The 248,450-nt window shown below is 43.9% G+C and overlaps 1 protein-coding gene across 1 annotated transcript; it reads right to left on the reverse strand.

Annotated features, from left to right (window-relative positions):
- Positions 1-11,384: 11,384 nt before the first annotated feature.
- Positions 11,385-141,099, reverse strand: LOC144494959 (aminopeptidase Q-like). The gene is made up of 20 exons (XM_078214628.1): positions 140,367-141,099; positions 108,266-108,408; positions 101,731-101,867; positions 85,389-85,515; positions 83,507-83,661; positions 77,067-77,180; positions 71,683-71,826; positions 64,881-64,946; positions 63,774-63,839; positions 57,304-57,464; positions 42,987-43,063; positions 41,457-41,593; positions 40,416-40,471; positions 38,781-38,928; positions 36,589-36,677; positions 28,223-28,330; positions 23,295-23,462; positions 20,922-21,062; positions 16,925-17,003; positions 11,385-16,161 (listed from the first exon to the last, which is right to left on the reverse strand). Exons 1-20 carry the CDS (start codon positions 140,933-140,935, stop codon positions 16,009-16,011), a joined length of 2,838 nt encoding a protein of 945 aa, XP_078070754.1. The 5' UTR covers positions 140,936-141,099; the 3' UTR covers positions 11,385-16,008.
- Between the last annotated feature and the right edge of the window lie 107,351 nt (positions 141,100-248,450).

The following is a 248,450-nucleotide window of genomic DNA, read 5'->3' on the forward strand; positions in this document are numbered from 1 at the left end:
CTGGCATTTTGAATGGTTCTCAGCTTAGGCTTTGTTTTCTTTGCCTGCATGGTGCAGAACTTTGACTACAGCCTGTAAATTTGTACAATTTCCATCAGGTTGGCCACAGTTTTTTTGTGTTGCCTCCCAATCACTGATTGCATGCTGCACTTCCTGATGCGTTTTCACACTGGGTCTGAAACTGGTCCATGTGCAACAGAATTTACTGACTTTGATTTAATTTATTATTGTCACATGTATTAGCATACAGTGAACTGTACTGTTTCTTGTGTGCCATACAGACAAAGCATACTGTTCAGAGAGAAGGAAATGAGAGAGTGCAGAATGTAGTGCTACAGTCATAGCTAGAGTGTAGAGAAAGATCAACTTAATGCAAGGTAAGCACATTCAAAAGTCTGATGTCAGCAGGGAAGAAGCTGTTCTTGAGTCAGTTGGTACGTGACCTCAGGTTTTTGTATCTTTTTCCTGACAAGAAGGTGGAAGAGAGTATGTCCAGGATGCGTGGGGTCCTTAATTATGCTGGCTGCTTTTCCGAGGCAGTGGGACTTCTCTACTCCTGCCTGATCACTTTTATTCTATCTTTCTCCATCTCCTCTTCATATTCTCTAACTCTTGCCTCAACTTTGCGTTCTCAGATTCTTTTGCTCATAGCTGCTCCATGTGGCTGGCTATTGCTGTGGCCTTGGAAGTGCACTTCTCTTGGCTTTTACTTGGCTCTCTCAACATCTTTGTCATGCGGGTCCCCGACCCGAAATTGGTTGACTGCGGTACTCGAAACCACTTGGGCAATTTCTTAGTGTCTCCTCCCATTCTGACACTCTGCCATTTTTCTGCTCTTACTCTTTAGGGTTTGTCTGACAGTCACAGGAGGCAACCAGGGCAGGGGTCCAGCTCTCACTAAATTCCTGCCCAGTCCTTTCAAGCCAGTGCACAAGAGGTATGCCTAGCACCCCTCAGGGCTGACTTGCAAAGTTTACCCTTACTCCTTGACTCGCCTATCTTCAAATCCTGCTGTTTTGTTCACCTCACTTTACAGACACATGGATTATGGCCCAATTACTGGTTGGTTGCATCTATCCTCATTCATCCACTCGAATTCTGGCCGTCACATGGGGCAACTACCCTCTTAATTCAGCCTCGGGCTGAATGTCCTAGAATATGAGGCTGGTGGGTTCGACTTCAGAACAACTTTTGGTTTATTGAAGCCCCCCCAGGAATGCCAAATGTTGTCTGGAAATTAGACACTTTGACCAGTTTTTACTAAAACCCGTTTACCCAAGTGTTCCTATGAGGCGAATAAAAGGCAGGAGTCAATTTGTGGTTTAACCCAATTTTATTAACAAATCCTTATTATACAAACCCTAAACGCAAACAACTCTCAGTTCCCACAATAATTTAATGCTTTATGCTATCTGATCTGAGATCTCTAATATGACCCTATCGATGAACTTGATCGAACTGCTGGGTCCAATTCACTGAGCTCTGCCATCTCTCAAACTCATGGTCTTCTTCACAAAGGTTGGTCTGGTACGTCCTCTTCCATTGTCACTGGGTTTTCATCTAGTCTTTTCTATAGGTTGAGACTTCGCCGAGGTTGAGTCGAATCTTTGCTGGGGCTGGCGTCCAGGTCCAGGTCTTATCTTCCTATTCACGCCCTTCTGGAAGGTTCTCTGGGTGGGGTTCATAGCACCCGATGGGATTTCTACTTCCATATATGGAAGATGCCAGGCTCCCCAGGTATCCATCCTCAGGTGCATGGGGTGCATCTAGCCCCCTTTCCATATATGGTAATGATAGGAATCCAAGGTGCCAGAGAGCTTGACCAAAACTGGGGAATACATAAACACTGTCCTTATTTGGCCAGGGCTGAGCACCTCTGGTTCTAGCTTCCAGGACAAGTCCAGACTTGCCCCTGTTGGCCTTTGACCTATGTTTGAATTTAAATTGGCCTGTTGGAATTCCTATTAGGCCTGGCTTTGGAGGCCGTTGACTGCCGTTTAATTTAGATTCTCCAATTCTGCATCGGGCCTAGTTGCTCATGCCATTGGCCACTATATGGGCAACATTAGAGAACATAGCCCTCATTGTGTGTATCACCAATGACATTGGAGTGATGGGCAATACCAAAGATCTATTCAAGTTCCAGAATCTGTCCTGACTAAGGAAATCTCAGAGATGTATGAGACATGCCTGCTTCCTAGGACAAAGAGGACTTGCAGAGATACCTGGATTTTTCAACTTCTTAACACAAGATGTACTCAACTTTGCCAATAAAACTTCACTTGGAGAGCTGCTGAAGAAGGATGTTCCACATCGTGACGATAGTGTGCTATTAATATATTTTATGTTAAGGGCTTTATGATTCCGTGTTTCTTGTCTAGCAGGAATGCAGTAGATGCTGAGAAAGCAGGATAATCATTTTAGCTAGGAATGTGTTACTTTGTAGACTTAATACACTTTTGTTTAAGTAAGTTTTCCTGGGGTTTCAGACTAGGTTGACTGAGTCATGTGATATTAGATTAATGGGAGAGGTAGGCTTGTAGCAGAAAAAACAGTTTCATTTTCATTTTAAGAAGAGTGCAGTTGCTGGAGAGGGCTGTTTAAAGATAGCAACCTACAAACAGCTCTGTCTCCCTCTCTCTCTCTATATTTGCTATCCATGGTGGTGATTTCCTTCCTTCTAGGAGGATTGGAAGTTTAGGGAAAGTACATTGGCTGCTTTCCCAAATTTCCAATCATCAGACAATTGATGGATACTTCATGCATCCATGGCAGACACAGAGTTTAATTTTCCATCTGTTTGGCTGAAGTGATCTCTTCAGGTATACCAATGTACAAGTGTGGTGTACATGTATTGGCAAATTTTTCCTCAGCATGTATGCTAAATGGGGCATAAGCTAAGTGACAGTCTCACCACATTATCCCAGATCCAACAAATGTTGTTCAGAGGAGCCTTCAGGTTAGCTAGCAGCATATGGTGTGAATGGATTGCAGCTGTAGTTTCCTGTTAACACTCACCCTTAAGCCTCTTATATTAAATCTGCCTGCTGAGCAATCTTGTTCTACATCTTCAGATCGACCAAACCTACATGCTTACTAGTCCTATGTGAGATTGGTATGTTTGTATTAAACAGAAATGGAAAAGCAACATTACCCACATTCCATAAATTAAAAATGGAGTGTAATGTGATGTGTCCTTTTTGCAGCTATTAATCTTGGATAACAAGTAGAGAAGTAGTTAAGATATAGGATGTGTATCAGTTATCAAAGAGGAAGTATTAGAAAGGTTGGCAATCTATTTAAAGTTGTTAAGTCACCAGGACCAGATCTGATGCATCTGAGCATATCAAAGGAAGTAAGGCTGGAAATTGCAGAGGTACTGTCCCAAATCTTCCAATCCTCCTTAGTAGATGGTGCCGTTAACTGGAGAATTTCAAATGTTATACCCATGTTCATGATTAAAGAGGTAAGGATAAAACCAGCAATTCAAGTCAGCCAGTATAACACTGATAGAATATAATGAAGTGAATTATAATCCTAGGTCTTTTTTAGGAATTATTCTGAAATGGGGTAGGATTTTCTGGCCATTGGCCAGCGATGGGATCTTCCAGTCCCACTGATGTGACCCCTGCCAGGGGGTGGATTCAATGGGAAATCCCGTTGATAGTGGTGGGACCAGAAGATCCCACTGCCGGCCAATAGTGGGCCATTACATAGAACATAGAACAGTACATAGAACAGTACAGCACAGAACAGGCCCTTCGGCCCACGATGTTGTGCCGAGCTTTATCTGAAACCAAGATCAAGCTATCCCACTCCCTATCATCCTGGTGTGCTCCATGTGCCTATCCAATAACCGCTTAAATGTTCCTAAAGTGTCTGACTCCACTATCACTGCAGGCAGTCCATTCCACACCCCAACCACTCTCTGCGTAAAGAACCTACCTCTGATATCTTTCCTATATCTCCCACCATGAACCCTATAGTTATGCCCCCTTGTAATAGCTCCATCCACCCGAGGAAATAGTCTTTGAACGTTCACTCTATCTATCCCCTTCATCATTTTATAAACCTCTATTAAGTCTCCCCTCAGCCTCCTCCGCTCCAGAGAGAACAGCCCTAGCTCCCTCAACCTTTTCTCGTAAGACCTACCCTCCAAACCAGGCAGCATCCTGGTAAATCTCCTCTGCACTCTTTCCAGTGCTTCCACATCCTTCTTATAGTGAGGTGACCAGAACTGCACACAATATTCCAAATGTGGTCTCACCAAGGTCCTGTACAGTTGCAGCATAACCCCACGGCTCTTATACTCCAACCCCCTGTTAATAAAAGCTAACACACTATAGGCCTTCTTCACAGCTCTAGCCACTTGAGCGGCAACCTTTAGAGATCTGTGGATATGGACCCCAAGATCTCTCTGTTCCTCCACAGTCTTCAGAACCCTACCTTTGACCCTGTAATCCACATTTAAATTAGTCCTACCAAAATGAATCACCTCACATTTATCAGGGTTAAACTCCATTTGCCATTTTTCAGCCCAGCTTTGCATCCTATCTATGTCTCTTTGCAGCCTACAACAGCCCTCCACCTCATCCACTACTCCACCAATCTTTACTGATCCACCCTTCAGCCCCCTCCTCTAAGTCATTAATAAAAATCACAAAGAGCAGAGGACCAAGCACTGATCCCTGTGGCACTCTGCTAGCAACCTGCCTCCAGTCCGAAAATTTTCCATCCACCACCACCCTCTGTCTTCGATCAGATAGCCAGTTACCTATCCAATCGGCCAACTTTCCCTCTATCCCACACCTCCTTACTTTCATCATAAGCCGACCATGGGGGACCTTATCAAACGCCTTACTAAAATCCATGTATATGACATCAACTGCCCTACCTTCATCAACACACTTAGTTACCTCCTCAAAAAATTCAATCAAATTTGTGAGGCACGACTTGCCCTTCACAAATCCGTGCTGACTATCCAGGATTAATCCGCATCTTTCTAAATGGTCATAAATCCCATCCCTAAGGACCTTTTCCATCAATTTACCAACCACCGAAGTAAGACTAACTGGTCTATAATTACCAGGGTCATTTCTATTCCCTTTCTTAAACAGAGGAACAACATTCGCCACTCTTCAGTCCTCTGGCACCATCCCCGTGGACAGTGAGGACCCAAAGATCAAAGCCAAAGGCTCTGCAATCTCATCCCTTGCCTCCCAAAGAATCCTAGGATACATTTCATCAGGCCCAGGGGATTTATCGACCTTCAGTTTATTCAAAACTGCCAGTACATCCTCCCTCCGAACAATTATTTCCTCCAGCCTATTAGCCTGTAACACCTTCTCTTCCTCAAAAACATGGCCCCTCTCCTTGGTGAACACTGAAGAAAAGTATTCATTCATCACCTCGCCTATCTCTACTGACTCCATACACAAGTTCACACAACTGTCCTTGACCGGCCCTAACCTCACCCTGGTCATTCTTTTATTCCTCACATAAGTGTAAAAAGCCTTGGGGTTTTCCTTGATCCGACCTGCCAAGGACTTCTCATGTCCCGTCCTAGCTCTCCTAAGCCCCTTTTTCAGCTCATTCCTTGCTAACTTGTAACCCTCAATCGAGCCATCTGATCCTTGTTTCCTCATCCCTACATGAGCTTCCCTCTTCCTTTTCACAAGACATTCCACCTCTTTTGTGAACCATGGTTCCCTCACCCGGCCATTTCCTCCCTGCCTGACAGGGACATACCTATCAAGGACACCCAGTATTTGTTCCTTGAAAAAGTTCCACTTTTCATTAGTGCCTTTTCCTGACAGTTTCTGTTCCCATCTTATGCCCACCATATTCCCCACCACCAAGAAACATGCTGTGGGGAGCGCTGAAAGGCACGTAGATTGTGTACTCCTCGGATGATCACTCTCACTTACGGTTGAGATAGATGGTCCTCATGAACATCTAAGTAGACCTGGAGAGCTGATCTAACTCTTCCTGAAAGAAAGGAACCACAAGAGAATATTGCCATTACCCAGATAGTGTTTATAGCAAGTTGAAACCAGATTATACAACTTGGGCATCTCTCCTCAATAATGTACCTCTCCATTTAAGAGCGTATAGAGATGGGTTCTCAAGTTTGGAGATAGTAGACTACATGAGGCAATGTATTTTCTAAATTATATAAAAACTTATTGAAAAAGCGAACATTTTTCACCTTTAATGGTAATCGCAACATTGATAGTTCTGTGAAAATAAAGTATAATCTTGTTTCTATTGGAGAATCCAAGTCTTAAGTCTAAGTAATGTTATGATGTGGAGATGCTGGCGTTGGACTGGGGTGGGCACAGTAAGAAGTCTCACAATACCAGATTAAAGTCCAACAGGTTTATTTGGAATCATGAGCTTTCGGAGCGCTGCTCCTTCATCAGGTTCCTGAGTTTTCAGGAACTGCCTTCTGTTAGAGGATGTACCATATTCTATGCCACAGAATGTTGCTGTCCTTAAGCACACACTTATGTTCAGGCATATTTATAAATTTCAAACCTTTTGTCTAGCAGATGAACTCTGCTTTTAATTTTCAATCTCTTACAAGATTAAAAAGAGCGATTCTCTTATAACTCCTCACCTGTGAGGAATTAGGTCCTGTGGAGAGTTCAGGCCATGCATTTCTTTCTCACTGTGAAGCTAAATGCTTGAGCTCAGTAACATGGCAATGGTATGCAGGTCCACTGGATGTGGCTCTCATGAGAGTTGCCAGTCTCTCAATGGGGGAAGTCATACATACAGCAATGAGGAAGATCACAGCACTCATGGTCTCGATGGATTCCAACACTGACCTTGCCAGGGCATTCATTCCCTCTGGTATTCTGCCAGATCTTCACACACCGCCTGTTGTACATCCAGCTGCCTTACTGATGACTCCAGAGGCTCACCAACCTGGGAATCATCATTAACTAGCGTTCCTCCAAATGGTACTGGGACTCCTGCCCTCGAGGTGTCATTCTCTGCATTATTTATTGACCGGCAGTCCCGCTGTGTAAGCTTTAATTGGCCACGTAATGCCTATCGGGGCCGGGAGTAGAGCATTGGGAAGCAACGTGTGAACTGTGTGCATTCACTTCTGTTGGTGGGAGCTTTCAGGCTGCTGTTAAACCCATCACTATATGAACTGTCTGTTGACGCTCAGGATGTCCAAGGAAGAAAAGGAAGAGCGGTCAGTGTTTTGCCTTCATCGATAATTGAAAGTCTTCTGGCACTGGTCTTTATTCCTAAAGATAAAAGAGGTAGTACACAGTGTCACTGCAATCTTCATCCACTTTGTATGTGAAGGGATGCGTGTAAAAACGGAACGGCAATAATCATGGGGGACTTCAACATGCACATTGACTGGCAGACTCAAGTCGGTAAGGGTGGAATGGAGGAAGAGTTCTTAGAATGCTGTCGGGATAGTTTCCTTGAACAGCATGTTACGGAACCGACGAGGGAACGAGCTATTTTGGATCTGGTATTGTGTAACGAGGTAGGTAGAATTAAGGATCTTATTGTGAAGGACCCTCTTGGGTCTAGTGACCACAATATGGTCGAATTTCTGATTCAGATGGAAGAGGAGAAAGTTTGGTCCCAAACCAGTGTCCTCTGTTTGAACAGAGGGAAATATGATAGGATGAGGGATGAATTGGCTAAGGTAGACTGGGAGAGCAGGCTGGCAGGTAGGATAGCTGAGGAACAGTGGAGGATTTTTAAGGAGATCCTTTTCAGTTCTCAGCAAAAATATATTCCAGCAAAAAACAAGGATTGTAAGAAAAGGGAGAACCAGCCGTGGATAACGAAGGAAATAAAGGAGAGTATTAAAATAAAAACAGCTGCGTACAGAGTGGCCAAAAATAGTGGAGAAACAAGTGATTGGGAAAAATTTAAGAAACAACAAAGAGAGACTAAGAAAGCGATAAAGAAAGGAAGGATAGACTATGAAGCTAGGCTAGCAATTAATATAAAAAATGATAGTAAAAGTTTTTATAAATATATAAAAAGGAATAGAGTGGCTAGAGTGAATGTTGGACCCTTGGAGGACGAGAGGGGGGAGTTAATAGTGGGAAATGAGGATATGGCTGAGTCTTTAAATAAGTTTTTTGTGTCGGTCTTCACGGTGGAGGACACAAATAGTTTGCCAAATATTAACGATAGAGGGTTGGCAGCAGGAGAAATACTTAATACAATTAATGTTACCAGAGAGGCAGTGCTGGGTAGACTAATGGGACTGAAGGTGGATAAGTCCCCGGGTCCGGATGGAATGCATCCCAGGGTATTGAAAGAAATGTCAGAGGTAATAGTGGATGCGTTAGTGATTATTTATCAAAACTCGTTGCATTCTGGGGTAGTGCCGGTTGATTGGAAAACGGCTAATGTTACGCCGCTGTTTAAAAAAGGAAGGAGACAAAAGGCGGGTAACTATAGGCCGGTCAGCTTAACGTCTGTAGTAGGGAAAATGCTGGAATCCATTATTAAAGAGGAGATAGCAGGGCATCTGGATAGAAATGGTTCGATCAATCAGACGCAGCATGGATTCATGAGGGGAAAGTCGTGCTTGACGAACATGTTGGATTTTTATGAAGATGTGACTAGGGCGGTTGATGGAGGAGAACCGGTGGATGCGGTGTTTTTGGATTTCCAAAAGGCGTTTGATAAGGTGCCCCATAAAAGGCTACTGAAGAAGATTAGGGCACACGGAGTTGGGGGTAGTGTTTAAAGTGGATTGGGGACTGGCTATCCGACAGGAAGCAAAGAGTCGGAATAAATGGGTGTTTTTCCGGTTGGAGGAAGGTAACTAGTGGCGTGCCGCAGGGATCGGTACTCGGGCCGCAACTATTTACCATTTATATAGATGATCTGGAGGAGGGGACGGAGTGTAGGGTAACGAAGTTTGCAGACGACACAAAGATAAGTGGAAAAGTGAATCGTGTGGAGGATGGAGAAGATCTGCAGAGAGATTTGGACAGGCTGAGTGAGTGGGCGAGGATATGGCAAATGGAGTATAACGTTGAGAAATGCGAGGTTATACACTTTGGAGGAAATAATAACAAATGGGATTACTATCTCAATGGAAACAAATTAAAACATGCTACCGTGCAAAGGGACCTGGGGGTCCTTGTGCATGAGACGCAAAAGCCCAGTCTGCAGGTACAACAGGTGATCAAGAAGGCAAATGGGATGTTGGCCTATATTGCGAAGGGGATAGAATATAAAAGCAGGGATGTCTTGATGCACCTGTACAGGGCATTGGTGAGGCCGCAGCTGGAATACTGTGTGCAGTATTGGTCCCCTTATATGAGGAAGGATATATTGGCATTGGAGGGAGTGCAGAGAAGGTTCACCAGGTTGATACCAGAGATGAGGGGTTTGGATTATGAGGAGAGGCTGAGGAGATTGGGTTTGTACTCGTTGGAGTTTAGAAGGATGAGGGGGGATCTTATGGAGACTTATAAGATAATGCGGGGGCTGGATAGGGTGGAGGCGGAGAGATTCTTTCCACTTAGTAAGGAAGATAAAACTAGAGGACACAGCCTCAAAATAAAGGGGGGTCGGTTTAAGACAGAGTTGAGGAGGAACTTCTTCTCCCAGAGGGTGGTGAATCTCTGGAATTCTCTGCCCACTGAGGTGGTGGAGGCTACCTCGCTGAATATGTTTAAAGCGCGGATGGATGGATTCCTGATCGGTAAGGGAATTAAGGGTTATGGGGATCAGGCGGGTAAGTGGTACTGATCCACGTCAGATCAGCCATGATCTTATTGAATGGCGGGGCAGGCTCGAGGGGCTAGATGGCCTACTCCTGCTCCTATTTCTTATGTTCTTATGTTCTTATGAAGCTTAGTCCAAAAGACATGCTGGTTAGGTGTATTGGCCATGCTAAATTCTCCCTCGGTGTGGCGACGAGGGGATTTTCACAGTAACTTCATTGCAGTGTTGTTGTAAGCCTACTTTTGACCAAATAATAAACTTTATTTTTGAATTTTTCTCCTGAGTTCTAATGACATATACCTCACAATTACCTCAATCTAGCAGAGAGCTTGCTAGATCCCTGCTGCTCTTTCAGCCATTCTTTTGCTTTTTAACAGGCAGCATTGTGAATTTCCAGCAGAATGATTTCATTTCATTAAAGATTTTCCTGAATTTAATTTGATTTATTATTGTCACATGTTTGGGATACAGTGAAAAGTATTGTTTCTTGCACATTATACAGACAAAACATACCATTCATAGAGTACATAGGGGAGAAGGAAAAGAAAGGGTGCAGAATATAGTGCTACAATCAGAGCGGGGTAGAGAAAGATCAGCTTATTATAAAGTAGGTCTATTCAAAAGTCTGATGGCAACAGAGAAGAAACTGTTCTTGAGTTGGTTGGTACGTGAGCTCAGACCTTTGTATCTTTTTCCCAAAGAAAGAAGGTAGAAGAGAGTATGTCTGTGGTGCGTGGGGTCCTTGATTATGCTAACTGCTTTTCCGAGGCAGTGGGAAGTGTAGACGGAGTCAATGGATGGGAGGCTGATTTGTGTGGTGGACTGGCCTATGTTCACAACCCTTTTGTAGTTTCTTGTGGTCTTGGTCAGAACGGGAGCCATACCAAGCTGTGATACATTCGGAAAGGATGCTTTCTATGGTGCATCTGTAAAAATTGATGAGAGTTGTAGCGGACATGCTGAATTTCCTTAGCATTCTGAGAAGGTAGAGGCGTTGGTGAGCTTTCTTAAGGGTCGGCGTGGAGGGACAAGGACAGGTTGTTGGTGATCTGGACTCCTAGAAACTTCAAGCTCTTGACCATTCCCACTTCTTCACCATTTATGTAGACAGGGGCCATACCCTCCACTATGCTTCCTGAAGTCGATTACTATCTCCTTCGTTTTGCTGACATTGAGGGAGAGATTATTGTCATCACACCATTTCACCAGATTCTCTATCTCTTTCTGGTACTCCATCTCGTCACTATTTGAGATCTGACCCACTATGGCGGTGTCATCAGCAAACTTGAAAAGGGAGTTGGAGTGGAATTTGGCCACACAGTCGTAAGTGTATGAGGAGTATAGTATGGGGCTGAGGACACAGCCTTGTGGGGCACCAGTGTAAATAAACCGCCAACAGAAATGCTGGGCCAATGGTGCACTGTATCAGTGGGGGGACTAGGGGGGTGCAGTACCAGCATAATTTGAATTTTAAGACCAATATCCTGAGTACAAGATTTGTTTTCTTTACAAAAATATTAATGGAAGTGCTTTTAGGAAATCTCAAGGTCATTTGTATATTAAATTTTATAGAAACACCAGTGATAATAATTGTCAGAATTTATTCCTTTAACCCACAACAGTCATTGCAATCTTTCAGTTTTACATTGAGACAGAGCACTGGATATTTAATAAGGCAAAATGAATCTTTATGAATTGAACAGTTCATCCATATGGTTTTACTTTTATTAAATATTTAATTACAATAGTCCATTACAGAACATGCTGTATCCAATTCAACGTTGGTCCCGAAGGTTGAGAAATCTTTCATCAACAGAATAAATTGTGGGTAATTGATCAATATAATTTTTAAATCACTTCATATACAGTATCTCAGAGGAGATATGTACACTTTACAGTGTATTTGAGTATGAAAATATAATAAAGATACAATTTGAAATGCACTTTAATTCAATGTTTTTTGAGGCTAGTTCAGCATATTACAAACACATGCAAGAACAAGAGAAAATTAAGCAGACGAAACATCAAACTTAATATTGTGGGAACATGGGTTTCCTCCGTGGGTTTCCTCCGGGTGCTCCGGTTTCCTCCCACAGTCCAAAGATGTGCGGGTTAGGTTGATTGGCTATGCTAAAATTGCCCTTAGTGTCCTGGGATGCGTAGGTTAGAGGGATTAGTGGGTAAATATGTAGGGATATGGGGTTAGGGCCTGGGTGGGATTGTGGTCGGTGCAGACTCGATGGGCCGAATGGCCTCTTTCTGTGCTGTAGGGTTTCTAAGATTTCTATGATCTCAAGTGAAGATGATTCAAGGTTTTTCAAAATTACATGTGTGAAACAAAGAACAAATTGAGAGAGCAACAGGAGAGTTATTGAACACTTATTTCATATTTGCCCTTTCTTAGAAAAAGGAGGAAAAAGCCTGAGTTAAATATATTTCCTGAGATTCTACACCACTGGTAGGTCCCGCAATCAGAAGGCAGCTTATCAGGAAATCAGGAGCAATGAATCTGAGATTTCTTTTGATAAGAGAAGTGACTTTCTTTTGGTGAAAGTGTAAACGGGGTGATATCAGATTATCTGCTTGTTATACATCTCTTCAATTCTCTCTTCTCTTGACTTCAAAGGATGAAAAAAATTGAGAAAGGTGTATAAATGTGGCCAATCCAATATCTCTCGATTTTTATATGATTGGCAAATGTTAAAATTGCCCCCAAGTTTCGTGCCTCACTTGAAATCCAGCCAGTGATATGGACTAAAGGAAAATGTCACCCTAATTTCCAGTGACAGTGGTGGAGGACCTTGGCATTATAAAAATATGGCAGGAAATACATGGCAAAAATTTAATGGCAGGGTATTTATTGGGGGTGGGGACCTGGGACTTTCCCATCTCTGCCCCAATTAGTTCTGTGGTGGGAAGGCATATAGATGGCCTCCGAACCTGCCACTAATTGAAGCCCTTATATTGGTAATTCATACCCCCTGTTGTTTGAACTGAGTGATTTCTAGGCTGTCTTAGGCAGTATTTAAGAATCAACCGCATTACTCCAGGTTCAGAGTCACATGGAGGCCAGACCGGATAAGGGTGTCAAATTTCCTTTCCTAAAAAATGTTAGTGAATCAAATGGGTTTTTACAATAATCGACAATGGTCATCGACAGACATTTAATTCCAGATCTGCCATGGTGGAATTTGAACCTGGGTCCCCAGAGCATTACCCTGGGTATCTAGATTATTAGTCCAGTGACACTGTCTCCACATTGTGCAGGAAGAGCTGAAGGAGGTTTGGAGGATATGGACTATGAAGAAAGGTTGAACAAACTTGAATTGTTTTCATTGGAATGTTGGAGGATGAGGAGGGACCTGATAAAGGGTTCACAAGATTATGATAAGCTTGGACAGTGTGGATAGTCAGTCTTTTTCCCAGGGTCAAAGAGTCAATTACTTGGGGGCATAGATTGAAAGTGAGGGGGAACGTTTAAAAGTGATGCATGGGGCATGTTTTTCACAGAGTGGTGAATGCCTGGAATGTGCTGCCAGAGGAAGTGGTAGAAGCAGATTCTATAACAACGTTTAAGAGGCATCTGGATAGATACATGAATAGGCAGGTAATAGAGGGATATGGACCATGTAGAGGCAAGAAAATATTAGATTGGAGAGGCATCTGTGTCGGCACAGACTTGGTGGGCCGAAGGGCCTGTTCTTGTGCTGCACTGTTCTTTGAGTAACATTTACTTCAGGGTGTCCGTGAGGTACCCCAGTTATGAGTCATAATTTTGCTATTTTAATGACTTAAATTGGAATGTAGCAAGCTAAGTTTCTAACATTTGAGAGGGTATCCAACTCAAACGATTCAAATTTGAAAGTTTTAGTCAGAGTCAGAATGATTTAGATCTGCACATGACAGGTGCAACTGCATGTGGCTAAGCATTAAATGGTGTTTATAAGAATATCTAACCTAAAGAAGGTGTGTGGGCGGGATTTTATGGCCTTGCTTGACCTGAGACCGGAAAATCCTGCCCGAGGTCAATGGACCTTCCCATTGTCCACTCCTCGCCTGCTCCAATTCCCGTGGTGAGCGGGGCGGTAGAATTCTGGCGTGGGGGTCAAATGGAAAATGCTGATCAAGGAAAGATCCTTGTAGTTCTAATGGATAAATCTAAAAAAAGTACAATGTACAACTGCAGATAGAATGACAAGAGCCTGGATTGCATTAGCTGAGTAACAACTTACAATTTAAAGAGGTCATATTGTTCTCATTCAAGGCATTACCACCTGAAGTATTGTGTGCATTTAACCACAGAAAATGTTAACAGAAGTGAGCAACAATGATAATTCTGCGTAATGGTAAAGGAGTTGGGTTTGCTTCCTTTAGGGTTGCTCCAGGATTGAGTGACACCTCCTTGGAGATGCTTCTGCAAGCAACCAAAGAAGGCAGGTCCTGATACCAGCAGCTGAGAGGAGGAGGCCATGAGATTTCACCACGAAGGCCTGCCTGGAGGTAGCAGCCATAGTAGGCATCTGTGGGGTTGTTACAGGAATGTAGATCTAGTGCAGAAAGAGATTTTATCTGCTGTGGTCTAGAAAATGGAGTGGTGCTTAGATTTGTAAAATGGAAGCTAAGCATGAATTAAAAGGTGCCCATGAAATGTGAGGCCAGGTAACAGACCCATGCATGAGGCAACACCAGGCACCATAGAACACAATGAGGCATCCAGTTCACAAACACTCAAACACTATTTTCAGCGATTGGTGAATGCTACTTTCACAAACTGAATGGCCGCCTCACCATGGCATCCCAGCAGGACTGTGCTGCACATTTACAGTACTTCAGAGTGACTTGCACCAATGTGTTATAAGATAGGAATGACATGGAGTATGTCAATTCTTTAAGGGAAAACACGCTCAGTATGCTAGGAAGTGTCAATGAACCGGAGGTGCTGTGCCATTAATTACTGTACCAGTGACTTCTCAGACACTGAATCAGTCCATGTCCATATGCGGTAAGACCTGGACAATATCCAGGCTTGGGCTGATTAGTCGCAAGTAAAATTCACACCACACAATTGCCAGGCAATGACCATCTCCAATGAGAGGTAACCAACCTATTTCCTCTTGATATTCAATGGCATTACCATTGCTGAATCTGGTGGTCACCTTGACCAGAAACTGAACTGGACCAGCCATATAAATTCTGTGGTTACAAGAGCAGGTCTGAAGCTTGGAATCCTGTGGCAAGTAACTCACCTCCTGACTCCCCAAAGCCTGTTCATCATCTACAAGGCACAAGTCAGAAGTGTGATGGAATATTCTCCATTTGCCTGGATGAGTACAGCTCCAACAACACTCAAAAAACTTAGAACCATCCAGGACAAAATGCTTGATTGGCACCCCATCCACAAACATTCAGACCCTCTATCACTCATGCACAGTGGCAGCAGTGTGTACCACTATAGGATCCATTATAACAATTCACCAAGACTCCTCCAATAGCACTTTCCAAATCTGTGACCTCTACCATCTAGAAGGACAGAGGCAGCAGATACACAAAAACATCACCACCTGCAAGTACCTCTCCAAGCATTGACTTGGAATTATCTTGCCATTCCTTCACTGTCACTGGGTCAACATCCTGGAACACCATACAGCACTTTGGGTGTACCTACACAACATGGATTGTAGTGGTTGTAGAAGGAGGCTTACCATCACCTTTTGAAGGGCAATTAGGGGATGGGCAGAAAATGCGGGCCTAGCCAGTGATGTTCACGCCCCATGAATAAGTAGTAAAAGAAAACAGAAGACATCAATGGCGGAGGCGGCCATGGAGATTGGAAAAGTCATGGCAGGGCAACCTCTTGCTGCCATGTGTTCACATGTCAGAGATAAGGAGCCATTCATGGCATGGTTAGGCTCCATTTGTGCATGGAACTTCACAGACAGTCCTGTCTCTAGGGGCTGGTAAAATTCTGCCCAGTAACATTTTTCCCAGTGTTTTGTTTACCGGGGTGAAGGATTAGCTGCCAGGCAACATGTTAAAAGTGAGATGTAACTGGAAGGAAAGTCAAGCATATCTTTTACTCTCAAATAATAATTAAATTATGCAATATAGAGTAACAGGAAAGGCAATTGAAGCTCAGTGTAAATGAGTCAGAGACCTCTGGAGAAGGAAGGGATTGGAGGATGTGGTGCAAAGTAGGTGAATGGGGTGATTTTGGAAAGAAGGATGGGTTTATTTGAGCCAATGGTCCTTTTACGGTTCTTGAATTTCTTCAGTGTCATTTTAATCTGCAGGCACGTTTTCACTTAACCAATTGTGAACATCAGGATAAATTTTCTTCTTCCAATTCAAAAGTTGCCGTCTGTCGCTGATGATATGTTCAACCTCATTTGCCCATTCTTCTTCACCACTTGTACTGTTCAGAAATAATTCAAACTACAAAAGAAACAAATAAATGTAGGAAAAAGGTCAGTCATAGAAATATTAATCAGTACAGCTTTGTTAAAGAGTGATCAAGAAAACTTACAGTAATCAGTGTGAATGAGATTCTTCTACTCTGTTGTACATGTAACCATCTAAATGGAGACAAGTGCCTGGAAGAGACAAAATTCTTTCCCACACAGAGGCTGTCTGTCTCTGCTGAAACTCTCACCCATATTGCCTCCAAACATGTCTGTTTTACTACATGCCTGGCTATCTTCCATCCACCACTCTCTGTATATTTCTGATACTCTAAATCTGCATTCCATAATCCTATCCTGGATTGCTCCAATTGCCCATTAACTATGTTTTAGCTAACCTACATTGGCTCTTGTTCTTCTATGCCACAGAGTTAAAACACTCTGAAATCTCCTTCTCCACTAACTTAAAAGTCCTCCTTAAAACTCACCTCATTGGCCATGCTAGACCACCTTTCCTAATATCTCCTTCTTTGGCTTGGCATCCATTTCCTTTCTTTACACTTTTGTAAGGCAATTGGAACATTTTTACATTAACTGTGCTATATTAAGTCCTGTCATTGTTGTATCCGAAGATTATGGTCAACCTTTTCCAACTTGGGTTTAGGTTTTAATGTCAGGTTTTGGCTCTAGTGTTGATTATTGTCATATCAGCCAGTAAGGCTATTTTGACATATTGTATTCGATAGTAGTAATAATACATCAGACATATTCACAAGGCTTATATCAAACTCTCATACCTCTTGGAATTCAAAATCAGTCAGAAGTCCTTCAGCCAACGTGTAGAATAAAGCTGTCAGTTCAAAGTAATATGTAGTGCTGCAGTAAGGACAAATGATTCAAAAGATAAATACAAAGATAATAAGAACAAAAAAGTACAGCATGGGAACAGGCCCTTCAGCCCTCCATGCCCGTGCTGATCATGATGCCCTAACTAAACTTTAAAAAAACCTTTTGCCCTTACTTGGTCTGTATCCCTCTATTCCCTCCCTATTCATGTACCCATTCAGGTGCCTCTTAAATGTTGCTAATGTGCCTGCTTCCATCACCTCCTCTGGCAGCATATTCCAGGCATCCGCCACTCTCTGTGAAAAGCTTCCCCCACACATCTCCCTTAAACTTTCCCCCTCGCACCTTGAACCTGTGACTCCTTGTGATTGACACTTCCACCCTGGGAAAAAGCCTCTGACTATTCACCCTGTCTATGCCTCTCATAATTTTGTAGACCTCTAGCACGTCTCCCCTCTGCCTCCATCTTTCCAGTGAAAACAATCCTAGTTTATTCAACCTCTCCTCATAGCCTACACCCTTGAGACCAGACAACATCCTAGTGAACCTTCTTTGCACTCTCTCCAAAACTTCCATGTCCTTCTGATAGTGTAGTGACCAGAACTGCACGCAATACTCCAAATGCGGCTTAATCGAGGTTTTATATAGCTGCAACATGATTTGCCAACCCTTGCACTCAATGCCCCGGCCAAAGAAGGCAAGCATGTCATATGCCTTCTTAATCACCTTGATACCCGTGTTGCCACTTTCAGGGAACTGTGGACCTGCACGCCCAGATCCCTCTTTGTTAATGTTCCCAAAGGTTCTGCCATTTACAGTATAACTCTCTCCTAAATTTGATCTTTCAAAATGCATCACCTCGCATTTGTCTGAATTAAACATCCTACTGTCATTTCTGTGCCCAAGTTTCCAATCTATCTATCCTCTGACAATCTCCGGCACTATCAGCAACTCCACCAATCATCCGCAAACATACAAATCAGACCACCAACATTTTCCTCCAGATCTTATGTAAAGATTACTATGAATGCTATCTTGCTTCACTTGGTAATATTCTTGCTTCTGAGTCAGAACCGTGCATCTTCAAGCCCCATCCAGGACTTGAATGCATAATGTAGACTCATGCTCCGATGCAGCAGTGAGGGATTGTTGTATTGCTGGAAGTGCTGTCTGTTGGCAGGCATTCAACATCCATCTGTTGCTTAAGTAAACATAAATATCTGATACGTTATTTGAAGGGGAACAGAGAGACCTCCTGATATTCTGACCAACGCTCTTTTGTTAACCAATTATACTAAAAACAACTGATCATTTATGCCCTTTGACTAAATTTCACAAATTTTCTTCATTATTGTGCCACCGTGCCGCCCCAGGTGCATCGGTCACCTCCCTAATGTGGCAGTGTGCAGCTTCCTGGGATATCCCGCACATGATCTGTTGGATCCTTGGAAGGAGCCATAGGTGTAGAATTTCAGTGCCACTGGCACCAGGTACCCAACAAGTGCCATCAGTTGCTATGTTGTCCTACAGCATCATGTAGCAGTAGGTAACAGACTCCTTTGAGAGATGCAGGCATCTCTGGCAGGTAAAGAACTTCAAGGGCTGTCTCCATCCTCTCTCCTGCTGTTGTTCCACATGGCATCCTGCTGTGGTCTGTCCAGCTGCAGGCTATATCTCTGCTGTTGCCCCCTCCTCCCTTGCTTGTGGTAGGAGGACTAAGGGTGGGGGGAATCAGTCCCACCTTTTGATATCATCCGTTTCACTGGTTGCCGCCCTTGGATGCAGTGTGTAGCTCCTCAGATCTTCCCCTCTCCTTCCCAGCTCTACTCTTCAGTTCCTCAAAGCTGCCCTCTCCTTACCAGCTTCCTCAGAGCTTCTTCTCTCTATCCAGGTTCTTCCCTCAGTTCCTCAAAACTGGCCATTGCCTTAAAGCTTTCAGTGGACTCCTCTTCCCATTTGGCAAAAGCGTGAACTCCAATGGAAAGCAGCTCCATTTAAGTTTAAGTTTATTTATTAGTGTCACAAGTAGACTTACTGTGGAAATCTCCTAGTCGCCACACTCCGGCAGCTGTTCGCGAACACCGAGGGAGAATTTAGCATAACCAATGTATCTAACCAGCACATCTTTTAGACTATGGGAGGAAACTGGCGCACCTGGAGGAAACCCATGCAGACACTGGGAGAATGTGCAAACTCCACACATTGTGACCCAAGCCAGGAATTGAACCCGGGTCCCTGGCGCTGTGCAGCAGCACTGCTAATCACTGTGCTGGCTGACCTTCCTCTAAAAGTCTGGAAACCACCACCTTTTAATGATTGGGATGCCGTTCACTGCTCCTTGAATTCAGAGAGCAGTATTTAATTCCTGTCAAACACCTATTAATTTGACTTAATGACCTTTTCAACAAGTTCAATTACATCTCCATCACTTGCATGAGGTATCTTTGCAGTCCTGCCTCCCCACTGTCTGCATAATTCAGCCCTCAGCATCAGGCCTTCAACACGGTCTTCCAGACAAGAGTTTTAGCCATGAGGCAAGATTGGATAGCTTGGATTTTTTCCTTTTGGAACAGAGAGAGCTGAAGGAACATTTAACTGAGCCTAGATAGAGTGGATAGGAAGGATCCATTAGCAGAGAGGTCAATGATGAAAAGGAATAGATTTAAAATAATTGACTGAAGGCTTAGAGAGTAATTGAGAAATCATTTCATCCAGGAGATGCTGAAGATCTGGACATCCTTGTCTGGAAGGATGGGGAAAGTCAAAATTAAACTGGAAGGGAAATTTTTACAAAACTAGAAGTGATTTAGCGGAGGTGGACTGGACAAGACAGCTAAAGGATAAATAAATCAGTGGTAAAGTAAAGCACTAATAAGTGAGATCCTTAGGGTGCAAAGCAGACATATCCCCTCCAAAAATAAGAATGGTACTGCCAAATCTAGACATAATGGCTGTTTAGAAAAATACAGGGGAAGATTAAACAGATTTTTTAAAAAAAGCTTATGATAGTCACAAAAATCTCAACACTGCAGATAGTCTAGCGTATAGAAAGTACAGGAATCGGGAAAATAAGGAGATCAAAGAGAGAGCAAGATAAAGGAAAACCCAAAGATCTTTTACCAGTATATAAAGAACAAAAGGACAGTTCAGGAAAAAATGGTACCTATCAGAGATGAAGAGGGAAAATCGTGTGAAAATGCAGAAGGTACAGGAAGAGTTGAAATGATTTTTTTTTGTCTCCGCATGCACCAAGAAAAGGGATATAGTAATCCAAGAGGAGTAGTGTGAAATATTGGATAAAATAATCATGACAATAGAGGAAGTGTTAGAGGAGTTGGACTTCTTGTAAGTGGAAAAGTCACCAGAACCAGATGGATTGTTCCCGAGGATGTTGAAGGTGGTCAGGGAGGAAATATCAGATGCAGTGTGGGTTTTTTTCTAATCTTTACTAGAAGACACAGGTGAGGTGCCAGAGGACTGGAGGAATGCAAATGTGGTTCTGTTGTTTAAAAATTGTACAAAGGAAATGCCAAACAATCTTAGGCCAGTTAGTCTTTGGTGGTGGGCAAATTGTAAGAGTCAATCCTGAGAGATTGGATAAACTGTCATTTAAAAGGCATAGATTAGTCAGGGATAGTCAGCGTGGCTTTGTTGAGGGAAGGTCATACCTTACAAATTTGATTGAATTCTTTGAGGAAGTGACAAGGAGGATCGATGAAGGTAGTGCAGTGGATGTTGTCTACATAAATAAAGCGTTTGACAAGGTCCCACATGGCAAATTGGTCCAAAAAGTAAGAACCCATGGGATACAGGGTAATGTGGCGAATTGGATCCAAAGTTGGCTTCGTAACAGGAAACAAGGTATAATGTCCAATGGCTGCCCTTATTTACATCCTGCTTAAAAGTACCCAGAAGTTTCAGCTGAAAACTGTTAGACTATTGGCTTACTTAGTTTCAATCGTATTCCAGTTTGCTCTTATGAAGTTCCATACCAAAGGCCAACCAATTGAATTTTTTGCCACAGAATGATAAGCCACATATTGATGTTCTGGAGAGGTCATTAAATCACCCAGAGTATAGTATAAATATCTGCAAAAATAAAGATCCACAATGTTGTTATTGGTCATTTGTGAGGCATAGTATATCTATTCTCAAGTTTCATCATATGATTCGTGACTTGAGCTGTGTAAAAGTTCCAATCTAGCACATACACGGGTAGAACAGCCGTCAAAGATCAAATTAGGACCATTATGGAATTTGCCAAGGTTCAAAGTTGAAGTTTTATATGGGATCTCTTTCAGATACAGATCTCCAGTTTTACCATTTGAGATTGAAGGTTAGTAGTTTCCAAGTATGCAATAATGTTTAAATTACAGTAAATACGAGCAGTTTGCATGTCACTGTGACTGTTCTTTTTAGGACAGCTCTGCTCCCTCCCTTTTCTGCTGCAATGATCCCTCTGGTGGTTTCTGTGTTACCAATGTTAGTTACAGTACACACTCTGCATTCCAGGCTTCCCTTCCAACTACCCTTTGACATTTCACTCTTTTTTTTTTTCCATGTTTGATCATCTTCTTGCAGCTTTCTGCAGCTAACATGTTTTTCTGCTTTCAGCAAGATTGATGCAGCTCAATTAAAGAGCTTCTAACGATTTTTGTGATGCCATGATTGCTGACTGGTCTGGTGAAACCTGACATCTGATTATTGGGTTTAGGCTGTCACATAACATGAGGTGATGTCATATTATCATCAACCTGTCATATTGCATTACACTGACAGAACCACTTACTAGCAGAAGTTTTGGAAACTGAGACCACCCATCAGTTTTAATATAAAGTAGATGGATATATACATAGATATGTATTCTATTATGTCGGGGCAATTTTGTAAACCTTTAGTTCCTATAAGAAATCTCATTAAATTGGAGCATGAATTGAAGATAGGGCTAGGATGATTGAAGTGAGTGATGTGTGACCTTTTATACATTGAAGTTCTATAACAGAAGAGAAGCTATCCCTTCTGTACATTTATATATTCATTGCTATTTCAATACCAATACATTTCTGAAGACAATTTTTGTTACCCTAGAAAAATCAATCAAATCTGAAATATTAAGTCATGTTGTAATTGTTAACAAGCTCAAATAAATAGTGGTTACCACAGACTAATAGGTGAAATTTTAAAGCCACATTATTTTCATAGACCTATCATTGTGCTCAAAAGCAATGAACAAAGAATAGCATGAAACATATGCTTTGCATTCAAAAGGAAGCAGCAACTACCACCAACCAATGACAGATGAACCCACGTCCCCGGTCTCTTCTTTCTATATTGGGATTTCTCGACTATCCCCAACTAAACATTGAGTAATTAATTTGATCTTGTGCTTACCAACATCCTACAAAGCTGCTGGATATATGAAGCTAATGAAATGATTACATTGGCTACCAAAGAACAATGAGATTTCTTAAAACTCTGAAGTAACCGTTGAAATAAGATCACTATTGGCACAAAGGTGCTGGATTTCTGGGAGCCAGGAGAAGGTCACAGGTCAAAAGGTTAACAGTGAGTAGGCCACCACTCCAATGGCTGTCCAACAATGTGAAGTTGGTGGTAAAATGTAAAATTGGATCAGCCATGACCTTATTAAATGGTGGAGCAGGCTCAGGGGGCCAAGTGGCTTGTTCCAACTCCTAATTTGTATGTTTTATTTAACTGTGGCCAATCCTGGGACTACAGTGACTCCTGATGAAGAGGTGCTCGATATCAAAGAACAGTTCAGGGTCGGGCTGACAGGTCTTGGTGAGGAGAGTGGTGAAGTTATGGGGCTGAGTTTGAGAGACTGGAAAGGGTGATGGGGGAGGGGATGACTTATCTGACACCACCCATGCAGCTAAAGTTGCCATGTTTTCCACATGACATGACACCCCCCACAATGGGTAAAATATTCGCAATGGCAGGATAAAGTCCTTTAGTAGTAATTAACTGATCACTTCAGGATCTGAACTGGCCTGAAGGCCACTGGGTGGCCTATTACACCCCCTCCCTCCCCTAACCTGCCTATAAATGTTGAGGGACTAGGGTTGGCGAGTGGGCAACAGACATGAAGCTCATTGGATTTTATATGTTCCCCACTGCCTTCAAACCTGCCAGCAGGTGAGCAGAAAATCCAGCCCAAAGATTTTGAAAATTGGCAGTTGAAAAGGACAAATAGTTAAAATTGTTCAAAAGAATTCCACACAGAAGAATTGCACCAAGTTTTTAAAAAAATACAGAGGAATTGGTTGGTTTGTTACATCGCTGCATACTGAAAGCTAATACCTCATTAGAATCCATGGTTCTCTACTACAACCCATAGCAAAAAGTAGATCTCTATCCTCTGAGACTGTTGTTTGATTCAGATAACGTGCCCATGCAAAGTTCCATTCTTTATCAGTGCCAGTTTTAATAGCCTCACAGTAGATTAGGCGTCTGATGTAACTTGGAATTCTGAAAGAGAAGAATGTAGCAACATTTCTTTATTTTTTTTCAAATTCTTCACAAAAATTGATATTTTGGGGCTATGTTTGGGGTCAGGATTGTAACCAAATTTCCAATCTCTAATCTGTGTACCCGGCAGGTGAGGCTGCCTGCTAAAAATGCAATGCTGGAAGTTATCTCCATCTTCTCATTTTAAAATGTCCCCTAATCTTCAATTAGCATCACTTTCAGCAGTACTTCAGTAGATTTAGGTATTGTAGATAATAATGGATTCAATACAAGGCTAATGAAGAAAGTAATTCTGGCAACTGTTTTTTGGAAACACTTTTTTTTTTACAATGGCTCTTTCGATTTTTGGGTCATGAATTATCCCTAGGCTTAAATGAAGAGTCAATGACAGCCAACCATAGATGTTTTTGTTGAAAATATTCTCATTCACAATAAGTTTCAATATAGCCCAAATTCAAGCATTCCTGCATTATGTGAAATGTAGATTAATGCTGACTCTACTATGTGACAAATGTGACTTAGTCACAACTTTCTCTGTGATGTGGAGATGCCGGCGTTGGACTAGGGTAGGCACAGTAAGAAGTCTCACAACACCAGGTTAAAGTCCAACAGGTATATTTAGTAGCACGAGCTTTCAGAGCCCTGCCCCTTCATCAGGTGAGTGGAGAGTTGGGTTCACAAACAGGGCACATATAGACAGAGACTCAATTACAAGAGAATGGTTGGAATGTGAGTCTAATGGTTGGAAGACTTGCATTCCAACCATTATCTTGTAATTGAGTGTGTCTATATATGCCCTGTTTGTGAATCCAACTCTCCACTCACCTGATGAAGGGCAGTGCTCTGAAAGCTCGTGCTGCCAAATAAACCTGTTCGACTTTAACCTGGTGTTGTGAAATTTCTTACTGTGACAACTTTCTCATGGCAGTGTCATTTTTCATTTCAATCATCAGTCGGCTTGGTTATATAAAGCTTGCTGAATATTGCTGAAAAGAGAGACACGTTGCTGAAGCTTTTCACCTTGCAATTGTTAGGACAAACACCAGAACGACAAATTTCAAATGAACACAATTTAAACTTTGGGAGAAAAGGGTGTTAATTGGTTGGCAAGTTGACTCTGATCGGTCAAGGTGTTGCCATGGAGAAGGAAATGGAGAACTATGGGATCCACAAGTGCTCAGATCATTTTTTAAAAGGTGCAAAATTTGAAATTATTCCTTTCGGCTGCAGAGAACAGGTCTCTGCTTATGAATGTAGGTAGCTCCTTGCATGCTTAAAATGAGCCACATTATAAGCTTATTATCTTGAATTGGTTGTTTGTGTAGCTATTAGCAAATGCTGCCTAATCGCAGAATCACATCTAACAATAGATGTTTTGTTTGGGATTTTGCACAGGTTGTTTGAATACAGTCCGTTCTCTGCCTTTTACAAACAACTGGTCAACCAATCATTGGGACATATCTACGTATCTGGTACTGCAGCAGCAATGAAATTCATACATGACGTTGCTCAGTTCTGTGATAGGCAGAACATCTTTTTGGATTGAAGGCAGCATCCTGCCAGTGGAAAATACCACTTACAAGCAATTGTATAGTAGCAGCATCAAATGGCATGCTTACCCTGTTGTTCAAATTTGTTGTAGAAGGTAATAGAGAATTCATTGGCAGATTTCTCAACTAGCATGTCAAGGAAAATAGAGTGCACCAGCTCAGAAGTGAATTGGCATGTACTAAGGTCAATATATACATTAGAATTCATATAGCTCCATGCACTATAAGATTGACCTTATCAGCAGTCCTGTAAATAGGGTCATTTGCACCTTTTGCAAGATCGTTGCAGAAATAGAACACATCAAAATTATCCTGTGGGGCAATGGGCTGATTAGATCATTGTTCGCTGTGTATCTTGAAAACTCACAAATGGACCTAAGATCCCACTTTCAGATCAGAAAAGTACCTATCTACCTTATATTACACTGGAAAAGAAAAGTAACTCAAAAATTGGAACAACCGGTTAAGCAAGCCATTTCACATTGCTACTCTGCAATGACCACACAAGTGGTATTTTTCCATGAACTGGATGCTGTCATCAATCCAATATAAAGTTCTGCCTACCATACAATTGAGCAATACTCTGTCAGATAGGGAGTATGAATTTCAGTGCTGATTGAAATAAACAGCATATTATCTTGCAGAATCAAAAATAAAGAGCCCTATTTTACCATTTTGATTCTAAGTGTTGGACAAACTTGAAACTTTGTTTCAAATCTGACTTTCAGACCCATTCTGAGGCACCCCCATATGCATTCTGCCTGCAAAAATATCAGCGATTCCGAATCATGTTGCAGAAGTCTATGGGTGGGGCTTAACGCACCCGAAACGCTGCAGCTCCGATCGGAGCTTCCAACTGCACAAGCGCAGAAAAAAAAAGATAGAATGCTGCTCCCCTGCCACATTCCTCCTGGACCGGATAATGCCTCTCCCTGGCCTCCACAGACCAATTGCAGGCCCCCCCCTTCCCCTCCCTCCGATCTTAGGCAGAGTGGCAGTGGACCCACCATTTCCCCCCCCGCCACCCCACCCCCACATCAATCTCAAGCAGAGAGCCGTCGAACGCGAGGCACCTACTTCCTCACCAACTGGAGTGCCCGAATCAGACTTCTATGGAGCATGTCTGTTTCGTGCTGATTCTGGATGGGTGAATGCGTTGGTAAAGGCGGAAGTGACGGTAAAATTGGGTGTGCAGCCCATTAAGTCAATTTAAATGCATGTAAATGCATTTTAATGGTCGTCGCTGTCCTGATCATGGCCATTTTCAGGCCTTTGTAGAGGGGAAACCAGCCCGGAGACGGGGGCTAATCGCCTCATGCCCAACTTTACCAAGTTTTCGCGCCCGAAAACAGGCACAACGCGTTGGGAAAATCGGGCCCAAAGTGTCTACTGTTTGATGTGGTTCCACAATTGTGTAGCACTTGCTGAACAAGTGTCTCATTTTTCCTTTCAACATACATTCATACATAGGGACCCATTCTCTGCAAATTAAAGTAACGTGTTCAAGCTTTGAACATTATTTAAATTACCCGAAAGCTTGGGGAACCTATATTTCTTCACTGATTTCTCCTTATTAATGTCTTGGCCAATCAGCACCCTTTGCTCCTGTAATATAAATTGTCATGATGGTTTGAAATTTGGCATTCTTGTGATTGCCCTGATGAGTGCAAGATGAAAAGCTTCGACAACATGTCTCTGTCTTCCGAAGTAGTTTAATCATCAATTATCCAATGCTAGATTGACAATTAATTCAGTGGGATTGCCATTATTGCACCTAAGGTGGTGACCGATAAAGTGATGGAGCCAAAAGAACCCAAAGGGGAAGCTAAAATATATTTTGCCATGGCCACGAATGAGATTTAAAAGATATACTCTGAGGTCATTGTGAAAATGATATCACTATTTGACCCTGTCTTACCTTTTGAAGTACTTTTAGAACAGGGTTCAGTGTTGGGGCCACAGCTGTTCTCTTTATATATTAACGATCTAGATGACGGGACTGGGAGCATTCTGGCCAAGTTTGCCGATGATACAAAGATAGGTGGAGGGGCAGGTAGTATTGAGGAGGTGGGGAGGCTGCAGAAAGATTTAGACAGTTTAGGAGAGTGGTCCAAGAAGTGGCTGATGAAATTCAACGTGGGCAAGTGCGAGGTCGTACACTTTGGAAAAAAGAATAGAGGCATGGACTATTTTCTAAACGGTGACAAAATTCATAATGCTAAAGTGCAAAGGGACTTGGGAGTCCTAGTCCAGGATTCTCTAAAGGTAAACTTGCAGGTTGAGTCCGTAATTAAGAAAGCAAATGTAATGTTGTCATTTATCTCAAGAGGCTTGGAATACAAAAGCAGGGATGTACTTCTGAGGCTTTATAAAGCACTGGTTAGGCCCCATTTGGAGTACTGTGAGCAATTTTGGGCCCCACACCTCAGGAAGGACATACTGGCACTGGAGTGGGTCCAGCGGAGATTCACACGGATGATCCCAGGAATGGTAGGCCTGACATACGATGAACGTCTGAGGATCGTGGGATTATATTCATTGGAGTTTAGGAGGTTGAGGGGAGATCTGATAGAAACTTACAAGATAATGAACGGCTTAGATAGGATGGACGTAGGGAAGTTGTTTCCATTAACAGGGGAGACTAGGACGCGGGGGCACAGCCTTAGAATAAAAGGGAGTCACTTTAGAACAGAGATGAGGAGAAATTTCTTCAGCCAGAGAGTGGTGGGTCTGTGGAATTCATTGCCACAGAGGGCTGTGGAGGCCGAGACGTTGAGCGTCTTCAAGACAGAAATTGATAAATTCTTGATTTCTCGAGGAATTAAGGGCTATGGGGAGAGAGCGGGTAAATGGAGTTGAAATCAACCATGATTGAATGGTGGAGTGGACTCGATGGGCCGAATGGCCTTACTTCCGCTCCTATGTCTTATGGTCTTATGGTCTTATATTACTATTCTTTCGTGGGAAAGACAAAAGCAGCAGTGATAAGGGGAAAATCCCTCTCCAAAGGTCCTTTTCACACCAGCTCCTCTTCCTCGATGGCATTTTATTTTGCCTGTTGGGACAGTGCGACCAGCAGTGGCCTCGAAGGGGAGGGAAATTAAGTGCAGATAGGAATGAAGCTGTAAGCACCCCATCACCCCTTCTGAATTTGTCCCTTTTTGTTGCTATCTGGAAAGTAATGCTTTTGTTAATTTTTGTAACACTTACGTATTGTTAGCTGGATTACTCATCAGTTCTGAGTAAAGATGTGATGCTTGATCCACAAAGTCCTTCAGTTCAAGTAGACGCACTGTTTCAAAAGTTCTGATAATTGACCTGGATGGCAAGTTGAGAAGCAAGTCAGTGGCATTCATGTATTGTGACCCCACATTTGAGATAAAGAATGATTTGTTAATCTTAAGCTACATTCTACTATATATTCAAACGAATGAACCAATTGCAGCTTTACATTTCAAAATGCACAGCAAACTCCCATTTCAGGTTTCCATCACCAGGACTTACTACTTTCCATTTTTGTAACTTCACTTACCTCTGCTCCTTCCTCAGCTAAACTTCTGGTGAAACCTTTATTTATTCCTTAGTGACCAGACGCTTCAGTATGGCCACAAAGGTGGTGGTAGTGGATCAATTTCCCATTATATACCCCACCACACTTTCCTTTCCGTTGAAACCAATTGAAGAGAAAATCAGACAAGGCATATAACAGGCCTCCACATCACTCTCCTCCTCTGCCACCTTACAGCACACCTTCCCTCATACCCCTCCCTTGGACCAATTATCCATCCCAAACCTTGTATGACCTGAATGCAGTACTTGGTTTTGACTTCTCATATGTAATGCCACGAGAGTTTGATGTGTGTTAAATAATTGCTAAATTACAAAGCCATAAGGGAATTGTAATTCTGATAATTAAATTTAAAAATGTCATTTTTCCTAAACAGGATCCAGCCCAGCATACCATTGGACTTAGCACTGGGTGGTACGGTGGCACAGTGGTTCGCACTGCTGCCTCACAGCGCCAGGGACCCAGGTTCGATTCCCGGCTTGGGTTACTGTCTGTGTGGAGTTTGCACATTCTCCTCGTATCTGCATGGGTTTCCTCGGAGTGCTCTGGTTTCCTCCCACACTCCAAAGATGTGCGGGTTAGGTTCATTGGCCATGCTAAACTGCCCCGTAGCGTCAGAGGGTTAGCAGGGTAAATAAGTGAGGTCATGGGGATAGGGCTTGGGTGGGATTGTGATCGGTGCAGACTCGATGGGCCGAATGGCCTCTTTCTGCACTGCAGGGATTCTGTGATGAAATTATTTTATATAAATTAATATATGGTTTACCTGCAATCTTGCGCTTCATAATGTGCTCCTACATCAAATCTCTTATTCATTAAAAAAGCTTAATTGGTTGCAAAGAGTTTGAATTATCCTGAAACTGTGACAGGTACTATATTACATAGAAATACACAAACAACAGAAAAGAAAAAGGTTTTTCAGCCCAATTGGTCCAAACTGGAGTTTGTGCTCCACATAAACCTCCTCCCACCTGACTTCATTTGACTCTGCCAACATATCTTTCTATCCCTTTCTCTTTCATGGATTTATCCTCATGTATTCCATGGAAATCATGTTCATAATCTGAATGAACTGCTCCACTAATGAATGAGCCTTGAACCCCTTTGCAGTGCCATATGGCATTGAGGAACATGGTATACTGTCTAGTCATGTAGTAACCCATTCGGTCCTACCCGAGACTGTGGGCTCTGCATTTCAGCAATTGTCACTGGGGTATGTACCACAAGCAAAAGCCCTAGCTGAGGGACTGGAGTCACTGTAGAAGATGAGGAAGCCGAGATGCTTTCAGTGCCCTCATTCTCCTTGCCAACGTCCAAAGCCTCGGGTTGGCTTTCAGGTGGGTTAACTGGGCCTGTCACCGTTGTACCGCCAGTGTGCTCAATGGAGACTGCAGCCAGGAGTTCATCTCTAATCCTATATCCCCTTTAAGATTGTACTTTAAAAAAATATCACCTGTGTCTCCTTTCTAATAAAATGCATGACTTCATATTTCTCTGCATTTCTGGGTTTCCTTTGGGTGCTCCAGTTTCTTCAGTCCAAAGACGTACAGGTTAGGTGGAATGGCCATGCTAAATTGCCCCTTCATGTCCCAAGATGCATAGGTTAGGGGGGATAGCGGGGTAAATGTGAGGGGTTACAGGGATAGGGCAGGCTGTGGGCCTGGGAAAGAAGCTCTGTCGGGGAGTTGGTGCAGACTCAATGGGCCAGTTGGCTTCCTTCTGCACTATAGGGATTCCAAGATTCTATACATTAAATTTTGTCTGTCCTGTGTCTGTCCATCTCACCAACCTATGTTCTCTTGAATTCTTTCACTATCCTCATAACAACTCACAATATTTCTTTTGCCTCATGTGAAAATTCTGCAATTGTGCCTCTTGTATCCAAATCTAAGTAATTAATATATATCAAGAAAAACATGTTCCTAGTACCAACACTACTAGTTGTACAAATTCCTCCATTCTGATTAATTGTTTACCATTACTCTCTGGCCAGAATTTTCCAGCCATTCAAGCCAACGGGACTTTTTGGTCCCAATACAATAAACAGAGATTTTGCTGAGCGCCAGATTCTCCATTCTCGCTTGCAGCAGCGGTGGGGCATGAACAGCTGGAAAAATCATAGAATCATAGAATCATAGAAACCCTACAGTGCAGAAGGAGGCCATTCGGCCCATCGAGTCTGCACCGACCACAATCCCACCCAGGCCCTACCCCCACATATTTACCCGCTAATCCCTCTAACCTACGCATTTTAGGATTGTAAGGGGCAATTTTTAACCTGGCCAATCAACCTAACCCGCACATCTTTGGACTGTGGGAGGAAACCGGAGCACCCGGAGGAAACCCACGCAGACACGGGGAGAATGTGCAAACTCCACACAGACAGTGACCCGAGCCGGGAATCGAACCCGGGACCCTGGAGCTGTGAAGCAGCAGTGCTAACCACTGTGCTACCGTGCCGCCCAAATCCGGACAGTGTTTCCTGTTACTTAGCCAACTTCGTATCCATGCTGCCATTGTGTCTTTCTTTCCTTGGGCTTCAGCTTTGCCGACAAGCCTGTTTATATGGCACTTTATCAAATGTTTTTTGGAAGTCCATGTATATCACACCAACCATATTACCCTCATTAATCCTTTATTATCTCATCAAAAAAACTCAATCAGGTTAGTTAACTATGATTTATCCTTAACTTATCCATGCTGGTTTTCCTTAACTACAGCACATTTGTTCAAATGACTATTAATTTTGTCTTGGATTGTCATCTGTAAAAGCTGCCCCACCATGCATGTTAAACAGTCTGGGTTGCTAGGTTAATCCTTAAACCCTTTATTGAGGCAGGGTGTAACATTTGAAATTCTCCGTTCCTTTTGCATCACCCTCATACATAAGGAAAATTATTAGAATATGGCCAGTACCTTCATAATTTCCACCCTACTTTCCTCAGCACCCTTGGATGGATTTGATTCAATCATGGCAACTTAACAACTTTTTGTAGAGTAAGAAACATACACACAAACAATAGTTATGTTATCCTAAAAACAACAGATTTTCTTTAAAATACACTTACGTAAACATCAGGGTCAGATTGGTGCGATCCTAAATGAGTCCAGGTCTTAGATAAGTCTTCTCTTAATTGAGATAAGACAACTGAAAACTACGCTATATACTTTGTCATAGTATAAACTAATTTATTCTTTGTTTGAATACCCTTCATTTATTTTTAAGTGGATTTGAAATTCCCATATATTTACTTGTAGGAAGATTAGTTGATATGATTTATTTTACACTCTGTAATATTGTAACCATTGTTATGTGATCCAATAAAATGTTAAGTGACCATTATAAAAAGTTGTAGTCTGTTTGTAAAGCCTCAAAATCCTACATTTTCTAGAATTCGTCAGTGAAGAATTTCTGTTTTGTTGACTTTTCAGAGAGGTAATTTCTGCTATAATTTATACCATGTATATTTTATTGAGTTATCTATGTTTAATCTAAACACTTTTGCAGCAGAGGACTTGTTATTTTATGAGCATGTCTATACCTAACATTGCTGACTAAGCTATTACAATGATTTTCATTTTTTCTCAGTCGAGGATTAAGGCTAATGTGAAATATAACACAAGTAGACACAAAATAGAACTCCTTTTATTCAACCCCAAAATTTGCCTCTGTCCATCTTTCTCAGAAGAGCACTTGCTTCTGTACCACATTTATTTCTTTCTAAGACCACCTGTCCTGTGGCTTCTTTCAGTGAGATGACAAAATTATTGCCAATTTAGGGATCGTTTAGTATCATTGCCCATGTGCCTGCAAAATTCAAAACTGTTCAAACTCATTCTTTGCAGGGTTTTAACACTTAAGCATATCTTTGTCTTATAAATCTGTCCTGAATTCTATAGTGCATATGTCTGGCAAGTATTGGGTTAATATGGGACTGTGTACAGTACCACTCACGTTGGTATGTTAGAAGGCCCGTATTTCCCATGTGCTGAGTTTCAAATTGCATAGGCATGTACAATCTTGGTCAATTTGGGATTTAATTCCCTCAGCAAGCTGGATAATTATTGGAGAGGGTGCAGCCCATCTGTGCCTGCCGACTGAAATATCACACGAGAGCACGGTGACATCGGGATACGTGCCTGACATCATCACATGCTATTTAATGAGCTCCTGGGTCAGGTGTGCGTCCGGTCGGTGGATGTAAAATTCTATCCATGGTGCAGAGGCCAGCTTGTCAGGCCACAACAGCATAAGTCAAGAGAAACAATACCTGAACCAGCCAGCAGAGTGACTGTGCCAGCGCAGTGGAGAGCGGTGAAACCAATGTCCTGCAAGTACCGCCCAATGTTTTCAGTGCAACAGAATTGGACACAATGGCAAACTGTACAAGGCCAAGAACTCTGTAACACACGGAAGACCAAAATCCATGAAACTGAGACTGCCTACCCAGAAGACACACAGGCATGCTTCATGAGTGAGGTCAAAGATCTAAATTTTCCATTTTGAAATGCAGACATTTCTGTCAAAGGCCATCTAACAAATTTAAGATGGAGCCAATGTGACTATCCTGTTGCACAGAAAGACCTCTGGCTTCAAACAATGGGCGCATCACTTTACGGGCCTGGAAAAATCTGGCTTCCAATCATTGGTATGATCTTAGAACCACTGAGGTTTGGCAGCAAACAGATCTTTCAGCTGATGTACATCATCTGCAGTCAGTCTTTCTCTCTCGAGCCAGGGTGCCTTCAGGGTCTTGGATCTTCTCAAGATGGCAGATGATGTCAAGACAACAATGTTATTAACCAAACAGAACTGCATGTTCCAGAATACTCAGACAAGGAAAAACTGACTGGGATTTTATCGGAGATATCTTCAGTTTTTGTAGAGAAGGTTTGTCCATTCTTGTTACAGATCTCAGAAAACCCTCAATGGTCAGACCAGTCAACCACACAAGAGGTAACAATGACACCTCCAGTGGAAGAGATGAAATAGAGTGATCAGCAGTCTGGGAAATCTCTACTTCTGACCCCAACAATTGTACAACAGGTCAACACAGCAACCACTGTGCGTACACTGCAACTTCCAGCCAACATGCCAAAGGCACAAGAGATGTTGGAACCTGGTGGCAGTCATTCATGGCTGACACCAAAAAGCAGGGATGGGTGTTCACGAAATCTTCTCAGCGCAACAGCCACATCTTCTCAGCCACAGGGGACATTGAGATGATCCACACAACCATAGAAAAAGCAAAAAAGTGACAAGGAGTTGAACACAATGTTTGTCTTTCCCGAAAGAAACGGGTTTGAGTAGCAACAACTACCAATCAATGCAACAGCCAAACTGACCAAGTTCAGTTCAACAGGAAGAAATGGAAGAAAAAAATAAAATCAAACCCAGATATCAGCTCAATCTCCAAACCAGTAGGAAGAACCAGCAATGACCGAGCCCACCATTCCTCCAACAGAACTACAAACAAGATACGGAAAGGTTATAAGGCCTCCAGATCACTTGAATTTTTAAATTCAAGGACTTAAAGGGAGGAGATGGGTAGTGCTAATGTAGTCATGGTGATAGTGTGAAGTCTAGTGGCACAGTGGTAACATCCTTACCTATGGACCAGAAGTTCGGGGTTCAAGCGTAACAGTCAGAACTTGTTGGCCATAGAAGGAGCGTTCATAATGTAGTTCAACAGACTGATAATCAGCCTGGGAATCCTTCCATCGCTTCCCCAAAGAGGAAAAAAGTGTGTGCGTGAAGATATGTTAACAGAAAGTGATAATGTAGTATTAGTAATAATGCAGTAATAGTGCTAAGGTAGTAGTAGTAATAATGTAGTAATAACAATGTATCTGTATGGGACTGAGAACAATGTGTGGTATGCAGTAAACTAGTATCACTCCAAACACATTGGATAAAGATTTAGGAGGAGGTGTAGTATAAGGGTCTGGTACTTGGAGGTATACAGCACAGAAAAAAGGCCCTTTGACCCATCATGTCTGTGCCACTCAAAGACAAACCACTTAACTATTCTAATCCATTTTCCAGCACTTGGTCCATAACCTTGTATGCCTTGCCATCGCAAGTGCACATCTAAATGCTTCTTAAATATTATGAGGGTCTCTACCTCTACCATCCTTTCAGACAGTGAGTTCCATACTCCCACCACCCTTTGGGTGAAAAAGCTTTTCCTCACATTCCCTCTAAGCCTCCTGCTCCTTACCTTAAATTTAAGCCCCCCAAGTCATTGATCCCTCAACCAAGGGGAAAAGTTTCTTCTTGTCTACTCTATCTATGCCCCTCATAATTTTATACATCTCAATCATGTCCCTCCTTAGTCTCCTGTGCTCCAAGGAAAAGAACAGTGTATCCAATCTCTCTTCATAACTAAAATTCTCCAGCCCAGGCAACATTCTGGTTAATCTCAAAGAACAATACAGCACAGGAACAGGCCATTCGGCCCTCCAAACCCACGCCGCTCCCTGGTCCAAACTAGACCATTCTTTTGTATCCCTCCATTCCCACTCCGTTCATGTGGCTCCTCTACACTCTTTCTAGTGCTACCATATCCCTCCTATAATGTGGATTCCAGAACTGCACACAATACTCTAGCTGTAGCCTAACCAACGTTTTATAAAGTTCCAGCGTAACCTCCCTGTTCTTGAACTCTGTGCCTCGGCTAATAAGGGCAAATATATCATATACCTTCTTAACCATTTATCCACCTGTCCTGCTACCTTAGGGGACCAATGTACATGCACACCTAGGTCCCTCTGATCCTCAGTGCTTCCCAGGGTACTGCCATTAATCACGTACTCTCCGGCCTTATTCATCCTGCCCAAGTCATACTCACACTTATCCAGATTGAGTTCATTTGCCATCGATCAGCCCATTTGACCAGGCCATCTATATCCTCCTGTAATCTAAGGCTATCCTCCTCATTGTTTACCACCCTACCAATTTCCGTGTCATCTGCAAACATACTGATCAACCCTCCTACGTTCAAGTTGAAATCATTTATAGCAACTAAAAACTGCAAGGTCCCCAACACTGATCCCTGTGGGACCCCAGTGAACACTGTCTTCCAGTGTGAAAAACACCCCTTGACCATCACTCTCTGCTTCCTGCCACTCAGCCAATTCTGGATCCAATTTGACAAATTTCCTTGGAACCCACTCACTTTTACCTTTGCTATCAGTCTTCCACGTGGCACCTTATCAAAAGCCTTGCTGAAGTCCGAGTAGACTGTCCAAGTTAATGTACGACTGAGTACTGCCCACACAGTGACGTAAGAAGGCACCTGATCCAGGGTCAATGTGGTTTTGAGCAGAGACGTGTAACGACCTAAGCATGGAGACAGCTCCTAGCTTGTACCCTTTTCTGTACATGTGTAAATAATTCTAGTAGCTAATAAAGACTTCCAATTAAACTATAGGAGCCTATAGAGACTTAAGACACAGCTCAGGGTTTTCTGGCCTCACTCCCCACCGGGATCTTCTGGTCCCGCCGAAATTCAATGGAATTTTGGTGGGACTGTCACATCTCCCACCACAGCGGGGCAGGAAAATCCCAGCCGTACAGTTCTGTCACTAACACCCCTCCCAACAATCTAAGTTAAAGAGATGAAAGTCTGATTCCATAGACAGTTCACTATATTTCCCATTTATATCCGTTTTCCACTGGGTATCATTGGTTAGCAAGTCGAAGCCAGAATCCTGACTTAAATTTCACTTCCTTATCCCAGTCAAGCTCGGTCCTGATCCAATAACTCAGCACGGGCCAGGAAGCAAGTGGGCAATCTTCCTGGTCTAGACTGCTGAGTACCATACTGGAAGGTGCAATTAGATGCTAAGACACCAGGATAGGAACCTCCTTGGTGCCATTTTAACAGAGTTGGGAAAGAGTACAAGTAGTAGATTGGGTGGAAAATAAATTGTATATCTAGCACAAAATAAGAAAATGCTAAATTAGTTAGCTCAAAATCAATGAGCAGAAAATTGTAATACATACATGGTGCTATTATGAATATTATTGAAATCTTCATTCATCAATTTCATCTGATAACGATAAAATGGAACAAATCGGCTGAAGATGTATTTCTGGAAATAACAAATAAGTTAATTAGATTATAAAATGAGAGTATCGGTAGTACAAATTATTCAGAATTTTCTTCAGTAGAATCTGATGCTTTTAAGACACTGAAGCTCATGCAATCTGGTTAACAAAACATCAGTTTCATGTAAATAGGCGAAACACGGACACGCAAAAAAGCAAAACACAGCAGCTGCAAAAATACAAAACAGAAAATGCTGGAAATACTCAGGCAGCAGGTGCAGAGAGGGAAACATTTAAAAGTTGTTGGAATTTTATGCAGAGGTAATGGTCCCTTCCACCAGTTGAGAATTCAATGGCGAATCTACCATTTGCTTGCCAAGGAAGCCAAACAGTATTTTATGTTAACAGGCTGTTAACTCCTTAGGGTCATGACTTTGACCCTCATTAGGGGGGAAATGTCTTGCCTCCAATCAAATAGCCGGCAACTCCACAATCCTAGGAGGCCAGCTAGGAGTGTTAGCGACTGCTGTGTCAGAAGTTAGTCACAACAAGGAACAGCAATGGACAATGAATAACTAGATAAATGGGAAGGCTTTGCCAGGGCAAGTTGGGTAGTCTCTGGTGAGGGAGGGGTGCAGCAAGTGGGAGGCCAAGCTGGGTGGACAGACGGGTGCTGCCTTGCCCCAGTGGGGTGGTGGTAGAGGGGGAGACTGTGCACAAACAAGAGAACCTCACCCCAGGTCCACATCAAGGCTGCCAGTGTTTACCTTGCATCCTTGCCATATTGCATGGACAACTCCTGCCACTGGTAAAATACAGTGGTAGGAGGTGGCTTTTAAGGCCATGATGTTAGCACCATAAGGGCTACACTCACCCCACTGGCAGGCAGGTCACTCAATATCTAACCCACCTCTGGTAAAATCCCAGCGGTAGTAGGTAAATGATGAGCATAGCACCCCTGCCATGCCACCTGATTTCATGCCCCCCCCCACCCCCCCACCTCCCAGCCTGCTCCCAGTGGGGGGAGGGGATGTTGGGGGGGATGTTGGGGGGGGGGGGGGGGGGGGGAAACGTGGAATGTAAAATTTGTGCCCAATTTTCAGATCGATAACAGGGAATTGGAGCAGGCGACGGGTGGACAGTGAGAAGGTTCGTTGACCTCGGGTGGGATTTTATGGCTTCGGGATGAGTGAGGCCAAAAAATACCACCCACTATGTTTAGTTCCCTCATCTGAATCATTAATATATATTCGGAATAGCTTGGGTCCTAGCACTGATCCCTGCGGTACCCAGTAGTTATTGTCTGCCATCCGGAAAGTGACCCATTTTTTCCTACTCTTGGTTTCCTGTCTGTCAACCAGTTATTTATCCGTGTCAGAACATTACCCCCAATCCCATGCGCTTTAATTTTACACACTAGCTTTTTGTTCTTTGCCTAATTTGACAGTGAATTTAGACCCGGTAGTTGTGGTGGTCTTTGTAAGGACAGATTCTCTTCTCATTTCTCCATTCCTTGAATCTTACACTGTCCTCTTCAGTTGCTCATGGAAGCCTCCCATTTTCAACTGCACATTGTCTTGTGTCATCATCCTCTTCCTCTCTTCACATTGAAGGAAAATTAGAACAATCAGCTCCTTCAGAAAGTTCCAACGTCTTAAAATATGGTCAGTTCACCTTGATGATATTCATTACCAACCTTTCCTCCTCCACCATCCTGAGAATTTCTTCATTATTCCTGTGTTCTTTCCAACAGATTTGTTCCATCCTTCTCCAGAACCCCATTTCATAACTTTCTCCTCTTTGGATATCTGCTTTTCTGAAGGTGCATGTTTCAGTCCCGTACAACAAGACATTCCAAATCACAGTCTTGATCATTCTTTTCTTAGGATCACTACACACTCCTACGTTGAATAATTCTTTAGACCCAATGCAGTGGTGTGAAACTTTGGTAACAGTATAAAATACAAGTGATGGCTCAGCTATCCTTTAAACTCCTTCCTAGTTTTCATTTCCATTAAATGCAAAAGTTAAAATCACCCCTAATGAAATTAAAGGAATAAATTATGTGGAAAAGGTTTTTAAATTACTACTGCAGTCACATTGTTTCAAAACAACATTAAACATGCAATATAGGAATATATTAATACCTTATAAAGTCCATATGTATAGGTGGCCCTTAATACTGATCGAAGCTTCTCTAAGTAAACCAGGGCTATGAGCCATACTTGGCTGTGCTGTTCCTTGGCAAGGTAAGTGGTTGCACTCAGAGCAACTTTGATGTCAATATATCCAGTCCTGTTAGATAGCAAAAAAATAGTAATTTTGATTGAAAACGTGTAATGAACCCAAAGGTTCTGGGTAAAGAAGATCAACTTTAAGTTTGTTGAGCCTCCTCCTGCTCATCATCATTTATTTAGGGACTATTCCATGATAACCAACAGTAGCCTCCTGGCACAAAAACTCTGCAACCACCTGTAAGCCAGACATTGGATTCTGCTGGAATCAGGTGAGAGCTGGGGCCTGCATATTAAAATGCAGCCTGGGAGCTTTGGGCTTCAAAATGCAAACTTGTTGCTCACACAGGCCCCTTGCATGACTGACTGTGTTCTAACTTAATATTGGGACCAAAGTGTTCAGATTCCATTGATGGACAATCCCAGTCTGTTTATGACTCCACAAAATGAAAAGCGATTCACTCAGTCACAGGAACTGCAAAATTATTTTGATGAAGGTTGAAAATTCAAACTTATGAGGAAAGTACTTTAAATAGGTTAGAACAATACATTTATCAATATATTGATGTTCCTTCCATTCATGGCCAAAAACAACAATCCATAAGATTCAGGAGATGTTGGAAATAAAAGAAAACCTCGCAAGTATTTGTCAAGAACCTGTGTTTTTTGGGGGGGCGGGGGGGGGGGAATTTTCCCCTCCCATTTTTGGGTATGGGTTCAGCCGCAGGGATGGGAAATCCCGCAGGAGTCCCAAAACTTGGTATGCCGGCAGAATTTCCCATTTTGATTGTTATTACCCCAATCAATGATGGAACTGGAATCCTGATGTTGAACATTGGGACTCCCATTTAAATATCATTATCAGACCTTCATGCTTAATAGTCTCCCACCCTTCCCCCCCATATTGCCTCCCCCCCTCCCCAAGTTACATTGGCGTGCCGATATGATTGGACAATGTGAATCATGATAGGTCTTCCATAGTGTACACCGGGCAAGTAGGACTCACTGGAGGTATGTGGGTGAGTACATCCCTTAGGTGGGAGAGGGCCATGCCCAGGCAGGATTCTGCCCTCCTGGAAGTTCCTGGACTGCCTGGACAATGCCAGGGGCAGTGCCAGGGAGCATTGTGTGTGGGGGGATGGTTTTGAGTGGATGTGTACTCCATGGTGGGGGCGGGCGGGTGGTTCCATAGGGGGGGTTTCTATTTTTATTACTTTACAAACTAAGTTGTTGTGGGACGGGCCATGATGTCGTGGGACCCACCCCTTAACTTGGCTTTTCAATGACACTGAAATATGGCAGATGAAGTCACCCTTGGGGGTGTCGGCTTCACACACCTTTTTTCCCGGTGTTCCTAATTACGCTAAGCCTTTCATATGCTAATCCCAATAGATAGGATAGATAATTTTTCTGAAATTGACTTGATTATGCTTCATTTATAATTGGGACAAAATCTCTAATGATAAACAAAGCTTTGAGGCTCCATTCACACCTACAGAAAAAGCTAAGAAGAATTTTTTTATGCTTCTGTTTTGACACATTACTCACCATTCTAGGTCAAATGCGTCGCTGATTATCTGTGCTCTGTTAGCAGGGGGAATAACCTACGGAAGATGAGCTCTCAGAATTAAAGAACAGTCATTAAAGCAATGTAAGAGTTTATTACAAAGAATTTTTATAATTTGGGCTTTTCTCCAGCACCGTGTTCATGCTAATTTTGCAGAGCAGAATGGACAATTCTGCTCTGCAAAGTTGACTGAACACAACCTCCAACAGGAATAATAACAGGCCTTGGAAAATGTCAACAACGGCCTCTAATGGAATTGTTGGAACAGAGAGTAGTGTTTTTTTCTCACCTCTACCTATTGGCCTGTCAATCAAAGCAATCCAGCTGAGACTTTTTCTTTAACTCTCATTCAGTTTCAGCCTCTTTTTCTCAAGTTTGAAAAGTGGGCAATTTTTAAAAAACTCTTCAGATCGTGACACTTAAACAGATTCCATCTGCCCTTCAAGAGTTTACATCATCTCCATTAATTTGTGACCCTTTCGTTGTGGATCGAAACACTCGGAGCACCAAAATGGGATCTTTTTGAATTCAGCAATAGGGTCAAATGGCCCTGTGAAATCTGGTTTCCCTCCTATGTGTGTTGTGCCCACTCCCTTCCCCTTGCCAGCTAAAAGTGGGTCTGTCAGGAATGAGGGCAGTACTTCTGCATCAGGATCCCTCCCGCCTGTCAGTTTGAAAGGTCTGAGGAGTGCTGAGGCTAAGACCTCACTCTATATTTTTAATAATATATTTAGTGGCAGTTTCGTGGTGAGCGGGCCCACGCTTCAGTGATGTTGTTGGCATCGAGATAATGGCCACCATTATGGGTGAAGTTATGGACAATGATCTGGACTCTCTGGCACAGATTTTTGGTGCTAATTGTGATGAACTGCGAAATAAAGTGTTTAGAAAGTCATATTAATTTTCAGTGATTATTAACAACATTCCATTGTAAGACAATATAAACTGATTGACAATCCTTCTTTGTGCCTAGTGTATTGAAGATGAATAAAGTTATTAAGTGTAGGAAGATTATAACTTACTGACGGGTCTTTGTTTAGTTGTAGAATTAACTGGTGCCAATTTGATTCATCATAGATAATTCGACAGAGGCAGGAAACATTGATATTTAGGAGGATCCATTCTTCATCTGTGGTACGTTTTAGCTCAGAGTATGTTTCTGTGTACAAGCGCCAAGAATAAAAATCAATAGGACAATAGTTTCTGCTTACTACAAAGAACGAGTAGTGTGTACTTGTATATATGTTAATTACCACCATTTCAGTACAGTCAGCATTTTGCAGTTGGAGGTGATAGGCATTAATTGCCCAATAAAGGACATCAATTGGCAGCAGGAGTAGTCAGGAAGGCTGTCAATGGCTTTTCCACCAGTGATTTAATTGGAGTGGAGGCGGGACGGTAGTGGGGGTCCCCTCTTTCCTGATGAAATGCTCCCCACCACCTAACTAACCACAGGGGAGGACCCAACCTTCCACCCAGTGTATGTGAGAATCATTTCCAATCTGTATCTGTTAAAGGGCGGCACGGTAGCACAGTGGTTAGCACTGTTGCTTCACAGCTCCAGGGACCTGGGTTCGATTCCCGGCTTGGGTCACTGTCTGTGTGGAGTTTGCACATTCTCCTCGTGTCTGCGTGGGTTTTCTCCGGGTGCTCCGGTTTCCTCCCACAGTCCAAAGATGTGTGGGTTAGGTTGATTGGCCATGCTAAAATTGCCCTTAGTTTCCTGAGATGTGTAGGTTAGAGGGATTAGTGGATAAATATGTAGCGATATGGGGGTAGGGCCTGGGTGGGATTGTGGTCGGTGCAGACTCGATGGGCCGAATGGCCTCTTTCTATACTGTAGGGTTTCTATGATTCTATGATTTCTATGTATCGCTTTCTGCTCTGACTCCTTGCCATAGCTATAAAGGAATGAATACCACTTGATAGTTTAACAACAACAACAGGAAATTGCATTCACAACATGCAGCAGTATTCACACCATGCAATGCTTGTCCACACTGTAGAATAGATTGGTGTTTGATGGCTGCTGCGTACATGATGAGCCAAAAGGCCTCCTTTTGTGCTGTAAAACTCTACGACAGTGTGCACTGCAACATCAGTCTCCAATGTGGTGCATAAAGCTGACAGCCCCAATGATACATTCTGAGAGTTGCAGTAAGAAGTGATCTAACACCATGCAATTCTGTCACAAACTGATGTGCTTTCTTGAAGGTATTTCCATTAACTTGCAAGTAGTAATAGAAAATTAACAAATATTACTGCAATCTTCAACTAAAATGTTAACTTTCTCACTTCATTTTCCCAGAAGGTGGGGGAAATCTTTGTCCTGTCCCAAATTGGCAATTTAGTGGTTGGAAAATTAAATGTAATGTGTGCCTAACTTTTGCAAGTAAGTTCACTAATGGGAATACAATACAGAAAATTATCCACAGTTTGTTTCATTAAATGTAATTATGTTGCATTTTCCAAATTGGCATTTTTTTTGATTGGTAATATTTCCTTACTTTAAGGTAATGTAAAGAGACCATAACATATTATATATTACTTACTTTGTTTCTTCTCAATCCATAAAAGAGGCTGCATCGTTCCATTCTTCATCCAGGAGATAGGAATAAACCACATGAAACTAGAAAGGAAATAATGGAATGGTAGAGATTAAATTCCTGAATGCTCATTGTTGGTTTCCAATGAATATTTGCAATCGTGTAAAATATACCTCATTGTTCCACTGGAGCAAGCAGAGAGGGAGTGATTGGAGGCAGGAGTTCTGGTGAGAGATTGATTGAAGTATTTATTTATTTAATTAGTCAGTTAGTGTGTGTGTTTTTTTTGGCCTTTACTTTTGTAGTAGTATTTTTCTTAAGTTTAAAGTGAAAACCGGAAGTGGGCTGCTAAGGAGTCTGGGAAGGGTTTTTTAAGCGCGCGAAGTATAAAAGGTAGGCTGTAGTATACAGCGGGCAGCGTCGGGAACGGGAAGCAGAGTGAGTGGGAAGCTGAGTGAAAGCCGTCAGGGCTTTGGCTCACAGGGCTTAGGCAGAAAGGGCGAGGCAAGGCAAGTTATTTTTATCCAAACCTATATAAGATAAGGGTAACTATGAGTGATAGGCCAGTTCGGTGCTTCCGGTGTGGGATGTGGGAGTTCCTGGAAACACCTAGCCTCCCGGAGGACCACATTTGCGCCAGGTGCGTGGAACTGCAGCTCCTGAGGGACCGCGTCACGGAACTGGAGCTGCAGATTGCTGACCTTGGTCTAGTCAGGGAGAATGAGAGAATAATTGACATGAGATATAGGGAACTAGTTACACCGGGGCATCGGGATGAAGACACGTGGGTCACAGTTAGGAGGAGTAAAGGTCAGAAGGGTAATGTACCAGAGAGTACTCCAGTGGCTGTCTCTCATAATAGGAAGGGCTCGGCGACAGGTGTGAGAGGGGAGGGGAGTGAGCAATTAGTGGAGGGGTCACCTGTGGTTGTCCCACTCCAAAACAAGTATATTGTTTTGGATAGTGTGGAGGAGGATGACTCTCCAGGGGTAAGCCACAGTGACCAGGTCACTGGCACAGAGTCAGGCTCTGTGGCCCGGAAAGGAAAGAGAGGGGTTAGGAGAGCAATAGTGGTGGGGGATGCGTCAGTTAGAGGCACGGACAGGCGATTCTGTGGGTGCGAACGGGACTCCAGGATGGTAGTCTGCCTACCTGGTGCTGGGGTAATGGATGTCACCGAGCGGATAGGAGGCATCTTAAAAGGGGAAGATAAAGAAACGGATGTCATTGTACACATTGGTGCAAATGACGTAGATAGGAAGAGCAGGGGGATCCTACGAGAGCAATTCAGGGAGTTGGGAAATAGACTAAAAAGTAGGGCCTCCAGGGTGGCCATCTCTGGGCTGCTCCCAATGCCTCGTGCCAGTGAGGCTAAGAATAGGGAGTTAGTACAATCGAATGCTTGGCTAAAGGACTGGTCCAGGAGGGAGGGCTTCATTTTCCTAGATCAATGGGAAGTTTTCAGGAGAGGATGGCACCTGTACAAGAAGACGGATCACAACTAAGTTGGAAGGGCACGAATATCCTGGCTGGGAGTTTTGCTAGCGCAGTTCGGGGGGGTTTAAACTAGTATGGCAGGGGGGTGGGGATCAAAATATTAGGTCGACAAGTGTAGAGGCTGGGGACGAGCTTGGGGCTGGGACAAGGCTGGCAAAGAAGAGGAGCACTCTGGGGGAGGATGACCTCACTGGGCCTGGAGTTCTGGAGTGCTTATACTTCAATGCAAGGAGCGTAGCAGGTAAGTCAGACGAACTTAGGGCCTTAATGCTCACGAGGAATTTGGATGTGGCTGTGGTGACAGAGACTTGGTTGAAAGAGGGACAGGACTGGCAGCTGAATATTCCGGGGTACAAGTGTTTTAGGCGAGACAGAGGAGGGGCCAAAAGAGGTGGGGGAGTAGCAGTATTAGTTGGAGAGCATATTACAGCGGTGCAGAGGGAGGACAATTCAGAGGGGTTGTGTAATGAGTCACTCTGGGTGGAGCTTAGAAACAGAAAGGGCGCAGTCACTATGTTGGGGGTATACTACAGGCCCCCCAACAGCCCAAGGCAAGTGGAATAACGGATATGTCAGGAGATACTGGATAGGTGCAGGAAAAATAGGGTTGTTGTCATGGGAGACTTCAATTTCCCTGGTATAGACTGGAAATCGCTGAGAGTTGGGACTCTGAATGGGGAGGAATTTGGAAAATGCGTACAGGAGGGTTCTTTGGAACAATATGTAGATAGCCCGACTAGAGAGGGGGCTATACTGGACCTCGTACTGGGGAATGAGCCCGGTCAGGTCTTCAAAGTTTCGGTAGGGGAACATGTAGCAAATAGTGACCACAATTCTGTTAGCTTTAGGATAGTAATGGAAAAGGATGGGTGGTGTCCCAAGGGTAAGGTGTTGGATTGGGGGAAGGCTAACTTTAGTGGGATTAGGCAGAAATTGGCAGCTCTTGATTGGGAGAGGCTGTTTGAGGGTAAATCCACATTTGGCATGTGGGAGTCTTTTAAGGAACAGTTGTTAGGGCTGCAGGACAGGCATGTGCCTGTAAAAAAGAAGGATAGGAAGGGTAAGATCCGAGAACTGTGGATAACCAGGGAAATTGAGGGACTGGTCAAAAAGAAAAGAGAGGCGTATGTTAGGTCCATGCAGCTAAAAACGGAGGGAGCTCTGGAGGAGTACAAAGAAAGTAGGAAAGAACTCAAACGGGGAATTAGAAGGGCAAAAAAGGGTCACGAAATGTCCTTGGCAGACAGGATTAAGGAGAATCCCAAGGCATTTTATTCATACGTTAGGAACAAAAGGATTGTCAGGGAAAAAAATCGGACCTCTCAGGGACAAAAGTGGGGAATTATGCTTGGAGCCCAAAGAAGTAGGGGAGATCCTAAATGAATACTTTGCGTCGGTATTCACAAAGGAGAGGGATGTGTTGACTGGGAGTGTCTCGGAGGGGAGTGTTGAACCGTTGGAGAAAATCTCCATTACAAGGGAGGAAGTGTTAGGTTTGTTAGAGAATATAAAGACTGACAAATCCCCAGGGCCTGATGGAATCTATCCAAGGCTGCTCAAGGAGATGAGAGATGAAATCGCTGGGCCTCTGACGCAAATCTTTGTCTCGTCACTGGACGCAGGTGAGGTCCCAGAGGATTGGAGGATAGCCAATGTGGTCCCGTTATTTAAGAAGGGTAGGAAGTATAACCCGGGTAATTATGTTGAGCTTGATGTCCGTGGTGGGGAACTTGTTGGAGAAGATTCTTAGAGATAGGATGTAAGCGCATTTAGAAAGGAATAAACTCATTAACGATAGTCAACATGGTTTTGTGAGAGGGAGGTCATGCCTCACTAACCTGGTGGAGTTTTATGAAGAAGTGACCAGAATGGTTGACGAGGGAAGGGCCGTGGATGTCGTCTATATGGACTTTAGTAAAGCGTTTGACAAAGTCCCTCATGGTAGGCTGGTGAAAAAGGTTGGATCTCATGGGATAAAAGGGGGAGGTGGCTAGATGGGTGGAGAACTGGCTTGTTCACAGAAGACAGAGGGTGGTAGTGGAAGGGTCTTTTTCTGGCTGGATGCCTGTGACTAGTGGTGTTCCGCAGGGCTCTGTATTGGGACCTCTGCTGTTTGTAATTTATATAAACGATCTGGAAGAAGGTGTAACTGAGGTGATCAGTAAGTTTGCGGATGACACAAAATTGGCAGGACTGGCAGATAGTGAGGAGCATTGTCAGAAGCTACAGAAGGATACAGATAGGCTGGAAATTTGGACAAAGAAATGGCAGATGGAGTTCAATCCTGATAAATGCGAAGTGATGCATTTTGTAGGGAGGAGCTATACGATAAATGGCAGAACCATAAAGGGTGTAAATACGCAGTGTGCAAGTCCACAGATCCTTGAAGGTGATGTCACAGGTGGAGAAGGTGGTGAAGAAGGCATATGGCATGCTTGCCTTTATAGGACGGGGCATAGAGTATAAAAGTTGGGGTCTGATTTTGCAGATGTATGGAATGTTGGTTCGGCCGCATTTGGAATACAGCGCCCAGTTCTGGTCGCCACACTACCAGAAGGACGTGGAGGCTTTGGAGAGAGTACAGAGGAGGTTTACCAGGATGTTGCCTGGTATGGAGGGGCTTAGTTATGAGGAGAGATTGGGTAAACTGGGGTTGTTCTCCCTGGAAAGACGGAGGATGAGGGGAGACTTAATAGAGGTGTATAAAATTATGAAAGGCATAGATAGGGTGAACGGTGGGAAGCTTTTCCCCAGGTCGGTGGTGATGTTCACGAGGGGTCATAGGTTCAAGGTGAAGGGGGGGAGGTTTAACACAGATATCAGAAGGACATATTTTACACAGAGGGTGGTGGGGGCCTGGAATGCGCTGCCAGGCAAGGTGGTGGAGGCGGACACACTGGGAACGTTTAAGACTTATCTAGATAGCCATATGAACGGAGTGGGAATGGAGGGATACAAAAGAATGGTCTAGTTTGGACCAGGGAGTGGCACGGGCTTGGAGGGCCGAAGGGCCTGTTCCTGTGCTGTATTGTTCTTTGTTCTTTAAAACTTAATCAGTCCACCTCCTCTGGCCTTGAATGCATTATGACAAGATCATCCATAGTCCTCAATTGAAGTGGGGTTCAGAGGTCATGGGAAATCTTTCAACCAGAGAATTAATTTTAAGGTCTTATATTTATGGACAAATTAATTAGGAGCAGGAGTAGGTCACTCGACCCCTCGAGCCTACTTCGCCATTTGATAGGATCACGGTTGATCTGATTACAACCTCAACCTCACGTTCCTAGTGACCCCCAATAACCTTTGACCTCCTTGCTGATCAAGAATCTATCTATTTCTGCCTTAAAGCAATCAAAGACTCTGCTTCCACCGCCTTTCGAGGAAAAGGGTTCCAAAACCTTATGACCCTCAGACAAAATAATTCTCCTCATCTCGGTCTTAAATGGATGACCCCTTATTTTTAAATCGTGATCTTTCATTCTAGATTCTCCCACAAGAGGAAACATTCTGTCTATATCAACCCTATCCAGACCACTCAGGATCTTACATATTTCAATCACATTACCTCTTACCTACACAACAGCGAATACTGTAACAAAAGGGTCCAGGACATGAAGGTTAAAGTGGGATGAGTACAGTAACGCCTACAGAGCCATGTAAGAAGACACCTGACCTAGGGCCGGGGTCAGTCTGGAGATGGACAGTCGGGTTAAAACCTAGAATGGGGTCAGCTCAATACCTGTACTTCTACTGTAAATATGCAGATAGTTATGAGTTGTTAGAACCATAGAAAATTACAGTTCAGAAACAGGCCTTTTGGCCCTTCTTGTCTGTGCCGAACCATTTTTTGCCTAGTCCCACTGACCTGCACTTGGACCATATCCCTCCACACCCCTCTCATCCATGAACCCGTCCAAGTTTTTCTTAAAATGTTAAAAGTGACCCCGCATTTACCACTTTATCCGGCAGCTCATTCCACACTCCCACCACTCTCTGCGTGAAGAAGCCCCCCCTAATATTCCCTTTAAACTTTTCTCCTTTCACCCTTAACCCATGCCCTCTGGTTTTTTTCTCCCCTAGCCTCAGTGGAAAAAGCCCACTTGCATTCACTCTATCTATACCCATCAAAATCTTATACACCTCTATCAAATCTCCCCTCAATCTTCTACGCTCCAGGGAATAAAGTCCCAACCTATTCAATCTCTCTCTGTAACTCAGCTTCTCAAGTCCCGGCAACATCCTTGTGAATCTTCTCTGCACTCTTTCAATCTTATTTACATCCTTCCTGTAACTAGGTGACCAAAACTGTACACAATACTCCAAATTTGGCCTCACCAATGCCTTACGATAACACTCCAACATTTATACTCGATACTCCGATTTATAAAGGCCAATGTACCAAAGGCACTCTTTACGACCCTATCCACCTGTGACGTCACTTTTAGGGAATTCTGTACCTGTATTCCCAGATCCCTCTGTTCAACTGCACTCTTCAGAGTCCTACCATTTACCCTGTACGTTCTACTTTGGTTTGTCCTTCCAATGTGCAATATCTCACACTTGTCTGCGTTAAATTCCATTTGCCATTTTTCAGCCCATTTTTCTAGTTGGTCCAAATCCCTCTGTAAGCTTTGAAAACCTTCCTCACTGTCCACTACACCTCCAATCTTTGTATCATCAGCAAACTTGCTGATCCAATTTACCACATTATCATCCAGATCATTGATATAGATGACAAACAACAATGGACCCAACACCGATCCCTGCGGCACACCACTAGTCACAGGCCTCCACTCAGAGAAGCAATTCTCCACAACCACTCTCTGGCTTCTTCCATTGAGCCAGTGTCTAATCCAGTTTACTACCTCCCCATGTATACCTAGCGACTGAACCTTCCTAACTAACCTCCCATGAGGGACCTTGTCAAAGACCTTGCTGAAATCCAGGTAGACAACATCCACCGCCTTCCCTTCAACCACTTTCCTGGTAACCTCCTCGAAAAACTCTAATAGATTGGTCAAACATGACCTACCACGCACAAAGCCATGTTGACTCTCCCTAATAAGTCCCTGTCTATTCAAATATTTGTAGATCCTATACCTTATCACACCTTCCAATAACTTGAAGACTTGCTGTAACATACGCCAGGTTGGAAGCCTACTTCATGGTGACATGGAAAAGCAGTAGACATTGGAGAAAGTCTAAAGGAGGCCAGAATTCCCATTCAGCAGCTTGAACATAGCCAGCTATGTGGGGATGTGGGAAGGTAGGTTAGGGGGAATTTGGGAGTGAAGCACATTATCAGAGCAACATTATGCCGGAAAGTTACATTTGCTCCTGGCTTGATGTGGGTTATGATGTGGAGATTCCGGCGTTGGACTGGGGTAAACACAGTAAGAAGTTTAACAACACCAGGTTAAAGTCCAACAGGTTTATTTGGTAGCAAAATTTGTGTGGCTTTTGCTACCAAATAAACCTGTTGGACTTTAACCTGGTGTTGTTAAACTTCTTATTGATGTGGGTTTGCAGTGGTAGGCCAAAATAGGGGTGGCAGAGTCCAAAACGATGACGTGAGGAGGCGAGGGAGAGGGCAAATATTACTGATTAAATCCTTTGGATATTTGAGTGTCTTTTAAAAATTATTTTGTTGAATGGGGACATCGCTGGCTAGCCATCCTCATTACCCTTGAGAAAGTGATGATGAGTCACATTCTTGAACTCCTACAGTCAAACTGGTGTAGTGCTGTTAGGATGAGAGTTCCAGGATTTTGACTCAGTGACATTAAAGGAACAGTGATATAGTTAAATGACAGCGCAGTGTGTGGCTAGGGGGGAATTTGCAAGTGGTGGTGCTTCCTTAACTTTGCTGTCTTTGTCTTTCTAGGGGATAGAGGTCATTGGGATGGAAGGTACTACAGGAGGAAGCTTGGCAAGTTGTTGCAGTACATCTTGTGGATGGTACACACAGCTGTCACTGTGCATCGGTGATGGACTGAATGTTTAAGATGGGTGGAGGCAGTGTCAATCAAGTGAACTGATTTGGATGGTGTTGAGCCTCTTGTGTTGTTGGAGCTAGATGGGGAATATTCCAGTACATTCCTGATATATGCCTTGTGGATGATGAGCAATCTTTGGGGAGTCAGGACGCGAGTTACTCACTGCAGAATTCCCAGCCTCTATAGTTATAGTATTTATAGGGCTCGCCCAGTTCAACTTCTGGTCAATGATAACCCTCAGGATATTTATTGTGGGACATTCAGTGATGGTAATGCCATTGAATGTCATGGGGTGATGATGAGATTCTCTGTGGGACAAGTTATTGAAGGCCTTTTAAAAATACAAATGATCACATCCGCTGCATTTCTATTCCTTACACTCTCTGTCATCTCCTATAATGTTGTCAAACAAGATTTTCTCTTCTGAAATCCATGCTGACTATTCATTATATATTTTGCGTCTAGATGTTCTTTTATTCTCTCCTTTAATAAAGATTCCATTCATTTCCCTGTCACCAATGTTAAGATGACTGATCTATAATTCCCTGGGCATGTTTCATCCCGCTTTTGAAACACAGGAATGACATTGGCCATCTGCCAATACTCTGGGGTTATATTATTTTTAACAAATTATTAAATGTGTGTAGTAATGCCACTGACATCTCTTATCCAAATTCTTTAAAAAAAGTGTAGATTAGTCAAAGAGGTTTTATCATTGTCATGATCGCATAATTAAGATATAGATTTTAAGGACAACTGATCTAAAGGTACATTCCTGTTTTCAAATCTTTGAGTTTAAAAACCTTTTACAAAAATGAAGTATGGACAGACATTCTGGGACCTTTCTGTGTTTGTTCAAACCATAGACCCTACATTACATCAAGCAGCCACTCAGCCTATCAAGTCTGCACCGACTCTCCAAAAGAGTATTCTACCCAGGTTCTCCACTGCCTTATCCCCATAACCCTGTGCATTTACCACAGCCAATCCACCTAACCTGTGCACCTTTGAACTGTGGGAGGAAACTGGAGCACCCTGAGGAAACCCACGTAGACATGGGGAGAACATGCAAGTTCCACACAGTTACCCAAGGCCAGAATTGAACCCAGGACCCTGGCACCATAAGACATAGGAGCAGAATTAGGCCGCTCCGCCATTCAATCATGGCTGATATTTTTCTCATCCCCATTCTCCTGCCTTTTCCCTATAACCCCTGATCCTCTTAACAATCAAGAGCCTATCTATCTCTTTCTTAAAGACACTCAAAGACCTGGCCTCCACAGTCTTCTGCGGCAAAGAGTTCCACAGATTCACCACTCTCTGGCTGAAGAAATTCCTCCTTATCTCGGTTTTAAAGGAACGTCCCTTTAGCCTGAGGTTGTGCCCTCTGGTTCTAGTTTTTCCTACTAGTGGAAACATCCACTCCACGTCCACTCTATCCAGGCCTTGCAATAGCCTGTAAGTTTCAATAAGATCCCCCCTCATCCTTCTAAACACCAACGAGTACAGACCCAGAGTCCTCAACTGTTCCTCATACGACAAGCTATTCATTCCAGGGATCATTCTTGTGAACCTCCTCTGGACCCTTTCCAAGGCCAGCACATCCTTGCTTAAATATGTGGTCCAAAACTGCTCACAATACCACAAAATGAGGTTTGTCCAGAGCCTTATACAGCCTCAGAAGTACATCCCTGCTCTTTTATTCTAGCCCTCTTGACATGAATGCTAACATTGCATTTGCCTTCCTATTTGCTGACTGAACCTGCATGTTAACCTTAAGAGAATCTTGAACAATGACTCCCAAGTCCCTTTGTGTTTCTGATTTCCTAAGCATTTTCCCATTTAGAAAATAGTCTATGCCTCCATTCCTCCTTCCAAAGTGCATAGCCTCACACTTTTCCACATTGTATTCCATCTGCCATTTCTTTGCCCACTCTCCTAACCTGTCCAAGTCCTTCTGCAGCCCCCCTGCTTCCTCAATACTACCTGTCCCTCTACATATCTTTGTATCATCTGCAAACTTAGCAACAGTGCCTTCAGTTCCTTCCTCCAAATCGTTAATGTATATTGTGAAAAGTTGTGATCCCAGCACCGACCCCTGAGGCACACCACTAATCACCGGTTGCCATCCTGAGAAAGACCCCTTTATCCCCACTCTCTGCCTTCTGCCAGTCAACCAATCCTCTATCCATGCCAGAATCTTACCCTTAACATCATGGGCACTTAACTTATTTAAGAGTCTCCTAAGTGGCACCTTGTCAAAGGCCTTCTGGAAATCTAAATAAATCATGTTCACTGACCCTCCTTTATCTAACTTCCTTGTTACCTCCTCAAAAAACTCTAACAGATCTGTCAGACATGACATCCCCTTGACAAAGCCATGCTGATTCAGTCCTACTTTATCATGCACTTCCAAGTACTCTGCGATCTCATAGTTAATAAAGGACTCTTGCCAAAATCTTGCCAATGACCAAAGTCAGGCTAACTGGCCTATAATTTCCTGTCTGCTGCCTCCCTCCTTTCTTAAACAGCGGTGTTGCATTCGCTACTTTCCAGTCCTCTGGTACCCTCCCTGCCTCCAGTGATTCCTGAAAGATCACCACTAATGCTTCCACAATTTCCTCAGCTATCTCTTTTAGAACCTTGGAGTTTGGTCCATCCGGTCCAAGTCATTTATCCACCTTCAGACCTTTCAGTTTCCCCAGAACCTTCTCCTTAGTGATGGCCACTACACTCAACTGTGTCCCCTGACTTCATGGAGCTCTGGCATCCCACTGGTGTCTTCCACCATGAAGACTGATGCAAAGTATCTATTCAGTTCCTCTGCCATTGCTTTGTTTCCTATTATTACTTCTCCAGCCTCATGTTCGAGTGGTCCAATGGCTATTTTTGCCTCTCTCTTACCTTTTATATATTGAAAACTCTTCCTATCTTCTTTTATATTACTAGCTAGCTTATATTCATATTTCATCCTCTCCTCCCTTGTTGCTTTTTTAGTTGTCCTCTGCTTGTTTTTAAAGGCTTCCCAATCCTCTGGCTTCCCACTAATCCTTGCCACTTTGTATGCTTTTCTTTTGCTTTTATGCTGTCCTTGACTTCCCTCGTCAGCCATGGATGCCTCGTCCTCCCCCGAGCATGTTTCCTCCTCCTTGGAATGAATTTCTGTTGTGCCTCCTGAATAACCCCCAAATACTCCTGCCATTGCTGTTCCACTGTCTTCCCTGCTAGGCTCCCTTTCCAATCAACTCTAGCCAGCTCCTCCCTCATGTCTTTGTAGTCACCTTTATTTAATTGTAATACCATTACATCCGACTCCAGCTTCTCCCTCTCAAACTGCAGGGTAAATTCTATTATACTGTGGTCACTGCTCCCTGAGGGTTCCTTTAAGGTTCCCTAATCAAGTCTGCCTCATTACACATCACCAAATCCAGAATTGCCTGTTCCCTAGTAGGCTCTGTCACAAGCGCTCCAAAGAAAATCTCTGAAACATTCCACAAATTCCTTTTCTTGGGATCCACTACCTACCTGATTTTCCCAGTCCACCTGCATATTGAAGCCCCCCATGATTATTGTAATATTGCCTTTTTTATATGTCTTTTCTATCTCCTGATTTTTTTTCTGCCCCACATCCTGACTACTGCTAGGGAGGCCTGTACATAACTCCCATCAGGATCTTTTTACCTTTGTGATTCCTCAACTCTACCCACAGAGATTCCATGCCTTTTGATCCTACATCACTTCTTGCTATCGATTTAACTTCATTCCTTACTAACAATGCAACCCCGCCGCCTTTGCCCATCTGCCTGTCCTTCTGATAGGACACATATCCTTGGATACTTAGATCCTAGCCCTGATACCACGCAGCCCACAACATCGTCATTTTAAATTCGAAGGCAAGGCCAAGAACGAAGGTGACCGGACAGCAGAGCAAGAAGCATCGCATTCATGAGGTGGGAAAGGCCAGGGCCAAAGTGGTCAAAAATGGTTAGGGCTGTGGGTTCCAAGAGGGACTAGGGGTCTAGGAAGGGCAAGGAGGTTGAGAAGGCCAGGACCAGGCACTGAGTGGGACCACGACTGGGAGGGGCTGAAAAGGGGCCAAGAGGTGCTGGCCTGGGGTCACCAAGAGGGGCTGGGATGGAGAGATGTCAGGGCCAGGGTGGTTGAGAGGGGCTGAGCCAAGGGACCAAGAGGACATGGAGCCACAGAGGCAAGGGAGGCTTGGTCAAGGGGGCTCAGATGGGCCAGGGCGAGCAGAGGTGATAACAGCCAGGGACAGAGGGGGAATTAGTATTTGTTGAATAAGAAAACTTATATATGTATGCATGTGTTAAACAATAATAATAATGTCTTATGGTTTGACTCTTCAACATAGTAAGAATGTTTTCCAGGTGTTCTGTCAGTACTCTTGGGAGGCTAAAAGAGTTCTGTGGCTGTAAACGTTCGTGAAACCCTGCTCTAGGCAATTCTTGCCAATTTGATTGCCCCAGTCTATATAAAGGCTAAAATCCCCTACAATTACAACATTTAATTTATTATAGATTCCAATAATTCTCTGCCCAACAGAATAACTGCTCCTCCCCCTTTTGCTGTTCTAAATTTCCACCCATACTGATTCTATTTCATGACCTTCAGAGGCCAGATCTTTCTCACTAATGTGCTCATCTTTTGCCATTGTGCCTATCTTTCCAAAGTACAGTGTACCCTGGAATATTTATTTCTCAACCTTGATCACTTTGCAACCATCTTTCTGTAATTGTGATTGGATCTAATTCATTTACCACTGTTGGTGCCACAAATTAAACTATCTTACTGTAGATGCTTCATGCATTCAGATAAGCAACCTTCATTTTATTTTGTACCTCTACTCCCTACATTATCTTATTTGCTGGCAAACATTTTGGTTAAACTCTTTGTCCCTTCCTGTCCCACTCTATTTGTCTTTACCCTCATTGCTATACTGTTTCAATGCCTCAACCTTTCTCTTTGGATTTCTTTCTCCATTCATCTTTCTCCTAAACATTTCCCATCGTTCAGACAATTTTGAATTGAAAACTCCTATCAATAATTCCCAAATGGAAGAAATTATATCCCCATTCAGCCCATATAAATCCCTCATTATTTTTAAATTATATTAAATCTAACCTAGTCTTCTCTGCTGCAGTGAAAATAGTCTTAGTACCAATATCCTGAACTCATGAAGAGAACTGTATCAATGCAAGTTATTTCTTGTTTTATATCACTTGTTTCCCAAACCTGGTATCATCTCCTATGTTGTATATGGCTTTAATATTCCTGATTCATCTCTCTGGTCCCCATATGTGATATAATTGTGCTCCTGTCAGTTCCCTGCAGATTATAGCTGTTCCATAAATTAACAACATCTTTGTCAGTCTTCTAAGAACCAAAAGAATTAAATCCTGGCCACAAATACTGTATTGTCTGGAGTCATGAATGAGTGTGACTGGCTTATAGTTGTAAATTGGCGGTCTTGTAAAGGTGTTGAACAAATGCCAGTGAATAACAAAGACTTGAACAAGCTATCGGTCAAGTTGGCTTAAACAAAAAAGCAATTATTTGTAGGCAAACTTCATTGAAATAAATGATCCAGATTGTCAGGATTGATGAGTGGCAGCAGTGAGAAACAAATGAGAAAGGTGAAAGAACATTTAAGATTCTGCTCCACAACTACCGAAAGGCTCAATAGTTTAATTGTAGTTTTGCATATGAAATACTCATTCTAAATGTGGACAGAGGATTTTATGACGACAAGAAGTTGGCAGAAAAAAGGAGACCAAAATAAAACAATCATATACAAGTTGGAAGTGTGTGCAGACATATTATTTTCAGTAAGACATACATAGATATAATATTGCAATTTTGATATGCAGAGAAGATTCATTTATCGACAGGGATAATGGTTGATCATTTTTGGGTAATGACGGGAGCGAGGATCCTGGTGATATTTTTATTCTTCCTTGATTTTGTTTTTCTTCTGCAGACTATTCTCATACTGCACCAATATTATTTGTTGCATTGGAGTTAGATCTAAAAGGTACATGTGTTTTGTGAAAAATTATTTGGGCATAAATAAAATTTTACTTTATCTCCAGTTCTCTAGAGTCATATAAGTGCCATAGCTTTGTTGAACTACCACCTAATGATCTCAAGTGGTTTGAAATGGGATCCTTCCCAGGCCAGTTTGCCTTGTTCTCAATCCTTTAGCTAGGTCAACACGACCTAAATGTGTTCCTGGAATGAAATTTGAACTGTGATATCACAGTGACAAAATGTGTGGAAGCGCTCAGATGGGTTCGCAATGTGATTTCCCTTCACACATTGAATTTCCAACTTCGGTTGTGGTATTATTAGATGATGATAAAATTAAATGGAGGATTCACCCAAAGTCAGCTCACCTGCTAGCTGTTCTCAGAATGACTGAGCATGGGAACATTGAACTTAGCAACAGGAGTAGGCATTTGGCCCTTCCAGGAGACCAAGACTTAATATTACATTTTTAAATTAATCTTTTAGACCTTGGATTATGTCAAGAATAGAAGCTTCAGAAGATGACAGAAATTAAAGCACATTTTAAAGATGGATTCTCAGCCTAACAAGAAAAGTACCATATCCAATAATGTTTTAGAATAATAATCAGGCTGTAGTCTCGTAAAAAGGTTGCAAAAGTATTGAAATAAATACTACAATAGTATACAGCACATATTTCGGGATGGAAATAATTTTGCTTTCAGATTGGTAGTTCAAGTTACTTACATATCACTGGTGAGAAAGAATGACTGACAACATATTCAAAAATGGATTATTATACATACTTTGAAACTCTGTTTTCCACTGATTCTCCAAAGTATTGCTGTGTTATGATGCCTTTCAATGTATTAACTCTTATAACAGGCACTCCTTCCTGCATTGTCCATGGGTCCATGATGGATTTTATTGATGTTGGCAGTTTAATAGCATCCTGACTATCTAGAGCCTAGTGAAGCAGAAGTCATCAATTAGTAATTCATTAATTATGCTTCTACTGTACATACTGACTTATATTTTCTAGTAATCAATTGTTGAGTGGCACTCAATAAACTCAATCAATATCTTCAAACACCACTCAGTGTAAAAGGCATCTGTAAAAACAACTGCTCCTCACAAACAATACTGACTATAGAATAAAATAAACTCTGGCGAACTTTAAATTACTTATCTAAACTATGAATAATCAATCCTCAAGTATTAAATGTGCATTGCATCAATTTAAATAAAAAGTATGATTTCCATTCTGTCACAAGAATGAAATGTAACTATTATGAAAACCATGAGGCTAAACTAATTTAAAAAAGCTGAAGTCTGCTCAGATTCTTCAATGAGGTTGAAGGAAATGGAAAAAAATGAAAGAAGTTTGTTTTAAAAGTTTACGTATTTGCTGACTTGAGAATTTTGAATCTCAAATATATCCAAATGTTCCAAAAGGTTTTGATTAAAGCAACAAGATTTTTGTATGACCACATCTTTAGTACTGTTCTTATAAGTAACTTGAAAAATGTGTCTATTCGTTATGGAATTTAGGGTTTCAGGTTTGACATGTTTGTTCTATACTTACTGTATAATGGCTTCCCATTTGAGATTCTAAAATGTAGATGATGGCTTCATTGTTAGTAATCTGAATTAGCGTTTTTCGAAGTGGGGGTCGCAACCCGTAGGTGGGTGACAGGATGATGAAAACTGAGCCGCCAAAGATCGCCTGGCCTTTTCTTTTTGTTTTCTCTCTCTGGGTAAATTCTCATTGCAGTTTAGTGTATGACCACATAAGGCAAGAATAAGTAGATCAGTGTGCCCTGTACATGCACTTGCGTCAAATGTCCTGTAAGTACATGCACTTGGTGCCAATTCACTTGGTGCCAATTTTCTTTCCCTTCCTAGTAAGCCGATTGCAGACGTGGATCATTTCGTTATGCGAAAGAGAGGGTCAGATACAAGTAGTAAATGAATGTGGCTTGGGTCCCGAGGCTGGCCTTTTGGTAAAAGTGGATCGCCGGAAAAATTTTGAAGAAGATCTATCTAAATAATTCTTAATAAAGAAGTATCAGGCAAATTACTACACTATATTAGGAGATTGACTGGCCTAAACTCAAATATTTTAGAAGTTTAGATACTATACAATAACAAATTGGTTGCGTTTCAGACAAATTAAAATAAGTGATGCAATTATATCGCAAATGCTTCATCATTTCATGAGTGCCTTGAAGGTGAAGCAAGGTACATTTTCCTATCCATTTCAAGGGAGGATAGAGCTCTTTAAAATTATTTTCCCTTCATAGGTTTTGAACAAAATATCTTGACAAATGTGTCAAATTATCATTTGTCAAGCTCAATTTAATATTCATGGACAATATTTTGTCTAACTTCTGTTTGTTGTGTGTGGCTGGTTTGTCATTCTGTATGGTCTCTTTAGACTGCTATGAGGCCATGCATGTGTGCATCTTAAAGGCATCATTATTTATCTGAGCCCTCCCTACATGGAACTCTCCTGACTGCAATGCAATCAGGCATCCTGCAACTTACAGTGAGCATTGTTCATGGACTGAACTTTATTCTCTTTATGCTACTCATGATGCTATTGATAGTGAAATTATTACAACTTCAAATGTGACATTAACACTATTCAGTAGTGCACCACTATGGGTAGAGGTAAACTGCTTTTAGTGGGACAAATCACCACCTATGTTATTCCAATGTATTTTTAGTAGTGTACAGTATATGAGCAAATGGCATCACTTGGGTCATGACACGAGAGTGATATTAATTAGTCACACTCGCAATCCACCAGGGAAAAGTAATCAATGACTTGAACTAATGAGCTTCCATTCCCAATCAGAAATAGGAAATTATGAACAGGTTATGTGCCACTTAGGTCACTAGAACATAGAACAGTACAGCACAGAACAGGCCCTTCGGCCCACGATGTTGTGCCGAGCTTTATCTGAAACCAAGATCAAGCTATCCCACTCCCCATCATCCTGGTGTGCTCCATGTGCCTATCCAATAACCGCTTAAATGTTCCTAAAGTGTCTGACTCCACTATCACTGCAGGCAGTCCATTCCACACCCCAACCACTCTCTGCGTAAAGAACCTACCTCTGATACCCTTCCTATATCTCTCACCATGAACCCTATAGTTATGCCCCCTTGTAATAGCTCCATCCACCCGAGGAAATAGTCGTTGAACGTTCACTCTATCTATCCCATTCATCATTTTATAAACCTCCACTAAGTCTCCCCTCAGCCTCCTCCGCTCCAGAGAGAACAGCCCTAGCTCCCTCAACCTTTCCTCATAAGACCTACCCTTCAAACCAGGCAGCATCCTGGTAAATCTCCTCTGCACTCTTTCCAGCACTTCCACATCCTTCTTATAGTGAGGTGACCAGAACTGCACACAATATTCCAAATGTGGTCTCACCAAGGTCCTGTACAGTTGCAGCATAACCCCACGGCTCTTAAACTCCAACCCCGTTAATAAAAGCTAACACACTATAGGCCTTCTTCACAGCTCTATCCACTTGAGTGGCAACCTTTAGAGATCTGTGGATATGGACCCCAAGATCTCTCTGTTCCTCCACAGTCTTCAGAACCCTACCTTTGACCCTGTAATCCACATTTAAATTAGTCCTACCAAAATGAATCACCTCACATTTATCAGGGTTAAACTCCATTTGCCATTTTTCAGCCCAGCTTTGCATCCTATCTATGTCTCTTTGCAGCCTACAACAGCCCTCCACCTCATCCACTACTCCACCAATCTTTACTGATCCACCCTTCAGCCCCCTCCTCTAAGTCATTAATAAAAATCACAAAGAGCAGAGGACCAAGCACTGATCCCTGTGGCACTCCGCTAGCAACCTGCCTCCAATCCAAAAATTTTCCATCCACCACCACCCTCTGTCTTCGATCAGATAGCCAGTTACCTATCCAATCGGCCAACTTTCCTCTCTATCCCACACCTCCTTACTTTCATCATAAGCCGACCATGGAGGACCTTATCAAACGCCTTACTAAAATCCATGTATATGACATCAACTGCCCTACCTTCATCAACACACTTAGTTACCTCCTCAAAAAATTCAATCAAATTTGTGGGGCACGATTTGCCCTTCACGAATCCGTGCTGACTATCCCGGATTAATCCGCATCTTTCTAAATGGTCGTAAATCCAATCCCTAAGGACCTTTTCCATCAATTTACCAACCACCGAAGTAAGACTAACCGGTCTATAATTACCAGGGTCATTTCTATTCCCTTTCTTAAACAGAGGAACAACATTTGCCACTCTCCAGTCCTCTGGCACCATCCCCGTGGACAGTGAGGACCCAAAGATCAAAGCCAAAGACTCTGCAATCTCATCCCTTGCCTCCCAAAGAATCCTAGGATATATTTCATCAGGCCCAGGGGACTTAACGACCTTCAGTTTATTCAAAACTGCCAGTACATCCTCCCTCCGAACAACTATTTTCTCCAGCCTATTTGCCTACTTCACTACTTCAATTTCTTTTGTTGTGATCAATCAGTACTGTGGATGCTGGAAATTTGAAATAAAAACAGAAAACATCAAGGGTGGTGAAGTGGAGATGGTCGAGACCTTCATGTTTCTAGCTGTCCAAACCACCAACAACCTGTCCTGGTCCCTCCATGCCGATGCTATAGTTAAGAAAGCCCACCAATGCCTTTACTTTCTCAGGTGACCAAGGAAATTTGACATGTCTGCCACTACTCTCACCAATCTTTACAGATGCACCACAGAAAGCATTCTTTCCAGATGTATCACAGCTTGGTATGGTGCCTGCTCTGCCCAAGACTGCAAGAAACTACAAAGGGTTGAAAACGTAGCCCAGTCCATCACACAAACCAGCCTCCCATCCATTAACTCCATCTATATTTCCCACTGCCTCGGAAAAGCAGCCAGCATAATCAAGGACCTCACGCATCCTGGACATACTCTCTTCCATCTTCTTCTGTCGGGAAAAAGATACAAAAGTCTGAGATCACATACCAACTAACTCAAGGACAGCTTCTTCCCTGCTACCATCAGACTTTTGAATGGACCTACCATATATTAAGCTGGTCTTTCTCTACACCCTAGCTGTGGCTGTAACACTGTACTCTGCGCTCTCTCCTTTCCTTTTCCCCTATGTATACTCTATGAATGGTATTTTGTCAGTTTAGCAAAACAATACTTTTCACTGTATCCCAATACATGTGACAATAATGAATCAAATCAAATTAAAAATTGTAGAAAAGCTCAGCAGGTCTGGCAGCATTTGTGAAGAGAGAAACCGAGTTGATGATTTGAGTATAACATGACTTCATCAGAACTCGGTAGGTGAAATGTTTCCTTGGGTTGTCTGGGCCATGTGTGAACATTCTTCATGATGCCTTGGCAGATCTAAACACAGATCCAGGTTAAAGGTTATGTCATTCGGAATAGGTGGGGTGAATAGGACAAGATGGGACGAACGCTTCCTCACAATGAGGGAAGAACGGGTTGTATCTATATCTCTAACAATTGCCAACATCAAGGTTTCCCAAACTTTTCCAGTCACTGAAGCCTTTTCACTTCTCAAGAGAACTGACAGAACACCTGAGAAACATTCTTATTATGTTGATCAGCCAAACTACAAAAAAATAATTGTTTTTGTGCAATGTGTATAATCATACAAAAAATAAATTTATAGAAGTCGTTTCTAAATGAGAACCCACACACCCACTTAATCTGGAATTAACAATCTACTGATGACCATGAAACCATTGTTGATTGTCCAGATAACCCATCTGGTTCAGTAATGTCCTTCAGGGAAAGAAATCTGCCATCCTTACTGGCCTGGCCTACATGTGACTCCAGAGCCACAGCAATGTGGTTGAGTGTCAACGGCCCTCTGAACAAGGGCAACTATGGATGGGCAATAAATGCTGGCCAGTCAGTGATGCTCATGTCCCTCAAATGAATAAAAAAAACCTTTCATATTTATAATGTATTTAGGTCTTACCTTTGTCATTTTTAACAGGGGAGTATTACTGCTCCTTTGGTTCAATTGGGAAGAGTGACACACGCACACACACATTTTACGGCTTCGCTTGTCCCGAAACCATAAAATCCCGGCGAGATCAATGGGCCTTTCCATGCTCCGCCTCTCAGCCGCACCGATTCCCGTGGCGGGCGGGAGGGTAAAATTCCAGAAACACGTGCACACACACACACTCTCTATTTGTCTGTCTTTCATCTCTCACGCACATCACACCCACACCTTCTCTTCTTGTCTCTCTCTCATCTTACTCACACACTCTCTCTCTACTTATCTCTCTCTCATCTCACACACACGGCAGGATTTTCCAGCCATGCTCGCTCCAAAACTGGAAAATCCCGCCCGAGATCAACGGACATTTCCATGGTCCGCCTCTCATGATTCCCATGGCAGGCGGAATGGGAAAATTCACCCCTGCACACTCATCACACACATACACACTCACTCATATCTCACTCTCTCCCTCATGCACACACTCTCATCTCTCTTCCTCACACACGCATACTTTGTGGGATTTTACAACCTCGCTCGGGTGAGGCACTTAAAATCGCATCCGAGACCAACAGAGAATTTTGTTCTGTGAGCCTCGCCCACCCCAATTCTGGGGCGGGAGAGACGGTAAAATTCTGGGCACTGTCTCTCTCCAAGGCTCAACAGGAAACAGCCATTCTGCTCCAGGCCTTGAACTTGACCACTCTCCCCTGTCCCAGGGCTTGGCTCTACCCCACGGATCACTCTTTCCTGCTTATTCCAACCTATATCCATATCAGCACAAAACTCAAACTGTACAGATCTGCCTGGCGTCCTGCAGAATCTCTCGGGTGCTGTCATGGAAAACCTAGTTTGGGAACCCTTGGCCTACATGACTCTATTAGTGGCAGCTCAGCAACAAAGATCAAGCCCAAGCAATTAGTCAGGAAAATGTATAGTGAACATAATGTTGTCACCATCATGGAAGGTCAGAAATGAGCGTAATGATCTTAAAGTATGATGCTATTTGCAACCCTACTCAAATATTCCATTCGTACACATAGTGTTTTCAGAATGTCAGACATAAAAATAGCTTCCAATAAAACAACTCTATTTCAAAATCATGTAAACAACAGTCAACTGTCCGGAGTAGCACAGTTATAAAACAGGAAGAAACAAAAGGAATGTAAACAGTGTGAAAAACTTTACAATAGTAAATGAAGCCCATTCAAACTTGCTGAACTCACGATCTGTAAATGATTCCACATGTCGTCTGTCACAGCATTTGAATAGGAAAAGGTCTTGAGGTATGACTGCAAAACAAAAAGGAAGATTGAAATGCTTGCTTGAAGAGATAAAGACAAATTCTTGCTGTGAAAAGAAACAAAACTCTTGAAACAATTTCAAATTGTGTTGCGAATCATTGGGAAGGATTCTCCAACCCCATTTTTAGTGGGCGGAATTAGCAGAGAGGGCGGAGAATTGAGCAGAAGTCACAAAGCAGCATTTACGCTACTGAAATTTGCCCGCTCAATTGTCCCTGCTCCCACCAGTGAGGATGTGGAGATGCCGGCGTTGGACTGGGGTGGGCACTATAAGTTGTCTCACAATACCAGGTTAAAGTCCAACAGGTTTATTTGGAATCATGAGCTTTCGGAGCACTACTCCTTCATCAGGTAAGTCTTGATGAACTGATCTCTCACCTGATGAAGGAGCAGTGCTCCAAAAGCTCATTAATTCAAATAAACCTGTTGGACTTTAACCTGGTGTTGTGAGACTTCTTACCATGCCCACCAGTGAAGTAAGGAGATTCCTGCCATGCAAAGACGAGTACCCCATTATAATACATTTAAATACAATTAGCGAGCCTCCTCACTGTAACACCCCCCAGACTGGAAAGTCCCCTCCCAACGGCGTGATGTCATATCAGCGCAGTTCAGGACAGATTTTGAAAATTGGGGACCTGGCAAACAGAGCCTACAGGGGGCGTACAGGTAAGTATAGTCTCTAGTGTGAAGAAGGTCTTGTCTAGGCAGTACCCTAACCCTGCCCCCAGAGGGTTTGGACTTCTTTGGCAGAGATTTGGAGGGTGCTCCCTGTCCATGCAGTGACGCGTTTTTTATTTTAAAGTTTTTACTTTGGTCCGGGACACCCTTCTCATGATGTTGTGGGACTCACCTCCTGATGTTTTTTTTACAAGAAGCGCTTAAAAATTTGGCGGGAGAAGCCAGCAGCATCGCCAACTGCTGTTCCCCGAGTTGATCTTTTGAAAAAGCAATCAGAAAATTTTGTCCAGTATTTCTATGAATAGAGAGCTTACTGACTCAAACCAGGAAAGGTCTCTTGAAACTCACTCTTATCCCTTTTGCAAACAGCTCCTCTGTCATAAAATTGGAGACCATGTGGATAATGGAGGCACCCTATGGTTGAAAGAGGAATATGGTTTATGTGTTAATAGAATAGCAATGCAACACATTATACACCTGACTACTAATACTTGCAATGTGAAAATTCAATATCACAAGAAATTAAAGCCAGCAAACTTCTAAAAGTCAAAAAATACATGAACCGAATTATAGTATTAGGGACATATGAATATATAACTGTCATAGGCCATTCAGCCTCGAGTTATAATTTTATTAGAACATGGCTCATCTGTATCTTAACTACATTTACTCATCTTGGTTCCTTTAACCGTTAATACTCTTGCTTAACCAAAATCTATAAATCTCAGTTTTGAAATTTTCAATTGAGTTGGCCCCAACAACTTTTTGGGAAGAGAATTCCAGATTTCCATTACCTTTTGTGTGAAGAAGTGTGTCCTGACATTATTTCTGATGAGTTAATTGTAAGCATTTGCCCCCTTTTTCTGGACTCCCCCACCAGAGGGGATAGTTTCTCTCTATCTAACCTATTGCCTGCTTTAATCTTCTTTAATGCCTCAATAAGATAACATTGAATCCTTTATATGCAAAGGAATACGCACCTTGTCAATGCACTCAGTACTTCCAATTTAACCTTTTTATCCCAGTATTATTCTGGTGAATCTGCACTGCCTTACTGAACATCAATATGCCGGCAGTGCATTCCAGGCCCCCACCACCCTCTGCACAGAACTGAATGCAATGCTCCAAATGTGATCTAACCAGAGCTTTATATAATCGCAGCATAACTTACAATCTTAGCCCTCTTAACGTAAAGGCTGACATTCCTTTCTAATTTAGTTTGTACCTGTTCTATCATGTCCCTATAGAATTTTTATCTTATTTAGAGTTATATCTTTGATAATTTTATTCAGGATTTTATCATTCTAATAAAAATTATACTTTCAGCATATATAGCCAAAACGGAGAGACAGTAATAGATAAATATGAACAAAGAACAAAGGACAACACAGCACAGGAACAAGCCCTTCAGCCCTCCAAGCCCACGCCACACCCTGGTCCAAACTAGACCATTCTTTTGTATCCCTCCATTCCCACTCCGTTCATGTGGCTATCTCGATAAGTCTTAAACGTTCCCAGTGTGTCTGCTTCCACCACCTTGCCCGGCAGTGCATTCCAGGCCCCCACCACCCTCTGTGTAAAATACGTCCTTCTGATATCCGTGTTAAACCTCCCCCCCCCTCACCTTGAACCTATGACCCCTCGTGAACGTCACCACCGATCTGGGAAAAAGCTTCCCACCGTTCACCCTATCTATGCCTTTCATAATTTTATACACCTCTATTAGGTCACCCCTCATCCTCCGTCTTTCCAGTGAGAACAACCCCAGTTTACCCAATCTCTCCTCGTAACTAAGCCCCTCCATACCAGGCAACATCCTGGTAAACCTCCTCTGCACTCTCTCTAAAGCCTCCACGTCCTTCTGGTAGTGTGGCGACCAGAACTGGGCGCAGTATTCCAAATGCGGCCGAACCAGCGTTCTATACAACTGCAACATCAGACCCCAACTTTTATACTCTATGCCCCGTCCTGGAGAGGCAAGCATGCCATATGTCTTCTTCAGTACCTTATCCACCTGTGACGTCACCTTCAAGGATCTGTGGACTTGCACACCCAGGTCCCTCTGCGTATCTACACCCTTTATGGTTCTGCCATTTATCATATAGCTCCGCCCTACGTTAGTTCTACCAAAATGCATCACTTCGCATTTATCTGGATTGAACTCCATCTGCCATTTCTTTGCCCAAATTTCCAGCCTATCTATATCCTTCTGTAGCCTCTGACAATGTTCCGCACTGTCTGCAAGTCCAGCCATTTTCGTGTTGTCCGCAAACATACTGATCACCCCAGTTACACCTTCTTCCAGATCGTTTATATAAATCACAAACAGCAGAGGTCCCAATACAGAGCCCTGCGGAACACCACTAGTCACAAGCATCCAGCCGGAAAAAGACCCTTCCACTACCACCCTCTGTCTTCTGCGACCAAGCCAGTTCTCCACCCATCTAGCCACCTCTCCCTTAATCCCATGAGATCCAACCTTTAGCACCAACCTACCATGAGGGACTTTGTCAAACGCTTTACTAAAGTCCATATAGACGACATCCACGGCCCTTCCCTCGTCAACCATTCTAGTCACTTCTTCAAAAAACTCCACCAGGTTAGTGAGGCATGACCTCCCTCTCACAAAACCATGCTGACTATCGTTAATGAGTTTATTCCTTTCTAAATGCGCATACATCCTATCTCTAAGAATCCTCTCCAACAACTTCCCTACCACGGACGTCAAGCTCACCGGCCTATAATTACCCGGGTTATCCTTCCTACCCTTCTTAAATAACGGGACCACATTAGCTATCCTCCAATCCTCTGGGACCTCACCTGTGTCCAGTGACGAGACAAAGATTTGCGTCAGAGGCCCAGCAATTTCATTAAGTTCCATTGTAAATGAAGAACAAAGATGTAATAACCAATACAATAGGGTAGGCACACACAATTTGCACAGGATGAAAATGACGCAATAAGAAAGCGTGAAATACCTGTCTACACATTCTGTAAAACATGAAAATGGTGATGGGGGCCAGGAATTTGTGCAGGCTGCCCATCCTGTGGCCTGGAGAGATCCAAAGCTGTCCAGGCCAAAACTTGAGGAATTCAGGTTGTCCCAGCCATATATCGCACATTCCACTCCAATGAGATGAGGAGTCTTTGGAAAAAGAATGGGGCACGAAACCAGGAAAGAAGAAAAGGACAGGCACATTGGAAGGTGAAGAAAATGGATCCCGAAATGTGCCGGCTCAACGGCTTTCAAGAGAGCAGATGAAGAAATAACTCTTTGAATCGTGGCTTCGACTGCTTTCCTCACCTCCAGCAGGTTTTACTGAAAAGCCCCAGAAGAGTTGACCTTGTGTAATTTGTCTTACCTCAGTTTAATAATGGGCATGATTGACTGGTAAGTGCTTGATAGCACATGGGTCCACATGGATGGTGATGGGAGGCTTACCTGGCAAATGTTCCCAGGATTTTGCATTACGCAGCAAATAGCTGGAGATTAAGCAGACAATGCATCTCAGAGTGGTAAAGGTTCTATACAAGAGACCAAGTGGATCAAGCATAAAAAAGGGATCTTCAAAGTACAAGCTAACATCATCCAAGAACTGAGTTTTAAAGTAAATACAACTTCGATCTCTGATTTCAGTCTAATTTTCATGATGTAATTCAAGGTTATTAAACCAGCTCATGATGCAAGATAGCCTTTAGCTTTATTCAGCTGGAAAATAAATGTTTCCTGAAACTTCAGCATTGTTTGCCAAGTTGCTCAGGGTATAAAAACAGAGAGTGCTGAAAAATGTCAGGAAGTTTGGCAGAATCTGTGGAGAGTGAAACAGAGGCCAGTATGACTCTTTTTGGAACTTAGAGTATAAATAAGTTTATTTATTAGTGTCACAAGTAGGTTTACATTAACACTGCAATGAAGTTACTGTGACAATCCCCTAGTTGCCACGCTCCGGAGTCTATTTGGCTACACTGAGGGAAAATTTAGCAAGGCCAATGCACTTAACCAGCACGCCTTTTGGACTGTGGGAGGAAAGCGGAGCACCCGTAGGAAACCCACACAGACATGGGGAGAACATGCAAACTCCACACAGAGTGACCCAAGCAGGGAATTGAATCCAGGTCCCTGGCGCTAACCACTGTGCCACCGTGCTGCCCAAAACTGACCAGAATGTGTTTCTTTCCCCAGTGAGTGTCGGGGTTGCTTAGCTCAGTTGGCTAGCTGGCTAGAGTGTGGTGCAGAAAGATAACAGTGGAGGTTCATGCCCTGTACCAGCTGTAGAAATTTATGGAGGCCTTCCTGCTCACCTTGCTCCATGCTTGATGCAGAGTGGTGCCCCTCAAGCTATATAACCACTTTTTTCATTCCAACAGAGAGAGAAGCCCATGGTCCCTGTTACAGATAGAGGAGAAACCTGAAGTACCTTATTTTCCCAGTGTCTGTCCATAAACAGAGGCGTTTTCATTTTTGAAACAAGCTGTGGCTGTTTCCCCAAACTCTCAGCTTGAGAGGTTGATTTTTAAAGTGACTTGCAGCAAACTCTCCTTTGAGTTAAACAGAGGTATAATTTATTCACACATTCAAACCCGGACAATGGTTGCAACTTCATACACACGCACAAACACACAGTAAGACGACATAAATAGGAGCTTTTATATCACTGAATAACTTAAAAGAAAAAGAACCACAGAAATGGATATCAATTAATGTGATTGTTGCCGTTAAGAACATTAGAGTTTAGAGAGGGTTCCATCATGGAGGAGGTATAGTTCAGGCTGGTTCAGTTAGCTGAAGCATTCCTTTAAAGTTGAATGCGACACAGCAAGGTGAGATTGGTATACAGAAACTTGGTCTGTTCAGATGATGATGTCAGGAATCTCCCAGAGAAAGAGGCTTCGAGGAAGCTTAGAATTGATGCTGTCGGTTAGCCTGGAGTCCTGCTGTGGTGTTTGCAGGATCAACTTAATATAAGGTAGGTCCGTTCAAAAGTCTGATGGCAGCAGGAAACAAGTTGTTAAGTCGATTGACTGAGACTTTTGTATTTTTTTCCCGATGGAAGAAGGTGGAAGAATGTCTGGGTGCATGGGATCCTTGATTATGCTGGCTGATTTTCCAAGGCAGCAGGAAGTGTAGACAGAGTCAATGGATGGGACACTGGTTTGCTTGAGGGACTGGGCTTCGTTCACGGCCTTTTGTAGTTTCTTGCAATCTTGGGCAGAGCAGGAGCCATACCAATCCAGAAAGAAGGCTTTCTATGGTGCATCCGTAAAAGTTAGTGAGAGTCGTAGCTGACATATCAAATTTAATTCGCCTTCTAAGGAAGTAGAGGCGTTGCTGGGCTTTCTTAACTATAGCGTTGGTGTGGAGGGACCAAGACAGCTTATTGGTAATCTGGATACCTAGAACTTGAAGCTTTCTAAAGACCAGAAACTTGGGTAATGTGACTTTGCTTATTTTTGTTCTTCGGCAGTCTTTTGGAGTTGAGGATGACTTGCTGCCACAATAAAACTGAACTCTCAGGTGACCGAGGAGTCCAATGAATGACCTATGGTCTCTGGCACAGGTGGGGCAGAGAATAGCCTGAATAAGATGCTCTGTCAGAGTCTGTGCAGACTCAATGGGCCCCTTCTGCACTGTAGGGACTCTATGGTCCAGTTAAAAAAGGGAGAGGCAGGTGGAGCTAAAGAGAAAGTCAACGATAGGTAAAAGGATGGGGGAGATTCAATGAACAAGCTGTCATGGATTGCAAGGCAAAGGGAGTGGCAATGATAGCAATAAAAACACAAAGCATTGGTCCAGAGTAGGTGTCAATAGCAGAATAAAGGTCAGCATTGTTGGAGAGAAAAACATTCGAACAAGATACATCATAGCATCTGATGAAATTTGAATTAAATTAACAAATCTGGAATTTAAAGATAGTCTCAATTATGGGGACCACAAAACCATCATCAATTGTTGTAAAAATCCTATAGGAAATGAAATCTGCTGTTCTCACCCAGTGTGGTTTGCATGTGATTCCAGACCCTGTTTTTTCCCTTTTAAAAGTTCATTAGTTTTATTCTGTTGCTGAAGAAAATGAAAGCCAGTCAATCTCATCTGTAACCCATATCTTATTGCTTTATTAATATTTGAAAGGAAGTAATGTAGCAGCCTAATCAAGAAAATCCCTATCGCCAGCCCAAGCTTTCAGTCCATGGGCAGAAACTCTCAGCAGTAGATAAGTTGACTTATCCCAGCAGTACAGCTGCTCGAGCTGTCAAGATTGATGAAGAGATGCATGCAAGAATTGCCAAAGCAAGTATAGGCTCTGGTAGACTTCAAACATCAGTCTGAGAATGAAGAGGAGTATTCCTGCTGACCAAATGGAAATTTCACAGAACAATTGTCCTGCCCACTCTGTCCTACACATGCAAGATATGGACTATGCACCAACATCATATCAGAAGTTCAACCACTCCACTTGAGTTGCCTTTGGAAGCTTTCTGGAGATCAGATAGCAGGACAAAATACCTGACACTGAGGTGCTCACTTGAGCTGGATGCCAAGCATCCACGCCATATTGAGACAGTTACCACTCTGAGTTGGTCTGGTCATACAACTAGAATGTTTGACAATCACATAGCAAATTGAATCTTCAATTAAGAGCTGGAGTCTGGGGTGCAATCTCACGGTAGTCAAAGGAAGCACAATAAGGACATGCTGAAGGCTTCACTTAACTTAATATCATCTTCAAGTCTTGTAAAAAGCTCAGCCAGGGTCACTGCACCTGGTACAACCAAATAAAAAAAGAATAGGGCCTTCATCGAAAGCAAGCGATAGAGAGGAAACGCAAGGAAAGGAAATCCTAAGTCAACTACTTGCACAAAATCAATCATTTGCCATATCCCGTCTTACTTTCAGCTTAACGTTCCAGGTGCAGATTAGCCTTAGCAGTCAAATATGTATTCACCTGAACCCTACTAAATACTCCAGAGACGGACATGTTCATCTTCTTCTCAAATGACGAACGAATGATTATTTAAACAGGATGTCCTGATGATAAATGTGTGTACTTGGATTCCTTCTTCAAAATCTTCAATGACAAGCTGAACTGAACAAGCTGACTTATCTGAACTGGAACCCTATTTCACCTTTCACAATTGTTCTAAAATTTACCTTGTAGTACGTGATGTCGCTAAACATATCCAAGATTTTATCAAAGGTTTTAACATCCTCTTTCTTCATAGACAATGAATGTGAAGTAAAGTACATTTCATTGTGCAGCACACTGAACTGCAATTCAAGTGGGTACTTAAGTTTCTGAAATAAATCAACACAGATATTAGTTCATTACATTTCAGTGAGACAATAGCCTATTCCTTTCACAAACAAGTACAACTTACCCCATTCTGAATGTTACCTCACCCATTTAATTTTCTTATCTAAAGTTCTGCATAGTTAGTTGTTGACCACAAACAAAGTTAGCCCATATCCCAGATTATAGATTACATCCCCCATATCCTTGCTGTTCATAGCTGGCCTATTATTTTGTTTTCTTCTTGATGAACCATTGGTATTTTCCCCGGATTTGGGCCAGGGCATTGCGAATCTAACCATGAATTTCATTCCTGAACAGATATATTCTAGTTCTAGCTTTTAGTTTAGTTAATCAACATAGTGATAACTACTTTTGCTGTGAATTTGTTTTACTTCCATACCATCCTGCTGAAAATCAATCTTATAGTGCTGTACCTTCCTGTTATAATGAAAACGTCATTTTTTTCATAATTATTTTGAACCAGTGTCATAATCCAGGTCAGAAACTCCAAAGTATGCTCTGAAGTCTGCCTGGATCATAAGTTTTTCACTTTGAATTTGGCTAGGGTAAGCATGAGATGCTTCACTTCAGGTATGATTCAAATGACTCACTAGGGAGTTTTTATTAAACAAAGTTTATTTAAGAACACTGTTAACACAGAATGAAAATTAGCAATAACTTTTATCAATTTCAAACAAGGAAAATATCAATCATGGTATTGTACAAACCTTAACAATTAAATGCAATATTCCAACCAAACAAACTTATAAATATTCACCTGCCACAGGTTTAACACAGAAAACAAGGATGCTCACGTGAAGCTCTCGAATTCTGCAGCTTTCCTGACACACACAGAGAAGCTTGAAGTAAGAACAGCTTCCCAAAACACCAGGGAGAAAGAGAGACAGAACACTGCACCAAACACATTCAAACTAAACAGCAGCCAGCAGAATTTCCAATACCAGGCAGCAAAAGAGGCACAGAAATATTGCTTTTCATTCTGGAGTCCAACAGCTTCTCAAAACACTAGGGAGAGTGACAAAACCTGTTTGCAGCTTGAAAACCAGGACAGTCTCTGAAATGGAACCAGACTGAAAGTAAAAGAACTCCTGTCACCTGACCTGTCAATCAATCTTCCCCCTAACAACTCAAAAGGGACGTAAACACGTAAAACACAGGACATTGTTTTAGGCGCAGATTAAAAATAAATAAAACCCTATTTAAACAGCAATAAAAGGACATCTAATCAGGCAGTTCCATGCCAACAACAAAAACAAAAGGCATATTTACAAACTACGGAGAACATGATTAAAAAATACATTTCTTAAAGGCACAGAACTGTCACACTTGCTAATGAAGTTGCAGTTTTGGAACATGTACTTCCTAGGAACTCAAATTTTAATTGAGGAGAAATGAAAAAAAAACCTCACCAATTATAACGGACTCGTAATAAAGTAGCATTTAATTATCTTTTTCTACAACAATCTCAGTAACCATGGAAGGTTGCAACTTCTTTAAAATGAATGTAGAATTTGTAATTGTTTTTAAGAAAGCTTGAAATGGACTTTTAAGAAATCAGTTGCAAAGGGATCAACTTTAATGTTCTCGATTGTATAAAAGTTCTAGCCCATGTGACCTGATGACCTTTAGCCTGGTAGCACTACGGCAGGAAGGATCCATGTGACTGGACACAAAGGAGAGCTGCAGGCCGGAGAGCTGGATCAGCATAGAGGTACAAAAAAAATAGACAGCAACAGAAAGAGGAAAGCTCAGAGTTCCTGTGAAGAGAGGAAGGAAATATTGCCCAGGAAGAGTCAATTTGGCTGTTTTGGACAAAGTAAGGCGAGAACTCTTGGAGACCTTGAATAATTTGGCTAAAAATGGTCTAAAACCTAAAAAGCTGTGTAAATAACTGGGTGTTTTCCCCAGAAGTGGTCAAACCATGAACGTGGGTGTTATTGGTTAATTAATTGCCACTTAAGGGCCTCCTAGCACATCGACTGCAATGTTTTGGTCTGCATGGAAATACGGGTTCTTCGTAAACAGCCTAGCAGCTTTCATTGCACAGAGCGCTGGTGGGCAGGACAGAGGATACCTTATTTGCAGGGTTCCTTCTGGCTTTCAGGGGCACCCTTCCCAAGGTGGCTTTTGTCCCTCCCTTCTGACTCTCCAACCCTTCCCCCTCCCCCTGCTTGCTTACATCTCCCAGGCATGCCCAGGCAAAATCCCTGGACTTACCTGATGTCTGGGAAACATATTCAGTTCTTCCACAGGTCTGTTTGTAGTCCTATCAGTGAATAATACACTCCTCAGGTACTACTGAGCCAAGAGAGCGGCTGGCCAATCCTGTTGGTCAGCACCCCTCTTAAGGTGGGACTGAGAACTGGAAATCTCACTCTGCACTAATTAAGGTTGCCCCCAATGTATTAACACTGTGGGGCAGCCGGACTTCACCTTGGTGTGGTGCCTTAGGTCAGCAGCAGGGCAGGGGGGGTGGATGAGTGTGATCCATTCTACCTCCCTACTGTTGGTAAAATTCACTGCCATATTTTCTTATTAACATTAAATATCTATTTTATTTATTGTTCATATAAAGAAATTAAATATTAACTTACAAACAATTTGATTTTCATTATTTTCTTCATTATATGTTATCTTTCAATACTAAAAAAATCATAGGCAGGTAACTGAAAACTACCATGGGGCGGCACGGTGGCACAATGGTTAGCACTGCTGCCTCACAGCGCCAGGGGCCCGGGTTCAATTCCTGACCTGGGTCACTGTCTGTGTGGAGTTTGTACATTCTCCCCGTGTCTGCGTAGGTTTCTTCCGGGTGCTCCGTGGTTTCTTCCCACGGTCCAAAGATGTGCGGGTTAGGTAGATTGGCCATGCTAAATTGCACCCGAGTGTCAGGGGGGCTAGTTAGATTAAATGCATGGGGTTATGGGGATAGGGCCTGGGTGGGATTGTCTCGATGGGCCAAATGGCCTCCTTCTGCACTGTAGGATTCTATGATTCTATATTTGCATTGAAAATCGATTTCTAGTAATATAATATTGACTTTGAAGTATGTAGCACAGTGCCTAACCAATTAAATTAAAGGTTTCATTTTTGAAATGTGCTCTTTAATGAGAGGCTAAAATAGAACACTAATTCTTATTTTTTTTAAACCAGCTGTTTTCATGCAGCTGACTAAATAACTCCCCAGTTTATGGGATACATTAATGTAATTAATCCTGGTTACATGAAGCTCAGATCTGGTTCTAATTTGTGACTATTTTTATAGGTTAGAGTTCCAACTCCAGAAGCATTTCTATCTCTCATGCCTCTAACTTCTCCAATATTTAATAACCCTTTCAGATATGGGCTGGAATTCTCCAGCTATTCACGCCAGCGGGATTCTCTGGTCCCACCTGCGGCACACCCACTGCCGCAGTTTCCTGCCAGAGGATCCCACCACCAGTGAATGGCGCGCCGCCTCCTGCTGCCGAGAAAAACGCGGAGGGAAAGCCAGAGAATCTCACCCCAGGGTGTCCAAAATTGCATGCAATATTCAAAATATGATCCAGCTAACAATCTCTACAACAGAGTTAACTTGTTACTACCTCTAAGCAAACCATAATGCATTTTTCATAGAAATCATAGAAACCCTACAGTGCAGAAGGAGGCCATTCGGCCCATCGAGTCTGCACCGACCACAATCCCACCCAGGCCCTACCCCCCACATATTTACCCGCTAATCCCTCTAACCTACGCATCTCAGGGGCAATTTTAACCTGGCCAATCAACCTAACCTGCACATCTTTGGACTGTGGGAGGAAACCGGAGCACCCGGAGGAAACCCACGCAAACACGAGGAGAATGTGCAAACTCCACACAGACAGTGACCCGAGCCGGGAATCGAACCCGGGACCCTGGAGCTGTGAAGCACCAGTGCTAACCACTGTGCTACCGTGCCGCTCTATCCGACCTACCAATTTTTGTGCCTGCCTAGTTTGTTGACACAGTAAGAAGTTTAACAACACCAGGTTAAAGTCCAACAGGTTTATTTGGTAGCAAAAGCCACACAAGCTTTTGAAGCTCTAAGCCCCTTCTTCAGGCTTAGAGCTTCGAAAGCTTGTGTGGCTTTTGCTACCAAATAAACCTGTTGGACTTTAACCTGGTGTTGTTAAACTTCTTACTGTGTTTACCTCAGTCCAACGCCGGCATCTCCACATCATAGTTTGTTGATAACAGCTTCACTTCGACTGGAAACTTCCAGAGAATGCTTATCATCCAAATATCGGCCTTTATAACTTTGCTGCTAAACCCCGGAATATATTTCACACAATGAGGAAACGCCCGGGTAAACTTCACATGATTTCCAACTCCAGAATATCCATCCTTACCTTAAACTTTGCAAAGTATTTCTATGTGCCAGAACTGAAGAATCATCATTTTCCATACAGTATCTCATCATCTCTATCCGACCTACCAATTAACCCTCCATTGCAAACATTTTCTCTACCAAATGATCTCCAGTCTTACTTTTTTGAATACTGGAATAATGTTCATTATCCTTAAGTTCTCAGCCACAATTCCTGCATTTTTGGATCTCCTACTCAATGCCAGATGTAGCTCAGTGGCTCTGGCTCTGAGTCATAAGGTAGTGGATTCTAAAACCCCACTTCAGCCTTTGTGGTGCTAGCTGATGCTTCAGTGCAGTCCCAAGGGAGAGCTGCGCTGTCAGAGGTTAAACTGAGGTTTTGTTTGGCTTCACAGGAAACCTAGACGATTCCATGGCACTATATCAAGGAAGAACAGGAGCACTTTCTCTCATATCCTGACCAATATTGACTCCATAATCAACATCATGAAACAAATGAGATCATTTATTTATTTTTCTACAACATTTATATCTCAACTACCAAAAATAGTATATTTCTTTTTGCCCTTTGTGGGATCTTGTGGAAAACAATTTGGCTGCTACATTTGCCAACAATTCAGTAAGCTCTTTTTAAAAGTAAGCTATTGACTGTTAGACATCTTAGGATATCCTGAGGCCTTGAAAGGTGCTTATAATTGCAAGTTTGCTCTTTCTGTTGGAAAAAAATGACTTGGAATTTAGTTATTCAATGCCATTGTAATATTGTGTTAATTCCCCAAGTTATCAATAGCACAACTGCTTCAAGCAACTTTTCTCAGGGTCTATTCGCAAAACATTTACTAATATTATTGTTTTGGAATTGATAGATTTTCTTACCAATTCTTGTGAAGCGTCTAAAGAGGCAATATTAAGATGTTCAAAGTATGATGCAAACCCTTCATTAAGCCAGAGATCGTTCCACCATTTCATTGTAGCCAAGTTTCCAAACCACTACGAAAAGAAACAGAAAAACAAAACCCATTGTAAATTCAATATTCCAGAAGTTTCTAATCCACAAAGATCCCAACTTTGCTTCATCTTTTTGATGAGGTGTGGGAATTGAGGTTTTAGAGAAGTTTAATGTTACTGGGGCAGTGAATATCACTTGTAACTTATTTTTATAGTCTAAGCTCAAAGGTCATGATGCCATGCCGACACTGATCTCTCACTACCAGAAGGATAGTGTCCCCTTATCTAAACAAAAATCATATGATATCAAATTATTTCCCTCCAGGAAGTAAAACATTGACTGAAGCATTAACTGCCATTAGAAGATGCATGCATTGATGCACACTAGAGTGTACATGTTTGGTGATGTAACAATTGTTATTTATTCACCTCTTGGAATGTGGTGTCAGTGGAGATGCCAGCATTCATTGCCCATCTGATTGAGCTGGTCAGGTCCTACGGGATATAACTGCTAGACTGGATCTGCAGCAGGTGGTGAAGGAATCAACAAGAGAAAATAACATACTTGACCTCATCCTTACCAACCTGCCGGCTGCAGATGCATCTGTCCATGACAGTATTGATAAGGGTGACCACCGCACAGTACTTATGGAAACGAAGTCCCGCCTTCACATTGAGAACAACCTCCATCTGGTTGTGTGACACTATCACCGTGCTAAATGGGACAGACTTCGAACCGATCTAGCAACTCAAGACTGGGCATCCATGAGGCGCTGTGGGCCATCAACAGCAGCGGAATTGTACTCAAGCACAATCTGCAACCTCATGGCCCGGCATATCCCCCACTCAACCATTACCATCAAACCAGGGGATCAACTCTGATTCAATGGAGAGTGCAGATGGGCATGCTAGGAGCAGCACCAAGCATACCAGGAGCAGCACCAAGCATACCTAAAATGAGGTGTCAACCTGCTGAAGCTACCAAACAGGATTACTTGCATGCCAAATGGCAAAGACAGCAAGTGATAGACAGAGCTAAGCGATCCCACAACAAACGGATCAGATCTAAGCCCTGCAGGCCTTCCACATCCAGTCAAGAATGGTGGTGAACAATTAAACAACTCACTGGAGGAGGCGGCTGCACAAATATCCCCATCCTAAATGATGGAGGAGCCCAGCACACCAGTGTAAAAGATAAGGCTGAAGTATTCAGAGCAATCTTCAGACAGAAGTGTCGAGTGGATGATCCATCTCGGCCTCCTCCAGCAGTCCCCAGTATCTCAGATGAGAGTCTTCAGCCAATTCGATTCACTCCACGTGATATCAAGGAACATAAGAACTAGGAGCAGGAGTAGACCATCTGGCCCCTCGAGCCTGCTCCACCATTCAATAAGATCATGGCTGATCTTTTTGTGGACTCAGCTCCACTTACCCACCCGCTCACCATAACCCTTAATTAAAGAGCTGAATTCCAGAGGTGAGGTGAGAGTGACAGCCCTTGACATCAAGGCTGCATTCGACCGAGCGTGGCATCAAGGAGCCCGAGCGAAATTGGAATCAATGGGTATCAGGGGACAAACTCTCCACTGGTTGGAGTCATACCTGGTACATAGGAAGATGGTTGTGGGGGGTCAGTCATCTCAGCAGGAGTCCCTCAGGGTAGTGTCTTAGGCCCAACAATCTTCAGCTGCTTCATCAATGACCTTCCCTCCATCATAAGGTCAGAAGTGGGGATGTTCGCCGATGATTGCACAATGTTCAGCACCGTTCACAACTCCTCAGATACTGAAGCAGTCCATGTTCAAATGCAACAAAATCTGGACAATATCCAGGCTTGGGCTGACAAGTGGCAAATAACATTCACGCCACACAAATGCCAGGCAATGACCATCACCAATGAGAGACATGGTAACCACCTCCCCTTAACATTCAATGGTGTAACCATCACTGAATCTCTTACTGTCAACATCCTTAGGGTTACCATTGACCAGAAACTCACTGGACTCACCACATAAACACAGTGACTACAAGAGCAGGTCAGAGGCTAGGAATACTGCGACGAGTAACCCACCTCCTGACTCCCCAGAGCCTATCCACCATCTACAAGACACAAGTCAGGAGTGTGATGGAATACTCCCCACTTGCCTGGATGGTTGTAGCTCCAACAACACTCAAGAAGCTTGACACCATCCAGGACAAAGCAGCCCGCTTGATTGGGACCACATCTACAAACATTCAATCCCTCCACCACCGACGCTCAGTAGCAGCAGTGTGTACTATCTACAAGGTGCACTGCAGCAATTCACAAAAGATCCTTGGACAGCACCTTCCAAACCCACGACCACTTCCATGTAGAAGGATAAGAGCAGCAGATACTTGGGAACATCACTGCCTGCAAGTTCCCCTCCATGACACTCGCCATCCTGACTTGGAAATATGTTACTGTTCCTTCTCAGTCACTGGATCAAAATCCTGGAATTCCCTCCCTAACGGCATCGTGGGTCAACCCACAGAACATGGACTGCAGCGATTCAAGAAGACAGCTCACCATCACCTTCTCAAGGCAACTAGGGATGGGCAATAAGTGCTGGCCAGGCAGCGACATCCGTGTCCCTCGAATGAATAAAAAGAAAATCCCTAATTACCCTTGAGAAGGCTATGGTGAGCTGCCTTCCTGATCTGCTGCATACCATATGGTGTAGATACACCTACAGTGTTGTTAGGGAGGGAGTTCCAGGATTTTGACCCAGCAACAGTGAAACAATGGCGATATATTTCTGAGTCAGGATGGTGAGTGACTTGGGGGTAACTTTCAGGTGATGGTGTTCGTGTGTATCAGCTGCCCTTTTCCTTGTAGATGATAGCAGTCAAGGGTTTCGAGTGTGTGGTCTAAGGAGCCTTGATGTGTTTCTGCAGTGCAGATGGTACACACAGTTTCTACTGTGCATTGGTGGTGGAGGGAGCGCATGCTTGTGGAACGGATGCTAACCAAGCAGGAGGCTTTGTCCTGGATGCTGTCAAGCTGTTAGTGTTATTGGAGTTTCACTCATCCAGGCAAGCAGACAGTATTCTATCACACATCTGACTTGTGCCTTGTAAATTGCGGGAAGGCTTTAGAAAGTCAGGAGTTGAATTACTCATCATAGGATTCCCAAGTTTTGACCTGCTTTTGTAACCACAGTATTTATATACAGCTAGTCCAGTTCAGTTTCTGGTTAATGGTAACCCCAAGATGTTGATCATGGAGGAGTCAGTGATAATAATGCCATTGAACATCAAGGGACAATGGTTAGATTCCCTCATTTTGGAGATGGTCGTTGTCTGGCACTTCTGTGGCATGAATGTTACTTGCCACTTGTCAGTCCAAGCTTGAATATTGTCCAGGTCTTGTTGCATTTGGACATGGACTGTTTCAGTATCCGAGGTGCTGAACATTGTGCCATCATCAACGAAGGTCCGAATTTCTGACCTTATGTTGGAGTAAAAGTAATTGATGAAGCAGCTGAGGATGGTTGGCCCTAGAACACCACCCTGAAGAACTCTTGTAATGACATCCTAGAGCTGAGATGACTGACCTCCAACAGGGACAAACCATCTTCCTTTGTGCCAAGTATTACTGCAAAGAGCAGGGAACATCCCCATGATACTCATTGACTCCAGTTTTACTCAGGCTTCTTGATGCTACACTCATTCACATCTTGTCTTGATGTCAAAGGCAGTCACTCTCACCTCACCTCTGGAGTTCAGTTCTTTTGGCCATATTTGAACAAAGGTTGTAATGAAGTCAGGAGTTGGGTGGCCCTGCCAGAACACAAACTGACAGGTTATTGCTAAGTAAGTGGTAATGGGGGATATGCTTGGCCGTGAGGTTACAGGTTGAGGTCGAGTACAATTCTGCTGCTGCTGATGGTCCACAGTGTCTTGCAGGTGCCAAGTCTCGAGTTGCTAGATCTGTTGAAATCTATCCCATTTAGCATGGTGGTACTTCCATACATGATGGAGGGTATTCTCATGTGAGATAGGACTGTGCGATGGTCACTCCTATCCATACATTCGTGGACAGGTAGAGTGGTGAGCTATCTTCCCTCATTCTAGATCACCCAGGAGAGGAATCATGCTCTCAGCCTTTACCCTGTTAAGAAACTTCAGAATGTTATATGTTTTAATAAGATCATGTCTCATTCTCATAAGCTCCAATGAGTATAGGCTCAACTTGTTCTATCTTCCCTCATCAAACAATCAGCTCATTGCAGGAATCTGTCAAGTGAATTTCCTCTGAACTACCTTCAGTGCAACAGTATAAAGATAGTGGGGCTGAATTTTCCCAAGTGTCAGGTTCTGACTGAAAACTGATGGGGGCGATCTTACTATTGTGCCCTGTCGGCCAATGGGCAGGATGAGCCAGTAAGATCACGAGAGAGCGGAGAAATCAGGTTCATGCCCGATTTCTCACTTCTCGCGATCTTACTGGTACTAGATATCTGGCACAATCAGCCTCGCGCCCATTTCTGGCACAAGGCTGAATAATTCATTTAAATTAAATTTGCATGTGTTTGGAATTGAATTAATGAGCCTGGAACGGTATCATAAAATCATAGAATTCCACAGTGCAGAAGGAGGCCATTCGGCCCATTGAGTCTGCACCAACCACAATCCCACCCAGGCCCTATCCCCATCACCCCATGCATTTACCCTAGCTAGACCCCCTGACACCAAGGGGAAATTCAGCATGGCCGTGGCGGGGTGGAGACAGGTGGCTGACAGGTAGCTGATCAAGGGGGTTGATTGGAAGGCCAATCGAGACCGGCCGAGTGGCCGATCACGGAAGGAGGCCATCCGTCCGGGTGGGTGGCCCCCATGGTAACTAGGGGTGGGTGGAGTGTCGGGCAGAATGTCTCTGCCTGACACTCCGCTCGACAATCACCGGGCAAGAGTGTTCTCTTCCTGTTGGGGAACACTTCAGCAGTCACGGGCATTCAGCCTCTGATCTTCGGGTAAGCGTTCTCCAAGGCGGCCTACACGACAAACCAGAATCGCTGAGCAGAAACTGATAGCCAAGTTCCACACACGAGGACGGCCTCAACCAGGATCTTGGGTTCATGTCGCACTATCTGTAACCCCCACGACTTGCCTGGGCTTGCAAAATCTCACTAACTGTCCTGGCTGGAGACAATACACATCTCTTTAACCTGTGCTTAATCCTCTCTCCACTCACATTGTCTGTACCTTTAAGACTTGATTACCTGTAAAGACTCGCATTCCAACCATTATTTTGTAAACTGAGTTTGTGTCTTTATATGCCCTGTTTGTGAACAGAACTCCCACTCACCTGATGAAGGAGCAGCACTCCGAAAGCTAGTGGCTTGTGCTACCAAATAAACCTGTTGGTCTTTAACCTAGTGTTGTGAGACTTCTTACAGTCCTGTGACACACAGGAATTCCAGGCTATTGTCTTGTTTTCCCCCCATTCTGATTAGAAACTTTAAAAAACTCTTTAAGTAGTAGTGTGATTATTTATATAATTGGACAGTAAGAAGTCTCACAACACCAGGTTAAAGTCCAACAGGTTTATTTGGTAGCATAGCGAGCCAGGGAGGCTGACTCCCGTTTGACTCGCCGTGCTATCAAATAAACCTGTTGGACTTTAACCTGGTGTTGAGAGACTACTTACTGTGCCCACCCCAGTCCAACGCCGGCATCTCCACATCATTATATAATTGTTGCTACCTCGGGCTAAGCCATACTATTATTTTCTACTTGCTCTTAAATCCAAACCATTCATAGAATAAGTTATTTACTCAAGTATTTGAACTCAGCACTCTTCATATGTGGGACACTCAACATGGCTCCTTACCAAAACATGCAATCATGGTCAAGAAACCCATCTTGATGCCTATAACCTCAGCAGTTGCCAAATGAACATTGTCCATTTATTATGGCTACCTGGTGTCAATCAACAGGCCGCTACTTTCCTCCCACTTCACCTCTACCAACCAAATAAAGCTTCATGGCAACCCATTATTAGAGGCTGGTGAATGTCCCACAGGAACACTGGAAAAGTCAGAAACCAGTTTAGTGTAAACGCAATGCAGCACACGCAAATAATAACATTCCTCAACACAAGCTTTTAGCATCACAGTTACTTCATTATTCCAGGTTCTGTAGAAGAATATCATGCCAACTTCTACCTGTAAGACAGTTTGTTCAATCCCATATTCAGTCATTGTAATCATGTAACTCAAACAACAATTTTAAAACGATCATCACAAAATTTAGAATGTAACTGTGTGCCCTGCACATTTCTCTGCACTATCTCTAATTCCCGACAGAAATTAATACTAATTTGTAAAAACGTTGTGCAAACATGCCTGATGTGCCAGCTCATGTGCAATTATTGTAGAAATGCTTAATCTATCATAAGTGAATTTCATCTTCGGACGATATAACAGTGCATCCTTTCTGAACATCAGCAGACCCCAGTTTTCCATTGCCTCTGCTTCATAGTAAGGCAATGCTATTATATCTAAAAGGATAAGAACACAATGAGTCAGTGGTATTGCAAAGTCATGTAATAAGTTATTGTGCACAATAGCCTAGCATGGTTGATGTCATGTCCATGTTACAGGTAGAAAATTTATATCAAAGGATCTAATGTAACGGGAAGCATGTAGTCCAAATTTCACCGTTTTGGTAAAGGCGCATAAAGTAAATTTCAGGGCCCCAAGTCTGAAACAGGTATTAGGCCCTTTGCAAATGCAAATAAGGAGCCAAAAATATGTTTGAGGTCCCTTTTGCAAGCTTGGTCTATCGTGAACACAGCTAGTGCAAAAGTGCTGCATTCAGGGAAGCCTGGTCTATATCCAGCCTATCTAGTGCAGGCCATTGCCAGGAGGTGAATTTTCTAAAACCAAACTGATTTAAAGTGGAACCAGAAGGAGCAGGAATGCTCTTCTCAACACGACTATAATATTGAAGACATTCTAGCTCCCATTTGGGAGCTTAATCACTCACCTATTCACCTCCAATTTTGGGTGTGCCTCAGGCCTAACCAGTCCAGCATGTGGACCATTTCCTGTGCCTACTTCACAACAGAAAACTAATTTCTAGGTCAATGCCTTCAAAGTAGTAGTAGAATCAATGAGTATTGAAGGTTAAGGGATGTTCTAATTGAGATGTTTAAAATTAGAGCAGAGAGACCTATTTCCCTCATTGGCAATAAAAATTGGGAGAGATGTAAAACAGGTAGCGAACAACCATTTTGCAGATTGCCCAGGCACCTTCCCTGAAGGACATTAGTGACTCAGTTAGGCTTTTAGGACTATCTGGTAGTTTTCATTGTCATTTTCCAGTATTAGCCCCCAAATGGCTCGATTTATTGAATTCAGTTTCCCAATTTTCTGCCGTATGATTTGAATTCAAGAGCACAAATTTAAACCACGGAAGTGAATGGATGAAAACAATGGTCAGGTTCTGCCTGCTGCCATTTTAACCTAATCAATAATGGTTAGTGGTATGGGCGGCATGGTAGCAGTGGTTAGCACTGCTGCCTCACAGCGCCAGGAACCCAGGTTCGATTACCGGCTTGGGTCACTGTCTTTGTGGAGTTTGCACATTCTCCCCGTGTCTGCGTGGGTTTCCTCCAGGTGCCCCGGTTTCCTCCCACATTCTGAAAGACGTGCTGGTTAGGTGCATTGACCCGAACAGGTGTCAGACAGTGGCGACTAGGGGAATTTCACAGGGGAACTTCATTGCAGTGTTAATGTAAGCCTTACTTGTGACTAATAACTAAACTTTAACTTCATCGCTGGAAAAATGAGGCCTGCTGAAATAACCTGGACCTCAGATTTCACAGCAAATTGTGCACATCCCACAGCCATCTTATAAAACTGTCTCCAGAAATTGTGCTCCCACCCATAACCTTCAGACTAAAGGCTACAGCTTCGAGTAGGAGTCAGGTTTGACTAATTTGGATAAGACGCAGAGATAAAATGGTTCAGACATTACTCTTTACACAAAATCCTGGAATACTGAAATAATTGTGATTGCAAAATGCACTTTTTTTTATTTAGCATATTTTTGCGCACAGTTTTTCCCTTTTGGGAGGAGTGAAGAAGCGATGGAAGGATTCCCAATGATAGAGACAGACAGACAAGAATTAATAAAGGCACTTTACTTTATGCTGCACTTGGCCTTAGTCATAATCATAGAATAAGAGTTTGAGTAACGTAAAAAATATTATAAGTGACTTACCTAATTTGGGGATGGGGTAACTCAGATTAAAATACTCCTCAAAGTATGCGAGTATTGGACCTGTTATGTTTAATGCATAGTCAGCTTCACCTTTTGATATGCTTGTTTTATCTGCCCAAATACGAATCTGAAAAAGTCATTACATTTAAAGTGAAGCAATTTATAAATAATTAAAATGTTTGGTTTCATAATAAAACTTAGGACCATCTCCTTTCTACAGTTTATGTAATTCTTTGTCCTTGCTGATTGATTTATCCCTGTTAATTTTCACATTTCCTTCAATATGGCAGGGAGTACGCTTCAAAATTATTTCATTGGTTGGAAATTGTTTGGATGTCCTGACATTGCGACAGGCACAATATTGCACAGAATTGCCCAGTATATACAGCACAGAAACAAGTCAATGGAAGGTTGGCATTTATCGCAAGGGGAATGGAATATAAAATTACAGATGTTTTACTGCAGCTGTTGTACACTAACGTCACAACAGCGGCAGTAAAACATCTATAATTTTATATTCCATTCCCTTTGCAATAAATGCCAACCTTCCATTTACTACTTTAGGAATTTTTTTAAAAATCATGTTCTCTGCAGCTATAAGCAGTGTTAGTTTAGAAGGGATATCAAGCTGAAAATAAATGTTTCTCTCTGTCCCTGGTTTTGGAAATTCTGCTGGTTAGCTGAAGGCAAGGCTTCCTGGAATAGAGAATCTGCTGTTGGTGACTCAAGCTCAGTCTCTCCCTGGTATTCTAGGAAGTTCTTCTGACTCCAAGCTTGTCTGTATGCACCTCAAGAGAACTGCAGCATTCATCCAAAGGAATCAATTCCAATATCACGTGAGCATTAATCCTTGCTGTGTTAAACCTGTGGAAAGGGTTTTTTGTGTTTATGGGAAGTTTTGTTTGATTGAAACATTTTAGATACATTTGTTAAGGGTTATATATTATCATGGTTGTTTTGTTTTTGTTTGTAACTGATAACACTTATTACTAATTTTCTTTCCCTACATGTTAACCATATTCTTAAATAAAGTTTGATAAAAGCTCCCGAGTGGGTCAGTTGAATCATACCCGAGGTAAAACATATCATGCTTACATCATGCTTAAACTTAAAGCACATGGGATTGCAGGCAATGTCTTGAGATGGATAGAAAGCTGGTTAGCAGATAGGAACTAAAGAGTTGTCATAAAGAAATGCAGAGATGATTTACTTTGGAAGCAAAAACAAGGCGGCAGATTACTACCTGAATGGCTGTAAATTGGGAGAGGGGTGTCCTTGTGCACCAGTCACTAAAGGTAAGCATGCAGGTGCAGCAGGCGATAAAGGCGGCACGTTGGCCTTCATTGCGAGAGGTTTCGTGTATAGGAGTAGGGATGTGTTGATGCAATTTACAGGGCCTTGGTGAGGTCACACCTAGAATATTGTGTGCAGTTTTCGTCTCCTTTTCTGAAGAAGGATGTTCTTGTTCTCGAGGGAGTGCAGTGAAAGTTTACCAGGCTGATTCCGGGGATGACATGACTGATGTATGAGGAGAGATTGACTCGGTTAGGATTGTTTTCACTGGAGTTCAGACGAATGAGGGGTATCTCATGGAGACTTATAAAATTCTAACAGGACTAGACAGGGAGGATATTTCCAATGATGGGGGTTTCCAGAACCAGGGGTCACAGTCTGAGGATTCAGGGTAGACCATTTAGGATGGAGATGAGGAGACATTTCTTCACCCAAAGAGTGGTGAGCCTGTGGAATTCATTACCACAGGAAGTAGTTGATGCCAAACATTGAATGCATTCAAGAGGCTGCTGGATATAGCACTTGGGGCAAATGGGATGGAGAAAAAGCAGGATTAGGATTAGGCTATTGAGTTAGATGATTGGCCATGATCGTAATGAATGGCAGAGCAGGGTCAAAGGGCCAAATGGCCTCCTCCTGCTCATATCTTCTATGTTTCTATAAAAGGGTCTTTTTCTGATTGGCAGTCAGTGACTAGTAGGGTTCTGCAGGGATCTGTGCTGGGACCCCAAATGTTCACATTTATATATTAATGATTTGGAAGAGGGAACTGAATGTATTATCTCCAAATTTGCAGATGACACAAAGTTGGGTGGAAGGGTGAGCTGTAGATGCAGAGATGCTTCAGTGTGATTTGGACAGGCTGAGTATGTGGGCATCTGCATGGCAGGTGCTGTATAATGTGGATAAATGTAAGGTTGTCCACTTTGGTAGCAATAATAGGAAACATAGAAACATAGAACAGTACAGCACAGAACAGGCCCTTCGGCCCACGATGTTGTGCCGAGCTTTATCTGAAACCAAGATCAAGCTATCCCACTCCCTATCATCCTGGTGTGCTCCATGTGCCTATCCAATAACCGCTTAAATGTTCCTAAAGTGTCTGACTCCACTATCACTGCAGGCAGTCCATTCCACACCCCAACCACTCTCTGCGTAAAGAACCTACCTCTGATATCCGTCCTGTATCTCCCACCACGAACCCTATAGTTATGCCCCCTTGTAATAGCTCCATCCACCCGAGGAAATAGTCTTTGAACGTTCACTCTATCTATCCCCTTCATTATTTTATAAACCTCTATTAAGTCTCCCCTCAGCCACCTCCGCTCCAGAGAGAAAAGCCCTAGCTCCCTCAACCTTTCCTCATAAGACCTACCCTTCAAACCAGGCAGCATCCTGGTAAATCTCCTCTGCACTCTTTCCAGCGCTTCCACATCCTTCTTATAGTGAGGTGACCAGAACTGCACACAATATTCCAAATGTGGTCTCACCAAGGTCCTGTACAGTTGCAGCATAACCCCACGGCTCTTAAACTCCAACCCCCTGTTAATAAAAGCTAACACACTATAGGCCTTCTTCACAGCTCTATCCACTTGAGTGGCAACCTTTAGAGATCTGTGGATATGAACCCCAAGATCTCTCTGTTCCTCCACAGTCTTCAGAACCCTACCTTTGACCCTGTAATCCACATTTAAATTAGTCCTACCAAAATGAATCACCTCACATTTATCAGGGTTAAACTCCATTTGCCATTTTTCAGCCCAGCTTTGCATCCTATCTATGTCTCTTTGCAGCCCACAACAGCCCTCCACCTCATCCACTACTCCACCAATCTTGGTGTCATCAGCAAATTTACTGATCCACCCTTCAGCCCCCTCCTCTAAGTCATTAATAAAAATCACAAAGAGCAGAGGACCAAGCACTGATCCCTGCGGCAAACCGCTAGCAACCTGCCTCCAATCCGAAAATTTTCCATCCACCACCACCCTCTGTCTTCGATCAGACAGCCAGTTACCTAACCAATCGGCCAACTTTCCCTCTATCCCACACCTCCTCACTTTCATCATAAGCCGACCATGGGGGACCTTATCAAACGCCTTACTAAAATCCATGTATATGACATCAACTGCCCTACCTTCATCAACACACTGAGTTACCTCCTCAAAATATTCAATCAAATTTGTGAGGCACGACTTGCCCTTCACGAATCCGTGCTGACTATCCCGGATTAATCCGCATCTTTCTAAATGGTCGTAAATCCCATCCCTAAGGACCTTTTCCATCAATTTACCAACCACCGAAGTAAGACTAACCGGTCTATAATTACCAAGGTCATTTCTATTCCCTTTCTTAAACAGAGGAACAACATTCGCCATTCTCCAGTCCTCTGGCACCATCCCCGTGGACAGCGAGGACCCAAAGATCAAAGCCACAGGCTCTGCAATCTCATCCCTTGCCTCCCAAAGAATCCTAGGATACATTTCATCAGGCCCAGGGGACTTATCGACCATCAGTTTATTCAAAACTGCCAGGACATCCTCCCTCCGAACATCTATTTCCTCCAGCCTATTAGCCTGTAACACCTTCTCTTCCTCAAAAACATGGCCCCTCCCCTTGGTGAACACTGAAGAAAAGTATTCATTCATCACCTCGCCTATCTCTACTGACTCCATACACAAATTCCCACTACTGTCCTTGACCGGCCCTAACCTCACCCTGGTCATTCTTTTATTCCTCACATAAGAGTAAAAAGCCTTGGGGTTTTCCTTGATCCGACCCGCCAAGGACTTCTCGTGTCCCCTCCTCGCTCTCCTAAGCCCCTTTTTCAGCTCATTCCTTGCTAACTTGTAACCCTCAATCGAGCCATCTGAACCTTGTTTCCTCATCCCTACATAAGCTTCCCTCTTCCTTTTCACAAGACATTCCACCTCTTTCGTGAACCATGGTTCCCTCACTCAGCCATTTCCTCCCCGCCTGACAGGGACATACCTATCAAGGACATCCAGTATTTGTTCCTTGAAAAAGTTCCACTTTTCATTAGTTCCTTTCTCTGACAGTTTCTGTTCCCAACTTATGCCCCCTAATTCTTGCCTAATCGCATCATAATTACCTCTCCCCCAATTGTAAACCTTGCCCTGCCATACGGCCCTATCCCTCTCCATTGCAATAACAAAAGACACCGAATTGTGGTCACTATCTCCAAAGTGCTCTCCCACAACAAAATCTAACACTTGGCCCGGTTCATTTCCCAGTACCAAATCCAATGTGGTCTCACCTCTTGTCGGCCTATCCACATATTGTGTCAGGAAACCCTCCTGCACACACTGCACAAAAACTGCCCCATCCGAACTATTTGACCTACAAAGGTTCCAATCAATATTTGGAAAGTTAAAGTCCCCCATGACAACTACCCTGTGACCCCCACACATATCCATAATCTGCTTAGCAATTTCTTCCTCCACATCTCTATTACTATTTGGGGGCCTATAGTAAACTCCTAACAACGTGACCGCTCATTTCCTATTTCTAACCTCAGCCCATATTACTTCAGTGTGCAGATCCCCCTCGAAGTGCCTTTCCGCAGCCGTTAAACTATCCTTGATTAACAATGCCACTCCTCCACCTCTTTTACCAGCTTCCCTACACTTAGTGAAACATCTATACCCCGGAACGTCCAACAACCATTCCTGTCCTTGTTCTACCCACGTCTCCGTAATGGCCACAACATCGTGGTCCCAAGTACCAATCCACGCCCCAAGTTCATCTACCTTGTTCCGGATGCTCCTTGCATTGAAGTAGACACACTTCAACCCACCTTCCTGTCTACCGGTACCCACCCTTGACCCTGATACCTTCCCCAATACCTCACCACCCCCACTGACTTCTGGACTACAACTCCTTTTCCCACTCCCCTGACAAATTAGTTTAAACCCCCCTGAAGAGCCGTAACAAATTTCCCTCCTAGGATATTGGTGCCCCTCTGGTTCAGGTGCACCCCGTCCTGTTTGTACAGGTCCCACCTTCCCCAGAATGTGTTCCAATTATCCACGTATCTGAAACCCTCCCTCCTACACCATCCCTGCAACCACATGTTTAACTGCACTCTCTCCCTGTTCCTCAACTCGCTATCACGTGGCACCGGCAACGTACCAGAGATGACCACATGTTTTGTCTTGGCTCTCAGCTTCCAGCCCAGCTTCAGAAATTCCTGCTTTAAATCCCCGTCCCTTCTCTTACCTATGTCATTGGTACCAATGTGTACCACGACTTGTGACTGTTTCCCCTCCCCCTTCAGAATCCGGAAAACACGGTCTGAGATGTCACGGACCTTGGCATCCGGTAGGCAACATACCATCCGTGAGTCTCTTTTGCTGCCACAGAACCCCCTATCTATCCCTCTAACTAACGAATCCCCAATAACTATTGCCCTCCCGCTCTGCCCCTTACCCTCCCGAGGCACAGAGACGGACACAGTGCTGGGGATCCTCTCACTGCGGCTCACCACTGGTATGTCATCCCCCTCAACTGTATCCAAAGCGGAATACTTGTTGCTAAGGGGAACGACCACCGGGGATCCCTGCACGGACTGCTTCCTCCCAGCCCCTCTCACCGTCACCCATCTGTTTTCATTCCTCGGAGTAACTGTACTCCTAAAGCTTCTGTCTATGGCCACCTCTGCGTCCCTAATGATCCTAAGTTCATCCAACTCCAGCTCCAGTTCCCTAACACGGTTTTGGAGGAGTTGCAGATGGGTGCACTTCCCACAGGTGTAATCAGCAGGGACACTGTCGTCGTCCCTCACCTCAAGCATAGTGCAAGAGGAACATAGCACTGCCTGCACACCCATCCCCTCTAGATACCTTGCCAGTACCAGGTAGAAACAGCAAAAATGAATTAAACTCACCCCTGCTCGCCCTTTCTGCCTAAGCCCTGTGAGCCAAAGCCTTATAGCTCACACTCTGCTTCCCAGTCACTACACTGCCCGCTCCCGACGCTGCCCGCTGTATACTGCAGCCTACCTTTTATACTTCACGCGCTTAAAAAACCCTTCTCAGACTCCTTAGCAGCCCACTTCCAGTTTTCACTTTAAACTTAAAATACTACTGCAAAAGTAAAGGCCAAAAAAAAACACACACTAGCTGACTAATTAAATAAATAAACAATTCAATTAATCTCTCACCAGCACTGCTGCCTCCAATCACTCCCTCTCAGCTTGCTCCAGGAAGACAGATTATTACATGAATGGGTGTAAATTGAGAGAGGTGGATATTCGATGAGATCTTGGAGTCCTCGTGCATCAGTCACTGAAAATAAGTGTGCAACTACAACAGGAGTAAAGAAGGCAAATGGTATGTTGGCCTTCATAGCAATATAGCCTTCATAGCAAGGATTTGTGCATTGGGATAGGGATGTTTTTCTGCAATTGTATAGGGCATTGGTGAGGCCACACCTGAGGTATTGTGTGCAGTTTTGGTGTCCTTATTTGAGGAAGGATGTCCTTGCTATAGAGGGAGTACAGCGAAGGTTTAGCAGGCTGATTTCTGGGATGGCAGGTCTTTCATATGAGGAGAGACTAAGTCAGTTAGGATTATATTCACTGGAGTTTAGAAGAGCGAGAGGGGATCTCATAGAAACTTGTAAAATTCTAATAGGGTTAGACAGGGTAGATTCAGAAAGAATGTTCCCAATGGTGGGGGGAGTCCAGAACTAGGGGTCATAGTTTGAGAATAAGGGGTAAACCTTTTAGAACGGAGGCGAGGAGAATTTTCTTCACCCAAAGGGTGGTGAATATGTGGAATTCATTACCACAGAATGTAGTTGAGGCTAAAACGTTGTCTGATTTCAAGAAAAAATTAGATACAGCTCTTGGGGTTAAAGGGATTAAGGGAATATGGAGGGAAGGGGGGGAAATCAGGATATTGAATTTGATGATCAGCCATGATCAAAATGAATGGTGGAGCAGGCTCCATGGGCCGAAAGGCCTACTCCTGCTCCTAGTTTCTATGTTTCTATGTTTCCCTAGCCAAATTCAGATGCAAAACTTATGATCCAGGCAGTCTTCATAAAACACTTTGGAGTTTCTGACCTGAATTATAACACTGTGCCAGGCATTGGTAAGACCACATCTGGAATGCTATGTTCAGTTTGCTTATCTGAAAAGGGAAATGATTGTGTAGGACGTAGTTCCGAGAAAGTTCACTTGATTCATTCCTGGGATTAAGGGCTTATCCTATGAAGAAAGGTTGAACAGGTTAGGTCAATATCCATTGATGTTTAGAAGAATGTGAGGTGATCTTATTGAAACATATAAGATTCTGCAGGGACTTGTTAGGGTGGTTACCAGGAGGATGTTTCCACTTGTGGTGTGAAGTTTTCCACCGGCAGGATTTTCCACTCTCACTGGACTTTTGAATGGCTCACTGTGTTTTCCAGTCCCATCTTCTCTGTGACGGAGCCATAAGATCCAGCCCCAGAACTGGGCTCACAGTTTAAGAATATGAGACCTCCCTTTAAAACTGGGATTAGGAGAATTTATTTCTCCCAAGAGGTCATTACTAAGTGGAATTCTCTTCACCGGTGAATGGTAGAGGCTGGGTCATTAATTTTATTCAAGGCTGAGTTAGACAGATTTTTGATATATAAAAAGAGAGTCAAGGGTTCTGGAGGGAGATGTGAAATTGAAGTTGAGACCACAGTCAGAGCAGCCATGATCTTATTCAATGACGGAGCAGGATCAAAAGACTGAGTGACCCATTCCTACTCCATAGTCCTATTTTCCTATGTTCCCAAGTCTTTAAAAGGAGAGGAGTTTTAAATGCCTTGAACCATGAAAGCTCCTTTTGACAGCTTATTTTTACAATTCCAGTGAGCTGGACAGTTCCAATAGGTTTAAGATTTTTTATATACATTCATGTCTACTATTAACAATCCCAAAGGGCACCTAACATCCCCCAAAAGGTGTTCAGGGACAATATCCAAAAGACTACCTTACCTCTCCCAAAGATCACCTGACTTCCCCCAAAGGTTTCCCAGGACTATATCCAAAAGAGTACCCTGCTTCTCGAACGAGTTCTAACAGCTTTAAATTTTCTCCTAGCAAGTCAAAAGTGCACATACCATCAACAAAAATCAGATCAGCCTGAGGGAGCTGTACTCTCATATGCATGGCTCCCTCCACAAACCACAGATGCATACATTACAGCCTGCCCATTCCACACAAATTTCACTAAGTAGTCCGAGAGCCAGGGAAGTAGTCTCAGGCTTCATGGTCAGATTGAGAGGATTAGCAGAGCATTATGAACTCGGCCCAGTTTTAGGAGAAATGTTAAGGGATTGATTGGTCTGTGGGATGGCAGTCTGATTATATAAAATAAGTTACTGGCTGAGACAAAAATTTCTTAAAGCTGTGGAGCTGGCTCAGGCAATTCAATGTGCAGAACAGCGTGTGAACGAATAGCAAGGCATGCCAAACAAAGTAGAATACTTGTAGTAGGAAATGGCTGTTGTGAAGACTAACCCAAATGTGGGTACTGAAGAGTGCAATAAAAAGGATACAGCATCCAGGGCAGGAGTTTATTTTTGGTGTGGGAGAGAACACTCCCAAGAAGTCTCCCCCATTCCCCTGTGAATATGGTAGGAGCTATGTTCGGGGGCTGGATTTCCGGATTTGGGTCTCCGCTACCACTTTCATAACAATGTAGAGTCTCTCTATCTTTATGAAAATTCAGGCCCTAACTTTAAAGACCTCTATCAAGTCATCTCGAAGGCTTCTCTTTTCTAAAGAAATGATCCTCTTTCCCAAAAAGCTGTAATCTCCCAGCTCTGGCCCCATCCTCATGGATTCTTTTTGCACTTTTCCTATTCCTTTCTAATGAATGGAAGACTTGCATTTGCAGTGCACCTTTTATGACTTCAGGATGCCTCAAATTGCTTACCGGCCAAAGAAATATTTTTGAAGTGTAGTCACTGTTGCAATGTAGGGAACATGGCAGATGATTTGTGCACAGCAAGGTCCCACAAACAGTATGATGAGCAAGAGATAATTTGTATTTTTACTGTTGACTGGGGGACTGAGGGAAGCCCAGGCTCTCTCCTTCAAAATAGTGTCATGGGATCTTTTATGTCCACCTGAGAAGGCTTAGTTTAATTTTGCATCAGAAAGACAGGTACCTCCAGAAATGTAACATTCCCTCAGTACTGCACTGTGGTTTCCTTTTAGATTCTTGTGCTTAATCTCTGGAGTCTCTTCTTTAGTACGGACAGCAGACTGTGCACAATTCTCTCAGTGGCTTGACCATGTTCCTATGCAATATAGCTTCATTAATATTGAATTCTACACCTCTAGAATAAATACTAGTACTGCTAAGCCTTTTACTGGCTTTTCTGACCTCTGATGCTGCCTTTAATTTGCTTACCTGTATGTCAGTAGATACAGTTACCCCTCTAACTCATTTAGTTGTTTACTTTCTAAGGTATGGCCGAGATTTCTATTTTTTCTACCAAAGTGCATGATCTCTGATTTATCTATGTGAAAGTTTACTTGCACTTGACAGCCCAGTATGCAAGATTTCTGATATTAGATTCCATTTTTCCTTCATTTAGCTATAAATTGCAGTTTAATATCATTGGCTGTGGTAGTGTGGCCCCTTTAAGAGGGCATTCCCTGAGAGCCACGTGGCTGGGTCGGACCCTATGGGATGTTGAGGCAGGAAACTGAGCCAGGCAAGTGCAAGGGCATGTATCCCAGGTAGGGAAGGATTGAAGGCTGGAACCAGGGATGAATTGTGTTCCGTTGTATAGTTATTCTGTCGGACCCTATTTGTATACACAGATAATTGTTGCATTGGCAATAAAGCCCTTTTGTTCTGAAGCCTCACTGAATCACCCTCAATTTATTACACTGGCGATGAGGAAAAAACTTTCCAAGTTCCTCAGGGATCGGGATATTAAAACATATTGACCCTGAAGTAGAAAACTGGGGCCAGTATATTGAAAGACTACATTACTTTTTTTATAGTAAATGAGATGGCAACTGAAGAACAGTGGAAAGTTATTCCACTCTCAGTTTGTGGCCCACAGACTTACAGTTTAATCATAAGTTTAACATCACCTGATGCTCCAGACACCCAATCTTTTGACCAGATAGTTGAGGTGGTTAAGAATCATTTCATACCCCAACCCTCAATCATTATGTTGAGGTACAAATTTCACTAAGTAGTCCGAGAGCCAGGGAAATAGTCTCAGGCTTCATGGTCAGATTGAGAGGATTAGCAGAGCATTGTGAATTTGGTCCAGTTTTAGGAGAAATATTGAGGGATTGATTGGTCTGTGGGATGGCAGTCTGATTATATAAAATAAGTTACTGGCTGAGACAAAAATTTCTTAAAGCTGTGGAGCTGGCTCAGGCAACTCAATGTGCAGAACAGCGTGTGAGCGAATTGCAAGGCATGCCAAACAAAGTAGAATACTTGTAGTAGGAGATGGCTGTTGTGAAAGCCAACCCGAGTGTGGGTACTGAAGAGTGCAATAAAAAGGATACAGCATCCAGGGCAGGAGCTTGTTTTTGGTGTGGGGGAGAACACTCCCAAGAAGTCTGTCAATGTGTTTCAGATGCGACAAAAGGGGTCACTTAAAAGCACGGTGCAGAGTAAAGCTATCAGAACAGAATGTGCAAAAAAACCACAATGGTTAGTTTAATCCTTTTGAAGAAACTGGCTGAGGAGCTCAAGAAGGGACCGGAATCATTTACCCTAAACCAGGTCTCATTGAGTAAAATGCCCCCCCATTAAGCTAGCTTTGATGGTAAATGGCAGACCTCTTAAAATGGAAGTCAACACAGGGGCTGCAGCTACAGTCATAAGAGAGCAGGAATTTTGTTACCTTCAAAAAGGCCCCAGACCATTGAGATTAAATGAGTCTGGAGCTAATTTGTCTACCTATACTGGAGAAACACTGCAGACTTTAGGGGCAGCAACAGTCAGCGTCCTACAAGAATTAGAAGGCACAGTTACCTGTTTCAGTAATTAAGGGGCAACGGCTTTGTTTAATGGGGAATAATTGGCTCCAGCAGATTAAGCTGAATTGATTAGAGATATTCCGCAAAATTTTACCAAGAAATGGCAGAGGATTGGTTCCGGTGTGAAAAATGGAGCGATTCCTGCCGATGGCACCAGCATGATTTTGTATCCAATTTTATGCCTCATGACTGAAAGTTTTTATGCCACGAGAATCACGTTGCATCTGTGGCATGTTCCCTCTGATGTACCTGCCCCGCAACAACTTAACTGCTGCAAGCACAGGGAACTGCCATATAAATGGCTCCCCAGAACTTCCCAGCACTTGAACCCAAGCAACTGCAGGGAATGGCAGCCAAGAAGTCCACACCTCTCTTTTCAGAGAGAACCCTCAACAGACTGCTGGATGGAGTGGCGCAGAAGCAGGACACACTTTATTCCCACTCAAGGAGACAGCCTTCCAGCAGGGTCACCAACCCTGCCTGGGATGCACTGGCAGCCCAATCAGTACAAGCGCACTCTAGAAAAGGATGGGACAGCAGTGTTGGAAGATGATGAACGATCTTCTTCACTCAGGCAGGGTAAGTGAACCACCTCTAGTCTCCCTCTGGACCCCCTCACACTTCCAACTTCGTCTTTCACCCAGCCATCTCGGGGTTGCCAACACCAGGCACAAGGCCCTCCTACCCTTTCCACAATCAACATGTTCCCCCCAGTAGCGGCTATGCTTCTCATACTTCCCACTCAAATGAAATGGGGACAGCAGACAAATGTGAGAACCCCAAGACATGCTGTCATTCTTTAAGTCTCAAGTGAGTAACCAATGCTTCCTCTATCTCCTCTGCAATGCACTGTCATCTCCTTTTTCTTGCAGGCCAAACAGGCCATACAATCCTCACGCATCCTGGACCCACCAGACATGAGCAGCTCCAAGGGAGACATCTCCCACCATGGAAGAGATGCCACAGTTGTCACCCACACCCGGTACCACCACAGACTACACTTCGGTGGAATGACTAAGTGGATGGGCTTCTGGGCCACCCATAGTCCCTGTCCTAAAACTGGATCTGACTGTAAGAATTCATGGGGACCATAAATTTACAGTTAATAGAGCAGCTCAAATAGACAGATACCCATTCCTAAAATTGAAGATCTCTACGCCAAACTAGCTGGAAGTTTAAAATACATCAAGTTAGATCTCAATCATACCTACCAACAGTTAGAATTGGATGAAGACTCAGAGGCTGGTAACCAACAATACTCAAGGGTTTATACTATATATTCACCTATCTTTTGGAGTTTCATCGACCTGCACCATTTTCCAACATATCATGGAAAATCTATTACAAGGCATCCCGATGTAGTGATTTATCACAACAATATTCTAATTACTAAAGCTTCACATGAAGAACAGAGGGCAAATTGGAGGAAGTTTTGTAGCGATTTAAAGAAGCAGGGGTTAGGCTTAAACAGGAAACAATACACTTTCCAAGCAAACAAAGTTACCTATTTCAGTTTTTGGGTGAACGCAAAAGGTTTGCAACCTTTGGCAGGCAAAGTGAAAGCCATAAAAGAGGTTCCACAGCCAACAAACATCTCTGAATTAAAGTCGTTTCTCGAACGGTAAGCTATTATGGTAGATTTCTACAAAATGTGTCTACCACTTTAGCCCCAGTCCACCAACTGTTAAAGAAACATCAGTGGTGGAGGTGGGGAGAAAACCAGAAAGAGAATTTCACAAAAATCAAACAGACCCTGCAGTCGTCAGCATTATTGATGCAGTTTGATCCAACCAAGCCCTTGGTCGTGACTTGCGATACATCATCGTATGGAGTGGGAGCAGTTTTGTCCCACAGAATGCCTGATGGAGTAGAAAGGCCAATTGCTCTTGCCACAAAGACTTTGTCAGATGTAGAAATAAAATATTCCCAAATCGATAAGGAATGTTTAGCGGTCACACATGCAGTCAAAAAGTGTCATCAGTATATTTATGGTCGGCATTTTACAATCGTTTCGGACCACAAGCCATTGCTGGGCTTATTCAGAGAAGATAAGCCAGTGGCCAATTGCTTTGGCAAGAATGTAGAGGTGGGCTCTCTTATTGACTGCATACAATTATACTTTTCAGCATCACCCAGGGACATAGATATCTAATGCGGATATGCTCAGCAGGTTATCTCTGGCACAAACAATGGCATCACTGTACTATCTGCAAGAGATTGTGCTGGCGTTGCGCATGATAGAGTCCTTGTCAGTCTCAGCAAAACACATAAGGATGTGGACAGAAAGAGACCCAGTATTATTGAAGAGACCCACTATTATTGAAGGGTGGCACAGTGGTTAGCACTGCTGTCTCACAGCGCCAGGGACCCGAGTTCGATTCTCGGCTTGGGTCACTGGCTGTGTGGAGTTTGCACGTTCTCCCTGTGTCTACGTGGGTTTCCTCCGGGTGCTCTGGTTTCCTCCCACGGTCTAAAGAGGTGCAGGTTAGGTGGATTGGCCATGATAAATTGCCCCTTAGTGTCAGGGGGACTAGCTATGGTAAATGCATGTAGTTATGGGGATAGGGTCTGCGTGGAATTGTGGTCAGTGCAGACTTGATGGGCCGAATGGCCTCTTTCTGCACTGTAGGGATTCTATGAGTCTATTCCATGAGTTAAAAAGATGGTGTTGCAAGGGTGGCAATATGAGAACTCAGAGTGTTTAAGAGGATGGAGATAACTTGTGAAGATAGGGTGCTGTTGGTCCCACCACAAGGTAGCTGGCTATTGTTGTAAGAGCTGCACAGCTCACATCCGGGTCAAAGTGGGATGAAATCACTAGCCTGAAGTGGTGTGATGGCTGGGCCTTTATAGAGAAGTAGAAAGGATGGTTAGTCAATGCCCCAGTTGTCAAGCTCAACAGGCTAATCGCTGGCTAATCTGTACCCTTGGGAATGCACAGTAAGAAGTCTCACAACACCAGGTTAAAGTCCAACAGGTTTATTTGGCAGCACTAGCTTTCGGAGCCCCAAGCCCCTTCTTCAGGTGAGAGAAGGATGTTGGTGTTGGAAGGATGTGATTGCACTGGAGGGGGTGCAGAGGAGATTCACCAGGATCGTGCCTGGATTGGAACATTTAAGTTATGAAGAGAGGTTGGATAGGCTTGGGTTGTTTTCATTGGAGCAATGAAGACTAAGAGATGACCTGATTGAGGTGTACAAGATTATGAGGGACATGGACAGAGTGGATATGAAGCAGCTATTCCCCTTAGTTGAAGGGTCTGTCACAAGAGGACATAGGTTCAAGGCGAGAGGCAGGAGGTTTAGTGGGATGTGAGGAAAAACTATTTTACCCAGAGGATGTTGATGGTCTGGAATGCGCTGTCTGGGAGGGTGGTAGAAGGGGTTGCCTCACATTCTTTAAAAAGTATCTAGATGAGCATTTGGCTTCATAACATTCAGGGCTATGGGCCAAGTACTGGCAGATGGGATCAGGTGGGAGTTCAGGTGTTTCTAATGTGTTGGTGCAGACTCAATGGGCCAAAGGGCCTCTTTTGCACTGTATGATTCTATGTTAGGTCAGCACCTTACCACAGAGCTTCAAATGAATCAGCAGAACATGCTGTGCAAACTTTCAAGGCGTCAATGATTAAACAAGTCAATAGGCCACTATCTCTAAGTATAGCCAGTTTTTTGTTGCCTTACAACACCATGCCAAATGTGGCCACGGAGGTACTAATGGGACGCCATTTAAGGACACATTTGTATTTGGTATTCCCAGATATGGCAGGGAGGGTGGAGGCTTGACAAGCGTTTCAGAAAGAAAATCACAACTCAAGGAAGAATGACAAAGTTTTCCCAAGTTGAGTATTTCGCTATGGTCAGAAATCTTGCAGCAGGACAGGCATGGTTGGCTGGTAAGATTGTGGAAAGGTCACGACTGGTCTATATTGTAGAGATACAAGGATGTCGCATCAAGAAACATGTAGACCACCTGAGAGGGAGATTAGTGCCTGATACAAGGGAACAACAGGTGATCCCAGCAGTAAAATTAGATCCACCAGGATTGGTTACAGGAATCCCAATCATAAATTCCCTGGGGATCCGAGCAGCCAGTTGTTTCACTAACAGAGAATACAGCAGCTACCGAGGATGACCTAGACCCTGGGTTGGTAAGTTTGCCATTCGCCTCAGCCCGACCTGATTTTTCAATTCCAGATGAACCAGAGTCGAGACATTCTACGAGAACTAAACTTATGACAAGTTGTCATGGAGGTTCCCCAGATGTTTTACTGTTGCTTATTTTAATGATTTCCTTTTTGTTTTCTCTTTTGGTGACTTCAGGAGTTGGGACGGGAGAGGAAGGAGTGTGGTAGTGTGGCCCCCTTAAGGGGCATTCCCTGAGGGCCATGTGGTCAAGCCAGACCCTGAATTTCAAGGTGAAAAACAGCCAATTGAGTGTAAGGGTGCGTACGCCGGGTCAGGGAGGATCACTGTTGGAGCCAGGGAGCAGTAGTGTAGTCGCATACTTTTTCTGTCGGACCCTATTTGTTTATATAGTTAATTGTTGTGTTGGCAATAAAGCATTTTGTTCTGAAGCCTCATCAAGTTGCCCTCAATTTATTACGTTGCCAAAAATTGATAGAGTTATTTGTTCCCAAGTTTCGGTCATTATTGAAAATTATGAATTATTTGTGGCCCAGCACTGATCCTTGTGGAAGAATACTTTCTATTTTCTTCCAATCTGGATAACTATCCTTTACCAATACTCTCTGCTTTCTATATTGTAGCCCCAATTTGTTATCCATTCAGCTATTTATTCCCTGGCTCCACATTAGCTCATCTCCATAAATCCAGCCTTTTTATTATTTTTTAAGTTTTGCTCAAAATGACTTCCATTAAAATGCTGCTAAACTAGTTCAGGAACATGTAGTTCCATCAATCTAATTGGTTTAAATATCATATAGTTAATCCAATAGAGGTAAAATTTATAACGCAAAAGAAAATACGAATGACATTTTTAGAAATAATAAATATGAAGGTCATTGATAATTACCTCTATATCATTGTAAGTTGTGTTAACGTAATCAAAATCGCAAATAGAGAAAGCAGTTATATAGGTAGACATCTTCACACTGGTGTTAAATGTTGTAACCTTCCATTTGCCATCCTCGGCCAGTCTTTCAGAAACATCTAAAAATTCAAAACATTCAAGTTGAGTTGTTTCCTGTTGTTTCTGCAATGGTGAAAAAGCTGGCATCATACAGACTCATCTGTTAGTACTCATGGGTTTGGTCTCTGACAGTTACTTTTTCAAGGAAATGCCTGACTTTGCAGCAGGTGTGATGGAAACCCGGGGTTTTCTTACGTTCTGAAAGAATTCATGGTTGCTTAATCCAAAGCAGAAGTCCACCGGTAATGAATGAACTTCTATTGCCATGATTGCATGTGAACTGGCACACCAGATGTTGAAATGAGAGTTGGGGGTGGGTGGAGGATGAAGAGTTAAAGATTATCCCAGCAATAGTTAGTGTGTTCAACAAGGCCTAGGTGCTGAAGCTCAAAGTCCTGCCAATAGAAACTTGCATAGTGTGACTTTTATAACAAGAACAATCCAACTGTTGCAGTAAAATTGCTGATGTGCACTATGTATACTTCAATAATAAGGTACTCGGAATTAGTCTAGACATCAGATCAGGCAATGTGCAATGAGAAAACCAATCGAGGAAGAAAACAAGTACATAAGAGGCAGTTTCTTCTTTTCATTCATACAACGAGCACAATACATGCCTACATATTCTGTCTGCTATTAATACTCTGCTTGTAAATTGCTTTTCGATGCTGAAGTAAAATTAATGTAATCCAAACCACCAACTGACTTTGTTACTATTTAAGTGCATAATACAAGATTTTTTCATAATAGCAGGCATGTTCATGTAATGTTCTGGGCACACTGTTACCTTCTATGTTTTGCACTGGTGGCTCTTTTATTTGTGGGAGTCAGGCCATTGCAACACTAAATATGGGATGGTAAAAAAATTCTCATGTGCGGACAGCAACACGCTACTCTTACACAATCGCCTGGAATAGTGAAGTGCATTTTTCAAACACTTTGTCGGTTTCAACATTAATGAGGAACATATGTGCTTTATTGAGTTATAATTAAATGGATTCCTAAAGTTTATGCAGTCTCATGGGGAATTCACCAGCCCCCTGTTGTGGAGTATGAGGCCATATTTGGCTGATAGCAGGAGCAGGAGGTACAGTTGCCTACTGTCTGACATAATTGGCCTGCAGGAACATCATTGAATATCTAATCGTAGCTCACTGTCCCCATGCTCATGTAGCCTGAAGACTAGGCGGAGGAGGGAGTGACCACAGAGAGGGTAACAGTCGGCGGTTTGTGACTGCCCTCGTGAGGGTCACTAAGTCAGTTCATTGGGGTCTGTGAGGGGGTGGAGGAGGAGCCTCTGCCTTTGTGCTATGCAGCCTGGCCAGCTGAGTGGGGGGGGGGGTGGGTTAGTGCCCACAATACAATTCTTGTTGAACCCCCTCCTTGTGGATGGTGTGGAGGAAGGCATCTGGCTGTCGCTGAGGATTTATTATCCCGTGAGTTTTGTCATGGAGGGATGACAGTAATGAGCTCCCTGATGGCTGCTGTTTTTAGTTACCAGGATGCCTATCAGCACAGCTCAGCACTGAAGGAGGAACCAATAATGCCCACTTAGTCAGCTGAGATTCAGGCTTGTGATACGAGTTAACCCGCTGCACCGTCAGCTCCCCATGGCAATAAATCCGAGGCTGAGCCTCAGCTTTCGGTGAGGGGGCTGGTAGATCTAATGCCTCAGAAGCAAGGACCAAGGGGTTCACCTCTCCCCATGACCCGCAGTTCCTGCATTAGTGGTCCCTTGGATTACCCCTCCCGCCCCCACCCCATCTTCCCAACACCCACCTCAGCATCCAAATGTCAATTTCCAGGTATGACCAGAAAATTAAAGTCCCTCCTGAAAGAGCCTTCAGTGGCCCATGCACAGGGGAAGGCATCCCTAAGGCTGATGTCCATCTGCAAGGCTGGGTGGGTGAGAGCTCATTCCAGGAACCACTCAGTGTTGCGGATGGGGCAGGAATTGATGTCAATGAATGTGCGAGTGCTGCAAGCAATATCCCTCAACTGGCTGCTCCTGGGTAATGACAGCCAATGGGCATGGTGATGCGCGATTAAATCACTCGGGAGGCTAGATCGTACCCGGGAAATAAAGGCTTTTATTAGTAACAAGAATGGAGCATACTATATAACAATACAATCCCAGACTAAAGGGTCACCAGGCAGTGCAGTGACCTTTATACTCCTACAGGTAGGCGGAGCCAACCGGAGTGTACCACAGAACAATACTAACAGGTAGAACACCCCAACCCTAACCCCAACAGTGACAACAGTAACATATGTACAAGTACCCATAGTGCTAACCATCTATGTTTCAGTACCCATAGTGGTAACCATCTATGGTTCACCACACATGGTCATGAGTTGTTAGTGGTAAGTTAATCTCTCCCTGTCTATTCCCTCACAGTTTTATTTCATATATTGCAATGGAACCTGTGGAGCTGGCAGTGATATTTATAACTGCAATGGTGGAGGAAAGACTCCAGCATCAACATACAGCTGCTGGAGCACCATCCTGAGGACCATGGGGCCTGACCAGCAGCTGGAAGGCTGGACCAGCCGGTGTAGGCAAATCAGATGCATTGCGCCAAAGGCATGGCGTTTATCCGTGAATTTTTGTTCCCCAAAGTGTCTAACAATTCTGGTCGATGTTGCACCGATGGGGCCGATGAGATTCGCTCCAGTTTTCACACCAAAAATGATACTTAGCCAAATTTTGGGGAGATTGCACCCAACGTTTTAGGTTGATAACACTTCATCTGAGACATGCATTGTGGGAATCTGAGTCTTGATGGAAACCACTGGTGTCTGTTAAGATTTCGGAATCCCTTGCACCATGGCTGTGCCACATTTGTTTTAAAGCTCTTCACGGCTGGTTTTTATTGTATCTTGGATTTATGGACCCCCAACGCCTCAATGTAATCAATGGAGTTGTGTTCATTCAGAGTGTGCCTGAAGAAAAGATTTAGTCATTCAACATGCTCTTCCATTTTGTTAGCTATGATAGCTCTTTATCTTTTTAATCACAATTCCCTGCAATTTTTCCACATTTCTTTCATCCTTATTTCCCAAGTAAATATCTACTTTCCTTTTAAAACCTTGAGTAATGGCTAGAGAGAGAGAGAGAGAGAGAGAAAGGGCGCGCTGAGGAGAGAGAGAGAAATCGTACATTCTCTCAATCGTCAATTCTTCATTGGAATTTTTTTGCTGAATTCACTTTTAACCAGCTTAGCTCTAATTGAAATATCATGGGCAGAATTTTCCCATCGTTTTTCAGAGTGTTAGGCATTGACTGAAAAGCAGCATGTAGCCCTCCTGTAGCTACACAGCTCAGATTTTAGACCACATTTTTCTGACATTCTTTTAAAAAATAATGTGAGCGGTCGAGGTTCACGCCATTGTTCCGGAAGGGCAAGACCTGATAGAGCTGGCAAGGCCAGCTCCACAGAGATCAGGGCACCATCTTTAAAGGGTGCACCGATCTGCACAGAAAGTAAACACCCCCCTGCCACCCCCCGATGGACACAAAGGATCCCCTTTACAAGCACCCTCTCTCCATTCCCACTATCACCACAGTGGAGGGTATCAAAAAAAAGTATTTAACAGAGGAAACTCTCTGTCTCTCTCTCTCTTTTGGAATAAGAGTGTCATCCAGTTCAAGAAGCCAACTCCACTAGAAACCTACTTGCAAACCAAGATCTTGTAATAATTGCAATAACTTATATCTGACCACATCCAAGAAATCAGCTAACCGAAATCAGCCACATTTTAACATCTATGCCTCAAGGACAATCACAGCACACAACCATATATTCCTGTTACCCATTTTTATTGGACTCTAACTCTCCTTATTTCTGATATCTGTGTGCCTGCTTGAGCATGGATGCCTGCATGGATTTGCCCAAAGGACTGCATGAGGGCCCAATGCTTGAAATGGCATTTTTATTATTTTTCTCGTTTCAGTGATTAATAAATCTGCTCTTTTAAACTCAAGAAAACCTGGTCTACTGTATTTGCTGCTCCCAATGCAGTCTCCTTTACACTGGGGAGACTGGGTAAGCACTTTATAGAATACCATCACTCAGCCCACAAGTATGTGGGCCTTCATCAATAGAGGAATTGAGTTTAGAAATCGGGAGATAATGCTGCAGCTGTATAGGACCTTGGTCAGACCCACCTGGAGTACTGTGCCCAGTTCTGGTAGCCTCATTACAGAAAGGATTTGGAAGCCATAGAACGGGTGCAGAGGAGATTTACGAGGATGTTGCCAGGATTAAGTGGTATGCTTTATGAGGATAGGTTGAGAGAGCTAGGTCTATTCTCCTTGGAGAGGCAAAGGATGAGAGGTGACCTGATAGAAGTGTACAAGATGTTGAGAGGTATTGATAGAGTGGATTCTCAGAGGCTTTTACCCAGGGCTGAAATGGTTGTCATGAGAGGCCACAGGTTTATGGTGCTGGGGAGTAGGTGTAGAGGAGATGTTAGGGGTAAGTTTTTCACTCAGGAGGGTGGTGGGTGCATGGAATCGGCTGCCGGTAGTGGTGGTGGAAACGGATTCGATTGAGTCTTTTAAGAGACTTTTGGATAGGTTCATGAAGATTAGTAAGATAGAGGGTTATAGATGAGCCTAGAAGGTAAGGAAATTGTTCGGCGCAACTTGTGGGCCGAAGGGCCTTTTGTGCTGTAGCTTTTCTATGTTCTATGGGCTCACCCCAACCTTCCTGTTGCTTGCCATTTTAACTCAGCACCTTGCTCTCATACCCACGTCTGTCCTTGGCCTGCTCAAATGCAAACTCTGCTTTCTCTTCCTACAGATGCTGCCCAACCTGCTGAGTTTTTCCAGTATTCTCTTTCTTGTTATACACTCCTTTAAAACTGAGATGAGGAGGAATTTCTTCAGCCAGAGGGTAGTGAATCTGTGGAACCCATTGCCACAGAGGGCTGTGGAGGTCAAGTCATTGAGTGACTTTAAGACAGAGATAGATAGGTTTTTGATCAATAAGGGGATCAAGGGTTACGGGGAGAAGGCAGGAGAATGGGAATGAGAATTATATCAGCCATGACTGAATGGCGAAGCAGACTCAAATGGGCCGAGTGGCTTAATTCTGCACCTTTCTCTTATGGTCTTGTTCAAGAAAACCTTGTTTGATTGGCTTCTTATTTCTCACAATTTGAACAGTTAAATACATTCTGAATTGGAAAAAGCTTATCCATGTGAATAAGAAACTTAAACCTTCGGCGAGACCAACAGAGGCAGTTGAATAAAGAGGAGCCAGTTCACCCCTTCTCACCTCATCATAACACTCTGAACCTACCTTGTAGGAATGGAAAAATCTCGTAGCATTTTCACCGATCCTCAGGCTGTCAGAGGCAAGATCAGTTCTCTGCTGAAAACCAAAAATACAAAAGCTCTCTTCCAGGTCCAGCAATCACTCCTCAGGGATGTTAGTCAGGTTGCAAGCTCCAAAATAAAACACTAGTGCCAGTTTCTGCTGTTGCTGGCAACACTTACACCTCCATTAACTTGTTCATTGCCCTTGCTGCATTTGGGACACATCCCAGTTTTGAAAACATCCAAAACTCTTATATATTGAGAATGTCTACTCAGTTTCATTTGATCTGTCCATCTAATGATCTTGTTCATCAACATCCCTCCCCCCCCCTCCACACAAAACCATTGGCAATGATTGGCCATCTATCCTTGGCCCCTACCTATTTCCCAGCACCAAAGCACATTCCAGCAGGTTCTTTTTGAAAGCATATACATATCACTATAGATCAACTCACTACACTCAGGAACTGACTTTGAGTTGGTGCTGTTTATGAGATTGGGATGCCGGGGGGATTAAGGAAGGGAGAGAAGGAGTAGGATAAAGGGGTGATTCTCTTAGATGCTTTCCATTCATTCATTCAAAATGAAGATTAAAAGTGCAAACCTGAGGCAAAAACCGGGGATTTAAGCAGAAGAATCAGGTGGAGAGGATATCTAAGGCCTCCCCATCCAATCCCATCAGTGCCTGTTCTGCACCTGTCCAATGCTGTAGCTTATTGGAGCATTGCTCTTAATAACAAATACTTCATTTGAAATATGAGACATACATGGACAGACTTTGCACATGAATCATCACAGGCAGTCGTGCTAATCAGTAAATCAGTCTGACAGCCACAATTTTCCATTCACTCCGGACCATCACAACATTTATTCCGTATTTCCATGATTACATGAGCACTTTCCCTTTTTTAACCAACATCAGACACTAATGAGGCAGAATTTCTCTCCACATGGTAATTGCCAAATAATCTTGCAGTGCATTACAAATTGACTAACACAATTAGAACAATGTTGCTCTGACTAGTTGCCAATGGCACGGTTTATTTAGAGAAAGCAGATTGCTTTTAGAATTATCACTTTTGGCTTCCTACTCACCAATTGCTGGCATGTTAGAAAGTGCCACAAACTGGGAGCGGTGCACAAGCCTGATGTCGAAAGTTGCCTTCATAGCAGGTTCATCAAAGCATGGGTAAACTGATCGGGCATGTGTTGGTTCCAACAATGATGCAATGACAAATCTGTTTGGAGGAAAAACATACAACTTATTATTGCTCTTTTCATTGAAAAGTAAAAGAGCAAAAAGGTAGAAGTAGAGGACCATTCAGGCTATAGCACAGCATTTGCCAATCCTGAAAATCAGTGGTCTGAGGTCTTGGAAGCTTTCCCAGAATGGAGCCTTCATATGTCCCCAGCATTAACCTAGTCAGAGAATTGATATAACACAACTTCATGAGGGTGCCCATTGCCTCTATAGGTTCATCTTAGATATCTGCTATTGAATGGAGGCTGCCCAGGTCTTGATGTACCCCAAGAAGGAAACAAAGATAACTCAATATAATATCTCCATCACAGAAACCCACTATTCTTTTCTGTGCACTCCTTATTTAAGTCCACGAGGAAACCAGCAGAAGATCTGGGAATATGTCATGTCCAGGCCTCGTGAGCAATTTTCTGGGAGGGATGTTTGGAGTGGAATGTGGAATGACCACCTGTCCCAATCATGGCTTTTTATGTGGGTGGTTGTACCCAAGGAATGGAATTCCCTGAGTCTTGGCCTATGTTTCACCAGGCAGCCAGTAACACAAGGATGAACAAAGAATAACAGCCTGTTGAATAGCACAAGTGAGTTCCATCCACAGCTCAAGCCCGGGCTCGGACAGCTGCAGAAAATCTGTACATGTGGGATGAGACCAACTCTTCACAAATCTTCACTGAGGTTGGAGCTGCTGGTTCTATATTCGATTCTGGTCTTTTGCACTCCATAGACAGTGAAGATTACAAATCCATGATGCCAGCAGGAGACCTCACCAGCTACATTGATTTATTAAATGAGTTCCCACTGTCTCCATATTCCCAGCAACACCAACCCATTACAATTATTCCAACAGTTGACTTTCTGATGCCACAACCTTGTAACCCACCATATCAAATTGATGGGCAGGAAAAGACCCGCTGACCCATCAAGCTTGCCCCACACCATGTTAACCATAGCATCTTGACCGGTGTGTTTTTGTGTCTTTCTCGGTCTTGCCCCATGCCCACCTCCAGTTGCTTGCTGAATCAGATGTGTATTTTCCTTATTTGTGCTGAACTTTTTGGTTTGAAACAAGATCTTTCCCGGAGAAATAATCAGTTAACTTGGCAGTGACAAGCTCTAGAGCAAAAAAAAGGCTCAGTTCACAATTATTAGCAGAACAATGCAAGACTCGAGCTAACTATTGGGCATAGTCTGCAAACCTCTCTGTATCTTGTAACAATTGAGCATGTCTGCTTTACATCCACTTGACATCCAGCCAGGAAACTTTCAAATACTAATTATTTTTCAAGAAGTTAGTTACTGCCGTGATATGTACAATGACCTTCAAAATGCCTCTTCCTACATTAAATTCTCCTTTTTAAATATATTTTATATTTACTGTAGAGTCTTACAGTCTACATCCTCCACGTTGAAGCTGAAGTGGTCGGTGCAGACTTGATAGGCCAAATGGCCTCCTTCTGCACTGTAGGGATTCTATGATTCCACATAAGCAAAGTACTGTGGACACTAGAAAATACTGGGAAAACGCCACAGGTCTGTCAGCATCTGTGAAGAGAGCTATGAGTTAACGTTTCAGCCTGATGTCTCTTCACCAGAGCCATTGAGAATCTGGTTCTGGGACATTTCTTCCTCCAGCTACCATGCCCTAAGAGATTGATGACTACCATGGACTTCAATTGGGTTGGTCTGTGATTATGCTTGGCAAAGTACTGGTTTGCCATTGCCTTCTGCAATGTGACTGACCAGGAAATTCTCCCGCTCTTACTGCCTGCCAGTAAGTGTACTGGAAGGATTTACAGATTGATAGTCAATCTGTTTAGCCATGTTCTGAATGCAACTTCTGCGGCCATCTAGTCCTGAAGTGGGACTTGAACCCAGAGGTAGGGATGCTATCAGAAGACCACCTCTAAAGTGTCACACCCTGATTTCTTTAAACAGTCCAGTATGGTTCTATTAAAAGAATGATAAAATTGTTTCTTTTTCTAGATACGTCTACATTTATAGGTCATCGGAAATGGAACTGCTTATTTTGAATGATAAATCTGGGTGTAGGTCTACGTCTAGAATTCGAAGTATTTTAAACTGTTTACTCAGAGGAAAAATGGGTACCTCAGTTGTTCTCTGGAAATTGGGTCGGGAATAGTCCCATATGAAATCGGCTGTTCACAAACATATTTGTCCAAAACGTCTACAGCACTAGCTTTGCGTACAATTAGAAGTGCAAATTGTCACCAGGAAATCATAATGGACAAAAAGTTTTTCCAATGCTTGGCTGGAGAAGAATATCCAAGAGAGTGTTAAAATATCTTCCTGTTAGTGATGCTGGCTTCAATGTTTGTAGTGTGCTAGCAACGTATTTCCTGACCTCAGAGTAGTGCAGGTACCCCTTGCTGGCATAACAATTAGTGACCTACTCCCTGCCCCAAATACTCCACTGCTGACCCTGGCAAAGCAGATGAGATGAAGGAGCGGGCACCCGAATTGCTGTGGGAAGCTTTGTTATTAAATTACAAAATATTTCACAAGGCCATGAAAGACTGTCATGTTTTGAGTTTGTAAATGAGCCATTTTCCCATGCTGAGGAATGGCCACCCCGATCAGCAGACTTTGTTTTTCCTATTACAATCTCGGAAGAGACCAGTAACTTTAAAAAGGAATTTCAGTTATTAACTGAAAAGACCACACAATGAGATTTCAAGTTTTAAAGGAAAAAAAATACTGCCAAATAAAAAGAAAGGGTACTGTTAACTTAAGCACTCATTTTTAACCCAAAATTTCAAACCGAACACTTTAAATTTTAACCAGGAATCCCTTTTCGCATTACAACCAATTGATGAAACAGCCCAAAATGTGTCTCAGCTCCCACAAACTTACCGTGGTTTTTCTTCTTTTCCCAGCTACCCTCTAGCATGAGGAGTTTCTTGGGGATTTTTTCACCAGCATCCGGCCAGGAAAATCATTTGGCCCTACTTCAACACTAATTTGGCTTTTTCCAGCCTGAAAATGGGTCCTCAACTCCCATCCTTGCACAGTGACTCCAAATCAGAAACAACTGCTTCCTGATTGCCCTTTGCTCCTTGTTCTGGTTGCTGGCAGATCCCCTTTGCTGCCTTCTCCAAAACTGTTCCAGACACAGACTGTACCCAGCATGAATGCCTCGCAGACTACTGAATACAACTAAACATATTTAAAAAACATCCTAACCTCTACAATCCAAGTCCACTAACAGGATGCTATCATCAATCCAAAAAATATGTTCTGCTTACCACACAATTGAGCAGTATTGTAAATGATTTCAGCACCAGTGCATTACCCGTTTGGAAGGCCATACGTGACAATGAATGGCTGATCGAATGAAGCAGCATTTTCCTCCAGCTGTTTGTGATAGGCAGACCACAAACCGTACTCAACCAGCCTGCGCTTGCAAAACCCAGAACAAAATTTCTACTGTTAGATGTGATTTCACAATTGGGCAGCACCTACTGAACAATCCCGAGTGAGCTGATAGCTACACTAACAACCAATGTAAGATGATCAGTCAAGCTCATAATATGGCTCATTTATGCTTGCTTGGCACGAGATACATTTATAAGCGGGGACCTGTTTTCTACAAACAAAAGGAGTATTTTCAATTATGGAGCTTTTTTTTTTAATTACCTGGAAGCCTGGAGGGCCTATAGTTCCCCCATTGTTTTTTTTCTCATGACAATATCAACCCCTTTTCTGCTGTGGTAAATTATAATTTCTGTTGTGATTGTTTGTAATTTGGTTTTCTTACATTTGCCATGATAAATACAAGATGAAAAGCTTCAACAACATGTCTTTCTGTTCAGTAATTTTCACATCCTGTATTATCATTAGCCATTGATATCATTGTGTATGCAGTTTGAAGGAGTAAATGAGTCTAGTGGGGTGGAGTTGAGTTAACAACAGGAAGTAGGATTGTTGATTTAGGGTGCTTCAGTAATCTCCCTGGTCAAGAAATTCCATAGTGCTTTCCTCAAATCTTCTGCTGTAACTGTAGCAAATAAAAACCAGGAGAACAGTTGTAGGATTTCAAAACCTCTGTGTTAGCTCAGATCCTAACTATAGCTATGCTCAGTGATGGATCTCACAGTTCCTAAAACTATCAGCATTCACCATTTAAACATGCATATTTTAAAACTTATCTAAAATAAGCAGAAGAAAAGTAGGTTGGGATAAGTCATAACTCTTCTTCACAATTTGATTCCTTGCAAACAAAGGGTGGGCCTCTTCTCACAGCAACACCTGTGTTGCTTTCCTCTTCTGAAATCATTTGTTCCAGTGATTATGTTTTATATTGTTCCTCTTTAAAACTGTATTCTTATTCTCAATATATACTAACCCTGGATCCTTCACATATACAGGTATACATTACCACAAGACCATCTTGCCATGATGCAACTATACAATCGATACACTTTTTGATGAGTCCAAATAAGATGTAAATTAACATTTTGTTAATGTCCTCCAGTAATAAATTTCATTAACATCTTGCACAGCCGATTACACAATTTTTCTGCTGTAGGAAAACATGTTTTTAATATTAACTAGAAGCCCAATTTTACTACCAAGTTGCGCCCGTTTTCGGGCCCAAAAACTTGGTAAAGTCAGGCATGAGGTGAGTAGCGTGATCTGCGACCGCCTTCGCGCCGGTTCCCCCTTTACAAGGCCTGGAAATGTATGTGATCGGGACCACGCCCGAATCGGGCGTGACAGCCATTTGAATGCATTTAAATTGAATAAATGGGCTGCACGCCCAACTTTACTGGCACTTCCCCCTTTACCACCGCGTTCGCCAAACTCGAATCGGCGCAAAACAGACATGCTCCATAAAAGTCTGATTCGGGCGCTCCATCAGTGAGGGTTAGTGAGGAGGTAAGTGCATAGCGTCCGACGGCTCTCTGCTACTCATGGGTGTCCTTTTGTTGCGGCCATTTTCTTTCTCAGGTCAGTGGCGTCTCTGCGAGTGTGTTGGGGGTTGGGGGGGCTGTTGCTCTGCAGGGTCTCCGATGTCCGACTTGCAGCACGGACCTGGGTCTCAGCACTGACCTCGGGTCCTTGTGCACTCAGCTTACTTCCAGCTGAAGGATGTGCACAAATCCTTGCAAATTGCACTGCTGCAGCCTCTCAACTTTGCAAGGAGCAGTGATTGTGGGGACCATGTGGCTGGGAGAATTGGGGGGTGCTGGGATAATGGGGAGCATGTGGCTGGGGGAATTGAGGGGTATGGACAGTGATTTGATGTGCGTTCCTTAACTTCTAATATGTGTTTTTCTCCATCTCCCTTCCCCCCCTTCAGAGTGACGAGATGGCTTTTGCAAGGCAACCAATCAATCTTGCTGCTCTTTTGGTTCCTGCTGGAGCTGAGGAGGAGGAGGAGCTGGAGGAAGAATTGCAGGCACAGAAGGCGCGGGCCTTACCACTTGCAGGAGTAGAGGGAGACCACCACCAGAGCCAGGAGGTGGCTGCCTTTCACCCAGCGGAGAAGGAGGGAGCAGAGATTCCAGCAGTTCTATGCACAAGTGTCAGTTGAATAGATGTCGGACACCGTGGGTGATGCGCGATTGATTCACACGGGAAGCTAGGACGTACCCGGGAATAAAGGCTTTTATTCACAACAAGATTGGAGCACACTACTTAACAATACTATCCCAGACTAAGGGCTACTAGGAAGTAGCAGTGACCTTTATACTCCTGTAAGAAGGCGGAGCCTAATGGAGTGTACCACGTAAACAATGATAACAGGTGGAACACCCCAACCCTAACCCCAACAGTAACAAGAGTAACATATGTACAAGTATCCATAGTGGTAACCATCTATGGTTCACCACAGTGTGCTGCCGATGTCTCTGCCTCTGAAAGGAGACATTGCAGCACCTGTGCAACCTGTTGCAGGACCTGGCACCTAGAGGCCGGGGGGGGGGGGGGGGGGTGGGGTGTGGGGGGTGGGTTGGGGGGGCGGGGGGTGGGTTGGGGGGGCGGGGGGTGGGTTGGGGGGGCACCCACTCTCGGTGGCTGACAAATTGACAGTCACACTGAACTTTTATGCGACTGGCTCCTTCCAGACCACTAGCGGAGATGTCTGTGACATCTCCCAGTCAGCTGTGCACACCTGTGTCAAGCAGGTCACAGAAGCCCTGTATGCCCGGGCTGGGCAGTACATCAAATTTAACCTTAAACAGGCACATCAGGAAGCCCAGGCTGCAGGGTTTGCAGTCATTGTGGGGATGCCTAACGGATAGGGGGCCATCGACTGAACACACGTCGCCCTCAAGGCCTCCCTACAGAATCCGCAGGGATTCATCAATGGAAAGGGGTTCCACTCCCTGAATGTTCAGCTCATGTGAGACCATAACATGAACATTATGCATGTCTGCACAAGAAATCCAGGTAGTGTGCACGACAGCTTCATTGTCAGGAATTCGGACATCCCAGAGGCATTTGAGGAGGAGCCCAGGCTGCGGGGGTGGCTCATGGGTGATATGGGTTACATGTTTCGGACATGGCTGATGATACCTGTGCGGAGGCCTTTGTCTGAGGCGGAGACCCGCTATAATGAGGCCCATGTAGCCACCTGTGTGATGATGGAGAGGTGCCTTTGGCTCCTCAAGATATGATTCTGGTGCCTGGACCGATCTGGCGGGGCCCTCCAATACAGCCCAGTGATCTCTTCCCACATAGTGGTCATTGCTGTGCCTTGCACAATCTGCCTCTACAGAGAGGTGACCCATTGGAGGAGGAGGAGGAGTGACCAGCCGGCCGTCACTGGGGAGGATGACCAGCAGGAGGAGGAGGAAGAAGAAGAGGAAGAGCAGGCCGAGGAACACCAACCAGATGCTGGAGGGCTGGCAGCTCAAATGAGGATTGCGAGGGTGGCTAGGGAGGCCCTGATCACCAGGCAGTTCAGTCACTAGGGGTTTGTGTCTGTGGGTTCCATTCCCACACCCAAAATTCCTTCTATCTCCTGCAACATTGTCACACCAGAGTGGTGGGCCTGGGTACACTGTTAGAGAGTTTTTTTGGCAGGCAGGCGGGTGATGACAACTCACTAAGCACCATTATGATGATGCCCTGGTGCAAACTAGTCTGACTCCTACCTGAGCTCCGCATGCACACTGGCACCTGGGCCCACGTCTGTGTAGTGGGTAAGGGATCTGAAACCCCCATACAGGGCTCTGGGGCAGGTGGGGATTGTTCATGGGGTCTGGTGAAAAAATGCCTTCCTTTCCTCAGTGGCACCGCATTGAGGGGCCTCCCCAACTGACATCAACATGAAGCATCCCTCAGGCGATCATCAATGGAAGAGGATTCATATTCGAGACAAATTAGTCACAGGTGGGCGGTGCAAAAACATTTAATTGCAATAAAGGTGTTCAAATAAGATGCTCTAACCCATTAAAAACTGGTGAACAGAAAACTTTAAGGTGCTTAAATATCTTTCTAATTAGTGCAGCCTTTCACCTGTGCCATCTCACTGCAACTACAACCTCCTAACCTTACGTGGCCTACCACTACGTCTCAGGTGACTCCCCAGAATGTACATCGGAGGTAGAGGGAGCCAGCTGCCTACCTCACACTGTGGCTTGTGATACACGTGACAGACGTCCTCTGGAGGCCCTGGATCCTGAGGGCCCTGGCCTGCTTCCAGGTGTCTGGGATGTTTCCATGACACCCTCTTCATCCCGCTGAGATGCCCCGGTATCAGGAAGGAAGGAATCAGAAGGTGTAGCCACAGCCACAGTCTCTTGGCTGGAAGGCCCCAGCATGGGCTCGAGCCCTTCCTCCTCCCGTGGGGTTCCTCTGGGCTCCTTGGGTCACTCCATGGGAAGACGGTGCTTCTGCAGTGAGCTCCAGAAGCTCTGGCATCACTTGGCACTGCCAGTCCTGGAGCCCCACCTGTGTCCTACTCATGGTGGTTGAGCCTTCTGCGATGGCCACTTGAGTCGGGGGCCACCTCTCAATAGCTGCAGCAAATGCCCTGAGACTGGGCTATGCTCCGCAACCCATCAGCTGTGGCCCTCTGTGACTGGGCCACGTTCTCAAGAGCTGCAACCATAGCCCGCTGTGTCTCAGCGCTGTCCCACTGGGTCTCCTGCAATCTCTTGAGCCTCTCAGCCATGGGCCGCAGAGTCTCGAGAAGCCTGTTCAGTCCCTCAGCCGCGGCCCACTGTGACTCGGCCGTCACTTGGAGCCTGCCAGTCCTGGTGAGGATCCCCTGCCCCAGGCTTGCCACTGCAGACGCCACCCTTGCAATGTTGGCCTGGGCAGCTCGCAAGGCAGGAGTCAGCTGGTCCACCTGAAAGCTTTGGGACTCTTCCCAACAGCCTCGCAGTTGGTCCAGTGTGGCCATCAGCCCCTCTTGCATTCCCTGGCTCTGTTGCTGCATCTCCAGCAGTTGAGGAGAAGTGATTTCAGAGGCCCACCATGTAGCCTGGGGCCAGCTGAGTCCTTGCCTCCCGTAGGCCCCCGCATGCCAGAGGCCTCGGACATTCCCTCCTCCACCCGATGTACATTATCAGATGTGTCATGCTGACCAGAGAGAGTGACTCAGGAGTCTCACCACTAACTGGACCCACCGATGTGTCAGTATCTGGGATGGGGAGTTGTGAGGTGGCAGCTGACACCAAAACGATGCCACCCTCGGAGGTCCCTTCACCCATATCCTCCGAGGACTCATCCAAGCTGTTTGGACCAGGGAGGAGCGGGAGCTGCAGTACGGGCCTGGAGTCCAGAAGGCCCCCAGGTGTCCGGATGTGTCCTTGCGATACAGGACACAAGGTTAAGTGCAAGGGAGGGGGAGGAATCCGGGATGCCGAACGCATGATTCACATTTCTCCATTGAACAAAGAACCAAACAAATTACATCACAGGAACAGGCCCTTCGGCCCTCCAAGCCTGTAGTGACCAGGCTGCCCATCTGATTCATAACCCCCTACCCTTCCGGGGACCATATGCCTCTATTCCATTCCATTCACATTAAGGGGCTGTAAAGACGCCCCTTAAAGGTCACTATCGTATCTGTGTCTGTCACCTCCCCCGGCAGCGAGTTCCATTACTCTCTCTGTGCAAATAAACATGCCTCATACATCTCCTTTAAACCTTGCCCCTCGCACCCGAAACATGTGCCCTTGAGAAGTTGCCTCAAAGTGAGTGAAGGAATGACAGGTGCTCATGTCTTGACGGCAGCCCAACCATGCTGTCACTGCAGTCCCCATCTCCCCTTCGCTTGACAGCTCCAGCGTCCGCTCCTCAAAGGGGGTGTGAGGTCCTGGAGGTCTGGCTCACCACCCCGTCTTTGCCCTCTCACGGGTGTTGTGCTCGGTCCTCTCCTGTGGAGACAGAAGGAGCCATGAAAGAAATGATGGCGTGACTCCTGCAGAGTATCAGATGATGGCCCTAAGAGGGCAAGCACAGTGGGGCTCATTGGGGGGAAAGGAAGGAGGTGCTTGGGGGTCAGGGGCTGGAAACATGCAGGGTGCTGGGGATGGGAGGATCTGGGGGAGATTTTGGGGGATGCATGGATGAGGTCATTAACTTTTTCCTGACACTGCTTCCCGGTTCGGGGGGCCAGTGTCCTGGCACTGACCGAGGCAACGACTTCCTCCCAGGCCACATTTCCATCAGCCCCCCTTGGTCTGTGTCCTCCTGGGAGGAAGAGGGTGTCCCACCTCACCTCTGCTGCATCCAGCAGCCTCCTGAGGTCGCCCTCAGTAAATCAGGGGGGCTGGTCGTGCAGACATTTTGTGCGGGAATGCCTGCCTGCCCATTCTTGAGTTGTTAATGGAGCTGCCCCTCGTTAGGGGAGATCAGCTGCAGGCAGTTTGGCAGAACATTCCAGCAAGTTCCATGCAGTTTGCTTGTTAGCATTGAGGGGAAAGCAAGTGAGCACTTGCAGCTGTGCTGATGGGGGTGGGGGTGGGGGAATGGGGGGGTGGGGGTGGGGGAATGGGGGGGTGGGGGTGGGGGAATGGGGGGCCGGCGGTGGTCCAGTGACTCAAATGACTGGGGACAGGGGAGAGAGAGGGAGGTGTCACACAGCCATCGGAGTCTGGAGGAGATGGGGACCTTGTGCGGAGGGTCCGGGGTGGGGTGAGGAGGATCACCAAGCCTGATATCTGTAGAGTGGAGGATCACTCTGCCTGAGATGAGTGAGGGGGGGGGACGGTGGGGAGGGGGGAGATAAAGGGGTCAATAATGTTGTGCAGGTGGGGCAATGACTGTGGGGGACCAGGGGGAGGCATTATCCAGCCTGGGAGGGATGTGGCAGGGGAGCAGCATCGGAACTGCAGGGTTTCGGGTGCGTTAAGCCCCTCCCACATGCTTCTGCAGCACGATTCAGAATCGCTAATATTTTTGCAGGCACAGTGCGTATCGGGGCGCCCGAGAACGGGTCTAAATGTTGGTTCTGAAACACTCCCAGTTCCAAGTCCACTCAGCACTTAGAATCAAAATGGTAAATAACTGAACATACTTTTTCGAACTGCCAACATTAGAAATCATACAATGTATCATTTTTATGCAGGTAAAGTGCCTCAAATTCAAATTAATCCTTGAAGCTAACACAGATGCATCCCTATTTGATAGCTATCACAATAGTACAATAGGTGATCTGACAGACATTGACTTCACTACCTGGAGAGAATCACAGCAAGACTGCATCATTGTGGTTTAGGTTAAAATAGCATTACTCAGTTAGCTGGACTCCCAAAGATTAGTTTGAAATGATACATTCCAATAGCATGGATCACCAAATGGCTCAGAACATGATACTATGAATGTTGGAAAGGATTCAACTTGAGTTCACCCACCAGTCTATTCTCACTGACCTTGGTTGAGTAATGCCCAGATTTTACAATGATCATTCTTGTTTCCAACACCCACACCAATCCCCTGGGCCTCACCCCTCCCTATCTCTGCATCTTCTCCAGCCCTGCAATTCTCCAAGATAGCTGCACTACTTTAACTCTGGCCTAGCGCACACCCCTAACTCCACTATTGACATGCATTTAACTACTAAGAACCTGAGCTCTGGAATTCCCTTTGTAAGCCTCTCTTTCCTCCTCTAAGATGCTCCTTAAAGTCCACGTCTTTGACCCAGGTCATCTGCTCTAATATCTCCTTATGTGGTCTGAAGTCAAATTTGTGTTTGATAATGTTGCTGTGAAGCACCTTGGAACATTTTACTATGTCAAAGACCTTTATAAAATACAAGTTGTTGCTTTTCTTTATATTGCTCAATGCACAATCTACTTTCCTCACATGGTTGCCCTGCGTAATGTAGGAACTCCGAAGAACATAGGCCTATTTTTTGTGATTGTAATGTCAGCAAACAAGTGTTATCCATCATTATAACTGTGAAACTGTTAGAAATCTCTGGCACCCATACTTGAACAGTTCAACATGGAAATGCAGAACTTGATTCCCAGCTTCTCCACAGGGTACACTGTTGAAATATTTGCCAGTGGAATCTCCAAAATCATTTGATTTGATGTGAATTTACACTTTCTCACACTATTCATCTTGCTAAAAAAAAAATATTGATAAAAGTTTTGCCCTGTTGAATGAGGTGTAACTTTTTTTAACAATGTCCCAAGTCATCATTGCTGGTGAACAACTTGGGTTTGAATCCAATAAATTCAATTTTATATTTATGGATTATCATTTGTTCCCTTATAATAAAAAGTTCAACTCATTTTCAATTAATATATTTTAAGTGTATTGTTATAGTCCAGGTCAGAAACTCCAAAGTGTTTTATAAGGTCAGCGTAGATCATAAGTTTTGCACTTTGAATTTGGCACGGGTAAGCAAAAGACGTTTCACTCCAGGTATGATTCAAGTGACCCACTAGGGAACTTTTATCAAACAAAGTTAATTTAAGAATACAGTTAACACATAGAAAGAAACTTAACAAGAACTTTTACCAATTACAAACAAGAAAAAGTACAACCATGATATTTTATTCAGTTTAGCACAGAACATATGTATGCTCACGTGATTTTTGCAGCTCTGCAACACTTGCTGTGAATTAGTCCTTTAGATGGAGAATTGAAATTCTATCTTCCCAGCCCTGAGCTTCTAGCACCCCTTGAGGTAGAGGTAGAGCCACTGCTTGCCTCTAGCTAGCAAACCACCAACAGCAAAATTTTCACTCCAGAAAGGCAAGAAAGACTGCTTCTAACTAGCCAGCAGAATTTCTGATACCAAGGAGAGGGACAAACACAATGCATCCAGCCTGGAGTCCAAACACCTAACTAGCCAGCAGCCAAAACTGAAAAGAAAAACTCTTGTGAGAAAAAAAACTGTTCCACCTGACCTGTCAATCATTCTTCCCCCCAACAATTTCACTGTTGCCCACAAACTTTGAGTCACACTTTTTGCTAGATGAAGGTGTTGATAAGATGGGGAGGTGGTGGGTCATGACAGCAAGCATTCATAGGAGGAAACTTAAGGTTTCAAATTTCCAATGAATAAAAAGTGATGAATAAATAATTTCTCTTTCTACCTGACTGTTCTTCCCACCCCTACACCATCACAAAATATATTATAAAAACCTTCTCTTGAATTCCCACATAAATGCCTGTATAATCATCCCCCCTTCCCAAGTATTGCAAATGTACAGAACTCTCTGTATTCAAGTTGGTTTTCCCCATAACAATATTCACTCAAAGAAAATCTACCCAGAAGGGGAAAAAAAACATATCAGACTAGTATTCTTATTTCCCTCTTTTACTGGTGTTCCATTTTAAAATAGACAAGACCAGTTCAGACCAGTATTCTTATTTCCCCGTATTACTGTTTTTTCCTTCTGGGTATTCACCCCATATAACTACTTTTTAACCTCTAAACCTTTATGCCAATTAATTCACTGAACCTTGCTGGAAGATACTCCCTGAGAGAGGTCATTTGGTAGCTGAGGGGCTGTGAGGGTTCCTTGGGGCATCAGAGTTGATATTCATTTCAGGAAGCTGTTGTTCCAAAGGGACCAAAGTCAGACCCATGGGGCATCACTACTTTTACATCCCAGACATGGTATGATTTTGATGGTGTGCTGCAATGGGATGCCTGTACAGAACGGAGAGTAAATTTGTCCTCATCAAATTACGAGTGACGAGGACGTACAAATGGTCTGTTTTGTCTTCACCACACTAAGGCCTAGAGATACATCCAGGAACAGGTAAGTGATTGAGAATGGGGTGAGAGCTGGCTGGTGGCAACCTACAGTTGTTTTATGAAGTCAGAAGCTAGATCGGCTGTAGAAGACCAGAATTGTCAGTCAGAACCCACACATCACAATTCTGACTTTGGCCAACTAATTTGGGGTTCTGATGTGAAATGATTGTAGGAACCTCATTACAAGTCAATGTCCATTTCAGACAAACATCAGAACAGTCGAATACTCTTCAAAAGGTGACTATTCTGAAAAGCATTGCAGGAATGTACCTGATCTACATTTGAAAATAGGTTAGAGAGATGATAGTGAAAGGAGGAGTAAAAGGATTTGGGAACAGGTTAGGCACATTAGATTAAGACTACTACTTATATTAACACATGTTAAAAACAAACTGTTTGGATGGGATGGCTTGGCATGTCCTTGTAATTCCAGCAGCCTTTTTCTTGCAAAGGAAAAGAATAAGTCCACATCAGAAACATTTTCATGTTCAGGCATTGGATGCCTCTTTAGGAAATAGGCACAATGTTATTATTTGGAAAGCAGAATCGTGATAAGTCTTTGCAGCCCATTTATCCTGGGCAAGGGCTCAGAGGTACCACCACTGGTCAGTGTCATCCCAGATATAATGGTCCCTGTAAAGTCTTGGTAGTTCTGTGAAATTGAACTGTGAAGTGAACCAGCAGTGCCACAATTGCACCATTGGTAGCAGCCACTCCAAAAGTCATTAATGCTCTTAGAAACTGACCTCAAATTGGTGTTCTCTCTCGGGTGTTTAAATCTTTTTTGCAATATGTTGCAGATGCTGGAGTCGCATTTATGTATCATCTCAATCATATAGTTAGGAACTGTCTTTACTGACTCATGAGATAAATGTTCCTTAAGCAAAACCCTGTTGAATACTGGGTTGCTGAGATTGGGAACCCTAGACCTTGCTTGTTTCGTAACCTTCCATGGAGAAATATACCGAAAGACAAAGAATACCAATAGAATGAGATACAAGGAATCTATGAGTAATGAAGATTGGGATGATACAAAAATCAATTGAGGAAAAACTGAGTACACCGGAAAGACAAACTGTAAATAATAGCAAGATGGGCCACATTTATTTTAATTATAAATAATAGGCAGTGTTATAAATATTTATTTAGGATAAATTAGGTGGAAGTATTATGGGGTATCAGAAAATAGTATAAGTGTTGCATTAATTCTTCATATAGGTTATTACAGAATTATTCTATGAAAACCACAAAGTATTAAGAGGAGACTTTCCCTCTCTAGTCAGTGTTAGTACTCTTTGGGTAAGAATTTATTAGCATGTGCCTTGAACTGAGAGAGAAAGAGCATTTGGTAATCAGCAGTAGCAAAGGTCAATAGTGAAATTAATACACCTGATCAGTGCTGTGTGATAATCAGTATAATTTAGTACCTTGAGGAGGCAATCATCTTCCTGATTTGTGTAAACCAGCGCTGATCTGAAGAACTTAGACCTACTTGTGCAAATTTAATCACATGAAAGACGTAAGATCATGGGAAATTGGAGCAGGAGCATCAAACTTACTCCACCATCCAGTAAGATGGGGTTGACATAACTTTGGCTTTAACTCCATTATTTAGCCTGCTGTACCATAACTCTTGATTCTCTTGTAGATCAAAAATCTATCTCACTCAGTCTTGAATATAGTGAATGATCCAGCCACACAGTTGTCTGGGGAAAAGAATTCCATAGACTAATTACCCTCTAAGTGAAGAAATTCCTCCTCATCTCAGTCTTAAATGAGAGACTCCTTTATCTTTAAATTGTGCCCCTTGTTCTAGATTCCCCTACAAGGAAAAACATCCTTTTAGCATCTACTCTGTCAAGCTCCCTCAGAATCTTATATGTTTCAGTCGGATCACCACTCATTCTTCTAAACCCCACTGAGTGTAGGCCCAACCTGCTCAACCTTTCTTCAGAAGACAATCCCTTCATCCCAGGAATCAGCCTGGTGAGCTTTCTTTGAACTGCTTCCAATAATACTGGGTTGCTGAGATTGGGAACCCTAGACCTTGCTTGTTTCGTAACCTTCCATGGAGAAATATACCGAAAGACAAAGAATACCAATAGAATGAGATACAAGGAATCTATGAGTAATGAAGATTGGGACGATACAAAAATCAATTGAGTACACCCCTCGTTAAGTAAGGAGACCAAAGCTCTACACAGTACTCCAGAGTTGTGGCAAGAAGATGTCTCTCGTTTTATACTCCAGCCCTCTTGCAAAAAAGATTCTGTTTGCCTTCCTAATTACTTGTTACACTTGCATGCTAAGTTTTTGGGATTCATGTCCAAGGATACCCAGATCGCTATGCACTGCAGCATTCTACAGTCTCTCTCCATTTAAATATTTTACTTTTCTATTCTTCCTGCCAAAGTAGACAACCTCACATATTCCTACATTATACCCAATCTGTCATTTTTTTGCCCACCCATTTGAACTATTGTAATCCTTGAATTTACTAAAGTGGAGGAGAATAGTGATATTTAGGAAGGGATGGAGTTTTCTCTTTCTCCTCAAATCACGAGTACAGGAAATAGGGATTCTGAACCTGATCAGAAGAATTGAGCCATAATTTAATTGGATTTTCAAAAGACACAGTCAAAATCCCATGTGCAAATTTTTCATTTAGAGAAAAAAATAATTAAGGACCATTGTTTTAGTGGTTTGATTATAGCAACGTAAATGCTTTATTTGGTGGTGGTAGAAAATTTGTGGAATTTTCCAGAGATCTCCCGACTTTGTTTTTTTTCCTAATTATGAATGATATGAAAATTGTTACTTTGTGAATTAATATAAAATTTGCCATGACCAGTTGACTGGCCTGTATGATTACAAATGTAAAAGGGATTTGGACCAATTAAGTGATGAGCATAGAAATGGAAAATTGATTTTAATGTGAATAAGTCTACAATAATGAACACTGAAACAGCAAATCATACAGAAACTGATTAGAAAGTGCAACAATAGAAAAGAGTTTGCTTCTGATTATAATATGTTCACAGGATTATCAGATGATGTTGCCATGGAGCACTTGGTTGAGAAGTAGAAAGGGGCCAAGGATAGATTCGTCGAGTACACCAGAGGTAGCAGGTGGGAAGCAAAAGCCACTGTCGGTGATTCTTTGGCAACAACTGGTTAGAACCATAGGAGAACAATCCTACACAGCTAAATGACAGTTGAGAGGCTTTAGGGTAACATGGTGTGGTCAACCATGTTAAAGGTCGCCAATAATTCGATAAAAATGGGGATGGATAGTTTAGTATAGTCACATTGGATGTCACTCATGACTTTGCAATAGTTCCTGCTTACTTGGTGATCTATCACATACAGCCAGCTCCTCAAACCTATTCTCTAAAGCAGCATTCACCAATGTGTTTGCCAGATGTGCTGAATCAGCCACAGAATGTGGTGAATTGATGCTTTGCATTTTTAGAGACATACAATACCGAGTTGTGTTAAAGTTGCAGTGGTGGATGTGAGTATGGGTGTCACTCACTAGACCACTATTTAAGCAAGCAGGAATTAACCACGTTGCTGTTAGACAGGGATCACATATTGATCAGACCGCCATTCTTTATAAGAAACATATGTTTCTAGCTTCTACCTGGAAGCTGAAGGGCTGCTTGCTCAGTAAAACAAGTGAAATATCCATCATTTCTTACCTTGTGTGTGCCTGGTCACTTTGGGCACCTTTAATTGATAAGGCAATTACATCTGCAGGGTCGCACTGTGAAGCGCTGTCTGTGAAAACAGAGTTTGCCTTCAGAAGGACTGCGATCTGATTGCTCTCAATTTATTTGCAAAATCAAGTGACGTGGGGGCTGCTAACTTAAAAACTTAGTTTTGTTTAGCTGGTAGATGGCAGTTTTCACAAAAGAATTGATGTGCATGAACAATGGCCAGCACTGTATGACTGCAAGGAGGTTGAAATATGCACTTTTGGTAAACCGGGGATTGCAGCAAAGTTTAGCTCTGTTCTGAAGAATCAGCATCTTGGACCCAAAACATTGGCTACGATATTCCAGCCACATTGAACCCGGTGCAGATCGTATTAGTGTGATGCGGGGCCAAAGAATCACCAGTGAGGGGTTTAGCGCATTCAGAGCCAGCGTCAAACCTCATTGCGATCTTCCCAGCCACCGTTCCCAGACATAATCTGATTTCTGCCCTTGCTGAGTGGGAACCAGATTAGCATATTTAAATAAGCATTCTTCGGAACTGAACTTCGAGCTTTGTTGATTCTTTTCCCTCCCAAGTCTCCTAATATATCAATGCTAATAAAATAGAGTTTACTCCCAAAAAAATGTGCTTATTTGAAGTAAACTGGAGCAGTCACAAAAAGAACACTTCTGTTAACAGATTGTCACCACCCTTTAAAAAAGTGTATACAGCAGAACTGCTTTATAGAATAGTGAAAATGCAAAACCTTTTTGAAGCTACTCTCTGACAGTGAAAATATTGGTCTTGATTGCTGACAGTTTAAAACATCAAACATATTTTCAAAGGTTTGGAGATTTATTTAATTAATATTGCATACATTTTGTATCAAGCAGTGAATATAGTGTTCTGATTGGCCCAAGTTTGGTTCACATGAAAACCCGATTGGGCAACACTGCACTAAGGTGAATGTGGTACTGGTCACGGAGCTGGTGTTTGCTCAAATCACACTGAACTTACAGAAAGTCTGCCCTCCACCTCAGCACTGGCACTGGAACCTGGACTTTTTTGTTGCCTGAAATGAAAGAGAGGGACAAGGAATTGCTTTAAGTCTGTAGAGAGATCAGAGAGGCATGAGTGACTGCTGAAGAAGCAGCAATCTGTCATAGTGTGTAGGGTGAGATAGATGGAAGGAGAGAAAGATGATAAGGTATGAAGGGATTCCACACACATCTCCAGGATTGCTGCTCATCATTTTCTCGCTGCCTGTAACCGTCAGCATGTCCTCCTTAAGTGGGAAGAAGTTTTGCAAGCAACCTTTGGCTTCTCCAGTCACTGTTGCTGCCTCATATCGTGTGCAATCTGCTTCTGCAATGAAGAGGGGAATATGCTGCGACAATCTTGTGAGCTGCTTTGAGAATATGCCTGCCAAGAAGAAATAATCCAATTGTTGTGTCCAAGATGTGAAGTTGGGGAAGTGAGGGTCACAGTTTGTGGGATCTGTGTGCGTAACTTGGCAGCATGTTTGTTTAGTTTACAATGATTATTACACATCAAATGTATCTAATTGGCTGTGAATGCTTTCGAATGCTGAGGATATGAAAAGTTCTGTGGGTCTAATCAAAAAGAAAAAAAGGCATACATGAGGTCCAGGCAGCTAAAAATAGATGGAGCACTGGAGGAATACAGAGAAAGTAGAAAAGAACTCAAACAGGGAGTTAGAAGTACAAAAAGGGGTCACGAAATGTCCTTGGCAGACAGGATTAAGGAGAATCCTAAGGCATTTTATACATACGTTAAGAACAAGAGGGTTGTTAGGGAAAGAATCGGACCTTTCAGGGACGAAGGAGGGGAATTATGCTTAGAACCAAAGGAAGTAGGTGAGATCCTAAACGAATACTTTGCATCAGTATTCACAAAGGAGAGGGACATGTTGACTGGTATTGTCTCAGAGAGATGTGTTGACCCATTAGAAAAAATCTCAATTACAAGGGAGGAAGTGTTAGGTTTTTTAGGAAACATTAAGACAGACAAATCCCCAGGGCCGGATGGCATCTATCCTAGACTCCTCAGGGAGGCGAGAGATGCAATTGCTGGGCCTCTAACAGAAATCTTTGTCTCTTCACTGGACACAGGTGAGGTCCCAGAGGATTGGAGGATAGCAAACGTGGTCCCGTTATTTAAGAAGGGTAGCAAGGATAACCCGGGTAATTATAGGCCGGTGAGCTTGACGTCCGTGTTAGGGAAGTTGTTGGAGAAGATTCTTAGAGATAGGCTAGATGCGCATTTAGAACTGAATAATCTCATTAGCGATAGACAGCATGGTTTTGTACGAGGGAGGTCATGCCTCACAAATTTGGTTGAGTTTTTTGAGGAGGTGACAAAAACGATTGACGAGGGAAGGGCCGTGGATGTCGTCTATATGGATTTTAGTAAAGCGTTTGACAAGGTCCCTCATGGCAGGCTGGTGCAAAAGGTTAAATCTCACGGGATAAAAGGTGAGCTAGCTAGATGGGTGGAGAACTGGCTTAGCCATAGAAGACAGAGGGCAACAGTGGAGGGGTCTTTTTCCAGTTGGAGGTCTGTGACTAGTGGTGTTCCGCAGGGGTCTGTACTGGGGCCTCTGCTGTTTGTGATATATACAAATGATTTGGAGGAAGATGTAACTGGTGTGATCAGTGAGTTTGTGGATGACACAAAGATTGCTGGAGTTGTGGATAGTGATGAACATTGTCAGAGAATACAGCAGGATATAGATAGGCTGGAACATTGGGCGGAGAAATGGCTGATGGAATTTAATCCAGATAAATGCAAAGTGATGCATTTCGATAGACCTAATGTAAGGGGGAGCTATACAATAAATGGCAGAACCATCAGGAGTATAGACACACAGAGGGACCTGGGTGTACAAGTCTACAGATCCTTAAAGGTGGCAGCACAGGTGGAGAGGGTGGTGAAGGCGGCATATGGCATGCTTGCCTTTATTGGATGGGGCATAGAATATAAAAATTGGCATATGATATTGCAGCTGTATAGAACAATGGTTGGGCCACATTTGGAATACTGCGTCAAGTTCTGGTCACCACACTACCAGAAGGACGTAGAGGCTTTGGAGAGAGTACAGAGAAGGTTTACCAGGAGGTTGCCTGGTATGGAGGGTCTTAGCTAGAAGGAGAGATTGGGTAAACTGGGGTTGTTCTTCCTGGAAAGACGGAGGATGAGGGGTGACCTAATAGAGGTGTATAAAATTATGAAGGGCATAGATAGGGTGAACAGTGGGAAACTTTTTCCCAGGTCGGAGGTGACGAACACAAGGGGTCACGGGTTCAAGGTGAGGGGGGCAAGGTTCAACACAGATGTCAGGGGGACGCATTTTAAACAGAGGGTGGTGGGGGCCTGGAATGCACTGCCAAGCAAGGTGATTGAGGCAGACACGCTGGGATTGTTTAAGACTTATCTAGATAGCCACATGAACAGACTGGGAATAAAGGGATACAAAAGAATGGTCTAGTGGGGCACATGAGCGGCGCAGGCTTGGAGGGCCAAAGGGCCTGTTCCTGTGCTGTATTGTTCTTTGTTCTATTTAAGGCTAGTTACAGCTTTCTTTCTCCATTTTTCCAGAAGTGTGTTCAAATAAACATTTGTTTGTGAAAACTGTTGTGCTTTTAAACATGGAGGTTAATGTTCCAGCCAATATTTATCCTTCAATCAACATCACAGAGGACCCGATTTTACCATTTTCATTCTAAGTACTGAATCTGGGCGCAATTCAGATCCGACTTGGAAATCTGCTTTCAGGCACCCCCATATGCACTTAGCCTGAAAAAAAAAATCACGAGTCCGAATTGCGCTGTGGGCGGGGCTTAGCACACCTGAAACAATCGGAGGTCTGAACTGCACAGGCACATCACTCCTGGGCCACAGAAAGCGGACAAAGCGGCCCGGGAGCGATGGCCCCCACAGACATCACCCCCATCCATACAACCTAACTTTCCCCCTTTTCCACCCACCTCCTCCCCCCCCCCCCCCCCCCCCACACAGACCAATCCCGGCCCTCTGCTCCCTTTCCCCCCCACTGATCGCCCGCAGAGTGGCAGTGCCCCCCCTGCCCCCCACCAGAGAATGATCGGGCCTCCCTTCTCCCGTCCCGCCTCACTAGAGAATATCTGACCTGCCTCCTCCTCCCCTCCCGCCCCCCCCACCAGAGAAATGATCTGACCCACCTCCCTCCCGCCACTGATCCGAGTCAAAGAGCTGCCGGAAACTCTGAACTTACTTCTTCAGAAGCTGGAGCACCCGAAACAGACCTTTGCTGAGCATGTCTGTTTCGCGCCGAATCTGGACGGGCGAACGCGATGGTAAAGGGGGAAATGCTGGTAAAGCTGGGCGGGCAGCCCATTAATTCAATTTAAATGCATGCAAATCGCTGTTGCGCCCGTTTCAGGCACGAATCAGATCGCGGCCATTTTTGGGCCTTGGTAAAGTGGGCATCTGCGTGGACGTGGATCCCGTTAATGGCCTCATGCCCGACTTTACCAAGTTTCCGCACCCAAAAACGGGCGCAACGCAATGGTAAAATCGGGCCCAGAATCTGATTATCTGGTCACTATCATTGCTGCTTGTAGGAGGTTACTGTGTGGAAATTGGTCGCTACATTTCTAATTACAACAGTAACTGCACTTCATTGCTGCAAAGCACTTTGAGATATCCAAAGAATATGAAAGATGATATATAAATACGGGTCTTTTTTTCTTTTACTTGGATGATGACAGTCTCTGCTGTATTAACATGGGTCCATCATTTTCTGAAAGAAGGGTGAAAACACTTTAGAGATGTCAGTGTGGCACGGCGGCAGTGGTTAGCACTGCTGCCTCAGCACCAGGGACCTGGGTTCAATTCTGGCCTCGGGTGATTGTGCAAACTCCACACAGACATTCTCCTGAGGTGCTCCGGTTTCCTCACACAGCCCAAAGATGTGCAGATTAGGTCGATTGTCCCTGTTAAATTGCCCCTTAGTGTCAGGGAGTCTAGCAGGATAAATACTTGAGGTTACAGGAATAGGGCCTGGGTGGGATTGTTGTCGGTGCAGACTCAATGGGCCCAGTGGCCTCTTTCTGCACTGTAGGGATTCTTTGATTCTATGACAACCTCTTCGAATCTGATTTTCAATTTATGCTGCACTTGATCACAATTTGAATTACCATAAACCTCAGTGCAAATGATGTGTCATAATTAAACTATAAACAGTGAAATATTTAATATTTTCCCAAGCCATCAGTCAAAGACATTCTAAACAGCGATCCAGCAACAAGTGCAACACAAATTTTCAAGAAAAAGAGTTAAGTCAGCTAGCTCAGAGTGTGAACTCCCATGAGGTGGATTCATCTAGAACAGAATATCTGATTACCCCACCACTGAAGATCTTATCAACATGATGTTTCATCCCATGGGAGGAAGAAGATCAATTGAACTATGCGATTTATAAGGTCAATGTTGCATAAACTCTCAGAACATTTCACCCATGTGTGGACTCTAATCTATTCATGAGACCAGCTATCAATGGCGTTAATTTGTCAGCAACTAAGGAGTTAACTTCTCAACCAGTTTTGCTAATTTACAATAGTTTCAGACACTGACTATTCAATAATCTAGTTAATTCTGGATGATGGTGGTACACCGAGCTGTCTTTATGACCTATTATTTATTTTAAGTAACTCTGTCTATTCATTACTTGTTATTCAAATTGCAAAGTGATCTTGTCTACAACTGTTTGTGAATATTGTATGTATAAGTTGAGAAAATCAATGCTTCAATGGTGATAATTATGACCTTGTAGCTATTGGTGCGGGGTCTTGTGGTCCAGTGGTAGCACCCCTACCTCTGAGCCAAAATCTCTGGGTTTAAGTCTCACTGTGGGACCTTTGATAGCCATGGGAGATGCATTTATAATGTGGCCAAATAGGTTTGGTTATCAACCTGAAAATCCTTCCAAAAGGCCTATGGCAGATGTAATCTTCTGGTTAGGAAGATCCTGCAAAAGGAAATGGCAAACAACTGCAGCACCTTGCCAAGCAGGAGCATGGACTAACACATGGAAGTCCATGCTGACAATGTCCTTTTAGGGCATGGAACCTGAAGAAAGAGTTGTTGGTGCATGACTAGTTCCCTGACCAACATCATGAATACTAGCAACAAGACTGCCTCACAACAATAATTTCACCAAGCTGTAGATCATCAATGGACTGTCGCTCTTTTGAAAATACTACCAAAAATGATTGGCACAGAGAAACAGCCAATTTTGAAGCTAGGTTTCAGATTCCAGATTTAATAAATGACATGGTCAATGACATAGAATCCCAACAGTGCAGAAGGAGGCCATTCAGTCCATCAAGTCTGCACCGACTCTCCAACAAAGGTATCCCACCCAGGCCTTATCTCCGTAACCCCATGTATTTGCCCCACTAATCCCCCTAACCTACACATCTTGGGACACTAAGGGGCAATTTAACATGGCTAATCCACCTAACCTGTGCATCTTTGGAGTGCGGGAGAAAACTGGAGCACCCAGAGGAAACCCACAAGGTATGGGGAAAACCTGCAAACGCCACACAGACAATCACCCTGGGCTGGAATCAAACCCGGGTCCCTGGCACTGAGAGGCAGCATTGCTAACCACTGTGCCACAATGCTGCCCTGACATCGCTAACGTGTTTTTGCCCTTCATTCAGAAAATGATGGGTCCATGCGAATACAGCAGAGACTGTCATCACCCAAGTAAAAGAAAAAAAGACCCGTATTTATATATCACCTTTCATGCCCATTGGATATCTCAAAGTTTGCAGCAATGAAGTGCAGTTACTGTTGTAATTAGAAATGTGGCTACCAATTTCCACATAGTAACCTCCTACAAACTGCAATGATAGTGGCCAGATAATCAGTTTCTGTGATGTTGATTGAAGGATAAATGTTGGCCAGGCCACCAGAGATAACTCCCTTGTTCTTCATTGAAATATTGCCGTGGGATTTTTCAGATCCACCTGAGCAGTTGAACATATCGCCCAAAATCTGTGACAGACAGTGCAGCACTCCCTCAGTATTAGACTAGAGCATCAGGCCTGGTTTCTGTACTTAAGACTTGAACCAAAAACGGTGTGAATCAGAGGTAAGAGTATTACCAGCTGAGCCATAGCCAAGGTGTGCAAAAGAGTCAGCCAAAATGTTTATTAAAGGCATCATAAGAATGCAAACATACCGACATAAGTACTAAAGCCAGTTGTATAAAGCTTCAATACAACACAATTAGATTGTGGACTTGGAATCCCTCGGGCTCGACAGAATAACAGATCGACAATAAAACAATCTATTTCTTGAAATGGTTGATGTTACCAAAAGTATCAGAAATGGTTACAAAACGCAGATGTGTAAAACCATACAGCGAACCGTGGGCCCAATTTTACCATTTTGATTCTAAGTGCTGGGTGGACTGGAATCTGGGAGTGTTTCAGATCTGACTTTTAGACCCCACCCCCATTCGCACTTTACCTGAAACAATATCAGCAATTCTAAAATCACACTGCGCAAGCCTGTGGGCGGGGCTTAACGCGCCCAAAACACTGCAGCTCCGATTAGCGCCTCCAACTGTGCATGCTCACAAAAAGAATGATAGAATGATGCTCCCCGACCACATCGCGCCCTGCCGGATAATGCCTCCCCGTGGCCCCCACATACATTGCCCCACCCCCACAATATTACTGACCCCCTTATCCCCCGCCCCGACCCGCCACGCAGACCGATCGTGGCCCCCTTCCCTCCTTCTCCCCAACGATCTCAGGCAGAGTGGCAGCAGATCCCCCTTCCCCCTCACTCATCTCAGGCAGAGAAATGCACCCTCCCCCCTACAGATATCAGGCAGGGTGATCCCCCTCACCCCCACCCCAGACCTTTCCACACAAGGCCCCTATCTCCTCTGGAATCCGATGACTGAGAGACACCTCCCTCTCTCTCCCGTCCCCAATCATTGAGGCACTGATCCACCCATCCCCCTCCCCTCCCCATCAGCACAGCTGCACGTGCTCACTTGCCTTCCCCTCAATGCTAACAAGCAAACTGCATGGAACTTGCTGGAATGCTCTGCCAAACTGCCTGCAGCTGATCTGCCCTAACGAGGGGCAGCTCCATTAAAAGCTCAAGGATGGAGAGGCAGGCAGGCATTCCTGCACAAAATGAGCGCACAACCAGCCCCCCGATTCTCCGAGGGTGACCTGGGGAGGCTGCTGGAGGCAGCAGAGGTGAGGCGGGACACCCTCTTCCCCCCAGGAGGACGCAGACCAAGGGGAGCTGATGGAAATGCGGCCTGGGAGGAAGTCGCTGCCTCGGTCTGTGCCAGGGCACTGGCCCCCCGAACCGGGAAGCAGTGCCGGAAAAAAGTCAATGACCTCATCCGTGCAGCAAGGGTGAGTGCTGAACCCATCTTGCATTTTCACCCAAATTTCCCCAGATCCTCCCATCCCCAGCACCCTGCATGCTTCCAGCTCCTGACCCCCAAGCAGCTCCTTCCTTTCCCCCCAATGAACCCCACTGTCCTTGCCCTCTAAGGGCCACCACCTGATACTCTGCAGGAGTTACGCCACCATTTCTTTCATGGCTCCTTCTGTCTCCACAGGAGAAGACCGAGCACAACACCCATGAGAGGGGCGAGGACAAGGGGTGGTGAGCCAGACCTCCGGGTCCTCACCCCCTTTGAGGAGCGGGCGCTGGAGCTCTCCAGAGAAGGGGAGATGGGGGCTGGCAGCGAGAGCATGGTCGGGCTGCCATTAAGACATGAGCACCTGTCATTCCCCCCCCACTCACTGAGGCAACTTCTCGGGGGCACGAGTCTCGGGTGCGAAGGGCAAGGTTTAAAGGAGATGTACGAGGCATGTTTATTTGCACAGAGAGGGTAGTGGATGCCTGGAACTTGCTGCCAGCGGAGGTCACGGACACAGGTACAATAGTGACGTCTTTACAGCTATGTGAATGGGATAGGAATAGAGGCATATGGTCCTCGGAAGAGTTGAGGGTTACTAATCAGATGGGCAGCCTGGTCGCTACAGGCTTGGAGGGCCGAAGGGTCTGTTCCGGTGATGTAATTTTTTTTGGTGTTTTGTTCTATGTTCAATGGAGAAATGTGAATCACGTGTTTGGCATCCCGGATTCCTCTCCCTCCCTTGCACTTTTCCTGCAACACAGAACACAAGGTTAAGATTCAGACGTCCCGAGGCCTTTTGGGCTCCAGGCCCCGGCTACAGCTCCCGCCCCTCCTGGTCCAGACTGCTCGGATGCGTCCCCGGAGGATATGGGTGAAGGGACTTCCAAGGGTGGCACCATTTTGGTGTCAGCTGCCACCTCATAACTCACCATCCCAGATACTGACACGTCAGTGGGTCCAGTTAGTGTTGAAGCTTCTGAGTCACTCTTTGGTGAGCGACACATCTGTTGATGTACATCAGTTGGAGGAGGGAACATCCAAGGTCTCTGGCATGCGGGGGCCTGCCGGAGACGAGGACTCAGCTGGCGCCAGGCTACATGCTGATCTTCTGAGATCACTTCTCCCTCAGCTGCTGGAGGTGTAGCAACAGAGCCAGGAAATTCAGGAGGGGCTGATGGCCACACTGGACCGATTACGTGGATGTTGGGAGGAGTCCCAAAGCTTTCAGGCGGACCAGCTATTGCCTGTTTTGCGTGCTTCCCAGGCCAACACTGCAAAGGTGGTATCTGCAGTGGAAAGCCTGGGGCAGGGGATCCACACCATGAGTGGCAGGCTCCAAGCGATGGCCGAGTCACAGCAGGCCACAGCAGAGTCCAAGAGGACTGTGGCCAAGTCACAGTGGGCCACAGCTGAGGGACTGAACAGGCTTCTCAAGATTCTGTGGCCCATGGCTGAGAGGCTTAAGCAGGACAGCGCTGAGACACAGCGGACTACGGCAGCAGCCATTGAGAATGTGGCTCAGGCTCAGAGGGTCATGGCTGAGGGCTTGCAGAGCATGGCCCACTCTCAGAGGGCACTTGCTGCAGCCATTGAGAGGTGGCCCCCGACTCAAGTGGCCATCGCAGAGGGCTCGACCACCATGGGTAGGACTCAGGTGGTCCTCCAGGACTGGCAGTGCCAGGTGATGCCAGAGCTTCTGGAGCTCACTGAAGTAGCACCACCATCCCATGGAGTGACCCAGGGGCCCACATGAACCCAAGAGAGGAGGAAGGACTCGAGCCCATGCCGGAGCCTTCCAACCAGGAGACTGTGGCTGTGGCTACATCTTCTGACTCCCCCCTTCCTGGCACCTCGGCATCTCAGGAGCAGCGGGAACATCCCAGACACCTGGAAGCAGGCCAGGGCCCTCAATGTCCAGGCCCACCACGTGCATCACAGGCTGTGGGGCGAGGTAGGCGACTGGCCCTCCGATGTACATTCTGGGGAGTCACTGAGATGTAGTGGTAGACCACGCAAGGTTAGGAAGTTATAGTTGCAGTGAGATGACACAGGTGAAAGGCTGCACTAGTTAGAAAGATATTTAAACACCTAAACGTTTTCTGTTCACAAGTTTTATAGAAGAACATCTAATTTAAACACTTTTATTGTAAATAAATATTTTTTCACCACCCACCTGTGAGTAATTCGTCTCGATCATGAATCCTCTTCCATTGATGATCGCCTGAGGGATGCTTCACGTTGATGTCAGTGGGGAAGGCCCCTCAATGCTGTGCCACTGAGAAAAGGAAGGCATTGGTTCCCCAGACCCCACGAGCGATTCCCTCCCATCCCCCACCCCAGGTCCCTTTTTGGGGGTTTCACATCCCTTACCCACTACACAGACGTGGGCCCAGGTGCCAGCGTGCATGCGGAGCTCAGTTAGGAATCAGACTAGTTTGCACCAAGGCATCCTCATAATGGTGCTCAGCGAGTCATTATCACCCTCCTGCCTACCAAAAAACTTGTTAACACAGAGTACCCAGGCCGAGCACTTTGGTGTGACAATGTGCAGGATACAGAAGGAATTTTTTTTTGGGGGGGGGGGGGGGGGGGGGGGGAGGAGGGGGCGGGGGGATAGAACCCACAGACACAAACCCCCAGTGAGTGAACCACCTGGTGATCAGAGCCTCCCTTGCAGGCCTCATTTGTGCTGCCAGCCCTCAAGCGGCTGGTTGGTGTACCTCGGCATGCTCTTCCTCCTCCTCCTGCTGGTCATCCTCCCCAGCGATGGCCAGCCTCCACGTCCTCCTCCTCCAAGAGGTAACCTCTCCATAGAGGCAGGTTGTGCAAGGCACAGCAGATGACCACTATGTGGGAACAGATCACTAGGCTGTATTGGAGGGCCCCGCCAGATTGGTCCAGGCACCGGAATCGCATCTTGAGGAGCCCAATGCACCTCTCCACTATTGCACGGGTGGCTACGTGGGCCTCATTATAGCGGGTCTCCACCTCAGACACTGGCGTTATCAGCCATGTCCGAAGCGGGTAACCCATATCACGCAGGAGCCAACTTCGCAGCCTGGGCTCCTCTTTGAATGCTTCCGGGATGTCCGAGCTCCTGACAATGAAGCTGTCATGCATGCTGCCTGGATGTCTGGCACAGACGTGCATGATGGTCATATTATGGTCGCACACTAGCTGAAGATTCAGGGAGTGGAACCCCTTACTATTTACAAATCTTCGTGGATTCTGTAGGGGGCCTTGAGGGCGACATGTGTGCAGTCGATCACCCCCTGCACATTAGGCATCCCCGCAATGGCTGCGAACCCTGCAGCCCGGGCTTCCTGCTGCGCCTGGTCCAGGTTGAAGTTGATGAACTGGCCAGCCCGGGCATACACAGGGCTTCAGTGACCTGCCTCACACAGGTGTGCACGGCAGATTGGGAGATGCCACAGACATCTCCGCTTGGGGTCTGGAAAGAACCAGTCGCGTAGACGTTTAGAGCCATCAATTTGACAGCAACTGAAAGTGGGTGCCACCGCACCGCCCCCCCCCTCCTCTCCAACCTCTGGGTGTCAGGTCCTGCAACAGGTGTCGCACGGTCTCCTTTCGGAGTCAGAAACGCTGGCGGCACAGTGTTCGACATCTGCTCAAAGGACACTCATGCACGGACCTGCCAGGGTCTCTGCTCCCTCCTTTCTGGGTGAATGGCAGACTCTCCTGCTTCTGGTGGTCATCTCCTTCTGGTCCTGGAAGTAGTAAGGCCCAGGCCTCCTGTGCTCGCAATTCTTTCTCCAGCTCCTCCTCCTCAGCTCCAGAAGCAACCAAAAGAACAGCTAGATTAATGGTTGCATAGAAAAAGCCACCTCATCACTCTGAAGGGGGGTGGTGGGGGGACAGGGGAGCAGCTAGATTTATTGGTTGCATAGAAAAAGCCATGTTGTCACTCTGAAGGGGTGGGGGGAGGGGAGATGGAGAGGAACACATGTAGAGGTTATGGAATGCTGCTTGCCCCTAGCGCATCAACAGTCACTGTCCATACCCCCCAATTCCCCCAGCCATATGTTCTCCACAATCACAGCACCCCCCCCCCTGCAATTCCCCCAGCCAAATGCTCCCCACAATCACAGCTCGTTGCAAAGTTGGGAGGCTGCAGCAGTGCAATTTGCAAGGGCTTTGTGCACATCCTTCAGCTGGAAGTGAGCTGAGTGCACTAGGACCCAGCAGCACCGCAAGACCTGAGGTCAGTGCGGAGACCCAGGTCCATGCTGCAAGTTGGACATCGGAGACCCTGCAGAGCAACAGCACCCCCACCCCCAACACACTCGCAGAGCCACCACTGACCCGAGACAGAAAATGGCCACAACGAAAGGACATCCGTGAGTAGCAGACAGCTGTCGGACGCTGTGCACTTACCTCCTCACTAATGGAGCTCCCGAATCGGATTTTTATTGACCATGTCGATTCCCGGCTCGGGTCACTATCTGTGTGGAGTTTACATATTCTCCTCGTGTCTGCGTGGGTTTCCTCTGGGTGCTCCGGTTTCCTCCCACAGTCCAAAGATGTGCGGGTTAGGTTGATTGGCCAAGCTAAATTGCCTCTTAGTGTCCTGGGATGCAGGGATTAGTGGGTATATGAGGGTTAGAGGGATTAGCAGGCAAAATATGTAGGGATACGGGGATAGGGCCTGGGTGGGATTGTTGTCGGTGCAGACTCGATGGGCCGAATGGCCTCTTTCTGCACTGTAGGGTTTCTGTGGTTTCTATGTCTGATTCACACCAATTCAGGATTGGCGAACGCGATGGTAAAGGGGGAAGTGTCGGTAAAGTGGGTGTGCAGCCCATTAATTCAATTTTAATGCATTCAAATACATTTAAATTGCCGTCGCACCCGTTTCAGGTGTGGTCCCAATCATGGCCATTTTAGGCGCTTGGTAAAGGGGGAACGGGCGCGGAGGCGGTCGCAGATCACGCTACTCACCTCACGCCTGACTTTACCAAATTTTCGCATCCGAAAACAGGCGTGAGTTGTTGGTAAAATCGGACCCCGTGTCTAAGTTAGTCAAAGACATAAATAAAAGCGTAAAGAGACTAAATTCAAATTAGATATATCCTTCCTCGAGTCCTCTTCTGATGTCCCTCCTTCACGGAACCCAAACACTAATCAGGTTCATTGAAAAGAAGCTACTGGAGAATCAACAACTGGGTGAAAGACGCTCTTTGGTCTGCCCGAAACTTGTTGATCTTCAGTGCAAAGAATTGCCCTTGACCGAGTGTTGCAGACCGGCACATTCCAGGGTCCAGGACTACGTGCTGAGGGATGCACTCAAGCCACTGCCAAAGCGCAACGGGGAAGGGCCACCGTGTAAGGCCTTTCAACCAAAGTTCACCAAGGGACTGGTAACCGTGTAAAACCCCTCAGACTGTGTGCTGAATCCTAACTGTGTACAAATGTATTGAAGCACCTCAAGACTGCAACATGACCGATGTACATAGTTTGTAAGAATTTTACTCTGGGCAATGAAAATATTGAAATATCCTCATTACTGAACTGAAATACCTCAGAGTGCATCTCGATCTCTGGAGAAAATGTGAATATTGCTGCACTTTACTGTGATGAGAATTTGCCATGTTTTGTAATGTGTTTCAGATTTTAGATGAATAAAAGCGTAGTTTTGCGAAATAGGTTCACCGAATCTAGTTAATATTAAGGGACACGCTGAGACTATCCACTTGATTTTGCTGTCCATATGGCAATGTTGTTTAGTCTCAGATACTCCCTGACGGCACAACAAGTATAAGCTGTGTGGATGTGAATGTCAGAAACCGAACTGGAAGTCAAATATTGTTATGTGTATGGTCGGAAACTAGTTTAACAGAAGTTCCCTTGTTCAGAGGTATTTTTTTCTGCTCTAAGTGTAAGGTTTCAGTGACTCGAGTTACACAGACAAACTTTAAGCTATAAATACAAGATGAAAGTACCGAAATAGCAGCCTGGGATAATGATCGCTCCTGAATATATTTTATGAGCAGTATAGCTGGAAAGATACATTTCCTTCCTTGTAGGTGGCAAGGAATTTCTTGCCCCAAATAAGACATTGGCACTCGGGAAGAAGAGATCCCGAAGCACGGTGTTGTGCATGGCACTGAAACAAGCCACTTGGATTGTATCCGCTCTCAGCCTATAACCCAGCAGCAGTAAAATGTTAATTGAGTGACTGGACTTCAAAACGCGTTTTATTAAATCTGCGGGAAATCAAGTTAACTCTTGGAAACTCAGCGAGCTAACTGCTGAACAGGGGGAGAATTCAAACACAGCGGGAAAAAATACTCAAATAAATAAGCAAATACCTGGAAGGAGAAAAATACAGTCCAAAACCGAATGCATGCATTACAGTAAAGATTGTAACGAGCTCATTGGCAGCACAGATTTTTGTTTTATCGTCCTTACAGAAAATGGAGAGGCTTGTCTCGAAAACAAAAATGTCATGCAGGTTAAGAAAAAGCCGAAGTGTTGCTTAACCCGGCAGCAATGCGATATTACTTGCTGGGAAAAGCGCGCTGAGACTTTCTAAAGTTGTACCATTCAAACTCTCACTCACTTGTCCATGTTTCTCTCTGAGTAGCGACTGATGAAAAGTCCCGTTAGTTCCTCGTCCAGGTGCCCGCTGTAGTTGGCTTGGATAATGTACTCCTGTCCCGGCACCAGCTTCCCGTCCAGTTCGATCACCAGGTAGTCGTTCTCGAGTTCAATCCAGATGTCTTCAATATTCGGACTCGCATCAGGAGAGCTGCCGGGAGCGGTGATGCTCACCCTGGAGTAATTGAGGTTCAGACTGTGAATGAGAATGATCTCAGTCTCCTCTCTGCACACCACTGTCACATTGACCTGGCCGGTTAAGAAGTAGAGCTGATCCTGGCCGGGCATCTGCTTTGGCCACAGCTCCAGTTGGTAATGCCGGGGGGTCAGGCTGCCTGGTAAGCGGCTATTGTTCCACGGGCCCCAGCGCTCAGCCACCGCTGGCGGCACGGTCTCGGCTTTCCCAGCCCTCAGCCTGGCGTAAAGAATGACAAAAACACTGGAAATCACCAGCAAAGCGAAGATGAGGAGGGTGAAAAGCACCATCGTCTTCTTACTCAGATAGAATCCAGAGTTGGACTTTGGCCCCATTTTTGATCCCGGGTCCTGGTGTGGTCCCCAGCTCTGCGAAGTTTATTCACAATTTATTAAAGGTCTTAATTTGCCGGGATGAAAAAGGGCTGAACCTGATCCCATTCGGACCCAGTGTCAATCTGAATAGTTTTGAAGAGGCTACACTGCACGTCAAACGCTCAGTGACATCTCATTTTACCAATGGCAGAAAGCGGAGCGTTCTCAAATACTTTGTGAGTGCCTCAGATCACTTTGAATATAAAGGTGGAGACTGTTCGCTAAGAGATCAAGTAGAATGCGAACAATCAGATGAAAGGGCTACGCTTAGATTAAGTAATTCAGATCAGAATTACATTTGAAATAGAGCTTGCTTATTCTACTTTAAACTGATAGAAAACTGAAATCAATAACACCAATTGTTTGGCTACCGTTTGAAGAGCAACATGTAACACTGAATTGATGCCGGTGGCATTTTGGAGCCCATGCTCCAGCCAACACCCTTAACTTTCCACAGCTGAACTTATTTTAATCACCACTCAACCAATACTACTTAAAGGGGTCTTCAACTACTTACAGCACAGTAAGAAGTCTCACAACGCCAGGTTAATGTCCAACAGGTTTATTTGGTATCACAAACTTTCAGAGTGCTACTCCTTCATCAGGTGAATGGAGAGATGGGTTCACAAACACAGCATCTATAGACACAGACTCAATTGCAAGATAATGGTTGGAATGTGAATCTTAACAGGTAATCACGTCTCTACAGGTACAGACAGTGTGAGTGGAGAGAGGGATAATCGCAGGTTAAAGAGATGTGACTTGTCTCCAGCCAGGACAGTTCCTGAGATTTTGCAAGCCCAGGCAAGTCGTGGGGGTTACAGATAGTGTGACATGAACCCAAGATCCCGGTTGAGGCCGTCCTCATGTGTGCAGAACTTGGCTATCAGTTTCTGCTCAGCGATTCTGCATTGTCAACTTCTTACTGTGTCCACCCCAGTCCAATGTCAGCATCTCCACATCATACTTACAGCATAGTAACTGGTTGCTACAATTCTACTAGTGTTCAGCACTTTCTTTAGTTGTTTCATGTTGCAGAAGTCTATAGGTAATGTTGCAGTAACTGCTGAAGGATTTTTGCTGACCTCAAGGCTCCCGAACAAACCAGTTACTGCTGGACATGGATACACCAATATACATTCCCCTTAGAATATAACAAGGTTAAGAGGATGGGCTGAGGTCATCCAAAGTAGGACAAGCCGCTCGGAGAGAAAGGAGGGGTATAAGGGCTCACAGCTGAAGGACGTATCTGTCCAAGGTGTTCAGGGAACAATTCTCCAACCTGAACTTTAGTGCAGAACAAATGTGGGACTTCTGGGATTCCATTTTGGGACATCCTCACCACCTGCTAGAGACACAAATGTAACCTCTGAGCAGGGTGGGGATCATATTGCACATAGCTGTGAAGGTGACCATGGCGATGCATGTTTGTGTGTCAGGCTTCTCCCAGGTAGTGCTTAAGATATTTACAACATTTCACAGTTTGCCATCCACTGTGACATAAGGGAGATCATTGAGCTTTTCTATTCATTGAGAACTGACTTCATTTCAATCTCTCTGGCTCGTGAGAAGCAGGTGGCGTGAAGATGACAGGACTATACATGATGCACACACCTTTCTTTGTGCCTCCATATGGTCGTTGTCAACCTTAGTGATGGTTTAGACAATCAACACCATGTTTTCAGTTCGAGACCAGGCAGAGTCTTGGTTCCCAGGTAAATTGTAGATTAGGTTGGGAAACACATGTTTACCTATCAATTCCTTATTCCTATGCAGGATGCATTGCAATGCATTGACTGTATGCGAACTCTGTCATATAGTGGAAATGTAAGGAATTCCACCTTCTCAATATCCAATTGGTGCATGATTACAGAGAGAGAATCACAGCTTAATATCCTATATCCAGGCAATAATCATAATACTTTCATTCTATGGCAGTCCATTTTGTCAGCTGTACTTCTGCCACCATAGCAAACACAAGGGTAGTTGGGAGAAGACATGGGCTATCCAGTGATGATATGGCCAATGATTCTGACGCAGAACCAAACACACATGTACGGTATTTATACAGTAAAAGCCATGCAGCCACAAGAAATCTGCTTGGGCAAACCCATGCTCAACAACTGGAGGGCTTTGGAAGAGCCCAGCAGTACTCAACACAATGGGTCAAGATTTGTGGTGGTCTGCTGAATGCTACAAAATCTCACCTTCACTAGCAGCTCAGGAGCAATGCATGGGGAGGAGAAACACAACCACGAGGAAGAGGAAGAAGTGGAGGAAGAGAGAAGACAAAATAATCAGCCTCTTGCAGGCTGGCCTGTCCATAATAAACTCACCTGACTGCAACACCAGTAACCAGAGCCCCAATTCCCCACTCAGCAGCAGTCCCACACCTTTGTCATTGAACATCACACCATCTAAAGGTAAAAATAAACATTCCAAACGAAATTTATAAATCAAATCATTAATTACACATGCAAAAGCTTTGTGTACAATTACCTTTGTGCATTCCCTTAATGCCTATATTCCATGTAAGAAGCTGAAGAACTGGAGCACAAAGAGGAAGAAAAGGAGGATGCTGAAGAGGAGATGGATGTTGAGAAAAAGGAAGGGAGGCTGCAACCTAAACATCTCCTTTTGAGCTAAGCTGTATGTGAAGAACTCATTCTAGCATGTTACCTCAGCCATGTGCTTTGCCTGTTCTAATGCTCCTGTGTAAATCTATCCTAGTGAAAGCAGCATAGCTGGTATAAGGTTCTAACTGAGACTGTAGATGGCCTCGGGGAATGAGTTCAAGCTGTTCTGGGCCTCGAAGGTTGCTGTGTAATGAACCATCTTGATATATTGGGCTGGCTGGCTGACAGGCATTAGCCAAGGTACTGATAGATTAGCCTGGGTGGGAGGACAAATTATGTCATCCTGAGAGAGGACCAAATGGTTTGTGCTCCTTGGAGCCACTGCTGCTCCCTTGGGGTGACACCTCAGTGATCCTGCATTGGAGGACAGATTGCTGGATTATTGTGATAACCTACAACCCCCTTTGCACACTGTAATCCATACTCAAGATGAGAACAATATATTCTTGCATAGCAGCAAACTGACCTTGCATGACCTCAGTCTGATCTGCCACGGCAACAATTTGACTTCTGGTGGAACCAACTTGCGTTTGCATGGAAGCTGAGGTTTGGGCTATCAGAAGCTCTGTGGATAGTTGGATACACAAGTGTGCTGATGGAGCTGACCATCACTAGCATGCTGAATAGGATGTGCTCTATCATTTGTATAATGGCCTGAGCCAAATTGTTGCTGGACCCCTAGGTGCTCGTTGAAATTGATCACAGGCTGACAGGTTTACAAATGCGCCAAACATGTTGTCATGAATACCTATCTACAGGTTGTCCCATTGCCATGCTTATCTGAGACCTCTGAGATGAAGCCATGTGCAATACTGCCCTCCAGCAAGCCAGTACCTGCTTTATCCTTGCCCCCTGACCTGGCTGCAGGACATTTGGGCCTTTGGTACCACCTCTATGTTATCCTTTAAATTATGTAAACTGTTATTGTCTCAGCTGGTGCTGAGAGTGTGAAATTGAATTCGTTTGTTTCCTTGCTGTTCCTCCAATGACTGGCTGGGTTCAATTCAGTGTCTGAAAGGAGAAAGGCACAGTAATAAGGTGATGGTGTGGGGAGCCGGGAAGAGTAAGAGGTGTATGTTTACGTTATCTGCAGCTTATAAATCAGAAGTGAGTTTGATGAGGAGTGGTGTGATGTGAAAAGGTGAATTAGGAATCAGGATAACATCATTATTGATAGTTTCAGCGCCTTCACTGTCCACAGTCTCAGCAATGCCCAATCCAATAATGACCATCGCTGTCTCCTCCATTGGTCTAGTATAGTATCTTCAGGTGTGCCCATCTCTCTCTCTCTCGTTTGTTCAGGTTACCTCTGGTTGTGTGCAATCTTCTCCTGCAAGAATGAGGGAAATATGATAGCCATTGTTGTGCAATTTATTTGGCTAACGTGACCATTGTGGTTGATTAGCTGTGGGTGTGGGACTTGCAGCAGTGGTGTAAGTGTGTGGTGGAGTATGAATATCAGTTAGGAGTTCTGATTGACAGAAATCGTTGGTAGGTGAGTGATGGGGGTAAGTGGATTTGCGAAGAGTGTGGGGCTAGTGATACGATCAGTAGGATATGGCATTTGAGCATAGATTCATTAACATTGACCGCTTATATGAGGACATAGAAATTCTTATGGCATTAAATCCAGGTCTTTGGTTTGACTCCCAGCATTTATTTCCATGGCTACGTGATCCCACAGGCTACTAAGCATGTGTCTGGAGAGCCTTTTGATCTCGCATAGATAAAGGACATCTCTCCTCCTTTGCACTTCCTCCACCAAGGCCTCTAATGCAGCATCCAGAAGCTTTGGATCCCTGTCTCTCTCTCTCTCTCACTCTCATGTTGTGCTATGCCTCAGTGTTTCACTGGTCAGGTCCATTTTCAGCAGGAATATCCACACCTGGTCCAGTCACAATGGACTTCCCTCAAGAGGTGCCATCCAGCTTTAAGCAGTGCAGTCTAGCTTTAACTGGCGCTAGCCACTTCTGATATTGGCCCCTTGCTCAGGCATCCAGCCCATCAACAGCACAGTTAGTACTGCTGGTTGCTGAAATAATTTAAAGCAGCAGGCAGCACGATGTTGGTGAGCTGCCTGCATTGTCCTCAAGGGGTGCAGGTTAATTTCTCATCTGGATCACCAGCATCATTTTCGAAGCTATTGAGTTTAACCCTCTGCATTTGTTAATTTTTTTCATTGCTTAAAAGTATTGGTGCAGATTTAAAAGCAAACACAGCTGTTTGACTTCAGGCAATCTTATTGCTGGTTGTTGTTCTCTTGAGTAACAGGCTTCTTGCTGCAGATTGGAGCCTGGATTATGAGAAACAGGCATCCTGCAACATTTAGTTCAGTTGGCAAATACAGATCCTTCCTGAACATGAAAAGTAAAGCAACATGATTACTAATGACGTCTATGTAATTGTATTAAGTGCAGAATTTAAATTTAAACACTGTTTATAGGTGAATTCAGGATTACTGTCAGGTAGCAAGTCTTGACAAAGAGCAATTCATATTTGAAATGATTTTCCGTGCACTAGGTGGGAAATAAAAGGGCACATTTTGATAAATCACCCTCACACTGCCCATAATTTTCTATTCATTAACTTTATTCTGATCTACATTGAATATCTACATTTAATTCTATGGTGTAGTGCACTATTCACCCACGTTTCTCACCCTTAAAGAAAAGCCTCACTCTGAATGGCAGTGAAACATGTTGGAAAATAAGATATGGGATAATTAGGCACTTTACAGACCTTAACTTTAAGTTTTCATCTGCACATGTGATGTATAATACTGAAAAAGACTGCAGTCCTTGTGTGGATATATTACTGATGTGGAGATGCCGGCGTTGGACTGGGGTAAACACAGTAAGAGTTTTAACAACACCAGGTTAAAGTCCAACAGATTTATTTTGTAGCAAATGCCATTAGCTTTCGGAGCCCTGCTCCTTCGTCAGATGGAGTGGATATCTGCTCCCAATCAAGGTACACAGAGACACAAAATCAAGTTACAGAATACTGATTTGAATGCGAATCTTTACAGCTAATCAAGTCTTGAAGATACAGACAATGTGAGTGGAGGGAGCATTAGGCACAGGTTAAAGAAATGTGTATTGTCTCCAGACAGGACAGCCAGTGAGATTCTGCAAGTCCAGGAGGCAAGCTGTGGGGGTTACCGATAGTGTGACATGAACCCAAGATCCTGGTTTAGGCCGTCGTCATGTGTGCGGAACTTAGCTATCAGTTTTTGCTCAGCGACTCTGCGCTGTCGTGTGTTGTGAAGGCCGCCTTGGAGAACGCTTACCCGAAGATCAGAGACTGAATGCCCGTGACCGCTGAAGTGCTCCCCCACAGGAAGAGAACAGTCTTGCCTGGTGATTGTCGAGCGGTGGTCATTCATCTGTTGTTGTAGTGTCTGCATGGTTTCCCCAATGTACCATGCCTCGGGACATCCTTTCCTGCAACATATCAGGTGGACAACGTTGGCCGAGTTGCAAGAGTAGGTGCCGTGTACCTGGTAGATGGTGTTCTCACGTGAGATGATGGCATCTATGTCGATGATCCGGCATGTCTTGCAGAGCTTGCTGTGGACAACCCTGCAACAGCAACCTCTGCAAGACGTGCCGGATCATCAACACAGATGCCATCATCTCACCTGAGAACACCATCTACCAGTACACGGTACCTACTCTTGCAACTCGGCCAACGTTGTCTACCTGATACGCTGCAGGAAAGGATGTCCCGAGGCATGGTACATTGGGGAAACCATGCAGTTGCTACGACAACGGATGAATGAACACCACTCGACAATCACCAGGCAAGGCAGCTCCAAGGCAGCCTTCATGACACACGACAGCGCAGAGTCGCTGTGCAGAAATGATAGCCAAGTTCCGCACACATGAGGACAGCCTAAACTGGGATCTTGGGTTCATGTCACACTGTCGGTAACCCCCACAGCTTGCCTCCTGGACTTGCAGAATCTCACTGGCTGTCCTGTCTGGAGACAATACACATTTCTTTAACCTGTGCCTAATGCTCCCCCCACTCACATTGTCTGTATCTTCGAGACTTGATTAGCTGTAAAGATTCGCATTCTAATCAGTATTCTGTAAATTGATTTTGTGTCTCTGTGTGCCTTGTTTGCGAGCAGATATCCACTCCATCTGATGAAGGAGCAGGGTTCCGAAAGCTAATGGCATTTGTTACCAAATAAACCTGTTGGACTTTAACCTGGTGTTGTTAAAACTCTTACTGGATATATTACGAGCAGAGAAGGAAGGAAAGGGGTCTGACTAGGGAAGGAAAGAGCAAGTCTCTGATAGAATGGAAGAAAGGTGTGATTTACTGACAAATAGGATGATACTGCAAGGCAAAGGGGGATAGTAGTGGGCAAGTAAAGAACCAAAAGACTGTAAATGACAACAGCAGATTCATTACCAACCCCCACTATATGAACAACATTGGAGTAGTGGTTCTGATTTGATAGTGCTGAGTTTGATATGAGTGCAGAAGGCTGCAAAGTGCCTCATTAAGAGATTATCATAATATTCTGCAACCACACCTTCCTTCAATGGAGGTCTAACCAACCCGCCTTTCGTCTTTGTCTCACTGAACATATCTTTACATTAAACAACTTCTCCTTTGACTCCTTTCATTCCTCCAGCTGAAAGGCGCCACTATGGGAAATCATATGGGTCCTGGTTATATTGCCTTTTTCTGGGACATGCGAATACTCCTTGTTTCATTCTAACTCCAGTCCTGTCCTATTCTTCTATTTCCGATTTACTAATGACCATATCGGTGTCACTTTTTAAAAACTCTTTCATGGGACGTGGACTTTGCTGGCTGTGACACTTATTGCCTAGCCCCACTTGCCCTGGAGGGCATTTAAAAATTAACCACATTGCTGTGGATCTGGAGTCACATGTAGGCCAGACAGACAAGGACGGAAGATTTCCTTCCCTAAAGGACATTAGTGAACCAGATGGGATTTTACAACAATGGTTTTGTTGTCTGCATTAGACTTTTAAATCCAGATTTTTATTCAATTCAAATTTCACCATCTGCCATGATGTGATTTGAACCTGGAATATTAGTCCAGTGACAATACCGCTATGCCACTTCCAGCGTTCACGCTAAACTAAAACATTTCATTAACTTTGCTTCCAATTTCCAGTCTTCCCCACCTTCACATGGTGTATTTTTGACTTCTCCAGTCTGGGACTAAGTCGTCAATCAATATCTAGTGTAAGGCTATTAATAGCTTTCTTCATTGTACTTCATTCTAACTTGTGTCCTGTAAAGACTCGACTCCATTCTTCCAGTTTCTCTGTCTCCAGTGCATTTGTTATGACAATGCCATCTTCATGCCAGGTCTTGAAATATGCCTTCTTTGTTTTCAACCGAGCATTCCTCTGCACCATGACAGACAGGGCTCTCGACCGTGTCTGTTCGATTTCCCCAAATTTCTACTTTTACCACTTCTCTCCCAGAACTACAGTATGGTTCCCCTTCTCCTCACCTTCCAGCCCAGCAGCCTCCATATTCAATGGATTATCTTCCATTATTTCTGTCACCTCCAGTGCAATGACACCAACAATCACATCCTTCTCTCCCCTCCTCTTTCAATATTCTAAGGGTGACATTCCCTCCATGACATTCTAATCCACTCTTCCAACACCTAAAAACACCCCCTCTCCTTTTTATGGTACCTTCCCATGCAAATATAGAAGATACAAACTCCTCCCTTGTCAGCCTCCTGGGCTCCATACACTTCTTCGGGTGAACAGTGCCATGTATTTGCTGTTTGGCGTTCTCTACATTTGGGACACCAAATTGGGTGATCACTTTGCTGAACATCTCCATTGAATCCACACAAATGAATCCAAGCTTCTGATTGTCATTTTAATTCTCCACTCCACTGCCACTCTCTGCCCTCTACCTCCTTCACTGTTCCAGTGTAACTCAAACAAAACTCAAGGAATAGCACTTCAGTCCTTCCACTAGATACTTTCTTGCCTTCTGGTAATGTTGCTGGCAATGTTCTGCAGTTGCATTTGCTGCTCCTCCAGAACCATCTTTTGTTTCTTTACTTGTTCCATTAATAGCTCCTTCTTTCCTGCACCACCATCCTTTCCTTCACTGAAATCGTTCCTGTCACACACTTTCCCTTTTGTTCTTTTCTCCCTCACTGCCTTTCTCTGCCTCTGTACTTGCTAAAAATCTGTTGCACATGTAACAATTTCCAGTTCTGGTGAAAATTTAACTTTGGTTCCCTCTCCACAGATGCTGACTGACCTGTTGAATATTAAAGTACTTTCTCTTTATAATTTCAGATTTCCAGCATCCGTAGTATTTTGCCATTTGTGGACATAATTTTTTTAAATACGATTCCAATTCAATCAAATCAAGTCCAATTCAGAGTCTCAACAAGTTGAGACATTTCCGATCCAAGCTGACAAGACAGGGCCTCCACTCCTGTCTTGAGCCTGATCTACATGAGCCAAGCTGATTGGAGTAGGTGCAGACTCACCTTCTCCAAGGCTTGATCTCATTTGCATCTTAGCCAAAAGGCCGCTTTTAAAAATTGCTTCAAATGAAGCTTAAATGTAACCTAATGACCTCAACCAAGCGCAGCCTGTGGACATAATTTTTAAAAAAATACTTTTCAAATTCAATCAAATCAAATCCAATTCAGAGTCTCAACAAGTTGAGACATTTCCGATCCAAGCTGACAAGACAGGGCAAGCGACCCTCTACCCTGTCTTGGGCCTGATCTACATGAGCCAAGCTGATTGGAGGAGGGGGAGGATTCCTCCTCCAAGGCTTGATCTCATTTGCATCTGAGCCAAAAGGCCGAGATGTCGCTCTTAAAAATTGCTTCATATGAATATGAAGCTTAAATGTAACCCAATGACCTCAACCAAGTGCAGCATCCAATCCATACTACACTTGATCTTAGCCAAAAGGACGAGAAGTGCGGACATAATACCATTTTCACATTGGACCCATGATTTGCAGTGGATGTAAATCTAACAGTGTTTGCTTTCAGTTAAACTTAACCTTGGACATTTCGGTGCTCACTTTAGGTGTGGCTAGTTACTGAAAGTGTGAACTGGTAATGTCACATTGAGGAAAACAGGACATTTGGAACCTCGATGGTCAAGACAAGCAACTGTGTAACTCTGAAAATAATCAGACTGACTTATTGTGCAAATAACAGTTGGGGGTCAAGAAGGAGATGTAAATTTTAGCATTTAACCCCGTGCATCTGCTACATGCCTGAAGCCACTGTATAATTTGTGCATAAATAATGGAGAGTGCCATTCATCTCACCAGTACTTTACAGAAGATTCTTGGCAATGTGTTTTCAATGAATAAGAGTTCAAACCATTGGAAGAGCTTAATGTAGAATAATTTCATATGCATTTTCAGGAATTCTCAGTGATTCTAAATGTTGGTATTATACATATGATACTACGTATTTTTCACAAATTCTCAAGAATTGACAATTGTTGGTATGGTTGGTGTTATGATGGCCATGGGGGATCGTCAATAGATCTCCCCATGGGCCTCATAAAGTACAAGCTCCCCTATTAAGCGAGTGGAGACTTGCCCAATAGGGAAGGAGCAACGGGGGAATTTAAGATCTGCTAGCTCCACTCAGGGCGGCAGTTGAAGGACTCCAAGACTTGAGTTGCACACTGTAGCCACAGAAGTGATACCTTATGTACATTGTAAATAAAGGGTATTGGTGACAGAAAACTGGCCTCCGTGAGATTATTACATTGGCAACGAAGAGTAAAACGAGTTTTTATCTTCCCTCCGGACAACCTTTACCATTGAGACAATTAATCCTCCTGTAAGAAAAATGCCTCTTTTTGGTAAACTTGAAGTCTACAATGCAATCCCAGAAGTATAGCCCCCATGCGCAGAGTGCATATGGTTTTTTTGGGCTAACAATATTAAGGAGTACAAGAAGCAGAAAGTAGTCCTGTTGATGGCATGCAGGGCCCCAACTTGCAGTGGAATGAAAAGCCTGACATACCTAAATACCCCTGACTCCAAAGCCTTTAGTGAATTGGTGGACTTGGTTAAAGGCAAATATGATCCAAACCTTTCATAAAACTCCAACAATACCACTTTCACACAACAGGGTGAACACCGGGGAATTCTGTCACCAAATGTTCGACCAAGCTACGAAAACTGGCAGAGGACTGTGAAATCAGGCCACCCCTTAACGACATGTTACGTCTGTGAAATTAACAACATGGCAGTCCATAAAAAGATTATTGGCAGAACTCAGTTTGGATCTAAAGAGGGCCATCAAGATAGCTCTATCATTGGAGAATGCAGAGAAAGGAACTCAGGAAGTACAGAGGATGTCAGACAGCAGTGTCCTCCGATTGGGGGAGGGGCCTCATGCAAAGTCCATCCCTCAACTTAGAGCGATGGTATTGGTAAAATATCACAGAATCGCTTACAATGGTGGAGCCCAAGTCACATCACCAGGCAGTTAAGGAAAGGCAGAGACCACCTTCAGACTTCTAGGGAGCATATTTCAGAAGTTTGTAGATGACAGATGGTGGACTGTTGCATATGCTGCAGAAGACCACAACTGAGACAAAATAGAGGGACAGTCAAAATGTGCGCACTTTCGAAAAGAGGCCAAGACCAGTAGCATACTGTACCCTGCAGGTATGCCCATTACCAGGAACAGGGACAATGCAATTAAATCACATCTCCACGTCAAAGGTTGCCTCCATAATGGTATGGGAGCAACCTTTGTAAAGGTTGTTAGTAAATGGCCACCCATTATAAATGGAAGTGGGTGATACAGGGGCTGTGATCTCCTCTATCGGGGAGCAGACTTACGATCACCTCTGGACTGGTATTCAGCTCCTGAACTTAGAAAACACAAAGGCCAGGCTTGCCACCTACATGGGGAATCATTACAGATAAAGGGTACCACGACAACTCGAGTGACTTACAGGCAGCAGTCAGCTTGACTTCCACTCGTCGCTTTTCTGGGACAAAGACCGAGCCTTATGGGGAGAGATTGGCTCCAACACATCAGACTGAATTGGCTGGCGATCTTCAGGCTGGGCCCAGGGGCACTGTACAAAGTCATCAATAAGTTCCCCAAAATTTTCCAGGAAGGGCTTGGAAAAATAAAGTTAGCCAAAGCTAAGACCTACTTCGACCCCAATGTTAGAGTGAGACCACATTCATACTCCCTATTGGAAAAAGTAGAGTCGAAACTGGAACACCTAGAAAAGCTGGGCATAACAAGACCCGACAATTCGCAGAGTGGGCTGCATGTGTTGTTCCTGTCCTTAAGCCAGATAAATTGGGCAATTTGTGGAGGGTATCAGCTTATTGTCCATAGGGTTTCTTAATAAGTTTTCAATGGCAGAATCAGACAGAGTCAGCATGGATTTATGAAGGGGAAATCATGCTTTACAAATGTGTTGGAATTCTTTGAAGATGTAATTAGTAGAGTTGACAAGGGGGAACCAGTCAATGTGTTTTATTTGGATTTTCAGAAAGCATTTGACAAGAGTTTATCATGCAAGATTTAAGCGCATGGGATTGGGGGAAGTGTATTGAGATGGATAGAAAACTGGGTGGCAGAGAGGAAACAGAGAGTAGGAATTAATCGGTGCTTTTCAAATTGGCAGGCAGTAACTAATGGAGTGCCACAGGGATCAGTGCTGGGACCCCAACTATTCACAATATATATTAATGATCTGGATGAGGGAACAAAATGTAACATCTCAAAGTTTGCAGATGATACCAAGTTGGATGGGAGGATGAACGGTGACGGGGATGCAGAGATCCTTCAGAATGATCTGAACAGGTTGGGTGAGTGGGCTAATCAATGGCAGATGCAGTATAATTTGGATAAGTGTGAGGTTATTCACTTTGGAAGCAAAAACAAGAAGGCAGATTACTTCCTGAATGGCTGTAAATTGGGAGAGGTGAGTGTGCAGCGAGACCTGGGTGTCCTTGTGCACCAGTCACTGAAGGTAAGCATGCAGGTGCAGCAGGCATTTAAGAAAGTAAATGACATAGCGTCATAGAGGTTTACAGCATGGAAACAGGCCCTTCGGCCCAACTTGTCCATGCCACCCTTTTTTTTTGGCCCATATCTATCTATACCCATCTTACCCATGTAACTGTCTAAATGCTTTTTAAAAGACAAAATTGTACCCGCCTCTACTACTACCTCTGGCAGCTTGTTCCAGACACTCACCACCCTCTGTGAAAGAAGTTGCCCCTCTGGACACTTTTGTATCTCTCCCCTCTCACCTTTAACCTATGCCCTCTAGTTTTAGATTCCCCTACCTTTGGGAAAAGATATTGACCAACTAGCTGATCTATGCCCCTCATTATTTTATAGACCTCTATAAGCTCACCCCTCAGCTTTCTACGCTCCAGAGAAAAAAGCCCCAGTCTATCCAACCTCTACACAGTACTGCAAGTGTGGCCTTACCAATGTCTTGCACAATTTCAACAAGACATTCCAATTCCTGTATTCAATGTTCTGATCAATGAAACCAAGCATGCTGAATGCCTTCTTCACTATTCTGTCCACCTGTGACTCCACTTTCAAGGAGCTATGAACCTGTATCCCTAGATCTCTTTGTTCTGTAACTCTCTCCAGTGCCCTACCAATAACTGAGTAAGTCCTGCCCAGGTTCAATCTACCAAAATGCATCACCTCGCATTTATCTAAATTAAACTCCACCAGCCATTCGTCAGCCCACTGGCCTAATTGATCAAGATCCCGTTTCTATCGGAGGTAACTTTCTTCACTATCCATTACGCCACCAATCTTGGTGTCATCTGCAAACTTACTAACCATGCCTCCGATATTCTCATCCAAATCATTCATATAAATGACAAAAAACAGTGGACCCAGCACTGATCCCTGAGGCACACCACTGGTCACAGGTCTCCAGTTTGAAAAACAACCCTCTTTCACCACCAGAAGCCAATTTTGTATCCATTTAGATACCTCACCCTGGATCCCGAGAGATTTAACCTTATGCAACAACCTACCATGTGGTACCTTGTCAAAGACCTTGCTAAACAACCTACCACGTCAAAGGCCTTGCTAAAGTCCATGTAAACAACATCAACTGCACTGCCCTCATCTACCTTCTTGGTTACCCCTTCAAAAAACTCAATCAAACTTGTGAGACATGATTTTCCACTCACAAAGCCATGCTGACTGTCCCCAATCAGTTCTTGCATCTCTAAATGCCTGTAGATCCTGTCTCTCAAAATACCTTCCAACAACTTACCCACCACAGATGTGAGGCTCACTGGCCTGTAGTTCCCAGGCTTTTCCCTGCAGCCCTTTTTAAACAAAGGCACAACATTTGCCACCCTCCAATTTTCAGGCACCTCATCCGTAACTATCGATGATTCAAATATTTCTGCTAGGGGACCCCCAATTTCCTCCTCCATGTTGGCTTTCATTGTGAGAGGTTTCGAGTACAGGAGCAGGGATGTGTTGTTGCAATTATACAGGGCCTTGGTGAGGCCAAACTTAGAGCATTGTGTGCAGTTTTGGTCTCCTTTTCTGAGGAAGGATGTTCTTGCTCTCGAGGGAGTGCAGCGAAGGTTTACCAGGCTGATTCCGGGGATGGCGGGACTGATGTATGAGGAGAGATTGACTATGTTAGGATTGTTTTCACTGGAGTTCAGACGAATGAGGGAGGATCTCTTAGAGACTTATAAAATTCTAACAGGACTAGACAGGGTAGATGCAGGGAGGATATTCCCAATGTTGGGGGAGTCCAGAACCAGGGGTCACAGTCTGAGGATTCAGGGTATACTATTTAGGACGGAGGTGAGGACACATTTCTTCACCCAAAGAGTGGTGAGCCTGTGGAATTCATTACCACAGGAAGTAGTTGATGCCAAAACATTGAATTTATTCAAGAGGCGGCTGGATATAGCACTTGGGGCGAATGAGATCAAAGGTTATGGGGAAAAAGCAGGATTAGGCTATTAAGTTAAATGATCAGCCATGATCGTAATGAATGGCAGAGCGGGCTCGAAGGGCCAAATGGCCTCCTCCTGCTCCTATCTTCTATGTTTCTATGTTTAACTTGACAGATACCCCATGCCCCAGATTGAAGACCAAGTTTGGGGTCTCATCCAAATGCACCTTTTTTCAACAGGTCATAGAATCCCTACAGTACAGAAAGAGGCCATTAGGCCCATCGAGTCTGCACCAACTACAATCCCACCCAAGCCCTACTCCCATATCCCTACATATTTTACCCATTAAGCCCTCTAACCTACGCATCTCAGGACACTAAGGGGCAATTTTAGCATGGCCAATCAACCTAACCCGCACATCTTTGGAGAACATAATTCAAGGGTTACTTCGGGTCATAGTGTACCTGGATGAAGTCTTGATCACTGGAACCTTGGAACACGAACATGTAGCAAACCTGGAGGAGGTCTTAGGGCAATTCTTAGAGGTTGGAGTATGCCTGAAAAGGGAAAAATGTATCTTCCAAGCAAGGGTTGTGACTTATTTAGGCTATTGGATAGATGATGACAGACCTTCATTTGGTGGAGGACAAGGTGAGGGCTATTATGGAGCCAAGGAATCCCACAGAATTGAAATCCGTTCCAGGGTAAGTGAATTATTACAGGAAATTTATTCCGAATTTGGCTTCTTTACTAGTCCCCTTCCTTACGGAAACATGAAAGGTGGTCTTGGGTGGTGCCATAGCTGGAGGCTTCCAACTGTGTTAAACAGCAGCTTTTGTCCTCTAATTCAGTGACCCATTTTGACCCCAAAAATGACCTTATCTTGACATGCAATGCCTCCCCTTACAGGGTTGGGGCAGCATTGGCACATCGCTGGAGTGATGGAACAGAGAAGCCTATTGCATTTGCATCTAGGACGCTCTCGGAAGCTGAACAGAGATATTCCAAAATTAAGAAGGGGGTTGATAGTTGTTTCCGGCATTAAAAAAATCCATGAATACATCTATTGTAGACACTTCATCTTAGTAACTGATCATAAACCATTGTTGGGGATTTTTAAAGAAGACAAGGCAATATCCTCCATTGCCTCCAACCAGAATACAGCATTGAGACTTGTTACTGGTGGATTACGAATACCTCCTAGAGCAGTGTCCTGGGACACGGATAGCTAACACTGCTGCACTGAGTCATCTGAAGTTGCCCATAAGCCCGGCTTCGTTACCAGCTGTGGAGGAGATTGTGATGACCCTCAATGTTTGGACACCTTGCTGGTATCTGCAAGGCAAATCAAAGCCTGGACGCAAAAGGTCCCAGTCCTATCTAAATTAAAACGTATCATATTACACAGGAGATTCAGAGGACAACCTTCAGATGAAATAAAACTCTATCTGGTGAAGAAAGATGAGCTCAGTGTTGAGGATGGTATCATCCTCTGAGGTTCCCGCATAGTTGTCCCTCACCCACGGCAATGTCCAATATTTATGGAATTACACCATAGCCACCGTGGGATTTCAAAAATAAAAATGCTAGCCAGGAGCTACCTATGGTGGCCTGGTCTTGATGCAAACATTACCAACAGTGTGAGTAGTTCCAGGAGAATCAAAAACTCCCACCTTCAGCCTCCCTACATCCACTGGAGTGGCATGGTAGGCCCCAGGTACGAGTGCAGGTGGACTTTGCCGGGCCTTTTATGGGTTCCACGTTCTTAATTAAGGTTGATGCACGCTCCAAATGCTTGGAGATAAATTGCATGAGCTCCACTACTTACCTTGCTACCACTGAAAAACTACAACAAAGTTTCTGTACACATGGGATACCTGAAGTCCTGGTTTCTGACAATGATACTACATTTACTAGCACCGATTTTCATGCTTTCCAATGGAATTAAACACATTAGGATGGCACCATATAACCCGTCATCGAATGGGTTGGCTGAACGAGCGGTGCAGACCTTTAAGCTCAGCACGAGGAAGCAACCTGTAGCGTCCATACGGAGCAAACTGGCGTGATTTTTATTCAACTACAGGACTAACCCTCACACAATCACAGGAATCGTCCCAGCGGAATTGTTGATGGGATGGAGGCTTTGGGCAAAATTAAGCTTATTGTTCCCAAACCTCGTGGGGAGGGTGACTCCCACCAACAAGGGAGCCAGAAGAAGAACAATGATTCTGCAAAGTCAGAAAGAGCATTCAAAACCAGCAATCCTGCCCACATGAGGAACTTCGGGATGGTCGCAGTTGGATCCCTGAGATCATAACGGAAAAAATGGAGCCTGTGTTTTATAAGGTCCAAATGCAGGGCAAAATTGTGAGGAAGCACCTGGACCATCTCAGCAGTAGGGAGCCTGTGCTAATGCAGGCCTCATTACCAGACATGGGACGACCACTGCCAGCATCGAGCCACGACTAGAAGTCGACCCTACACCTGCTGCTCTGGGTGATGAGGACACAGATCCTGAGGTGGAAGCAGAAGAGAGCAGTGCTTCAATTGAAGCAAGACCTCAGGAAGAACCTCAGTGGCTTTATGACGCTCCCTTCAGGAGCGAATGTCTCCAATCCATTTCGCACCCCCTGGTCCGGTCCTGCCTCCCCTCGACCTCCGGCCGATCGGCAAGCAGCGGTAAAGGCCGTCCCGTGGTGGGGGTGCTGGGGAAGAAACGGACTTGAGGGGGGAGGGATGTTATGATGGCCATGGGAGATTGTCATAAGATTGCTCAATAGGGAAAGAGCAGCAGGTGGTTTAAAACCAGCTGGTTCCACTCAGGCTAGTAGTTGAAGGACTCCAGAGCTTCACCTGTACACCGTAGCCGCAAAAGCGGTACCTTATGCACACTGTAAGTAAAGGGTTTTGGTGATGGAAGACTGGCCTCAGCAAGATTATTACAGATGATATTTATTTACCCTCCCTACACATCTTATACTTTTAATAAAACAGCTGTTCACTTTTAAGGTCAGTACATGGAAGATCACATTAAAACAAGGACACTTGATACGTTCATCCCTGAATGCACATTATTGAAATGTTTAATTCAAAAATAGATTAAGGACTTCTTCTTAATTCATCCCAGCTACTCTGAAATATTCCCTGATGCTGTTTGCATCATTGGTCCATATTTTGCTATAGGAGTGAATCGAACAGCACCTGCCATTTGTTAAGCTTGCTCCTACCTGTTTAATCTCAATAATATTTTGCGCCAAAGTGTGAATTGAAAAAGCTGCAGCGAGAGAAAAAAACCACCTGAGGCATGAGTAAACACAGAAAGCAAATGTATTTCTCCTCAACCAGTCAGATTGGAAGATTTGAAATGAACAACACAAGAATTGAACAGGAAGCGTGAATTAGAGTGGGTGAATTCAGTGTCAAATTGAGTACTGTCAGAGGAACGGACAGAGGGAAAGAAAGATTGGATGAAGGGACAGAGTTAAAAAGGAAATGTTTTTTAAAAATGTCGCAGATTTAAAATGCCCAACAATAATTAAAACCTGAAGGAATGACATTCCACTCTTGTAATAGTTCATTTTCAGTGTCAGAGAGAGTCATTGTTAGCAATTAACAATTAGCAGAATGTCTGATTGCTAATCCATGAATTATTAAATATGCTTGGCCTGAAATGGCTTCAAAGCAAGTTTGTTGCATCACTTTGGACCAACTCTAACTTTGTGTGGCAAGTTTAATTTGTGTCTGTCATGCAAGAACAGCAACTTCACTTGGCTCAATGCATCTCTCTGGTGATAAGAAACACAGTGTCATGTTTTACTAACGCTAAAGGAGGAGCAGCTAATGTAAGCAGCAATGGTTGGACTTAAGCATTTAATCAGGCAGCTTTCCTCAGTTGAAGTTTCAGAAGTGTGTGCACCTAAATAACGGCAAACACTGCTAGTGTTACCATTGTATTGACAACAAGTTATGGGCTACTGCATGCAGGGATTTTGATATGCGTTTTAGTGATTCAGCAGCTCTGCCTGGGGTTTGGTCACCTGCGGGTCCCTGTAGGAATGATTATTGCTTTTCAAATTTTTATGTGTGTAATCTGTAAGTTTGTGGATGATGAGAATATGTTTGCAGGTATGAAGATCTAAGATGGGAAAACTACATTGAAGGTAGATTTAGAGGCAATGGGGAAATGTGCCCTGATCAGCAGTTGTTTTTTAATATATGAACATGTGCAGCAGATGCAATTGAGAAGGGAGAATGCTATGTATACATAAGTCTTTAGAGATTACAAACTCAAGGCAGCTTTCAATCATCAATCCTACCACCCTCATCAACCTAATGAGTCCATTCTGCAGGCAGGTAGGCAGTGAGCAGACCACCACTGTATTTATCATGCTCACCTCCTCCGCCTTCAGACTCTCAATGAGATCATATTAAATCTAGCACTAGAAGTTTGACAACTTTTAAAACAGAATAGTCACCTGGTCTAGATGGGATGTGCCTGAGTTTGCTGAAGAAATTAGGGGTGAAAATTATGGTCACAATCTTCCTGGGCCATCCTTAGACATGGAAGTGATACCAGAGGACTGAAGGATTGCAAATATTATTTCCCTGTTCACAAAAGGGAGAGGGCTAAACTCAGCAACTACAGAGCAGTCAGTCTAAAGTTTGTGGCGGAGAAACTTTCAGAGACAATCGCCAGAATTGTACCCGCCCCACCAACCATGGAATTGGAGCAGGCGAGGGACAGACAACAGAAATGTCCATTGACCTCGGGTGGGAATTTCCAGTCTCGCTCGAGCGAGACTGTAAAATCCCGCCCAGTGATCAGGGACAAAAGTAATTAGCATTTGGTAAATATGGGCTAATAAATGAAGGCAACTTGGATCTGCCAAGCTGCGTTCGACTTACTAGGCTGAGTTCTTTGATGAAGGGAGAGGGTTGATGAGGGTGGTACAATTGATGTTGTGCATATAAGCTTTCAAAAGAGTTTGATAAAATAGCACAGAATGGACTCATTAGGAAAATTGAAGCCCATGGAATTGGGAACAGTGGCTGTGTGAATATGGAATTTTCTAGGGGAGAGGGAGCAGAGAGTGGTGGTGAACTGTTGTTTTTTTTGTGGCTGGTCTTGGGACCACTGTAGTTTGATATATGTTAATAACTGGGACTTGGATATACAGCGAGGAGGATAGTAACAGGCTTCTGGAGGACTAATGTATCCTGTTGAAATGATCGGATACATGGCAGATTGAATTTAACACAGAGAAGTGGGAAGTAATATGGGTCGGAATTTTCCAGTCCTGGTCGCCGCAGGAGATGTCGGGAGTAGGACGGAAAATGTGACTGACCACCGAAAGGTTAATTGACTTTGGGGCTGGGGGTAAAATTTGGTCCTGCAATGGGCAGCACCAGAAAATCCTGCCGACAGTTGGTAAGATGAATGAGGAGAAGCAATAGAATGTAAATAATAATGTTTTAAAGAGGTTGCAGAAGCGAAGTGACCTGAAAGTATTTTTTCACGCATTTTTGAAAGTGACAGGACAAATTTAGAAGACACTTCAAAAGCTCTTAATAGCGATATCTTGCCAAAGGCATCGACTGGTTCTGCTAAAGTGAATGGACGTTTGAATGGCCCACCACATCTGCTGCAATGGAATCCACTGGGGCAGGAAAATCCCAGCCACAGATTATAAAAGCAAAGGAGTTATGCAAAACATTTGTAAGTAATTAATTACAGCCACGCTGGGGTATTGCGTCCAATTCTTGGAATAATACTGTGGGATGTCAAGGCCTTGCGAGGCGCCAAAGGAGATTTACAGGAATAGTACTATGGATGAAAGACTTCAGTTATGTGTGGCGGCATGGTGGCACAGTGGTTAGCACTGCTGCCTCACAGCGCCAGGGACCTGGGTTCGATTCCTGGCTTGGGTCACTGTCTGGATGGAGTTTGCACATTCTCCCTGTGTCTGCGTGGATTTCCTCCGGGTGCTCCGGTTTCCTCCCACAGTCCAAAGATGTGCAGGTTAGGTGCATTGACCATGCTAAATTCTCCCTCAGTGTACCCGAACAGGTGTCGGAGTGTGGCAACTAGGGGATTTTCACAGTCACTTCAATACTATGTGAATGTAAGCCTACTTGTGACTAATAAATAAACTTGAAAGCAAAGACGAGAGAAACTGAGATAAAACCAAAATGCTGGAAATGCTCAGCAGGCCAGGCAGCAACTGTGGAGAGAGAAACACACTAAGGTCGATGACCTTTCATCAGTAACTCAGATTGTTTCTCGTGAGAGAAGCTTAAGGGCAGACTCAATGCAGTTGTTCAAAATAATGAAGGAATTTGATCAAATAAATTATTTTTGGTAGCAGAAGGGTCAGTGACCAGAAGGCACAGATTTAAGGTATCTGGCAAGAGAATGAGAGGCAATGTGAGGGTTATGGTTTGTATTGCACTGCCTGGTGAAAGTTGATTCAATGGCATATTTTCAAATGGAAATTGAAGGGGACATTTTGCAAGGCTACAGGAAATGAACAGAGTAGTTGACTAAGCGTATAGCTCTCACACAGGCATGTACCTCTGCATTTTATCATTCTAAAATTCTATGAATGGATGGATCTGAGTGGCAAGGCAATGAGAGTATTACAAGACTGATAGCAAGTTGGCAATCAATTTTAATGTGAACTGTCAGAGAAATGTAAAATGGGCTGGCAAATGACTATCAACTTATTTTGCATTATTGCACATAGTCAAAATCACATCCTGCCTCCTGCCCCTATTAAATATTAGCTCAGTCGTAGGAAGCTGGTACTTCTTAATTTGGAAAATTGTCCACTTGAGGGAATGTGGTTGAGATCTTTAAACTTATGAAAGGATTAGGTTCCACGCACTTTGATAGATCTTTGATAGACTTTTAAAAGTCTCTCCTTGCCAATCTCAATGGGCAAGGAGAGACTTAGGGGCATCAATGCAAGTTACAAATGAAAATTCTGCAGAAAGTCATGGAGCTCTGGAATAATTTGCCAGCGAGAGTTTAAAATAGTTCTTGTTATAGAAGAAATGTGGGTTAACGGGTTCCATTACTGAAGTCTCTTACAGATTTCTTTGTTACCTGCAGGGGTGAAAGAACACCACCCCTGGGGATGCCCCATATTGACCTATGGTTTTTTCTGCCTTTTTGCTTCTTTCAAGAGACTGTAGTCCAAGTGGGAAAAGAAGATGGGTAAATGGTGTCAGCATCTTCTTAGGCTGGATAGGTTTAATGGGTCACCTGGCCCTTTCCTGTCCTTTTTTTGTAAGTTTGTGCAACTCTTCAACTAAAGCTTGCAATGTAGAATAATTATGTAAATAATAGTTTTAGGTCAATTATTATTTTGTGACAAAGGGGGCATCATTACACTTTAAATATTAAGAAAATATAAACTCATACAAAGGAAACAAACTAAACACATAAAAAATCATAAGATCACAAGCTACACCGATATATTATGTACCACATCCAAATAAGCAACAGAATCATAAAATGGTGGAATGGTTACAGCACAGAAAGAGGTCATTCAGCCTATTCACCCTCCTTTTCACATAATTATCCAATTCCCTTTTGAAGGTCTCAGTTGAATCTGACTCTACCACAATCTCAAGCAGTGCATTCCAGATGCTAACCATAGGCTACATAAAAAGATTTGTCCCTATTGTTGCCATTGCTTCTTTTACTAATCACTTTAAATCGGTGTCCTCTGGTTCTCAACCTTTCCACCTACAGAAACAGTTTTTTCCTGTCAGCTCTCACCATACACTTCATGATTTTGAACACCTCTATCATATCACTTCTTAATCTTCTCTTCTCCAGGGAGGTCAGACAGCTTCTCCACTCTATCTACATAGCTGAAATCCTTCAAACTTGGAACCAGTCTCTTGAATCTTCTCAGGATCTTCTTTAATGCTTCTTATAGCTGTTGGTAGCCTTCCATCCGGTGAGGTGATAATTTGTGTCGTGATGATCAACTCTGTTAAACATTGCCTTGTTTGGCTCAGGAGCCCCTCTCTGCCATGGGGGTCTCTGCTGCATTTGCTGCAGAGGAAGAACAGTGGGCTGAGAAAGTATGGAATTTGCTGGCCTCTATTTCTGGCCCTCTTCACAGCCAGCTCAGCTTTCCATTTCTGCTCACTTTTCCCAACGTCCCTCCAAATAGGCAGTCTCCCAGAGTCTCCACAGCCTTCCACACAATACTCTGGGTTGAAGCTGGACACAAGTTTTACATGGGTTCATCATTAGTTCCTTGCTTTTGTACTCTGTTCCGCTATTTATAAAGCCCAAGATGCTGTATGCCTTTTTAACCACTTTCTCAACCTGCCCCATTCTTGCACCATCTTTAGAACTGTACCTTTTATCTTGTACTGCCCCTCCTTGTTCTTGCATTCAACAAGAATCACTTCACTTTTCTCTGCATTAAATTTCATCTGCTATCTATCCACCCATTCCACCAGCCTGTTTGAGCCCTCTTGAAGTCTATCACTATTCCTGTCACAGTTCATAATACTTCTGAGTTTTATGTCATCTTCAAATTTTGAATTTGTACTCTATACACCATGTCTAGGTCACTAACATAGATCAAGAAAAGTAGTGGTCCTGCCACTGACCCCTAGGAAACCCCACTAGATATCTCCGCCAATCTGAATAACAACCATACACCACTCTCCTTTATTCACTGCTATTCAGCCAATTTTGTATCCATACTGCCTTGTCCATTTTATTCCATGGGTGTCAACGTTGAGTCTAAGCCTGTTAACTGGCACTTTACTAAATGCCTTTTGGAAGTCCATGTGCATCACATCAATTGCATAGCTCCCATCAAGTCTCTTTAATACCCCATTAAAAAAACAAAAGGAAGCTATTTAAATATGATTTGTCTCAAACAAATCAATTACAAATAAGTAATCATTCCCCTCACTCTTATTTGATTTTTTACTGTTCTCTACCTTTTATTTATTATCTTTCTTCATTTTTCTTCCGCCCCACTCTTCCCCCTACTGATCCCTCCTTTGCTTATATTTTCTCCCCCTTTGCCTCCCCTTTTCCCCCCTTTTTCTAATTTTACCTCTCTCCCACCCATTCCCTGCCCCCCTCCCCCCACATCTTCATCTATCACAGCTTACCCGCTGATTTTAGGTTCTCTGCCATTTGGTCATTCACATCCTTTATTCTCTCTACGGACTGCCATTAGCAGCCTCTTCCCCTGGTTTCTGTGGCTATGACTCATCTTTCATTCCCTCACCCTGCAGTATAAATATCTCCCACTTTCTATGCTTTTAGCTTTGACAAAGGGTCATCTGGACTCGAAATGTCAGCTCTTTTCTCTCCTTACAGATGCTGCCAGACCTGCTGAGATTTTCCAGCATTTTCTCTTTTGGTTGCAAATAAGTATGTACATTAGGGGCCCTATTTTACCATAAAACGGGTGCGAAAATGTGTTAAAGTCATGTGAGAGGCCATTATCGCGATCCGCACCCGTGTCCACGCAGATTGCCACTTTACCGAAACCCGGGAATGGCGGCGATTCGATTCGCGCCCAAAACGGGCGCAATGGTGATTTAAATGCATTTGCATGCATTTAAATTGAATTAATGAACTGCCCGCCCAACTTTATCAGCATTTCCCCTTTTACCACCGCGTTCGCCAATCCGGAACCGCGCCGTAATGGACCTGCTAAATAAAAGGCTGAATTGGGCGCTCCAGCTTCTGAAGGGCGCGTTCAGAGTTTCAAACGGTTCTCTGACTCAGATCAGTGGTGGAGGGGGAGGAGGGAGGCGGGTCAGATCTGGTTGGGAGGGGGGGGGGGAAGAGGAGAGAGGCCAGATCGTTGTCTGGTTGTGGGGGGAGGGGGGGAGGAGGAGGAGGGGGGAGGAGGAGGAGGCGGGTCAGATGTATCTCTGGTGGGAAAGGGGGGTGGGGAGGGCCGATAGTTGTCTGGTGGGGAGGGAAGAGGAGGAGGGTCATATGTTCCTCGGCGGGGGGGCGGGGGGGGCGAGTGAGGCCAGACCATTCTCTGGGGGCGGCGGGGGGTGGTGAGTGAGGCCGGATCATTGTCTGGTTGGGGGGGGGGGGGGGGGGGGGGGAGCGAGTGAGGCCAGACCATTCTCGGGGGAGGGGGTGGGTGGTGAGTGAGGCCATATCGTTGTCGGGGGGGGGCGGGGGAGGGAGGCCCAATCACTCACTGGTGGGGGGAGGAGGCAGATGGGCCTCTGGTGGTGGGGGGCGGCAGAGGGGTCCGCTGCCAATCTGCGGATGATCGATGGGGGGGGGGGGGGGCGGGAGTGGTGATCGGTCTGGGTAGCGGGGGGGATGATAAGGGGGACAGTGATGTGTGTGGGTAGTGGGGGGGATGATAAGGGGGACAGTGATGTGTGTGGATAGTGGGGGGGGTGATAAGGGGGACTGTGGTGTGTGTGGGTAGTGGGGGGTGGATAAGGGGGACAGCGGTGTGTGCGGGGGCCATCGCTACCGCTTCTCGCTCCTGGGCCGCTTTCTCCGCTTTCTGCGGCCCGGGAGCGATCTGACACGGGCACGCTTTTTCAATTTTTTTTTCTAACTGCGCATGCGCAGTTCAGAGCTCCAATCGTTTCGGCTGCGCTAAGCCCCGCCCACAGTGCGAATGGGACTGGAGGTGGCTGAGAGCGTATGGGGGCACCTGAAAGCAGATTTGTAAGTCGGATCTGCATTACGCCCAGATTCGACACTTCGAATGAAAATGGTAAAATCAGGCCCTTGGTGTCATTTACAAATGACACTTAAAGGTACCACTTTTGCACAGGAGCAGAGGCATTCCTATTTTAATGTTGGGAAACATAGCAAATCAACATTTTACAAATATTAATTTTAAACTGTATGAAGCTTGTATTATCCAACAGAAGTTTCCTCTTATGCAAATTTACTTAGAAATGTCCAAGGAATGAGTGCAAGAAATAAAGTTCCCAGGTGTCTTCTGAATTTATGATAAAACGTTGTAAAGGTCAAGCCAGGGCTTCGATGAATAAAAGTGCTACAAATCTGCACAAGGTGTGAATTAAAGCCTGTAATAGCAGAGGCCGGGTGGTAATTGTGAAACATATGTTCAGGGGAGAGAGAGCTTGAAAGTGAGTTAGGTAACTGGAGGCTGTGGTGTTTGTTTTGAACTCTCCTTGCAACATTCAGTTTGCTGTCATAGTAAGAGATCAAAGTGACTGTAAAGCCAGTTGGTTTGGTCAAGGATAATCAATTACTTACAGTTGTATACTTCAGGGTTCATGTGCAACCGTTCGCCATGCTGATTAACTGCACTGAATATATTTAATCATTTTCCTGCCGTAATCTATTCTGCCAAAGCAAGCCTACGTTGCTGTGGATTAACTTGTCTGATGTTGGCAAGTGTAAAACACAGCCCTCTAATCTTTTAAAGGCAATGAAAGTCCTGCTGTGCCGCTTACAAGCTGGGCTTTTTCATATTGCTGTTTAGCCCATATGCTCGGTGTTATATTTTTAGTTTGAATTATGGAAACTGATGCCCTTTCTAAGCTTGAAGCTACCAACAAGACATGGGGAATGTGAGAAATGAGTGTCACGGGGACAAAAATGCAAGAACTTTAATCACAGTGAGTCAGACCAATTAGCAATAAGGGGAGCTTTACCTGGAATCTTTCTGTGTTTCTCCTGGCTGTCCACCACTGCTTCGGTAGAAACCCTGGCTGCAAAGGTAAACAGGGTGCCCACCGATCTTTCACCAACATTACCGTGACAAAGAAAGAACTCCCCAAAGAAATTCCCAATTGATAACAAACTTCCAGTGTAACTCTTGGTTTGAAATTAACACCAAACGTACAGCTAAATGAGTGGGAAAAACGTCTCGGAATAAAGTCACTTTGGGTGTAATTCTTCCTTTAATTAAAAAAAAAAGAGAGCATGCCTTTGTGTTTTCTTCATTTTTATTGACTTGCTAATAAGATTATATTTTGGGAAACTACACATTCCCAAGCAATGCAATTTAATTCAAAGGCTATTAATTACTAAGCAAATAGATAGACTTCTGCATTTCACTGGGCATTGAATTAAAAGCCCCTTGGTGTCCAATAACACAATTATACAGGTACAGTGTCTCAAAACTGGCAACTTCAAGACCAAGATATTGGATTGGATTTTGGATATTGCTGGTTTTCGGGTCAGGCAATTCAGGTCATGTATCAATCAAAACTACATTATCATTTTCTTATCACAGTCTTTGGCAGCCAATTAAGTATGTAATGATTGTGATGGCTTGTATATGTCAAAAGGATGATAGCTAATATCACACAGCTTCCCATGGCACTTTTCTGTCAGCAGACTAAGAGAAAGTTATTCTTGGGGGCAAAATAAAGTTCAAGATGTCCTTAGAAAAATATCCGGCTTTAGGACATTGCTGGTTTTTGAATAGCTGGATTTGAGGTACTGTACCAGTATGCAAATGAACCACTTTAGAATGGAATCGATTATCTAGTAAAGGGATTGAATGTTACAAAATTGAGCCTTGGCTACTCTCGCGCCCGAGTCAGAATTCTGAGTGCTCCAATGCCACTTTAGTCCCAGCGCATGATAGGAAAGGGGAGCTTCTGTACTTCGTCATCGTTGACAGGGGAGGTGACAGGAAACCCTCCAGGTGACATTTTGGAAGACAAGGGGAAGATATAATTCATCCAAGATGTCGCCAGAGTGAGGCAACCTCTTGCAAGCTGCGCCCAGCATACCCTCTAATTCTATCTTTTACTCGCGTTCTATGCTTTTAAAACTCTATTCTAACTCTTTTTATATTAAGTTAATCTTTCTCTACATTCTAGCTATGACTGTAATACTATATTCTGCACCCTCTCCTTTCCTTCTCTATGTACAGTATGCTTTATCTGTATAGCGCGCTATATACTATCACTATATCTCTATATACTAATACATATGACAATAATCAAATCAAAACATGACTGAAGAGTTAAATGCAAGCAGTTAAACAGCCAAGCCATGGCTGCAATATTGCAAGTACAAAGACCTCAGCAGAGTGATCTATTATAATTTCGATTAGCATCATCCTCCAGTCGCACTACTCACACCACTCTCCAATCCCACTTCCTTGCACTCGTCCACAATCATTGCACCACACTCCCCCACATCTCCTATTCACATAGCACTCTGCACCTTCTACTTTCAACATTACTGCAACTCTCAGTTTCCTGCATCTCATATTGTGCACACAATATCTGTGCTATTTTCCAAGATGGACACATCCACAAAACACCTCAGGTTGTTGCTAAAATGCCCTCTTCTTTCTTACAAGACAAGGTGGCTGACAAGTTGAGGCAACACGCGCCAACCAGAGAAGCATAAGTTTGCCTATATGTCCTGTCCCCATTCAAGCAAGATCTGCTGGCCATCAGGGGCAAAAAGTGAGTCATGTCAATAGTAAGTGACAATGCTGAAGGAGACACACAGATTTTTATCGCACAGTACTCACATTTTCCCTTCATACTTCTCTCTCACCTTACACACTCTACATGACTGGATGCTAAAAGGTTTGATAAACTATAATTCTGATAGTGGAATCCTCATTAAAGATTGAGAGATGCCCATCCTTCAGGACCTCAAATTTATTTGTACGTGCATTTCTTTTTGTTAAGCAATCCAACAGTTGAAGATTTACCCATTTAATTTTAGTGATTTCTGTTCTCTCTAGCATCTGTCTTAAGACAGCAAGGTCAATGGGTAGTCTTTCTTCACTCACAATTGTCATTGAGAGTTTATTATCACACAACAAACATTTTCTTATATATCACATTCAGTGGGTATACCCTCTTCAGTACCTATAGTACAGAATCTCACTTAAAATAGCTGACATATGAAAACTCATATCCACTGCCTCCACGAGAGATAGTACAACAGACAAAATACTTTTAATAAAAGTATAAAAATGAATATACCTTTTTATTTTCTTAGCTTTCCAAGCTAAAGGACACTTTCCATTCTCACTCGTCAGAAGTATTATGAAAAAAGGCTCTAATTCAGGAAGATTAGCATCTGAATCATTGCTAAAAAAAAGGATGGAAACCTCAGCACACGTTTATCCAGATTTAATTATCTAATATCTTATTTGCCCATAAAACATTCTCTATTCGGCTCCTAACTATACAAATGAAGACAAGAATCAGGTCTTGTTTGAGGGCCAAACTAATTCATCTGAGCAATCAAGCTTTATAATTGCTCTCTTTAACAGACATTATATCATCTTTCTGTAATTAAGTAATATTTATTAACCAGGATAGAAGAAACACTATCTAAATAGGATTGTTGAATTGAAGTTATTCCAAACCTATTTGGCTTAGTGTCAAAACTAATATATTTAAAAGCCCCAAAAGCCTGATTCCCAATTTTAAATTATGTTCTAGCCTTATTAAAAACATTTTTTTCAAATTCTGCAATACCAGAAATCAACATGTACTGTATCATGACAGTGCCTGAAGGTTTTCCTTTGTGGTTCCAGTAAAACTTTGCAAGATCTGCTTTGAGTTAAACCTAACTTAGTTTCAGCAAATCAGATCTCACTGAAAAATACTGGACCTGAGAAGCATCTTTTAGGTCAGAGAGACAATTGTTTAGTTTATTGTTTTCCACCTGGATATGGTGCTTCTTTGGACGGTTTCAGAAACACTTCCCTCTGAAATGTATTGGTCTTCATCCTCACAAAAACAGGGTCAAAAGAACTAAAATGATTTTTAAGATTACTTTGAGCTGTGGGGGATACACTCCAACATTTGTATCACCCTGTCAGCCTACAAAATCCCTAGCAACTAGCTTCACTTAAGCCTTAGAAGTCCAGTTTTCAAGGATGTTTATAGTACAAGTCCATTATGTAACAAAGTTGGTTGACCCTTATGTGGTACCTCTGCATAAATTCATTCTTATGATCACAATTATTACCTTATCAGGACTTTTTCATTCCCTATTGTAACCTGGGATTCAAGCACACACACTTCATGAATGCTATAAACCAGGAATCTTTTATTCCACTGGCATCAAACCTGTCTAAACATTTAAAGGAAAGCTTAACTTAAAGGAACAAACTATTTACAATGAATATTCATAGCCAATGCTTCAGATCCACCCAGAAACTGTTGAGAACTTAACTCCTGATCTCTAATCAACCAGATAGAGTTCAATTGGCGGACCTCCGATTGCTAACTTCCTGTGACAACATGAATCTGACTATTTTGTCAGGTCTTCTACTCCTCGTCTGCCTAGGCCACCAGCAGCTGTTGGCCTGCTTCACTGCCATTTCCCGGGCTCTAACCACTGCCAGAGGCCTTAGTCTGCTCTATTATGGCCTCGGCTCCTTAACGCAGTGACTTACTCATCTCGAACTTCTGCCCCAGCTCCTGGCTCTATCTCTTCTCTTCCTGTCTCTATGGGGCTTTTGCTTCCTCCTTCTCCTCTAGCCCATGCTCTGGGCCCAGATCCCACTCCAGCTCTCTTCAGCCAGTGCTCTGGGCTTAGCTGCCAGCTCTCTGAGGACTTTGGCTTTGTCCCATTGGGAGCTCCCAGGGCTGACTGAATCCTGGCCCAGTTCCTCCCGGGCCAACCAGCTCTGGTAGAGACTTAATGCCCTGCAGGGAGTGTCCCTTGGTGGGCAGGGCCCAGTTTCCAGCCCCTCTCCAAAGTCGAGGGCACGCTCACCTCCTTTGCTGCACTATGATCCACTCTTTCAAAGTATAATAAATCTCTTGAATGCAGTGTGTCCCAGATGGTCTGATGCAATGTTTCACTGCTCTCTGAATTCTCTCTGAGACCTCTGCTTGATGAAAGCCTGTTTCCCTGCATGTAAAGCATTCAAATGTGTAGAATGAAATTGCAGAACCATCAGGTGCAGGAGGCCAATTGCACAGAACAGACAGCAATTGGGATTTCACCCATAGACTAAATGATAGGGACTATAATCTCCAACCATCTGGAACTCATTCTGTGTGTGAACTGCCCAGGCCAAAACAGGTGCCAAAGTGCAATCTGGTGAAAACCTGATGCAGCATTTCATCCATCGTCGCATGAATTTTTCAAGGTGCATTTCAGCAGCTGTATTCATGAACATGTCATTTATGTTTTCGCACAAAGTCTGAACTTTTCACTGGCACCTTTCCCTGCATTATCAGTCAGAAACATGGGGCAGAATTTCCCCATCCTACCCACCACACGTTTGGTGGTGAGCAGGAGCGGAGATTCCAGCAACAGGCAAAAAGTCGGACACCTGCCGGAGGAAAATGAGTCTGTGATTCTGCCACTGGCAGGTCGATTATCCCACTGCCTGTTAAAGCTGCTCGCCAGAATCTCGTAACGCCTTCCAATCTTACGCTAGTGGGAAATTACGTTGGTCTGAAACCCGATTGACAATGAGTGGAGTGTACTCATCAGAGCTCGGTTCACTCAAGGTGAGTGCAATATGCATAACCTATCTGCCATTGCACTGCATCGCTCTTGTTGCGAAGAATGCCACACTGCTGGGGCTGTAGGGTTAGTCTCCTCCTGCTCTTTGCCTATGTAGACATCACTGTGCTGTGGGACTCATTCAGGCCTCCAATTTCAGACACTGAGTTGTATTGTACCCTGTGTTGGGGAGTGCAGGGGTGTCCTGCTCTTGTTGGCTGCCACAATTGTCCATAGAACCATAGAACATTACAGCACAGAAACAGGCCTTTTGGCCCTTCTTGGCTGTGCCGAACCATTTTTCTGCCTAGCCCCACTGACCTGCAACTGGACCATATCCCTCCACACCCCTCTCATCCATGTACCTGTCCAAGTTTTTCTTAAATGTTATAAGTGAGCCCGCATTCACCACTTCATCTGGCTGCTCATTCCACACTCCCACCACTCTGTGTGAAGAAGCCCCCCCTAATATTCCCTTTAAACTTTTTTCCCTTCACCCTTAACCCATGCCCTCTAGTTGTTTTTCTCCCCCCAACCTCAATGGAAAAAGCCTGCTTGCATTCATTCTATCGATACCCATCATAATTTTATACACCTCTATCAAATCTCCCCTCATTCTTCTACGCTCCAGGGAATAAAGTCCTAACCTATTCAACCTTTCTCTGTAACTCAGTTTCTCAAGTCCCAGCAACATCCTTGTGAACCTTCTCTGCATTCTTTCAACCTTATTTACATCCTTCCTGTAATTAGGTGACCAAAACGGCACACAGTACTCTAAATTCGGCCTCACCAATGTCTTATACAACCTCATCATAACATTCTAACTCCTATACTTAATACTTTGATTTATAAAGGCCAATGTACCAAAAGCACTCTTTACGACCCTATCTACCTGTGACGCCACTTTTAGGGAATTATGTATCTGTATTCCCAGATCCCTCTGTTCTACTGCACTCTTCAGTATCCTACCATTTACTTTGTATGTTCTACCTTGATTTGTCCTTCCAAAGTGCAATACCTCACACTTGTCTGCATTAAACTCCATCTGCCATTTTTCAGCCCATTTTTCTCGCTGGTCCAAATCCTTCTGCAAGCTTTGAAAACCTTCTTCACTGTCCACTACACCTCCAATCTTTGTATCATCAGCAAATTTGCTGATCCAATTTACCACATTATCATCCCGATCATTGATATAGATGACAAACAACAATGGATCCAGCACTGATCCCTGTGGCACACCACTAGTCACAGGCCTCCATTCAGAGAAGCAATCCTCCACTACCACTCTCTGGCTTCTTCCATTGATGTGGAGATGCCGGCGTTGGACTGGGGTAAACACAGTAAGAAGTTTAACAACACCAGGTTAAAGTCCAACAGGTTTATTTGGTAGCAAAAGCCACACAAGCTTTCGAAGCTCTAAGCCCCTTCTTAGGGGCTTAGAGGCTTAGGGGCTTAAAGCTTCGAAAGCTTGTGTGGCTTTTGCTACCAAATAAACCTGTTGGACTTTAACCTGGTGTTGTTAAACTTCTTACTGTATTCTTCCATTGAGCCAATGTCTAATCCAATTTACTACCTCTCCATGTATACCTAGCAACTGAACCTTCCTAACTAACCTCCCATGCGGGACCTTGTCAAAGGCCTTACTGAAGTCCATGTAGACAACATCACTGCCTTCCCTTCATCCACTTTCCTGGTAACCTCCTCGAAAAACTCTAATAGATTGGTTAAACATGACCTACCACGCACAAAGCCATGTTGACTCTACCTAATAAGTCCCTGTCTATCCAAATATTTGTAGATCCTATCTCTTAGTACTCCTTCCAATAATTTACCTACTACTGACGTCAAACTTACCGGCCTATAATTTCTCGCATTACTTTTTGAGCCTTTTTTAAACAACGGAACAACATGAGCTATCCTCCAATCATCTGGCACCTCACCCATGGATACCGACATTTTAAATATATCTGCCAGGGCCCCTGCAATTTCAACATTAGTCTCCTTCAAAGTCCGAGGGAATACCCTGTCCGGTCCTGGGGATTTATCTACTCTGATTTGTCTCAAGACAGCAAGCACCTCCTCCCCTTTAATCTGTATAGGTTCCATGACCTCCCTACTTGTTTGCCTTATTTCCATAGACTCCATGCCAGTTTCCTTAGTAAATGCGGATGCAAAAAACCCATTTAATATCTCCCCCATTTCTTTTGGTTCCATACATAGCTGACCACTCTGGTCTTCAAGAGGACCGATTTTATCCCTTACTATCCTTTTGCTCTTAATATACCTGTAGAAGCTCTTGGGATTATCCTTCACCTTGTCTGCCAAAGCAACCTCATGTCTTCTTTTAGCCCTCCTGATTTCTTTCTTAAGTAGTTTCTTGCACTTTTTATACTCCTCAAGCATCTTATTTGCTCCCTGTTGCCTATACATGTCATACATCTCTCTCTTCTTCTTTATCAGAGTTCCAATGTCCCTCAAGAACCAAGGTTCCTTATTCTTATTCACTTTGCCTTTAATCCTGACAGGAACATACAAACTCTGCACCCTCAAAATTTCTCCTTTGAAGGCCTCCCACTTACCAATCACATCCTTGCCAGAGAACAGCCTGTCCCAATCCACGCTTTTTAGATCCTTTCTCATTTCTTCAAATTTGGCCTTTTTCCAGTTTAGAACCTCAACCCGAGGACCAGATCTATCTTTATCCATGATCAAGTTGAAACTAATGGCGTTATGATCACTGGAACCAAAGTGTTCCCCTACACACACTTCCGTCACTTGTCCTAACTCGTTTCCTAATAGGAGATCTAATATTGCATCCTCTCTAGTTGGTACCTCTATATATTGATTTAGAAATTTTTCCTGAACACATTTTACAAACTCTAACCCGTCTAGACCTTTAACAGTATGGGAGTCCCAATCTATATGTGGAAAATTAAAATCCCCTACTATCACAACTTTATGTTTCCTGCAGTTGTCTGCTATCTCTCTGCAGATTTGCTCCTCCAATTCTCGCTGACTATTGGGTGGTCTATAATACACCCCCATTAATGTGGTCATACCTTTCCTGTTTCTCAGCTCCACCCATATGGTCTCGGTAGACAAGCCCTCTAATCTGTCCTGCCTGAGCACTGCTGTAACATTTTCCCTGACTAGCAATGCCACCCCCCCCACCCTTCATTCCTCTGCCTCTATCACGTCTGAAACATCGGAACCCTGGAACAGTGAGCTGCCAGTCCTGCCCCTCCTGTAGCCAAGTTTCACTAATGGCTATAATGTCATAATTCCATGTGTTAATCCATGCCCTTAGCTCGTCTGCCTTCCCCACAATACTCCTGGCATTGAAATAGACACACCTCAGAAGATTATTACCACCACACACAATCCTTCTATTTGTGATTTTGCATGAACTATTAACATCATTTATTTTCACCCCCGCTTCACTATCTGCTCTGGCACTCTGGTTCCCATCCCCCTGCAAATCTAGTTTAAACCCTCCCCAATAACACTAGCAAACCTCCCTGCAAGTATATTGGTCCCCTTGTAGTTCAGGTGTAACCCGTCTCTCTTGTACAGGTCCCACCTGCCCCAGAAGAGGTCCCAATGATCTAGAAATCTGAAAACCCTGCCCCCTACGCCAGTTCCTCAGCCACGTGTTCATCCACCCAAGCATCCTACTCTTACCCTCACTGGCACGTGGCACAGGTAGCAATCCTGAGATTACTACCCTCGGGGTCCTGCTTTTTAACTTCCTACCAAGCTCTCTATACTCACTCTTCAGGACCTCCTCACTCTTCCTTCCTACATCACTGGTACCGATGTGTACCATGACATCTGGCTGATCACCCTCCCAAATCAGAATGCTGTGCACGTGATCAGAGACATCCCTGACCCTGGCACCCGAGAAGCAACAAACCATCCGGGAGTCTCTGTCACGACCACAGGACCTCCTGTCTGTACTTCTGACTGACGAGTCCCCTATCACTACCACTCTCCTCTTCTTCCACCCTCCCTTCTGCGCTGCAGAACCAGACTCAGTGACAGAGATCCAGCTGCTGCAGCTTGCCCCAGGTAAGGCATCCCCCACAACAGTATTCAAATCGGTATACCTGTTGTGGAGGGGAATGGCCACAGGGGAACCCTGCTCTGCCTGCCCTTTCCCTCGCTTGACGGTAACCCAATTACCTGTGCTCTGTGCCTTTGGCGTAACTGCCTCCCTGAAGCTACTATCTATAAACTCCTCATTCTCCCGAATGATCCGGAGGTCATCCAGCTCCTGCTCCAGTTCCCTAACGCGGTTTGTTAGGACGCTGCCCGCTGGATAGAGCAGCCTGCTTTTTAAACCTTCCACGCGCTACTGGCTGACGTCAGGCGCCTGCGCAGTCTCACGTTCCACTCGCTGCCTCCCTTGCTCCAACTCAAAAAATTCACTGGGGCCTACTTCTGGTTTTACACTCCCGGCTGCCTTAGAGAGAAAAAAACTCCGAAAAAAGAGTAAGTTAAAAATACCTCTTACCTACTAGCTCTCCTCACTTGAACCACCACTCTAGCTGCACCAGAAGGACATCACTGTGCAGTGATACTCAGGCAGAACTCCATCTTCACAAACGAATGTTTCGAGCAGGGGTAGGGAAAGAGGGGAGGGGCAGGAGGGACAAGGAGGTGCTGGAGGATGAGAAACAATGGAAGGCAGAGGGAAATCTGAGAGATGGGAAGCTGAAGCCCAACAAGGTACATGAAGTGCTGACGAACACGGGAGTCAAAGGGATAACATATGTTTGAATGGAAGGGGATGCACGCACACTCTGGAATAGGAACGGGGGTGTTGTTACGAAGGCACAAGAGGGATGGGTCACATGGAGATTCTGAAGGGGGTGTTGTTTGGGAGGGAACATTGTGCTCTTCAGTCATCAGGACAATGGGGAGCTCTGTCAATGTCCAAGTCCTTGGTCTGAGGCTTTCTGTCAGGAGTCACAGAGCACAGACACTCCTATGGCGATGTGGAAAAGTTACAGAGTTTAGACAGTCCAGGGGCTAGTGGACCTCATAATCAGAAGTCAGAGATTTGAGACAGTCTAGGGGACATGCAACAGGAGCAATCATTGGGATCACCATGTGCTCCAGCTGCGTAGAGGGGCAAGGGCTGTGTGCTCCACAGGAAACACAGCTTAGTGTGCAGAGCTGCCTCCAATCACTGTCCCTGGGCTTGGCTGTCTCTGGGCTGCAGATGGAATGGTGATGGTAACTGGAGGCATTTGCGGCCTGCAGACTGAAAACACAATAACGACACAATGGAGGGAGCAAGACGTGGGAGATGTGCCTATGATACTTTAATTGCTGACAGGTTTCAGGAAGAGTAATGTTAAGTGGGGGCATATCGCCACATCTCTCCCAGCCTTCAATGCCATTTCCTTTCATCTCACGGGATGTCCAACCACCTGCAGCAAGAATGTGTCCATTTCATTCACACTTGCGCATTCTTCCCTTGTAAATCACCAGGCCATGATCTCTGGTAAACAATGCCCTTTGCTCGCGTCTGCCGAGTGACTTTCAAATCTCTGCCTAATGTCCCACGCCGCCTGTTTGTGTATAGAGTTGGTGGCCACTCTCAAAGGTTCATCATCTGACTCGGACTGAGTGGCTGGCTGGTCTCCAATCGAACCAGTGACATGGGGCGAGTTTTTCCATCCCGCTCGCCATGGGAATCATAGCAGGCGAGAGAGATGGGGGGGTGCACAGACCATGCAAAGGTCCTTTGACCTCGGGCAAGATTTTCCGGTTTTAAAGAACAAAGAACAAAGAAAATTACGGCACAGGAACAGGCCATTCGACCCTCCAAACCTGCACCGACCATGTTGCCCGACTGAAAACCCCCTACCCTTCCGGGAACCATACCCCTCTATTCCCATCCTATTCATGTATTTGTCAAGACGCCCCTTAAAAGTCACTACCGTATCCACTTCCACTACTTCCCCCGGCAACGAGTTCCAGGCACCCACTACTCTCTGTGTAAAAATCTGCCTCATACATCTCCTTTAAACCTTTCCCCTCGCACCTTAAACCTATGCCCCCTAGTAATTGACTCTTCCACCTTGGGAAAAAGCTTCTGACTATCCACTCTGTCCATGCCTCTAATAATCTTGTAGACGCCTCTCAGGTCGCCCCTCAACCTCCATCATTCCAGTGAGAACAAACTAAGTTTCTCCAACCTCTCCTCATAGCTAATGCCCTCCATACCAGGCAAATCCTGGTAAATCTTTTCTGTGCCCTCTCCAAAGCCTCCACATCCTCCTGGTAGTGTGGCAACCAAAATTGAATACTATATTCCAAGTGCAGCCTAACTAAGGTTCTATAAAGCTGCAACATGACTTGCCAATTTTTAAACTCAATGCCCTGGCCGATGAAGGCAAGCATGCCGTATGCCTTCTTGACTACCTTCTCCACCTGCATTGCCACTTTCAGTGACCTGTGCACCTGTACACCCAGATCTCTTTGCCTATCAATACTTTTAAGGGTTCTGCCATTTACTGTATATTTCCTATTTGTATTAGGCCTGCCAAAATGCATTACCTCACATTTGTCTGGATTAAACTCCATCTGCCATCTCTCCGCCCAAGTCTCCAACTGATTTATATCCTGCTGTATCCTCTGATGGTCCTCATCACTATCTGCAAATCCACCAACCTTTGTGTCGTCTGCAAACTTACTAATCAAACCAGTTACATTTTCCTCCAAATCATTTATATCTATTACAAACAGCAAAGGTCCCAGCACTGATCCTTGAGGAACGCCACTTGTCACAGAACCTCCATTCAGAAACGCACCCTTCCATTGCTACCCTCTGTCTTCTTTGACCGAGCCAGTTTTGTATCCACCTTGCCAGCTCACCTCTGATCCCATGCGACTTCACCTTCTGCACCAGTCTGCCATGAGGGACCTTGTCAAAAGCCTTACTGAAGTCCATGTAGACAACATCCACTGCCCTACCCTCATCAATCATCTTCGTCACTTCCTCGAAAAACCCGATCAAGTTCGTGAGACACAACTCCCCTTCACAAAACCATGTTGCCCCTCACTAATACGTTCATTTATTTCCAAGTGGGAATAAATCCTGTCTCGAAGAATCCTCTCCAATAATTTCCCCACCACTGATGTGAGGCTCACTGGCCTGTAATTACCTCGATTATCCTTGCTACCCTTCTTAAACAAAGGAACAACATTGGCTATTCTCCAATCCTCTGGGACCTCCCCTGTAGCCAGTGAGAATACAAAGATTTCTCTCAAGGCCCCAACAATTTCCTCCCTTGCCTCTCTCAGTATTCTGGGGTATATCCCATCAGGCCCTGATGGGATGGGTATATCCCATCGCCCTCTCTACCTTAATGTTTCTCAAGAACCCCATACCTCCTCCTTTTTGATCTCAACATGACTCAAACTATCTACACATCCTTTCCCAGACTCATCATCCACCAAGTCCTTCTCTTTGGTGAATACTGATGCAAAGTTTTGGGGCCAGTGGCCGGAAAGTCCCGCCCATAGACTGTCCCTGCCTCAGACTACTGCGGGACATGTTAGTGAGGTGTTTTCCAGTAGGTGAACCCAAGTCTAATTTAGTACTGTGCCCCATCTAGGTGTGTGTGTCTCTGCACTGGTGGAGGGTGTGGGTGGGTGAGTGCTGTTATGTTTCTTCCGCAGCTTCCTCATTTAATGTGGCCTGGAGGCTGGGACTTATGTTGGCCAGTCTCGTGGGACTCAATCAGCTGGCGCCTGTAAGAAAAAGAATAGAGTTTTAGTTGATGAGCATGCGGAGTACACCATTACGTGTCACTCACTGTGATTGTCAGGATGTGATGAAATGATGGAGCTGTGATCTGTACTGTGTTGCTGAGACAATCCGATCACTGCCTCCCATCCCCACCATCCCCTCCCCCCTTACACCCGCCACACACATACACACAGGAGCAAATCTTGTCCTCCCCAGAAATCTCAGCAGCATCTTCCTCAAATCCCGTGAGGGTTCACTGTTAGTTGTACCTCCTTTGGTCTGGGATCTTTCCTGCTTGCTGTGGACAAGCTTGTCCTGGATGAAGATAAACGGAAGGTATACAAAGAGCAACGAACAAAGAAAAGTACAGCACAGGAACAGGCCCTTTGGCCCTCCAAGCCCCTGGTGATCATGATGCTCTAACTAAACTACAAAAAAACCTTCTGCCCTTACTCGGGAGTCCATATTCCTCTACTCTTTCACTATTCATGTACCCGTCCAGGTGTCTCTTGAATGTTGCTAATGTGCCTGCTTCCACCACCTCTTCTGGCAGTGCGTTCCAGGCACCCACTACTCTCTGCGTGAATAACTTCCCCCGCACATGCTCCTTAAACTTTACCCCTCTCACCTTGAACCTGGGCCCCCTTGTAATTAACACTTCCACCCTGGGAAAAAAACCTCTGTACTGTGTTGCTGAGACAATCCGATCACCACCACCAACTCCCCACCCACCCCTCCACCCTCCCCCACACAGGAGCAATCCCTGTCCTCCCCAGAAATCTCACAGCATCTTCCTCAAATTCCGTGAGGGTTCAATGTTAGTTGTACTTCCTCTGGTCTGGGGTCTTATCTGCCTGTTGGCTAGACCGCTGATTCGTGACTATCCACCCTGTCTAAGCCTCTCATAAATTTTGTAGACCTCTATCAGGTCTCCCCTCAACCTCTGTCTTTCCTGTGATGAGGCAGGATGGAGCAGATGTTAGGAAAGATCCATGTCCCTCATGTGTGGTGAGCCCTCCCCAGAAAGGCCAGAGGATAGACTGTGAGCAGCATGATAGATGGGATGGTGGTGATGAGAAAGTTTCCACGAGGCAATGAGTGCTGCAATGTGTACCCCGCTAATGGTTGTAGGAGATTCCTGGAGTAGCTATTTGAGTAAATAATATCATGTTGAGAGTTTGATATTGGAGGGAGTTGAAGGATGACTTAGTCTCCAGAGCGGATAAGATCATTCATTGTTTTCCTGCGCTATGATGTTTTGGACGTTGCCAGCTGCCTTGGCCTGCTCTGTGATGGCCTCCCAGACCAAAGTGATGAGGCTGGTGTGCTTTTTGGAGCCATCCCTGAGATAGGGCACATCTCAATGCACCATCACTCCTCTTATCAAGGCCTGAGGGATGCTGGGGCGGAAGCCTTCTTCTTTTGGTTCATTGACATCTCTGTGGGTCTTCTGGAGATGTGAGATGAGTGCACTTGAGTGGCATTTAAATATGGCGCCCCAAGCCTTCTGCCCTGCCATGTAACGACAGGGCAGACAAATCAGCTTCCAACCTGCCAGGTAATTCAGAGAGATACTCATCTGTGCATAATTAATGAGGTTCCAAGCCTAAAAATGAAATGTCACCACAGAGGATGATCTCCCCTTTGAGAGAGAGCCGACTGGTGGTGATTTAACCTGAGGCAAGGGGTAAGGTCAAGAAAGTGGGGCCTTCCTAGTCAACCTCAGCCGGTACAGGAATTGAACTGTTCACAGTGCTCCGCATCACAAACCAGCCGTCCAGCCAACAGGCAGACTTTGAGAACTCAGTCAGCATTAAGGCTTAAAAAAATATTTTGTCAAATCCTCCCAAAAAAGGAGACAATGGTGAGACAAAAAAACCCCCTTAATTCTTCAAGCAGAAAAGAATACGGAGACTAATTTGCTGGAATCTTTTGGTGATTTCAGATCAACAATTTGTTGCAGTAAATTGTTTTAGTTATCAAACATTAGATCTGCTGTACACATCTCATAATCCAATCGGAAAAAAAGGATGAAAATAAAGTCACAATGTGATCATTGTTTATTTATGCCTCTGGCATAATCACAGGATGGCTAACATGACTGTACCAATTATGTTGAGATTCTGTCTGTTCTTGCAAAACCGCTGCTTGTGTGCTGTTTCCTCAAATTGCTCCCTAATTCCAATCATCACCTCCTCTGCACAATGTTTCAATGACAGCTCATAACTTGCACTGCTTTTTGTGACAATTTAAACACTCAGAATGAATAACTTTTTGCCACGCTACATGAACTGCAGTAATGTGGCATCTGTTGGAACTTCTCCATCTAAGATTTTGATAACACTGATTTTTGGGCGCTACGTTGTTCTGAAGTAACAACTATGGATATTATTTTAACAATTTTTTAAACGGTTCCCTTTGAATTTCTATAATGGAACACTTTACAGTTAAGGCTGGGAACAGGATGGCAATTGATGTGGGGAACTGGAGTTAATGGATTTTATAATTTTAAAGGTACTGTAAAGTCAGTTATGTGTTATCTTCATTGTACCATGGGAAATTAAGATTCTTTTTGTCAGCTTTGAAGAAATGGCTGGAAGGTTGCTTGAACTTAAGATGATAACTTATATTTGAACAAAACCATGATTTGGTTTAATTGATTAACCATATCTGTCGGGCAGAACATCTGTATTAGAAGAAAACCTTTCTTCTTTGACCTTTTGATAGATGGTATTATTAACCTTTGTTTCTAATGGCTTTGGTATCTGTGGGACTTGGGTTTAAATATGTTGAAGAGGATGTAACTGCTCTGTATCTATAACGATGTGTTATTCGTTCGCAATGTAATGTACCTATGGGGGACTAGGGAATAAGAGATGGACATTTGTCTTCAGTCTACATGGCTCCTGTTACAGAGGTGGGGTGACACCAGATGACATATAAGCCAATGGAAGAGGTGAATTTGAGACCATATCCAAATAAGGAATTCCAACATAATGAGAAGTCGGGATAAAAGATGGTAAATCAGAGACTTTGTCAGCAGTTTTTACCATGGCTTCTGTGGTATGATTCTTCTGACACAGTAGCATCATTTCAGAAACAAAAGAAGAAAGGCATCACCTGTGCTGACATAAATGCTGTCAGCACAGGAGAAATCCTTGGACCTTGAGGGATAAGAAACTTCCATGTTGCCTTCACTGTTTTTTGTTAAATATATGCAAGATCGTGCTTAATAAGTTCTGCTTGATTCATAAATAGTTATTCGTATCTTTTTAGGTCAGGAAAAACTGAGGATCCCCATTATCAGAAATAAAGAATTTAGAGATTTTAATTGATAGGTTTTTGTATCTCAAAACCATAAAACTTATACCTCGTCACAAATACCCATGAGGTTATGGTAGTATACTCTGTTGCGGTAACACCTAGTGCAAACCACATATTGTCCTAATTTTGTGTGCTCTGCTACCTTTAGTGAAGCTTCTCCTGTTTCCTTGCCAATTAAATGTGGGAATATATGCTGCAGCCTGTTGCTGGTCACAAATAAATACTCCTCTGTCAGTAATCGTGTAACTCCTCTGTTCTCTGCTGGAATTCTGCCGGATCACTTCACTGATCTAATGCCAGCTTTAACAGCTCAGCATACACAGAGTGAATGTAGGAAGTATAAGACTATGCAGAAGCTTTTCACATACTGTCCTGAATTTGTCTTTAGCATGTCCTAAACAGGGAAATCACACCTTACCCAGGACTATTCGTTAGATCAATCGACAGTAACAGATTAATTTTATAAGACCATAAGAAATAGGAACAGGAGTAGGCCGTTTGGCCCCTCCAGCCTACTCCACAATGCAATAGGGTCATGGCTGATCCGACTTTCCTCTTGACCACTTTCCTGCCCTTTCCCTGTAACCCTTGATTCCGTTACTGATCAAAAATCTATCTATCTCAGCCTTAAATATACACAAGGACTCTGCCCCACAGCTCTCTGTGGCAAGGAGTTCCAAAGACTCTCAATTCTCTGAGAAAAGAAATTCCTCCTCATCTCAGTCTTAAATTTGCACCCCTTTATTCTGAGACTATACCCTCTGAACCTATATTCTCCCATCAGAGGAAACATCCTCTCAGTATTTACCCTGTCAAGCCCCTTAAGAATCTTATATGTTTCAATGAGATCACTCTTCATTCTTCTAAATTCCAATGAGTAGAGTCCCAACCTGTTTAACCTTTCCTCATAAGACAATCCTGCCATATAGGGGATCATTCTAAAGAACCTTCTTTGAACTGCCGCCAATGAAATTATATCTTTCCTTAAATAAGGGGACCAAAACCACTCCAGTACTCCAGATGTGGTCTCACCAAAGGCCAACATTCCATTAGCCTTCCTGATTACCTGCTACACCTGTTGCTAGCTTTCTATATTTCGTGCACAAGCACCCCCAAGTCCCTTTTGTTGCAGCTTTCTGCAGTTTTTCTTCATTTAAATAATACTCTGTTCTTCCAAAATTAACAACTTCATATTTTCCCACATTATACTCCATTTGCCAACGTTTTGCCCACATACTTAACCAATCATGAGAAAACTTTGGAAGATAACAAACTTTTTATTAGCATAGAATCCACAAATGCTCCATGTTAGTATCTAATTTGTGCATTTGGCAAGTTTGAGAACCAGAGACATTTCCCTCCCTCATGATGCAATTTGTTTTTCTACACGGTGATATTTAAGAATTTAAATTCATCGTGCGCCCCTGTAGTAATAACTGTTGGAAATTAGTAGGCAGACATGCAGCTGCATATTCACAAACTTGGCTAAAGCAAAAACACAGTTAAAAGATATTTTCTCCCAAACTGACATTGGATCAGTGTATGTGTACACAAACATGCAGTCTCTTTTGCTTGATTTATTGATCATTTTAACCATTTGGAATTATATCAAGCATTTGAAGAATATATTGAGGAAGACATATGAACATAGCAGGATCTTAGTCCAGATGTGTTAGGAAGTATACACTGGTCCCATGATACTTAAGCAACAACATTTGCCAATGGCAGAAGGCTCCATTCTGCAGTTTAATGTTTCTCTTCTTGCTAACATAACAAGTGAAGAAAGCTGCTCTCTTTGCACGAGTTTGGCCATTGCTTTGAGGAACAGGCAAAGTAAAAGAGAATACTTTAATGGCATTAAGGGTAACTGGGAACTCTGCAAAAAGTTACTTCAAAGAGAATGAGAACACAGATGTTGGTCAGCATTCCAAGATGAAGCAATGAAATGGGAACATGAGTAAAGTAATATGATTCAGACTAACTTAACTTGTACATGTACAGATGGCGAGCACATTATATTTTCTTCGTTATTGCAAATATTGGCTGTAGTTTTCCATTCCTGACGTCGCATGGAGGGAAACACAGTCTGCAACTGATGGAGGGAGGGGGACAATCATGGCAAGACTTCCCACCAACATGAAACGTGATTTGGGCTGCTCACCAGATTTCCCACTCCCATCACCAAACCCAATTTAGAGTTCCCCGTTCCTCAGGTAGTAATAAACACACTGCTTATCAAAACATTCAACAAATTTGAATTTCCTCATATTGGAGGTGTTGAATTAATTGAAATCTATGGTAATACATATCATGATTTGCTACTAAATAATTAATTGTGCATCCTTGAGCTAATAGATTAAAATAGTATGATTAAACATTACAAAGAGGAAATTAATTGTGCTGAACCACTTCTCTTTATGAAATTGTAAGAATCATAAATTATAATTTTATTGTTCTATATATTTATTTATTTTAGGGTATTGCCTTCAGAAACATAGAAAAACTACAGCACAAAACAGGCCCTTCGGCCCCACAAGTTGTGCCGAACATATCCCTACCTTTTAGGCCTACCTATAACCCTCCATCCTATTAAGTCCCATGTACTCATCCAGGAGTCTCTTAAAATATCCTATTGAGTTTGCCTCCACCACCACTGATGGCACCCGATTCCACTTGCACACCACCCTCTGTGTGAAAAACTTCCCCCTAACATTTCCCCTGTACCTACCCCCCAGCACCTTAAACCCGTGTCCTCTCGTAGCAGCCATTTCCACCCTGGGAAAAAGCCTCTGAGAGTCCACCCGATCTATGCCTCTCAACATCTTATATACCTCTATTAGGTCCCCTCTCGTCCTACGTCTCTCCAAGGAGAAAAGACCGAGCTCCCTCAGCCTATCCTCATAAGGCATGCCACTCAATCCAGGCAACATCCTTGTAAATCTCCTCTGCACCCTTTCAATCTTTTCTACATCCTTCTTGTAATGAGGCGACCAGAACTGAGCACAGTACTCCAAGTGGGGTCTGATGAGGGTCTTATATAGCTGCATCATTATCCCCGGACTCCTAAACTCAATCCCTCGATTGATAAAGGCCAGCACACCATACGCCTTCTTAACCACCTCATCCACCTGCGGGGCCGATTTCAGAGTCCTATGGACCCGGACCCCAAGGTCCTTCTGATCCTCGACAGTACTAAGAGTCTTTCCCTTTTATATTGTACTCCTTCATCCCATTTGACCTGCCAAAATGGACCACTACGCATTTATCTGGGTTGAAGTCCATCTGCCACTTCTCCACCCAGTCTTGCATCCTATCTATGTCCCTCTGTAACTTCTGACATCCCTCCAGACTATCCACAACCCCACCAACCTTCGTGTCGTCGGCAAACTTACCAACCCATCCCTCCACTTCCTCATCCAGGTCATTTATGAAAATGACAAACAGCAAGGATCCCAGAACAGATCCCTGGGACACACCACTGGTGACCGACCTCCATTTAGAAAAAGACCCATCTATACACACTCTCTGCCTCCTTTGGGCAAGCCAGTTCTGGATCCACAGGGCAGCAGCCCCTTGGATCCCTTGCCCTCTCACTTTTTCTGGAAGCCTCGCATGGGGGACCTTATCGAACACCTTGCTAAAATCCATATAAACCACATCTACTGCTTTCCCTTCGTCAATGTGTTTAGTCACATTTTCGAAGAACTCCACCAGGCTCGTAAGGCACGATCTGCCTTTGACAAAGCCGTGCTGAGTATTCTTGAGCATACTAAACCTCTCTAAATGCTCATAAATCCTGTCCCTCAGGATCTTCTCCATCAGCTTACCAACCACTGAGGTTAGACTCACCGGTCGGTAATTTCCTGGGCTATCCCTATTCCCCTTCTTGAAAATAGGAACCACATCCGCAATCCTCCAATCCTTCGGCACCTCCCCCATCTCCATCGACGATGCAAAGATCATCGCCAGAGGCTCTGCAATCTCTTCCCTCGCCTCCCACAGTAACCTGGGGTACATCCCATCCGGACCCGGTGACTTATCTATCTTGATGCCATTCAAAGATTCCAGCACAACCTCTTTGGTAAATTCCACATACTCAATCTTTTCAGTCCACTGCAAGCCCACAGTACATCCACCCAGGTCCTTCTCCTCTGTGAAAACCGAGGCACAATACTCATACTTTCTTATAGCTTTGTGCAGATTTATGACTGAGAAATACAACATATGTCAAACAATATTCTGCACCTTTGTGGACTTGATTTTATGGTGTTTCTTTAAACACTGTTTCCACTTGATATGAATGTGAGGTTTCGTAAGACAATTATGCTTTGGGACTGTCTCTTTAATTCAAGGTAAAATGGAGGAAAGAAGAGGGTCGTGTGATCTGCTCTGATTGCTGCCCATAAACAAGCCTGAGTGGCTTGGTTATCCAGGGACAGAAGAGTCCAGGTTGAGGATAACTGGGAGTAAAGTGCAAAATGTTAACACCTGAAAACAAAGGCGGGAGCAGCAAGGTGAGATGAGAGAGAGAGTGAGAGCGCAAGAGAGAGAGAGAGAAAGAGAGAGATCAATCTGAATCACAGCAGCCAGTGAGTCTGAGTTGCTGCATCAACATTTCCTTTTTCATGCATGTTGTAGTCCTGGAGCAATGGATAGTTATGGTAGAGGCTCCAATTTTCTTCCCAACACATGGCTGACCAGGAATCTCTCCCACTCTTACTACCTTGCTGTGTGTTGGAAAGATTTACAGGTTGATACTCAGCCTGTTTGTCTGCATTATGAACACGCCTTCCTTGGCCATCAAGCTCTGAAGTGGGACTTGAACACAGAGCCAAAGTAAATCTTTCAGAGCCTTTAGATTGTCATGGGATGTATCGGTTTAGAGACAAGGATACCCAGATGCCAAAAGATCTCCCTAAAGCATTCATGAGGACCACCTTTTCTGTAGTTTAGAGTATTAGTTGCCTACTATGTAATGTTTAGTTGCTGCTGCTTTTAGGTTATTTGTTACAGCAAAAGTCTTAAAACTTGAAATCTTTTCATACATTTCCTATAGGTTGGTCACAGGGAATTCAAATACCTTTTCAACAATTATCTATCTCTGTATGGACTGTAATACACTAATGCGCATAAAAAGGAAAATAATAAAATCTAATCAGTTTAGCATTTTCCTTGTCAGAGATAAACATAGAAATTAGGAGCAGAAGAACAATTTGGCCCTTTGAGCCTGCTCCACCATTAATCCAGTCATGACTGATCTTCTATCTCAATACCATATTCCCGCTTTCTCCCCATACCCCATGATGCCATTAATATTTATTTTAAAATCTATTTCTTTTTTGAATACGTTTGAATGACTTGGCCACCACAGCCTTATATGGTAAAGAATTCCACAGGTTCACTGTCCTTTGAGTGAAGAAATCTTTCTTCATTGCAGCCCTAAATGGTCTATCCTATATGCTGAGAATTTGTTCACCAGTTCTAGATTCACCAACCCGGGTAATCATCCTTCCTGCATCTAGTCTGTCCAACCCTGTTAGAATTTTATACATTTTAATCAGATCTCCTCTTATCCTTCTAAATTCCAGTGGATACAGGCCCAGTCAAACCAACCTCTCCTCATTGGGCAGTCCCACCAACCCTGGTATCAGCCTAGTTAACTTCTGCTGCACTCCCTCTAGAAAGTATATCCTTTCTTAGGTAGGGAGGCCAAAACTGCATGCAATACCCCAGGTATGGTGTCACCAAGCCCCTATATAACTGCAGTAAGACATCCCTACTTCTAAACTCAGATCCTCTTCCAATGAAGGCCAACATATTATTTGTCTTCCTAATTGCTTTCTGTACCTGCCTCTCTGCTTTCATTGACTGGTGTACCAGGATACCCAGATGTTTTTGTACATCCACACTTCCCCATATTACCTTTTAAAAAAGACCCTTCTGTTTTTCACACTGAAGTGTATAATTTCATATTTAGACATGTTGTACTACTGCATCTGCCATGTGTTTGCCCATTCACACAACTTGTCTAAATCACCTTGAAGCCTCCTTGCATCCTCCTCACAGCTCTGAATTCAAGCCAGTTTTGTGTCATCAGCAAACTTGAAAATGTTACATTTGGTTCCCTCATCCAGATTATTTATTTACATCATGAACAGCTGGGGTCCAAGCACTGATCTCTGTGGTACCCCATTTCTGCCACTCAGAAAAAGACCCATTTATTCCCACTCTCTGTTTCCTGTCTATTAACCAATTTTCAATTCATACCCGTACATTACCCCCATCCCATGTGCTTTAATTTTGCCAACTAACTTCTTATGAGGGACTTCATCAAAATCCTTTTGAAAATCCAAATAGTGGTTTTCCCTTATCTATTCTCCTAGTTACATCTTCAAAAAACTCCAGTAGATTTGTTAAGTATTGATTTGCCTTTCATAAATCCATGCTGGATTTGTCCAATCCCGTTAATTTTTTCCAAATACTCTGTTCTCACATCTTTTATAACAGACTTTCACATCTTCCACGTACTAGTGTCAGGCTAACTGGCCTGTAATTCTCCTTTTTATCCCCCTCCCTTTCTAAATAGTGGGGTTATGTTTGAAATGTTTGTAAAATGGTTAGGATGTTAAAATAGCAGCTTTTGGTATCACGGTAATAGAAAATATTGGTAAGACAGTCAGCATCTGTGCAGTGAACAGATGCATTATTATTTCAGCTGCAGATTCTCAAAATCATTTTGAAAAGAGCTCTGCATCCAGAACATGAACATGTATATTCCCTGCACAGATACTGACTGACTGGCTGGCTGTTCATTTCCAGCATTCTCTTGCTTGTGCCAGACCTCCAGCATCTACAATGATTTGCTTTTTACTTGTTATTCTATTACATTGTTTCTACAATTACATTATGAACCTACAACAATATGGAATAATTTTTTGACAGTGCTGTGTTTAAATAATTTCAAACCAATAAAGCAGTTAGAATTATTCAGGAATGAACTAAGTGTTTCTTATGATTTTTGAACATTGCTGACCAGCCTTATTAACTCAAGATCCTTTGCACTTTGCATTTCCACGCACTGGGCTACCTAGTGGAGCAACTGAAGCAATAACGTTCATCAATACCTGGTTAACAGCATTAAACAGCACTGAAACCTTTACAAAACAGAAGAGTAGAGCAGCTTTAATATTGCAATTTTTATTAGCTTTAAAGTCTATGGGCCTGATTTTACCATTGCGTTGCGCCCGTTTTCGGGCAGGAAAACTTGATAAATTCGGACGTGAGGCGAGTAATGCAATCCGCGCCTGCCTCCACGCCGGTTCCCCCCCTTTACCAAGGACCGAAAATGGCCTCGAACGGGACTACGCCTGAAACGGGCGCGACAGCCATTTAATTGCATTTGCATGCATTTAAATTGACTTAATGGGCTGCACACCCAACTTTACCAGCACTTCCCCCTTTACCACCGCGTTCACCCATTCACATTCAGTGCGAAACAGACATGCTCCATACAAGTCCGATTTGGGCATTCCATCAGTGAGGGTTAGTGAGAAGGTAAGTGCCTACTGGCTGACTGCTGTCTGCTTGAGATCAGTGGTGGAGGGGTGGGGGGGGGGGGGGGGTGGGCGGGGGGGTGGTGGTGGAATGGAAGGAGGGTCCGCTGCCACTCTGCCTGAGATCAGCGGAGGCAGGGAAGGGGGAGGGTGGATTACTCTGCCGGAGATCAGTGAGAGGGGGTAAGTGGGGTCCGCTGCCACTCTGCCCGAGATCGGTGGGGGGGGGGAACGGGGGAGGGGCCCACGATTGATCTGAGTGGCGGAAGGGGGTGGGGGAATAAGGAGGTCAGTAATGTTGTGGGGGGGGGGGGGTGGGGCAATGTCTGTGGGGGCCGGGGGGAGGCATTATCCGGCCCAGGAGGGATGTGGCAGGGGAGCAGCATTCTATCATTTCTTTTCTGCGCCTGCACAGTTGGAGGCGCCGATCGGAGCTGCAGGATTTTGGGTGCGTTAAGCCCCACCCACAGGCTTCTGCAGCGTGATTCGGACTCGCTGATATTTTTTCAGGCAAAGTGCGTATGGGGGTGCCTGAGAACAGGGTCTAAAAGTCGGATCTGAAACACTCCCAGTTTCAAGTCCGCCCAGCACTTAGAATCAAAATGGTAAAATAGGGTCCTATATCATATAAGAAGATGCAAGTTTGGTGGCCAGTCATTAGAAATGCTTCTGCAGGGAGTGAGGTGAATCATCATGGATGGAGCTAGTTAGCTTCTCTAGAAGCAGGCATGGGAAGGAATTTCAGAACATGAAACCCCAGCAAATCCTAGGGATGTAAGAATGAAGCACAAGGATACTCCTGGAGGCACCAGAAACATGGTGGAGAGGAATTATGCCAATCCACTTAACCCCACTGCCAACTAACAGTCTTTTGTATTGGGAAGGACCAAGAAACAGCTTCACAAAAGTGAGATACTGCTTTTTCAGCAAGAAACTCACTTCCATCAAAAGGTTGTGTTCATATTCATCAACAACAAGAACAACAACTTGTATTTCAATAGCATTATTAGTGTAATTTAATATTACAAGACACAGCACAGGATTGCAAAGCAATATTTGACAAAGAGCCACATAATGAGAAAGTAGGGCAGATGGCCAAAAGCTTGCCAAAGAGGTAGGTTTAAGGACTGCTTTAAAGAAGGAAAAAATGGTAGGGAGGTGAAGAGGTTTTGGGAGAAAATTCTATAGATTAGGGCCTGGGCAGCTGAAGGAATAGCTGCCAATAATGGAGCAATTAATATTGGAAGTGTTCAAAGGGCCAGAATTGGCTCAGATGTCTCGGAAGGCTGTGATTTTGGAGAGGGGCAGGGTGAAACCATTGAGAGATTTGAAACAAGGCTTCTCCAAATTAGTAACTTCTGGCAGGAACCAAATGAGTCACAAACTTCAGGAAGAACCAATCTTTCTAGATCTACTCATTACTAACCCTAAGATACCCACAAGCTTGGAGAAGGAAGAAAGATTTACATTTATACAAAGCCTTTCACAAACCCAGATCATTGCAAAGCATGTAGCTGCTAATAAGATATTGTTGAAGTGTAGTCGTTTTTGTAATGTAGGAAACATGTCAGCTAATTTGCACACAGCAATGCAATAATAATCAGATAGTTTGCTTTTTTTAAAAAAGTGTTGCTTGAGGGAGAAATTTGCCAAGACACCAGGAGAAATTTCCCTGCTCTTACTCCAAATAGTGCAATGGGCTCTTTTACATTCGGCTGAGAGGGCAAACGGGACTTCAGTTGACATCTCATCCAAAATAACGCACCTTGGACAGTATAGCACTCCATCAGTACCACATGCATGACAGTGCTGTCCTCACCTGCACATTAACAGACCCATAGGAACACATTAGCGAGATTTATCTTATCATGGAATCTGGGAACAATCTTTCACAGTCACCACTTGTAGAAAATGCCTTCCCCTCAAACCTGTACATTCAATGCACAACAACCTGCCTAGGATTCATATCAGCTGATTTCTAGAGAATGCCATGCATGATTTGATTTGATTTATTATTAGTATACAGTGAAAAATATTGTTTCTTGCGTGCTATACAGACAAAGCATACTGCTCATAGACAAGTAAAAGAGAGAGTGCAGAATGTAGTGTTACAGTCATAGCTAGGGTGTAGAGAAAGATCAACTTAGTGCAAGGTAGATCCATTCAAAAGTCTGACAGCAGCAGGAAAGAAGCTGTTCTTGAGTCAGTTGATACGTGACCTCAGACTTTTGTAACTTTTCCTGACGGAATAAGGTGGAAAAGAGTATGTCCGGGGTGCACGGGATCCTTAATTACACTGGCTGCTTTTCCGAGGCAGCGGGAAATGTAGACAGAGTCAATGGATGGGAGGCTGGTTTGCGTGATGGATTGGGCTACATTCACAACCTTTTGCAGTTTCTTGCGGTCTTGGGCAGAGCAGGAGCTGTACCAAGCTGTGGTACAACCAGAAAGAATGAAAGAATGCTTTCAATGGTGCATCTGTAAAAATTTAAAGTTTATTTATTAGTCACAAGTAAGACTTACATTAATACTGCAATGAAGTTACTGTGAAATTGCCATAGCTGACATGCCAAATTTCCTTAGTCTACTGAGAAAGTAGAGGCATTGGTGGGCTTTCTTAACTATAGCGTCGGCATGGGGGGACCAGGATAGATTGTTGGTGATCTGGACACCTAAAAACTTGAAGCTCTCGACCATTTCTATTTCATCCCCATTGATGTAGACAGGGGCATGTTCTCCTTTACGCTTCCTGAAGTTGATGACAATCTCCTTCATTTTGTTGACATTGAGGGAGAGATTATTGTTGCCGCACCAGTTCACCAGATTCTTTATCTCATTCCTGTACTCTGTCTTGTCATTGTCTGAGATCCGACCCACTACGGTGGTGTCATCAGCAAACTTGAAAATCAAGGGGAATTTGGTCACACAGTCATAGATGTATAAGGAGTATAGTAAGGACACAGTCTTGTGGGGCACCGATGTCGAGGATAATCATGGAGGAGGTGTTGTCGCCTGTCCTGATTGTGGTCTGTGGTCTGTGATTCCACTCCACTATGTAATCACACCCTGCTGGTTACTTTAGAGTTTGACTCCATCTGAGTTTCTGGGGTCGTGTAAGTTGTAAAACTCAGGAGGATGCCAGTCTTGGCACAACTTCAGCTCCACTCAAAGAACTGGCAGCAAAAATGTGTTTTACTCTCCAGCTGTTTGAGGGCAAATTTGGCACAGTTTGAGCATATTTGAGGACCAATTTCACACAGTGATGAAAATATCAGCTTTGGAGTTTTCTAGGCTATGAACTTGAATTGTTCAACTCGAGTGTCAGCATTTTGTAAGCATCTAGTATGATGAGGGAAAGGAGGTGAAAGCATTTGGAAGAACGTGTAACTGGTGTAATCAGCAAGTTTGCGGATGACACGAAGATGGCTGGACTTGCGGATAGCGAAGAGCATTGTCGGGCAATACAGCAGGATATAGATAGGCTGGAAAATTGGGCGGAGAGGTGGCAGATGGAGTTTAATCCAGATAAATGCGAAGTGATGCATTTTGGAAGAAATAATGTAGGGAGGAGTTATACAATAAATGGCAGAGTCATCAGGAGTATAGAAACACAGAGGGACCTAGGTGTGCAAGTCCACAAATCCTTGAAGGTGGCAACACAGGTGGAGAAGGTGGTGAAGAAGGCATATGGTATGCTTGCCTTTATAGGACGGGGTATAGAGTATAAAAGCTGGAGTCTGATGATGCAGCTGTATAGAACGCTGGTTAGGCCACATTTGGAGTACTGCGTCCAGTTCTGGTCGCCGCACTACCAGAAGGACGTGGAGGCATTAGAGAGAGTGCAGAGAAGGTTTACCAGGATGTTGCCTGGTATGGAGGGTCTTAGCTATGAGGAGAGATTGGATAAACTGGGGTTGTTCTCCCTGGAAAGACGGAGAATGAGGGGAGATCTAATAGAGGTGTACAAGATTATGAAGGGGATAGATAGGGTGAACGATGGGAAGCTTTTTCCCAGATCAGAAGTGACGTTCACGAGGGGTCACGGGCTCAAGGTGAGGGGGGCGAAGTATAACTCAGATATTAGAGGGATGTTTTTTACACAGAGGGTGGTGGGGGCCTGGAATGCGCTGCCAAGTAGGGTGGTGGAGGCAGGCACGCTGACATCGTTTAAGACTTACCTGGATAGTCACATGAGCAGCCTGGGAATGGAGGGATACAAACGATTGGTCTAGTTGGACCAAGGAGCGGCACAGGCTTGGAGGGCCGAAGGGCCTGTTTCCTGTGCTGTACTGTTCTTTGTTCTTTGTTCAAAGAGAATTTCAGTTGATGACACTATCTCACCAGTAGTATATCAGTCAAAACTATTGCCTGCAACATCCATGCCTACCTCCAGCCCCATCTACCACCCCAGCTTGAGAGCGGTCCCTTCAGGCCAGATGCCCATTGTAGCCATTGCCTTCTAAGTTCATGCCTTTGCCATTCTTTCACCCCTGTAATTTTGCACTCCATCTCATGCTCCAAGAAAGGATTGATATTTCCTCAGATCCACCTATCTGCTAGATCTGTTCAAAGAATACTTGACCCACCTGGGTCACACAGACTAGCAAAACTATCACTGGTACAAAGAAGATTATGCTTCATTCCTCTTTGGCTATACCATACTCCCTCTGCTACACTTATGTGCTTAATGCCAGTTATAACATGTGAAGTGCAGATGAAAAATTGCTATGAATTTGGGCACTCTTCTTAAAACCTATATAATAAGTCCCCTCTCACAAACCCCACCATATATGTTATGTTGTACTGAGCAAAACAAACACAAGCTCAACTGCAAGCAGCCATTCTTAATTTTATTTACACTTCCCCAACAGAGAGGCTAGCAGAGAAAACAATATAAGTGAGTGGGCAAAAATCTGGCAAATGAAGTATAATGTGAAATTGTCCATTTTGGCAGGAAGAATTTTTAAAAAGCATATTATCTAAATGGTGAGAGGTTGCAGAGTGATCTGGTGTCTTAGTGCATGAATCACAAAAGGCTAGTGTAAAGTACAGCAAGGAAAGCTAATAGAATGTTATCATTTATTGTGAGGCAAATTGATCACAAAAGTAGGGAGGTTATACTTTCATCATATAGCGGCACTAGTGAGACCACATGGAGTTCTAAGTACAGTATTGGTCACCTTATTTAAGGAAGGATGTAGATGTGTTGGAAGCAATTCAGATAAGGTTTACCAAACTAATACATGGAATGGATGAAGAAAGATTGGACAGGCTAGGTTTGTATCCACTGGGGTTTCGAAGTGTAAGGGGTGACTTGATTCAAATATAAACGATCCTGAGGGGTCTTGACAGGATGGATATGGAGAGAATGTTTCCTCTTGTGGGAGAATCTAGAACTAGGAGTCACTGTTTAAAAATAAGGGGTCACCTATTTAAAACCGTGATGAGGCGAAATTATTTTCTCTGAGGATTGTAAGTCTTTGAAACTTTCTTCCTGAAAAGGTGGTGGAAGCAGAATCTTCCTGTGAGGCCATTGAATTTATTGCTCCACTCCATTCAGGTCCTCAAGGCTTGAGTCCTAGCATTGATCTCGATAGCTACCATTGTCACTCCTTTTTGAACCTATGCCTGGTGAAAGAACCTGTGAGAAGGCGGTGTGCAAGGTATGAAATATGGGACCTGGTGCCAATGGAGATCCAGGTTCATTGTCATAGGTGTAGTTCTCATCACTGTCCACTGAGCAACCATATATTCAGACCTGAAAGAGGGGCATTAAAAAATATATCAAAACTGTCGGGTCAGTTTCATTGACACTGCTGCTGCCTCTGACCTTATTGATTTTTTAAAAAAGTCCGCTGGAAAACCATGAGGCTACTCAAAGATTAGTAGCAACCAGAAACAAGACCTTATAAATGTTCAGAGCTGGCCCTGGATGTTGGGAGGGTCTGTTACAGAGTTAAATCACTTCACTGGAAACTAAATTCAGGAAGAGTATAAAACATCCAACTCAAGCCTGTTGCTACTGGGTGAGTTATGATAAAATAAGGTCCTCCATCACTCATAACTTGAAGTTTATAGATTATTCATAATTTGAACGCAAACGAAAACTATAACTGGCATGTATAAGCCTGTCATGTCTGAAATGGATTCCACTCACACATAAAGAGCCTGTTTCTTTTTAACATAAATTTAATACAAACATTACCCAAATACATTTTTGTAAGTTGCAGTCCAGATTTTCTTCAAATAATTTGAAAGGTAATCAAAAAGATATGAAGAAACTGAAGAGAAACATCTGTGGAGCTCACTCAAGGCTGTTAAACATTACTGCTCAGAATACAGAATCTGTCTTCAGCAAGCTCTAGGTAAAAAAAGTAAATCAGGGCAGGGCTTTGGGTGAGACTGAAGCCTTCAGGTGATGAGTAACAGAAAAATATAAATATACTTTCATCCAGTAATGCACCTAATTTTATGCATGAGAAAGAAATGAACAAGTTAAAATGTGTAAAGTGTGAGTGTGAGATATTTCTCTTGAAGCTCTTGTGTTATCTCCTTTTTTTATTCATTCGTGGGACATGGGCGTCGCTGGCTGGTCAGCATTTATTGCCCCTCCCTAGTTGCTTTTGAGAAGATGGTGTTGAGCTGCCTTCTTGAATCGCTGCAGTGCACATGCTGTGGGTTGGCCCACAATGCCGTTAGGGAGGGAATTCCAGGATTTTGACCCAGCTGTGCTGGCACAGATGTGCTGTTACTCAGCCTTATACCAGATGAGTCCCAGCAGTTGTCCTCATCTGCAGTTCCCAGGCAACTGGAATTTTGCTTCCAGTCACATCGAGCTAAGTAAGTGTTGTGTCAGTGTAGCCGAGGAGGGAGCTTAGGCATGACAGGTGAATGGGATCATTCCCTCTCTTCCTCTCCTTCTGCAACAATGAAGCAAAGTAAGCTGCAGCGTGGAGATGCACTTTCTATTCTATATGGAACAGGTAGTCAAAACATAGAAAACAAAAGCTGAAAGCTGTTCTTGTAATCTGCATTGCAAGTATTGATTTTTTTCCCCCTCAAACGTGAATTTACTGTCACTGTGAATATGTGGTGCAATGCACAGAACATGTTAACGAGACAGTCGCCAGAATCAGTATTATCACCCGCACAGTGTTATAAAGAACTAATAGGATATTTTCCTGTCAAATGGACAATATTGCACAATGCTGTTAAAATAAAGTTTGATCTTTCTCGTTTGTTTAATAGTCACAGTGGGATTACCCACAAGGTGCACACCAACTAACACTGCAATATACCATTGCTGCTCTTGATATTAATAACATATGCTGCATATTGGACAATATTTGGAACACACAATGGGTGTTCTCACTTCACTAGGACCATACAGTGCTTGATGAATTGATCAGTGAATCTTAAAATGAGAAAAATAACATGCATGATTGAGGAAGATGGTTGGGGAGGGGGGAGGGTGGGTGGCAAAGGGACTGGGAATAAGGAGTCCGGAGAAGGAGAAGCACTAGGAGCACTAAGGCCCATTATTTCTCTCCCTTGCACTTGCACTGGCTGCAGGCTAACATTAGGTAGTGTAAGTATTGGGCCCCCTGCTGAGTGAAATGCAGGCAACACGCCATCTCCATTCTGCTTCTAATTATGATGATTATGTATATGCAGCTGATGAACAATATGGGGAGCATTAGAAGCATGTAGAAAACATTATAATGAACAGACCGCAAACAATGGCATATCCCATTACTTTGATTTAGAGTCATAGAATCATAGAGGTTTACAGCATGGAAACAGGCCCTTCAGCCGAACTTGTCCATGCCCATATCCCTCCATGGCCCGTATCCCTCTATACCCATCGTACCCATGTAACTGACTAAATGCTTTTTATAAGATAAAATTGTACCCGCTTCTACTACTACCTCTGGCAATTTGTTCCAGACACTCACCACCCTCTGAAAAAATTGCCCCTCTGGACACTTCTGTATTTCTCCCCTCTCACCTTAAACCTATGCCCTCTAGTTTTAGACTCCCCTACCTTTGGGAAATATATTGACTATCTAGCTGATCTGTGCCCTCATTATTTTATAGACCTCTACAAGATCACCCCTCAGCCTCCTACGCTCCAGAGAAAAAAGTCCCAATCTATCCAGCCTCTCCTTATAACTCAATCCATCAAATCCCGGTAGCATCCTAGTAAATCTTTTCTGCACTCTTTCTAGTTTAATAATATCCTTTCTATAATAGGGTGACCAGAATTGCACACAGTATTCCAAGTGTGGTCTTACCAAAGTCTTGTACAACTTCAACAAGACGTCTCAACTCCTGTATTCAATGTTCTGACCGATGAAACCAAGCATGCCGAATGCCTTCTTCACCACTCAGTCCACCTGTGACTCCACCTTCAAGGAGCTATAAACATGTACCCCTGGATCTCTTTGTTCTGTAACTCTCCCCAATGCCCTACCATTAACTGAGTAAGTCTTGCCCTGGTTCAATCTACCAAAATGCATCACCTCGCATTTGTCTAAATTAAACTCCATCAGACATTCGTCAGCCCACTGGCCCAATTGATCAAGATCCCATTGCAATTGGAGATAACTTTCTTCACTGTCCACTATGCCACCAAACTTAGTGTCATTTGCAAACTTACTAACCATGTTTCCTATATTCTCATCCAAATCATTAATATAAATGACAAGTAACAGTGGACCCAGCACTGATCCCTGAGGCACACCGCTGGTCACAGGCCTCCAGTTTGAAAAACAACCCTCTACAACCATCCGCTGGCTTCTGTCAAGAAGCCAATTTTGTATCCATTTAGATACCTCACCCTGGGTCCCATGAGTGTTAACCTTATGCAACAACCTACCATGTGGTACCTTGTCAAAGGTACCTTGATTTATTATTGTCACATGTATTAGTATACAGTGAAAAGTATTGTTTCTTGCGCACTATACAGACAAAGCATACCATTCATAGAGAAGGAAACGAGACAGTGCAGAATGTAGTGTTACAGTCATGGCTAGGGTGTAGAGAAAAATCAACTTAATGAGAGGTAGGTCCATTCAAAAGTCTGACAGCAGCAGGGAAGAAGCTGTTCTTGAGTCGGTTGGTACATGACCTCAGACTTTTGTATCTTTTTCTCAACGGAAGAAGGTGGAAGAGAGAATGTCTGGGGTGCGTAGGGTCCATAATTATGCTGGCTGCTTTGCTGAGGCAGCGGGAAGTGTAGATAGAGTCAATGGATGGGAGGCTGGTTTGAGTGATGGATTGGATTACATTCATGACCTTTTGTAGTTTCTTGCAGTCTTGGGCAGAGCAGGAGCCATACCAAGCTGTGATACAGCCAAAAAGAATGCTTTCCATGGTGCATCTGTAAAAGTTGGTAAGAATTGTAGCTGACATGCCAAATTTCCTTAGTCTTCTGAGAAAGTAGAGGCGTTGGTGGGCTTTCTTAACTATAGTGTCGGCATAGGGGGACCAGGACAGGTTGTTGGTGATCTGGACACCTAAATACTTGAAGCTCTCGATCCTTTCTACTTCATCCCCATTGATGTAGGCAGGAGCATGTTCTTCTTTACGCTTCCTGAAGTCGATGACAATCTCCTTCATTTTGTTGACATTGAGGGAGAGATTATCGTTGCCACATCAGTTCACCAGATTCTCTATCTCATTCCTGTACTCTGTCTCGTCATTGTTTGAGATCCAACCCACTACGATGGTGTCATCAACAAACTTGAAAGTCTAATTGGAGGGGAATTTGGCCACACAGTCATAGGTGTATAAGGAGTATAGTAGGGGGCTGAGAACACAGCCTTGTGGGGCACCGGTGTTGAGGATGATCATGGAGGAGGTGTTGTTGCCTATCCTTACTGATTGTGGTCTGTGGGTTAGGAAGTTCAGGATCCAGTCGCAGAGGGAGGTGCTGAGGCTCAGGCCACGGAGTTTGGAGATGAGCTTTGTAGGAATAATAGTGTTGAAGGCTGAGCTGTAGTCAATAAATAAGAGTCTGACATAGATGTCCTTGTTATCTAGGTGTTCCAAGGTTGAGTGCAGGGCCGCAGAGGTGATGTCTGCTGTGGACCTGTTGCGGCAGTAGGCAAACTGTAATGGATCCAGGTAGTCCGGGAGGCTGGAATTGATTTGTGCCATGACTAGCCTTTCGAAGCACTTCATAATGGATGTCAGAGCCACTAGCTGATAGTCATTAAGGCACGCTGCTTGGTTTTTCTTAGGTACCGGGATGATGGTCGGCTTCTTGAAGCAGATAGGGACCTCAGATTGTTGTAAAGAGAGATTGAAGATGTCTGTGAATACCCCACCTGCTGATCCACACAGGATCTGAGTGCTGGTCCCGGGTACCCCAGCCGGGCCAGTCACTTTCCGTAGATTGACCTTCGAGAAGGCTGCTCTGACATCTGCAATGGTGACCCCAGATACAGGTTCATCCAGGGCTTCCAGGGTGGAGGGCATGCTCTTGCTGATCTCTTGCTCAAAACAGTCATAGAATGATTTGAGCTCATTAGGGAGGGGTGCGTTGGAGCCAGCGATTTTACATGCCTTCATCTTGTAGCCTGTTGTGTCTTGCAGACCTTGCCATAGTCGGCGAGGGTTGGTGTGGCTAGCCTGGGACTCTAGCTTGGTCCAGTACTGTTTTTGGCATCTTTGATGGATCTCCTTAGATCGTATCTGGCTTTCTTGTATAGGTCAATGTCGCCTGACTTGAACATCTCAGACCTGGACTTCAGCAAGCAGTGGATATCTCTGTTCATCCATGGTTAGACTAGCTCATGCAGATTTAAATTTTAATATTTATGCCACAATGTTTCTGGAAGTGTCAACCAATAATGGTGCAGGAAAAATAACAGGGCATCTGAGACCGCACTGAACAATAGGACGCACAGCTTATAACCAATGGGATTAAAGGATTGAGGAATAAACAGGAAGGACTGAGAAAGAGGTAAATTAGAATGGGTGACTTCAATGATAAACAGAGAAGAGGACGGAAAGAAGAATAGAAAAGTGCTCTCAAGCCTCTTCTGAAAAATGTTAAATGTACACAAAGCTGTCGCTTTTGCAATGATATCCTCCCTATAATTGGCCCACCAAGACTGTGCGTGATACTTTATTGGGGGATGATCAACCTCTCTTCTCTTACGCTTTGCCAATACAGCTTGTTTTCAAATGCAGCCAAACATAAGGTTTATCTCATACTGTGTGGCTTGAGTTCAGCAGCACAGCTGTAATAGCTGATAGCACTTGTAGCAACATTTCACCTTGTACTGTTTATTTTTCTAAACAGGTAGAAAAGAGAATGGGAGCTAGTGTGGAGGGAATAAATGAATCAAAGTTAATGTTGTAGTTCAAATGTTTGCAAACATCATTTTCTGGTCTATGATGTAATTTGACCTCCCCTGTTTGAATACATAACTTCATCTTCAGAAAACTTTTCGATATTACTCCTGTTTTCTGGTGTAAATCTGTTAGCTCATTCTTTGGCAATGTTTGTGTCATGAATGACATTTTCTTTTGTTTTGCTTTATTTGCTCTTATGAAGCATCTCAGATGTTTATCATGGCCAAAGGCAGTAAGCAGCCTGAACTTGTCATTCAGACACTTGGGCTAATGCTTCGGAAACATGACTTCAAATTCCACATGACAGTTGGAGGATTTAAAGTCAATTATTTAATCAATTGGGAAATAAAAAACAGGTCTCAGCACTGATCGTGAAAGAACCAATTGTCATAAAAACCGATCTGATCCACTAAGGTCAGGCAATCAACCATCCTTACACCATCTGGCCTACATGGAACTCCAGACCCACAGCAACGTGGTTGACTCTTAACTATACTCCCTGAGGGCCTCACAAGTCACTCCATTGATAGGAAATTTGAATACAAAGAAAATTGGAGGGGCAACCCAGCAGCAACCTGGGCACTGGAAACCACAAAGCCACACCCTGCCCAGCTGACCCTACAAGGCTGCAAAGTCCTCCACACTAACAACTCGATATCTGTGCCAAAATTGGGAAAACTGTCCCACAGACTATCAAGCAACAGCCTGACATAGTCAATCTCATTGACACATACCTGATAGCCAATGTCCTAATCCTTTTTTACATTTGCTCATGGGATGTGGGTATCGCTGGCTAGACCAGCATTTGATTGTTGTTGTCTGGCATACAGACTTCTATCTCGCAGAGGCTGAGAACCAACTCTCGGACGCTTTCTCCTACTTACCCCTGGACCACGACCCAACCACCAAACATCAAGCCACTGTTTCCAGGACTGCCAATGACCTCGTCTCCTCCAGAGATCTTCCCTCCACAGCCTCCAACCTCAATTTCCCAATCCCGCACAACCCACTTCTACCTTCTTCCCAAAATCCACAAACAGGACTGCCCCGGTAAGCCCATCGTGTCAGCCTGTTCCTGCCCCACTGAATTCATTTCCTCTTATCTTGACTCCATTCTCTCTCCTCTTGTCCAGTTCCTTCCCACCTACATCCACAATTCCTCTGATGACCTCCGCCTTATCAACGACTTCCAGTTCCCTGGCCCAAACCTCCTCCTCACCATGGATGTCCATTCCCTCTACACTCCATTCCCCACCAGAATGGCCTCAAAGCTCTTCGCTTCTTCCTCGAATAAAGGTCTGAACAATCCCCATCCACCACCACTCTCCTCCGTCTGGTTGAACTGGTCCCCTCACTTAACAATTTCTCCTTTAACTCGTCTCACTTCCCCCAAATAAAAGGTGTGGCTATGGGCGCCTGCATGGGTCCCAGTTATGCCTGTCTCTTTGGGTTATGTGGAGCATTCCTCTCCCATAACCCCTTTCATCGATACATCAATGACTATTTTGATGCCACTTCATGCTCTCCTCTGGACCTGGAAAAATTTAATCAATTTTGCTTCCCATTTCCACCCCTCTATCACCCTCACATGGTCCATCTCTGACACTTCTCTTCTCTTCTTTGACCTGTCTCCATTTCTGCTGATAAACTGTCCATTAGTATCCATTACAAGCCCACCGACTCCCACAACTACCTTGACTACAGCTCTTCACACCCCATATCCTGTAAGGACTCCATCCCATTCTCTCAGTCTCTTCACCTCCGTTGCATCTGTTCTGATGATGCCACTTTCCAAAGTAGTGCTGCCAATATGTCTTCCTTCTTCCTCAATCATGGTTTTCCACCCACTGTGGTTGACAGGGCTCTCAACCATGTCAAACCCATCCCCTGGACCACAGCTCTGACCCCCTCCCCTCCCTCCCAGAACCAGGATAGCGTCCCCCTTTTCCTCACTTGTCACCTAACCAGTCTCCACATTCAAAGGATCATCCTCCGCTATTTCCACCAACTCCAACATGACACCCAACACCTCACCCCCTGCTCACGGCACCTTCCCATGCAATCATAGAAGGTGCAACACCTGCCCCTTTACCTCCTCCCTGCTCACTGTCCCAAGTCCTAAACACCCCTTTCAGCTGAAGCAGCGCTTCACATGCACCTCCTTCAATCTGGCCTATTGCATTCGCTGCTCCCAATGTCCAAACATCAGTCCGCCTGCAAGCAGGAGCCAGACCTTCCTGTCACTTGCCACTCAACACTCCACCCTGCTCTCCTATCCACATGTCGTTCCTTGGCCTTTTGCAATGTTCTAGCGAACCCCAACACAAACTGGAGGAACAGCATCTCATCTTCCGATTGGGCACTTTACAGCCTCCAGACTGAACATAGAGTTCAACACCTTCAGAGCATGAACTTTCCCCTCCACTTTCACCCCATTTCCGTCAATTTATTTTATTTCATTTTGTTTCATCCTATTCATCCATTTTATCATTCTTTTTTCTCACTCCCATTTTTCCACTTCCCATTCCAGCCCATCTTCTTGCCCTACCCCCCTCAGCTCTGATGAAGGGTCATCTAGACTCAAAACATTGGTTCTATTCTTTCCCCACAGATGCCTTCAGATCTGCTGAGATGTTCCAGCATTTTCTGTTTTTGATTTGATTGTCCATCCCAGATAACCCTTGAGAAGGTGGCTGTGGACTGCCTTCTTGAACCGCTGCAGTCCATGTGTGGTAGAAACAACCATAGTGCTGTTAGGAAGGGAATTCCAGGATTTTAACCCAGCAACAATAAAGAAACGGTAACATATACCTGGAAACATTCTGATAAATGTCCTTTACACCCTCTCAATGAACGTTATGTTTTTCCTAAAGTGTGGTGATCAGAACTGGATGCAATACACTAGTTGTGGCCTAATTAAAGCTTGATAATTGTTCTGCATAGTTTCCCTGCTTTTGTACTCTATACTTCTATTTATGAAGCCCAAAACCCCATAGGCTTTGCTAACAACTCTCAACTTGTCCTACTACTTTCAAAGTTCTTTGCACATGCAGCACCAATTCTCATTGACCTTATACACTGTTTAGAACTGTATCTATTGCCTCTCCCTATCCTTTCTGCAAAAATGCATTCTTCTGGCACCTCCTCTGCATCTAGGACAGATTGTAAAATTATGGCAAACCCTTCTGCTATTTCCATCTGCATTTCCTTCAGCATCCTGGAATACAACCCACCTAGATCAGGTAACGTATCTACTCCACTCATAGCTAGCCTTTCCAGTGCCACCTACCTCTGAACTTCCACCTCCATCCTTACTGTACCTTCTCCAATTCTACAGGTATTTTATCAGCTTCTCTTTCCTTAGTAAACAAAGTATTCATTAAGTATTCTAGCCATATCCTGTTCCGCTGAGCAGATGTCACCCTCTTCTTCCTCTTGGGAGTCACTCCAAATCTTACTACCCTGGCTTTACTTCCCTTGCCTTTCACCCTTTCTGGAATGTGCCCAGCCTGTACCTGATGCACCCATTGTTCTGTTACAGCTTTCCTGTCAGTCTTTGGTTCCATTTTTTCCTGGCTAAATCCTTTCCCATCTGTTGAAATTAGCTCTCTTCCCAGTTAGATCTTGTTTTTTAAGTTGTTCCTTGATCTTCTTTATTACTAATCCAAACATTATGATCACTCTGACCCAAAAGTTCCCTCGCATATGTTTGATCCATTTAGCTCACTTAAATCCCTCACAACAGATCCAGCAATATCTCATTACTTGGTGGGCTGAGAAAGTGATAGTTAAGGATGTTCTCTTGAACACTTCTCAGAAATTTTCCCCCTCCTCACCCTTCATTTCAACAGTTCCAATCAATATTTGTCCCCCAATATCACCACTCCATAATTCTTGCACATTACGGTGAATTCCATGCAGATTTGTACCTCTAACTCCCTCTCTCCCTATTTGAAAGCCAATTTGGATAAATGTGAGGTTATCCACATTGGTAGCAAAACAGGAAGGCAGTTTATTATCTGAATTGCTATCAATTGAGAGAGGGGGATGTGCAACGAGACCTGCGTGTCCTCTTACACCAGTTGTTGAATGTAAGCATACAGATGCAGCAGGCTGTAAAGAAGGAAAATGGCATGTTGGCCTTCGTAGCAAAAGGGTTTGAGTACAGGAGCAAGGATGACTTGCTCCAATTATACTGCACTTTGGTGAGGCCACATCTGGAATATTGTGTACAGTTTTGGTCTCCTTATCTGAGGAAGGATGTTTTTGCTATAAAGGGAGTGCAGCAAAGGTTTACCAGACTGATTCTTGGGATGGCAGGATTGATATCTGAGGAGAGATTGAGCCAGTTAGAATTATATTTGCTGGAGTTCAGAAGAATGATGGGGGAATCTCATAGAAACCTATGAAATTCTAACAAGACTGGGCAGGGTAAATGCAGGAAGGATGTTTCCGATGATGGGGGAATCCAGAATCAGGAGTCATAGCTTAAAGATAAGGGGTAAACCTTTCAGGACTGAGATGAGGAGAAATTTCTTCATCTAGAGTGGTAAGCGTGTGGAATTCACTACAACTGAAAGCAGTTGAGACCAAAACATTGGATGTTTTCAAGAAGGAGTTAGATATAACTCTTGGGGTGAAAGTGATCAAAGGATATGGGGGGAGGCAAGATCAAACCATTGAGTTGGATGATCAGCCATGATCAGCCTGTACCTGATGCACTCATTGTTCTGTTACAGCTTTCCTGTCAGTCTTTGGCTATCTAATAGAGGTGTACAAGATTATGAAGGGGATAGATAGGGTGAACGGTGGGAAGCTTTTTCCCAGATCAGAAGCGACGATCACAAGGGGTCACGGGCTCAAGGCGAGAGGGGCGAAGTATAACTCAGATATTAGAGGGATGTTTTTTTACACGAAGGGTGGTGGGGGCCTGGAATGTGCTGCCAAGTAGGGTGGTGGAGGCAGGCACGCTGACATCGTTTAAGACTTACCTGGATAGTCACATGAGCAGCCTGGGAATGGAGGGATACAAACGATTGGTCTAGTTGGACCAAGGAGCGGCACAGGCTTGGAGGGCCGAAGGGCCTGTTTCCTGTGCTGTACTGTTCTTTGTTCTTTGTCCTTTGGTTCCATTTTTTCCTGACTAAATCCTTTCCCATCTGTTGAAATTAGCTCTCTTCCAGATAGATATTCTATTTTAAGTTGTTCCTTGATCTTCTTTATTACTCTCTGACCCAAAATTTCCCTCGCATACGTTTGATCCATTTACCTCAGCTAAATCCCTCACAACAGATCGAGCAATATCTCATTACTTGGTAGACTGAAAACGTGATAGTTAAGGATGTTCTCTTGAACACCTCTATGTTCTCTATGGTGGAGCAGGCTTGAAGGGCCAAGTGGTTTATTCTTGCTCCTATTTTTTAATGTTTCTTTGAAATACGCCCAGTTCTATGTCATCCATTTGTTAGCTACGAGTGGATTCTGGCCTTGCCCCCTACCCCCAAGGACATCCTTCCTTTCAACATTAAAATATCTTCCCTAATCAGTCCTGCCATCCCTCTTTTTTTTTCCTTTCCAATCATTTCTGAACAATTATATCCATGATTTGCACTGTAACTATATTCCTCGCAATCCTTCTTAGTCTGTTCCTACTTAAAAAGGTGCCAATTCCTCTCCAGTAGAGCCCAACACTTTCCCTTTGTCTCCTTTATTTCTCTTTTCTACTTCCATAAGCTGGTGCCCATATCCCTGCCAATTTAATTTAAACCCTCCCCTGCCACACTAATGCAAGGATATTTGTCCCAGTCCTGTTGACGTGTATCCCATCCTTTTTGAATATGTACCTCCTACCCAGAACTGGTCCTAATGCTCCAAGGATCTTAAGACATCCCTCTTGCACCATACCTCAAGCCAAGCTCTGGTCCTCCCTATCTTCCTACTTCTACTCACATGCATACGTAGCACTGGGAGCAAGACTGAAATTATTACCTTCAAGATCCTACTTTTTAACCTTTTAATCTCCATTTAATATCTGAAAATCTGACCATAGGAAGCTGCCCTCTCAATGTTGTTGATGCACAATTTCTGATCAATTCTCCCCACCGCCCCAGTGATATTCTTGACCCTGACACCAGGGAGACAATACACCGTATGGGACTCACGATGACGGTTTCTGAACTGCTTGTTTGTTCCTCTGACTATGAAATCTCCTATGATAGGATTTCTACATTTTTCTCTTCCATCCTGTTGTAAGGTAAAGGTGTCATAGTCCTAGCTGACCATAGGCTGCCCTCCCCTTTGAGGGGGAGAGCTGACTGATGGTGATCGGGTGAGTGGCAAGGTTGAGAAGGCAGGCTTTCATAAATAACCTCAGCCAGTACGGGAATTGAACCCACGTTGTTGGGGTCACTTTGCATCACTAACCAGTCATCCAGCCAACTGAGCTAAACCGGTGCCCATTGATGCCATGCTCTGAATGTACACCTTCAAAGTGTCATCATTCCAGTCTCCGATGCTGAACGCTTGCGCTTTCTGTACCTGCTACCTCTTCATACTCTTCCTAATGGCCACCATCTACTTTCTCGGTTGGTGGGGTGGCCACCTCCTAGAATTTATGATCCAGGAAATATTCATGCTCCCTGATGCTCCACAGTGACCTCAGATGCCACTAAAGCTTGGAAAATCTGAGCTCAGGCTGAAAATGTTGGAGACATACATGGTCCCCCTCCAGACACGTGACATGTCCTGAAGTTCACAGATGTGCAGGAATTTCAAACGGCAGGTTTCAGATTCCCGTCCATGATGTAAAAAAAACCCCGCTGTTTCCTCTTTTACAATTTAGTTAGTATGCTAAAGCTACCAATGTTAATTAATCCCCTAGACCTACTCTGTGCTAATATTCTTATTAATTCACTTATTGTTATACTTAGCTCGATGGAAGTTTTTGACTTCCTAGTTTGAATGAATGCCCTGGTTTAGAAACAAGAACAGAGAAAAATGCCCACTAACCAACCACTTATCTGTGACACCACACTTCAACGTTTTTTTCCAGACACAGTCGGTCGGCTCTGACCTATGCACAAGCTGTTACATTCTCCCAGTGGCCTCGGTCTGTTCTTGCTATTAATGTTGCTGCTGCCACTCTTTAATTCTCCCTATTTGTCTCGCCATGCTCTCAGCGCTACTACTGCTATCATCGCTCTTCATCCTCCTGCTGGTCTCGCTGTTCTCTTGTTGCTGATCTACTTTAATCCTCCCAATCACAGAATTGCTCAATCCCCCACTATCAACATCCCAGGGATACCCCTGACCAGAAACTTAGCTGGACTGGCCACATAAATACAGAAGCTACACAAGCAGATCAAGCAAGAGTAGGAACATATATAGTGCTGCAGGGTCCACTTAACATCACATCATCTATGTATCAGAATGTTATGAAGTAGGGGCCATAAAGATAAGTTAGTCATGAATCAGTCCAATAAAGAAGTCAGGAGAATTGGGGAGGATCAAGAGCAGGGCAAGGATGTGGAACATGCTATCACCGGTACTAGTTAAAGTGTATTTATTAGTGTCACAAGAAGGCTTACATTAACACTGTAATGAAGTTACTGTGAAAATCCCTGAGTCGCCACACTCCGGCGCCTGTTCGGGTGCACTGAGGGAGAATTTAGCATGGCCAATGCATCTAACTAGCACATCTTTTGGACTGTGGGAGGAAATCAGAGCACTCGGAGGAAACCCACGCAAACACAGGGAGGACGTGCAAAATCCACACAGATAGTGACCCAAGCCGGGAATCAAACCCAGGTCCCTGCTGCTGTGAGGCAGCAGTGCTAACCACTGTGCTACCGTGCCATCGATGTTGAAATGAATAGCACAATTGCCTTTGAAGGGAAGAGAAAAATTAATAGAAGACTATGTAAATGTAGTTCACTGAAGTTGTGTGAGAGGAGCCTCACACTGAGCATGAGCACTGACACTGGCCAATTGTGCAGACCGATCTGTTTCTGTGCTGTGAATCCCATGTTAAAGTACTGCTAAATCCAGATGTTTGGCCAGAATTCTGGTACAAAAGGTGGACATGGACAAACTCTGCTAAATTTTGGAAGGTCCAATGTACTTGGCAAGTTTCTAAAAATTTGTAAGTTACAATGGAAAAATATACCAGCTGCTGCACTTAAAAATATCAAGGGAGGAAAACAATTAGTGTATCAGGGAAACTCACTTCCAGATGTCAAAGACAAAAGGTCCAAATAAATCTCTGTGAATTAACTGAAAGATTCCTTAACCTCGTCAGTATACATGCAGCTGAACAAAGTAATTTGCTAGATAGCTACAAAGTAAACCACACGCTGGGTGATAAACAGAATTTAAAAAGCAGAAAATGTTGGGAATGCAAAGCAAAATTCTGCAGGTGCTGGAAATCTGAAATCAAAACAGAAAATGCTGAAAACAAACCAGGTCATGCAGTACCTGCGGAGAGAGAAACAGAGTTAACTGGCTATAACTTTCAACTAGCACACTTACCTGTCCTCAACAATTGCGCTGAATTTTCCGTTGGCCGGAGCTGCTGGGGTTCTGCATTGAACCCCAGCAGTTCGATGTACCACAGGCCCCTGCATTGGATTCACGAGATGTAGGGTCACACTTGTGGACTGAACAGAGGTATTCCGCAAAGCTGAATTTGGTCTCTCCAGTGAAGAGGAGACTGCAGCGTAAGCAGTGAATACAGTATACTAAATTGAAGCAGGTACAAGTAAATCACTCACCAACATCTTGCTGACGTTTAAGCCAACGGGATCTCATGGTCCTGCTGACGGCGCACCCCCGCCACACATTTCCCGGCTGTGAGAGTTGTGTTCGATGGGAATCCCCATTGACAATGGCAGGTCCATAAAATCCTGCCGCCAGTGAGTGGCCTGCTATTGCCCAGCGCTGTGAAACACTCCGCAGAGGGGGAGGAAAATCCAGCCCCCAGTTTCAACTGGGAGGAACGTTTGGGGTATTGCATTATGAGAAGGATTAGAAGGGCAGATGTTACATCTTCTACATTTGAATGGAAAGGTGCCATGGGAAAGAGGCAGGGTGTTGTTGGTGATTGAGGAGTGGATTTTGTAGTCAAGGTAACTGTGGGAGTCAATTATCTTGTGGTGAATATTAGTTAATAGCCAATGGAGACAGGAATTGAGGAAGGGAAGAGTCAGAAATGGACGTTGTGAATGTGAGGGAAGGTTGGAAATTGGAAACAAATTTGTTGAAACCATCCATTTCAGAGTGAGAGCAAGAAACAACACTGACAGTGGTTAGCACTGCTACCTCACAACGCCAGGGACCCGGGTTCGATTCCCGACTTCGGTCACTGTCTGTGTGGAGTTTGCACGTTCTCCCTGTGTCTCCGGTTTCCTCCCACAGTCTGAAAGACATGCATTGACCCGAACAGGCACCGGAGTGTGGTGACTAGGGGCATTTCACAGTAACTTCATTGCAGTGTTAATGTAAGCCTTACTTGTGACTAATAAATAAACTTTATCAACATACCGGTAAAAGCGGTGAGGGAGGGGACCTGAGTAGGACTAGATAAAATACTGCAGATGCTGGAAATCAGAAATAAAAACAGAAAAATTTGGAAAATCTTAGTCGGTCAGGTAGCATCTATGGAGTGAGAAACAGAGTTAATGTATTAAGTTGATGACCTTTCAGTTGAACAGATTTTTTTTTAAACAGAAAAGTTGGAATAGGTTTAAAGTAAGCAGAGAGGCAGGGAAATGTGAGAGAGCAGGAAAAACTAAAAGGGAAGTGATGTGATAGGATAGAAGGCAGGAGGAAAATGGCAAAAGGCATGATTCAATAAGCATCAGGAGATTACTGATCTTGACCTTGCTGTGGGGTAATTAAATTTCTTCCAGCCCACTCAGAGGTCTTCGGGGTTAGACTCTGGTATTGACCACCCTTACCATCTGCTCTCATTCACACTGGAAGACTTGCCTTGAGAGCCATTTGGCTCCCTGCCTTTTCCCTCCTGTCCTTCACTAAGGCCTGATGTGGAGATGCCGGTGTTGGACTGGGGTAAACACAGTAAGAGTTTTAACAACACCAGGTTAAAGTCCAACAGGTTTATTTGGTCGCAAATGCTATTAGCTTTCGGAGCGCTGCTCCTTCGTCAGATGGAGTGGAAATCTGCTCTCAAACAGGGCACAGAGACACAAAATCAAGTTACAGAATACTGATTAGAATGCGCATCTCTACAGCCAACCAGGTCTTAAAGATACAGACAATGTGAGTGGAGGGAGCATTAAGCACAGGTTAAAGAGATGTGTATTGTCTCCAGACAGGACAGCCAGTGAGATTCTGCAAGTCCAGGAGGCAAGCTGTGGGGGTTACCGATAGTGTGACATAAACCCAACATCCTGGTTTAGGCCGTCCTCATGTGTGCGGAACTTGGCTATCAGTTTCTGCTCAGCGACTCTGCGCTGTCGTGTGTCATGAAGGCTGCCTTGGAGAATGCTTACCCGAAGATCAGAGGCTGAATGCCCGTGACTGCTGAAGTGCTCCCCCACAGGAAGAGAACAGTCTTGTCTGGTGATTGTCGAGTGGTGTTCATTCATCCGTTGTCGTAGCGTCTGCATGGTTTCCCCAATGTACCATGCCTCGGGACATCCTTTCCTGCAGCGTATCAGGTAGACAACGTTGGCCAAGTTGCAAGAGTAGGTATCGTGTACTGGTAGATGGCGTTCTCACGTGAGATGATGGCATCTGTGTCGATGATCCGGCACGTCTTGCAGAGGTTGCTGTGGCAGGGTTGTGTGGTGTCGTGGTCACTGTTCTCCTGAAGGCTGGGTAGTTTGCTGCGGACAATGGTCTGTTTGAGGTTGCGTGGTTGTTTGAAGGCAAGAAGTGGGGGTGTGGGGATGGCCTTGGCGAGATGTTCGTCTTCATCAATGACATGTTGAAGGCTCCAGAGGAGATGCCGTAGCTTCTCCGCTCCGAGGAAGTACTGGACGACGAAGGGTACTCTGTCCACCGTGTCCCGTGTTTGTCTTCTGAGGAGGTCGGTGCGGTTTTTCACTGTGGCTCGTCGGAACTGTCGATCGATGAGTCGAGCGCCATATCCTGATCTTATGAGGGCATCTTTCATCATCTGGAGGTGTCTGTTGCGATCCTCCTCATCCGAGCAGATCCTGTGTATATGGGAGGATTGTCTGTAGGGGATGGCTTCTTTAACGTGTTTAGGGTGGAAGCTGGAGAAGTGGAGCATCGTGAGGTTATCCGTGGGCTTGCGGTATAGTGAGGTGCTGAGGTGACCGTCCTTAATGGAGATGTGTGTGTCCAAGAATGCAACCGATTCCGGAGAGTAGTCCATGGTGAGTCTGATGGTGGGATGGAACTTGTTGATGTCATCATATAGTTGTTTCAGTGATTGTTCACCATGACTTCAAAGGAAGAAAATGTCATCGATGTATCTAGTGTATAGCATCGGTTGAAGGTCCTGTGCGATGAAGAAGTCTTGTTCGAACCTGTGCATGAAGATGTTGGCATATTGAGGTGCGAATTTGGTCTTCACTAAGGCATTGGTAACTCTGGGAGTCTTCTCTTTACCTTGGTAATCCAGTTGCCTTCTATAGAATTATAGCATTAGCATTCAGTAGCTGTAACTTTGTGCAATTTTCCTTTAAGAGAACAGACTACCTTTAATTGCTGGAACATGTGTTAGCCTCTTATGTTATTAGGCCCCCTGTTGTACATGGAGACAGCCAGCATCACAGCGTGTATGGGCACACTGAAATCTCTCAAATTAGGAGGCAGCACCATGTCCAAATGAGGTGCTGAGTAATTTTTAGCTCATAACACTCTCAGCCATGCAACTCTGTAGCTTATAAAGTGGCTGACTGGCATGTCATCACAAAATTCTCCAGTTCTGTATGTAGCTATTTGCCAAACTCAACACCATGGCATCTCATATCACAGAAACTATCTAACTCATATCAAAAATATTTTTAATATAATATCCTGGGAGATAGACATAAAGCAAGGATTGCTCAATTTTCTGTTGGTAATGAGGCCTCATTATTCTCTACTTGCTGTGCATTTCAAAAGGTTTCCATTTTTATTTACTATTCCCAACTTCTGCACTTTTCCAATTTTTAAATTTTATTTTAGCATAAGGCTGTTCACTTGTAAATAACCACAAACAACTCTTAATGGAGCAAATCCAATCAAATGTAGCACCCAAAATTTGTTTCTTTTTGCAGCTTGTGAAATCAGAAAGTCCATCAAGATTTTCTTATTTCAGTGAAGAAGAGATGTGTCAGAACTCATGGATAAACGTGAACATTATCAGAGGAAGTAATAAAACAAACAAGTTTGTCTTGGCTGAAGTAATTCTACTTGGGATATGCAATGTTTTTCATTTCCACCAAGCAAAGCTTTGTCAAGTCAATGCACATTCTAACCTGAATTGTAATGTCTGCCACATTACTCTGACTACACATTAGGTTGAAAGGGGTAGAAGAAAAAATATTATCGAGTTTATATTGATCAGACTGGAACTAACAAACAATATCTTAAATTACTTTCATAAACTTACTTGATATAAAAGGCTGGATTTTATTGGGGGGGGGCAGATTTTGCTTGCCCCCAATTTTATCACAGAAGTCAATCTTGAACCAACTGACTGACCAAATAAAAGGCTGCCCCAAAGCAATCACAAGATGATCAGAGGATTAGATAGGGTGGATAGTGAGAGCCTTTTTCCTCGGATGGTGATAGCTAGCACAAGGGGACACAGCTTCAAATTGAGGGGTGATAGATATAGGACAGATGTCAGAGGTAGGTTCTTCACTCAGAGAGTAGTAAGGGCGTGGAATGCCCTGTCTGCAGCAGTAGTGGACTCGCCAACATTAAGGGCATTTAAATGGTCATTGGATAAACATATGGATGATATTGGAATAGTGTAGGTTAGATGGGCTTTAGATTGGTTTCACTGGTCGGCGCAACATCGAGGGCCGAAGGGCCTGTACTGCGCTGTAATGTTCTATGTTCTATATGTACATGCAGCTGGGAGCCTGAACACGCTGACAGTCAAACTTCCAGCCCTCAAAGGGAGGAAATCCCACCTTCAAAAATTACCAGCCAATCTGATTGGCCAGCAGCTGTAGCTGTAGACCCTATTAGTGGACATTGCTGGGACTGCAAACAGGCCCACAGAAAGGAGAGCAATGATCCTGGAGAACCAGGGATCAGGTAAGTCTCGCACTTTTGGCCAGTGAGGGATCAGGCAACCTCGGTAGGGGTGTCTGGGATATGTGGGCTGGCCTTTGGAGGCCAGACACAGTCCTTCCCTTTTGTGGGGAGCAATATTCTGCCCCCCCCCCCCCCCACACACACTATACCCCCACCCTTATGTCTAGTATGTTTCCTAACAATTTTAGCTATCATTGAATTGCTTGTTAGTTCCAGTTTCATCAATGTACTGACCACACAACCAATATCTCTGAGTTGGATGTCAGCTTGAGGGTGCTACTGCAGTGTGACGTATCCATTCACCACTGGACCATGGCTGGTGGGTGAGAATGAGAAGGTTGTTTTTAAATGACTTTGTTGAAAAGGTGGGAGGAAAGGGTTTCACATCCTTCAAACATCCATCAAGGGGGTGCCCTGTACACATCAGGGGCACTTCATGAAGATGAGACACCGTTTCCCCCCCCCCCCACCCCCCTCACCTTTGTGCTCCCTGCCTTGCATTCAAAAACCTTGCCTTCCTCCCTAAGCTTCCCAGTCCCTCCCTGTCCAAACCCCAGAGTTGCCTCTCCATATGGTAGCCATGTCCTCCTCATCCTAGGGCCTGCTTGCAGGCCCAACAGTGCCCACTACTGAGTTCTGACTCAGCAGGGACCGCTGGATCTGCTGGCCAATCTGTTTGGCCGACAGCTCTTAAGGGCAAGATTTTGTCCCACTGCGAGATGGAATACTGACCCTCAGCTTGTTTAGGCTGCTCCTAGCATGTTATCACTGTGGAACGGCCATTTTTGAAGTTGGATCAGTCTGGAACTGACTTTCCATCTGGGAAGGTGGGAATAGTATGGTTGCCGTGTAAAATCCAGCCCAAGGGTTAGTCTAGAAGACTGTGAAGTGCCTAAGTGAAAGATGAGATGCTGTTACTCATATTAGCATAGTAACACGAAGCTAATATCACCGCTCTCGTTGTAAGATTAGGGTCGAGATTGGGTGTGGTACAATGAATGGCTCACTGTGTGGTATTACAATCATCTACAACAATATGACTACACTGTATTTATCAACCATCTCAGAAACCACCAAACCGGAGAGGAAGCAAGTTACTCTCGACTGCCTAAGAAGACCGCTGCTCCACATGAAAATTATTAGCAGCAGACTTCAAGGGAATTCCATGCAGTGTGCGTGTTAATCATTTTATATATTCAAATATATGACTAGTGATTCTCCTGTGGAGTTATTCAAGAGAAATCAGAGTTACAGCTTCTCTTAACTGTCATCTACAGGCTGCTGATTCTCTGCTTCTTTCCTCTTCTGATTCAGTCTCCTTTCATTTTCTGGAAGTCTGATTTATTTATTTTGTTCCCATTCCAATCCTTTCTGCTTCTCTCCCCCCTCTGAGGTTTGGTCTGATAGTGAAGAGCTCTACTGTAGGATTTGGACAACATTTCTCAGTTGCAGATTGCTAGTCCTGGGAAAGGTCCAGATTTGTGGACAGGGTCCTGGATAATGGGGGGAATCCCACCGAGACTTTGGGCTTGTTTTGAACGATAGACCCCATGCAACTTTCAGCTCACGGTTAGTGAGTGACAGTGTTTACAAGGGATGCAGTTAGGACTCCAGGTTGACTTCGGGCCACGAGGAGTGGGTTAATGTGGAGCAAGGCCACGGGCAGATTTTGTGTTGAGTGGCAAGTGCACCCGTCAGGGTGTTGGCTGCTGACTGTTTTGATCATGAGAGGCAACGAGGTGGGTAGCAGTCTGGCAGGTCATAGAGCAGAAGGATGTGTGTTGAGATGATGGCTGCAGAATGAATTTTGGGCCACTGGTAGCAAAGAGGTAGGTCACGGGTAGCAGCAGAAAGGATCATGAAGGGAGTGGCAATGGACAGGAAACCAAAGGAGTGCAGGGTCATCTGAGAAACACCGCTGGAGAATAACTGAGGTGAAACTGTGGAGCAATTTGAAAACAGGATCAAAGAGCTGGAAGTTGACCAGTTGGAAGTTAATGAGCTGGAGAACAAACAGCTTTGTAGAACTTTGCAAGAATCAGGCTGATGGATATTCAGGATTTTGGGGCAAGAGGCTTTTCAATTTGCAAAATTCTAGATGAACAAACTTGCTTTGTTATAGACACTAAAGTTACAACCAAATACCAGTGAAACCTGTAATTGAATGCAGAATTTGCGGTTGAGGTATTACACTGTCAAAATACTAGCAACTCCAATGATTATAAAATCCACTACATTAGTAATCCTGTACAAGATACATTGGGTGGTGGGCAGAGAACAATCAGCATAAAGAAGGCATTGATTCAGTGCTTTTGTTAATTCTTTTGATTTTTGACATACCAAAGGAAACAAGTACTTATCTAATCTGATTCAACTTATTCATTGCCCACTCACTTCACAAAATGCACATGACTAGGTCATATGTTTCCTTCTGCACAATCATCTGAACAGTAGAACATGTTCCAATAGGTTCTTTCAATTGAGGTTCTGTTTTTGTGAAAAGTAGAACAGTTATCTGTTTGTGTGAAGTATTTGTTCAATCCGCTCCTTATAGTTTACAAGATTTCATTTTAAAGGGTATACACTAGGGTTGCCAAGCCTTCAAGATTGGCCCAGAGTCTCCTGAAATTGCAGGATATTGCTCCAGGATATTGCAGTGTGCAACCTGAAGCAAAGTCATTGGGACATTAAAAAAGTTAGTTTTTTGTCATTTCTCTTTACCAGATATATAAGTATTGAAATGGTGGGGGTGGGGAAAAGCTCTTTGGTTGAGGGTCAAGCAACATCCAGTTGGGGAATGAGTCTTCTCATTTTCCATTAGCTTTGGAAGGCACTGCATCACAAGGATGGATATGTTGAATCTACAAAGTAGGGGCTGAAGTAGACCATTCGGCCCCTTGTGTCTGCTCAGCCATTCAATATGATCATAGTTGATCTGAATTAATTTACAGCCAATCATTGATAGTCAGTGTGGAGGTGAATACAACAAATAATGTTTATATAGCAGTTGTCATCTTAGAAAACAAGGAAGTTCACAGAATAAGTATATGAAAAACAAGCCAAGCATAGCTGTTTAATCTGACTCACCTTTTGAATTATCTTATGTCCTTATATTCAAGGGCACAGTAATATAAATAGTTATGTTACTGCAGAGGCATAAATTCAAATCCCATCATGACAACTGGCAGATTTATATTCAATTAATTAAATATAGAATAAAAAGTTAGTGTCAGTAAGGGTAAGCATGAAACCACATGAATTGATATGGTTCACTAATATCCCTTCGGAAAGGAAATCTGCTTTTCCGACAAAGTCTGATCTATGTATGACTTCAAAACAATATGCTTTGCTTTCCTCGGAATGGTCTTGGAAGTGGTATTCAAGGCAATGGTTCAGACCCACCTTCTCAAGAGTAATTAGAAATGGGCAATAAATGTTGGTTTCACCATTGATGCCCATATCCTGTGAACAAATAATGTGATTATTTGATTATTGGTATCACTGTTGTGAAGTCAGAAGTGTAATAAACTTAAAATAGGAGTTATAAAGAAATAATGTTTAAAATGGAAGGTGACCCATGGGTGTGGTATAGAGGTTCATCGACAGAAACTGACTCTCAATGTTGCAGGTGTTATTAATTGTAAAGGAGGGGTGTTAAGATTTATTTAATTGCATTTTGTTGCAGTATTGCTCATTATGGCTGCCGGTTAACTCAGTTGGCTAGACAGTTGACATGTGGATCAAATTAACACCAACGATACAAGGTTTGATTTTCCAATTCTGGCTGAGGTAGACTCCAGGCCTACCTCCTCACCCTACCACAATAAAAATCACATCCTATAAAGACGTGGTTGAGTGAAAAATCCCCAAAGCCCTGCCTTCAGGCAGAGAACGGAAGAAGAAAATTGTTCATGACTGACTTATTATTGAAACAGTAAAAACTTAATAGCTCAATACTGGATATCACATTTGCTGGGGCCTCTTTACCATTAAGTTGATTCAGAAGATTTCTAAGACAGTTGTGCTTGAACGCATTATATTGTGCTTGAACCCATTTCTTTGAAACATCTCAAAATACTTTGCATACAATTAAGTATTTTGAAATACAGTATAGCCAAAAGCAACAACCATGCTGTGAAAAGTGCAGAATTCAATCATTAAATAATTTAATTATTGCTGAATTCTTGCTTCTGCCTTGTTATTTCTTGTGTTTCCCAGAAGTAGGAAAGAAATCGTACTTTTAAGCTCAAATGCTGAAGTTTCATTGAATGTACTTTCAGATCACACCAAGTGTTGTGGACTGATGCATTGTTGCCTGGTACCCTGACTGCAGTACACTAGTGAGTGATGGATATATATATATATATACATGAATATATAATTCATGAATTCTATTGGAATAATATAACAATGTACCAGCCCTTTCTTAAAATTATGGCTCTATATGTCAAAATAACTGTTCCAATCATTAACCTTTTGATTGTGTCTTAACCAAAGAAAATAACTAGCCTACTTTATAAATAAACTAAGCAGCTTAAGAGTCTTTTATAACTTGTTTGCTTTACTCAAAAGCATTATTCACCATCTTGCTTAGGTGGTAAAATGCGATTCCTCTTCTGAGCTAAGGCAGCACTCTGCAGTCGGTACTTCTCCTCAAGCTTTGCTTTATAATTCTGGAGCATATGTTTCTCTTCCAACCATGTGTCTGCCTTCCACCAGTTTTACAGCTTCCTGCTGTACCCACACTGCTTGACTTTTTGCATTTCATGTTTCCTTTTTTAAATGCTCCAGCATTTCTTACTGTATTTTTATTGCTCTCCAGTAAATCATTCTCCAACTGTGATATGGAGTGAAGCTGCATCTGTTGTTCACTAATTTGTTGTCTGAACTCAGCCCATCATCCTTTCCTTTTTCAAATTCTTCTGCTTGAAGCATGTGTTGTTGAAGTTTTGACATGAGGTACAGGGTCTCCCTTCTGGATGCCTCCTCTGCTAACCATAGTTTGCAGATTTTTTTTCCATATTCTCCTATCCAGCTTGCCACATTGTGTTCAGCCTTCAGTCTTTCAACGTCCACTAATTTATTCTCCAGTTCTAACTCCTCATCTTGGAGTGCTGTAGGTTTCAAGAAAGCTTCTTCTTTAGCTGCTTAAACTTTCTGAAGTAGCTCTCTTTCCTTTATATCTTTCAATATTGACCTTAAGAATTCCAATAGCTGACTGCATGGAAACCATTCATTTGGCTTTATCTGTTATCTCTCACAATGATGGAATTTACCCAATCTGTAGGTGCTATGACTCTGGCAAACACTTTCTATACTTTCATCTCTTGGAACTGTCTTTCAAGCTTTCCTTTCAGTTCTGTTGGTGCTTAACGTGGGGAATGAATCATTGGTTTCTTCTCTGGATCAATAGTGATGTTCAAAATCTCCAAAACATCCAACAAACTGATCAAAACACTCTGGATAAATTTGGACCAGATCTTTCTTGGTTCAAATTGAAGGGCATTTTCCAATAGAAGTACTACCTTCAACCTTTACTGAGATGAGCTGCATCTATTAGCAACTACTCAACACCAGGATGGTAGGAACATCTGTTTCTGTGACATAAAACATCCAGTTAACATTTTTTCCTTTGTGTGTCCCAAGCTGGCATATCTCAATTCCCCCATTTGTTATTAACATGGTATTGTACAGTATCTTTCCATGGGTAACTATTTTCTTTGAGATTTTCAGGAAAGATCTTTGGGTATAGTCTGAGAGGGATGATGTTCTTCTGTACTCCAGTATTGAGTTTCAGCTTCAAATATATGGTGGTGAGATACTTTCTCACCTCATTCCTGATTGCTTGTGTGAATTTATTTTCTCTGGGAGCTGTCTCATCCAGATATTTCATGTTCTAATGTTTATTGCAGGCTTTTCCAGGGCAGGGAGACTCTTTTAAATTTTTTCCTCATTCGAGGCTGATGAGCAAATTTTGGAAAGATAATGTTTGGCATGACATTAAACAGGAATTTAAAATAACACTGGGGTATGAAAAGAAACAACTTGCTGTGCAGAAAAAAAACAATGACAAAGCAATGGAATGATTCAAAAAAAGTAATAAATGAAGATGTTAGGATGAGAGTGTATGTGTGCGACTCACTCCTGGTCTCCGCGTGATCACTCACTCACCCTTACCCACTGTGAGAGTTCATGTTGGTATGTGTGTGAAGAAGAACCCTGAGACCAGGGCCCAATTTTATCATTAAGTTGCTCCCATTTTCTGGCACGAAAACTTGGTAAAGTTGGGTGTGAGGCGAGTAGCGTGATCTGCGCCTGCCTCCGCGTCCATTCCCCCTTTACCAATAGCTGAAAATGGCCGCTGTCTGGACTATGCCCGGAATGGGCGCGACGTCAATTTAAAAGCATTTACATGCATTTAAATTGACTTAATGGGCTGCACACTCAAACTTACCGGCACTTCCCCCTTTACCACCGCGTTCTCCCATCCAGATTTGGCGCAAAACAGACATGGTCCGCAAAGATCTGTTTCAGGTGCTCCAGCTTCTGAGGAGGCTAGTTCAGACCTTCTGGCAGCTCTCTCACTCAGATCGGGGGGGGCGGTGGGAGGTTCAGATGGCTCTCTGGGGGTGGGTGGGAGAGAGAGGGGGAGAGAGGGAGGCGGGCCAGATGACTCTCTGGTGGGGGGAAGGGAAGCAGGTTAGATAGCTCTCTGGTGGGAGGGAAGGGAGGCGTGTCAGATGCCTCTCTGGTGGGGAGGAGGTGGGGCGGGGGGGTCCGCTGCCACTCTGCATGCAATCTGTGGGGGGGCGGGGGGTCCGCTGCCACTCTATGTGTGATCGGTGGGGGGGGGAAGGGGAGCAGGGGCTGTGATCGGTCTGGGTAGCGGAGGGGTGGGAGGGATAAGGGGGTCAGATGTGTGGTGGGGGTGGGGCAATGTCTGTTGGGACCGGGATAGGCATGATCTGGCCTGGGAGCGATGTGGCAGGGGAGCGTCTTTCAATTTTTTTTTACTGCACATGTGCAGTTGAAGGCTTCATTCGGAGCTGCAGCATTTTGAGTGTGTTAAGCCCTGCCGACAGACTTCTGCAGCACGATTCAGAATCACTGAGTTTTTTTCAGGCAAAGTGTGTATGGGGGCGCCTGAGAATGGGTCTAAAAGTCAGATCTGGAACACTCCCAGATTCAAGTCCGCCCAGCACTTAGAATCAAAATGGTAAAATCGGGCCCTGGGAGTGAGCCTGAGATATGCGCTCACACTCATCCTGCACATACTCTTCCCCCTCACAATCTCTCTCTCCTCAAACATTCCCTCTCTCCCCCCACACACTCTCTCTCTCTCTCTCTCCTCCTCACGCACACACTCTTGCACTCTTCCACTTCACCCTCTCTCTTAACACTCTCGCTCTGTCCCCCTCACAGGGTGCCGGGTGCAGTGTCAAGAGGGATGGGGTCTGAGTGGGGTTTGAAGGGCATGGAGCATGAAGGGACCACTCTTGGGTCACTTAGCCCCAATTCAGGAGCTTTAATCATTTTTTGCCATGTGTGTCATCCTCACCAATTGCCTTCCCACCTATCTTTGTGTCATCCACAAACTTAGCAATAGTACATTCCTTCATCCAAGTCATGAATATATATTGTAAATAATTGTGGCCCCAGCACTGAACCCTGTGGCACTCCACTAGTTACAAGTTGCCACAGTGAAAACGCCCCTCTTATCCCAACTCTCTGTCTTCTCCTGTTATCGGACACGATGGACTGAAGGACCTCCTTCCATGCTGTAAACCTCTATGACTTTATTAGTTAGCCAATCCTCTATCCATGCTAATATACTACCCCCAACATCATTGCCACTTATCTTATAAAGCAGCCTTTTTTGTGGTACCTTATAGAACACTTTTATGAAATCAATAAATTTGTGAGGCATGATTTCCCCTTCACGAAGCCACACTGACTCTGCTTGATTATATAATATATTTCTAAATGCTCTGCATCCTTTATAATGGATCCTATCATTTTCCCAATGACAGATGTTAAGCTAACTAGCTTGCGGTTACCTGTTTTTGTCTCCCTCCCTTTTTTAATAAGTCTGTCACATTGGCAGTTTTCTAATCTTCTGAGACTTTCCCAAAATTTAAGGATTATGGTGAGATTACTACCAATAAATCCGCTATTTTAGTAGCTACTTCCTTTAATATCCTTGGATGCAACCCATTAAGGTCCAGGGAACTTATCAGCCTTCAGCCCCAGTGGTGTCCCTAGTACTTTCCCTGTAGTGATTGTTATTGTTTTTTATTTCCTTCCCTTTTGCCCATTGAATATTTAGTATTTTAGTATATTAGTGTCTTCCACGGTAAAACTGATGCAAAATATTGGTTTAACTTCTCTGCCATTTCTTGGTTCCCCATTATCATTTCCACAGTCTCATTCTCTTTCTCTTCCTTATTACATATGTTTAAAGAAGCTCCTATTGTCCATTTTTATATTACATGCGACTTCTCCCTCTTTATTCTTACTTTAGTCATCTTTTGTTCGATTTTAAAGTAGTGAGTGACAGAGCACTCTGAATATTTGTGTATGTATATGCATGGACATATAATTTGGCACAGTGGTTATCACTGCTGTCTCACAGCGCCAGGGACCCAGGTTCAATTTTTGGCTTGGGTCACTATCAGTGCAGAGTCTGCACCTTTTCCCCGTGTCTGTGTGAGTTTCCTCCAGGTGCTCTGGTTTCCTCCCACAAGTCCAAAAAGACATGCTAGTTAGGTGCATTGGCCATGCTAAATTCTCCCTCAGTGTACCCGAACAGGCGCCGGAGTGTGATGACTAGGGGATTTTCACAGTAACTTCATTGCAATGTTAATGTAAGCCTACTTGTGTCACTAAAAAATAAACTTGAAAATAATTCCTAAATCTTATTGAAATAAAATTTCAATATAGTTTTGCAATAAAATTACATGAACATTTTAATAGTGTTAAAATTACTCTTAGGATTTTTTTAAAAACTTGAAAAAGATTTATCCAGAAAATTACTGCCCCCAAATTCCTCAGGATGCAATCTTAATCTACATTGTGTTCTGGTGCCCTCTGACACAATCCCTGCCAAACTCATTCGGAGGTCACTTAATTTACTTCCAGCCAACCCATGCCACAATGGGGGCATCAATGGTGCCCTTGTTGCATCTGCCTGCCACTGGGGGGAGAGTTAGCAGTTTAATGTACTCCTGTTTCTAAATTTGGACTGTACAGAAATGTATTCAGCAAAATCACATTTGCTTATTGTCTTGTGTTTGTGAATTTTAATAACCTGGTGCCAGGCTATGGGACATCACTGAGAAGGTGCATAACATTTTGAGCAAGAAAGGGGAACAGTGGGGTCCATGTCATGAACAAATGGCATAGGATGCAAGTGTTTTGGAGTCCTGTTTCAGGACTTGGGGAGAAAGTGAAAATACAGGAACTCCAAATTAGTAATCTCTGCTTTACCCCCAGTTCCACTTATTAGTGACAATAGGCACAGTAAATAAAGTCAGTTAACGCTTGAAGGTGCAGGATCAAAGATTTTGGATTCTTGGGGGATTGAAGCTTATTCTTGGCAGGAGTGGCTGATCTAATTAAGTTTCTGATCAATGGTAAGCCCCCCGGATGTTGATAGTGGGGAGTTCAGAGATAGCAATGCTATTGAATGGCAAAGCAAGGTGGTTAGATTCTCTCTTGTTGGAGATGGTCATTTCCTGGCACTTGTGTGACATGTATGTTACTTGTCATTTATCAGCCCAAGCCTAAATGTTATCTCAGCCTTCTTGCTGTATGCAGACATGGACTGCTTCAGTATCTGAGGGGCTGCAAATCGTACTGAATACTATTCATTCATTGACGAAATCCCCATTTCTGGCCTTATTATAAAGAGGTCATTGATGAAACAGCTGAGGATGGTTGGGCCAAGGACACTACCCCGAGGAACACCTACAGGTTGTCCTGGGGCTGCAATGAAAGGCCTCCAGCAACCCAAACCATCTTCCTTCATTCTAGGCATAACTCCAATCAGCGTTTTCTTAATAATTCTTGTTGACTTCTATTTTTCTCAGCCTCTTTGATGCCACACTTATCTAATGCTGCCATGATGTCAAGGTTAGTCACTCTCCCTTGGAACTCAGCTCATGTTAAATTGCCCCTTAGTATCCCTAGATGGGATAGGGCAGGGAAATGGGCTTGGGTAAGATACTCAGTCGGAGAATTGGTGCAGACCTAATGGACCGAATGGCCTCTTCTGCACAGTAAGTAGTCTCTCTCCATTGAAATTATATTCTGATTTTCTTTACTTCCCACCAAAGTGGACATCCTCATATTTTCCTCATGCTAATATCACACGGAGTGAATTGTTTTGTCTGAAGTCTAACATCTATGATGGTGGGACTAGCAGATGGAACATCCACTTGGTACTTCTGGCTGAAGATAATTTCAGATGCCTTGTTGTTTGCACTGACATGCTGGGCTCTACTCTCAATGAGGATGCAGTTGTTCTTGGAGCACTCTCCACCACCATTCATAATTGGATGTTGCACAACTTTGATCTGATCCATTGCTTGTGGAATTGCTATGCTCTATAGTGTACCACTTTTATTTTTTAGCATGCATGTAATCCTGTGCTATAGCTTCATCAGGTTGGAATCTCATTTTAAGGTATGTCTGGTGCTGCATCTCGTATGATCTCCTTCATTTCTCATTGAACCAGGCATCTTCTGGTTTAATGATAATGGTAGAGTGAGGGATGTGATGGGTCATGAGGTTATAGGTCGTGGTATGCACCTCACCAAAATTAGATGCCCAGTTTTGAATTGCTAGATCAGGTCTGAGTCTACTCCATTTAGCACATTGTTAGTGCCACACAACACGATGGAGGGTGTCTTCAGTGTAAAAACTTGGCTTTGTCTCCAGAACGACCCTGTGGTGGTCATTCCTACCCAACTCTGTCAAGGAAAGATGCATCTACAACTGGTAAATTAATCAATACAAACCTAATTGTGACCAATGTAGAAACTGTTAATGTTTAAAGAGCAATTTAAACACCCTATGATTAACTGAATGAGCTACACCTCAAATTTCACATTTTTAAATCAAAACAAACTTTACTGTACATTTAAAATTGAACAAAGCAAACACAATGGGGGTGATATTACCGGAATAATTATGAGTGCATGAAAAGAGCATGAAAACAGGAGAGTTTCAGATCCATTTTTTGGGTGTGGTTGAAAATGCAATCTTACACCACTGTGTAAAAAATGATGCACCATCTGTTTCCTGTCAGTAGGGTGAGGGGCGGGTTCTAAGCTTGCTGGAAAGCTGGCTTCTCATGGTAGTGGGCAAAGAGCAGCCAGCTAACCAAGGACCTCACGCACCCTGGATATATGCTCTTCCATCTTCTTCCATCATTAGGTGGATTGGCCATGCTAAATTGCCCCTTAGTGTCAAGTAAATTTGTGGGGTTCTGGGGATAGGGCTTGGGTGGAATTGTTTTCGGTGCAGGCTCGATGGGCTGAATGGCCTCTGCACTGTAGGGATTCTATGATCAGGAAATCGATACAGAAGTCTGAGATCACGTACCAACCGACTCAAGAACAGTTTCTTTCCTTCTGCCATCAGACTTTTGAATGGGGCTACCTTATATTAAGTTTATCCTTCCCTACACCCTAGCAATGGCTGTAACACTATATTCTGCACTCTCTCCTTTCCTTCTCCCCAATGTACTCAATGAATGGCATGCTTTGTCAGTATAGCGCACAAGAAACAATACTTTTCACTGCATCCCAATACATGGGAGAATAACAATTCAAATCAATTGCGCATGTGCAGATCTCTCTTGGTTCTGCGCAACATCCTGGATTGCTGGCCTCCCTGGCTGTTCAAACCCTCCACCCCTGGCCCGGCCGATTGCCGATTGCAGAGCGTGCAGCTCCCTCCCTCCCTATCCTTAGGCCATGCTCCATCATGGACTTGCCCCCTTCCTTAAGCCCTGCCCCACACAGTGCCCAAAGTGCAGTGCTAGGGTGCCCGGTGGGACAGTGCCAGGCTGGCAATACCAGGGTTACAGGCTGGCACTACTAGGGTCCCAGGCTGCCAGTGCCTGGCTGGCCCTGCCCTGACCACCGTTCTTGCTGGCAGTGGTGGTGGGGTGAACAAGATTGGAGAATCCCAGCCATTATTTTAAATGAAAGGAAATGTAACTCATCACTGTTGAGGAGTTTTACGTCCAAAGGAAATATAAATACCAACTCGAGGATCTAGATCAGGGTTGTTTCTGATTAACACAATGATCTCAAAGAAGTAAAAGACTGCAGCGGTTTATTTATAGTTCTCAAATATCAGGATTAAAAGCTGCTTCAAACATGTGGAAGTTGACCTCTACAACAAAACATTTAAAATGACATTGGTCAACTTGTGATCATTAAAAACTTGTAAACTAAATTTGGATATGGTGCATTTTTTGTGGCCAGTCTTTTGTTGGCTTTCTGCGGTCCACAGATTTTAAGCCGTAGCTTCACAATCACTATTTGTTCTATTCATCACTAAGGTGAATTGTACAGCACAAAATGTCACGTTGTCATTCTCAGGCCCTGAATAAGATACTTAGAAACATAAACATTGTTATGAACTGACTGATTCAAGTCTTCACTCATATTATTCCAGTTCCAAAAAGTCTTTTGTCCATTATGTAGATATTAGTATCGCGCATTGTTCTTTGGTTAACATTCCTGAAATGATTCTAATATGGAATTAACATGTAATAAGAACAAACTAATTTTGAATCTGAAAAGAGTTACTGTGATTTCTAATTTTTTAATACACCAGTTAAATTTTCCTTTATACTTTAAAAACGTTCAGCGTTACAAGATAGAGTAAAATTAAATAAATTGTGTTTTAATTCAAGGAAAAGTAAAACTTGTCAGGATATCTAAAACATCTGGAATTTTGGCTTTTTGGAATTTTTGTGGGTTTCAAAAAACTTTCAATGAAATGACTGAGGACAGCAGTCCCTAAAATGCAGTTGAGCAGTGTCCATTCTTCAGGTTAGTTTAGCACAAGGCATTCACAGAATTGTTACAGTGCACACAAGGAGGCCATTCAGCCCATCATGTCTACACCGGCTCTCTGAATGAGCAATTTGTTTAGTGTCACTCTCCCGCCTTCTCTCTGTAACCCTGTAAATTATTTCTTTTCAGTTAACAGTCTAATTCCATTTTGAAGGCTTCAATTGAACCTGTCCCCACCACACTGTCAGGCAGTGCCTCCCAGACCTTAACCACTCATTGCATGACAAAGTTTTTTCTCAAATTGCTTTTGCTTCTTTCGTCAATTACTTTAAATCTGTGCCCTTTCATTCTTGATCTTTTCATAAGTGGGAACAATTTCTCCCTATCTACTCCTTAGGCTTTTGAAAATCTCTATTAAATCTTCTCTTTGACTTCTTTTCTCCAAGAAATGCAGTCATAATGTCTCCAATTTAAGGGGAGGTGATGGCCTAGTGGAATTATCGCTAGACTATTAATCCAGAAATTCAGCTAATGTTCTGGATTTCCAGGTTTGAATTCCGCCACAGCAGATGGTGTATTTTGAATACAATAAAAAAATTCTGGAATTAAGAATTTACTGATGAACATGAAACCATTGTCAGAAAAACACATCTGGTTCACTAATTTCCTTTAGGGAAGGAAATCTGCCGTCCTTACCTGGTCTGACCTACATGTGACTCCAGAGCCACAGCAATGTGTGGTTGACTCTCAACTGCCCTCCAAAGGCAACTATGGATAGGCAACAAATGCTGCCAGCCAGCCACGCCCATGTTCCATGAATAAAAAAAATTATCTTCACAACTGAAGTTCCTCATCCCTAGAACCATTCTCGTGAATCCTTTCTACACTCCCTCCAATGCTTTCACATCCTTCCAAAAGTGCAGCACTTGGAACTGGACACAATACTCCAGTTGAGGACAAGTCATTGAGGGATTCAATGTGGTGTATGCTGCCTACAGTTCACAAGGAAGCCTCATTACCACTTTCTCCAGAGTAATTAGAAATGGACAATAAGTGTCTGACTTGACAGCGATGCCTACATCCTGAGAGTGAATTAACAGGTTTGAATGTCTAGATTGAGCCAGTGAATGTAGTTGCTGTACTGAGAATAATAAGCTGGGAACAGGAATAGGCCATTCAGTCGCCAAGATTTTTAAACATTTTTATTCATTCAGGTGCCATGGCAAGAACAGCATTTATTGCTCATCACTAATTGTCCTTAAGAGGGTCATGGTGAGCTGCTTTCTTGAACCGCTACAGTCCTCCTGTCATTCAGTTAGATCATGGATGATCTATATCTTAACTCCACCTGTCTTCCTTGGTTCCATATCACTTAATACTTTGTCCAACAAAAATAAATCAATTTCCTTTTTTGCAATTTAAAAAAAATTCATTCATGGGACATGGGCATCGCTGACTGGCCGACATTTATTGCCCATCCCTAGTTGCCTGAGGACAGTTGAGAGCCAACCACATTGCTGTGGTTCTGGAGTCACATGTAGGCCAGACCAGGTAAGGATGGCAGATTTTCTTCCTTAAAGGACTTTAGTGAACCAGATGGGCTTTTCTGACAATTGACAATAGTTTCATGGTCATTAGTAGATTCTTAAATCCAGATTTTTTAAATTGAATTTAAACTCCACCATCTGCCGTGACGGGATTCAAACCTGGGTCCCCAGAACATTAACTGAGTTTCTGGATTAATAGTCTAGCAGTAATACCACTAGGTCATCACCTAATCTCAACGGCTTTTTGGAGAAGGAAAATACGATGGGAAATTAGTTGTATTGTTAAACTGAAGAAAAATGTATTCTTCCAGCAGATTGAGCATTAACTTAGATGATAAATTTACTGTGGTCCCATACCACCTGCACATGAATGAATTAGGTGACTGATTCGTGAAGGTCATCAGATTAACCTGAGGCCTTGAGAGTCACAAGTGTATCACATACCATTCTCTGCATTCTTGCACACCCTGTCATCTGATAAAGGGAAAAGGATGATGGCATTGCTTCTTAGAAACATGTCTAGCAGCATGTATAAAGACAGCAGGTTCACTGAGCTGGCAGATGCCGTCTGCACTGCTTTGCATTAATTCAAAACAAATTAGAATTGGAAAAGCTCATTAATAAATGAAAGCCAGCACAGATTTGTTGAAGGCAAATAATATTTGACGAACTTGATTGAATTCTATTATAAAGTAATTAAGAGGGTTGTTGTCACAGAGTGTCATTTTCAGTACAGAGTGTTCTTGTAAGTCTTTTCTCCTATGTAATTGTTTTACTGGCATCTGTTGAGAGTTCTGAGCATGTGTGGGTTTTGGAGGGCTTTTCAGTGTGCAAGAGAGAGCTCTGCAAGAAAGACCTGTTTTACAATTGCTCCTGTTTTCATCGTTATTACTGTTATTAATGTCCTGCTAAGTCACTGTTATTGTTCAACTTTGTTATTTTGTTTTACAGAGAAGATCCTTCTTTTAAACAGTGTATTTGACTACACTTATTCTGGTCTTTAGTTACTACACCTTTTGGACGACAAGGAGAAAACAGCAGGTGAAGAGAAAACAACGTTTTTCGATGTTTATCGTTACAACACAAGATTGCATACAGTGACTAATTAGTTTACATTGTGAATTTATTCAATGAATTTCAAGTTAGCTTCACCATGGCTATGTTCAGGGCAGTCAGACAGTTTGATAAGAGAAGTGAGGACTGAGCTAAATATGAGGAGAGGGTGCAGTATTTCTTTTCAACAAATGGAATAAAAAATTGGGTGAAGCAGCGCTCGATTCTCCTGGGGGTGTGAGGGGCAAAGACTGATAAGTTGATGAAGAATCTGGCTGTGCCATAGAAATCAGGAGAGATTTCATTTGTAGATTTAGTTGCTCTGGTCTAGAAGCACCATAATGCAAAGCCCTTGGTGATTGTTCAAAGATTAAAATTTCATAACTATTTTTGAAAAGCAGGTCAATCGGTAATTAACTTTGTGGCAGAATTATGCCCACCTTCAGAACACTGATTTTGGAGCAGTTTTAGAGGATATGCTCAGAAATAGGCAGGTCTGCTGTGTTAATGAGGACAGCATTTAGCATTGGTTGTTGGGGAAAGCCACACTGAGTTTTAAGAAGGCTCGAGAAATTTCTCAGCACATGGTAAGGACTGCCCGTAATGCTAGAGCTATCTCTTCACTTTCACTTATCCGCTTACTCCAGTGCAGGGTCACTGGGCGCTAGACAAGAAACACCCAGAATGGGATGCCAGTCCATCACAGGGCACACACACAGACAAACTGAGTGGCAGCTTACCATGGCCAATCCACCTAACCTGCACATCTTTGGACTGTGGGAGGAAACTGGAGCACTCAGAAAACATTCATGCAGATATGGGGAGAACGTGCAAACTCCACACAGACAGGTCCCTGACGCTGTGAGGGCATGCCCCATATTACTACAGATATTCAGCAGGCAAATGGTATTGCCCAGGTGGGGGTGCTGCACAAAGTACAGAGGAAGTTGCAAGCAGAAAGGTGAAATCAGTGGAGTGTTTTAGGTGTGGCGGCCACACGATGCCGATCATTGTAAGTTTACGGATGCTGTTTGTCACCGATGCAACAAGAAGGGGCATTTAGTGAAGAAATGCAGAAGTGCAAACAGCCAGGCAAAAGCAAGACAATTTAAATTCAAGGAAGCCTCAAGTAGCTACCCACCACGTGGAAAGCTCGGAGCAGGCAGAGGGACATATTTGCTACATGTTTAATGTTAATGAGGTGCAAGCTTATACTACTTACAGAAGGCTTTTAACAAAGTCCCACATAAGAAATTAACGTGTAAAATTAAAGCAAATGGAATTGGGGTAGTGCATTGAGATGGATAGAAAACTGGTTGGCAGACAGGAAACAAAGAATGGGAATAAATGGGTCTTTTTCTGAATAGCAGGGAGTGACTAGTAGAGTACTGCAGGGATCAGTGCTGAATCCCCCACTGTCAACATCCTAGGGGTTACCATTGACCAGAAACTCAATTGGACTTGCCGCATAAACAAAATGGCTATAGGAGCAGATTAGAGGCTAGGAATACTGCGGCAAGTAACTCATTGCTGACTCCCCAAAGCTTGTCCACCATCTATAAGACACAAGTCAGGAGTGTGATGGAATACTCCCCACTTGCCTGGATGGGTGCAGCTCCAACAACACTCAAGCAGCTTGATACTATCCAGGATAAAGCAGCCTGCTTGATTGGTATCACATCTACAAACATCCATTCCCTCCACCACCGACGCTCAGTAGCAGCAGTGTGTACTATCTACAAGATGCACTGCAGCACTTCACCAAAGATCCTTAGACAGCACCTTCCAAACCCACAACCATTTCCATCTAGAAGAGGACAAGGGCAGCAGATACGTTGGAGCATGACCACCTCCAAGTTCCCCTCCAAGGCACTCACCATCTTGACTTGGAAATATATCGCCATTCCTTCGCAGTCGCTGGGCCGGAATCCTGGAATACCCTCCCAACAGCATTGTGGGTCAACCCACAGCATGTGGACTGCAGTGATTCAAGAAGGCAGCTCGCCGCCACCTTCTCCAGGGCAATTAGTGATGGGCAATAAATGCTGGCCAGCCAGCGACGCCCATGTCCCATGAACGAATAAAAAAAGAACATTGTATGTCTTCAAGAAGGAGTTAGATATTACTCTTGGGGCCAATGAGATCAAAGAATATGGGAGGGAGGTGGCGAAAGGTTACCGAGTTGGATAATTATCCATGATCATAATGAATGGTGGAGCAGGCTCAAAGAACTGAATGGTCTTCTGCTTCTATTTGCTTTGTTTCTATGAAAGCACTTTGGAAGGAGTAACAAGACAAGGGAGTATTCAATGAATAGCAAAACACCAGGAAACTCAGAGGAACAGACAGATCTTGGGATGCTTGTCCACAGATCCCTGAAGGCAGCAGAACAGGTTAATAGGGTAATTAAGAAGGCATATGGGATACGTGCCTTTATCAGTCGTGGCCTAGATTACAAGAGTAGGGAGGTTATGTTGGAGATGTACAAAACTTTGGTTAGGTCACAGCTGGAGAACTGTGTGCAGTTCTGGTCACCTCACTATAGGAAGGACGTGATTGCACTGGGGAGGGTGCAGAGGGGATTCACCAGGATGTTGCCTGGGATGGAGTGTTTGAACAATGAAGAGAGGCTGGATAAACTTGGGTTGTTTTCTTTAGTGCAGAGAAGATCTGAGGGAGGACCTGATTGAGGTGTATAATATTATGAGGGGAATTGATAGGAACAGTTGTTCCCCCAGATGAAAGGTCAATAACAAGGGGGAATAATTTTAAAGTGAAGTATAGGAGAATTAGAGGGGATTTAAGGAAATGTTTATTCACCCAGAGGGTGGTGGGAGTCTGGAATGCATTGCCTGGGAGGGTAGTAGAGGCAGGAAACCTCACAACCTTTAATAAGTACGTGGATGAGCACTTGAAATGTTGTAAGATTCAAGGCTATGGGCCAAGTGCTGGAAAGTGGAATTGGTGTAGCACTAGTGTAATTTTGTCAGTGCAGACTCAATGGGCTGAAGGGCCTCTTCTGTACTGTATGTCTTTATGACTCTCTATGACTTATGGGGCCAAGGCACAAAGCCATTGCTCTGGCAATGATTATCCCATGCTGAGGAGATCCTCTTTTAGGCAACAGGGCAATAACTACCTTGCTCCACAAAAGGGGCATCCGGCCAGTCGCGATACCCTCCCCCAGTACCTGCATGTCATCATTCCCCAGGATGTCCAAGAATGCCCTGAAGAACTCCCCGTCCAGCCTCATTACTTATTCCAGATAGAAGACTCAGATGTGAGTCTTGCCCAGGTCCCACCATAGCCTCAAAGAGGGGAAGCCTCCCTGCTTCCTTCTCCAACTAGCCCAGAAATGATGAAATGAGTTCAGTGTCACGAACCTGTCTGATGTATAGGTTACATACAATAGGTAGGGTTTCGATCATGCCTGCTGGCATGATCAGGTGGCACAGTGGTTAGCACTGCTGCCTCATAGCACCAGAGACCCCGGTTCAATTTTGGCCTCAGGTCGTTGTCTGTGCGGAGTTTGCACATTCTCCCCATATCTGTGTGGGTTTCCTCTGGGTTATCCAGTTTCCTCCCACACTCCAAAGGTGCGTAGGTTAGTTGGAGAGTAAATGGATGGGGTTACCTGATGGGGCAGTAGGGTGGGCAGTAGGGTGAAGTTCCAAGGAGGCTTCCCCTCAAAATAAACCTGAGTCTGTTGGAGGGGTGAGAAATATGAAGAGTCAGATGTTTTCATTGTAATAAACTGGGTCACACCAGAGAAGTATGCTGGAGTTTAAGTGATCATCCCATTGGCATTATCAATTGTAATGATGTGGAGATGCCGGCGTTGGACTGGGGTAAACACAGTAAGAAGTCTCACAACACCAGGTTAAAGTCCAACAGGTTTATTTGGTAGCAAAAGCCACTAGCTTTCGGAGCGCTGCTCCTTCATAGAAATCATAGAAACCCTACAGTGCAGAAGGAGGCCATTCGGCCCATCGAGTCTGCACCGACCACAATCCCACCCAGGCCCTACCCCCACATATTTACCCGCTAATCCCTCTAACCTACGCATTTTAGGATTCTAAGGGGCAATTTTTAACCTGGCCAATCAACCTAACCCGCACATCTTTGGACTGTGGGAGGAAACCGGAGCACCCGGAGGAAACCCACGCAGACACGGGGAGAATGTGCAAACTCCACACAGACAGTGACCCGAGCCGGGAATCGAACCCGGGACCCTGGAGCTGTGAAGCAGCAGTGCTAACCACTGTGCTACCGTGCCGCCATCAGGTAAGTAGGAGTCCTGTTCACAAACAGGGCTTATAAAGACACAAACTCAATTTACAAAATAATGGTTGGAATGCGAGTCTTTACAGGTAATCAAGTCTTAAAGGTACAGACAATGTGAGTGGAGAGAGGGTTAAGCACAGGTTAAAGAGGTGTGTATTGTCTCCAGCCAGGACAGTTAGTGAGATTTTGCAAGCCCAGGCAAGTCGTGGGGGTTACAGATAGTGTGACATGAACACAAGATCTTGGGTGGGAGACGTGTGGGTGCCACGGCTTCTGCGCATCTCCTGCTGCCGGATTTCCAGTGTTGTCAGCTACACGCCAGAAATCAGCATGGAGCAGCTTTAAGTATTCAAATTCCTATTTAAATTGCATTAGTGGGCCCAGGACTGAAGTCTGCGGGGTTTACAACAACTCCTCACTAATGGGAAGCTGGCGGCCCAACCCTGCTGCAATGAAGGGAGGCCATGGAGGTCCTCCAGGAGGACTAGGGTAAGGTGGGGTTATCACCTGGGCATTGCCAGCTTGGTCCCCTGGCACTGCCCAAGGGGCAACATGACAATACATAGTGGTACATTGGGGGGAAATCGGGAGATTGGGGGAGGCAGGGTGGGAATCAGGAGGTTGGGGCTGCCGGGGGGGCGGCTTGATCGGGACTGGCTCGGAGACATCCGGAAGGCCAGCGATTGGGGGGGGGGGGGGGTTTCTCACTGCTGGCGATGTGGGGCCGCGGGGCTGGCCAATGATCGAGCTGGCCAGCAACTGGGATGCCGGCAGCGCGGAGCTACTGTGCATGTGCCAATCTCAGTGCTGACAGATCGGCGCATACGCTGAGCGCTATGCTGCCGACCTCTCCAGCGGGAATAGGCCCCGCCCACAGAATTTTATTGTGATTCACGCTAAGGCTCTGCAGTGCACAGAGTGTGAGAGGTTCAGTTTGAAAATCACGCTAAAAAAAACAACGGGATTTACTCCAGTTGTTACGCAAATTTGGCATTTAGATTTTTTTGGGAGAATCCCAGCCTTTGTGTAATGGTAAAATATTTCCACGTGGGCAAGATGGAATGAGAAATTATATTAAAATATTACAAGTTACCGATGCAAGTCAATCTCTAATGGTGTGGGATAAAGATATTTGTTGCCCAGAAGGGGTGTTGAAGGAGAAGATGTTCATTCACAGAATTCACGGAGAAATGAAAGAAATACCATAGAACCATAGAAAATTACAGCTCAGAAACAGGCCTTTTGGCCCTTCTTGTCTGTGCTGAACCATTTTTTGCCTAGTCCCACTGACCTGCACTTGGACCATATCCCTCCACACCCCTCTCATCCATGAACCCGTCCAAGTTTTACTTAAATGTTAAAAGTTAAAAGCATTTACCACTTTATCCGGCAGCTCATTCCACACTCCCACCACTCTCTGTGTGAAGAAGCCCCCCTAATATTCCCTTTAAACTTTTCTCCTTTCACCCTTAACCCATGCCCTCTGGTTTTTTTTCTCCCCTAGCCTCAGTGGAAAAAGCCTGTTTGCATTCACTCTATCTATACCCATCAAAATCTTATACACCTCTATCAAATCTCCCCTCAATCTTCTACGCTCCAGGGAATAAAGTCCCAACCTATTCAATCTCTCTCTGTAACTCAGCTTCTCAAGTCCCGGCAACATCCTTGTGAACCTTCTCTGCACTCTTTCAACCTTATTTACATCCTTCCTGTAACTAGGTGACCAAAACTGTACACAATACTCCAAATTCGGCCTCACCAATGCCTTATATAACCTTACCATAACACTCCAACTTTTATACTTGATACTCTGATTTATAAAGGCCAATGTACCAAAGGCACTCTTTACGACCCTATCCACCTGTGACGTCACTTTTAGGGAATTCTGTACCTGTATTCCCAGATCCCTCTGTTCAACTGCACTCTTCAGAGTCCTACCATTTACCCTGTACGTTCTACTTTGGTTTGTCCTTCCAAAGTGCAATATCTCACACTTGTCTGCGTTAAATTCCATTTGCCATTTTTCAGCCCATTTTTCTAGTTGCTCCAAATCCCTCTGCAAGCTTTGAAAACCTTCCTCACTGTCCACTCCACCTCCAATCTTTGTATCATCAGCAAACTTGCTGATCCAAATTACCACATTATCATCCAGATCATTGATATAGATGACAAACAACAATGGACCCAACACCGATCCCTGCGGCACACCACTAGTCACAGGCCTCCACTCAGAGAAGCAATCCAAAATACCTTTAACAAAAGTAAGTTTAGAGAGTAGCTTGAAGATGTGAGAAGTAGTAATCATAGAATCCCTACAGTGCCAGAAGGAGGCCATTCAGCACATCAAGTCTGTACCGACTCTCTGACAGAGTATCTGACCAAGCCCTTTCCCCCGTCCTATCCCTGTAACCCCGCACATTTACCATAGCTAAACTCGCTAACCTAAAAATCTTGGGACACCAAGGGGCAATTTAGCATGGTCAATCCATCTAACCTGCACTGGACTGTAGGAGGAAACCGGAGCACCTGGGGGAAACCCACGCAGACCCTGGAAGAACATGCAAACTCCACACAGTCACCCAAGGCCAGAATAGAACCCGGGCCCTGGAGCTAACAGCAGTGCTAACCACTGTGCCACCGTGCCGCTCACACTCCCTCTCTTGCTGCTATGTCCTCTCTCACACCTTCTCTCTGATTTAAAGGTGGGTCTGAAAAAAAGCTTTGGTCTATGAACCAACTCACAATCGTCTGCAGGCTCTGCAGTTTGTCTGGCCATTCTAACCTTTTGTTCCTCGACATGTATTCTAATCATGGTAGGCCCCAAGTCTTTAAATTTCTCTAGCAGAATTATCTCTCCAAGTGCTTCATAGCTTTTGGCAATTTTCAGTGATCGCATCCATTTATCAAACTGCCTTAGTTTGACCCTTTCGAAGTCAAGGTACATCTGTCCAGACTGTTTTCCAACAGTTATAAACTGTTGTCTGTAAGCCTCTGGTCCTAGTTCATAAGCACTCTATAGATTTCTTCACTGCTTCATCGGAGCAAACGTTCCCGTTCCGCCCGCCACAGGAATCATAGCGGGTGAGAGGCAGACCATGGAAAGGTCCGTTGGCCTTGAGCGGGATTTTCCGGTTTCGGGCGAGCACTGCTGGAAAACCCCACCCACCATGTCCAGACTTTCCTCGGACACAGACTCATATACTTCACAAGACCTACCTACAGATTTAGTCTATATGAGTAGGGTACAAATGTCTGTAACCATCTCATCTGTCCAGCAATTTTTTCAAAAGCACAAACGAAAGTCTTGGCCTCCATTTCATCAAATGTTGGGAGAATTTGAACATTTCCCCACAGGTTTCCTGTCTGGAACAATATTATTCCTCATTCAGCTCTGTATCTGCTGTCATTTGTCACATTTTAATTTGATGTCCTCTCTCTTTCTCCCTTTCTTCCATTACTAAGTTCTGCATTTCCAATTCCCTTTGAAACTCTCGGTCTTTGGCTCTTTCTTCTCTTTCCCCCTCTCTCTCCGTGCTGATGATCTCGACTGGGATTTCAGTTCGAATTTTCCTCACTCTTTACAGAAGCAGTTATTCCAGCTCCTTTGAAGATGGCAGAAAGTCTACTTCAGTCAAACCTCTAGATGACCACCAGCATACTGAAAACAGAAGATACAGAGGAGGAAACCCACGCAGACACGGGGAGAACATGCAAACTCCACACAGACAGTGACCCAAGTCTGGAATCGAACCCAGGTCCCTGGTGCTGAGAGGCAGCAGTGCCAACCACTGTGCCGCCCCGTCAACTACAAACCAACAGTCAGACAAAGCAGGTGAGATAATCACTCCTCCAAACTTGATCTGGAAGAGTTGTAAAGTCTCCAGACCATCGGAATCTGTAAACTCAGAGACTTGTGGGGAGAGGGGAGGGCATGTAAATATTGTTGTAAATATATTTGTGTAAAGACTTGGTGAGAGGTGTAATATTAGAGCTTTGGGACTGTAAGGGTTAATGTGGGAATGTGGGAATAATACTGCCAGCATTGTGATGTATGGGAGTAATAGTCTGGTAGAAGTCAGCATGAAGATAGCACTTAGTCAGGGTTGTATCCTGTATATACATTAAAAATGTATAGTTATGTGTTATTTTAAAACACTGTTCAATCATACAAGCCTCTAGATGTGTTTATGAGACAACATACAACATTACAATGGTCTCGGTCCCAGGACATTGTTGCAGGAGTTCCACAAGGTAGGGTCCTAGGCCCAACCATCTTCAATTGCTTCATTGGTGCCATCCTTTCCATCATAAAGTAAAAAACTTGGATGTTTGCTGATGATTGCGTAATGTTCAGCACCATTTGCAACTCCTTAGATACTGAAGCAGACCATGTTGATATGGACCTGGACAACATTCAGGTTTGGGCTGACAAGCGATAAGTGACATTTGTACCACAAAAGTGCCAGTCATTGACCATCTGCAACAAAATTTAACCACCTCTCTTTGACATTCGACACATTACCATTGCTGAATCCCCCAAAATCAACATTCTAGGGGTTCCCACTGACCAGAAATTGAACTGGACTAGCCATATAAATACTATGGCTACAAGAGCAGGTCAGAGGCTTGGAATTCTGCAACAAATGACTCACTTCCTGGCTCCCAAAATTCAGTCTGCCATCACATGGCACAAATGAGGAGTGGCATTGTATACTTTCCACTTGCCTCAATAAGTTCAGCTCCAGCACTCAAGAAGCTCAACACCATTCAGGACAAAGCAGTCTGCTTAATTGCCACCCCACCCACATTCACTCCCTCCAACACTAACACACAGTGGCAGCAGTGTGTGCCATCTACAAGATGCACTGCAGCAACTCAGTAAGGCTCCTGCGAAAGCACCTCTACCACCTAGAAGGACAAGGACAGCAGACACATTGAATCACCCTCTCTTAAAGGTTTCCCTCCAAGCTACACACCATCCTGAAACTATATTGTCATTACTTCACTGTTGCTGGATCAACGTCCTGGAACATCAGTTTTTCTCTTGATTTATGAAATGGTGGGGTTGGCACATCTGGACCTGATCATAAAAGAAAGTTAAACAAGACACCAAAACTTACATTTATCAAGATATTTAGAAGGCCTCACTAGCCTAAGCCAACTCCTAGAATGTAAACTTTCATAAGTGGTTACTCTAAAATATGCCTCTGATTTCCAAAGGTTTATGCATTTTAGAGAATCAGAATATATTTTCCATTTTACTTTTGTTAAAATGACTCTGAAGTCATGCATGAACTAAAGATGTTTAATTCTAATGTTGACTTTTTTCCTGAGCGTATAAGTACATTATTGCTTTCTTTACAAAGCCATGGTCCATGCCTGAAATATCCTTAGAAAAAAGAACCCATTAAGTGAAATGTGCAATTAAAATTGTGTGGAAATAAAAAGTATTTCTTCCAAATTAAAGAAAAGCAATACGATACACTTTTAGTCCCGACACATCCAAGACACTCCAGTATATCGCAGTAAATAGCAGTAGGTGCTGTTTTCTTCCACTTCAAGTTCTTTTTAAAAATCTTATCTTGTCTTTCATTTATATGAATGTATATTATTAAAACATATACGTGAAATCAAATAGAAGTATAATGAACAATTATTCTGGATTACATCTGTCAGTAAATTATTTATTTTGGAATCACTTTTTAATTCATTTCATTTTAGTCTGATAATGCCACCATCTGGGGATGAGTGGCTTACCCTGCACATGCTTTTCTTGGCAATAGGCTGGCATATTCAAACAACAAACATCTCCACTAATACCTCCCTCCAAGTCCAATCCCTCCTGTCCAAGACCGCAAGAAACTACAAAGGGTCGTGAATGAAGCCCAATCCATTTCTCAAACCAGGCTCCCATCCATTGACACTCTCTATATTTCCCGCTGCCTTGGAAAAGCAGCCAGCATAATCGAGGACCTCACGCACTCTCTTCCACCTTCTTCCATCAGAAAAAAAGATACAAAGATCTGAGATCACGTACCTACTGACTGAAAAACAGCTTCTTCCCTGCTGCCATCAGACTTTTGAATGTACCTACCTCGCATTAAGTTGATCTTTCTCCACACCCTAGCTATGATTTTAGCACTACATTCTCCACTCTTTCCTTTCCTTCTCTACAAATGCTTTGTATAGTGTGCAAGAAACAATACTTTTCATTGTATACTAATACATGTGATAATAAATCAAATCAAATCAAAATCCTCTCCTCTTCAGTAGAACACCTTGATGATGCAACCTGGAGTAGAACAATCAGGTATATAAGGCAAAGGTCAGAAGCTGCTGTTGAGGACTGAGTGAGGGAAGGGAATAGGAGACAAAGGAAGAAATAGAAATGGTGAAAGAGAGAGAGGAATGATGGGACAAATGAGGCAGAAAGAGAAAATGGAGGGCAAGTGAGATGTAGCAAGGGAAGTTATGAGAGACAGTAAGAAGTCTCACAACACCAGGTTAAAGTCCAGCATGTTTATTTGGTAGCACAAGCTTTCGGAGCGCTGCCCCTTCATCAGGTGAGTGAGGCGCTCACCTGATGAAGGAGCAGCGCTCCAAAAGCTCGTGCCATCAAATAAACCTGTTGGACTTTAACCTGGTGTTGTGAGACTTCTTACTGTACCCACCCCAGTCCAACACCAGCATCTCCACATCACAATTATGAGAGACACAGAGAGAGGGAATATTAGAGGGATTGAGAGAGGGGGTTTTCCGAGAGTATAGTGGTGATCCTGTATATAGTGACTAACAGGATCATAAAAGCTGGCAGTTTTGTGCAGTAATGATTGGGAGATCCTGAAACAGGCCTTGTGAATTAGCGATGTGATGAATGTGTGCTTCAAGGTGGAGGTGTTTTTGAAATTAGTGACTTATTTGCTGGTGGCAACAGTAGATTTAGAGAGGTTGGCAGCATATTTACAAAAGAATGCCACAGAGTATTAGAGGCCATCAGTATCCACATATGATAAAAGGATGGATCTTACCATGCTGTATATTGTTTTTGGCATGCACGGTGTCCTTGACCAATTTAGATGAAAGAATGATGTGCAACAATAAAATTGGAAATGTACAAACGTTGGATAGATCTATGAGTGGTCAATTTCTTTTTCACATTAAAACAATTGCAATGCCTTCCCAGATTGCATCAAGTTAAAAGTACCAGTAATTCAGTATCTACTGTCTTCATGAATGCCTAATTCTTTAACCAAATACACTACAATTGATACTCATGAACTATAAACATATCTGAAAAATGGCCATTGAATATTATGTACAATAAATCCATCATTTAAGATGAGGTAAGTAGCCTTGACATTAAGGCAGCATTTGACCAAATGTGGCACCAAGGAGCCCAAGGGGCCCTAGGACCCCATCAAGGAGTAAAATTGAAGTCAATAAGAACGAGGTGGAATATTTTCCATTGGTTGCAGTCATACCTAGCACAAAGGAAGATGGTTGTTATTGCTTTTGGAGGTCAGTCACCTCAGCTTCAGGACTTTGCTGCAAGAATTATTTAGGACAGTGTCCGAGACCCAATCATCTTCAGTTGCTTCATCCCTTCTCTTCATCATAAGATCAGAGGTTTGCTGGGGAATGCACAATATTCAGCACCATTTGTCACTCCTCAGTTATCAAAGCAACCCATGCCTGTATGTAGCAAGATCTTGGCCTGATAAGTGGGAAGTAACATTACATCATACAAGGGTGGAGCAATAACCATCTCAAACAAGAGAGAATCCAACCATCTCCCCTAGATATTTGGTGGCGTTACCATTGCTGAATTCCCCACCATGAACATTCTGGGGATTACCATTGACCAGAAATTTAATTGGATCAATAAAAAGATTTATGTGGCTACACGAGCATCTCAGAGGCTGGGAACCCTGCAAAGAGTAACTCACCTCTTGACTTCACAAGGCAAAAGTCAGGTGTGTGATGGAACTCCCCCATTTGCTCGGGTGTCTGCAGCTTCAACAGCATTTAAGAAGCTCAATATCATTCAGGTCAAAGCAGTCTACTCAATTGGCACCCTATCATCCATCTTAAACAATACCCCATCCATCACTGCCGCACAGTGCCAACAGCATTTACCATCTTTAAGATGCACTGAACCAACCTGGCAAGACTCTTTTGACAACACCTTCCAAACCAATGATTACCAACACATAGAAGAATAAGAGCATAAGAAATGACTGTCCTTATATAATTTTAGGAAATGAATTGAATATTATAGAAAATAAATCTCTCTTTCTCCCTTATAATAAAAAGATTCTATAGGAGGCTGCCAGAGTTGACAAAGACATAGAACAGCTTGGATGTTTTTTCTTTGCCAAAATCTTAACTAAGAACAAACCGGGTGCGCATTCCTGCAGCTGAGAAGCTAGGAATTCATGTCCATGTATCTAAAACAAACTGTCTGAAAGAAGATAGCAAGAGGTCCAAACAAGGGGCTGGAATGGAAGGTGGTTACTAGTGTCCCTGTACTTTGGTTATTGGACATTTGATTGAGAAGATGTAATTGTATGAGTGATTGGCATGAGATATCCATTAACCCTCAGAGATAAGAGGTGTGATCTGACCACCCATTTACACTGTGGTCCCGCTGCAGCAAAGTCAGAGAATTTGGCAGAAAACCAAATCTCCATTCACTGCAGCGGGATGGGAAAATCCCGCTGGCATGAACAGTCGGAAATATAAATGAGCATCCAGAAAGGGAAAATCATATCGGACAGGGGCAAGGGCCTAATAAGAAGAGATCAGTACCATGAGCGACAGAAATCAAACCACCTTGCCTCTACAGTCTGTACCTTCGATCTGGCTTGGTAAACTGCCCTCACCCTCTATGGGAAGTATGTCTACTTATTTCGATTATAAGCTGTATTTGAATTATCGCTCTGTCATTTCTCAATTAACTGCTTATAACTCCTCATATCTCAGAGAGATCTGTGATTCTTAATTAAATGTTACAAGGTGCAATGAAACACCACCACCTGCAAGTTCCTCTCCAAGTCATATGCATCTTGACTTGGAAATACATTGCTGTTCCTTCACTGTTGCTGGGTCAAAATCCAGGAACTGTTTCTCTAGCAGCACTGAGGGTGTGCCTACACCACATGTACTGCAGCGGTTCAAGAAGACAGCTCACCACCACCTTCTGAAGGGTAATTAGAGATGGGCAAATGACAGCCAATCTTGTGAAAAAATAAAAAAGAAATCATCAAAACAGATAATCAAAAAATGTTATCAGTGACTTGAAGAAAAACTTTGACCAGAATTTCATGTGATGAAGGTTTCATCCACCCTATGGAGGAGCAGTGGGAGCCCTGAGTTGCTTTTCTCTGGAAAGCTTGACTTATCTGGGCAGCATTCAATCACCAACCTGCTTATACACTGAGCAAGGTGAAAATCCCTTTCTGATACTGGGTCCTTTGATTGGGAACAGAGTGCCCATGGATGGGGAACCCACTCTGATAGGCGACAGGCAAACCTGACAAGGTACGCTGAGTGCCCTGCCTGGCACCCCACCTAGCACTGGTTAAATATCAGCTTAAGGGCCTCAACTGGCAAATGTGGGAAGGCCGCTGGCAAATCTTTCTGCCTTGGACTTGGACGAAGGTGGGAGGGCGGCAAGACCTTGTGCCCTCTTGCATGATCACATGTATTCCCCCCCCCCCCGCTGACCCCCACCTCCAGCTCCAGAATCTGCCGGTGTGGGGGCGGGGGGGGGGCCATTAAATTCTGCCCATTGCATTCATTTATTTGCACTTCAATGAGGAGAGATTGACCTTAAATTTGGTATTCATTGAACCTCAGCTTATTTTAATTTCATTTCCCATTATAATGAGGTCAATTTTAACTTGCTGAAACTGGTCAGCCCTCTGTCATTTCAAAGGCTTACACTGCTGAAATACTTGTTTCAGGCATCAGACTCTTTTGCAAATGATGCAAAGTGAAGTCTAATAACAATGCAGACATATGAACTCCCATGATCTTATCAAAAGATATGCAATTTCATAATAAAATTGCATCCCATTCATGTTGTGAGGTGTCCTGTAATCTCAGGATTCTTTATAGGTGTTCAAAAACATTACTTTCACCAGTTCTGCCACTCCATGGATGGAAGACTGTGGGCTGAATTTTGTGGAATAGGGCGAGGTACCACCACTCGGGCTGAAAGTTGTAACCAGCCTTGTTTAGGCTGGTAGTGGGACCCAGGGTGGCATATTTCTGGCAATGGCCAATTAAGAGGCCAGTGGCTCAGCAGCTTCAGCAGCCATTGTAAAGGTTGCAACACCAGGGAGCGGGCATATCAATGGCTGAGCACCCTCAAAGAGGGATAAATGTGGTGAGTGGAGACTGAGGCCTGGCAGACAGTGTATGGCAATCAGGGGAGGTGGTTTGGTCTCTTTACTTGAGAAAGGATATACTGGCACTGGAGGAGGTGCACAGGAGATTCACTAGGTTGATTCTGGAGTTGAGAGGGTTGGTTTATGAGGAGAGACTGAATAGACTGGGACTATACTCATTGGAATTCAGGAGAATGGGGAGGGGAGGGGGGGGGGGGGGAGATCTTATAGAAACATAAGATTATGAAGGGAATAGATAAGATAGAAGCAGGGAGGCTGTTTCCACTGGCGGGTGAAACTAGAACTAGGGGCATGGCCTCAAAATAAGGGGGAGCAGATTTAGGACTGAGTTGAGGAGGAACCTCACCCAAAGGGTTGTGAATCTGTGGAATTCCCTGCCCAGTGAAGCAGTTGAGGCTACCTCATTGAATGTTTTTAAGGCAAGGATAGATACATTTTTGAACAGTAAAGGAATTAAGGGTTATGGTGAGCGGGCGGGTAAGTGGAGCTAAGTCCACAAAAAGATCAACCATGATCTTATTGAATGGCGGAGCAGACTCGAGGGGCCAGATGGCCTATCCTGCTCCTGGTTCTTATGTTCTTATTGTGCACCAATGCAACTGTTGCCTCTGTGAGCCTTGAGGTACCCATAAACCCATATTTTTAAATATATTATTCCTTTCTCAGAGTTTCAAAGCCATTGTGCAGAGTGAGAGTGGATAGGGTAAGCACTTAATCCATCACCTTGCTTGCTCCAAAAGCCAATTCAAATTTAATTAAATTCAAGGTCTCCAAAAGCGAGGCATGCAAGATCACAGCTGACAAGAGCAGGCATTGTACCTGATCTTGGTCAAGAACACAAAATGTCAAGCCACCAATTCACTATACCATCACAGCAGGCAGTTAAGAGTCAATCACACTACTGTGGGACTGGAATCACATGTAGGCTACATTGGGTAAGGACAGCTGATTCACTTCCCTAAAGGACATTAGTGGGCCAGATGGGTTTTTTGCAACTGCCATTGGTGAGATTTGAACACATGCTTCCAAAGCATTAGCCCGAGCATCTAAATTACTAGCCTAATGACATTCCACCACATCTCCTAAATTTATCTCTGGTACCTAGTTTTGATCATTTTCATTAGCCTATTATCTTTTGGTAGTCTGTATTTGGGCTAGCTGATATTTAGCAATGTAAAATGCAGGACCATAAAATATGACTTTGGTCCATCTGGCTGTTACGTTTCTGTTGTAAAAGTAAAGTTTAAGATATTTTATTGCGGTATTGTGCTGTTAATATCTTGCTTTTAGTGTTTTTGCATGGACAGCAAGAATTGAACAAAGATTTTTGTACCTGCAGAGAGATCTTTTATTTGTAGATTCAGAAGGTTACAGAAACATGTACCTTGGCCTGCCCATTGTTACAGACCTTTTAAAAATTTGGCCCTTGAATGTGACATTCAAAAGGCAAGTTAAATATAGAAACCATCTTTTGGAAAATAATTGCTCAAGTGATATTGAGAAGTTATATTTGGAAAGAACAAATTGGATTCCATTGCTCTGAGTTGTAATTCTACTTGCACCACATGACCTTCCTCTCACCTTAGTTCATTTAGTTCTACTAGCATATCCTTCTAATCATTTCTCCATCGTGAATTATAATTATGATCTGGAATGTGTTGTCTGAGAGCGTGATTGAAAGCAGGATCAACGGTAACTTTTAAAATAAGGGAAACAAAGTGCAGAGCTATGGGGAAAGAGAAGCAGAGTGCAAATAAGTGAATAGCTTTCTCTCAGAGCTGGCATTGGCACGATAGGTCGAATGGCCTCCTTCTGTGCTGTGTGGTGCTGTGGTGGTGGTGGGGGGGGGGGGGGGGGGGGTGAGCAGGTGGAATCCTTTGTGATGACATGTAGATCCCTCTACAAATTTTGTAAAGCATTTTACAGAGGCAGTAATATGGTTTTTGTAAAGATCATATTTGATTTGGTTTGATTTATTATTGTCACATTCATACAATGAAAAGTATTGTTTCTCACGCTATAGAGATTCAACAAGTCTCTAATGAGGTTTATACACCAATTATTAATCTATCTATTGGTTTATGTTTGAAAAACAATTTAGGATTTTGCTATCAAATCTGATTTTAAGACTTTGTATCATGATTTATGAGGCATATTTGATGTGTATAGAACTGAAAAGAGGGCAATTTCATAGCAAGTCATCATGTGATAATAAATTAATTAAGTGCATCAAGAGTTAATGATTTAAAAATACAAACAAGAACTTACATTTTGCATTGATATTTTTGCCTATATTCATCTATCCGAGGAAAACTGTCAGGATGTTATCTCAGTGCCTTCAGCTTTCTGTTTTTTTCACTAGCTAGTCTGAGGCAACAAGTCAAGTCTCTTTGCAATGTTCAACTTGCTGCTCATTTTAATTCACAATCTCCATTATAAGCTTGGACTTTATACTTTCCTTTTAAATGTCAGTAAATGACAGGCATCTACCAAAATTGAAAAAAGTACTGCATTCTTCCAGTTTCTCTGTCTTCATGGTATCAATTCTGATAATGCCACCTTCCATACAGAATCAAGAATCCCGACAGTACAAAAGGAGGCTATTCAGCCCATCAAGCCTGCACTGACAGCAATCCCACCAAGGCCTCATCTCCATAACCCCAGTATTTATCCTGCTAATCCCCCTGACACTAAGGGAGAATTTTGTGTGGTCAGTCAACCGAACCCACACATCTTTGGACTGTAGGGGGAAACTGGGGCACCCGGAGGAAACCCATACAGACACAGGGAGAATCTGCAAATTCTACACAGTCAGTAACCAGAGGCCGGTATTGAACTTGGGACCCTGGTGCTGTGAGGCAGCAGTGCCAGG

This window comes from Mustelus asterias, chromosome 6, assembly GCF_964213995.1.
Source record: "Mustelus asterias chromosome 6, sMusAst1.hap1.1, whole genome shotgun sequence".
Classification (NCBI taxonomy): domain Eukaryota; kingdom Metazoa; phylum Chordata; class Chondrichthyes; order Carcharhiniformes; family Triakidae; genus Mustelus; species Mustelus asterias.

Bases quoted from the DNA above. Each gene is read 5' to 3' on its own strand.
- LOC144494959 (XM_078214628.1), bottom strand. From the start codon at position 140,935: ATGGGGCCAAAGTCCAACTCTGGATTCTATCTGAGTAAGAAGACGATG. The intron at 83,662-85,388 runs GTAAGTCACTTA...TTATCCTTTTAG, and splicing joins TTACCCCATCCCCAAATTAG to ATATAATAGCATTGCCTTAC. The intron at 43,064-57,303 runs GTATGTATAATA...TTTCCTTTCTAG, and splicing joins GTGGAAAACAGAGTTTCAAA to TTTCATGTGGTTTATTCCTA.